Source organism: Mauremys mutica, chromosome 9 (assembly GCF_020497125.1).
Source record: "Mauremys mutica isolate MM-2020 ecotype Southern chromosome 9, ASM2049712v1, whole genome shotgun sequence".
NCBI lineage: Eukaryota > Metazoa > Chordata > Testudines > Geoemydidae > Mauremys > Mauremys mutica.
This window is the reverse complement of record NC_059080.1, coordinates 97,243,568-97,463,719: the sequence shown is the minus strand read 5'-3', so window position 1 is coordinate 97,463,719 and position 220,152 is coordinate 97,243,568. Positions and strand designations below refer to the sequence as shown.

The window sequence follows — 220,152 nt, the reverse complement described above, 5'->3', positions numbered from 1 at the left end:
CATGGCTCGTGGCAGTGGTTTCCCCAGGAATTGATACTGGGGGGGTGTTCGAATTTACAGCGGGGGTACCAATGAGGGGTGAGACCGTGAGGGTGAAGGTGGGCTGTATGGCACCATAGTAAAAACTGAAAAATGTTTCATGACCATTTTATTAGATTTAATTCATGTTTTAAAATCATCACACAAATTAAAGTTGGCTACTCAAGCCTTCTACGAAGCACTACGTCTAAATCCTTCTTGGTTTTTTGTTATAATTTTGCACAACTCTGTTAATGAACTTCTTGAATGCAACATGTTCATCTTTGGTGGCTTCTCGTGTCTGGTACTGCCATTCCTTCAACTGATATGCGCATTAGTTCATTCACATGATCAGGCAGAAGGCGACTTCTTTTAGAACACACAATTCTATTCAATGATGAAAAAGAACGCTCAACTGTAGCTGTTGTGACTGGGAGTAGCAAGAGATGAATTCCTACTTCTTTCATCCCAGGAAACAGAACACAAAGATTGGGTCAAGCCACTAGTGATGTTGAAGTCAAATCTTCATTCATTCGTCATATGATATTCCACTCTGTGTTCAAATTCTCTATTCTGTCCTGAGCACGTGGCAGCCCCATTGCTGGTAGTGCCTCACTCCACTCAACTGTCGGTGTTTTATAGGACAGGGATCTGTAAAAGCTACTTAGAGGTTGAGTAGAATCTAGAAGTCGCTGTTGTGGATTTTTAAGAATCAAGTCTGTGTACTTTTTCAGTTGTCTTAGCAAACACTTCTTGTCTTCTTCACTTAAGGATTCAATATAAATGTCTTCATTAGTCAACTTCTGGACTGAAGTCTTTGCTTCTTCCAGTACTTTTTCAATGGATAGCTCTCTGATTGATCCACATGCAGCTTCTGTTGCTGGACAAAGATCTACTACTGTTGTAGCAGATGCCTGGATGGCATTGTTTAATGACCCAAGTGGTAGACTTACAAGAGAGAGAATGGCAATAGTCTTCCCTGAACGTAGTAGCAAAAGTAATCCACCAGCCTCACTACTTAGATCCATCCCATCTTGGTAGATACTTTCCAAAGCCAGTAATAACGGCTGGAGTAATTTTAAGACAACAGCCAAGGATCGATTGCTCGTGAGAAAGCAGTGGGTTTTCTTAGGTTGGACTAATTTGAACTTCAGTCCCAGTGTATCTTCTATATTTTCCAAGATATTCAGTCTTTTTGGACTCTTGCTGAAAGAAGAATATAATGAAGACATTAATTTTATAGCTTTTTTAATGTCTTTTGAAGATTCTGCTGCTCGTACTAGCGCTAGTTGGAGTAGATGGCCTCTGCAGTGTGTATAGGAGAGATTAGGGTTACACTTTTCTCTAAGCAAAGCTTGTATTCCACCATGTCTTCCAGAGAAGTTTGCAGCTCCATCAAATGCACAAGCAGCCATCTGTTTGGGGTCCAATTGACAAGCATTTAACTCTTCTAAGATGTGGGTTGTCACAGATGCAGCCCGATGTGTCTTCTATAACTTGAACATCTAGAAATGCATCTACTGGCTTACCCCTGACATCAAGATAATGTACACAATGACTTGATGTCTATTTGCATTGGTGCATTCATCAGCCATGTATGCAAATTTTTTGAATGTGGTGAGAGAATTCTTCACTTTTTCAACTGTTGAGTCTTTCACCATTGCACCACATGCTTCTAGCCAGTCAGTTATGTTTCTTGCAGAAAGATAGTGAGCTTTTGCTGGTCTTGTTCGGAACCAGTGTTCAGCTTCAGGATGAACAAGTGACAATGCACTTAACATTGGCCTTCAGTTTGTAGTGTGCAGTATCTCTTGCCTAAATCGAAAGTAGGATGCCACGGCCATGTTTGTTCGTATGAATGGTGTTGTCTCCAGCATTCTTAACAGCCTCATTAAGTACTTCTAAAATTGGCTTTGAAAGTGGGCTTATAAGGCTTTCTGCATGTTGATGCACTCCAGAGGCCTGGTGTTTTGCAGCCTTTTCATGTAGTTTGTCAACAGTGATTTTGCTGATCAGTTTAACAAACCAACCTCTTCCACCTTTACCAGTTATAGCATTGGGAAGCTTTCCTTCTTCGTAAGCTTTTTTGCAAGAGCTGCACCAGTAGCCATATTTTGTAACTTCAGTGAATGGGAACACTTAGACTGACAAACATCAGGAACTGCCTTTAGGTTTTGGAGACACTGTTTCTTCAGTAGGTAGCTGTATTTGTGCTTCGGGCTGGTCAGATGTAGATATACCACTTGAACCTTCAGATGACATGTTGAGATATTCTTGGTTCTTGATGTGTTCTTCACCTTGGTTAGTTTTTTTGAAGCCTTTGAGTGGAAAAATTGTTGTATTGTTTTGTCTTTTCATTTTCACTTTGACCTGCAACATATAAAAGAGAGATGAATAAAGTAAATGTTTTGTTAGGATAATGCAAATTTAACATAAGGATAATGCAAGTTACACCAAAACACCTAACAGGTCTAGATTTCTAAAAATATATAATTTAAAAAAAAACATATTTAATTTAAATTGACTTTTGAAAAGTAAGCTATCATGGGATAAGAGGGAAGTCCTCTCATGGATCAGTAACTGATTAAAAGATGGGAAACAAAGGGTAGGAATAAATTATCGGTTTTCAAAATGGATAGAGATAAATAGTGGCACCCCTGAGGGGTCAATACTGGGACCATTCAACATATTCATAAATGATCTGGAAAAATGGGTAAGCAGTGAGGTGGCAAAATTTGCAGATGATACAAAACTATTCAAGATAGTTAAGTCCCAGGCAGACTGCGAAGAGCTACAAAGGGATCTCACAAAACTGGGTGACTGGGCAGCAAAATGGCAGATGAAATTCAATGTTGATAAATGCAAAGTAATGCGCATTGGAAAACAATCTCAACAAGACATACTAAATGATGGAGTCTGAATTAGCTGTTAACGCTCAAGAAAGATCTTGGAGTCATTGTGGATAGTTCTCTGAAAACATCCACTCAGTTTGCAGCGCCAGTCAAAAAAGCGAACAGAATGTTGGGACTCATTAAGGAAGGGATAGATAATAAGACAGAAAATATCATATTGCCGCTATATAAATCCATGGTACATGCACAGTTTGAATACTGTGTGCAGGTCTGGTCACCCCATCCCAAAAAAGATATATTGGAATTGGAAAAGGTACAGAGATGGGCAACTAAAATGATTAGGGGTATGAAACAGGAGGAGAGATTAAAATGACTGGGAATTTTCAGCTTAGAAAAGAGATGACTAAAGGGGGATACGATAGAGGTCTATAAAATATTGACTGGTGTGAAGAACGTGAATAAGGAAATGTTATTTAATCCTTCACATAACACAAGAACTAGCAGTCACCCAATGAAATCAATAGGCAGCAGGTTTTAAAAAATCAAAAGGAAGTACTTCTTCACACAACATACAGTCAACCCGTGGCACTCTTTGCCAGGGGATGCTGTGAAGACCAAAACTATAACAGGATTAGAAAAAGAACTAGATAAATTCCTGGAGAACAGGTCCATCAGTGGCTATTAGCCAGGATGGGGAGGGAAGCAACACCATGCTCTGAGTGTCCCTAGCCTGTTTGCCAGAAGCTGGGAATGGGCAACAGGGGATGGATCACTTGATGATTCCCTGTTCTGTTCATTCCCTCTGAAGCACCTGGCCTTGACCACTGTCGGAAGACAGGATACTGGGCTAGATGGACCATTGGTCTGACCCAGTATGACCATTCTTATGTAAAAATTAATTATAATAATAAAAATGTTTAGTACAGAAACTCCCCGACATAATGACCTCTCAAGATAGCAACGATGTGAAATAACAACCTTGGCAAATAATGCATTTTAAAAATCTTGGCCTATTAGGAATCATATTTATATAAATTTCCATTCCCAGTCACAAATCTAGCATTCTGGAGCAAAGTCACTAAAATATAGTCCAACAAACAAATGTTTATTTAATGTGCCCCTCACTTTTCCCTCCACCGCACCCCACTTACCGGTGTTGTCCTTGGTCAGTGGAGACTCAGAATTCAGAGGTGCTTTCACGTGAGTACACCTCCCAGGTGGAAGCAAGAAGGCACCTTGCTCGTTCCTCCCGCTGCTCACTGTTCGCTCTGGCCACGGCTGTTCGTTGTGCCACCGTTCACTCCATTGTTCTGTTGCCAATGGCCCTGCACCGTCACCTGCCAATGTGACCTCTGCGCGTTGGTGTCTTGAGGTTCCACCAGCTCTCAGTGATTTCAGCTGAGCTCTCAGTGAGGGAACCTCGCTGCTAGTGCAGGCTGGGCCGTCTCTTCCACAGGATCACTGTCCCCACAGCAGGACTAAGCACTTAGACCTGATTATCAGTGATTTCAGCTGCAGTGGTCACTTAACAGAACAAAAGACGCTCTATGGAGCCTAATCAGCTCTGTCTTTAAACAGTGGAGAGGGGCAGGTCCCCACCCTCTCTTGATGCCCTCAATCAGCACAGGCTAAGTCCAGTTCTACTGCCCTTTATTCATACAATAAGAACATTTCATTTCCCCCCACCCCCTGCATTCAAGTGATTTGTAACCCAACTCCAGCCAAAATTTATCACTTGGGCAACACAGCTCTGTTTGCTGGCTACCTAGGTAGATTAGGTATGAATGTAAATACATTCTGGTCCTGACCCAGCCCCAGCTCATCACTAGCTGTCAGGGAGAGCTCATTTAGACTTTGCTGACAAATCATCATTTGAAATTATCAGGTTGGCCAACATCACCGAAATGAATGCACTGATGTTGTCATAAAAAACAGCTGTATAAGGAAGCGAGTCTATGTTCATACTTTTCAAATCTATTCTACTTTTTCAGATACATGTATTTTATCATACACTGTATATGCTTTTAAAGTGTGTATTAATGTTTCAATTTCAATTCAAATTTCCAAACAGTCGCTAAATTGGCATGTAACTAGTTCACAAAACTGGACGGGGGAGGGAAATCACTGCCTTGCGGTAGCGCCATCCCTGAGCTGTGTCCAAAGAGAGCCAGACAAAGGAGATTGCACTGACCATCAACAGGCCTCCTGTGAACTGAAATGGGCCCTCAGTAGAGATCTGTCCCGGCAAGCCCACACCACCCATTGGGTTGCTGCAGACCAGTGACAATGGGAGGGAGCTCATGGTGTGTTGGAGCAAGATATTTCTCCCCTGAAAACTAAACGATGCAACTAATGATCAGGAGAGTCCGGCCATTGTGTGGGCACGTAGACCTTCCAGCAACGTTGCAGTGGGTACCATTGCTCCGGGTGTGCCCGGACCATCCACCTCCCGCCCAGCTGCATCAGGTGAAAGGGTCCAGTGCCGAGATGGAGTCTGGAGCTGTGAGATCATGAGATGGAGTCGATGCATAATAAGGGGAGTGCAAAGACAGTGGCAGATGGGGTGGGGGGACAGGGATGGGGGCGGTGCCAGGACTCTGCATCATATGGAAGAAGGAGCGTCCTTGCTTTTGCCTGGTTGCTCTGGCTGGCTCTGGGGCCAGTTCTGCCTTTGCTGATTCATTACTGGGGAGCGGCCAGCGAGCCGGCCAATAATTAACTGGGGATCTGATTCCCAGCTTAAAGGCTGAGCCGGCTGAGCCAGACTGCTGGGAGATTAACAATTGGGAACGTTCGGCTGCAAAAAGCGCCTCGTAGGATTAAAGCAAACTTTGTCCATGGAGTCGCAGGGCACAGCGGCCTGGGAAGCCCCCCGAGTACCCGTCCACGTGTGACACGGCAGTGACACGGGGGCGTTCCAGCTAGCCCAGCATGCAGTAAGTCTGGGCAGTGCCCTGCAGTGCAGACATGAGTCAAACTCTGGCTGTTCCCTTTGTCCTTCTATTGAGGGAGTCACTGTGCCCTGGCGCTCAGCCACCGGCCCTCGGCCGCCGGGGCTGTCACTGTCTCTTTGGGGCTCTGGAGGCTGCTTTTGGGCAGGCCTGGCCTGGCTGCTTTTGGAGCTGGGGGTGGCAGCCGCGGAGCCAAGAGCAGCAGCCCCAACTCCTAAGCTGCCGAGGCCACGCTGGCAGCATCGGTTACTGCCGAGGACTGACGTGCCAGGACTCCCAGCTGGGGGGCAGCCTGGGCGTGGCCGCAGGGAGAGGTTTGCCTCAGGTGCAGCATTGTGGCCTTTGCCCGCTAGATGGCGACGGAGGCTAACACCTCCTGGCAGGTGGCTGTGGGGCCGTGGGGGGCGCGGGCACTGGCCTTTGGACACTAAGGTTCTTGTCTCCGGGCTGTTTCCTCTGCCCCTGGCTGGGGCTGGGCACATGCCAAGGGCTGGTCTCGCTCCTCCTGCGTTTCCTGGGGGGGAGGCAGCTGTCTCGCCAGCCCCCTAGCGTGGCGCCACGCAGCAGAGGTCCCTCCCGCCGGATCCTGCTCCACCCTGCGGTGATGGTGGTGGTGGGGCCTCGCTCCCTCTTTCTCCAGCAGTGCAGGAGCATCTGGGCCTGCGCTTCACACGGGGGCCTAGGAGTGTCCAGCCAGTGTCTGTCTCCCGGCAGCGCCCAGTGGCCCCAGGCAGGGGCAGGGCCCCGCTGTGCACAGACAGAACAAGGGGCAGCCCCGTTCCAATCTACAGATGCTAAGGTGATGCAGGGCGTGGGGGAGAGAGAGGCCACGGGGTCCAGTCTGTAACTATGTTTGCTTGAGGCTCTGGGACCCAGCAGTCGCTGCCTGGCTGATTGCCCCGAGGCGTCTAGCAGAGGAGGTTCTGGAGTGGGGATTTGAAGGAGCGGAGGGTGGCGCCAGCGGCTTTGCAGGGTGGGGAAGGGACCAGAGATGCTTGTGGGAGGAGGCTGGCGTGGTTGGCAGAGTGGGGAGCAGGGGGCGTGAGAGGGCAAAGCAGAGCTATGCTGTGCCTTGGAGGACAGGGCACCTCCGTGTGATCGGGCGAAGCAGCGGGAGCCGGGGTGGGGTCTGAGCAGCTGCATTTTGCATGGCCGGGAGCGGGGCAGCAGGCGTGCCGGGGTCTGGCGTGCACGGGGTTCCGGGATCGAGCTAGGAGGGGAGCATGTGGGCAGGGTTCCCTCTAATTTTCCCCACGCGTGTGCAGAATGAATTTTATGTGCACCCATATGGAGGGGATGTGTGACACATATGGGTGCACATCACAAAATTCATGTGGTGGGGGTGGGGCTGAAGGGTTCGGAGTCCAGGACGGCGCTCAGGGCTGGGATATGGAGGGGATTGAGGGCTGTGGCTGGGGGTGCAGGCTAAGGTGGGGCTGGGGATGAGGGGTTTGGGGTGCAGGCTGCCCTGGGGCTACGTTGGGGAGAAAGGACTTTGAGGCCTGTCTCAAGATGTGACTATCTGATGAGAGCAAACCAGAGGGGCTTTGGGGAGCCACACACCTGCCTGGGGAGCTTGCCGGGGAATCTCTGACACCCAGGCTACTCTGGAAAGTCAGTGAAGCTTCAAAATGTCCTGTCCACCCTGTGCCTCGGGTTGGTGAGATGCCAGGCAGACAAGGTAAAGCCAGACTCATTCAGACTCTAGGACCTGCCCACAATCCACATCACCGTTGAGTCCAAAACAAAGTCCTTTGCCCTTCTCTTTGGGCTGGACTCCACCTTTGGTCTCCGGATTGCCCCAGCCACATTCCAGCCCGGGTGCTTCCCACCACACCAGCAGTAGGGCAGAGATTCTTCATGCAGTCGTTGGTCCAGCACCATTATAGAGCCTGTGCTGGACTCAGCATCTCAGGATAGCCATGCCAGGGCTCCAGCTTTTCAGGAGGTGGGTTTAGCCAGGAGCCCAGCCGAGGAGGGCATTGACCGTGCCTGGCTTCTCTGTCCCAACCGCTCCCTGGACAAACCTCACAAAAGACAAAGCTCCTGGGAACATGTTCAGACCCCCACATATGCAGATGCCCCTGGGGACTCAAGGGCATCCTGGGGGCTAAACTGGCACTGCACAGTGCTGATGTCTCCAAGCAATCGATCGTGCAGGCAGGTGCCCCTGAGCTGGGACCTGGAGGGCAGCAGGGTCAAACGTCCCATGTGCTCTTCGAATTTGAACCTATTACCTTGGCAGAAAAATAGTTCCGTGCTAGAAGGGGAGTGTCCAGCTGTGAACATAAGAACGCCCAGACTGGGTCAGACCAAAGGTCCATCTCGCCCAGTGTCCTGTCTTCCGACAGTGGCCAATGCCAGGTGCCCCAGAGGGAACGAACAGAACAGATAATAATCAAGTGATCCATCCCGTGCACCTTAGATAACACCCAGTTCAGTGTCTTTCATAGCGATGCAACCCATGTGCATTACTCCTCTGATACAACGCTGCTCCTTCGCATAGCACCCCTGCCTCAGCCTCCCGACCTGCCCTGTCCCGTGGCTGGCAGTCGCTCTCTGGCTTTGTCTGCAGTAGGAACATGGAACAAATTTCTTCCCCCTTGCGAGCCCCAGCTCTGCTCTCCCAGTGCTAGTGGAGCTGGGCCACCCAACAGAGGCCAAGTGTGATAGGAAATGCTGTAGCCAGCTGCTCCCTGACATTTTCAGAGCCTCTCTCTAGCAATGACTGTAATTCCCGACTTACAACACGGAGCCAGTTCCCCTTTGGAACACTCTGTCCAGCAAACAAAGCTGGCATGTGGCTAGCAAGAGCAGGCGCTAGCCAGCATCTACAATGTCCCTTGAGACAGAGAGATTAGCCAGCCCTTTATGCCGGGGTGATAAGATCGCCCCGTTAGAACAAGGTGACCGTCCAAATTTTAAATGACCTCAGAGATTTTTGCCTGTGCCGTAATGAGCTCAGAGACCTTTCTGTGCAATGCTAAAGCTGAGAGAGCCCTGTGGTGACTTCTCTCCAGCTGACAGAGTACAGATCGGGAGGCCTCTAGCTGCGGTCTCTGTAGCTGTCTCCTACTTTGAGTCTGTCGGCTGGAGAGCTGCTCCGTCTCTCGCACCGTGGGCATGGACGAGGGGCAGCGGCTAACAGCCTCGATATGCTGCACCGGGCCCGTGTGGTACGTTCCTTCTGGATGCCCGCTGTGACCACCTTTCACTTCCAACCATACGTGCACTGCCTGCAGCCCTAGCCTGGGCAGAGCTTACCTGCCTCTGACAGTCACCTGCGGGGCCTGACTCTGGCTCACACTTGGGCATTGCTTGTCTAGCCTGCCAAGTGCCGGTGAACTGGAATCATCCTATTCGTATAAATGTACCACTCTTGTATCTGAAACTAGAACTATGAAATATAACTCTGGGGGCCTATTGTAATGATGCAAAGCGTGGGCCATTAATGGTGGTTTGGAATCTTGATGACTCCCATTAACCAGGACAATTGTCTGCAGATGGCTCTGTTTTACCTGTAAGTCTTCCTGTATAGGTGTGCGCTGGCAAGTGGGTAATGAAGTCTTGCAGTGACATGTGATCATGTCACCTGAACTGGAAGCCATCTTTAACCTGGTGCTTTTCCATTGAGAAGGGGGGGTGGGAACCCAAAGGGACAAAAGATTCCTGCCTTATGCAAAAGATATATATGTGGGTGGAACAGAGAAAAGGGAGAGCCATCATGAGGAATCCCCTAGCTACCACCTGAGCTGGAACAAGGGCTGTACCGGGGAAAGGATTGTGCCCAGACTAGGAAGGGTCCAGTCTGTGAAAGAGACTTATTGAAACATCGTTCAGGGTGAGATTTTATCTGTACTCAGTTGTATTACTGTATTAGGCTTAGATTTGCGTGTTTTATTTTATTTTGCTTGGTAATTCACTTTGTTCTGTCTGTTACTACTTGGAACCACTTAAATCCTACTTTCTGTATTTAATAAAATCACTTTTTATTTATTAATTAACTCAGAGTATGTGTTAATACCTGGGGGGAGGGGAACAGCTGTGCATCTCTCTCCATCAGTGTTATAGAGGGCGAACAATTGATGAGTTTACCCTGTATAAGCTTTATACAGAGTAAAACGGATTTATTTGGGTTAGACCCCACTGGGAGCTGGGCATCTGAGTGTTAAATACGGGAACACTTCTATGAGCTGCTGTCAGTCAAGCCTACAGCAGTTAGGGGACGTGGTTCAGACCCTGGGTCTGGGTTTGCAGCCGGCTAGCGGGTCTGGCTCAGACCAGGCAGGGCACTGAAGTCCTGAGCTGCCAGGGCAGGAAAGCAGGGGCAGAAGTAGTCTTGGCACATCAGCTGGCAGCCCCAAGGGGGTTTCTGTGATTCAGCCGGTCACAGTGGGATCTGGCCTTCCCACCACTGCTCGCGCTTGCTCTAAGGTGCACTGGCCACACATTTACCGACTAGCCTGCTCTGTCTAGAAAGGGGCAGTATCCAGCTGCCGGATCAGCTGTATTTTCCCAAGCTGAATCTCATGGTGTTGCCTGCTTGTGTCTCCAATCTTCTCTAGCCCCCCTTGGTGTACATTTTCCATCCTGTGCAATGAAACGAACGCGGGGCCATTCCATTGTCACTGTTGGCAGGAGCGTCGGGATAAGACAACCAGGAAATAGACAGCTAAGAAAGCCATATTCCGTCATGTCTATTCCATAGCCCACTGGCCGGGGCAGGAATCTACTGTACAGGGGGTCTGGCCAGCAGGGAGGGTTCCCATTGTCCCAAACATTGAGGTTTCCACTGGAGCTAAGAGTCACCCCTAGGGAATAATCTGTTCAGTGACCAGCACTTTCTCCTGGTCATGAATCGTTCCCCAGCTGTGTGTGATTTCTTTGGGTTTTATTTTAATTACTCAGAATTATTGGCCTGTGGATCATCCTTTGGCTACAGCTCGATTGCGAATAGCTGATGGAGGAGCTGTTTCATTGGGTGCCTAGGTCACCTGACTATGGTTCTGTGACCTAACTGGGTGAGAGCCAGGTTTCCGATGCAAATGTTCACATTGGGATTGTGGGAATCTTTGTCACTGTTTGCTTGAAGGTTTCTGCCACCAAAGTCACTGCCTGGATAGTCCGCAGGAGGGGGCCAGACGCTGGGAAGAGTTTGGAGAGACTCGCCCCATAATAAGTTCAACCCTGTCCCTGAGGAAGGGACCACAGTCTAACCTGGGAGATCGACTTGTGCAACAGCTTGTCAGATGGTGGCAGCCGTTCCATTTGCACGACCAATGGGGCTTTGTGTATGCGATTACACCCCCAAAGACTCCACTGCAAGAATGTTAATGGTGCCCAGTCAAAAGTGAGGAATTTGGCCCCATCGGGGTTATGCATTATGATATGAGCAAGTATTTCAAAACAGTATGTCACAGAGTCCCCGGGCGATGCTCTGCAACTGCTCCCGACAAAGCCAGTCAGGACTTTGGGGAGCCTCCTCTCCCTCAGAGCAGACTTGTTCAGGGCAAGAAGCTCATACGGCTTCACCTTCCTGGGTCTGACCTTGGAGCATTCAGCATCCTCTGCCCCTCCTTGCACTTCCCACAGTGAGTCTGCCCAGGCCGGGTCCTGGGGAAGCCACCGAGTCCTGCACCCCCACTTCGCAGTCAGATGTGACTCTCAGCCAGCCAGTAACACAGAGGTTTATTAGACAACAGGAACAGGGTCTAAAACAGAGCTTGTAGGTACAGCGAACTGGACCCTTCGGCCGGGTCCATTCTGGGGGGCAGTGAGCCAGACCCCCACGTCTGCACTTCACTCCTTGTCCCCAGCCAGCTCCAGACTGAAACCCCCTCCAGCCCCTCCTCTCTGCTCAGTTCCTTTCCCAGGCCAGGAGGTCACCTGATCTCTTTGTCTCCAACACCTTCAGTTGGCACCTTTGCAGAGGAGGGGCCCAGGCCATCAGTTGCTAGGAGACAGTGTCAGGCATTTAGGTGCACTGGCCCTTTGCTCTGCAGCAATCATACACCCTTATTCCACCACATAGATGCTTAAGAACTGCATAGGGGACACTGAGGCACCAACACAGTATTCAGAGAAAACTTTAAGAACATTCCCAGTTCGTCACATTTCTCCCCACTTCGAGACCGAACTGAGCGAGGTCACTTCAGCCAGTGACCTGGGGAAGTTCGAACCTACCCACAGTCCCATGGATGCCCCAGCATCTCTCCCATTCCTTGGTGTGAGTTACACCAGGACATTCCAGTTTCGCACCCTCCCTTAGGGCGAGTGTGCTTGATGGCACTCGCAGGCCGCATGTGGGAAGATTTATGCGGCCCGTACCCTTTTGCCACCCCAATACCCCTGGGTTCAAACTGGGATTGGGTCTTCTCCCAGCACTCTGGTCTGCGATTTGGGCTCTTTTGGTTAAGAGCCCCCATCTTGGCCTTGGCCAGCTCTGGGCTTGGGAAGCCTCTCCTCACCTTGTGGCCCAGATACAACACCTCTGCCATCCCCACCTTACACTTTCCAGCTTTTACCGTCACTGAGCTATCCCTTCCCTTCCCCTCTCTGGGGCTCCTCTCATCTCTTCTGTCCTCTGACCCCCTCTGGCTGGAACCCGCTGGTTAGGTCACCGGGGTCCTCTCTTTACAGCCCATTGTCCTCCCACTGGCCAGAACCAGCTGCGACTCCTGAGCTGGTCTCCGGGGCACCAGATCGCCAGGTCACCAGTCGCTGGGGTATCCATTCTCCAGGCCATTGGCTGGGGTCCCAAGTTCCCTCGCTGGTCCTCTGTAACAACAAACTCCCTCTCCCATCACCTCGTTAAACCAGTAACACCCAGGGACACTGATTAGTCCCACTCCCTCTGCATGCAACCCAATGGAAAAACAAGGAAAAAACAAGATAAGCCCCCACTTCTTCACAACCACTAATGGGATCCCTCTAAATGGTTCTAAAGGGATGATCTTGGTGGAGCTTCAAAGCTCCAGTGAAAGACATTACCTCCCCCTCCTTGTCTCTCCCAGAAGAAGGTGCAAAGGTAACAGTGCTTATTATGGACTGGGATGTTTATGCAAGACCCCCAGACCGAGCTGGGGCCCAACAGGGAAGATGTGCCTCACCACGCCCCTGCCTGTACAAGTGTCCGCAAGCTATAAGCGCAAAGACATTTTAAAAAATAAAACCATCTTACGCTGCCGGGACCAGCTCCCAGGACACGTGTGCTATGATTCGGAATGGAACGCAGCTGTTGTTTTTGTGGGCTTTCTGGCTGGCTACAGATTTTACCGGTGCTTCCCTGCTGTCTAGTCCAGAAATAGATCTGGGTAGGGGAGCACGTCCCCAACTGGTTAAAACCACCCCCAAAAATCCCACCAGCATTTTCATTCAAGGATGGCTCCTTCCTGCCTTTTTCCGGGCTTCAGGGAGTGACACACCAAGCCCCCTTCTCCTTCCCATGGAGCAACGCGTGGTGCCATCACCCCTGCTTGCTAACGCTGACCTGTTCCCTCCCACCTGGCACTAATCCTCCCCAAGATGCTCCTAGGCAGTTGCAGCAGGACTAAGAGGGTTAATTTGTCAAATCGAGCTCTGAGAAGTTGCCAGGCAGGGATGATTCTCCCCTCCAGATATCACTGATCCGCCCAGAATAGAGCGTTCCTGCGATTTATTATTTAGGCACTGACCGTGTGCTTGGCTTACCCATCACGAAGCACTGGACGACCCCGAGAAGGGCACCTGGGTTCGATTTAACGTTTGTGAGAAAGGTCTGTGGGTTGTCATGGACAGGGGTTTATGGGCTGCTGGAAGGTGTGAATCTTTAGCTGTGATTTGAATGAGGAGAAGGTGGAGGAGCCTTCCCTACTGGGCTTTTGGGAGTGGGGGGCGCAGTATTGCACCAAGCATAGAGGGCAGCTTGGAAGTGGGGGGAGTGGAAGGTAAATTTGGGTGAGATTTTCAAAGTGGCTTAGGGAATCTCCGCCCCATTGCCTGCTAATAGACACCGGTGTTGGGCCCTTGGTGACTGAGTGATGTGATGGATTCCCATGTTCCCGGACACCTGGGATTTAACTCGCTCATTCACAGTGGACCCGACTGATCCAGAGAAGGCCCCGATCAGAGCTTTCTCCTGTAGGTCACCGTTGGCTCTGAAGCCCCCGAGTTTGGAGGGTTTGTCATCTGAGGTCAGCAGATTGTTGATACTGAGTGAGAGTCCTGCAGACAGTGATAGCCGTGCCCACACAAGGGCTGGATAACTGTCAACCACCAACCCAGTAGCCTCCATAAAAAGCACTGTGAAACCCTCTCTGAACTGGGCTCGCATCCCCCCCGCTATGGTAGCTGCATTAATCTCTGCCTGTGCCTCCCCCTTAATGCTATTTGCCTGAGGAGATCTGTGCGGAGATGTGACCGGATGTCACGGAGTGTGGGGGAGTCCGGCCCTGCACCCCTCTTCCTGGGACCCACAGTGACTCTCAGCCAGCCAGTAAAACAGAAGGTTTATTGGACAACAGGAACACCGGATACAGCAGAGCTCGTGTTCAGAGCCAGGACCCCTCACTCTGGCCTCTTTGGGGGTTCAGGGTGTCTGGATTCCAGCACAGGTTCCCCTGCAAACCCACCACCCCGGTCCCAAAACCGAAGACTGACCCCACCCTCTCCACTCAGCTCCTTTTCTTTTGTCCAGCTCCTGGGCCGAGGTGTCACCTCCCCTCCCCCAGGCCTAGCTCATGTTACAGTCTGCATACCTGCCTCTCACCTAAAATCCTCCCTGCTCTCCCATCCTCCCTGCTCTCCCATCCCCCACATAGACAGTCCCTACTCCACCACACCGGACATACCTGTATTAAGTGCATGTTTCACTCTTTATTCCCAAATGTGATTCACAGGCTTGACTTCTGAGATGGGACAGTTTCAACACCCTCCCCGGCTCTGTTTCTAAGGGTCATCTAATAGCTTCCACTGAAGGGTCGTTAAGAGACAATGCCAGAGCTCGTAGACTTAATGGTTCTAGCCCAGGCTTTTTGCAGAGCATGAACCCAGGTGGAACAGAGTGTGTCAGACTGAAAACACAGATTGATTTCGAGCCCCACACAGATGCCTAGGAGCATCTGAACTGGCTGGGAGAATGTCAACTGGTTCTGTTCTGTTCCTGTAATTTAAGAGGAAAATTGATCTCGCTTAGCCTATAAGACTAGCAGAGATTGTCAACGCGCGGAGGCTGCTTAGGGTTTACAGGCCTTTTTCTCTAATGCTGTCGTCCCCCAGCTAAATAAAAACAGTTTGTTTCCAAGAGGAAACATCGGCCATGTGCCCCAAAGAGGGGAACACAGGTGCCCAAGCCCAGCCAGGCCTGCAGGGGAGAAGCAGTCGGCACTTGGGGTTGTGTAGCTGGGTCCTGGGCTAAGAGTGGCAGAATCAGGGGATTCCACCATGAGACAGGGAAGGACCAGAGACCATGAACCTGAGGGGTGCTCTCCGAGAGACCGAAGACGGGACGAGGCACAGCTAGCCCCGTAGCCATGAGACTGTAAGTAGGTGGGTAAGTATTGGGCTTCCCATTTTACAGGGCATTTAACCGAGATGGAGAGTGAATGTGATTTGCCCAAGCTCCCACAGGGGGTCTGTGAGAGAGGTGGGAACAGATCTCAGGGCTCCCGAAGCCCAGCCCCTGCTCTAACCCAGCTACATTTGCTCCTGGTCGAATGCACCCTCAGGGTTCCAGCTCCGGATCTGTTCCTCTGACCACGCCCGGGTGGGGAAGATGAGGGTCTGGTGGCATCTCAGATGGCTTCGGAGAACATCACTGCTGGTTCCTTTAATAGGGAACTTCAAGGGTCATCTGCTAGGACCTGAGTGCGGGATTCTGTGTTACTGCTGCTGCGGCAGAATGACCCCCCAGGTCCTGGCAGCTAAGAATAGGAGGTGCTAATCCTGTTTGCTTGTGCAATGTCTGATCAGTGAGGTGGGCTCTGATGTTCAGAGGGGTGCAGTTAGCATCAGGCACAGCAGAAGCTTTTGCTTCACATTCCCAGGTCAAAGACCCCCAGACGCTGGCCTAATGACACTTTCTATTTGTCATCTAGGTCTATCTAAGGCACCCATCACCAGGATACCTGAGCACCCATCTCCTTCTCCCTGGGTAATGAACAGTCACAGCAGTGGCTCTCCCTAAAGAGATGAACCACTTGGCGCCGACAGTGGGGACACGGGCGCACTCCTGAGCTCTGGCATGCTCATATTCTCCTTCCCTTTTGCAGCTTGGCAGGACCCTGAGGGAGTCTGGATAAACGCGCAGGCCTCTGAGAGCCTCTCTGCATGTCTCCCTATGGGCTGTGTCTCCTGAGTGAGTCACTTACGCACTCAGCTGTATTATCTGGCTGCAGATCCAAGGGCTGCCCTCCAGCCAGGCGGGGAGAGAGGCGAATGTTTGAAGGTGATCCTCTTTCAAAGGAATCCATCACAGGGCCAGTCGCTTTGGGGGCGGGAGGGAGTTCTGGGCACTCTCTTCCCAGGGCATGTTTCCAAAGTAGGCAAAGCTAATGCCTGCAGGAAGAGTTTGCATCACTCAAATGAATCCTGTCAGGGCTGAGCCCTTGTTTGTCTGGAGGCCAGTGTGTTTGAGGGGGTAGTTGTCTGCTGTGGATGCTCGCAGTGCACAACAACCTGCCTTTTATGTGTTCCTCCCAAGCGCAGGACGGAATGAACTAATAGCAGGAAGAAGTGGCTGTTGGCTCAGAAATCGCCCTCCTTTCCCCCCCGCCCCATCCTCCCTTGCTTCTCCTGTCAGGGCTCTGCCACTGGACTTAGAAGGCAATTTGACTGACCCTAAATCAGCAAGGACTGTGTACAGGCTAAGCCAAACTCCCCGGCAGCCTGCCCCGACCTGAGCAGAGCTAATCCAGCCTCCGGCTCGTTCCCAGTGAACCACGCTGCGTACCAATGTAATACTCCCAGGTCAGATAAAGACCACTTACCTACTGCAGCTCCCACCCCCGCACATGACACGGGCGAGTAATGAATTAATTATGGGGCACTGGGCATAGGCTCCAGCTTCCAAAACAAGGCCTTTGCGAGGGGCTTTCTGGCTGGATGCAGACTTCCCGGGAGCAGAAATTTCCTGCATCCCAGTCTGCTTGCTCCTTCCTGTTTGTTTCGCAGGCTTTCACTATGCGGCTCAGCAGCAATTGTGCATGAGAAATGTCCCCTGACTGAGTCCCTAACTGGTGCCGTCCTGGGCTAAGGGGATGTTCGGGGCGTCCGGGCTGTTTAGAGTGATTGCAAATTGTTTGTATTATGGCAGCAGCAAGAGGCCCCAGGTGAGCCAGGTGCCCCATTATGTTGGATGCCGTAGAAACACCTGAAGAAGTGACAGTCGAAATAGACAAGACAGACGCGGGTGGGAGAAAGGGACAATAACCCCATGCATGTATTTGAACCCCTTTCCAAGAGAAACCCAGAGGTATCGTTTCCTAGCTGTTAATCACTCCCCAAGCGCTTAGCTCGCCAGTGATGGGCCCTGCCTCGAAGAGCCGACAGCCTGAAAGCTTGATCCGTTGAGGACCAGGTCCCGTCTCTGCCCTCGTTTGGAATGGCGGGGAGCTCAGCACCGTGCTCTGCACCGTGACCTCACTGAGACGCAGAGCCATAGCTCTGAGAGATGGAACAGGCCGATGGTCCCATCTGGTGCAAAGCAGGGCCCCGTCGGAGGGTTCTTTATAGTCTAGTTCCCAATGCGCTGGCCACGGGAGCCCACCACAGACTCACTGGCTGTGACAAGCCTGCTGCAAGGGCCTGATCCAAAAAGCTATTGAAATGCCACGAAAAGGCTCCCATTGGCTTCAGCAGGCTTTGGAAAAGGCCCGTGTAGCGTTCGTACGATGAAGCAAATAGTCTCCCTGTAGCCTTGCTAGAGTGAAGAAACTGCAGAGGAGTTCATCAAATAAGGCTAGCGTTGAAGCCACTAGAATTTAAAGGTACCTCATCCATAAAGCTCAGCCCCACGCACTTCAGCTGGTTTGCTTAGAAACAGACATTTTTATCACCCCAACAGCAATTTCCTGCACATTGTGTCTGGCAGCCTGAGTGCGGGGGAGGGAGGGGGCAGGAAGCAGGGGGGGCACACCTCTTCCCAGCCCCTTTGTTCTGCAGCATTTCATTTCTTGTGTCTGCCGACCTTATGCTGCCTGGATTTATCAGTCCATTTCATCATGTGACACTTGGTCACCGATGTGACACCTCTGTCATAAATACACAGGCAGGGGCTGGGCTTGGTGCCTCTTTGGGAATGTGATGGCTGCGGGGGAAATGCAGAGCAAAGAGGGCTGGAGCCAGCTGTTTGTCCGCAGCGCCAGCAGAGCGCGGGCATCAGAAGGGCCCAGCTGCCCCTGAACTGTCCCTCCATGTGCGTCAATCTTAAACTGGAGGGACCATTTGAGGAGTAAGAGGAGTTCCGCTTTCATGCTTGTTTACTCCTTGGCCTTTGCTGGGCCTGCGAGCTGGGATGCCCCACGAGTGCGTTACCCTGGGGTTTGTGATGGGCACACCTTGCTTGCTAAAACTGGGCCCAATGTCCCCCGTCCCTTCCCCCCCGACTACTCTCAAAGGGCAAAAGCTCCCTGTCACTGGTGAGCCTGGCTGGATGGGAACCAGCAGCTGAAAGGCTCCATAACCCATTATCGATCACACCCTCAGCCAGCCAGGATTTATGACTCACAGCTAATACCAGAGACAACATTCCCATGAGGAGCCACTGAACTGGCCCGTGAGTGATGCCGCTGAACGATTTGCAGCCAGCTCTCTGCACGGCCAGACATTGCTGACAAGGCAATGGCAGGCTGTAAAATGGGTGCAGCTTGCTCGCCAGTCCTGGGAGCCCAAGCCCAGCCTGGTGACAGATGCCGTGTGCTGTGTCCTTTGTGTAGCTGCCATCCCAGGGTGCTAGGTGACTCGGCTGCCATTTCTGTAATTGGTACGAATACTCAGGAACCACGAGGAAGGGCATAGTTACTCCCAATGCAGCTGTGGTGGCTTGGGCAGCTGTTTTGTGAGCCTGTCTCATCTGTGTAGGGATGAAGGGAGAGTGCAGAGGGGAGTGGGGCGGGGGGAATTGCTGGTGAAGAAGCAGTGGAATAAAGTGAGGCTTTATTCTTTGTCCAGGGGAAATGTCTCCATCGGGGCCCCGGGGTGCTAGGAGCTGCACGCACCCAGTCCCTGCCCCAAAGGGCTGACAGTGGGTGGGAGAAAGGAAGGCGTATCCTCTCCTGGCCGATGGGGAACTGAAGGCCAGAGAGCTGGTCACACAGGCAGCTTGCAGCAAAGCCAGGAACTGAGCCTAGAGCTCCTGAGTCCCTCCTCGTTCCACTGACCCGGCGAGGCGACCAGACCCGACAAAGAGCGGGATGGAACCTCTAGCGAGGTGACGGGGCTCATGTTTGCCGGAGCGGGGGTGGACCCTTGTGCCCTTTGCACCAGAGGGAGGTACTCGAGTAACTACAGGTCCCCTTGCGATGGCTCGGCGCCGGCCAGCCCAGCCTGGCTCAGGGATCCTTTCCTTCTGGATAATCTCCTGGGTGTGAATCCCCGTGCAGGCAAAGGCGGCAGTGCCTGTTGTGGCAGCGAGGGATGAAATGACTGATCTACTGGAGTCCCTGTCGAACCTGAGCTGAGGGCCCCTCTGCCCGGGACCACTTCAGGTTCAAACTGGGATGAATCCATTTAGCAGGAGCAAACTCCCTGGAGCAGGGGAAGAAACCTGGGCGATTTTAACCCCACCTTGGTCCATTGAAATGTCCAGCTCTCTTAGGGGTCTGAGCCCCTGGCAACCCCAAGGTCCCTGGCCCTGGTTTCTGAGCTGCTCTAGGGGCCAAGGAGTGAGGGAGGTGGCTTTGGTTCTGGGCCAGGGGCTGCTGACGGCTTTGTTTAGACTAGGGTCTGTGGAGGGGGGGGGGGTGGGTGCAGACCTCCCCCCGGGCACCAGCCTCCCCCTCCCTTGGGGGCTGGCTGGGGGGGGTCTCTGTAGATCCCTGCTGGGCTGGGGGGGGCTGGCTGTAGATCTCTGATGGGCTGGCTGGTGGGGGGGGACTGGCTGTAGATCCCCGCTGGGCTGGCTGGGGGGGCTGTAGATCCCCGCTGGGCTGGCTGGGGTGGGGGCTGGCTGTAGATCTCTGATGGGCTGGCTGGTGGGGGCTGTAGATCCCCGCTGGGCTGGGGGGGGACTGGCTGTAGCTCCCCGCTGGGCTGGGGGGGGACTGGCTGTAGATCCCCACTGGGCTGGCTGGTGGGGGCTGTAGATCCCCGCTGGGCTGGGGGGGGGGCTGGCTGTAGATCCCTGCTGGGCTGGCTGGTGGGGGCTGTAGATCCCTGCTGGGCTGGGGGGGGGCTGTAGATCCCTGCTGGTCTGGCTGGGGGGGGCTGTAGATCCCGGCGGGGGGCTGGCTGTAGATCCCTGCTGGGCTGGCTGGGGGGGGCTGTAGATCCCCGCTGGGCTAGCTGGGGGCGGGGGCTGTAGATCCCCGCTGGGCTGGCTGGGGCGGGTGGCTGTAGATCCCTGCTGGGCTGGCTGGGGCGGGTGGCTGTAGATCCCTGTTGGGCTGGCTGGGGGGGGGCTGGCTGTAGATCCCTGCTGGGCTGGCTGGGGGGGGGCTGTAGATCCCCGCTGGGCTGGCTGGGGGGGGCTGGCTGTAGATCCCTGCTGGGCTGGCTGGGGGGGGCGGTAGATCCCTGCTGGGCTGGCTGGGGGGGGCTGTAGATCCCTGCTGGGCTGGCTGGGGGGGGGCTGGCGGTAGATCACAGCTGGGCAGGGTGGGGGGGGGGCTGGCTGTAGATCCCTGCTGGGCTGGCTGGGGCGGGTGGCTGTAGATCCCTGCTGGGCTGGCTGGGGGGGGCTGTAGATCCCTGCTGGGCTGGCTGGGTGGGGCTGTAGATCCCTGCTGGGCTGGCTGGGGGGGGGGCTGGCTGTAGATCCCTGCTGGTCTGGCTGGGGGGGGGGGCTGTAGATCCCTGCTGGGCTGGCTGGGGCGGGTGGCTGTAGATCCCTGCTGGGCTGGCTGGGGGGGGCTGTAGATCCCCGCTGGGCTGGGGGGGGCCCGGCTGGGCGGGGTCGGAGGGGGGCTCGCAGGGCCCCCGGGCGGCGGCCGCTGCCCAACGTGCTGAGCCGGGCCCCGGCCGGGCCGCTGGCCCCGGTGCTGAAGCCCCGCCCCGCCCAGCAGCGCTGCGCTGACGTCGCCGGGCGTGCAGCCGAGCCCGCCGCCCGCCGCTCCGGGGCCAGGCAGCGGCAGCGGCAGCGGCAGCGTGTGTCCGGCGGCGCCCATGCGGCTCTGCGGCGATGCGAGCGGGCTGCGCTCGGCTCCGCTCCCCGCCTAGCCGCCCCGGCCGAGCATGGGCTGCATCGGCTCCAAAGGCACCGTCGGTAAGCGCGGGGCGCGGGGCTCGGCCGGGCCCGGGGGATGCACCGAGCGGGGCAGCCGGGGGACCCCGCGGCCGCGGGATGCAGCGGGGGGAGGGGGCCGCGCCGCAGGCGGGGGGTGGGGGGGTCGCTGGCCGGCGGGCGGGAGCCGGCGCGATTAGTATGCAGCCGGGAGGGCCGTTGCCAAGGCACCAGTCTCTTTAGGAGACCTTCAGCTTCCCCCGATCCGCTCCCGGAGGGAGGAAGCGGCCGCGGCTGCGGACGCCGGGGCGGGCCGCTGGGAAGCGGCTCCCCCCCCCCTCGGTGGAGCGCAGCCGGGGCCGCAGCTTCTCCTGGCCCTGGTTGGGGGAGGGGGCTGGGTTAGCCCGGCCCGGCCCGGCTCAGCTCGGCGCGGACTGGCTGGTGGCCGCGGGGCGGGACGCGCTGGGGGTCGCTGTGCGGGGCCGGGGGGCCCCGGGGCGCTGCGCTACGTCGGCCCCGGGCCCCCATCCCGAGCGTGCACCGCTCGCTAAGTTGCTCGAAGTTGCTCGGAGGGAGGTGGCCCGGCCCCAGGGCTCTGCCTTGGCCGCTGCGGGGAGCGAGCCCCCGGCCTGGCTGGGATTGACCCAGCGCGCAGCCCCGGAGCTCGCTCGTTCTCCCCTTCCCGTGCGAGCCTGGCGGGGCTCGGCTCTCGCCTCCTGCGGGCTCTGCCTCCCGCTCCCAGCAGCGGCTCTGCCAGCCCCACACCCGGGGTTCTGGGCAGGGCTGGTCCAGGTGCGCCTGGGGCCTGCCTCGTTGCTCTCCGGCCAGCACTTCCCTTCCGCGGGGGCAGCTCCAGGGCCCCCTGCAAGGGGGGTGAATCTCCTGGGCCCTCGGGGCGCCCTTCCCGGGGCAGGGCCTGTCCCCAAGGGCAGAGATTCCATCAGGTGGGCTGCCCAGGGGAAATGCCACTGAGCCCACCCAGCACAGGGGGCTGCTAGCCAAGGCCAGCCCCAGCTATGAAGGCACCGGGGGCCTGTCTATATATGGACACCCTATACTGCAGCCCCTTCCAAACGCTCCTGCCTCTGAATCCTGGGGATCCTAGTCCCTGTTTAAACCGCAGTGGTTCCCAAGATCCTGGCCAGCCCTGCTCAGCTCCCTTGCCCCCTGCCTGGGTTGGGTGAACTCCCCCGGGGGGAGGGGACCGGTCCCGGGGTCTCTTACAGTGTCGGCATCGTTGGTGCTGCACAAGCCTCTGTCCCTGTGCAGACGCGCCCAGGCACCCTGCTCCCTGCTCTCTGAGCCCCCGTCCCAAGAGCGATAGGGACTCACATTGCTGGTGGGTTAGCGGCTGCTGTGGACTGGTCGGGCACCATTGCTGCCCCAGGGAACCCCACTGGTACCCCTGAGCAGCAGCTGGTCAGGGAGACCGTGGCTCCTCGCGCCGAGCCTGTTTTTGAGAGGAAGGATGGTTTTGTGGATAAAGCCTTGGACTCAGACTCATGCCCCTAAGGGCCTGAGTGGGGCTTAAGCGATGCCTAGGCCTCGTCCAGCTCTTTGCAAGGGTTCCCCCCTCCCCAATACTGCATACCTGGTGCCTCGACTTTGTCTCCTGAAGAGCCCTAGCCTGGGCCCAGGAGTCCCTGCGCTCCAGCTTCCTCAGCTCAGCTTCCTGCTTTGAGGGCACTGTCCTGGAGGAACCTACATGGGCGGGGGGGTTCTGCCGATGTAGTTAATGCACCTCTCCAAGAGTCGGTAGCCAGCTGGCTGGAAGAATTCTTCCGTTGCGTTAGCTGCATGTGTGCCAGGGGTTAGGTCTGCACTCGGGGGGCGGAGTGCTTCATAGCCCTGGGGGTGGCCCTAAGCCAGTCTAGTTCCTAAGTGGAGACCAGGCCTGAGTTTCTCTCATTCTCTATGGAGGCCTCACTGATTTGCCACTGCATGTGCCTCTGACCCACCAGTATCCCCATCGCTCAGCGTCACGCAGCCTTAGGCAGAACGTCTGTGCTGCCCTTCTTTGCCATCCCATTTCGTCACCCCCTGGACAGCCTGGGGCCCCACAATACCCCAGGCAACCGCTGCATGCTGAATGCACCCCCACCCTTTTGGTTATATCCAGCTCTGACAACCTGGCCCTCAGCCTCTCGCTGCTTTTTCTGGGCCTTTGTTTTGGTCCCACTTAAGTTAATGTGGGTTTTTGTCCGGTGACGTCAGTGGGAGCAGGATCGGGCCTTTTCTTTCCAGCGTGCACCCAGCCTGCGCTGGCTCGGGCTGTAGGAAGGATCCCTGCTTTGGAAAGGCCCAGCACGCTCCTGTGTCTCCCAGTTTAACTCGCTGCCTCGCTGTTTGCTTTGCTCCGAGGTCTAGGCACCAGCTGTGCCTCTAATACAATGTTTGAGGTAGCCTCCGGCCTGACCCTGTGCTGTGAGCTCACAATTCAGCCTAGCAGCCGGCTCCTTCATTGGCTTTAAAAGCTGCCCCTGTAAAATCAACCCTCTTTAAACACCCACTTCTTTAAGGGTGTTATTACACCAGACCTCTGGGCCTGATCCTGAGCTCCCTCCGCTCCTGTTGACTTCGGTGGCGATTGTGGGTGCACAGCACACTGCAGGATGGAGCCCTAATTGTATCTCTGGTGCTCAGTGGGTCTCCCACCCTCCCATCAAAGGCTGGTTGCGTTCCCCTTTGTCGGCTCCCAAACAAAAGCTGCTCTCACAAGCCGCCATCCAGTCATTTTCCCTGTTGTGCCATTCAGCCGGGTAATAGCGGGGTCATTAAAATCGCCTGTTAGCATGACTGTACCCGTGGCGTTTGCTGCTTAGACACTCTGAGTCCCGAGGCTTGACCCCTACCGAACCGGGAGGGTTCCTGTTACCTAGCAACTTATAACCAAACTGTGTCCGCTTTGGTAAGCTTGGGCTGTGTAACCAGTTCCCCTCCCCATCGGTTTGTTTGTTTCACTTGTTGCACTGGGTCTGAAACCAAAGTGATAGGGTCCTCCGGGGCAGGGAATCTCTTCTACTCGGGGCGTACAGCTCCGAGCATGGTCGGGCCTGGATCATGCCGCTGTCCCCACCGTGGGATAATCTTTGGGTTCCTTGTTAGCTAGCGAGCGATTACCCCGCCGCCCTCCCCCATGCTGATGTAACCTTTCCTTCCTGCCTTCGAGTTTGGAGTCGTCACCGTATCCAATTGATTTTTTCTCATCTCGCCACGCAGCGGAGGCATGAGTGATGAGCTTTGCTCCCCCTGGCAAGCATTCCAGCTAAGCCCTTTTTTGGCCTTAAGCTTCTACACTAGCATTAGCATCAGGCCGGTTGTCACTCCTCTTGCTCCGAGCTCCGTTTGGCTGACAGCTGGCTCTTGCTTGGCACCGGGCCGGGCCTCGCCACGTGCTCTTAGCCTGGCCACTGGAATTGTCACGCTTCCCCACACAAGGCAGTGCACACTGGGAGCAACACACGGCCGGCTGGGTGGGTGGAGTCTGAGGGCAGGGTGTCATGGAGTCCCCGGGCGATGCTCTGGAACTGCTCCCCACAAAGCCAGGCAGGACTCTGGGGAGCCTCCTCTCCCTCGGAGCAGCCTGTCTGCAGGGCAAGAAGCTCACACGGCTTCACCTTCTGGGTCTGACCTTGGAGGATTTAGCATATGTCCCTCTGTGCACTTCCCACAGCGAGTGCGCCCAGGCGGGGTCCTGGGGAAGCCAGAGGGTCCTGCACCCCCACTTTGCAGTCAGACGTGACTCTCAGCCAGCCAGTAAACCAGAAGTTTATTAGATGACAGGAACATGATCTAAAACAGAGCTTGTAGGTACAGAGAACGGGACCCCTCAGCTAGGTTCATTCTGGGGCCCAGCGAGCCAGACAACCCCGTCTGCCCTCACTTCCCGTCCCCAACCAGCCCCGAACTGAAACCCCCTCCAGCCCCTCCTTTTTGGCCTTTGTCTCTTTCCCGGGCCAGGAGGTCACCTGATTTCTTTGTTCACCTTTAGCTATTTCCTTGCAGGGGGAAGGGCCCCGGCCATTTGTTGCCAGGATACAGGGTGTCGACCATTTATGCATGCTGGAGACTTTTAATACATAGGGGAAACTGAGGCACCCACACAGTATTCAGAGGAAACATTAAGAACAGTCCCACTTTGTCACATAGGGGCCTGATTCTGCTCCCACTGAACTTAGCGGTACAACTACCAGGGACTTCAGGTGGAGAGCAGGATCCAGCCTGGATACCCGCCGGGGGTCATGGATACATGGGGTCTTCCAGCAGTGTTTAGTCATAGCGAGTGCCCCGTCCTGGGTCTTTGGCAGCTGTTGGACTGGCACTGTAATGCCAGGTATGAGACAGGAAAGGATCCCACCTCATTATGTACGGGATCTGTCCCCAGCCCCGGTGCCCATGGGTCAGGTCCACACCATCAAGGTTGCAGCTTTGTTGGGCCAGAGCAGCGACCAAGGCAGGTGGTTCCTCTGATGTGGCATGGAGACTGAGCTGTGCCTCTGCCTGGCTGAGAGGCGCTCCTGGCCAGAATCAGCCGGCCCTGGGGCTGGAGGGTGGTGCATGAGCGGGGTTCCCAGGAGTGACTCCAAGCGGGCGGGTTTGAGGCTGTTGGGTGTGAATGTGGAGGCAGATGTTGCATTGCCCGAGTCTGTGTGTTCCAGATGAATTTGTCACGTTCCGTGTGCTTGGGGCTGTGCTGCGGGGGGGTGGTCCCGGGGGCAGTGCCTCCCTGTGCTCTGTCCTGCTGCCCACCCCTTCCCTAGCATCTCGGCGCTGATATACCGGCGGGGAGGGGAGGGGGGCAAAGGAGACCTTTCCCGTCCTCGGTCCGTTCTGTGCCTCTCTTCTCCTCCCCCGGTGTCAGCAGCGGGAGGTCACCTTTGCAGAGCGTTGCGGCTCAGCCCCTGGCCCTCTCTGCTCTCCACGCTGCTGTGATTCCAGCGCCAGCTGACGCACGCTGCCTCTGCCTGACCCCGCTCCAGCTGGCCACACGTGCCCAGACTCTCTGATGCCGGGACTGCCCGTGCTGTGCCAGCGGGGAGGCTGCGCGGGGAGGAGGCGTGTGGGAACTGGCACCCGGTTCATGCCCGACACTGGGCAGGGGCCGTCTCCTGTCACCGCCCCAACGTGTGCTCATCAGAAAAACTCGCTACGCCGGAGGCGCCGTCGCCCCCCTGGAATATTAATGGCTCCATGGTGGGAACATCGTGTCCCTCGAATGGAACAGGCTGTAGCAGAATGCGCCTTCCTTGGAAGGAATCCTGGCTGGAAGGCACGTTCCCCCCGCCCCCATGCAGGGAGGCTGCCCCTCACCCCTGACCTGGGGGGCCCACAGCCTCCTCCCAGCCCCCACTGTATCCTTCCCCCCCACACCTGCAAGGCCCAGAGCCTCTTCCCTGCCCCCACTGTCTTCTCCTTGCTTCACCCCACAGGGCTTAGTGTCTTGTCACCCCTCCCTCCTTCACTCACTCCCCGCCCCCATGGCCCAGTGCCTCCCCCTCTCCCCAAAAGGGTTCAGTGCATCTTTCCCCCCTTGCACATCTTCAGTGCCGCCAGCCCGCCATGGCCTGCAGGGCTCAGAGCTTCCCTCCCTCCCTCCCTCTTCTAATCCCCCCACCCCCACCCCGAGATCAGTGCCCATAGTGTTTGGTGCCTCCTCTCTCCCCTCCCTTCCCCCCCATGGTCTGCAGGGCTCGGCCCCTCTCCTGGAGGGGATTGTTCAGGGCGCAGGATTGTCTAGGATCAAGCACACGACAAATCAAGGCCTGTCCCCAGAACTTCTGCCGAAAACACCCTACCCCTCCCGGCTCTGCTCCTGACCCCCAGCTCTGGCTGTGCCCTGCTCCCCTCCCTGCCATGGCAACCCCATCTCTCTAGCCCCAAGCATCTCGGCCGGCATGCACCCCCAGTCACTAGGGCAATGCAGCCACTGCTGGGGTGGAACAGGGCAAGCGAAGAAGAATCCTGTATCCTGAGGCAGACGGGCTATCCTTACGCGAGCTGGGAGTTGGCCGGGTCTGTGGAGATACCATGCGCGTAACAATGACCATAGACCACTGGATTTACATCGCCTGTCCAGTGAGCCAGTGCCTCCTGGCGCCGGGCTGGGGCACTGCCTGAACGGAGGGTGCCCTTTGCTGAGTCACCCCTCCCTGTTTCTGCAGCGGGCTGGTCCTGGGAGGTCTCCCATCCAAACTTCAACAAGGCCTGCCCCTGCTTAGCGCAGATGGGCTCCTGGGGGTTTCGCTCTATGCCTTCCTTCCTTTTGGGCCAGGAGCCCGGTGCACTGCCAGCCGTCATGGCACCTGCCCAGGGTCCGCGGCTCTGCTCCTGATTCGCCACGGTAGCATGGAACGGTTACGCCCCGTGGGGAAAAAATACCCCAGCCACGGCCATCCGTGCCCAAGGGTCACCTGCCCAGGGGCCAGGAACTGCAGCAGAACCCAAAGAACGGGCCCTTTGCAGCTCCAGTGGGATGCAGCCGAGCTGCTGGGAAAGGGGGAAGCACCTGGCTTTGGCTAATGCCATTCCACCTCCCCAGCTTCCAGTACAGCAGCGCCCCAGCGGTGGGTCCCGGCCCGTCTGTGGGTCGTGGGAAGAGTGGAGGTGGGTCGTGTGTGCCCCAGAGGCACTCTTCCCCCTCTGCCCCGTGCTCTCACTTCCCCTGGTGCTGCAGCAGCTGTGCAGAGGAAGGGTCGGGTGCCAGGGAGTGGACTGTCAGCAGCTTGGCAGTGATCGTGGCCCAGCTTGGGGCATTGCTGGGAGAGCCAGACAGGGGGCTTGGGCTGAGAAGGGGAGTGGGGAGCAGGGGGTTGGAGGATGGCGGAGGGGAGTGGAGAAGGGGAGGCAGGGGGCTGGAGGGCCCCCACTTTAAAGGTGCTCTGCAGCCCGGTGTGACAGCTCCTAGCAAGGCCTAGTTGTTTTCTCTCTCTTTGTGTATATGTCATGGGGGATCCCCAAAACACAACGCGGCCGGTGGGTCACCTTAGTAAAAAGTTTGGGAACTGCTGCTCTAAGAGGCAGCGCTGTCTAGTGGTTTGAGCACAGGGCTGGAATCGGCTCCTGCTTTCGCCTGGGTAACTCGGGAGTGACCCCACTGGTGTCCATGCGAGGAGCCAAGCCCGGGGAAAGAGGAGGGGTTAATAACATGGGCAGAAGCGTGTCGGTGCTTGTGGGAGAAGCGGGCAAATCCGGGCGTGACGGTGGCGTTGCTGGCGAAATGGAAGGGGCTGGGCTCTCGCCTCCAGTCCTGGGATGAGAACCTTCCTCTTGCTGTGCCTGGCCTGTGGGTCTCAACGTTCCAGCCCCCGGGCTGCGCGGCCAAAGAGAAAGCAGTGCATGCTGGGAAACGCAGTCCCCGGGTGACAGCTCCCCATGCACACTGAGCTCTTGTGGGCCCCGCTGGAGTACGGTGTGGGCTGCAGCTGGTCTGATGCAGGGTTCTGGGCCTCGCAAGACAGACCCAGAGCAGGGAATAGCTAGAGATTTGCCTTATTCGCTGCTGTATAAAGCCAGGCCTTTGCCTCTTGGGTGGAAGATGTTCCACGCTAGTGGGGCAGACCTCAGCTGAGACTTCACTGCAGCACCTCCCCAGTGACTTCATTGACTGCATGGCTGGCTTTGTGGGAGCATCGAAGGCTCCGGCCAGGATCAGGGCCCCAGGGTGCTGGGCGCTGCACAGACACGCCGGCCCTGCCCTGAAGAATTTACAACCCAGTGAAAAGCTGGGGGCCGTGACTGTGTCAAGCAGGAGGAGGGAGGAAGGGTGAGACGGTCAGCAGGGGGTAGGGACCTCCCAGAGCAGATCAGGGAAGGCGTTAGCCTGGGCTGAATTAACACTAGGAAAACCAGACTGGTGGTGTCAGCCCTGCACTGACAGGCCGTGGGGCAGGTTAACCTCCCATGGCTCATGCTGCTATTTCTAGCCTTTCACCGGGCGTCAGTCTCTTTTTGTGCCTGCAGGGAGAGATGCATCCCAGGCGCGGAGAAGAGGCACAAGGCCTGGGCACCGCATATGACTTGGGCTGGCCCCTCTGCAGCGGGTGAATTACTCCCTAAAGAACCTGGCCTGGTTTGCATCAAACTCTCCCAAAGTGTCAGGCACAATGTTCCCTGCACTTCTCCAGGGAGGGAAACTCTGCTTGTGCTCTGGGGGCTCTGTGCTTTACACAGTGACCCAGGCAGCTTTGTAAACGAATGCACAGAATTGTCCTCAGGTTCCTCTTCCCCGGCAGAATCCACATGACGCTAAGACGCAGCAGGCGGAGGCAAAGGGCTGCTCTTGGCGCAGCCTGGGGAAGCCTCATGCTGGGATTTTGCTCTGCTCCCTGCCTGTGCAGGACCCCGTGGAGCGGAGCGGGAGGGTACGCGACCCATCAATCCCATCCTCCTTTACTTACCTGCCAAGTCCTTGTTTTCCTGCCACCTGTGATGACATCCGCAGCCTAAGCTGGAGGCTTCCCCTGGTTCATTTGAGGGGGTCTGGGATGACATCAGCTCTTCCAGGGGAACCCAGAGCCCTTCTAGTCAGGTCTCAGCAGGTATGTAGAGAGGACATGGGTTTTTCAGCCCCTTTGTTCTGCAGTGTAACAGATGCCTTGAGAATGGGGATATGAAAATCCCCTCCCTAGGCCATGAACAGGAACCTGTTCAAGTCACTGGCAAAATTCTTAGTGGGAGCAGAATCAGGGCCTTAAACTGCTTAAAAATTCCAAACTGCCCCTGTAAATAAGAGAATGTAGTAGCGTCCCCTGGTGAGAGCCCAGCATCCGACCTGTGTGTGTCGGGGGAGGCAGCCCCACCCCAGACTTCATGCCTTTTTAGCAAAGAGCGGTGAGTGTGAGGATCAGGCCCTTGTCATTTCACACTTGCAATGAGTTTTGGACGGTCTCAGACCCACACTGGAGAGAATCCTGGCTCTCAGGATTGCCTTGGCTGCAGCGTGCTGAGTATGGCATTCCAGTCCGTCCTGACCCGGGTGGTGCCTTGTCACCCCTTGATGTGGACACAGCTCGGAGACAGAACCCCCCCCCCCCAAAACCACAGTGCCTCTGAAAGGGTTCCAAGCAGGCCACGTGAGGATGGGGCTGGGACGGCAGTGTGCCGGAGGCTCTGCTGGGATAGCATGCTGAGGATGGGCCTGGCTCACAGACCCCGGGGTGACATTCACCCTGAGGCAGAGGGCCAGTGCACGGCCTACTCACTGCTTACGCCCCAGCTGGTGGGTGAGTGCATGGTCAGTCCCCTTTCGTGCCTGATCCACAAAGAATGGGAGCCTCTTCCAGCCCCCGCCGGGGAGCCCGGAATCCAGTTGCATGTGTAACTTTGGGGGTCCCAGTTCGACCCCTAGTGTTTTGACCAGGATGGCAGCTGTCACAAATGCCTTTTATTATAAGTATTACGGTAGGGCGCAGGGGCCCCAATCCCGCTGCACTAGGCGCCGTGCAAACGTATAACAAAGGGAGGGTCCCTGCCCCCAAAAGCGTGCCAATCTAAGCGGAAGAGACAACAGGTGGCTGCAGTAAACAGGCGGACAGGGGAACAATGAGACGTTTGGGCTCAGCGGCGCACCAGCTGCCTGATCATTTACGTACCATCCGGCTGATATAAGCGAGAACAGTACAATTAGTGCCGACAGTGTGTCTGCTAGGAAATCCAGCAGCCCCGTTCGGGTGTGTCTGTGCACGGCAGCCTGCGTGTGAGTGCATGTGCATTCACGCATGTGGGGCCTTTAGGCTGTTCTCTTTTGCTAGAAGAGAGGAATTCACTCCCTCTGAGTGGCAGGTTTGTTCAAGGTTCCACACACAACACCGCCCCCCATGTTAAGGGTTTGCCGCCCTGGGGTTTACATGGCACTGCATTGGGGTGAACTTCACCAGATGGACTCACCAAATCCGGGAGGATAACCCTGGGGAAATGCAAAAGAACGGCCTTGAATTCCGTGCTGCAAATACCAGTGCAAAATCCCACCCCTTTTAACACGTGGGCTGAAACCCACAAGGAGGTCCATGCACAGAGGTCCCTCTTTGAGGGACACTTAGAAGGTGGATTGACATAGCTATGTTGGTTGGAGGTCTGTGAAAAAAACCACACCGCCGATGCCATGTTTATACTGACCTAAGCCCCAGTGTCGGTGCAGCTTTGTTAATGGAAGAAGGAAGGCTTCCATCGACTACACGAGAAACGCTGTAGCGGAGCAGCTGTACGACAGCCGCGGAAGGTGGTTCTTGGGTCGCTGCTGTAAATCCACCACTCCAAGAGGTGGTAGCCAGGTTGATGGAAGAACTTAGGGGTGTCTCCCCCAGGGCTTAGGTCAGCTTAATTACATCCCATTTTTCACAGCCCTGAGTGAGGGAGTGAAGCGGATCTCTCTCTAGTGCAGATCAGCTCCTAGCTACGGTCATTCGGGGATGTGGTGTCCCTACATGGACGGAAAAACCCATCCCCCTTCCCCAGCAGTGTCTGCACTACAGGCTTATGCTGGCCTAGCTATGCCGGTATCGTCTCCGGGTGTAGACACAGCTGGGCCTCCATTGTGGTTTAGTGCCTGTTAATACTTGGACTAAAACACTAAACCAGCCTCTCCTCTCCTCTTCTCCTTGCTCCTATTCCCCCGGGGAACTAAAAGTAATTCCCCCTCTGTGCTTTTATAGTCCCACTGGGATGACTACCATTAACCCCTTGTTGTCACTGCCCGCCGCCTCCTGATGGCGCTCGGAGACCTTAGAAGGAGGCTCGCTGGTAACAATGGTTTACATACATAGTCTGGGATCAACTCCCGCCATTGCCCAGGATCAGAGCGATCCGGTGCCAGCAGAAAACGCAGAGCTGGAGTCTGTGGTGCGGAGCAGAGGGGACCCAGCCGGCGTCCTGCCCACGGCAGTCCCTGTCCTGGAGGGAGCAGTGCAGTTCAGAGTCCCCAGGGGCCGAGGGCCCCGCAGCAGGGCTAGGCGCTCGGAGGCTGACGTTTCTCTGTGCTCTCCCCACAGTGGCTGTGGACACGACTTTGCATGTGGAGTGGAATGAGGTGAAGGCCCTGCCTGCCCTCTCGCCCGTGGGGAGCACCAGGACGTCGCTGGTCCACAGGCTGGTTCGGCAGAGCTCAGTGGACAGCCAGGACTCTCTCGAGGTGCCACAGTTCTCATCCCTCTACCTTTGGGGACGGGGGGTGCTCCACAGGTGAAATGAGCGGTGAGGGGGCGTGTGGGGCTATGGGGCAGCTGATTGGGGCAGGGGGAGATGGGGAGGAGGGCCATATGCGTAGCTTCTCTGCCTTTCCAATTCAGCCCTACTTACGGGGCACATAGGCCTGGTGGGATGAAAACAGCACCCGGGCTTTGGCCGGGGCTGCTGTCCTCCCTACCATCAGGATAGACCCACAATAGCAACACTTCACCCTTTGCCAGTGCTTTGCAGCTGAAGATCCCAGAGTGCTTTGCAACCCAAGAACGAGCCTCACCTTGCAACCTTCCCCCGGGACACGGGTGGCAGCGGCAGGCCGATGCTGGAGGAGAGGAAACTGAGGCCCCCGTTTTCCACTGTCGCATCCAAATATCAGTGGCTTGTTTTGCAGTCGTGGCTAACAGACTTGCTCAAGTTCAGGCCCAGAGCTTTGCCAGCCCACCCTGGCGTGGCTCGGAGATCCCATGGGAACTATCCACTGTGCGATACATCCGAAATGAACCTTTGGGCAGGGAGGAGCTGGCTGCAGGGGGACTTCACTGAATCCCAGCCATCTCCTCCCCTGGCCTTTCATTTCAGGGCCTCCCACATCTCACGGCTGCCTGGTTGAACTTTCCGCCTAAGGCTGCTGTATCCCTGGGGCTTGCTGAGGGGGTGTCTGCACTGCACGTGAAGACGTGCTTATAGCACGGGTCGGCATCCCCGTGCTAGCTTTAACCTAGGCCACGATGGTAGTGGAGGTGTCCATCCAAGGCCTCATGACAGTACCCATCCCGCTGCTGGGACCAGGTCCAACCAGACAACAGGCTGTCCCCTTCGACCTTGTCTGCTAGAGTATTTTGCCACTGTGAGCCCCACTGCAGCGCCCAAGCGCACAGTGCACCATGCTCACGTCACCGGGCGATTGCGCGCGCTCTGGGGAGCAAAGCTGCCTCCGCTGCCACGTCCCTCGGCACCGTTGCAGGGCCAGCATGCCCAGGAATAGCCTGTTCCCCTTTAGTGGTTGCTTTGACAGCTTGGTGCCCCTTGAATTTCCCCCGGATTTCCTCTCTGCCCCCCATGTCTCTGTCTTGCTCCCCTTTGCCCCACTCAAGTTTTCCTCCACACCCTACTCTGGCTCCTCTCTGCCCCGCTGTCCCTCTCCCTGTGCTCCGTGACCCTGGAGAGCCCTGCCTAGGGCTTAGTCCCCACTGCCTGTGGCCCTGAGTGAGTCCTGCTCTGTCCGTCTCCCTGCCCGGGGCTGTAGCCGTATCTGCAGCTCAGGGCTCTGATCCCTGCAGCTGTGCTGGGTTGGGAGTCACCCACACCCGTAAGGGGTCCTGTCACCACCCGTCTTTGGGTGCTGTACTGCTTTGCTGTTATAGCTCAGAGCCTTGACGCGCACAGCTGGTCCACAGGTATAAAGGTCCCATCTTGGCTTCACCAGCCTCGTTACACCTTGCGGGGTGACCCCAGCAGCCCTTCCGGTCCCAAGTCTCCCCAGATCCCTCTGTCCTGAGGCCTTAATGATCAGACATTCGGCTTTTCCCCTCTGGCTCACCGGCCCCCAGTGATCAGTTCGCTCTGGGGGACACATGCTCCAAACGGTTTGCACAGAGGAGAGCTGCTAGACGTCAAAATAAAAAATTGACTTAATAGAAAAATCACAGGTTCAAAGATGAGCTAGTGAGGAAAACCAAACCCGGGCAAGTAACACAGCGAATTCACAGACACACAACTCCAGGCTTCACGTTAGTTAAAGTCTCTTTTCTAATACAAGTTACCTGTTGCCTCTGCACAGTTTCCCGCACGCCTTTATGATAGACAGGATCCGGCCTTTCCCCAGCTTCCCATTTAGAGGCTGCTTCATCCCCATCGTTGCTGGATAAAAACCCTCAGACGCAAGCCTGATTTTAAAAGGCTTCCCTCCCCCATGCCCCTCTTTCTCCTGGCATGGTGACTCTCAGTTCAGAGTAAACTCCCTCCTTCCTTAGGTTTCCATGACTGGGGGTTTCTTGTCAGTTTCAATGTCTTTCCATTAACTTTAATGGTCCCCCATTGTCTGTTCCTGGCTGGACAATGGGTCGTTGCTTGGAGCCAGTTTTGTGGCAACACCTGGCTTGGGAGAAGCCTCCCTTTCTGTGTGAAATTGTAGAACAAGTCATGAGTTTAGTACTTTATATACATAGATTGATCACCACAGTCTGTAGCCATATCTTATAATACCCATCACGCTCAGAACACCACAGGCTTTCATAAAAGACTTTACTGGCTACACTTTTCTAGTACAATAACGTTGTGTGCAATCAGGGGCGGCTGTAGGTATTTTGCCGCCCCAAGCATGGCAGACAGGCTGCCTTCGGCGGCTTGCCTGCAGGAGGTCCCCGGTCCTGCGGATTCGGCGGCACGCCTGCGGGAGGTCCGCCGAAGCGGTGGGACCAGCGGACCCTCTGCAGGCAAGCCGTCGAAGGCAACCTGCCTGCCGCCCTCGCGGTGACTGGCAGAGCGCCCCCTGTGGCTTGCTGCCCCAGCCACGCGCTTGGCGTGCTGGTGCCTGGGGTCGCCCCTGTGTGCAATACATTGGTTCAGTGACTTAGTCTTTGGAGTTCAGACCCCTTGGTTTCCCCTGGGGGTGTCTGGCCCCTGTTTGTCACAGCAGCCTCTCTATGGTTAGAGTGCTGGTGGTTACGACTCCCCCAGGCTTAGAAATGGGTGCCCAAAATCAGGGATATCTGGGCCCAGCTAGGAGGCTGAGTGGGTCTGCAGCCCGCTCCCCCCCCGGACGACGCTCACACCCTCAATGTACTTACATTGCCTGAGTCGCCCGTGGATGGCCTCAGCCATATCCCCTGTGCTACTGAGACCTGAGAAAATGAGAGTAGGGAAGGGTCCTTGCCCCTGATCCCCTTGTAAATCCACTTCCCCACCCTTGCTGCTCCAGCACACACTCTTCCTCCCTGTCACCCTGAGCAGCAATATATCCCCCCAGGCCGCAGCTGCGCTAGGTTAGGGAAGGAAGGGAATGTCTCCTCTCCAGACCCAGCCAAAACCATCAACATGTGCAGATGGATGCTATATGAAAATAGGACATGCAGTGTGGCCGCTCTGCACTGCTGCAGCTTGCATGGGGCTGTGACTGGACCAGCGCTAGCAAAATCTGGGTGTCCTTGTTCTGCTCTGGTTTCTGCACCTTCCTCCATGCAGCTCCCTCCCCCGGATCCAGTCAGACCCACATGCCCCCCACTCTGCTGAAAACTCTCCTGATTTGCCAATAAATCCGGTCCCTTGCCTTGGAGTAATTCATAGATTCCCAGGCCAGAAGGGACCGTTGTGGTCAAATCGCACAGGCCAGAGGACTCACCGCAATCATTCCTAGAGCAGATCTCTAAGAATACATCCAATAGTGGTTTAACAATGGTCAGGGATGAAGAATCCACCATGACCCTTGGTCAATTTTTCTAACGGTTAATTAGCCTCATTGTTAAAAATTTACGCCTTATTTCCAGGCTGAATTTGTCTAGCTTTAACTTCCAGCCATTGGATTGTGTTGTACCTTTCTCTGCTAGACTGAAGAGCCCATTATTAAATGTTTGCTCCCCAGGTAGATATTTATAGATGGTAATTAAGTCACCCCTTAACCATCTCTTTGTTAAGATAAATAGATTGAGCTCCTTGAGTCTCTTACTATAAATCATGTTTTCTAATCTTTGAATCATTCTCATGACTCTTCTCTGAACTCTCTCCAATTTATCAACATCTTTCTTGACTCGTGGGCACCAGAACTGGACACAGGATTCCAGCAGCGGTCGCACCAGGGCCAAATTGAGAGGTAAAATAACCTCTCCACTCCTCAAGATTATCCTGGTTGTGCATCCTAGGATCACATCCTTTTGGCCACAGAGTCACACTGGGAGCTCATGTTCAGTTGATTAGCTACCACAACCCCCAAAGCTTTTTCAGAGTCTCTGCTTCCCAGGAGTGAGACCCATCCTCACCTATGTTCTTTGTTCCCAGATCTAGATACAGTATCTACATGTAGCTGTGTTAAAAGGCATATGGTTTGCTTACATCCAGTTTACCAAGTGATCCAGATCGTTCCGAATCAGTATCCGGTCCCCTCGTCATTTACCACTTCCCTGGATTTTTGTGTCATCTGCAAAGTTTCAGTGATGGTTTTGTTTTCTTTCAGATCATCGATAAAAATGTTAAATAGCGTAGGGCCAAGAACCAATCCCTGCAGGACCTCACTGACTACACACGCACTTGAGGATGATTCCCCATTTACAATGACACTTTGAACCTATCAGTTAGCCATTTCAAAATCCATTTAATGTGTAACATGTTAATTTTATATTGTTTTAGGTTTTTTAATCAAAATGTTGTGCTTTAGAGAAGTCTTAGGTATATTGTCACAAAAACAACAAGGAGTCCGGTGCACCTTAAAGACTAACAGATTTATTTGGGCATAAGCTTTCATGGGTAAAAAACCTCCCTTCTTCAGATTGTGTCAACACTGATATTACCTTTATCAATCAGACTTGTAATCTCATAAAAAACATCAAGTTAGTTTAACAGGATCTATTTTTCATAAACCCATGTTGATTTGCATTAATTACATGAACACCCCACTTTAATTCTTTATTAATCGAGTCCCATATCAGCTGCTCCATTATCTTGCCTGGGATTGATGTCAGGCTGACAAGCCTATAATTACCTGGGCCATCCCATTCGCCCTTTTTAAAAAGTGGCACAACATTAGATTTCTTCCAGTCTTCTGGAACTTCCCGGTGCTCCAAGTCTTATTGAAAGTCAACTTTAATGCTCCAGTGCGTTGCTCAGCCAGCTCTTTTAAAACTCTTGGATCTAAGTTATCTGGACCTGCTGATTTTAAAATGTCTAACTTTAGTAGCTTCTTTTTAACATCCTCCACAGATACAGGAATGGAAAGAGTGTTATCACCATATGATGAGACTGTATTTGTTTTTTTCCCCAAATACAGAAGAGAAATATTTATTGAACACTTCTGCCTTTTCTGCATTATTATTGATAATTTTACCTTTTCCACCTGGTAATGGTCCAATACCATTGTCAGGATTCTTTTTGTTCCTAATATTTCTAAAAACAAAACCTTCTTGTTGTCTATAGCTCTACTGGCTATACCTGACTCCTTGTGTCCTTTTGCTTCCCTTATCAATTTTCTACAATTCCTAACTTCTGATTTATATTCATTACAATCAGATTCCCCTTTATTCCATTTGTGATATATAATTTTATTTTTATAGCTGCCTTCACTTCCCTCTGAAACAGGTCTTTTTTTTAAACTACCAGAGCCTTCTTCCACAGTTGGGAGATTGTGGTTTTTTGGGCATCTAGTAAGGTCTTCTTAAATGATTCCCAATTATCATTCACATTTTTCTGCTTAAATTCTTCCTCCTAGCTGATTTGGCTCATAATTATTTTCAGCTTTGTGTAATTAGCTCTGTTAAAGCACCAAGTATGTGTGTATGTGTGTGTAATATGTATATATGTATATGTATGTGTATATATGTGTATATATTTTTACTGATCTGGACTTTATTCCACTTGAAAATTGTAAATGTGATCAAGTCATGATCACTTGTACCTGGCTACCCTTAATTTTTAGTTCTGTGCCAAGTTTCTCTTTATCTGTCAGGACGAAAGTCTAATATAGAACCCCCCTGTGTTGGCTGCATCACTTTCTGAGTTAGGAAATTGTCAGCTATAATGTTTAGAACTTCTAAGGATGTTTTAGTACTGGCAGCCTGAGAGCTTCAGCATATGTCACTCACATTGAAATCCACGGTGATCACGCTGCTTTTTCTCCGACACACGTATAGATAGGTGCATAAAGAGCTGGTCGTCCTGTTTCCTAGTGTGATCTAGTGGGATTAGTTGGAGTGTAGCCGACACCAACTACTGCCTTGAGCTTTATCTGTTAGGACATTGATCCCTTCGCATTCCAGATCATTTTCTTCTGACATGGAATACAGAGGGGAGAGGAGGAGAAGGATGGGGAAGAGAGATACATAAATGTGGAGCTACTAGGGGGATACTGGACGGGTCACTTGCTGAAAGGTTCCCTGCACCTTGAAGTCTTTAAATCATGATTTGAGGACTTCAGTGGCTCCGACACAGGTTTGATACAGGGGTGGGTGGGTGAGATTCTGTGGCCTGCGTTGTGCAGGAGGTCAGACTAGATTACATCCCGTTTCCCTTCATCAGTCTGGATTGTAGGTGGCTTTGTCCTCCCAGTCGCAGACCAGGCTCAGGGCTATAGAGATGGTAGATAAAGTGAATGCCCAAGCGGTGGGTGGGCCCCAGGGGCATTCTCTGCTGCCCATGAGCATCTGCTCTGGCCACATAGGTGCTAACTCTGTGGGTGCTCTGGGGCTGGAGCACTGATGGCCGGCAGCCCCCTATCACCTCCCTAGTGTCTCCTGCTCGCCGGCGGGGCCCGCAGATCACTGCCTCCCTCACCCTTCCCGTGCCGCCCACCCGCTGTGATCAGCTGTTTTGCGGTGTGCAGGAGGCTGGGAAGGGGGAGGAGTGAGGACAAGGCATGCTTGGGGAGGGGGTGGGAAGGGCCAGGGTGGGGCCTGGGGCAGAGCTGGGGGTCGAGCACCCCCTGGCACTTTGGAAAGTCGGCACCTGTTTCCTGCCAGACTTCCTTTCTGAGCAGGGGAGAGACCCTGCTGAGCTCTGAACGTGGGTCTAGCACCGAGCTCTACACCCAGCAACCCCCTGGTTCAGACGTGGGGAAAGCAAGCCTTCTGCTCCCCTGTGAGGAGCAGTGCTACCCACGGCCCCCCAGCGGGAGCTGGGGCACGCGGAGAGATCTTGGGAGCATGGAAGTCTTGGGAGATCTTGGGAGCATGGAAGCAGCTGAAGTCTGTCTCTTCCCCCCTTGGTGCAGCCCCCATGATCTTCAGTGGGATTGTGGGTGCTCAGGAGCGCTCATCATCTTCTGCTTTGGTGCAGGGGTCTAAATGTGGCTTTAGGAGCCAGCTGTGGGTGTCTAGGTTTGCCAGTGCGGGAAGCCCCCTCAGAACATGGCAGAGCCTTTTAATGGATGCGTCTGGTATGGCTCTCCAGGTACCCAGGGCAGTGAGTCCCCCTGTTCTCCCTCACGCTGGAGGCAGGGGGGTACTTGTGCTTAGCTGGATGTCAGCTGCCTGGTGCCTCCATCCTGGTAGCCCCCCAAGCACCCTCCTTGGGGCAACGCCAGCCCTTCCTTTGTCAAGGGGCCAGTGTACACCCCAGTTTGTAGGATTCAGCTCCTTGCTTAACATCACAGCACTGAGAGGGTCAGAGTGGGCCACAGAGACGGTTAATATCAAAGATTCAAGAGCGCGTGAGGAAGGATATTGGAAACAAACGCGTAACGTGCTTTCTAGGGAGCCAGGCTGACCTCTCGTTTACCTCCCCCCAAAGTCCTCTGCAGCGTTTCAGCCAAGGCTGGTTGTGATCCCCTTTCCATGGCTGTCCGCACGCAGCCCGGTTACTTCCGAAGTGCGGGGTGTCATCGTCCCCGGTTACTTGAGTCCCCAGAGTAACCAGGGAGCTAAGCAGAAGGCAGCGTCCAGTGTGTTTGCTCCGAGTGCTGAATTTACAGCTCAGCAGAGGGCCAGGTGAGTAAACATCCCTGGCTGGCAGAAACCTGTTTGTCAACTCGGCTTTGAGACAGAGGCGAAACCTTGTTTGCTGTACACGGAATAACTCCTCGCGTCCGCACCGTCCACCCCACTAGTAATGAGCAGTGTGAGCCCGGCTTTCGTTTGAGCTCCCATGGCGGTTCTCGGTGAACCAGAATGGACACACCAGAATCAGGATGTGCCTGTAACCCCTCTTACCCGTTGGCAGCGAGGGCTTCTTGGGTTACAACCTGCCCCGTGGTTTATGTGCGGGTGACTCCCTGGGGCTCTGGGCATTGGCATTCCACAACCGACTGAGATCACAACCCCCCCGCTCACTCCAGCACCCCACATACCCTGTCCCTACACACACCCCCTCCCTCCCCTCCTTTCCCCAGTGCACAGCCCACTCTGGCCCCCAGACACACATTGCCCCCTGGGGTGATGGGCCTGGAGGCCGCAGAGCATGGGGGAATAGGGGGATCCCAGTCCCAAGGGGCTGAGCCTTCCAGCGCCCTGCTGATCAGGGCAGGACGGCCGTGGCTTAATCCCCAGCGTGGAGTCGCCCCAGTGTTCAAAGCCCAGAGGAGACTAAGGTCTCGGCACCTGTAGACTCCTCGGCATCCCTCCCCAGCAGTAGCCAAGCACCTTGCTCAGCCTCCCCCACTCAATTGCGTAACCAGAGCCCTTGCCCCTGGGCGGGTGGGGTGTCTGTGCTGAGCAGACATGGGCCTTTGCATTGGGGAAAGGGGAGGAACCATGGTGAGCCCCAGGGATTCCTGGGGGCACCCTCCCCGGACCCCGGGGCTTTGCACCATGTCCCTGGGGGCTTGGTTGCCCTGGAGCTCTCAGGCATTCCTGGCATCATCCTCACCCCCCCAAAACCCAGCGCTTCTCTTGTGGCCATTCCCCAGGGCACGGCTGGTGCTGACACACCCTCTGCTTTACTGACCGGGCGGCTTAGCACAGCCCTGGCTCCCGGAGCACCCCTGGGGGTGGGGCGGATCCAGCACTGGGTTCGATGGTGGGGGGGTGTCTGTGTCTAAACCAAGAGAGAATTCAGGGAACCCCACAAGTATCCTGGGGGGTTGGGGCTGGGCTCATGATCAACAGAGCGAGCCCTGGGCGAGCTGCAAAGAGCTCCTGGGCCCACAGAGCCCAAGGGCGGCTTCTAGACTCCGGCATGAAACTCTCCTTTGGATCCTCCTGTTTGCTCTCTTATGGCGGCCTCTGAAACAAGCCTCCATCTTCTGGCTCCCCCCATCAGTCCCCTCCCCCACCCTCGCCCCCCTCCTCACTCAGGCTCCAGCCATTGCACCCCTTCCCGCTCCTGTGCCCTTTGAAATGCAGCCGGGAATGCGGGACAAGGCTGGGAGCTCTTTAGGGCAGGGCCTGGCTCTGGCACACCTGGGCGTGGCGTGCCCAGGGCAAGGGGCTGCAGGGACACAAGCGCACAGAACACCAGCGACTAGCCTGGGGCACGTCCCGGGCACGGGCAGTGAGCGGCCGAGCTGGCAGGGTAGTTGCTCTGTTCGGTGCCCTGAGCTCGGTACTGTATTATTGGGTGCTCGTAGCTCAGTGCCCCCAGCCTGCTGGCCCCTGGGTGAGGCTCAAGTGCTGGGCGGTGAAGTGGGGTCTGGATATTGGAGAACCAAGGAGCAATTTAGCCTTTGCTCAATGAACCGCCTGGCCTGTAGCAGCCCCTGCCCATAGCTCAGCCAGCAAGGGCTGGGTGCTCAGCATGTGCCCTGCACCAAGGGACGCAGCATGGATTGCACCGGAAAAAGCCAGGGGAGTCTGTGCAGTGTTCCTCCTCTGATCGCCTCACCTCCTGGTCCCTGCTGGCCTGGCCAGGGTATCAATACTCCCCGCTCTCTGCTGGCCCGGCCGGGGTATCGATACTCCCCGGTCCCTGAGTCCCTGCTGGCCTGGCCGGGGTATCGATGCTCCCCGGTCCCTGACTCCCTGCTGGCCTAGCCAGGGTATCGATACTCCCCGGTCCCTGAGTCCCGGCTGGCCTGGCCGGGGTATCAATACTCCCCGGTCCCTGACTCCCTGCTGGCCTGGCCGGGGTATCGATGCTTCCTGGTCCCTGAGTCCCTGCTGGCCTGGCCGGGATATTGATACTCCCTGGTCCCTGAGTCCCTGCTGGCCTGGCTGGGGTATCGATGCTCCCCGGTCCCTGAGTCCCTGCTGGCCTGGCCGGGGTATCGATACTTTCTGCTGGCCTGGCCGGGGTATCGATACTCCCCGGTCTGTGACTCCCAGCTGGCCTGGCCGGGGTATTGATGCTCCCAGGTCCCTGACTCCCTGCTGGCCTGGCCGGGGTATCGATACTCCCAGGTCCCTGAGTCCCTGCTGGCCTGGCCGGGGTATCGATGCTCCCTGCTGGCCTGGCCGGGGTATCGATGCTCCCTGCTGGCCTGGCCGGAGTATCGATGCTCCCTGCTGGCCTGGCCGGGGTATCCATACTCCCTGCTGGCCTGGCCGGGGCACATCTCTTCCCTCGTTGCTGATGTTCAAATTCCCCTCGTCTGAGGCTGGCGCCGTGATGGTGACTCTGTCTCGCACAGATGCTGTGAGGGCCTCTCCTTGCTGCCCCTGCCGCCAGGAGCCCTCCGTGGCCGTGGTCAGTGTGAAGTGAGCTCTGAGTGTTCCCCTCCCGCTGATCCTGCAGCCCTGACACCCAGCCTGGCCCGAGCACGTGGAGGTTTTCCCATGAGCTCTGCTGAGCCTGTCCTGTGCAGACAGCAGCCTGGGAGCTAGGCTGGGTCCTGCCCCCTCCATATCCCCCGTCCTGTCCCCTTCCCCACGCCCTGCTGCAGCCCCAGCTCCCTGGTATCTTTTCCTGCCGCGCTGCACTGACGTCAGTGCCAAGCCAGGCCTGTATCCTGGGAGAAATCAGTCCATGGTGACTGGTTGCCATGGAAATACACCTTGTTGCAAGCTACAAGTCCAGAATCACTTCCTAGGAAGCCACTGCCTATGAGCCACTGGGGCTGGGTCTAGGGCTGCTGCCAGGGAGGCAGGGGGCAGCTGGCAGTGCCAGGTAAGACTATGCAGAGCCTGCACTTCTCCCAGGTGGTGCTGGGACTGTGCCCAGGGACCATATGCGACAGGACTCAGGTGGCAGGAGCTGCATTGGCTCCTACTGTCCCTGGCTGTGGGAAATGCATCCCCAGCTGCTGCAGTTCCTCTTTCTTGCCCCTGCTGGGATCTGACCAGCAGCCAGGACGGTGCTTGCGGAGCGTGTGCCTGAAGTCGCTCTCCCACGCCTGGCACCTGTTGCAGGAGTGTTTGCAGAGGCCCGGAACTGCATGTAGCTCATAGGGTCTGTCTACGCTGCACACTGAGCCCAGGCTCTGACTCACATTTGAGCCCAACCCCCTCTTCTGTCCATGCACAAGCCAGTCTGGCTTGGGTCAGCAAGCACTCGGCCCGGGTCTTGGGCGGTGGGTCAGAGCCTGAACCCTGCTGAGTCCCGGGGCTAAGCTGTGGCTCCAGGTCCAATGATGGCAAACCCCACCCATAGATCCCTGCATGGTGGGTGCAGGTCTCAGGGGAGGGGGGATTTAACTCTCTGGGCTGGTCTCCCCAGTGTCTCTGCTCTGCCTCCATTTCCCACCATTCTAGAACGGTCCATCATCGGCTCAGGGCTCCCGGTCCTCCCCTCTGGATGAGCAGGCCCCATGGGGGTTAGCAAGTCCAGCAGCTGCTGCCAGGTTCCAGGCCACGTGCGGCCCCCCGTGCTCCTGTATTTAGGGTGAAGAGCAGGAGGCCCAGCCCCGTCCTGCGTCAGGGCTAGCGCTGCTTCTCCTCCCCTCTCCTGCGGAATGGCAGGCGCTTTCGGCAGGGGCGTGTGGCGCGCACTTCCCCGGTCCCAGCGTGTGGCTGTGGGGCGTTAATGACTGAAACATTCGGAACCATTATCCATTATCTTGCTTTTATTTTCCCTCCTGTCACTCACGATTGCTCTCCCGCACGCAGCAGATTTACTTGTTTTCTTAATGGTGTTGATAAAATGATGACAACGTGCTGTGCATTATACCCAGCTGCTCCCTCCGGAGACCGCCCAGCTGGCACAAACGCTGCTCGCTTCTCCCTCTCTGTTACATACTTCACCCAGAACCTGCAGCTCCTGACAGCAATGCTGCCCTGCAAGGCTTTCCTAAAGCTCTGGGAGTTTTCCAGGCTGTAGCTCCGGGCCCAGGCGGGCCCCTGCAATCCTGCCACGGGGAAATCCATTCCAGGGCTTAGCAGGAACCCAGAAAATATTTATCCCGAATGATGAAATATAGTCTGCAAAGTTACAGGAGCAGCCAGCTGTACTCAGTTGAACAGCGTAATGCAATCAATGCTCTCCTTCAGCACCTCGCACGGCTTCCTGCTGGGGAGGAGGAGGCAGGTGTGCGAGAGAGAGAATGTACATGTGTAGTGGGAGAATGTGTGTAGGTGTATATACAGTATGAGCATGTGTATCTGTATATGTATAGTGGGAGAATGTGTGTATATAGAGTGTGAGTGCATACATAGATAGATATGCATGTAACGGAGGAGAATGTGTATACTGACAGTATGTGTGTGGAATATATAGATACACACTGTGTGTAGAGTGTTAGAATGTATGTGTATATTTAGTGTGTGTAGTGGGATAATATGTGTGTATAAAATATACATGTATCTACACACCTCTGGGCCTAAAAACAGACTAGCACCACTGTGGAATTATAGACGTCAGAGGTGGTCAAGGCCTAGTGAAAACAACGAGGAGTCCGGTGGCACCTTAAAGATTCACAGATTTATTTGGGCATAATCTTTCATGGGCAAAACCCCCACTTCTTCAGCTGCATGGAATGAAAATTACAGATGCAGGCATAAATATACTGATCAAATTGGCCCCGTCAGCACTGGTTCTCCACTTGTGCGATAACGCCCTTCTCTTCATGTGTCAGTATAAATATGCCTGCATCTGTAATTTTCACTCCATGCATCTGAAGAAGTGGGATTTTTACCCACAAAAGCTTACGCCCAAATAAATCTGTTAGTCTTTAAGGTGCCACCAGACTCCTCGTTGTTTTTGTGGATACAGACTAACGCAGCTACCCCTCTGATACTTAAGGCCTAGTGGTTATTCCCCAGTGGCCAATGCAGGTTCTTCCTGCTCCAGTACTTTGTCTAGTCTGGTGCTGACTCGAGCAAAAGGGTTTCCATCATCCCGGTAAAGGGATGATGTTCAGGAAGGATACCGGGAAGAACTGCCTGAGTGTGACATCACCCTACGCGCTGACTCTGTGCTGAGGGTCACCAATTTCCCCTTGAACACCAATTGTATTTCCCCCAAAGGACTCCCTGGTGCTATTGTTTCCTGCACCCTCCCCCTACTATTTCACAGTCATCTGATGTTTGCAACACCTCCGGCTGAGTGTCATTGACAAGCGCAATCTACACGCTCTTTACCCATTCTTGCAAATCGTTCGCACATGCTCTATGTACTGCAGCCAATGATGGTAAAAGAATATTAAGGTTGCAAAAAGCCCGGGCAAACTTAATTCGGCCCCCTGGTGTCTGCGTGTTGTGAAACAGTCTTGAATTACATGATCACATACATGGTTTTTCACTGCCTAGTTCAATATTTATTTTGATCCCCTCATTCACTGTTTGACCCCAGATCTTATTCACCACACGCCGTCCAGCCCCTGCACTGAATACAAAACGGTTCATTTCCTCAGCGGTGTTTCTAAGGTGCTCTCATTATAGTATCCGAACAGTAATGAATTTATCTCAACCACCCCCCTCTGTCGGGGTTACTGCGATCCCCAGCTTACAGACGGGGAGCAAAGAGACAGAGTTTCCGCTACCATTGGATGCCCAGCTTGAGGCAGCGAGGGCCTGATGGAGTATTTAGCAGTTCTGTAACACTTGATCCGTTCAAGGCACAGCTCCGATCAGTTTCAATTGCAGTTGTGAGCACGCTGCAGTTCTTCACATAAGAGCCCACAGTCTCAAGTCAGAAGAAGAGGCTCATGCAATTAGTGATTTGTGAACAGGCTGGATTACGTGATTTGCCCAGAATTACACAGGCAAAGGCAGGGATAGAATCCACTTCTCCAAGGTGACATTCAGCTGCCTTAACCAGGAGCCATCCTTTCTCATCCTTCCGTTCCCCCTCCCTGTCACTAGCCACCTTCCAATTTCTGTGACAAACGAACCAGCCGTCCTGCGGACAACGGCCACAGTCACTATACAGCCATGATTCATCCCTGAGCAGATCTAGCCCATCCACCGAGGGAGGGAGGGCTCCAGTGGAGAAAATAGTGTGTGATCATGTAATGAAAGACTGTGTCAAAATAATGGAGTGGCTAATACAGGACTCAGTTAATAAAGAACTAAAGGACGATAATATAATGAATGCCAATCAAGATGGGTTTATGGAAAATGGAGCCTATCAAACTAACTTGATGTCTGTTTTTGGACGGGATTATGAGTTTGGTTGATAAAGGTAACAGTGTTGGTGTAATACACTTAGCCTTCTGGAAGGCAGAGGACTTGATGCCACACAACATTTTGATTAAAAAACTAGAACGATACAAAATTAAAACGGCCCCCATTAAATGGATTAAAAACTGGCTAAGAGAGAGGTCTTGAAATGTGATTGCAGTTGGCACTGCTGTGACCACTGCTGGGATCCTGGTTCCAGTTCTGTTGCCCACAATTCAAGCTGTTGATAAATTTGGAGAGGGGTCAGAGAGGAGCCATGAGAAAGATTAAAGGATCAGAAAACCTGCCTTCTAGCAGGGGTTCTCAAACTGGGGCTCGGGACCCCTCAGGAGGTCGCAAGGTTATTACATGGGGGGGGGGAGTCGCGAGCTGTCAGCCTCCACCCCAAACCCTGCTTTGCCTCCAGCATTTATAAGGGTGTTAAATATATAAAAAAGTGTTTTTCATGTATAAGGATGGGTCGCAGTCAGAGGCTTGGTATGTGAAAGGGGCCACTGGTTCGAAAGTCTGAGAACCCCCGCCTTATAGCCCCCGAGAACTCAGTCTAAACAAAGAGAAGGTTAAGAGGTGACTTGATTACGGTCTGCAAGTATCTACACGGGGAACAAAGACTTAATAATTGGCTCATCAAGCTAGCAGAAAAAGGAACAACAGGAGCCAATAGCTGGAAGTTGAAGCTAGACAAAGTCAGACTGGAAATAAACCATAATTTTTTAACGGTCAGAGTAATTAACCATTGGAACAACTGACCAAGGGCCGTGGCGGATTCTCCATTCCTGGCAATTGTTGAATCACTGTTGGATGTTTTTCTAAAAGATCTTCTCTAGGAATTATTTTGGGGCAGTTCTCTGGCCTGTGCGATACAGGGGGTCGGACTGGATGATCACAAAGGTTTCTTCTGGCCTTGCAATCTACTAATCTATAACAAGATCCAGTGGCTGGAAGTCAAAGGTAGGCAAATTCTGCCTGGAATTAAGGTACAAATGTGTAACAGTGAGTGTAATTGACCATTGGTACAATCTACCCTGGGACATGGGGGACTCCATCACTGAGAATTTTAAAACTGGCTGTTTTCCTCAAAGATACACACTAATTCAAACAGGAATTAATTCAGGGAAGTCCTGTGGTCTGTGTTACACAGGATGCCAGACTGGATGATTATAATGGTCTCTTCTGGCCTTCTGCTCTGTGAATCAGGGAATAATGCATACGCACAAGAGGGGGGCGAATTAAGGTTGCACAGGTAACCTAAATACTAGCATTTCCTAGCTTCTGAATGTTTGTCTTTGCAGCCTCAGTCTTTGAACATTTGAAACATAATTTCATAACATAAAAAGCAAACAAACAAACAAAACCTCACCACCAAATCTGAAGAAGAAGAAGAAAAAATTCCATCACGTGGAAACATACTGACCCCAATTGAACTCATCAGCAGGGTTCAGACCTTTAGATCCACAGCACAGACTGTGATGCCTTATGCTCACAGAGTAACTGGTAGCAGTAGTAGGTTGTTATCCTCTGTCTACTAGAGACGGGATGAGACGCTTTGCAGGTGGGTTTCAGACAGCAAAGGAGACTCAGGACTCCTGGTTCCATTCCAGAGTCTGTAGGAGAGTGTTTGTTAGTGCTTGTAGCCCCTTCTGGTCCATGCCCCGAGCCTCTCCCTTTCCCCTCTGCTCCTATTAAACCCTCCAGCTCCTGCAACCCCCTCCCTCATCCCTGTCTGTTTTTCATCCCGCTGTATTCCATTGCAGCTGCTTCCTCCTTCTCCATCTCCTCTCTGCTAGCTGGGCGAGCCCTGAGAGCATAGGACAGACAACCTCCCTGCTCTCAGTTTAAAAAAAAATATATATATATATACATACACACCTATCTCAGAGAGCTGGAAAGGACCCTGAAAGGTCATTGAGTCCAGCCCCCTGTCTTCACTAGTAGAACCAAGTACTGATTTTGCTCCAGGTCCTTAGATGGCCCCCTCAAGGATTGAACTCGCAACCCTGGGTTAAGGAGGCCAATGTTCAAACCATTGAGCTAGCCTTCCCCTCCCAACAGGGCTCCCTGGCAGGGAGAAGCAATGGCAGGGAAAGTTCTGCTCAGGCCCTGCAGTGCAGCCCCTGGCTGGAGCATGCGCAGTTGCTCTGTGGGGATGGGGCGTGCATGGTCTGGTCATACACTAGAACCTCAGAGTTACGAACACATTGGGAATGGAGGTTGTTCGTAACTCTGAAATGTTTGTAACTGAACGAAATGTTCTGATGGTTCGTTCAAAAGTTTACAGGTGAACATTGACTTCATGTAGCTTTGAAACTTTACTATGCAGAAGAAAAATCCTGCTTTCTCTTTGGGCTTTTTTTAGTAGTTTATGTTTAATACAGGACAGTAACACTGCATTTAACGTCCTCTCGCTTAACATTATTTCAATCTTGCATCCCTGCTCAATTACAGAACATGCTCTATTTAAAGTTGTGCAATGCTTCGCTATAACATCGTTTGGCTGTCTGCTTTGTGCACAGCTGGCAGCCCCCCTATCAGCCCTCCTATGTCCCCCCCACAGCACCTCCCGCCCACCGGCAGATCCCGCAGATCAGCACCTTCCCCCTCCACCCCGCATGGCAATCAGCTGGCTTGCAGCATTCAGGAGGGAGGGGGAAAGAGCGAGGACTCAGCGCACAGGCTCCCTCTCCCTCCCCTGCCTCCCGAACGCCGCAAACCAGCTGATTGCCGTGGGCACAGAGGTGAAAGTAAGCCGGTACAGCGTACTGGCAAGAGCCAGTACGCCGTGCCAGACCGCACTGGCTTTCACTGCGGGGATTTAAAGGGCTCTGGGCTGCTTGCCGCAGCTGGCAGCCCAGAGCCCTTTAAACCCCCCGTCCACGGCGCCAGTGGCTGGGCTGGGGCCGGATTTAAAGGGCTCTGGGCTGCCGCGGCTGCGGTCAGCCCAGAGCCCTTTAAACCCCCCGTCCGTGGCTCTGGTGGCTGGGCTGGGGCCGGATTTAAAGGGCTCTGGGCTGCTGCGGCTGTGGTCAGCCCTGAGCCATTTAAACTCCCTGCCCGCGGCTCCGGTGGCTGGGCTGGGGCCGGATTTAAGGGCTCTGGAGTGCCACGGCTGTGGTCACCCCAGAGCCCTTTAAACGCCCTGCCCACGCTGCTGAGATTTAAAGGGCTCAGAGCTCCCTGCTGCTGCGGGCAGCCCAGAGCCTTTGAATCCCGGCCGCGGCTCTGGTGGCCAGGCTGGGGCCAGGATTTAAAGGGCTTGGGGCTCCCCTCAGTGGCAGGAGCTCTGGGCCCTTTAAATCCCTGCCCCAGCCCTGCAAAGCTCAGGGTTCCCGTGGCGGCCGGAGCCCCGGGCCCTTTAATTTGCCCCTGAGCTCTGGGGGCCTCCCAGCCATCTCTTCAGCTGGGAGCCCCTGGGTGATTTAAAGGCCCTGGGTCTCCCAGCCACAGCTGGTGCCCCAGGGCCTTTAAATCTTGAGAGGCCACGCCTCTTCTGGGTGAGGCCACGCCCCCTCAGGACTCCGGCAGTGCGGGTAAATCCTGTAAGTTACTTTCACCCCTGCGTGGGCAGGAGGCAGGGGAGGAGCGAGGACGTGGTGTGCGGAGTAAAGGTGGGGGAGCAGAGGCAGGTTAAGGGTGAGGGCTTGGGGGAAGGGGCGGAGTGGGTGGGCTGAGGGTTGAGCCCCCAGCCCCTGGTGCTTGCAGAATAAGGGAAGCTGCCACTGCTGCTGCACAATGTGCTTCTCTTAGCCTACAGCACCTTCAGCCTCCTTACCTGCCTCACTGTCTCCAGTGCCAGTGGGCTGTGCCCGGGTGGGGTAAGGCGGGGGCACCTCCCAACAGTAGTACTGTACTGTATGGCAAAAACAAATTTCCCTGGAACCTAACCCCCCATTTACATTCATTCTTCTGGGGAAATTGGATTCGTTTAACATTGTTTCACTTAAAGTCGCATTTTTCAGGAACAGAACTACGTTAAGTGAGGAGTTACTGTACTGTACTGAATTGCTTTTTTTATCTGTCTCTGCTGCTGCCTGATTGTGTACCTCCCGTTCCAAATGTGGTGTGTAGTTAGGGCCGGCGCTTCCATTAGGTGAGCCTAGGCGGTCGCCTAGGGCGCCAGGATTCGGGGGGCGGCATTTTGTGCGCTCCCCACGGGGCGCGCGGGAGCTTCCGGTTCCGCTCCTGTCGTGCCGCTGAAGAAGGACCTTCTGCCGACGTGCCGCGGAAAACAGTGGCAGGCAATTGAGCAGCTCAATGACTGGCGCTGTCGCCTGCGGCATTTCGGCGGAGGGTCCTTCTTCGGCGGCGTGACGGGAGCGGAACCGGAAGCTCCCGCGTGCCCCGTGGGAAGCGCACAAAATGCCGCCCCCCGAATTCTGCCTAGGGCGCCAGAAACTCTGGCGCCGCTCCTGTGTGTGGTTGACTGGTGTTTGTGTCTCTGAGGTTCTGCTGTACTTAGGAGCTGTGTGCAGATAGTCTCTTCAGAGAATTTAGTTGCCAAACTAACAAGTTTCTGCTGAGCATGTACGCACACATTTGTTCAGAAATTTGGGCGGTTTTGCCTGGAAACAGAAAAAGCACATCTCTGACGCCAGTGTGATGCCCCTGCCAAACATTGTGACCGCCCTGCTCCAAAGGATGGGAGTGCTGGAGCTTCCAAAGAAAACAACTTGTAAGAATTTTTTTTAGCAAATGCAAAACAACATATTTTTTTCCCTAACCTTGCTCTTGGAAATAGCTGAATCGTTTTAGCTGAAAATTTAAAATATATAAATATATTCAGCCTGAGGCAGGCACCTGGCGTGGAAAATTTCAACCCAAGCAGTTAAAGTTTGGCAAGTTATAATCAGCTGAAAACAGGGACTTATAATGATAACTGTCAGGTAAACTTAACTATACACATCACTTCAGCTTCACCTGTAATATATAGTATAGATTTTTAAAGGCAAAATTACATTTAGGCACATAGTTCCTACAGAACGTCAATGAGTCTCGAGCCATCAGTCTATCTGGCCTCCATTGTATTAATGTTTCAAGTGAGATTTCAGGCTGTACCAAACATTTTGGGAGAATGGGGTGTGTCTTTCAAGCCCGCTGCTGCGTTTCCCTCGAGTGCCTTTAAACTGTAACTGATAAAGTGCAGTGGGGCAGGAGACACAGAGAGGGTCCCCGTCCTGGACTCAGGGTGGAGACTCCGAGGCAGCTGGACTCAGGGATTCCTCTGTGGGGAAGGGGGTTAATTGAGTCAGGGAGTGTTGATTGATGGCTCTATCCCTCTCTCTCCATATGGGGTCTCTGTCTCAAGGGACAGCAAACGGCAGGTGTCCAGAGTGCTGGGGTGGGGACTTACCTACTTCTCTTCTGTGTTGAAGGTAAATGTTGAAGACACTGTCGAAATGTTACCCAAGTCCCGGCGAGCGCTCACAATCCAGGAGATCGCTGCCCTCGCCCGGTCCTCCCTGCACGGTAATACCAGGGGGCCTCGTGTGCGTGTCTCAGAGGGGTCTGCCATTGGGGGGTGTCCTAGTAGGAGAGGGGAGTTTCATGGGATTTGGAGTTGGGATGGGGATGTCTCATTGGGGTTTGTGTCACCTGTGGGATGAGCTTATGGGGACAGAGGGTGTCTCATGGGGGGGTTCCCCAGGGATATCTAATTGGAGGGTGAGGGTGTCCCATTGGGGGTGACATGGAGTGTCCCACTGGGCAGGTGCTGGGTTTCCATAGCCCCCCCTCCTGGAGCCCTGCCCGCTGCAGCCCCTGATGCTGCCCGGTGTGTTCAGGTATCTCGCAGGTGGTGAAGGACCATGTCACCAAGCCCACGGCCATGGCGCAGGGCAGGGTGGCGCATCTCATCGAGTGGAAAGGCTGGTGCAAGCCCACGGACTCCCCGGTGGCTCTGGAGAGCGCCTTCAACTCCTACTCGGACCTGAGCGAAGGGGAGCAGGAGGCCAGATTCGCAGCAGGTGGGAGCGGTGCGAGGGGCCCGGGCGCATGGACCCCTTGCTCACTTGAGAGGGCGATGGGGGGGGGCTCCCCGCCCTGTTAGAGGAATGGCAGGAGGGTTATTGCCAGGCCTGTCACAGAAATGGGGCCCTGCCCCACAGAGCTCCCCAGGGGGACCCAACAGAGAAATGGGGGGAAGGAGAAACGAGGACTAAGCCCCCACTCTCTGTTTGGGCAGAGAGGGGGGTTAACACCCCCCCATTGGGTGAGAGGGAGGAGTTACCCTTCATTGGGGCGTTGTGAAGCACCCCTGTGCGCTCCCCTCCCCCTGCAGACCCTGGAGGTGGTGGGGCTGAGGTCTGAAGAGCGCCCCCCGGCTGGGCATGGCTCGCTCCCCTGCTGTGGCAGAGAGGGGCACGCCCTTCCCACCGGCTCCGCCCTCACGGCCGTTCGGTGCCACTCCCCTGCTGGTAGCGATCCCCATTGGCCCATCCCTGCCGCTCAGACTTGGGTCCTGGTCGGCCGGGGAACAGGGGACAGCAGGGCGGCGCTGTCATGTAGGGCACCCCCCTCTGCCCGCTGTGGGGATTCGTCCTGACGCCTCAGGGAGGCCTCCACATGCGCTGTTGGGATGGACACAGCTGCCAGGCCACAGCAAGGCAACATGGAGAGCGCGCCCCCCGCCCCGCCAGGGGCTGCAGACGGCACAGACAGAAGCCAAGGCTCTGCGTTGACCCCAGGCGCCCATGTGGGCTTTGCTCGCGAGCTCTTTGCCCAGCACTGTTTGCAAGTGGGTCTGTTTTGCCGCAGCCCGGCGGCGATCCGGCCTGCCAGCGGGGGAGGCGAGGCAGGGCCTGTGTCCTGGTTATCGCTCTCTGCTCCCCTGGGCGGGCTCTTCTGAGCTGGCAGGGCCCGGCAGGCCCTGTCCTTGGAGATCCCTGCAGCACCAGGCTGGGAGCTGAGTCACTGAGCTGGTGGGAAGGAGGGCGCGGAGCCAGAGAGGGAATCATTAACCTGCCCCGCCCCAGGCAGGCAGGGGGTGAACTCTTAGTGCCACCCATCTCAGCTGACCGCCCAGCGTCCCAGCCCCGCAGCACCACCCTGACCGCTGCCCTGGGTCAGGCAAGTGCCTGCTTAGCGGAGCCCTGCCACGTGACTGTCACCGAGGCAGCCAGCCAGCCCCGCGGGCTGCAGAATTCACTGGCAGAAAGAGGGGGCGGGGGCACAAAGACATGCATGTTGCCAGATCTGATCAGCTCATTGTCTAGCACAGAATCTAAGCCCCTGCCCCGGCAGCGAGAGAAGCCAGTACCCTATCGCTTGGCAGGGAGGGGAACCCCCTCACCTGGCTGGCAGCACACGGGTGTGCAGTGCGGTGCATCGGGGTGTGCAGTTGTGTCCATGGAGGGGTGCATCCTTTGCATTTATTAAGGGCCCCATCCAGGAGCTCTGCTAATCCCTGGGCTCTCAATCTGGGGGTCACAAACCAGTGTAAGGGAGACAGAGTTACCCTGCCCTTCCCACATTGCTGCTACATGCCCAGACGGAAAAGGGAACCAATGCACGAGTACACAGACCTCAGATCGCCTGAGCTCCTAGCCAAATCCAGCCTCAATCCACTCAGTAACAAGCCAGGACCTCCATTCCACTGCAGCTGCTGATGGTGGCGGGGAAGGAAGCGTCCCTTCCCAACCCCCACTATCGCCTTCCCTGCCCTGGCAGCCTGGCATTTGCTCACCCGTCCAATGATCCTCTCTAGAGAAATGTTCCTGGTGGCTATCAAATGATCTGGTCTCTTTAAAAGTCCAGGCACAGAGTCCGTCTGCACGGCCAGAGCATGCTGCTGCCTTGTGCCGAGACACAGACTAGACGGGGCTGGAGCCGCGTTCCAGCCCTTGCCTTCGCTGCTGTAAATCACCCCCCTGCTTCATCCCCACCCACAGCACAAGCCTCGTCCCATCACCACCCTTCCCCCTCCCAATGTGGTCTCTCTCTCATCTCTCCCTAGCGCCTCCCGCTGTGGGGGTCTCTCTATAAGGAGGTCTCTGGTCTTCAATGCAGCCCCTGGGGCTGTGGGGAAGGCAGGCAGGCAGGTGAGACGCGCAGGGCAGGGGGAGCAGGAGCTGAGGAAGCTGCTGGCTATGGGGAGGAGGCCGCAGGAGCGGCACCCCCTCGGGATGGAGGCCAGGGAGAAAACCCCACATGGGACAGGTGAAGGGTAGATTTTAACGAGCCCCGCGCTGCCATTCAGGCGGCATTGCAATGAAGAGCAGGCAGGGAGGCAGGTGGGGCTGGACTTGGGGGGCAGGACCCTAAGTTGTGGAGAAAGACAAGATCTGAAGGAAGTGCCATAAGTAGCCAGTGTGGGCCCCGAATCTTCCCCAGAGCCCTGGTGGCAGGGCCAGGGCGGGAGGCTGAACCAGCCCCCTCGCTGGGTCAAAGGCACATTCCTACAGTGGGCCCTGCTGGCTCCGGGGGTCACACATGACCGGGGAGGGGCACAGGGCTGCTGGAGGGAGCAGGGAGTCACCTTGGGTGCTGTGCGGGGGCTGCATAGGTGTGTTCATAGCTGCTGGGCGGTATCAGGAACTGGCTGCTGTTTGCAGATTCACCCACAGCCCTGCATCTATGGGTCTGACCTGGCACCCCAGCCCCTGAGCCTGGGTCCGACTCAGCACCCAAGACCCTGCTCCCCCAGCCGTCCCCACCCCCGCCAGCCCCACTGCTGAGCCTAGGCATTTCTCCTGGCAGTGGGCAGGGCTTTGCATAAGGCCACTGAGGCAGCTCAGCCGACCAGGCCTTCAGCTGCATTACCTGGGTGGTGGCAGAGCCTCGAGCCTGGCAGAAGCAGCACAGTTAAGGCTGGTTCCCGGGAGAGCTGGAGCATCCAGCAGGGAGCTGCCCCCTCCCTGGCATCTGGGGGAAGGTGACGCACGGAGGCAGCTGCAGCCCGGAATTAACCAAACAAGCTGCTCTTAACAACAGGGTTTGTTGTTCTCTGACAAGCAAAATTTAAAAAGAGCGGGCCTGATCCTGCATGGTGCTGAGCCCCCATTGACGCCGATGGGCCCGATCCTGCACTGAGCCCCACCGCAGCCCCCATTGACTCCAGTGGGCCCAATCCTGCACAGTGGTGAGCCCGCCCCCCCCCCAGCCCCACTGACTGAGGTGGGCCTGATTGTGCACAGTGCTGAGTCTCCAATAGGCCCAGTCCTGCCTGGTGCTGAGTCCCCACCACTGATGGCCACAATCCTGCATGGTACTGAGCCCTCTCTGCCCCACTGATTCCACCAGGCCGGTCACCCTGTGAAGTGCTGTGTCCGTTCAGCTCCCATTGGTTCCCCTGGACCCAGCTGCCCCCACGTGGGGTGCGGTGTCAGGCCCCCAGTGAGAACAGAGGGGTGCTCTGTCTTGCTCCCGGACCACCTGTGGTCTTCGTTCAGCTCTCCCATCGGGGGACACACGTTGGTGGGCTCCCTAGCCTGCCATGGTAGGAGGCTTCTCCCAGCAGCGGGGAGCACCAGTGCTCTGCCGGGCCGGGCATGCCGGAAGCCATCTCTTAGCACAGGGCTGGGCCCAGGGGAAGGAGTGACCCACGAGGATCCGGAGTGGCGACCTGCGGGACCAGTGCCTGCACAGGTTTCAGTGGACAGCGCAGAGCGTGCCAGTGATGTGGGGTCCCCCCGCTCTGGGCCGTGTTGGTGACGGGGCTCCCCACACACCCGCTCTGGGATTGATGAGCCAGTGATCAGGAGTCCAGCCCGGGCTGTGGCTTGGTGGCCATAGCATGTGGTGCTCAACCTTGGTTCTCCCGGTGCAGCAGTACCCACCCCGAGGGGTCCCCACTGTTACTCTGCACCTACGAGGGGCTGGCGTCTGCCCATTGGGCCCCTCCTGAGAGCTCATTGGTCTCCCTCCCTGCCTCCCCAGGTGTGGCCGAGCAGTTTGCCATTGCTGAAGCCAAGCTGAAGGCCTGGTCCTCCGTGGACGGGGAAGACTCCAACGATGAATCCTACGACGAGGACTTTGGGACAAACACCAACAGCACCCAGCCAGCTGGTGAGCGAGCAGGAGGCATTGTCCACATCCGTGGGGAGCCAGGGGCCCCCACCCACAGATTCTGGGGAGCCGGAGGCCCCACGCATGTCAGGCAATGGGGCAGGGGCTCCCCACCTGTGTCATGTGCCAGAGCAGAGCCTACCTCCATGCCCCCAGGAGAGAAGCTGGGGGGCTGGGGGGTCCCTGGGTGCCGAGCTGGACTGAGTAGATCTGTGTGGGTTAGTGCCAGACACCGTGGGGCCGACCCCTGGCCAGTCGGTAACTGAATAGAGATATCCCCTCTACAGAGGTGGGGAAACTGAGGCAGGGAGCCCAAGGCCTAGAGTGAGTGGTAGAGTCAGGGATCGATTTCCACAACTCAGCTCCTGGGCCTTCCCTCAGCCCCTAGCACCCGTTTCATACACACAGGCTGACCCTGCTGTTTCCTAGGCCAGGGGCTCCCCGGGGTCTGCTGGGTCTGCGGTGACCAGGGCGGGCGCACTGTACCGCTGGGGGCTCCAGCCCTTCTGTTCGGCGTGCTCGGCGCTGTGCAGGCGAGCAGGGGGGATGGCATCGAGCTGCAGCGGACTGAGCGTGCTGCGGGTCATTCCCACTCGACTCTCCCTTGTGGCCTTGCGGAGGGCGGGTGTTTGGGAGCGGGAGCTGGAGGAAACAGGGAGAGCTGGGCTCACTGGGCTGGGTGGGCGTTGGCCCATGGGGAGCGAGGAGAAAAGCATGCAGGCAATGGGGCATGGAGCCAGGCTGCAAGTCGCCCATTGACTCCTCTCTGCCATCTGCCCCACCGCCCGTGTCTACCAGGCACAGCACCTCACCTCTCCCCTTCTTGTGAGCGTAGGGGACCAGCGCCTGCACAAGTCCCAGTGGGCAGCGCAGGGCGGGCCAATGCTGCCCCCTCTCTGAGGCTCTATGGGGGGCCAGCCTGAGAGGGACCCCAGGGCGCGTCCCCTACATCAGCCCCTGCCGCCCCGTGGCAAACAAAAAGGAAGGAGAGGCCGATGCACGTGTCCTCTCCAGGCCTGTAATCGAGTCCTTCTGTGCAAACAAAGGTGCTTTCTCGCAGTCATTAGATGCCCACTAATCTTGGGCAATTTGCATATCAAAGACAGTCAGCAATAATCTGCCCACACTCCATCCAGAGAAGGGTCTAATTGCTCGTCTGTAATTAGAGGGAAAGTGGAAAAGCTGGCGGATGGGAGCCGGGGCCTGATTGGGTTTGTGGGCGTGGCCCGGGGCACCGCGGGCATTGGTCCCATGGCACCATCCCCCAGTCACGCTCTGAAACATGCCCCCAGCCCCTGAGAGTCCTGACATGCTGCATTCCCTGGGAGGGACCTGGCTGGCACTCAGCCCTCCCGGGGGGTGTTGGGACTCTGAGCCTTAACAGAAGGTGGGCTTGTGGGGGAGGGGGCGACCCACTGATTCCTGCTGCAGCCCCGATGTCCAAACTCGGTGCAAAATTCATGGGTTAGAATCAAGGTTTAGAAGGATTTTTTTACTAAGTCCCTGGTTGGATTTTCAGGAGCAGGGAGGGTGAGAGGGTTGCATGGCTGGGGACTGGGCCCTGCGAACGCTGGCTGGAAAGGGGCCTCCCCACACACAGCTCTGCCAGTTCCCCTCATCCTAACCCCCAGAGCCCCTGAGCTCCCCCCCCCAGCTCTGCCGGTGCCCCTCAATCCTGAGCCCCTGAGCTCCCCCCTCACAGCTCCGCCAGTGCCCCTCAGTTCCAGCCCCCCAGAGCCCCTGAGCTCTCCCCTCACAGCTCTGCCAGTGCCCCTCAGTCCCGGCCCCCAGACCCCCTGAGCTCCCCCCTCACAGCTCTGCCAGTGCCCCTCAGTCCCAACCCCCAGAGTCCCTGAGCTCCCCACCCCAGCTCCGCCAGTGCCCCTCAGTCCAGAGCCCCTGAGCTCCCCACACACAGCTCTGCCAGTGCCCCTCATCCTGACCCCCAGAGCCCCTGAGCTCCCCACACACAGGTCTGCCAGTGCCCCTCAGTCCCGGCCCCCAGAGCCCCTGAGCTCCCCACACACAGCTCCACCAGTGCCCCTCATCCCGACCCCCGGAGACCCTGAGCTTCCCCCTCACAGCTCTGCCAGTGCCCCTCATCCCGACCCCCAGAGCCCCTGAGCTCCCCACACACAGCTCCGCCAGTGCCCCTCAGTCCCAACCCCCAGAGCCCCTGAGCTCCCCACACACAGCTCCGCCAGTGCCCCTCATCCCGACCCCCGGAGACCCTGAGCTTCCCCCTCACAGCTCCGCCAGTGCCCCTCAGTCCCGACCCCCAGAGCCCGAGCTCCCCACACACAGCTCCGCCAGTGCCCCTCATCCCGACCCCCAGAGCCCCTGAGCTCCCCCCACCCAGCTCTGCCAGTGCCCCTGAGCTCTGAGAGTGAGGTGACCTGGCACACAGCCCCCAGGACATGTGTGTCAGAGCCAGTGCTGCGACTTGCCCCCTCGCTCCTGGGCATGGCTTCCCCCGAAGGGGCCTTCCAAGCTGCCTGTCCATGGGGCCAGCCAGGCATCACTGAGCTGCCGAAACTGGGGTGCAGGGCCAATCCGGAGGGGTGGGGAGAGCGGTGGAGGGAGCCAGGCAGAGGCAACAGGGGCAAGAGTAGGGGAGTCTCTGCGCTGGGAAAGCTGCAGGGCCTCTTGCCAAGTGAGCCGGAAAACCCCTCCGCTCGGAGGCTCTGATTTGCAGCTCCCCTGGGGCACCCAGCTATGGGCCAGGGTTTCCGCTGTGCCCCACAGCTCCCATGGGGACGCTCATGGGCAGATTTTCCAAGGCGCTGTGCACCCAGCGTGCTGGGCCCTGCACAGAACCTGGACCTTAGTCCTTGCAGGAGAGCAGGGCTTTGGCTCGGGTCAGAGGATGCCCAGGAGCGCAGTATTCACTGGGGCTGAAAGGCCTGGGCCCTGTGGGGCTGGGGCCCAGCCCGGCCTCTAGCCCATGCTCAGGTCATTGGGACGCGTTTGTTTCTGTTGCATTTCCTTGAGTCGCCCTTTTCTACAAGTTGCTTCCCAGGGGCTGGGCCTGCGGCGTTATTCTGGCCATTGTGGGATCTCCAAAGGCCAGGCCTTGCTCGGGGCAGGGTGGGGAGAGCCCAGCCCAGCCGTAACGCTGTCGCTTCCTGGCTCCCCACCCTCCATGTTCCCAGTGACACAGCTACTTGGCTGGATGCACACAGCTGCCAGCCGTCCCGTCCGTCCGGGGCGACTGCTGGCCAGGTCAGCGTCCTGGGTGCATGATGAGCTGCTCCCGTCCTGGCAGCAGCTCCCTCCCTCACCCACCGCTTGGCTGCAGCTGGCACCGCCTCTCAGCTGTTTGCAATAGGGGCTGCAGGCAGCTGTTGTTGAGAGACAGAGGCAGCCAGGCTGGAGCAGGGGAGGGCGTCTCTAAAGCTAATGGGAGGGGAGGCTGCAGTGCATGGGACAGAAAGATCCCTCCCTGGGGGCCATGTGGGGCGGGGGAGCGAAAGGGCCGGGGGAAGCAACCAAGATGTGGGGAAAGACCTGCTTTAATCCACTGCTGCCCAGCAGCAAGGATTCTCCCCTCGGGCGCATGCAGGAGGCCTGGCACTGCCTAGCCGGCTGCCAGGATACTCCCCCCAGTGCCCATGGGGGAAGTCGTGCTGCTGAAGCCAGTTCCCCCGTTGTGTGTTGCAGATGCTGCAGGCCAGCTGCCGCCCGGCTCCTTCCTGAAGGATCTCCTCCACAGCCGCCTGTGCCAGCTCAGCGTCCGGCAGGGCTCCTGCGAGCCCGAGAGCGACTCCTCGCAGACCATCTCCCCGGAGACCCTGTGCTCCAGTCTGTGCAGCCTGGAGGACAGCCTGCTGCTCAAGGAGCTGGGCTCGCCGGGCGAACTGGCCGCCAAGCTGCTGGGCTCCCTGGCCGGAGGGGAGGAGATGCTCCTCTCCAAGCTGCCCCCTCAGACTGGAGAAAGTGCCTTCCGGAGCCTGGGACAGCTGGAGTGCCAGGACTCCATGTACTCCATGTCCTACACGGAGTCCTGCCTCTCGCCCACGGAGGACGACGGGCTGCCCTGCAAGGACTTCCACACGGCGTGCAAGCTGCACGGGGACAGCTGCGGGGTCAGGAGGAAAGTCTCCGACGTGGCCTCGTCGGGGGTGGTGTCACTGGATGAGGAAGAGGAGGAGGAGGCTGAAGAGCAGTGAACGGGCTTGGTCTGTGGCATGCTTCACCTGCCATCTCTGTCCCACTCCGTGACACCCACCCCCCGGGCCCTGTTCCCAGAACCATCTGTTCTCCTTGTGGGCGAGTCCTGTCTGGGGATGGCGTGAGCCTTAGCCGGGCAGGGGAGGATGGTGGAAGGAAAACCCAGCACCCCCACTGGCGGAGACTGTTGAAGCCTGAGGCCTCGCGGCCGGCCGCCGGCTGGATTTGCTTGCTGCGTCTCTCTCTCCCCTCGTCTGTTTTTTTGCATGAGAGTGTTTTGGGGAAAACAAAAAACCCTGAATCGGAGCCGACTGGACCTGACGCCATCTGGGACGGTTCTGAGCATGTCCTGCACCCCACCTCCGAACCCCTGGGGAGGCGCCTTTCGCTGTCCGGGTGGCATGGCTAGTGCTGGTCTAGCAACACGTGTCTGTTCCTAACGAAGATTAACCGCCCTGCCCTGGCCCCCCAAGCCCCGGTGCCCAGGCGCACCGTGCTGGGCTGCTCTCTACTTGACTTGGGAGGCCGTTTTTCAACCCTTTGGCACAAAACCAGCTCTTTGCTTTTCTCGTACTGGGTTTTATATCGTGAACCGACTCAAGGAGACGGCCGAGGGCAGAGCAGGTTTGTCGGGGCGGAGCTGGACAGGAATCGCCCTCTCTGCTGGGACTCCCCCCCAGTGGGGGAGGGTGGGACGAGGGGGCACGGGCTGAGCTGGGGGGAGTGCGAGAGCAGATCTTTTTCTATATTTTTGTATGTTGTCTCTGTGTGGCCCTGGCCGGGAATGTTGGGGAACGCTCCAGGGAGCCGGGGGGCAGGGACTGGTACCAGCCCGACCTCGGCAATGAAGTATTAACTTACCCATTGGACAGCTTGGCCTCCGGAGAGCTGCCGCCCGGGGCTGGGCAGTGGGGAGAATTCATGTTCCTCGTGCTGGAGTCAATCTGACTGATCCCAGGGATGCTTTCTGCATGCACAGCCACGGGCATGCACCTGCGCTCCCACACGTGTGCACACAAACGCATGGGCACACGCAGACCCCCCCTTGCCCCCACTGTTCACGGCGTGCCATTGAGGGTGCCCAGCATTTCACAACCCCCATTCCCGCCCCGGAGAGCTGACCCTCGGCTCCTGCCGCCAGCGCTGAGTTAGGGGCTGGATCCAAATGGGCTGTTCTCTGTGTCGGCCGTGGCTGAAATCTCCTGGGATTTCATGCAAAGCCTCGCCCCCCAGCTTGGGCTCAAACCTAGCCCCCAAATCCAGCCCCGGCAGCCCTTCGGTCTAGCTCTGCGCACCGCTGGGGCGCACACGCAGATCTGAGCGCACATGCGTACACGGCAGGGCCAGGCGCCTGCAACGGGCCAGTGGGAAACAAAACCCAAGTCTCAGCTGTGGTGAGTGCACCAGGTCCCTGTCCCCCTCGCTGAGGGGGGAGCCCCCTCCCCTCCGGCAGGGGGGCTCAGGCTGGCTCCCGTGGTTCAGGAATCCTGAGGCTGGAACCCAGAGGGAATGCAGGGGCCCGGTGGGGCCCGGGGGGATCTCAGCCTCGCCCTGCAGGTTCTCCCATGCTCTCGTGGCTGTGACGGCCCCCCAGCATTTGCTGCCCCACATCAGACTGTAGCTCCAACAAGCCAGCAGGCACCAGCCCCTGATGTTTCAGAGGACTGGGTTCCTTCACTCAGGCGCTAAATGGTGCCACATGTGACCCTGGGAGACCTCGGGCATCAGAGCCCCCGCACTGTGCATGTGCCCACAGCCTGGGGAGAAAGGGCAAAGCCGGGTGGGGTGAGGGGGGACAGCGTGGCAGCCACCCCCAAACTGGGCTTGTTCATGGTTAAGGGATCCTGCAGCTTTAAGGGCCCTGCTTGGCGGCTAGCTCGCTAGGAAGGGAGGGCAGCGTCCCTGGGCCTGTGTGGGTGCCCTGGGGGAGGAGGGGTCTGGACCATGCCCTGCAGGGGCAGCACCCAGGCACTGCCAGCTGGCGAAAGAGTGGCTGGGTCCTGCTGGGGCTGCTCGCCCTGCACTGCTCCCAGCCCCGATCCCCAGGGACAGGGAAGGGCCCCAAGCAAGGGGGCTCCCATGGGCAGCTGTGAGAGCCGCAGCTCCTGCCCCTCCTACTCCAGCTGCTCCAGCCAAACCCTGGGCCCTAGGGAGCCCCAGCACCCATGGCCAGCCTGGGCAGTCCTAGGCCCTGGTGTGTTTGGCCTGGCCACTCTCCCCGCCCAGGCTATGGCCTCCCCCATGCACCCAATGGCTTGTGTTCCCCTCCCGCCAGAAACTATGACTTGTCCCCTCCCCCGCCCCCCACTGGCCTGTTCTGCCCTCCCACACATACACAATGGCCTGTCATTCCCTCCCCCCATGGCCTCCCCCACGCACCCAATGGCTTGTGTCCCCCCAGCCCCAACAAGCTATGGCTTGTCCTGTTACCTCCCCCCCCACAATGGCCTGTCCTGTGTCCCCATGCCACAGTGGGTTGTTTCCCTCTCCCACACACAAAATTGCCTGGCCATTCCCCCCCCCCCACTAGCCTGTTCCCTCTCCTCCCCCCCCCACACTGACCTGCCCCATTCCCCCTCACACACACTCTATGGCCGGTTATCTCCCCCCTCCATGGCCTGGTGCACCCTGGCCAGTTCTAGTGTCTGCTGTGCTCTGTTTACCAATGCAATTCATTAGAGCAACAGGTGTGCCACCCGTCAGGCACCCGGGGGACCCTCTCCTCCCCAGTCCCTGACCCCCCCCACTTCACGCACTGCCCTGCGGCCCCCAAATCTGCCGAACACTCCTCCCCCAGGAGCGGGACCTGGGTGCAGGGAGCCCCTAAGAAATGCTGCAGGCTGGGGCCCCGTGCACACCTTGCGCTGCCCCCGGCTCCCCGGGAGCTCCCAGCAGGGCCTGCCCCCTCCTGCTTTACTGGAATTCAACCAGCAGATCAAGTGCCTAAACTAGGGTTCAGGCCCGGCCCGTGGAGCTCCGAGGAACTGACTCCAGGCAAGGGGAGGTGGCATCTGACCCCAGGGCTCGGCCCACTCCCCAACCTGGCTCTCGAGCACCCAGTCTGTGCCTGCGCCTTGGCAGAGCGTCTGCCTGCCTGGAGATGCCTGCTGGATGCTGAGTAGCTCTGGGCATGGCCCGGGACTGCCCCAGTCTCTGGCCAGTGCGTCTGCTCAGGGTCCGGGATGGGGAGTGAATGGGGGTCAAGATGCCACCTCCCTGCAGAGAAGCGGGGGGTGGGAGGGTGTTAGCAGGCTCTTGGGCCAGAGAGTCAGTTTTTGGGCTCCAGGAACAAAGCCAAAAGTGGCTCCTGCCGCACTGTGCTGGGAAGCTGCCTGTCCCAGGGAGGCGGGCGGCGCCGTTGTCCCGTCTAGGCCATGGGCCTGAGGAGGAAACGTGCCCCTCGTTGGAGAGCGGATGCTGCTCCCCTAAGGCACCAGTGACTTTCCAGCCGGGTGACATGGGGCCAAACCTGCTTCCGCCCGCGGGCACGCGGATTGCTCACAACCCAGGGGCAGGCAGCGGGGCCTGAGGGCTCGGGGACGGGCTCCCAGAATGGCTGGCACAGGCTTAGCGCTTGCAGTGACCTTGTAGCAGACAGCAACGGGACATGGCATTAGGTTTTCTCCACTGTGCATGGTGGTTTGTTATTGTAGGGTCGCATGAGTGCTGTGGGCTGTGCATGCCGCTGTATCATGACAGGGTTGCTTGAGAGCACTGGCCCATGCATGCTGCTTTGTTATTGTAGGGTTGCTGATGGGTGCTGGGCTGAGCATGCTGGCTTGTTACTGTAGGGTTGCTTGCACGAGGTCTGAGTCAAAGCCCTTTCAAGTCACTGGAATGGCTCCCCCAGGCTGTGGGTCAGGCCCAGAGGTGAGCACAAGGGAGCTCTGTGCCTTCTCGGGCTTGGTCGTCTGCGAGCCCCAGCCACGTACCTACACCCCTGACGGGCTGGGCTGGAAGCTTCTCCCCAGGCGCCGCTGGCCGTGGCAGCTGCTGCCTGAGTGGGTGGCGCGTTGGGCTGGTAGATCTCAGTTCTCAGGGTGTGTGGGGGGAGGTGGTTCTCCTCGCTGGGCATGGTGGGGCAGGGAGAGCAACTGGCTCTTTAACTCAGCCAGGGAACCCCAGGATTTGGGGGAGGAAGGGGAAACTGCCCTGCTCCTCCCCCACCCTCTGTCAAGGACCCCTTCAATCTTCCCTCCCATTGGAGCCAGTGGGACCCCCCCTGGGAGACCTGGGGCAGGCTACAGTCTATATGGGCCCTTGGCAGCAGTCTCTCCTGGGCCACTCCCCACCCCCCGTCTCCCTAGGCCCCACTGTGCCCCACACCGGCAGTGCCCACAGGCTGCTCCCCACTGCTGTTGTCGGGCAGCCCCCGAGCAATGAGTCTGAGTCTGGTCCCAGCAGGGAGCAGGTGTTTGCATCACCCCCCCCCCACACACACACACTCACGTCACAGACTCTGCCCCCCTTGTGGACAGGCCGCGGGTTCCCCGCCCTCTGAGGGACCACAACCTCCCTCGCTCTGGGAGACACTGGCAGGTGGGCTCCCCAGGGCAGTGCTGGCACACAGCTGGGCACTGCCTGCAGGGGTCTGAAACGCCCCCTCCCCCAGGAACATACGGCAGCTCCGCCAGCCCCTGCTCCCGGCTCGGAGCGGGCGACAGTGGCCCCGGGCCGGCATGCAAGAGGCTCACACACTGCAGCCGTGGGGCAGCGGCGGTGGGCGACCACGCTGGCTCGCTAGTCCCTCCCATCCGAGAGACTTTGGGCACATTCACAAACACGCCCACGTTAACCCCGCCCGTGCCGTGGGCAAAACCCCCTTATGACCGCTGGGGAAACAGCGGCACAGGGAGGGGACGGCCCAGAGCCTTAAAGGTATTTAGGCACTGAACGCCCATTGATTTCAATGGGAGCTAGTCTCCTTCATACCCTGGAGGAGCTGTGCTGAAGTGGCTTGACCAAATGAGGATTCCCCCCTCGACATCTACCCTACCCATTGTAGCACGCTGTCTCTCCTAAGGAGCCTGGCTCACAGAGGGGCTCCCCCCACCACCCCGGACAGCCCCACAGAACCTAATAATGCAGCATCTGGAAGGGAAAGGAAAATCGGAGGGGTTGGCTAGCAGCACTCGGCAATTACTAGTCCCTGGGCCTGCGGCAGGAGCGGGTGACTCCAATTGTACTTCACCGGAAGGGGCTGTGCAGGTGTGTGGCGGTGTGGTGTGCATGTGTGTGTGCGCGTGTTGCCCACATACAGGTGGGTGCGTGTGCACACACCTGTGAGGGGTGTGTGCGTAAGCACATGAATGTTGGGGGGGGAGATGTGTGTGTGCATGGAGGTGAGGCGTGGGTGTCCATGTCCATGCACAAATGTGAGGGGTGGTGTATGTGTGTCGCACAGGTCTGAGGGGAGGTGTGTGTGTACACTGTAGTGAGGGGTGTGTGTGTGTGTATGAGGGGACGGAGGTGTGCTTGCACATGGATGTGAGGGGAAGGGGGCGTGTGCACACATGGATGTGAGGGGAGGGATGTGTGTTTACACACGCGGATGTGAGGGGCGGAGTGTGTATACTCACGGATATGAGGGGAGAGGATGTGTGTGTGTACGCACACGGATGTGAGGGGAGGGGCGTGTGCACACATGGATGTGAGGGGAGGGATGTGTGTTTACACACGCGGATGTGGTGGGCGGAGTGTGTGTGTCGCAGGGCAGCAGGCTGGGCGAGGGGAGGTGTGTCCCATGGACCCTGTCTCGGAACCGTTCCCGGAGCTGTGTGGCCTTGCACTGTGCTTGGGGACCGTGAGCCGCCAGCCTGGCCCTGTGGCCACTGAGCGCCGCTCTCTGTTGTCCTGTGTCCCAGCTGCCTGTGGCCGTCCTGCCAGGCCTCTAATAAAATGAGTCTTGTTACTGCAGTGCCGTGTGGATGCCTCCTTGGTGGGGTTCAGCCGCTTCCCTCCATGGGTGTCTTGCGTTCCCAAGGGGCCCGACCCAGGCGGGGACAACAGCCAGCACGGACCAGGGTTACCAGCACCGAGCGGGCTGGATCTCGAGGGGATGGCACCCCAGGGTCCAGCCCCCTGCGCCATAGGGGCCTTCTCAAGTATCCCAACCACGGTCAATCCTGCCTGAGGGTCCCTGCTCCAAAGGGGATCCAGCCCCTTCTCTATCCCCAGGGGCTGCGGTGGCCATGGTGATGCTGCCCCCCCGGCGCTATCTGGGAACAGGGCTGCCTTATCTCGCATTCCAGGGCCCGGCGCCATCAGACACCTTCCTAATTATGGGCATCTCCAGGCTCCGGCTGCCTTCCCGCCCCTCCTCCAGCTCCCTCTCCCAGCAGTGACCCGTCTCCTCCGCGGGCCGGCACCAGCGCCATGGCGTCCGTCAGCTCGTCCTCCACCTATCGCTCGGAGCGGATCAGCACCTACAGCCAGAACGCCCCCCCGGCCGAGCCCTGCTTCGAACCCCGGGGGTGCTTTCGAGAGGAGGGGGACAGGAGCTCCCTGCGCCACGGCCCCTTCGCCACGCGGGCCCGAGACTCTTATGGACACACAGGTGGGGGCCATGGGTGTGGGGGGGACCCAACCCTGCACATGCCTCGGGGTGCTACAGCCACTGCTTGCACTGAGGTAGGACGGTGGGGAGGGGCTCATGGGCCTAAGAAGGTGAGAGTCTACTACTGCTGCCAGCTCCTGGAGTCCCTCCTGTTGGGCGAGTGGGTGAGGCCTGTCCACCCAGGCAGGTCCTTGCCTTTATACCCAGCCCAGGGAGGGTCTGGGGGTGCCCAGTCTGCCTCTGCAATGCTCGGAGCCCCAGGGCTATGCTCACCCTTCAGGGAGATTGGGGGGGGGGCTGCTTCTTCAGGGGGCAGTGGCCACAGGGCTGGGGAAGGCTCCTTGACAGCTGTTCCTGGTCCAGGGTGGGAGCACTGCCTGGTCAGGGTGTGGTTCAGCACCTGCCAGCATCGGGGTGGGGGGTCTTCATCCCATGCCCCCCCTTCCAGTCCCCCGGATTACTAGCCAACCCCCCCACCACTCAATCCTCTCATCCCCCACTAGCCAGACCCCATGGCTTGCTAGCCAGCCTGCCCCTCTCCTGAGTCAACCCCACTGCCCGTCAGAACCACTTCCAATCCCCCGGCCTGCTAGCCACACGCCCGCCCCAGCAATCTCCCACCCCCCTCAGCTAATCAGACCCCCTGCCAGCCCCCTAGCTTGCCAGCTAGATGCCCCATCAATCTGCCTATCTCCCACTACCCAGACCCCCGCATTCCAACACACCCTCCTCCCCCCCCCCCCCCGGCTTGCTAGTCAAATCCCCCCTTGAGTCAACCCCGACGGCCAGCAGACCCCTACCAAAAGCCAGAGAGTCCCATGAGCCGGCAGCCCCCTCCCACGTGCCTGCTCTAGAAATAGCCTGTTTGTCCTGAGGAAAATCAAGGGACCGCCCCCCCCCCCCTTCGAAGGCACCTCGGGGTGTCAGACCCAGCCCGAGTCACAGCCAGCACCATGGGAGAGGGGCTGCCTGGCTTTCTCCCTGTCTGGCAGGTGCCACCCCCCTACTGCACCCTGACACCCCACCCATAGCTCCTACTGCCCCCCCCAACACCCCCACCGCCATCACCCCCTCCACTGCTCCCCAGGCCGTCTCAGCACCTGCCCCACGGTGCAGCCTCCATGCCTCTGTGAGGCCTAGGGCCACATCCCTCCTCCTCACTGCCCCACTCCATGCAGGATCCCCAGGGTCCGTGCGCCCCTGCAGCCTGGGCAGCAACGTGCGAGCCGGGGGCGACACGTACCAGGTGACGGCCGACGTGAGCCAGTTCGAGCCGCAGGACGTGGTGGTGACCACGTACAACTACCACATCATCATCCAGGCCGAGAAGGTGAGGACTGGGGGGTGGGGGGTGGAACAAGGCTCCGTGGGAATGGGGTGGCTGAGACCGGAGTAGCAGGGAGTTGCCCCACCCCACTCCCTATAGCGCCCCCCCCCCCTCGTGGGAGAGGCTGGGCTGAATGGGGCTGTGCTCAGCAGGAACGTGTCTTGTGCCCGCTCTCATGGGGTGTTGGTTTCCCTGGTAGGTGGCAGAGGACGGCACCGTCTCCAACACGTTCACCCACAAGTGCCAGCTCCCCGAGGACATGGACCCCATGTCTGTCAGCTGCGCCCTCACCGACGCGGGCCTGCTGGTCATCAACGCCAAGCGCGGCGCGGCTGCCAAGGCGGGCGAGACGCCCCCACCGCTGTACCGCACCGAGGTCAAGCTGTGACGCCCCTGGGCACAGCTGTGTCCCCCCGCACCTGAGGCATGAGCTGGGCAGCTGCCCCGCCACCCCCCCCACCACCCCTCCCTCCCCAGGGCTTCTGGGAGCTCACCCTGGCACATGGGCGCTGCCAGTTGGGGCCATGTGTCGAGGGTGGGGGCAGCCTGCCGGGTGGGTCCCAGCCTGCACTGCGGTCAGGCAGGCTGGCTCAATAAGGGGCAGTGCATGCTGGGCCCGCTAGCGCCACGGATCTGCCCAGCTGCAGGGCTGGGCACGCGAGCTGCCCTGGGCCAGGCTGCAGCCCTGGGCCAGTCACTCACCCCAGCCCCTCGCTGCCCTGGGGTCCCTGGGCCTGCCCGGCCCGTGCTACTGGCTCCCAGCACCTGGCTGGTGTCTCACCCCCGCTCCTGGTTGGAATAAAGGTTTCTCCCACCCAAGGCTGCGTCTGGGCTGTTCCTCGCGGCCTGCGCCTCTCCCCAGCCCCCTACGCTGGGCGTTAACCCTCCCCGCTGGCCCCCTGTGCTAGCGATTCATGGGTCTGCCCCTTGCCCCGACTCGCCAGGACCCTGCACCCCCCCTCCCTCCCCGCATGCCGCCGTGCGTCCCAGCCGCTCCCCGAATCCGCTGTGCCAGCCGGCCAGCCTGACCCCAGTGCCAGAGCCAGCTGGGCCCCACGGGCCGGGAGCACACAGGCTCCTCGTTTGGCAGCGAAGGGCCAGGCCTGTTCCCAACCTTCCTTGGGGGGTGGGCAGGGCTGCACGTTCCCACCCGCCAAGCCCACCCAGCCCCCAGCTGCTTCCCTGCAGCAGCAGCTCCCTCCAGTGGCTGGTTGGGGTCGGAGCGGCACGCAGGCCCCCAGGCCCGTTTGCTGTCCCAAGGCTGCTGGTGCCCGGCTCTGGCTGGGTCCCTTTGCCCCAGCCGATGCCCCATCCCCAGGCCAGGCTCGTCAGAGGCGCCTGGCAGGCAGCGGCCGCTCTTTGGGTTACTTTAGTGCTCTGTTTATAAAGTCCTTTTATTAAATTAATATAAAAATCTCTGTATTTACATCCTGGCCAGCGCAGGGCCCAGAGAGCCTCGGTCGCTCCCCCCACCCCGCCCCGGCTCCAAGCCCCTGGGACCCTGCCCAGGGCCAGGCAAGAGCAGCCATGCTGGAGGGGGCAGGGCTCAGTGAGACTTTGGGGAGGGGAAGTGCTTGAGCTGTTCACCCTGGGTGCCAACCAAACACCTCTGGCCTTGGCTAAGCCCAGCTGCCCTCCCCCCATGCTCCCTTGCCCCGTCCCACAACCCCCCCTCAGAGGTAGCATGACTGAACAGCGAGGGGGGGCCCGCGGCTCAGGCCTGAGGAGCACCGGCAGGTCGAGCCCAGGGGGAGGGCTGTGGGGTGGGATTCAGGGGCACTGGCAGAGCTGAGGCTGGAGGGCCCGGGCTGAGACATTTGCAGAGTTGGGGGGCGGGGGGATTAGAACTCAGTGCTGGTTGGGGAACAAGTGGCCCTTGGCAGCTGCGGGTGGTGCTGCAGGAAGCTGGGTATTTGCCTTCTGCCCCCAGGAGCCCTGTGCGAGCTGCCCAGAGAACCTCGCAGGCGGAGGCCAGGGGCTGGACGTGGTGCACCCTTCCTCTTCACCACACAGGGGCTGCCGGGGCAGGTCCTGGGGCAGGGCTGATGGCAGTCGCTTGCTGGGGCTCTGGCTCCTCCCCCGGTGGCAGGTGGCCAATCCGGCAGTGCAGAGTGCCAGGGCTGCAGGCACAAAGGGGCAATGGCACCAGCGCCACCGCCGCTGGGGCTGGCAGTGTCTGTCACGTCCGTCAGCAGCTGGGGCGGGCTCTATCCGCCGGCCCCACCCCTCACTGGCACTTGTCGTCCGTCTCGGAGGGGCTGGACTCGCGGGGGATGGAGAGGCGCTGGCGCCGGTCCCACAGCTGGTGGATGTCGGTGGTCTCCGTCTCGCTGCTGCTGGTGGTGCTGTCCCGGAAGCTGGCCAGGGGCGGGCGGACCTTCACGCCCTTGGCAGTGACTGAGCCCTCGATGGCCTTGCGCAGCTGGGGGCAGACAGGGCTCAGCAGGGCGGCATGAGGCATCCTTCCTCCCCATGTCCCCAGCTGCATGAGGGCACCGGGGGCCCTTCTCCCCCACCCCCAGCTACAGGAAGCACAGAGAGAGGGGGGTGCAGGAGGGTCTCCAGAGACACCCTCCCCGGAGGTTGGTGGCACCATATGCTCTAGGGCTGAGGCTGGGGGGGAAGGCACCATTGCTCACCCCCCAGGAGGGCTCAGGGGTTCTGTTCCTGCCTCCATGTGACAAGTCCCATAGGGCTGATTCCCACCCCTGGGGGTGTTTGGGAGGTGCCCCCGGACCTGCTCACCTCTTTGAGGGACACCATGCCAACGAGGCGCCCAATGCTGGTCACATAGGCGTGGTCCACGCCCAGGAGCGAGAAGATGGTGTGAGTCTGCAACAGAGACAGGTGCTCAGGGTCTGCGGGGCAGGGAGCTGGCCAGGACCCCACTGGGGCTTGGGGCCCGCAGGGCTGGGAGAGCCAGAGGAGACCCCCCCACTGGGGGTCACACCCCACAGGGCAGCCCCAGGGATGGGGAGTCTGCTGAGATGCAGCCCCATGCACACTGCAGAAGATGTGGGGGGTGGATCTGCAGGGTTCAGAGCTGACCCAGCCATGCCAACATGCGGCAGGGGGAAGGGGCAATATTGATGAGCCAGGCCCCAGGGCAGAGGACGCCTGATGGGGAGCTGGGCTCGGGCTGTCAATGCACCCCCGCGCTGTGCACATGCTTCCCAAGGAGCATGGCACCCCTGCCCGCCCCACCTTGTGGAGGGAGGTGCGCTCCACCAGCTGGAAGGGCGCAGGGTCGATCTTGCTGTTGTTGAAGTTCACGGGCTGGTCCAGCTGCTGCTCCTCCCACTCCACGACCTGAAAGGCAGAGGAGCCGTGACCGCCAGAGCCGGGAGGCACAACAGCCTGCCCGGCGTGGGCCTGAACAGACGGGCGGGGCAGCCCGAATCCCAGTGCTCTCCCGACACTCCACCTGCAGCCCCATGCCCTGCCCACGGGGGGGGGGGGGGGGGGCACTGCCTGGCTCGGGGGCAGGGACCAGGACACACAGAGGTGATCCAGGCCCAGGGTGGGGGACAGGCTGGATATGGGGGACAGGGAATGGGACACGGGGCCTTTCCCCCTAGAGGACGTGGCTCCGATCTGGCCCCAGGGTGGGGGACTGGCTGGCTCAGGGGATGGGGAAGGGGACACCCCCCTCTAGGGGGTGATGGCTCGGATCCGGCCCCACGTGAGCAGGCCCTGTTGGTTACCAGGGGTTGGGTGCTCAGCTCGACAGCCCCCGGTAGGTGTCCGACTGGCACAAGGCCAAGGCTGCATGGGCTCATGGGCAGAGCCCCCTCGCCCCCAGCTGCACAGGGAAGCAGGCTTCCCTGGTGGGACGGGGCATCCCAGCCATGCTGCCCGTGGCCCAGCAGGGTGGCGCATGCGGCTTCCCCCCACCTGCGGGGGCTATTCTAGCCCAGCCCTGCCAGCAACCGCTGCCACAGCGGGAGCTGCATCCTCTGCCTGGCAGCAAACACCTCCCACCCCACCCCTGCCTGGCCCTGCCCGCCCCCACCCACCCCTGCCTGGCACATGCACAGGAGCCTCGCAGCAGAGTGGCCTGAGTGGGGACACTCCCCCACACCTGTGGGGCGGCTCTTCCTATCCCCAGTGCCCGGGGCCTCCCCCTGGGCCCTTCCTGGCCAGGTTTTGCCCATGGAGGTGCTGCTCTGACGATGTTTAATGCAAGGGAATTGGGGAGACCCTTTCCCAGCTGACTGAGCCTCTCCAGCCAGTCCCTCTCCCCTCCCCACCTCCTCTCCTTGTCCCCCCACTGCTGCCTCCCCCCATCCCCTCCCTTTCCCTGCTGGACCCATGGGCAGAATGGGGGAGGGGAGGAGCAAGGGGGGGATTGCCCTGCCTCCAGCCCCCCGGAGAGCAGTGCGGGGCAGGGGCCGTGGGGAGCAGGACCGCTCAGCGTCTGGCAGGTGGAATGGCGGGGGCGGAAGGGGCGTATTTGCTGGGCGAGTGACATGGGTGGTGCCATGAGGACTTGGCAGGGCAGAGCAGGCTCCCCATGGCCTGGCGGCCCCCAAGCTGGGGGGTCCCCTTGCTGCACCCAGGAAGTGTGGGCTTTGGCAGAGCCAGGGAAGCAGGGCAGATGGATCCCTTTGCTCTGTGCCAGCTGGCCCAGGGGCAGCTCCTGACCAAGGGATGAGGGAGACTCAGCCCTGGGCATCCCACCAGTGCGGCCCTCACCCTGGGGAGGGATGGGGCCCGGCTGGCCAGGCCCCCAGGTAAGGGCTCAGGCCCTCCCATCTGCAGGGTGCCAGAGTGGCAGGGCCTGGCACATGGTGCTCCCGCTGGCACTCACCTCGGAGGGGGTCATCTCGCCAGGCAGCTCATACTGGTCCTGCAAGAGAGGGAGGGAGGCGGAGTGTGAGTCAGGCTGTGGGGACGTGGTGTGTGCCACGGAGTCAGGGTGGGCACGAGAGTGCCCGGCTGGGCACTGACCAAGTGAGCTTGGGGCTCCCTGCAGCCGCCTGGCTCACAGCACTGCTGATTGTGAGCAAGGAGCAAGCCAGCCCAGCAACACCTGCACTGCACCCAGCTCCCCACTCTCCACCCTTCAGCCCAGCTCAGCTCCCTCACCCCGCCCTGTCTCAGACCCCTCACAATGCCCCGCTGGAGCCTGGATTCACCCCGCCCCCATGCCCTCCATCCCAGCTCCCCTGGCCCTGGCTCTGCAGCACGCTGCTGGCCCCAGAAGCCAGGTGCAGCCCCGCCCAGCTGCCCCCTCGCCCCTCCAAGCACTCGCCCCAGACACCTGCCCTCCACACTCCCTCTCCCCACGCTGCTCCAGAGCTCACTCCTCATGCCCCCTGCCTGCCCTGCCCGAGGCCCGGGGGAGTGGGGTGACAGCATGGCTGGGACATGGCTCAGGGGAAGGGGGGGTGGAGGGGTTCAGGTCCTGGCCTGGGAGCTGCAGGTTCTAGTCCCTGCCCCGCCATAGACTCCCCTTTGGAAAGTCCCCTGAGCCCAGGTGCCCAAGGTATTTAGACACTGAACTCCCATCCATGGAAATGGCGGTTCGGAGCCCAAATACCTTGCAGGGTCTGGGCCTCAGGTCCCATCCAGCGCTCAGCTGCTCCTGGGTCAAGGGCAGAAGCAGGGGGATCTGCCTCTCTGGTTTGCCTGCCCGGGCAGGAGCCAGCTGCAGTGCTACCCACCCCCTTGCTCCCGGCCTCCCGTGAGCACACTCCAAGCTAAGCCCCCTCCCCCAAAGCTGATCCTTCACGCCGAGGCACCGTGCCCCTCACAAGGGGCTGCAGGTAGTGGGGGGCGCCTGGCTCTAGGAACAGATCACAGGGCCCTTTGCCCCTCGCTGCTCCCAGCCTGGCGTGCCCTCAGCCATGCCCCTCTGCCCCTCAGGGGCTCCCAGAACCGCCTCTGCAGTCTGGCTGGTCCCAGGCCAGAAAGGCACCGGCTCCACTGGCCCGCCGCGATGGGAGCACCCACAGGCATGAATCAGGTGATCTCGCTGGGGGGAGGGGAGGTAGATCAGCAGGGGAAGGCGCAATGATCAAGGATGCACTGATTTCCGATTGGCTGGTACGAGCGGATCGTTGCTGGATTGGTCGGTTGGAAGGAGCGTTAAAAGGCTCCCATTGGATCAGCTGGGCGAGGGGAATCAGGTCAGATGGGGAGGTATTGATTTCCGATTGGCTGGTACGAGTGGATCGTTGCTGGATTGGTCAGTTGGAAGGAGCGTTAAAAGGCTCCCATTGGATCAGCTGGGTGAGGGGAATCAGGTCAGATGGGGAGGTATTGATTTCCGATTGGCTGGTACGAGTGGATCGTTGCTGGATTGGTCGATTGGAAGGAGCATTAAAAGGCCCCCATTGGATCAGCTGGGAGAGGGGAATCACGTCAGATGGGGAGGTATTGATTTCCGATTGGCTGGTACGAGTGGATCGTTGCTGGATTGGTCGGTTGGAAGGAGCATTAAAAGGCTCCCATTGGATCAGCTGGGAGAGGGGAATCAGGTCAGATGGGGAGGTATTGATTTCCGATTGGCTGGTATGAGTGGATCGTTGCTGGATTGGTCGGTTGGAAGGAGTGTTATCAGGCTCCCACCAGATCAGCTGGGAGAGGGTGAAATGGGGGGACGGGGTCAGATCAGGGACCATACTGTGCTGAAAGTCCCCAGAGCTCAGGATGGCTCCAGGACTGGAGTGGGGGATGGGCATAGGAATTCTGCTCCCTTACCCTTCCTCTGCAAGTGGCAGACAGGCTGTATGGGGGCCGGGCAGGCAGCGGCTGGGGCCAGTCTCTGCAACACGGGGATGCTTCTGCTCCTTGCCCCTGGGGCCACCCTGATCATCCGTGCGCTAGGAGATAGGACTCCTGGGTTCTATCCCTGGCTCAGCCGCTGACTGGTCCCTCTCCACATTTGCGCCAAAGTTTCCCCACCTGTAAGCAGGGGCGGTGACCCCACAGCCGGCCCTGGCACGGATTGGTGATGAATTAACGAGTGCCGGGAAGAGCTCTGCAGACGGAAATCCCAAGGGAGGCTGCAGATGGGTTGAGCTGTGGGGTGCCCTCAGCACAGTATGGGGGAGGGTGGCGCCTGGCCTGTGATTGGCCGAGGCGCGGCACACACTTACCGCAATGGAAATGCGGACGCGCTTCGACTTGCGCTTTTCGGGTGGTGCTGAATTCTCAGCCTTTTTAGCCACGAGAAAAACAGGAGAGAAGACAGAGGCATTATGGGAAACCACAGCGTCCTGGCCGGGCTCCATTGCCTTGGGGCTGGGCACAGAGCAGGGGCCAAGGTGCCATGGCGGTGGGGAACACCCTCGGGGTGGGGGGCAGAGGGGCACTCACCTCAGCGGGCTCCATGGCGGTGTTGGTGCAGAAGAGGCTCTTGAGGGAAATGCCAGAGTGATCTGGGCTCCCGGCTGGGGGGAGACAAGCAGAGAAACCATCAGAGCAAAGAGCAGCGAGCCGGGTGCCTGGCCGGCACCATGGGGCCCACAGGGGCAGGGGGCTCACCTGTGGGGCTCTCCACCAAGCTGCTGGGACCTCGCTTGAGCGCCGGCTTCAGGGGCTTGCGGGACTCTCCGTGTGGTGGGGCCGATGACGATTCCTCCGTGCCGATCTGGGGGCAGCACGTACAGGGGGCTTGAACCAGCACCTGAGCCTGGTAGGGTGGAGGTGGGGCGATCCAGGGCATCCCACCCCCAGCTCAGCACAGGGGTGGGGTGGGGGCAGAATGTCCCATCACCAGCCAGGTGGGATGGGGAACCATGGGCCTGGAGCATCCATACCCCATCCAGCCCAGCCCAGTTCCAGGGGGAAGCAGCCCACGCTGGAAGGAGGGTGGGTAGGCAGGACCCAAACTGCACCATGCAGGCCCGGAGGAGGTGAGGCCAGCCCAGACCTGAGCGGATGGGGGTGAGGAAGGGGGCACTCCCTGACAGAAGCCTCTCAAGGGCCTGGGAGCACTGGGTGCTTTGGGGTTTCCAGCCAGCGGCTCCCTGCGTGGCAGTGGGGTCGGGGTGCAGCAGGCTCAGGGCATCCCATCGCCAGCCCAGCCCCGGCAGTGGGGTGCGGGGTCCCCGTGCTGCCCCCTGCCTCTCACCTGGAACCGCACTCCCGTGTCGGAGGCCTTGTGGTCGGCCTCGTCCTGGGGCTTCTCGGCGACGCTGGTCCTCCCGGCCTGTGCCCTCTCCTGCATGTACTGCAGGCGGCGCTGGTAGCCCAACTGGCCGCTCAGCAGCGCCGCCACCTGGGCCCGCTCGATGGAGCCCAGCAGGATCATGGACTCTGCAGGAGAGCAGCCCCGAGGGGCCATCACCCCTTCAGCTTGCGGGGTCACAGCTGTGAGTGGCGTTCCTCACCCCCTCCCCAGCTCCCCGGGGGGAGACCCAAACCTGAGCCCTCAGGAAAGCAGCCCTTGCAGAAGGGCTCAGGCTACCAGCCCATTGGCAGGGCTCTGGGGGTGGAGGGGCAGGATGGGACAGGGCCCTGCAGGGGTCCTGGCTCCCAGGCCTGTCTGCCCACCTGCCCATGGAGCAGCAGCTGAAAATGAAAAACCCTGCCCCCACCCAGGCTGGAGGCACCGGGCTCCCCCGTCCCCGGGTTGGGTCTCTCTAAGAGCAGCTGCCCTAGGGGACAGAGCCTGCTTGGGAAGCAGGAGCTACAGTGTGAGGACACGGGGGGCCCAGGGCTCTGAGCTTGGGGCTGGGAGACAGCAGGACTCCTGGGTCCTATTCCTGGCTCTGCCCCAGGCTTGCTGGCTGAACTTGGGCCACTTCCTTCCCCTCTCTGGGCCTCAGTTTCCCCTACTGCAACCCAGGGATAACAGCCGCGGGGGAAGGGGCAAAGGCTCAGTGCCCAGAGAAGGGAAGGGACCATCAGGGTCTCCTACAGCTGGGCCTGCACTGCCCGCTCTGTGCCCAGGTCTGCGCCCTGCCCACCGGGACGCTGGGTCCAGGCTGACGAGTCGGTGAGACTTGGACAAGGCGTGGGGCTCTGGGGGCAAGCAAGAAGGCCCCCCCCGAGGCCCACAGGCAAGAACTGAGAGGTTCCGCTTCAGGAGCCAGCCCCCGTGTGATGAGTTGTGGGGTCTCAGCTAAGAGAAGAGCCCTGATCCCCACCATCTGCAGAAAGAAAGCCCATCCTCCCCTCCTCCCCCGCCCCACCACTCCTGTTTATTCGCCATCTGGCTCTGAAATGGGGTGAGGGAGGATCCACTGAAAGAGGCTGCACTGGCCTTCCTGTTTCCACTAAACTTTACAGATTGCCATGGTAACGCAGCATCCTCCATTGCCACGGTAGTGGTCATGGCAGGCAGGCAGAGGCGATAAATGTCCGAGTGGGCAGTCGTCTGGCACAGGGCCGGGCAGAAACTCAGGACGATCTCAGTGCCTGGCCCCTCGCCAGGGAGACGGGCCCAGTGCCAGAGCACTGCTCACCGGGGAGTCCGCTGGGGAAGCCTAGGGGTGCGGGTGGGGATGGGCTCCCGACGGCCACTCTGCGGGCAGCCTGCTCTGCCTGGGAGGCCTTGGCACACATGGGTGGCACGGTCCGGAGTGAACCGGGCACAGCCTAGGCTGGCCAGGGCACAAGCAGCTCTGGGCGCCCCCGTTCCCCCCCCGTGGCACCGCCTGCTCCCTGTGCAGCCCCCACGTCTCACCAGCTGACTCCACCAGCGCCAGGCTCTTCAGCTGGGTGCTGTACAGCACCTCCTGCAGGTCGCGGTACTTGGAGTTCAGGGTGACGTAACGCACGTCCCGCACCATGATGTCCTCCACCCGCACGTTGTACTTCCTGCGGAGGGCAAGGCACGGCCCTGAGCAGGGCGCCGGAGGGCTGCTGCCGAGCGCCCGGCCCTGCTGCGCGGGTCCCCCTCGGCCCCTTTGCTCCTGCCGAGGCTACGCTCCCCCAGCCCCCACTGCCATGGGGGCCATTTCTGGGTGGATCCCGCCTCCCATCCCTGGTGTGAACAGGCTGGGGCATGGTCCCTGCAGCCACCCAGGCCTGGGAACCACAGAGGCTGCGGGAGCTCTCAGCGGCTCTCTCTAGTGCCCATCACCAGTGCGTCTAGGCACCGTGCTGAGCTCCTGGACTGGGTCCCATGAGCTCCCGAGAGCTTTGGCCTTGAGAGGGGCTTCCTGCAGAGGCCGGGGAAGGGAGCCCAGGTGGACACTTACTCCTGGTGTCCCCAGCCCAGCTCGGGCAGGTACGGCAGCTTCTTGATGCGGATGATGCTGTCGTAGAGCGAGGGCTGCAGGCTCTGGGCCACGGCGTTGGCCAGGATGACGGCGATCATCACGGGCAGGATGTGGGAGATCTGGCCCGTCAGCTCGAAGACGATCACGGCGGTGGAGACCGTGTGGGTGACAGCGCCGGAGAGCGCGGCCGCTCCTGTGCGTGGCAGAAAGCGCCACAGTGAGACCCAGCAGGGCTGGCATGGCCCCAAGCTGGACCCCATGGAGTGACCACAGTGATGCCCCCCAATGAGCCCCAGCCTCTCCCTAACAGCCCCAGGGAGGGGGACCAGTATGGGAAGCCCATGGCACAGCCCCCCAGCACACCCCCAGGGAGCCCTCAAGCTGCTCTGCCAACCCATCTGCACCAGCCACCAGCCGCTCTGGCTCCCTGGCCCTGTCACCCTGGGGACATCCCCCTCCGGGGAGGAGCCTCGACACATCTCTGTGGCCGTACAGATTTGGGCTCCTCTGAACGGCCTGGCCCACTCCAGGGGCTGGCAGGAGGGAGATGCACCTGCACCTCGAGTAGGTTGTTTGGGCGGTCGGACTGGCTGGAGCCTGTGGTGGCCTCTCCCCAGATGCAGAAACGTGGCGCTTACCTACCACGGCGTAGCCCCCCGGCACGATGCGGTAGGTGTTGCTGTCGGCATGGATGCCATCCGGGAACCAGGCTGCCATGCTCTCCCCTACCAGCCGCCCGAAGGCCGCCCCTGCCCAAGGAGACAGGGGTCAGAGCGGGTCTGGGGGCAGCCCAGGCACGTTCAGGGAGGGGAGAAAATCAGTTGTATCCTGCTGCCTCCAGCACAGTGCCCATCCCTGTGGCGATGCGGCTGCTCAGGGGGCAGTCGCTGCCCCGCCAGCCCTGAGGTGCACAGCAGGGCCCTGCCAAGGGCTGCCAGCTGCTGTGCCCCAGGGAGCCAGCTAAGCGGACGTCCCAGCCCCTTTGTGCTGCTGGAGCAGTGGGAGCCAGAGCAGGACCATGAGAGGTGGCCCAAGGTGGTGCTAGGGTCTGTCTCCCCTATGGCTGTTCCCTGCCCCTTCCTTCCCTCCCTGGGTGGATGGGGCTCCGGTGCGAGGATGGTGCTGCCGCATGCTCCCCCAGGGGCAGGGGACGGCCTGTTCTGGGCAGGGGGAGGGATGCTGTGCCACCCAGCTCTACTGAACGCTGAGCCACCACTCATACCAGGGTTGAGAGGTACCGAAACTCCTTCCCGAAGCCCTGAGCAGGCCTGGCACTCCGGGAAAGGGCCTGCCCCGATGGGCACCCCCAGCATCAGGACCCCACCACACTCACGGGGTACCAGCCACACCAGGGAGCTGCCACTGTTGCCAGAGGACAATGGCCGGCACAAGGGGACTGTGGGCAAACCTGCTCTGTCCCCACTGCCTGGAGGGGCTGGTCAGTAGCTCGCGGAGGCGCTGCCCCTTTGGGAGCAGGGCTCAGGGCGAGCCAGGAGTGCCTCCGGGGCCGGCACTCACCAATGACAAAGACGGGCATGAAGGTTCCGCAGGGCACTGGGATGGTGGTGGCCAGGGCTGACATCCAGAACTAGGGGCAGAGACATGAGTCAGGGGTCATCCAGCCAGCCAGATCCTCCCCACGCCTAGCCAGACCACAGCCTTCCAGCCAGATCCTCCCCACGCCTAGCCAGACCACAGCCTTCCAGCCAGATCCTCCCCACGCCTAGCCAGACCACAGCCTTCCAGCCAGATCCTCCCCGTGCCTAGCCAGACCACAGCCTTCCAGCCAGATCCTCCCCACACCTAGCCAGACCACAGCCTTCCAGCCAGATCCTCCCCACGCCTAGCCAGACCACAGCCTTCCAGCCAGATCCTCCCCACCTAGCCAGACCACAGCCTTCCAGCCAGATCCTCCCCACGCCTAGCCAGACCACAGCCTTCCAGCCAGATCCTCCCCACACCTAGCCAGACCACAGCCTTCCAGCCAGATCCTCCCCGTGCCTAGCCAGACCACAGCCTTCCAGCCAGATCCTCCCCACACCTAGCCAGACCACAGCCTTCCAGCCAGATCCTCCCCACGCCTAGCCAGACCACAGCCTTCCAGCCAGATCCTCCCCACGCCTAGCCAGACCACAGCCTTCCAGCCAGATCCTCCCCACGCCTAGCCAGACCACAGCCTTCCAGCCAGATCCTCCCCGTGCCTAGCCAGACCACAGGAAGTCAGGCAGGGCCCCTCCCACACCCCAGCCCTGGTGCGGGGAAGGCGAGGGGGTGTGAGCTGGGCAGCCCCAGCCCTGGGGCGGGACCCACCTTCATGAGGATGAAAACCACCAGGGTGACGAAGACATTGGCGTGCGGGTGCTTCCAGGCCTCAGAGATGCCAACGTACTCGAACTCCTCGGCCAGGCCTTGCTTGGCCCAGGTGCGGTTGTCAAACAGGGTCACCAGGGTGTCCTTCTGGCTGAGCTGGGGAGAAGGACCACGGCAGTCAGGGTGAACCCGGGGCAGTACCTCCACCCCATATCCTCACCCTCCCTAGGGTGCTCCCTGTCAGGGACCCCGTGGGGGCTGGGTGCCCTCCCCATCCCATCCCATAACAGCATCTTGCCCTCTGGGTGCCAGAGATCTGGGAGACATGAGGGCCAACACTACTGGAGCTTCAGCTCCAGATGCCAGGGTGCCAGGTTCAAGTCACAGCTGGGGCAAGCACAGAGCAGCAGGTTCTCTAAACGAATGCCAGTGATACCCACTGGGCAGGGCTGCCAAGCTAGGGGAGGGGAGCAGGTTACCTGGCCAGCCATGAACTGTCCAAAGCCAGGCGGGAAGGTGAGCGTGGAGATGAGCAGAGTGACCAGCGCGGGGAAAAGCAGGCGCCTGCGTGGGAGCAACATACACAGCAAGTGATCCCACCGCACCCACCACAACTGCCCCCAGCCCTCGTGGAGGGACTAGCACCACCCTGTGCCCAGCAGCTCCCATGCCAGCAGCTGCTTCACAGGGAACCAAAGAGCCCAGCCAGCATGCAGCGCCCCACCCAGCTCAGTCCCCTGCTCCCCAACTCCCCCCAGTCCGGGTTCTCCCCTACCTCATCACAGGTTCTCCCTCCGCCTGCTCTCCAGCCAGGCCTGGTTCTGGGGGTGCTGTACTTAGCACCCCCTGCTTTGGGATCAACGGGCCCCAAGTCTCAGGGGAGGGAGCCAGCAGGCACCACTTACTTCTTCATCAGGAAGCGGTTGATGGTCTTCTGCTTGCGCATGAACTGGACAATCTTGCGGTTGAGGTAGACGAAGAGTGCCCCTCCAAAGCCGCTGGCAATCCTGGGGAGAGGGGCGGCCGAGTGAGCCACCAGCAGGCAGCTACTGCTGGGGTGGGCCTGTCAGGGATGGGGGTGGGGGTGGTACAGAGACACTGAGGATGTCCCCCCCCCATAGCACAGGAGGCCCGGAAAGAGGAGAGAGCCCCCTCATATATCCTTCCCTGTCCCACACAGGAAGTCTGATATCTCCCCCCCGCCCGCGTGGGGTTGGAGTGACAGGGCACTGGACTCACCCGATGACAGCGAAGGCAGGCAGCTCCTGCAGGTCGAAGGGGAAGTCCAGCCGGAAGCGGGTTTTGAATAGAGCCGTGATGGTCTCTGGGGGGGATGAGACACGGTGGGGGGAGAGCATGTCACCCAGGGGACCTCCAGGGAGGCCTTGCACCCGGACGCCCTGCTCCAATACTGGGCAATTGCTCCTGCCCATAGCAAACGCTCCCCACTCAGAGCACTGCGGCCCCTTGGGCCCATGCCATTAGGCTGGGCCCAGCTGGAGAGCCCCATAGCCTTGTGTTAGACTCTGCTCCCCCCCAGCTCCACCAGTGCCCTCCAATCCCAACCCCTGGCTCCCCCCACCCCCAGCTCCACCAGTGCCCCCCAATCCCAACCCCCGGCTCCCCCCACCCCCAGCTCCACCAGTGCCCCCCAATCCCAACCCCCGGCTCCCCCCACCCCCAGCTGTGCCAGTGCCCCTCAATCCCAACCCCTGGCTCTCCCCACCCCCAGCTGTGCCAGTGCCCCTCAATCCCACCTCCCGGCTCCCCCCACCCCCAGCTCCGCCAGTGCCCCCCAATCCCAACCCCCGGCTCCCCCCACCCCCAGCTCCACCAGTGCCCCTCAATCCCAACCCCTGGCTCTCCCCACCCCCAGCTGTGCCAGTGCCCCTCAATCCCACCTCCCGGCTCCCCCCACCCCCAGCTCCGCCAGTGCCCCCCAATCCCAACCCCCAGCTCCCCCCACCCCCAGCTCCGCCAGTGCCCCCCAATCCCAACCCCCGGCTCCCCCCACCCCCAGCTCCTCCAGTGCCCCTCAATCCCAACTCCCGGCTCCCCCCACCCCCAGCTCTGCCAGTGCCCCCCAATCCCAACCCCCGGCTCCCCCCACCCCCAGCTCCGCCAGTGCCCCCCAATCCCAACCCTCGGCTTCCCCCACCCCCAGCTCTGCCAGTGCCCCCCAATCCCAGCCCCCAGCTCACACCCCCAGCTCTGCCAGTGTCCCCCAATCCCAACCCCCAGCTCACCCCCCCAGCTCCGCCAGTGCCCCCCAATCCCAACCCCCGGCTCCCCCCACCCCCCAGCTCCGCCAGTGCCCCTCAATCCCACCTCCCGGCTCCCCCCACCCCCCAGCTCCGCCAGTGCCCCTCAATCCCAACCCCTGGCTCTCCCCACCCCCAGCTGTGCCAGTACCCCTCAATCCCAACCCCTGGCTCTCCCCACCCCCAGCTGTGCCAGTGCCCCTCAATCCCACCTCCCGGCTCCCCCCACCCCCAGCTCCGCCAGTGCCCCTCAATCCCACCCCCCGGCTTCCCCCACCCCCAGCTCCGCCAGTGCCCCTCAATCCCAACTTCTGGCTCCCCCAGCCCTGGGCTCCCCCACCCGCCAGCTCTGTCAGTGCCTCCCAATCCCAAGACCCAGCTCCACCCACCCCCTGGCTCTGCCAGTGCCCCTCAATCCAGGGCCGGCTCCAGACCCCAGCGCGCCAAGCAGGCGCGTGGGGTGGCATTGTTCTGGCAGGGTGGCAGGCGGCTCCGGCGGACCTTCTGCAGTCATGCCTGCGGGAGGTCCACCGGAGCCCCGGGACGAGCGGACCTGCCGCAGGCATGACTGCGGAGGGTCCCCTCTTCCCGCGGCTCCGCTTGAGCTCCCGCAGGCATGACTGTGGCAGGTGCGCTAGTCCCGCGGCTCGGAAGCAGCTCCCGCAGGCGTGCCTGCGGATGATCCACCAGAGCTGCGGGACCACGGGACCGTCCGCAGGCACTTTTGCCCCGGCCACGGGACCGGGGAAGGGTGGCGCGAGCGGCGCGGCGCGCTGCCCTGCTTGGGGCGGCGGAATTTCTAGAGCCGCCCCTGCCTCAATCCCAACCCCCAGCTCCCCCAGCCTTGGGCTCCCCCACCCTCCAGCTCTGCCAGTGCCCCTCAATCCCAACCCCTGGCTCCCCCCACCTCCCAGCTTCTCCAGTGCCCCTCAGTCCCAACCTCCAGCTCCTCCAGCCCTGGGCTCCCCCACCCCTAGCTCTGCCAGTGCCCCTCAATCTCACCGCCAGGCTCCCCCCACCCCCAGCTCTGCCAGTGCCCCTCAATCCCCACCCCCAGCTCCCCCAGCCCTGGGCTCCCGCCAGCAGGGCAGTAGCTGGTGCAGGCCGGAGGCGCCGGTTCCCTGGGGGCTGGGCGGGCTGTACCTTCGTCCTTGTTCCACACGGCGAGCACGCGGAAGATGAAGGCACTGAAGGTGGCGGCGAAGAAGCCACGCCAATAATTGCGGACGGCGAAGAAGGTGGACGTGACCTCGATGCTGAAGAGGACGCCTGGGAGGGGCAGAGGGGCGGGGAAGAAACGGTGCCCGTGGCCCTGAGATGTGCCTCCCTGCCTGCCCACGCACAGTCCACACGGGGGCCGGCCAAGGGGGCACCAGACCCAGACACACCACCTGGGGCACCTCCTCTTCTGCAGGCTTTACACTCGTGTGCCAAGGCCACTTGGGACCAAATTGTAACCGCATGGGCAGCTCCTGCGGTTAGCTGGGCACCGTGGGTGCGTGCAGTGAGCCCTGTATGGGCACAGTCGAATTTGGCTGGCCCTGAGATGAGGATGCCAGCTGGGAGATGGCCCCAAGCCACCCCCTGCCAGAGCCAAGGGGCCCCCTCTCCAGCCAGCTGGGCAGCCATCCCCAACAGCCTGGTGGCGCAGAGGAGTTGTGCGAGTGAGTGGGCAGTGCTGGGGCGTAAGCAGGGGCCAGCCCATCTTCGGGGGGCAGGGCACTGACAGCTTGGCTTGGGCAAGAAGGAGGGACAAGCATACACAGACGGACAGACGGACGGACGGGGACACGGCCCAGCACGGAGGGAACAAGCAAAGAGTTAGACACGTCACCAACCTAGGAGCGCAAAGCTGCGAGGGAGCCGTGGGGCCGGAGCTGGGCCTCCCTGGAGCGCAGAGCGGAGGGGAAAGGAGGAGACATTACATCTTCTGGGGGGAGTGCCCCCCATGCAGCGGCCTCTGCCACCCCCGCCATGGGCACAGGGCCTTGGGGACCCCTCTAGGTACCCGGGAGGCCTGTGAGCGTCTCCGGAGCCCGCGGTACCTGCAGCATTGAGGTGTGTGTGTGTGGGGGGGGGTTTCCAGGTGCTGCTGGGCTCCGTCCCGGGAGGCCCGTACAGACTGGGATGGTGCCCTTGGGGCTGTGTGCCCGGGGCATGGGCAGGGCGGTGGGGGAGCAGCTTCCCTGCAGTTGGAGGGGAAAACGAGAGGCAACACGAGGGCAGAGTGGTGGGGATTGGGGGCTAATCTGGCCACAGCTGTGAGGAGAGAGGAAAGCGGGGGGCTGGGCCCCAAACCCTGTGTTCATCTGTCCTGCACCCCCATAGCACCCACCTGAGTCCAGCCCCCTGTCGCATGGGAGGTGTCAAGTGGGGATACCAGCGACTTGGGGGGCAGAGGCTGTGGCCTGTCCCAGGCCTCGCTCCTGGCCAGTTTGATGGCCAGCCCCGGGTGGCTGTTCCCACCAGATCAGGGTCTTGGGGGACGCGAGGTGCGAAGGCCTGTATGGGGGATGGGACCCCCCGGCCAGGCACAGCTCCCACGCTGCCCTGCTGGAGGGCTCGGTTAGCGCAGAGCCATGGGGAGCTGTGGGATCAGGCAGGGCAGGGGCAGGGGAGAGCTGGGGGGGGTCCAGCCCCACAGCCCGCATGGCCGGCCCTACCTCCAATGGGGGCAGCAAAGCAGCAGCCAACGCCCACGGCACAGGCAGCCGCCAGCATCTCGATATTGCGGGACTCGTTCTGCAAGGCAAGAGAGCAGGAGACGATGGAGGGCGGCACCCGGGCGGGAGCTCCCTGTGGGGACACACCCCAGGCAGCCACGGCCGGAGAGACCCCTCCCAGGGCTCACCCTCTCCCCGGCCAGGGCCGGAGACACCCCCCTGGGGCTCACCCTCTCCCCTGCCAGGGCCGGAGACACCCCCCCTGGGGCTCACCCTCTCCCCTGCCAGGGCCGGAGACACCCCCCGTGGGGCTCACCCTCCCCGTGGGGCTCACCCTCTCCCCTGCCAGGGCCGGAGACACCCCCCGTGGGGCTCACCCTCACCCCTGCCAGGGCCGGAGACACCCCCCTGGGGCTCACCCTCTCCCCTGCCAGGGCCGGAGACACCCCCCGTGGGGCTCACCCTCACCCCTGCCAGGGCCGGAGACACCCCCCGTGGGGCTCACCCTCTCCCCTGCCAGGGCCGGAGACACCCCCCGTGGGGCTCACCCTCTCCCCTGCCAGGGCCGGAGACACCCCCCGTGGGGCTCACCCTCTCCCCTGCCAGGGCCGGAGACACCCCCCGTGGGGCTCACCCTCACCCCTGCCAGGGCCGGAGACACCCCCCTGGGGCTCACCCTCACCCCTGCCAGGGCCAGAGCCACCCTCCCCCCTCTGCCCAGCCACAGCCAGAGACACCCCGTGCCAGGGTCAGAGAGGACAAACCTCCTGCCCCACAGCCAGGGGATCCCTCTGCGGACCTGAGAGCCCCCCGCTCTCACATACACTTGCGTTCCCAGCCCGGACCTGCCCCCGGTACCCGCTCGGTCAGCACCCGCAGGCCGCACAGCGTCGGCCTCTCACCTCGTAGATGCCTCCAAAGAGGGAGAGGAATTTGCTGAGCAGGGCGGCGCACATGCTGGCAATGTGGACAAAGGGCCCCTGTGGGAAGAGGGCCAGGGACCGGTTACCACGGGCACCCGGCCTCAAAGCAGGGAGCCTTGTGGGAAGACTCACTCACTGGCAGGGCCACCCACCCACCTCAGCTGGCACATGCTGCCCCCCGGCAGGGCCACCCACCCACCTCAACTGGCACATGCTGCCCCCCGGCAGGGCCACCCGCCCACCTCAGCTGGCACGTGCCCCCCCCGGCAGGGCCACCCGCCCACCTCAGCTGGCACGTGCCCCCCCCCGGCAGGGCCACCCGCCCACCTCAGCTGGCACGTGCCCCCCCGGCAGGGCCACCCGCCCACCTCAGCTGGCACGTGCCCCCCCCGGCAGGGCCACCCGCCCACCTCAGCTGGCACGTGCCCCTCCCCCGGCAGGGCCACCCGCCCACCTCAGCTGGTATATGCCCCCCCCGGCAGGGCCATCTGCCCACCTCAGCTGGCATGTGTCCCCCCCCGGCAGGGCCATCTGCCTACCACACCTGGTACACCCCCCCAGTAGGCCTGCCCGCCTACTGCACCTGGCACCCAGCTTGTGCCCAGCAGCTCCCCTGCCCCTCTTACCTCCTTGCCCAGGGGCATCCCGCTGCCCAGCGCACAGGTCAGGCCGATGACCTTGGCCACAAAGGTTTTGAGGGTGAGATATTCCTTCAGCACCACGCCTCGGAGAATGGTCTTCATCTCGGGGATGCCTGAGCCTGGGGAAGGGGATGGGTGAGCACCCGGAGAGAGGGGTTGTAGCCCCCTCCTCCCTCATGGCCCTTGCGGGGGGGGGGAGGGGAGATCCAAGTCTAGCCCCCCCACCCCCAGGCCGGAGAGCCGGGAACAGGAGGGGTGATTTTAGGGTGACCAGATGTCCTGATTTTATAGGGACAGTCCTGATTTTGGGGTCTTTTTCTTGTATAGGCTCCTATTACCCACCACCCCCATCCCGATTTTTCACACTTGCTGTCTGGTCACCCTAGGAGATTTCCCCCGGCCTGGGCCTGCAGAGTGGGCCGGGGGATCCCGAGGGGCAGGGGCTGGCTCCTACCCACAGCCTGCGGGGCCAGGATCTGAGTGAAGCCGGCCGAGAAGGTGATGAGCACCACGGGGTAGGTGACCCAGGCCATGTACTGCAGGAAGATGTTGGTGTCCAAGCCCCCGTACATCCACTTCTGGGCTGCGGAGAGATGGGGAGGGGTCACTGAGGGGGCTCGCTGGGATCGGGGTCACTGGCTGCCCTGCCCCCTTCAGCCCAGGGGAGGGAGGGCACAGATGGGGCCCCATTCAGGATGACACGGCCCCACCCAAGGGAGCCAAACGCTTCCACTGCCTGGAGCCCATACCTGCCTGGCCATGCCTCGGACCAACCTCCCTGGCTGACACCTACCGAGCCCCCTCGCGCAGGCCCAGCCCCCTGGTTGACATCTACCCAGCCCCCTCGCGCAGGCCCAGCCCCCTGGTTGACATCTACCCAGCCCCCTTCCTGGGCCCATCCCCCTGGCTGACAGGGTACCCAGCCCCCACCTGGGCCCAGCCCCCAGGCTGACACCTACCCAGCCCCCTTCCTGGGCCCAGCCCCCTGGCTGACAAGGTACCCAGCCCCCCATCTGCGCCCTGGGCAATCCTGGCTGTGCCCTCAGGGTGCCAAGCAGACCAGCTGCCTGGCTCAGGCTGTGGGCACAGGGGCGAGTGGCCCCGGCCCCCTCACCTTGCAGGCAGGTGGCTATGGCGAAGTCCATGGCCCAGCTCACCAGCGCCATGACCAGCCCCAGCAGGATGAGGAAGATCCAGTCCTCGCCCACCTTGGAGATGAGGAACTTCTGGCATCGCACGGTGCAGACTGTGGGGAGAGCGCGGGAGCTGAGCGGGGGGAAGGGCCCATTCTCCATGCCCAGCCCAGGGCATCCTGGAGGCAAGATTAACCCCCCCCCCCAACCTGTCTCCCGCACTGCTGCGGGGATGGGCACGGCTCAGACGGACGGACGGAGTCTCTTTGCAGCGATCCAAGCTCTCCAGCAATGGGCCACTGGGGCCCCAGGGGCAGGGGAGAGGGGAGATTGGGGGCTGGGGGAGCACCAGGCTGCCAGGTGGGCTCGGACCGGCCCCGGCAGACTCTTGGGGGTTAGCGCAGCCTGTGTCTCTGCACTGAGCTCTGTGCCAGCTCCTCAGGACCGGGCACAGGGGAAGGGCAGAGCCAGCCTGTGCCCGCTCCGGCTACTTGCCCTGGCTCCTGCACTGGCCACAGGGACCTCGCAGGCTGGGCTCCAGCCTGTGCTGCACAGGGAGAGATGGGGCTTGGAGGAGAGGAGTCAGAGCCACCGGGCACAGGGACAGGAGGGCGCTGAGCCTAAAGGACCCAGGGGAGGGAGGAGCCAGCCCAACGCTCCCTGGGGCCTTTGCATGTGTCAGCGACTAGGAAAGGCACAGGGGAGCCCAGTGGAGGTGGGGCTGTGCCCCCCCAGGGTGCCCTGAGCTCAGGGGGCACAGGCAGGACTGGCGCCAGGGCAGCGAGCCAACAGGCAGCTTGTGTTAACTCACCTGCTCTCGCCCAGACCTCAGCAGTGCTGGGCAGAGCAACCCAGCCCCACACCCCCAGCTGGGGAGAGAGACAGGGAAGGGCCCATCCCTGGGGCGGAGAGGAGCACTCAGCAGGCTGGTCACCTGGGGCCCACCCACCCACCACTGACGCTGCCCCAGCCCAGAGTGCCCCTCAGCCAGGAACGCATGGGCACAGAGCTTGGAGGCACTGGGCAAATGGTCCTCCCACCCCACAGCTCAGCCAGTGCCCCTCAGTCCTGACCCACAGTCCCGTGTTATCCCAGCCCTGGGCTCCCCAACCACAGCTCATAGACTCATAGACTTTAAGGTCAGAAGGGACCATTATGATCATCTCGTCTGACCTCCTGCACAATGCAGGCCACAGAATCTCACCCACCCACTCCTGTAACAAACCCCTGACCTATGTCTGAGTTACTGAAGTCCTCAAATTGTGGTTTGAAGACCTCAAGCTGCAGAGAATCCTCCAGCAAGTGACCCGTGCCCCATGCTGCAGAGGAAGGCGAAAAACCTCCAGGGACTCTGCCAATCTGCCCTGGAGGAAAATTCCTTCCTGACCCCAAATATGGCGATCAGCTAAACCCTGAGCGTGTGGGCAAGACTCACCCGCCAGCACCCAGGAAAGAATTCTCTGTAGTAACTCAGATCCCATCCCATCTAACATCCCATCACAGACCACTGGGCATACTGACCTGCTGATAATTTGGCAATTGATCTTTGATTAATTGCCAGAATTAGGCTATCCCATCATACCATCCCCTCCATAAATTTATCAAGCTTAGTCTTAAAGCCAGATATGTCTTTTGCCCCCACTGCTCCCCTTGGAAGGCTGTTCCAGAACTTCACTCCTCTAATGGTTAGAAACCTTCGTCTAATTTCAAGTCTAAACTTCCTAGTGTCCAGTTTATATCCATTTGTTCTTGTGTCCACTTTGGTACTAAGCTTAAAAAATTCCTCTCCCTCCCTAATATTAATCCCTCTGATATATTTATAAAGAGCCAGCATATCCCCCCTCAACCTTCTTTTGGTTAGGCTAAACAAGCCAATGTCCCTCAGTACCGACCTATGTTCCCTCTAAGCTGCGCAGCTGTGTAGCAGCCATCAAGGGCTGCGAGAGGCGCCTCTCCCCTGGTCCCAGGCTGCTGCAACGAGAGGGCTGGGGGCCATCCTCTCTCCCTGCCGTGGCCCCAGGGCAGCCTGCACCCTAACTCCCTCATCCCTGGCCCCACCCCAGAGCCCACACCCCCAGCCAGAGCCCTCACCCCCACACACCCCAACCTTCTGCTCCAGCCCTGAGCCCCCTCCCACACTCCGAACCCCTCGGCCCCACCGCCACCACACATCACCTCCATATTGGTGCACATAACAAAATTCATTCCACACATGGATGTACAGAAATTAAGGGAACATTGGTCCCAACCCACAGCTCCCACTGCTACCCCAGCCCTGGGCTCCCCCTGCCCACAGCTCTGCCGGTGCCCCTCAGTCCCAACCCACATCCCCCTCCTATCCCAGACCTGTGCTCCCCCCCACAGCTCTGCCAGTGCCCCTCAGTCCCGACCCGCAGCCCCCTCCTATCCCAGCCCTGGGCTCCCCCTGCCCACAGCTCTGCCGGTGCCCCTCAACCCCGACCCGCAACCCCCTCCTATCCCAGACCTGTGCTCCCCCACACAGCTCTGCCAGTGCCCCTCAGTCCCGACCCGCAGCCCCCTCCTATCCCAGCCCTGGGCTCCCCCTGCCCACAGCTCTGCCGGTGCCCCTCAACCCCGACCCACAGCCCCCTCCTATCCCAGACCTGTGCTCCCCCACACAGCTCTGCCAGTGCCCCTCAGTCCCGACCCGCAGCCCCCTCCTATCCCAGACCTGTGCTCCCCCACACAGCTCTGCCAGTGCCCCTCAGTCCCGACCCACATCCCCTGCTGCTACCCCAGCCCTGGGCTCCCCCCCACAGCTCTGCCGGTGCCCCTCAGTCGCAACCCACATCCCCCTCCTATCCCAGACCTGGGCTCCCCCCCACAGCTCTGCTGGTGCCCCTCAGTCCCAACCCTGCTGCACGCCGCTCTCCCAGTGCAGAACAAAGACGCCCCTGGTGCCAATTCATTATGGGAGCAGAGCTGCAGACAGTCCAGCAGAGACGGCTGCAGACGGAGACCCACAATCCACTTGTCTCACAAGCCAGACAACCCTGGACATTGGCATTTACATCATTCAGGGACCTGCCACAGCAGAGCTCCCTCAAAGGCCACGCTGGGGGACAGCGAGAACTGCAGGGCCCCTCAACACCAAGCTGGGGTGTGGGGGAAGGAGCAGGCTGGGCAGCATCTAAAGCAGCACAGCGCCCCCTAGTGCCAGGCTGGGTGCATAGCGCTGGGCAAGGTGCCATAGGGCAGCAGCACAGCGCCCCCTAGTGCCAGGCTTGGAGCATAGCGACGGGCAGGGTGCCATAGGGCAGCACTGCAGCGCCCCCTGGTGCCAGGCTGGGTGCATAGCGATGGGCAGGGTGCCATAGGGCAGCAGTGCAGCGCCCCTGGTGCCAGGCTGGGTGCATAGCAACGGGCAGGGTGCCATAGGGCAGCAGTGCAGCGCCCCCTAGTGCCAGGCTGGGTGCATAGCAATGGGCAGGGTGCCATAGGGCAGCAGTGCAGCGCCCCTGGTGCCAGGCTGGGTGCATAGCAATGGGCAGGGTGCCATAGGGCAGCAGTGCAGCGCCCCCTAGTGCCAGGCTGGGTGCATAGCAATGGGCAGGGTGCCATAGGGCAACAGTGCAGCGCCCCCTGGTGCCAGGCTGGGTGCATAGCGACGGGCAGGGTGCCATAGGGCAGCAGCGCAGCGCCCCCTAGTGCCAGGCTGGGAGCATAGCGACGGGCAGGGTGCCATAGGGCAGCAGTGCAGTGCCCCCTAGTGCCAGGCTGGGTGCATAGCAATGGGCAGGGTGCCATAGGGCAGCAGTGCAGCGCCCCCTGGTGCCAGGCTGGGTGCATAGCGACGGGCAGGGTGCCATAGGGCAGCAGCGCAGCGCCCCCTAGTGCCAGGCTGGGAGCATAGCAACGGGCAGGGTGCCATAGGGCAGCAGTGCAGCGCCCCCTAGTGCCAGGCTGGGTGCATAGCAACGGGCAGGGTGCCATAGGGCAGCAGTGCAGTGCCCCCTAGTGCCAGGCTGCCCCATAGCCAGTGATGCCTCTGAGGCTGGGTGCGGGGAGACGGGCTGGGAGCGAGGTCCCCACTGGCCATGTTTCTTCTTCCCAGCCCTGGCCCCGCACGGCCCAGAGCGTGGCGCTGCTAACCACTGGCTAAGTGCCTGCGAGGTCTCCGGGGAGCTGGTGTGCAGGGAAGTGAGGCAGACGCGGCCTCGCTCGCAGCACAGAAAGCCCTCAGCGGCTTGCGATGGCGAGACGCCCCGTGGCGCCCCCTGCTGGGGGAGAGCAGGGCAGAGGAGGGGGCACTGCTGCGGGGGAGAGGGTGAGGCGTGAGCCAGGCCTGAGAGATGGCTCCCGAGGCTCTGAGTGGGGCAGAAGGGTGGCAAGACTCAGTCACAGCTGAGCACCAGCTCCCTGCCCAGCCAGGCGTCTGTGCCCTCTAGAGACCCAGCCAGCGAGGGGCCGGCCCCAAGGCTGAGCAGTCTGCTGACCCAAGGGTTGGGGCACCCGTTTATCCCCGATGGCTGGTGGCTCCTTGGCAATGAGCCAGCCGGACTCCTGGCAGATGTCTGAGCACAGCAGGGGCTGGTGCCAATGCTGCTGTGCCCACAGCAAGGTGCCCTCACAGCAGCTCCACAGCCCGGAGCCGCAGTGCGTAGCAGCATCTCTGCTTGGCAGCCCCAGCTGGCCCCAGCAGCCCGCCCGAGACTGAGGCTTCTCCACCCCACACCTGTACCCGGGGCAGCTGCTCGGCTCAGCCTGCCAACCCAGGGCCTGGCCTCCCCCAGAGATCCCGCCAGCCCCCTGGGGCCAGGTCCTCAGCCTCGTCCGCCCTCTGGTGGCCACTGGATCACTGCAGAGAGTCAGCACTTGGCTAACGCCAGACATTTGGCACCGGAGCTGGGAGATGTGTGTGCGTAGGCAGGCGCGGGGAATCAATCAGACCTGGCTGCGGAGCCCAGCACCCCCCCACCAGAGCCCGTAAGAATGTGGCCTGCAGTGAGTGGCCCAAGATCTGACCGCACCCCATACTGGCTCCCCCAGCCCTGGTGCCCACCTGCAGAGCAGCTGGCTCGGGATGAGCCCAGAGGGGAGGATGGGGGAAAAGGGAGATGTTTCCGGGTCACCTGTGCCCCACCCATCCCAGCAGCTCAGAGCCTGGGGACACTGTGCCAAACTAATATGTAGATCCCAGACCCCGGGCATCCTTATGAACCTCTCTGCTGCCCTCTCCTTATGGGCACCAACAGATCCGCGAGGCACAGATACTCCCGCCGCCTCCCATGGTTCCTCTCTGCCCTGGAGACTCTGGTTGCCTGAGCTCACCGCCCCCAAAGGAGACAGCCTCTCCTCACACCACTACCTGCTCATCACCTCCAGGCGCACCACAGTCCCTGAGCAAGAACAGCCTGGCTTGGAGGGGTGCACGTGGGACCCTTCCACACCACACCTTGCGGCCAGCTGCCCTGGGCTTGGTTATAGTCCTAGCGAAGACAAGGCCCTGGGCAGGCTCGGCGAGAGGCAGGAACTGCCCCCATGGCGGCCCAGCCCGCGCTGACTCAGCCTAAGGCGCCAGCGATAATTGAGGCAGGTGGTTTGGCAGTGCCGACGCAGGGCCCGAGGAGTTCCCGGCCTCACGTTTGCCCATGGAGCGATGCTCCGCGCGACGGTGACGAGAACCCCGAGCTTGGTTACTGCATCAGGGCCCTGGCAGCAGGCTGGCGGTGGTTGCCCGGAGGAGCGACGTGACTTGGGTTAGGAAATCCCTTTGCTGAGCCCGTTCTGAGCTTTCCTGCCCCGCTGTCCCTGAAGGGGGGAAGCCCGGCGCACCCCCAGCCTCCGTGGAGCTCTGAGGGAACATGGGAGATCAACTGGGGGGCTCAGACCCTGGTGCCCCTTGTCCCAGGAGAGGATGTCAGACAAAGGTCTGTGCCCGGAAGTTGTGTCCCGAGAAGCTAGTGACTGGACTCCACCCAGGCTCACTGGGCTTGGAAGCATGTGGCACCCAGCCACTGGGTCCACTCGCAGCAAACTGGTGACCAGCCGCTTGGGATTGGCCCGCCAGGGTCTCCTCCTGTTGCAGGATAGAAACCCCTGGAGTGTGCCAAGCTGGCATCATGCCAACCCCAGCCACTGCAGCCGGTCCCTACCTGCTTCACAGGTCCCTGCCCTCCCTGCTCCACAGAGCCCTGCAGTGGACACGGCCCAGCCTCCTGCGACACTCGCTGGGGAGGAGACCGGGGCAGCAGCATGCGCTGGGCCCACTGGACACAGCATCCCCCAGAGCATTGCCCCCTGTGGGCTGCCCAGCATGGCCTCACGGGGCAGCTTCAGCACCCAGCTCTCACCACTGGGGCCTGGAGACAGACAGCAGCATGCGGGGCTGGGGCCCAGGTGCTTAGGGGAGCCCACTCGGGCCCCCCTCTAGGAGCTCTGCCATGACACAGACCTGCTGGGCTGAGGATCGTACAGGTGAGGGGGGGTATCTGACATTGCCTCTGGGCTAGCCCTGATGTGCCCATCACCCTGGTCTCTCAGCAGCTGGAGTCCCCTATTACCAATTGCTCAGGTTCAAATGTGGGGGGTGGGGAGTGCAGAGTAAGCCCATACTGGGTCAGAGCAAAGGCCCATCTAGCCCAGTAGCCTGTCTTCTGACAGTGGCCAATGCCAGGTGCCCCAGCGGGAATGAACACAACAGGGAATCACCAAGTGATCCATCCCGTCGCCCATTCCCAGCTTCTGGCAAAGAGGCTAGGGACACTCAGCCCATCCTGGCTATCCTCCCTGAATGTATCTAGTTCTTTTCTGAGCCCTGTTATAGTCCTGGCCTTCACAACATCCCCTGGCAACAGATTCCACAGCTTGACCGTGCATTGTGTGCAGAGATACTTTCTTTTCTTTTGTGAGGTGTGGTGACCACATCTGCATGCAGTATTCAAGGTATGGGCGTACCATGCATTTATAGAGAGGCAAGATGATATTTTCTGTCTTGTTGTCTATCCCTTTCTAACATTCGGCTGCACCCTGAGTGGATGTTTTCAGGGAACTATCCACAATCAGTCCAAGATCTCTTTCTTGAGTGGTAACAGCTAACTTAGACCCCCTCATTTTATATGGACAGTTGGGATTCTGTTTTCCAATGTGCATTACTTTGCATTTATCAACATTGAATTTCATCTGCCGTTTTGTTGCCCAGTCACCCAGTTCTGTGAGATCCCTAATTGTAGCTCTTCGCAATCTGCTTTGATCGTAACTATCTTGAGTAATTTTGTATTGTCTTCAAATTTTGCTACCTCACTGTTCACCCCTTTTTCAAGATCATTTATGAATATTTTGAACAGCACTGAGCCCAGTACAGACCCCTGGGGGACACCTCTATTTGCCGCTCTCCGTTCTGAAAACTGACCAAAATGGAGAGAGGTAAATAGTTTCCTATCTTTCAACTAGTTACTGATCCATGAGAGAACCTTCCTTCTTAGCCCATGACTGTTTCCTTTGCTTAAGAGCCTTTGGTGAGGGACCTTGTCAAAGGCTTTCTGAAAATCTAAGTACACTATATCCACTGGATCCCCCTTGTCCACATGCTAATTGACCCCCTCAAAGAATTCTAGCAGATTGGTGAGGCATGATTTTCCTTTACATATACCATGTTGACTCTTCCCCAACAAATCATGTTAATCTATATGTCTGATAATTCTTACTATTACAGTTTCAACCAGTTTGCCCAGCACTGAAGTCAGGCTTACCGGTCTGTAACTGCCGGGATTGCCTCTTGAGCCTTTTTAAAAAATTGGCATCACATTAGTTATCCTCCAGCAATTTGATACCACTGCTGATTTAATTGATAGGTTACATACCACAGTTAGTAGTCCTGCAATTTCACATTTGGGTTCCTTCGGAACTCCTGGGTGAATCCCATCTGGTCCTGATGACTTATTACTGTTTAATGTATCAATTTGTTCCAAAACCTCCTCTAATGACACCTCAAGCTGGGACAGTTCCTCAGATTTGTCACCTAAAAAGAGTGGCTCAGGGGTGGGACTCTCCCTCATATCCTCTGCCATGAAGACCGATGCAAAGAATTCATTTAGTTTCTCCGCAATGGCCTTATCATCCTTGAGTGCTCCTTTAGCGCCTCGATCGGCCAGTGGCCCCACTGGTTGTTTAGCAGGTTTCCTGCTTCTGAGGTACTTAAAACATTGTTTGCTGTTACTTTCTGAGTCTTTGGCTAGTTGCTCTTCAAATTCTTTTTTGAACTCCCTAATTATACTTCTACACTTCATTTGCCAGAGTTTATGCTCCTATTTTCCTCACTAGGATTTAACTTCCACTTTTTCAAGGAAGCCTTTTTGCCTCTCGCTGCTTCTCTTACTTTGCTGTTTAGCCACGGTGGCTCTTTTTTGGTTCTCTTACTGTGTGTTTTAATTTGGGGGATACATTTAAGTTGAGCCTCTATTATGGTGTCTTTAAAAAGTTTCTCTGCAGCTTACAAGCGTTTCACTTTTCACATTGTACCTTTTAATTTCTGTTTAACCAACCTCCACCTTTTGGTGTAGTTCCCCTTTCTGAAATTAAATGCTACCATGGTGGGCTGCTTTGTTGTTTTCCTCCCCGCAGGGATGTTAATTTTTATTGTGTTATGGTCACAATTACCAAGCGGTTCAGTTATATTCACCTCTTGGACCAGACCCTGTGCTCCACTTCGGACTAAATCAAGACTTGCCTCTCCTCTGGTGGGTTCCAGGACTAGCTGCTCCAAGAAACCGTCATTTATGGGGTCAAGAAAGTTTATCTCTGCATCCCGTCCTGAGGTGACATGTACCCAGGTGATATGGGGATAGTTGAAATCCCCCGTTAGTATTGAGTTTGGGGTTTTAAAAAGATTTTTATTACATTTGACTGTCTCAGAGCAGAGCCTGCCTGCAAAACACCCCCACACTACCACTTTCCATGTCCTCCTCGCCCCAAGCAGGCACACAGCTCACACTCCCCCCAACCATGGGGGCATTCAGGTCCCCTCCCCATAGGCTCTGAACACACTGCGCTCAATCAGGGCTGCCCAGCTCATGCCCCTGCCCCCGCCTGGCAGCACTCATGTCACTTGAGTGCATCAGATGAGCTTGCCGGGGACATGAGGCCACAGGGAATCTGAGCGTGGCAGCACCGTAACAGACCCACCCAACTCAGCGGGGGCAAGGAGCCGGCTGACGGGCTGAGACAGAGCCCCCAGCGCCCCCCAGAGCAGCTAGAGAGGCCTGTGTGATGCAGTGGGAATGTTCTTGATGTGTTCTTTGAATAGTGAGTGGGGAGTATTGACCTGGGAAGGCTGCAGGGGAGTTTTGCTGGAACTGGCTGCATTGGGGAAGGGAGGATACCTGAGCATGTAACCTGAGAACCCAGAAGGGGGGTTGGAGGCCAGGTAACACCTCTGCCCCGGGAAACTGGACAAAGGACACAAAGGCTGAGGGAGGAGCCGGGTGGAGGCTGAGTGAGAGGCTGGAGGGAGTTTCAGTTTGAGGCTGGCTGAGGAGGAGGAGTGAGGGCAGACGTGGGTGTCTGCCTTGCTGGGGCCCAGAATGGACCCGGCTGAGGGGCCCCGTTCTCTGTACCTACAAGCTCTGTTTTAGACCATGTTCCTGTCATCTAATAAACCTCTGTGTTACTGGCTGGCTGAGAGTCACGTCTGACTGTGGAGTGGGGGTGCAGGACCCTGTGGCTTCCCCAGGACCCCGCCTGGGCGGGCTCGCTGTGGGAAGCGCATGGAGGGGCATATGCTGAATGCTCCAAGGTCAGACCCAGGAAGGTGAAGCGTGTGAGCTTCTTATCCTGAAGACAGTCTGCTCCGAGGGAGAGGAGGCTCCCCAAAGTCCTGCCTGGCTTTGTGGGGAGCAGTTCCAGAGCATCGCCCGGGGACTCCATGACAGCCTGCCCTTCCCCCAGTCTCTAGGCGGTGGGAGAAGCTCCTCTGCTCTCTGCCATGGGCAGTGCCAGGACAGCGCCCTCAGCCCTGCCCATGGAGCCAGGCCTGGAGCGAGCACATGAGGGACCCAGAGCCAGAGCCAGGAAAACACGTGTCACAACACTGACACCACAGCCCTCAGTGGCACAGCGAGCCAGGGGCACTACCCTGCCCAAGCGGCCAGGCGAGGAGCCAGCGAGCCAGGGGCCTGCCGGGCCGGGCCCGGGACACATGGGGCCATCGGAGCAGGCTTCACTCTGACAGGGAATGTGCCTCAGGAACAATGCGAGCCAGAGCGGCGCCAGTTGCCAAGGGAACTATTTTAGGGCCCCAGGGAGGGTGGGTGAGCGGTGCCCAGTGCCACAGCCATGCCTGGGGGAGCCAGGGAACAGACCGTCCCAGTGGGGATGGAGGGTGGAGTTGGGGGGGAGGACCCCCACCAGCCCTGGCACTGAGAACAGAGCCCCCCTGCAGAACACGCCCACATCCCTACTTTCCATGCCCTCCCCACCCCACACAGTTCACACTCCCCCCAGCCATGGGGCATTCAGGTCTCCACCCCACCCTGCGCTCAATACACGCCTGCCCACCTCGCCTGCTACCCCCCACCCGGCAGTGTTCATCCCCCCCGAGTGCAGCAGATGAGCCCGGCTCACCCGGCTGCATGAGGAGTCACAGGACTTCCTGTCACAAAGGGAAAGGCGGGTAATCGAAACGGCCAGAACAAATCACACATCTCCCCTGCTCCAGTGCACATGGGAGATGGAGATTGTGCACTCAGACCAGGGGATCTGGGTCCCTGGCGTGGGCACAGGCAGGGAGAGGGAATTGTCCCCCCCGGTGTGGGCACAGGCTGGGAGGGGGAATCGTCCCCCCCGGTGTGGGCACAGGCAGGAAGGGGGAATCATCCCCCCCCCCAGCGTGGGCACAGGCAGGGAGAGGGAATCGTCCCTCCCCCAGCGTGGGCACAGGCTGGGAGGGGGAATCGTCCCCCCTGGTGTGGGCACAGGCTGGGAGGGGGAATCGTCCCCCCCTGGTGTGGGCACAGGCAGGGAGGGGGAATTGTGCCCCCCCAGCGTGGGCACGGGCTGGGAGTGTCCGCTAGTTATTTTTGGGAAGGCCACATTTCTGCGGGTGGCCCGATGGGCAGGTGTCACTGTCCTCGTTTGTGAGTGTCCAATGACAATGAGTGAGTCATTTTATCTCCAGCGGCCGGGTGCATGCCAAGGACACAGCCCAAATCCCCGCGTTGCACAGGGTGAGGTCATGCATGCTTAGCCTATTGTTACGGGTCACCGGCCGCTCTCCCTCCAGGAGGCACGGCCCAGTGCTCGGTCTGCGGGACGGGCAGGGAAGGAGACTTGGAAGGAGACCCAGGGCCAGGGAGCGAGAGAAAACAGAGAAGAAAGGGGACTGGTGAGCTCAACAGTGCCCGGCTGGGGGCCGTGAGACCGGCACAACCACTGAGCCAGCAGCACAGCGCGGGCCAGATGGGACGAGAGGAGAGAGGCAGAGACAAGAGGAGAGGAAAGAGGGAGGTGCAAGGGGGAGTAAGGAGTGTGCACGAGGGCCTGGGCATACACCAGGGTGTGCATGAGGGCTTGGGTGTGCACTGGAGTGTGCAGGAGGGCCTGGGCATGCACTGGGGAGTGCGTGAGGACCCGGGCATACACCGGGGTGTGCACAAGGGCCTGGGCGTGCACCGGGGTGTGGTCGTATGTACGCTAGTCCTGAGCGCACACACCTGTGCAGCAAGGACTCCCTGTGGGAGGCTGCAGGGTGCTGGGGAGGCTGCGATCTCACTGGGCTGGAGGCACGTGGTTGTGGGTTTCACAGGAGTCCCCACCCCACCCCCATGCGATGGGGCAGCCCGGCCCGCGTCTGTCCCCTGCGGGCTCCTTACTGCGGCAGCGGGCGCAGCGGCTCTGGTCGTACTCCAGCAGCTCCGGCCCGCGGGCGCGCTCCTTCGGGAAGGCTTTCCGGCGCTCCTGCTGCAGCCGGACGCGTGCCGCCTCCTCCTTGGCAAAGGCTCCCAGGTCCTGAGTGTAGCGGCCATACATCTGGCAGAGAGAGCGCGGCGTCAGTGCGGGCAGGCGGACGCGGAGGGCGGGCAAGGGATAATCTGCCCTGTAGGCCCCCACCTCAACCAGCGCTCGGTGACCCTGGAGAGGGGCCTGGGGCAGATGATGGGGGGGTGCCCCTCGCCCCCCAGCACAGGCAGAGCTGGGGGTGCTGGCAGCTTGGGGGGAGAAGCCAGTGGCTTAGCCCTTCCCCGAACATCCCAGAGCTCAGCATGGGGCCCAGCCCAACCCCACTGCAGCCACTCACACCAGCACCCCACACACTGGGGACTGAGGGGTGGCACACCTGCCCCCTACTCTCCACCTCCCTGACTGCCCTGCTGCCCAGCCCCGGGCTGCATTCACCTCTCAACACCCAGCCCCCCCCCCCGCCGGGTTTCCTTCCCCGCCCCCCTGCGTGGTGCCTTTACCCCACACCGCCCTGAGCTCACAGCCGCGCTATGGAGGCAGAGCATGTGCTGAACGGCCCTGGGCCCATGTAGGGACAGTGACACTCTACACGTCCCAGCCTGCCCGGGTGCAGGGCCCTCTGGCTCCAGCCCTTCCCCAGCCGCACGGGGCCAAGAGATCGGACCGCAGCTGAGGGGGGAGGGGGAGCGACAGGACAGCAAGGCCGGGTGTCCGTATGGGGCCCTTCAGGCTCCCAGCGCTGCATGGACACAGCTACCCCCCCCCGCCCCCGCGTGGATGGGGAAACCGAGGCTGGGGAGCAACTGGCTCGGGATCAGAGTCTGTAGGGGAGCTGGGAGTCTCGAACCCAGGAGTCCCGACCCCCAGCCCTGTGCTCCTCCCATTGGGAAACGCTGCCAGGAAAGCAGGGCAAGAAGCGACCTCCGTTGGCTGGATCCAGCCCTGGTCTCAGCCCCCCCTTTCCCACAGCGGAGAGGGGAATCCACATGCAGACAGAGGCAGGGCTCCTGGCCTGGCCAGAACAATGCCAGGCAGATAAGGAAGCTTCACAATCAATAGCAATTGTTCCCCCAGTGCAATGCGTCTCCCAGCACCAGCGCAGGAAACGGGCCCCAGCGCCCAGCTGGGGTGGGCTGGCACCAGCACACGGCGCCGCCCGCCCAGCGACCCGCCGGCGGCAGCCTGACATCAGTGCCGGGGGGGGGGGGCGTGTTCCCCATCCTGCCAGCTCCAGATCAGGGGGGTGGCGGATTCCAAACAAGGGGGACAATCTCAGGGCTCCCCCCTGCCACACACACCCCAGTAAGCAGCAAGGGCAGGGCACATGAGGCCTCCCCACCAGCAAGGGGATGGGCAGCCACTGGGTGCCAGCGATGGGCCAAGCACCTCCCAGCTGGGCACAGCCTTTCCGAGTGGGCTTCCAGCCAATTCCCTGCCCTGCAGGCCCCACCCCACTGGGGACCAGGCCAGGGGCAGGCCTAGGGAGGGGGCTCTGCAACACCCTAGACGCCGAGTGTGCCCACTGGGAGTGGGGCCCGGCGGCTCGCTCCTTTCAGCTCCAGCGCTGGCGATCGCTTACGCTGCCAAGGGTCTTCAAGGGGGAGGCTCATTAAAGCTTTTCTCTTCCCTTAGATAGGGGGTTCCAGCTCCCCCAGTCAGGGGGTCCCTGCAGGCTGCAGGGGCAGACCAGGGGGGCAGATGTAGAGCAAGGAGGGTCCCCATGGTTTGGGGGGGGAGGGGCAGATGCAGAGTGACAGGAGGGGATGATATAGAGCGAGCAGGGGATTCCCCATGGGTTATGGGGGCAGGCACAGGGGGAGCAGGCCCAGAGCAGGACGGGGGCTCCCTGCAGAGCTACGGACTTGCATCCCCCCCGCTGAGCTGAGCCAGCTGCCTGGGCCTGAACCGGTGAGGGAGCAGGGGTGCTGGGATGTAACCTGGTGCTGGCCCTGATCAGTGGACGGTGATTGAGGACCACACCCAGAGATGGAGCCTTTCACCTCTAGGTCACCCTGGGAGCTCAGATGCAGCCCCGGTCAGTTACCAGAGAGCTGGCCCCCAGCTGCCTAGAAGCCTGGGTGAAGTGACCGCATGGATCCAGCCAGGGCAGTGAAGCAGCTATCGCAGCCATCTGGCTACAGCCAGGGCTGACAGCGCGTGAAGGACTATCCCATCCCTAGTGGCAGGTCATTTCTAAGCGGCAGTTGGTGGGTGGGGGTGAAGCTTCACCCTATCAAGTGTCCTTGCAGGTAGGTACTGTCTAAAGAATGGCCAATTCGCCACTTCAAGCCCACTAGGCTCTGGGCCTCACCGATCTGGTGGCAGGGAGTTCCACAGGCTCACCGTGTCTTAGGGACAAAACCATTTCCTTTTATCGTTCTGAACTACGAGAGCTGGGTCCTAGGCCAAGGAGCTGACAACAGGGACTGTCCCTCCCCCTCCCCGAGATTCGGAGAGGGCTGAGGCCAGGAGCAGTGTTCACAGACACCCTGAGGGCAGAGAGGGGGCAGCACTGGAAGGAATGGGCCAAGCCGCGTCTCAGGGGAAACTCCCCGACACACATAGGGGAATTACCCCCAATAAGCAGGAGAAGCCCCAGCACTTGAGACTTTAAAAGCGAGGCCGGTTGGAGCAGCAGGGACGGGAGCCCGGGGGCTGAGGCTGGCACACCCCCTGCCACGAGCTCCTGTGCCCTCTGTCTCCAGCAGGAGGGGTGCGCAGGCGGGCATTGATCCCGCACTGTAAGGGCACTGCCAAGGACTTCCTCCCTCCCTCCCCGGCAGGGCCAGAACACAGAGTGCCAGGAACAATGGGAGGCTTTAGCTAGAGACGGCCCCTCACGGGAAGAAAAGCCGAGGGGCCTGACAGTTCTGGCACCAAGCGCACTGGACGCTCAGCACAGGAGCTACGTGAGGGCCATGCCGATTCCCCCGCAGTCCCAGGCCCCGCCTGAGCCGGCGCAGCACAGGACCTCGTCCGAGCCAGCCCCAGCAGTCCCGGACACAGCTCAGCCCACACAGGGCTCGGCTCTGCTCTCCCTGCAAGCGAAGGGGTGATGGGTCCCAGGAGGCAGGGGCCTCGGGAGCTCTGCCCTGCCCATCACTTGCAGAAGGCAGGCCGGACTCGCCCCACCCTGCTCCTCGCTGGCCCATGCAGACGTCAGGCCAGAACTGGGCTCTGCTTAGTGTCTGGGCTGCACTCAGAGAGCCGGGGAGACTAGCAACGGGGAATGGGGCCAGACCCAAAGGGATTCCTGAAGCACTCCCTCGGGAGTTAACCTGGGGGGCACCCGGGACTGGCCTGATTTGCCAGAGTGCTCCCCCCCCCCCCGACTCCATGCCACCAGGGTGGCTGAGAGAAACATCTGGTTTGAATGGAACTGGGTCCGCCCCCAGTCTCAGCGCTGCCCCTCGCCCCACAGGGGAGTGCAGGCTGCCCCCAGCAGAGGCTGGCATCGGGGGAGAGCGAGGAGGGGCACGGGGAGCAGAGGCCCAGGCTGCGCAGCGGGGCACATGCACTATTGCCAGAGAGCCGCAAGGGGGTGCCAGGGAGAAATGGAAGAATCGGCCCTGTGGGCAGCAACGGAACAGCAGGTAGGAAATAGGCCTGGGAGCAAGGGGTGGAAATCCCCAGAGCACCGGGGAGAGGGGGCTGGGGAAGGAGAGCAGGATAAACGGGGCCAGTCCCTGAGGCTATAGGGCACTCCGGTGTGGAGAAATCAGCACAGGAACCAAGAGGAGCCTGTCCCTGATCACCGCAGTGACAGGCAAGGCAGGGCGCACCCACTGCCAGGACCTGACCTTTCCCGACCAGCGGCAATGCGGGACTCGTGGAGCTTTGCCGGGGGACATTACGAGGGGTCTTGTCCTTGTTTAAACGTCTCTGGGTCGTCTGAGAAACACCTATGGGGAGAACCCCACCCCCAGTCCCGGGCTGGGTATTCTGCCACTGCAAGGCGCCTTATGAGCCCCGCCAAACACACGCCCAGCAGAGCTGAGCGACAGCATCGCCAACGGCTCATCACTCGGTCAAATCAAAGCCGGCTTCCTCTGGAACAAGGGGAGAGCTGGACCCCTGCCAAATTCCTGACACTCAGCTGCAGAACTGCTCAAAGGGAAAACAAAGCTGCCTGCAGGATCTGAGCGGAAGGTGGCCCCAACCCGAGCCCCCTTCTCATCCTTCTACTCGCTGAGCCATCTCTGTTCAGACTCCCCTTCCCACCCGCGGCCAGCCCTCGGAGAGCCAGCAAGTGCCACGGCAGGGGCTTGGAATGGAAACTGTTACACACCCTTGACTCTAGCTGCCCCTCCAATACCTGCTTTCTGGGACTGGGGGGCCCGAGCTGCGCACCGCATCCCGGAGGGCGTGTGTGTGCACGTGTGTGATGGGGTGGGGGGTTTTCTTGGGTTTTTTTTCGTGTTTTCCAGTGGGTTGCATGCAGAGGGGGTGGGACTCAGTGTCCACGGGTGTTACTGGTTTAACGAGGTGATGGGAGAGGGAATTTGTTGTTACAGAGGACCGGAGAGGGAACTTGAGACCCCGGCCACTGGCCTGGAGGATGGAGACCCCAGCGACTGGTGACCTGATGACGCAGAGACCTAGCTCAGGAGTCGCAGCAGGTTCTGGCCAGTGGGAGGACAATGGGCTGTGAAGAGAGGACCCCATGACCTAACCAGCCGGTTCCAGCCAGAGGAGAGCTGAGAGATGAGGCCCAGGCGACCCTGTTTACCTGGAGAGAATTCAATGGACAGAGGGGGCTTGGGGCCGGGGATCTCGGAGGCCCAGCTGGGAAGCAGGGGGGCTCTGGGCTGGAGAGAGGGAGCAGGCGGAGCCCGCCTGGGTGCAGGGGAGACTTGGATGTGCTGGGCTGAGGGAGGCCAGGCCTGAGGCTGGAGAGTTTCCTGTGCTGGGTTCAATGCTCAATAAACCCTCCTGTTTTATGCTGGCTGACAGTCACTCCGGTCTAGAGAACAGGGGGCATCATCCCCTTTGGGGTTGGAGGCCCTGGGGGTCCAGAGCGAGGGGACTCCCCAAGGGGGCCCACGGCAGAGACAGACGTGCTGAGGCTCAGAGAGGTGCGGCTCCAGGAGGTGGAGGGGCCTGACCCCAAGAGAGAGTGGACCCCCGGGAAGGACTGTCTCACTGAAAGGGGCTCCCCCCACGGGCCGCACGGGGCCACGAGTGGGCACGACCTGTGAGTCCGTGACAGTGTGTGTTACACAGAGCAACTGCACTGCAGCGCTGCATCGGGTCTTTGTGCTGCCATGTTCCCTCCCGGATTCGCTCCCTTCCTGGGCTCTCCTGGCTGCTCCTGCTCCCAGGTTTCACCCGTCCAGTGAACCTTCCCCCTTGTGGGCTAAGTGCATTACCCAAGGCTGCTCCGAGCTACAGGCCGCGCCTGCAGGGGGCTCAGCGCAGAGCATTTGCTTGGGGGGTGCGGTTCATGCTTAATGCAGGCGCCAGCGCAGTTGGGGACGGGACAATGGGCTTGTGGTTCAGACAGTGGCCTGGGACAGCTGAGCCCGCTGTGACATAGACTCCCTGGTGCATGTGGGCTTCAGTACTGGGGCTAATCCTGCCTTTCTCCCAGGGTGTCGGTCCACGCTCCGGCCTGTCTGTCTCCCAGCATGCGCCGAGCTCAGTCATACAACCAACCTTGTCCTCCGGTGGGGCACGCAAAGCTCTGCCCCGAAACGGACTCCCCGGCTTGGCAACTCAAACCCACTCCCATTCTCCGGGAAGGCAGTCGGGTGCCCAGGGAAAACATGGGGCGGGGGCGGGGGCAGAGCCTCTGCCCAAGCTATGCCCAGCTGCCGCCCTCCCAGCCCCGCCACTCGATCGCCCTCTGGCCGATCCAGACACACTCTGGATTCCGTCCTGTTGGGACTTAATTCGTTTGGTTCTTTCCCAAGTAAAAATATTGACACAACTGGGGCTGCAGTGATCCCTGTGTCCGGCCTGCCGGCTCGCCCCGGAGAGCAGGGTGGGGGCCTGGCTCACAGCACCCCCAAGGGCACCGATCCGCTCTGAGAAGGGGTCCTGGGTGAGCCTCGTTCCCCTAAGACGGTGGATTCTCCTCTGTGGTCTTGGCAGTGCCGGGCTGCATCCCCGCACTCCCTGCTCGCTCTTCCAATGGCCGGGCACTTTGTTTGGGCTCCCAGGAGGGGTCTGGGCACAGCTCGCGCCTTCCCCCGGCTTATTTTTCAACAAAGACCTTTTGAAAACAAACAGCAGCGAGTCTCCAGCCTCCGCAGAGAAGCAGCTGAACAATCACAGCTCTGGGAGGGGCAGGGGGAGCTGGGGACATGGGGGCATGGGGTGGGGGGAGTCTCTCCTGGACCTTTCACTTAAATGTCCTGCCTCGGGTGCACGGGCAGCAGGCACTCAGCTCTGGGCCCCAAGTTACCCCCTTGGGCAGCACCTGAGCCCATCTAAAGAGCCCCACCCCATGCCCAGTGCAGCCCCGAGACAGCGCAGCAAAAATGCCCCAGATCTCCTGGCCTGGGGATCAGAAGACTGAGGGAGGTATCAGTCACCCAGTCCCCGAGTGACCCATCCCAGGGAGAAAGGAATTCATCAAGATGCCCTGGCATCAATAGGGGCATGGAGCACCCCGTGTGCCCGGGGAGAGGGCACTGAGCTGGGCATGCATCTGCATTTGCCTGCACACCTGTGACTCCCCTCCCAGAGCTGGGATTTGCAGCTGCAGCTGCAGGAAGGCGGCCTCGGAGATAAACAAGAGGGGAGTGGCTGGGCACCGCTGCTCCATGGCTCTTCGTTGGCTCTGCCGCCAGCGTGGCAGGCTGGGCAGACTAATGGAGGGAGCTCTCTGTAGCTGTCTCCCGGGGCAGTGCCAGGGTGAGTCTGGGTTGGAGGGATCCTTCTCATGCCCAGGTACCCTGGCGCAGCTGCGCCCAGGCCTGCTTTTCTGGGCATACTGGCACGTCGGGTTCCAGTACCGATGCCCCCCCCAGCCCCTATCCAGCCTGCACTGGCCCATCATCATGAGTACCCCCATGTGCCAGCCGTGTCCGGTCACTAGGGGCTTCACAGCCCCCAAGGCCCTGCCCTGAGCTCAGCCACAGCACAGAAGGCGGAGCAGCGCCCCCCCGTCCCTGATGCCACCATGTGAATGGGCAGCAGGGAGGCAAGAATCAGGCACCAAGCCTCCCCAGCGCCCCACGGGAAGGAGCGGCGCAGCCAGGCCAGGCTGCGGGAACCAGAGCCAGGCACAAGAAGCAGCCTGGATCTGAAGAGGGCTGACCGGTGGTGGTGGGGAGCTCTGGGGGTGCTCAGCACTTCTGCATCAGGCCACTGCCTTCCAGGTGCCTGCCAGAGTTGGCTCCTCCCCGCTCCCCAGCCTAGATCTCGGGGACCCGTAGGGGGCTGTAAGAAGGACCAGTCCCAAACCCACACAGACTCGGGGGCCGCGGGGCTCAGGCAGGAGTGCCGGGGTCCCAGAGAAGCTGCCGAACCACGTGAGCATGGCAGGGCTGCCCCCATCCTCCACACAGGGACGCTCGGCTTCTCACAGAAAAGGCCTTTTCTTCTGGGCCGCGCTGCGTCCCCGGGCGCCAGGAGCGTCGGGGACAAAGGGAACAGCGGCAGCAATCTGTGTCACGCTGATTTTATTACCAGCCCCCGCCCTGGTGGCCGGAATCGCCCTGAGCTGCTGCGGTGGGAACAAGAGGTGCCTGTGAAACGTAAGCCCCTCCGTCCCGGAGCCGCATCTCTGAGCCACGGGGCTGGGCGTGAGCCGGGCCCACGCCCCAGCCGCGGGCGTTCCATGCAGCACCTGCAGGAGGGCTCGGGGAGAGGTGGGGGAGCCCGTCCATGTCCGCGGGGGGGGGGGTACAGCCTTTGGCCCTCCCCAGGGCGGGCTCCTCTGCCAGGACGCCGGGTGCAGATTGTGGCAGCCCGTGGGGGCACGTGCGTCTCCCAGGGCCGAACGTCCCGTCGCCCGCTGTAACCTTGAGCCACCCCCTGCGACGGGTTGCACAACGCCCGCAAGGCAGTGACGGGGCAGAGGGGAGAACAGCTTATCCATTGAGATAAGGAAGGTGGATAAGAGTTCAAGGCTACCGGAAAAATGGAGAAGGATGGAGCCGTCAGAGGGGGCGGAGGGGGACCTGTCCCAGCCCCATGGAGGGAGACTGGGGCCTGGTCAGGCCATTTTGGGGGTGGGAGATTAGGGGAGAGGGGACAGACAGGGGGACAAAGCGCACAGATGGTTTCCTGAAGGAGCACTTGAAACCCCCGTAGCGATTTGAAGGGCACAATGGGGGTGGGGCAGAGCCAGTGGGGGATGGGGTGAGGAGGGCACAGCCAGCCAGACTCAGCGTCCCCCCGGGGCAGCCTGCCCTGGAACCCGCAGGTGGGGGGCACATGCACCGTTCTGGGGGCAGGCAGGCTCCACCGGCCTGGGGAAGCTGGCTAAGCAGAGATCTTCCATGGGAGATCTGCAAAGACAGGGAACCCCTTAGTGCGGGTGTGGGGGGACCCACATGATCCATACAGTCCCAACGATCTGGCACCAGAGACATCCCAAAGCAGGGGCAGAATCCCCTGCACGGGCTGGACCAGGACAGCTGATCTGCTGGGCAAGCACAGGGCACACAGCGCTGGGGGAAGGCCCCTCCCGGGAGCCACGGACTAGCTGGGAAGAGAGGGTGAAGATGAGAGAGGGGTGGGGGCTACCGATCAGCTAACACCATCCTGCTGCCTGCTGGGGACCGGGATGCAGCTGGGAGGGCGATTCCCACTGCTCGCTCGTTCAAACCAGCTGGGCCCGGCTGGAGCTGAACTTCCCAAAGGAGCCGGTTCAAATCACCAGCTCGGGTGTGAAATTTCTCAGAGGAGGAAACAGAGCATCAGTGTCATGCACTCGGCCGGCCCTGTGCCCACAGGTGCTTCCCCCAGCCCGGCACAAGGCAGCTGCAGCACCCCTCCGCTGACCACGGTGGCCTGCCCTGAGCCCAGCGCGGTGCAGGCTGCTCCCCAAGAGGCCCGGCTGTCGGGGGGCTCTGCAGAGGGCGTATGTGGTGGCCTGGTTACCCTGGCTTTCAGAGATGGAGCCGGGTTAGCCGGAAAAGGGACAAGCTGCCCCTGGCCAGCAGGGGAGCCTGGGGGAAATAAACCATTTCACACCTGCTCACGAGAGGCGGCACCGCGTGGCAGAGACCGGGGGCGGGGGAGGGGGAGCACTACCTGTCTCCAGAGCACCCCGCCCGCTCCATCAACTGTGCCCAACATGCAGCGTGACCTGGGGATTACAACCGGCCCGGGGCTCCCGGGCGTACAACCAGGAGGGAGGCAGCAGCGTCTGTGCAGCACAGGGGCCAAGGTGCTGGGGGCCACATGAGCACTTGGACTGGTTGGTGCCACTACGTCTCGGAGGGGGGTTCACACCCCACAAGCCCCCTGGGTCTTCCCACCATGTGGATTCTCCCACGAGGCTGAGGGCAGCTTGGCTGCTGCCGCACAGACGCCGACCCCGTCCCCGGCACGGCAGTGGTGATCTGCGGCACACCCCACCCCCGTCTCTATTCTCACAAGTGCAGCCCCACCTCACCCCAAGATGGGTGGGGAGCACTAGGGAGCTGCCCGGGGATGGAGGGGCTTGGGACAAGGTGAGCTGGGGGGGTGCTATTCCAGAGACACTGCCTCCACGGATATCCCCTCCTTCCCCCATTGCACGGCCCCCTCGGCCCTCCGAGCCAGCAGCAAAGCTACACAGGGCCCCAGCGCCCTGCCCAGCTGTCCTCCGAGGGAAGCCCGCTGGTGGCATCGCCCACTGGGAGTTTGCTGTGAGCCCCTTTCTGTGCCCATGTGCAGAGGAGCCGAGCCTGTTACCGCCCCCGCGAGGAAGCCGGGCTCTTTAGCTCACGCTGCAGCAGCTCTGGGGGTCCCCGGTGTAATCCCTGGTGTGTCAGCCAAAACGCAGCGGGATGAAGGGAGTCTGCCCTGGCGTGGGATCTCAGAGGAGTCAGCTGCACTCCCCAGGGCGTTTGGGACCAGCTGCCCAGCATGCCCCATGCTCCAGTGGCAGGGGCCTAGGAAGGGCCCCGTTCCCCAGCGCAGCCTGTCCCACTTGCAGATGTGCCAGGAGGCTATTTAGGCCCTAAAAAACAATGTCTCTCCTGCCCCTATGGCTCCCACCCCACCTGCCTTGCCCCAAGACTGGGCTGTAGCACCCTGGGAACTGCACCAGCCAGCTTGCGTGCGTGTTCCCACAGACGACCTCGTCCTAGCAGGGCATCGCCGGGAGAGACCACGGGGCAGATGAACGGGGCTGTGTCCCCCAAACGATGAGCACGGTGGGGATTTGGGGCTTGGCAACGCAGGTGCCCGGCGCAAGATGCCACCCTGCTCCCCATGAGGCAGCTGCAAGGTCTCCAGCTGCTCAGCATGAGCCAGAGTAACGACACAGCAAGCCGGGAAGGAGAGTGCCAGCCCCTTTGCCAGGTCACCTCCCCAGCATGCAGCAGCGGCTGTAACCCCGGCAGCCTGTGCCAGAGACCAGTACAAAAGATTGGGGAGAGGGTGAGCCGGTGTCCAGGGAAAATGACCAGGGGAGGCCTCTCCCCCCACCACTGAAAGGGGAGGGGGCTGCTGGGATCCACAGTAGGTGCTGCCCCTAGGCCTGCTCCAGCTGCCTCCAGCTGGCAGGTGTCTGAAATCCAAAGCACCCTCCTCAGGCCTCTCTCTGGTGCTCAGAGCTGGGCCCAAGCAGCCGCAGCATGGAACTGACTGGGCTCCTGACCAGCCACAGCAAACACTGGCAGGGGAGGCTGTCTTCACTGTGCTGCAGCTCGGCAGGACTCTGGCCAGCAGCAGAGGCACGGGGGCTGCCTGCCTGCAGGCTCAGGCAGGCAGCACGGTGTTGGTCAAGCTCAGGGTGCTTTCGGAGGACTTTCTTCGCAGCCAGGAGGGCTGGAGGCTTGCGTGCTTATAATCAGAGCTGGGATAGTGCAGGAGCTGGTGGCTCCTGCCCACCCTGGCCTGCGGACACGTCCAGCCCTGCCCTGCTGCCCAGGCCACAGAGCAACCCAATGCACAGCAGGGTTATCGAGGTAGCTCACGCTTACTGCCCAGCAGGCTGGAAAAGCCCCTACAGAAGGGTTAGCTCAACACCCTCCCTCCCCAAGGGGCAAGCCCCCAGGGACTTGGGCCTCTCTAGAGGTGGCTGCAGCTTCGTTTGCCTCTAGAGAAGGAATCGGAGCCGGCACAACCTTGCACTCCTCTCCTCAGATAACACCGGGCACCCCCAACAGTTAGTCCCGCAGAGGGGTTCACACCACACCAGCACCGAGGGATTCACAGGGCGAGAGCTATCTGGCCTGGCTCAGATGCCCCTGGTTTGTCCCACGCGGGACTGGGCCCCCAACCCCGGTGCCTGCTCCTCTCTGAGCCACGATTCCCCCGCCCCCACCACCTTCCGTGCCCCTTCCACATGGCAAAGCCCTCAGTCCTGTGCCCCCACAGGCTCCTCTTTCCTTCTCAACATCTCCCAACTGCATCTCAGAGGGGTCGCTAGCCCCTTCCTTCCTGAGGGACCCAGAGGACTTCACTGCAGAAATGCAGCCACCTCTGGGGTGCAGCGTGGAAGTCCAGTTCATGCAGGGTGCAGCACAACAGCAGGGACACTGGTGAGCTGCTGCTTCGTCCGTTGGGGCTCGAGCCTCCAAGGGCCATCCTGCCAGCAGCGCCCCCTGCAGGGAATGTGCAGTGCCGCATGCTTCTTCCAGCGGAGAAAGGGCTGCACGGGCATTAGAGCAAGGAGGGGAAAGTCCCCTCTCTACACAGCTCTGGAGAGACGCCACCAGGGAGGCTGCACCCGGCTCTGGGGGACCCCAGCCTGGGGGAAACGCCACATGGGGGAAGGGGAAATGGGAGACAGGCCAGGCCAAGCGTGCAGGAGGGGTGGGGGGAGCCCCTGAAATAGAGGGGGATGGGAGGGTGGCACACAGATGTTGTGGGGAGGGAAATGGAGGGATGCAAGGAGCTCCTGGGGTGTCCCACGAGCTCGGCCTACTCAGGCTACGGTGCGTGAGACCCTCGAGCAAAGCTACACTCACAACCGCAGCGCGTTGGGTTGTTTAAGGGAAGATGAGCTCACGGGGCACAAGACGAAGCCTGCAGGGCACAATATCACCTTTCCTGAGCCACCGAGAGCCAGCCCAATCCCACCCCTGGATGGAGCAAGTCCAGGGACCCAGAGGTGCACATCTGCCCTGGCAGCTGCAGGGAGCTGGAGGAGGAGGGGTTGTTGCAGGGACACAGGGTACCCACAGGGAGATGGCAACACCATGCTGGGGTCTGGAGGGGTGGGACAGAGGAGGGAATTGCCAGGAGGGAAGCAAGGGACAGGGCTGAGCACTGGGAGAGAGGCGGGGAAGGGCAGTGCTGCAGGGGGACGGGGAACCTCAAGGTGAGGGATGTTCCATTCCCAGGTTTCAGGGAAGGCAGAGGGAGGAGAGGAGAGAGGGGCTGGACCTGGGATGGAGGCTGGGTCCGTCGCACTTTGGTCTCCCAGACGTTCAGCTGTAAGGAGCTGAGAAAAGCCGCTTGTTTACTTGGTGCGTACAGGCAGGAGTCATTCCAGGAATCATGAGATATGAAGACATCTAGGGTGCAGTGCTAGCACCATAAACATGGGAGCTAAGGTTAAAGGCAGAGGGGATTCGATCCCTCGGGAGCAGAGGAGCAAGAAGGCAGCAGAGTGGAACTTGCTGGAGGAAGGGGTCTGGAGGCAGAGGAGAGGCACCCCCAGAGACAGGGGCTGTGGGAACAGAAAGGCAGCAGCAGGGAGCCAGGGACCCACCACTATGCAACAGCCAGACGCTTAGGGGCTCGGAGGGAGAGATTAAAGGAGCTAAATCCGCCTTGCCGGGCTGCACAGCACGCTACTGGGGGTGGGGGAGCAAGGCAATGGGCTGCAGGTATTAGTGGTGTTAATGGGGGATTGTAGAGGGGCAATGAGGGGACAAAATGGATCAAATGACAATTTAGGCTGAATATCAGTGGGAAAGTCCCCGACGGGGGCATGGATCTGGCCAGGGATTGCCCACAGGGCAGGGCTGGTAGCCCTGTCGCTCCCCGACAGAGGGAATGGACGTGGCCAGGGAATGGTCCCCCAAGGATGAAGGGAAACCCCATGACTTGTGACAGGCCTAGGGAACAGACTGCAGGGAGCAGTCCTGCCCCGGCCCTAGGGAGGGGAATGGGGGAGAGGGGACCTAGTGGGGGCAAGGAGGGTCTGGAGGGGCACAGAGAACCTCCAGCTTGGCCCCCAGGTCAAGGCCAGCAAATGACATGCCAGCCTCCCACCCCGGCTGGCGTGAAAGCACATAGTGGGCCGCAGCTCCGGCATTGCTCCCCTAGAGACACCAAGCCCCCTCTACCCTTCCCAGGGGCCCTCGCAGGACCCCACGTTCTCACACACATGGAGAAAGCTGAGCCAGGAGATTTAGTTGTTCTGTTAACAGGACTTGGTGCCAAAGGCAGAGGTAGCAAGTGGGGAGCGGTGGGGAGATGGGGTCCTGGGCACTGACAGAGCAAACGCGGCACAACCGGCACCTGAGAAAGGGGGAACTTAGTGCCAAGAGCAGGCATTGACGGGGCTGAGCCCCTGCGGGTAAGAGGAAATCAGCTGAAACCTCTCGGGAGGCATAGCCCGGGCTGGCACCGACCGGCTGCCCCCCACCCCACTATTCCAATGCAGGGCTGGCCCCAGGGCGGTGGCAGGGAGGGTGGGGGGGATGCCCAGCACACCAACTCACTGAGGCAGCCACATGCCAATGGTGCGTGCCCAGCCCCTGGCACCCCACATCTTTTCCTAGGGGTGCCCAACACACACCCAGCCCCGGAGCCTCCTCCTGGGGGTGCCTGCAGCCCTGGCACCTCCCCGCTCCCAATGTACCATGTGTCGAGGGGGGGCTCATCCCCGGGGCGCTCTCCTGGGTGCCCACCTGCCCAGCCACTGCCCACTAGCCGCCAGCTCCCTCCCACCCGCTACGATGCCCTCCGGCCACCCTGGCATCTCCGCAGCGCCTCGCCCCTGCAGAGCCCCCCGCCCCGGGCAGCGCTGGCAGGGGGAGCCGCAGGCGGCTGCACTCACCAGGGTCTGCTCATACTGCAGCGCCCGCGCCTCCATCCCGTCCGCGGCCATCGCGCCGCCCGCCCCAGCAGCGCCCCGAGCCCGCTCCGCGGCCCGGGCTGCAGCCGGCGGCTCCTGCCCGAGCCCCAGCGCCCGCCCCGGCCTGGCCTGGGGCGGGCCCGGGGCGCTCGCTCCGCCTCCGGCGGGGAAGGGGCCGGGCTGCGCCGGGGCAGAGCCCTGCCACGTGCCCGCGGGAGCGAGCTGCCCCCCGGGCCAGGGCTGAGCGGGGCGGGCCGGCCAGCACTGACCCAAGCAGCCCGGCCTGGGACTGGCCCAGCGGGGCGGGAGGCCGGGCCGGGCCTGCCTCGCAGCCGGCGGGTGCTGGGCGCAGGACAGGAGACGGGGCTGTGGGACCCTGGCCCTGGCGTCTGCCCCCTAGGGATGCCCCTGCCCTGCCCCTTTGGGGCAGGGCTGCCCGGGGGAGGGGGCAAGTGGGGCAATTTGCCCCGGGCCCCGCAGGGGCCCCCACGGGAATATAGTATTTTATAGTAGTCCAATTTTTTTTTATGGAAGGGCCCCCCCAAAATTGCTTTGCCCCAGGCCCTCTGAGTGGTCACCAGCGTCCATGCCCTGGCGTGTCCCGGACTCAGGTGCCGCAGGGCCATGGGCCTGGCTCCATCCCAGCTGCTGAATCCTGTTGCCCACCTAGCCACCCTGGGGTGCTGGGGACAGCGAACCGGATGGGAGCAGGGAGTTGGCACAGGGAGGGATAGAGGCCAGGAGACCTCCTCTCCCTTCCACGGTACGTAGAGTCCCCCCAGAGACTCCCGGGCTCAAATCCCAGCGTTGCCACCATATCCCTGGGGCAAGTCACTTCATCCTTTGCCATAGGCTGGGGCGGCCGAGACTTGCTGCCGAGCCCCTTCCCAGTGCTCCGAGTGCTGTGGCCTGCCCAGGCTGGGGCAGGCTGGAAGGAGCCCAGGGCCGTTTCAGAGGGGAGCAGCAAATCACATGCCAGGCGCAGCAAGCAGGAGGGATAATTCCTGGAACCGGGGCGGGGGGGAGGCTGGCGGTCGGGTTGGCAGTAGCCCTTTGCAGAACAAGGAGCTGTGTGTGAGCTGCTCATTAGTGAGCTGTCCCAGGTTAGGGAGCTTTGCTAGCAGGCAGCAGAGGGGGGCTGCTGGCATGAGGACAGTGTCCTTTCCTGTGTGCCCTGCCAGCCAGATGTGAGGGGGCCTTCCCCTCAAACCACCCCCCCGCCCCCCCAGGCCTTTAGATAGCTAGAAACTGGTTGTTCTGCCAAGGCCAGTGAGTGTGACAAGCCTCCATGGAGGACTCCCCCCCTGCCCCCGCCCCCCAGACCAGGGGTACCCGCAGAGCCTGCTGTGGCCTGGGGGAGGGAGGGTGACTGAGGTGTCCAGCGCTTCCCCCTGATTCTCTGCAGGCCTGATGGCCTTGGAGCTGCTCTGCAATCATTTCTGATGGCTGTGTCTTGACCTGGGTACTGGGACCGTTACTGGGGTATTTGGGTGCCTAACTCCCATTGGTTTCAAGGGGAGGTGGGTGCCTAAAGGATCCAGGCTTGTCTGACTGCTTTGGGCTAACTCCCCTGGGCCTGCTGCTCCGGCTCGCCCCCCTGCAGCGCTTCCGCGGCTGGGTTGGGGCAGCCGGTCCAGCGGGGCTGAGAGAACAACACCCTGTGGCTGGATTTACAAGGAGGCCCTCAAGGATGTGGCAGCAAAGGTGAACTCACGCTCCAGGCTGGGGTAGCTGGGAAGTTGCAGCTGTCTGGGGTCTCTCCAGGGGGGCAGCACCCGCATGGCGTTTTCCCGCCCTTGTCTGTGATGCTACGCTTTGTTCCTTGCCATGACTAAACTGCCCGGGAGTTCTGAAGGCCATCGGCACTGTGTTCGGCTCTGGTCACAGCTCTCAAAGCCAGGGGAGAATTGCAGGTACCAAGCCCAGTAGGATCAGCTGGGGAACCATGGTGGGTGCTGCAGGCCTGAGTCCAGTCTAAGAGCAAGAGAATCAGGGGATTCCAGCCCAAAGAGAGGGGGCGCACTTAGATCAAGGAGGGGTGAGGGGTGCAGCTAACCTGGAATGTGATCAGCAGGATTCTGGTGGTTGCAGCGGTTCCTGGCAGAGGCCCCACTTGGTATCCGCACTGACATGGCCCCTGCAGGAGATGGGAGCAATAGGCAGAAAAGACGCTACAGCGGGGGTGCTGGGTGCAGCCGGGACATGGCTGCACTGGTTCTGGGGGCAGCTTTCTCTCCGTGCCCTGGGTCTTGTCTCCGGGAGGCAGTTTGCTGCGGCGTTGCACGGGAGGCAGTGTCGGGCAGCAAGGCACATGCAGCAGTCAGCATCCTATAGGCAGGTGCAAGTGTGAGAGGAAGAGGCTGGTGTGGACATGGCCGCAGCATCCATCGGGTGGGATGGGGTGGGGCAGAGGGGATTTCATCGCTCTCCGCATGGCTGTTGCCTCTGTCACAGGCCCAGCTAACTGCACCTTTGACCCTCCCCCGGGGTTTTCTCAAGAACGCACACTTGAGGCTTCGGGCTCCCAGCGGAGTTAGGCTGCAGTCCCTCGGCACCTCACTGGGGTTCACCTTTCTCCAGATGCTACCCCTGTGTGCCCCAGGTACCAGCCAGCCTGCCCAAAGCCAAAGGCATTTATTCTTAGGGGGAAGAGCATTACAACCATAAGAAGTTCCTATCTTGCTGAACGTTTCCTGGAGGTCACCCTCAGTCTTACGGGACCCTAGTGAGCCAAAGTCTGTCCAACCCTTCGCTGTGTGGGGGGTCCCCTTGGGCAGAAGGTCCTGTCCACTCGCTGGATTGAAAGAAGGGCTTCAGTTAGTTTCAACTCAGCCTTTTTATGCCCAAAGCCCTTTCTGTGGGTGTTGGTCTCTGGAAAAGCTGGTTTGGCCCAGTATATGCCAGCCTCCCTGGGGGTGGCACCTCTCTGCAGTGTTTATAAGCCGCATGATTGGCGTTAATCACCCCCACACACTCCCTGGTTTTGGTTCCCGGAGCCTCGTAACCCTGGCCGTTGCCTTCGGCCCTGGTCCATGGTGATACGTCAACTTAATACAAGATGGTCCTCAAAGGGATTGCAATGTCTGTCGCCGCCTCTCCTCTCCTCAGGCTCCTTCTCCACTACCCAGCATGCCGCAGCCATGCTGTGCCATCCCTTTCACGGGCCCTTTCGCTCCCCTCCCCCAGCCTGTTCACTGGCCCCATCGCTATCCATCTCCGAAGCCAACACGCACTTGCCTTCCTGGTAGGCTTGCCAACTGTGGTTGGATCTATTCTGGGAGGTTTTGTCACATGGCCTAGTGGCACAAATGACAGACTGACTGTGCTCTAAAACTCATTTACTGCGGAGCCATTATCTCACTTTCGGTGGAATTAAGGCACGTCATATGAATCATCAGGTCACATTTGAAGCCTGTTGCGTCAATAAACAATATTGCAAAATCTCCAGTTGTAATGTGAGTGATTTTTAAATCGCATGAGCGGGTTTAGGTGACTTGGCTTGTTGATACGTTTCGATGTTTGCGTGCATGGGCGCGTTAGTTAATTCCCTCATGTAAAAATACAGAAAATAAAATAGCTCCCCATTGGAAATGGCAGATCCAGTGAAAACTCACTGATGAGACTTATTTAACGGAAGATGCTTGACGACACAAAATGCGTTCTGCTGTATATTCATCAGCCCCGCGATGCCGGTTTTCAGAGTCAGGGTCTTTGCACCCATCGGCATTGTAATAACCATAGAACGTTGTCTTTTTTCATGGCACCTTCAGAGCGGATCTGTTTTGAAGAGCCCTCCGCATCATCCTGCGCTGTTCTCTGCTTTGGAAAGTGCGCGGCAGTCGCAGTGCAGTGTGGACTAAAGAGAGACCGCGAACGTGCCTGTGTGCGTGTGTGGATCAGTTACGATGCAGACTTTACGTCGTGACATAAAGCCGCAGCTGCACAAGGTAAAGAAATGTGCACACAGTGCAGCTGTTGGGCAGGCAAACGCCCGTTACGATGGCATTTTAAACACCACCTGGACTACTGTATAAATCAGATTCAGCATTCACTGTTCTTTTGAGCAACTCTGCTTCCTGGCTGTCCGAGCTTCCCCTGGATTCGCTCCGGCCTGAGGGCTGCGCTGTCATGTGACTTCCCTGCCAATGGGGCTTCCTTTCTGTCCCCGCCCCAGGGATGGAGCCAGGGTTGAGTTGCTCTTATAGTCGTGGCCCGATCCCTAGCTGGGAGCACATGCTTGTGGGAGGAGCGTGCTGTGACTCTGCTCAGGCCTCCCCACACAATCCCAGAGCGAGGAGATACATAACAGTGCTGGCATTTGAGTACCCATTAGGCTCCAGAGTCAACACCCCATTGAGGTGAATGGGGGCTGCTCACGCTCGGCCCTAGCTCAGCCCTGAGGAGTCGGAGGCGGGCAGAGGGTTGTGCCTCGTGGAGGGCTCTGGAGTTGGAGAAGCAGGTGCCCATCCTGACGGAGGGCTGGGGTCTCAGAGGGAGGAGCAAAGCCGTCTCAGCACGTTCCTGCTATCCGCTGGGAGAGCAGGACTCAGGGGCCACTGGTGTCAGACGGTGCAGCAGGATGGAGTTCCCAGGACAAGGAACCAGTGCCAGCGAGAGCAGCACCGTCTCTGCCAGTCCCAGTCTGAGACCCCACTGGTAGAGGGGAGGGGACAGGTTGGCTAACCCACCCTGCCACGGGCTGGCAGGGGTGCCTCATGCAGCAGCTTTTGGAGTGGGTCCAGAGGGATGTGTGGCATTCCCTCCTGGCACGAGATGCTGACGGTCCCAGGTGCTCCCAGCTCCATCTGCCAGCCAGGAAGGGCTGGGGCCAGAGCCTGTGCGATGGCTGGGGTCCCCTGAAGTGCTCCTAGGACGTCTCATTGGCTGAATGAGCCCAGCTCCGGAGGCATCAGCTTGTTAACAATCCTGTGCTTGGCCCTATGGGCAAACCGTAGTGCGAACCCTGCCCCTCTCCCCGGCTGGGTCTTGAGGCATCCCCCTCCTTGCCTGCACCCTGCCATTTCCCACCCTCCTGGACTTCACTCCTTCCAGCGACAATAAACAGCATCAAGGAAGGAAACAGCCTGTTTGGTCACGGAACTCGCCAGTTCATGAGCCTCCTCCATCATAAACCCAGCCCTGCCCAGCCCAACCCACTCCCAGCCATGGCTGGGCCCAACTTGGGAACCCTTTCAGAGCACCGGGCTACAGAACACGCCACCCCCTGTGAGCCAGTCCCACCCCCACCTCTGTGCAGTGCATTGTGGGACACTGGGATTGGGATGAACTGGGACCATCTGCCCAGTCTCCCTCCAGCCAGGGAACATGCAAGGGCTGGAGGGACAAGCAAAGGGAGGCCAGATGTTCTCGCACCCAGCAGCACCCACAATTAGAGACAGATTCCCAGCTGTCTCCCCTGCCTCTGAGGCCCTTAGATAAGGTGTCTGGGACACTTCTGGCCAACAGGCCCATGCTGCCTACAGTAATAAGCAGGGCCGGCTCCAGACCCCAGCGCGCCAAGCGAGCGCTTGGGGCGGCATTTTGCCGGGAGGGCGGCAGGCGGCTCCGGCGGACCTTCCGCAGTCATGCCTGCGGGATGCTCCACCGGAGACGCGGGACCAGCGCACCCTCCGCAGGCACGTCTGCAAGAGGTCCCCCGGAGCCGCGGGACCGGCAGCGCACCTCCTGCGGCATGCCGCCGTGGTTGGGGCGGCCAAATTCCTAGAGCCGCCCCTAGTAAGAAGGGGTCGTTCTCGTTCCCTAAAGCGTCTCCATTCCCTGGATTAGCACCACTGGGGCAGCAGGCTCTCGCGTGCCCTTGTGTAGGTGCACCCAAGCTGTGGAGGGAGCGAGGAGGCAGCCAGAGGCTAGGATTGTAAGGTACAGGCAGTTCTCCCCTGCACGTTAACAGAGCTCTCCCTGTTTTGATTGAGTTGTTTTATTGTTGAGCGTAATCTGGTTTATGGCGAGGGTACAATAAACTCCTCGTGCATTGTTATGCTCTAGAACATAGTTCTTTTCCCTGGCTCAGGCCTCTGCTCCCCCAGGTGCGTCCAAGAAAGACAGCGCCTCGCTTGCTATAAATCTGGAGGAAACAGACCCCCCGCGGGTGAAATCCGATGCTAGTGGGCGCATTCCTGCCCAACCCCACGGCACGCAGCAGCAGACACGCTCATGCCAGGCACCTCGCATCCAGGAGAGCTTGTCTGAAGAAAGCCAGCCTGCCTTGGCGTTTGCATGGGGGATTCTGCCAGATCAGAGCCCTGGCCTGCCAGGAAACCGAACCCGGGGTTGCCTGCCCCAGCGATCTGGACAGCAAAAGGAGCCAAAACAGACCTCGCAGGCCCACGGAAAAGGACCCCTCCACTGGCAGGTCACTGTCCCCGGGGGAGAGTTGGCGTTTGCTAGGGCCATGCTTGGGTTAACTGAACTAGTATCACTGGCAATCTCCGGCCTTGTCACTAGGATCATTTTGTGGGTATAGGGCAGCTTGGCCGCACCCCAGGACTTTCGCTCCGCTGATGCAGGGTCCACGCGAGACGCTGCTGGCCAGCAAGCCGGTGTGCTGTAGATTCCCCCCTCGGCTGGCCACTCAATAACTCACCATGTAGATGGGCCCGTGGGTGGGCAGCTCCAGGCGCCCCTCTGGGCAATGGACAGGTGCAGTCACACAAGCAAAGCAAAGGCCAGTGTAGAACTGATGAATGAAACAGTTTTTAATTGTTCACTTTATTAATGTAACTTCATAAGTAAAGTTTTATGAATGAAACAATATTCATTCATCAAACTGGTTACCCCAAGAACTGGCTAATTGACAATAAAAATGCTTAAGAGCCATAGCTGTTCAGTCAGCTGCCTTTGTAAGTTTCACTATCAGTCCAATTCCTGCTTAAATCACTGAGACTTGCACTGTTTCAGTATTGTAATGTCTTCACCATTTATTATGCTTGCCTACATTGTAACTTCTGTTTACTGTTTGCCATCCACTACACTTGTCTATATTGTAACTTCTGTTCACTGTTTGCCATATTGTAATTCAAACCCTATTTTAAAATGCTCACTCCATTTTGTAAAAGCTTCCTCCAGCCTTCATTTTTGCAAATCCTGCTGTACTCTTATTAGTTTAGTTTAGATGTGTGACTGAGGTATGGATGGATGATGGAATCAACCTCCAGCCCCAGCCTGTGCTGATGAAATAGAGTTCAAACACCACCGGCTGAAGATGCAGACAAGAGCCCTAACAAAGTAAGCAGAGTCCACCCTAAAAAGAAAAGATACAATAGAAGGAAGATCAAAACCAGGTCTGAGGCTGAAAGTCACGCCTGCAATTGACGGGTGATCAATCACCAAACCCAGAAGCAGCGTGACACAGCAAGACCTATAGACTCTGGATTCAAACTAAAGCCTACAAAAAGGATGGGTGAGATGGGAGACTTTGGAGGGTAACATTCTGCTGCCAACATGGAAGGGCATCGGTGCCTGCCCAACAGAGACCCAGCTCGTCCTTGTGCCCGGCTTTCCTGGCCAGTTAGCCGCCACAAGCTACGAACCCAAGCTGCAAAATTAAGCTATGCTCAGGACTGGTAACTATGCAGCAGCTGCAGAACATCTGATGGATGTGTGTGTGTGTGTATAAGTATTAGGTATAATGTGTGTGTATAAGGATTAAGATATTAGTTATTGGTCATAAATCAAATTGTTATAATAATAAATGTGGCATCTTTGTCTTGCCCCCTGAAAAGACCCTGAGTGGTTTTGTCTGTATAACACCAGGGGTGGGGAAACGGTCCGAGCTCCATTATATGACTCAGCTGCGTGGGCTGGCCGGGAACACCGGGGGCTGCCCATCTCAGACAGGCGACAGCAGCAGGAGAAGGGGATTGGCGACAGGAGAAAGCACGGACAGGAGCGGACTCCAGACAGGGAGAGACTGAAAGGCCTGCGGTTGTGTCGTCTAGAGAGGAGGCGAAGCAGTGGGCACCCGTGAGCGGCGGAAGGGAGGGAAGTCAGGCCTCCCACTTGCCTTCGCTCACTATACAAGGGCACAGGGCCACTCAGCAGAAGTGACAAGTGACTTCCAAAGCGGCCAGAGGGACAAGCCCTATTTATACAGCACCCAACCTGTGGAACTCCCTGCTATGGGGATCTCTGGGGCCAAGCACTTAGCAGGAGTCACACAGGTGTCAGACTGTGAGATCCTCCATAACTCTACTACAGAGGATAAAAAGAACCAGGAAACCCGCCTCCTGCAGGGCACAAGTCGCCCACGAGCTGATGGGGTAGGAAGGAACAGCCCCGAGGGGCAGGTTTGTCCATTATGGCAGTTCTTGTGCCTTCCCCTGAAGCAGCAGGAACTGGCTGTCGCCAGAGACAGGAGAACATGGGCCCCTGGTCTAATAGCACCTGGCAATTCCTCTGTCCCGAGCCAGAGAAGGGAGCGGGAAGAGACGGGTTCTTGGGCCCCTCCTGCCTGTCCTGTGCGGGGCCCCTGCAGGACTGAGCTCGCCCCGCCTGCAGATGGCCCGGCATGCTGCCAGGCCCTGGGGCTCTGCACCGGGCAGACAATCCCACGGGGCTCAAACTCACCGGCAGCAAGTTTCTGCCTTTCTTCCTTTTGTTCCAGCCCTGCCAGTGAATGCCCCTTGGCCCGCCCTCCCCAGCCTTCGGGATAAGGCCCCCTGGAGCCTCCTTCCTTGTGCTAATCTGGTGTCCTGAATCGACCCCCGTCCCAAATAGTTTTGCTGCTCTTCTCTTCACTCCTCCCCGTTTATCAGCCGCGTGCTGGCGCGGACGTGCCCAGGACTGGACGCCGTGTTCCAGGCACCGGCTCACCCCCTCCCTGGCATGGCCTGCAATCTCCTGACCCATCTGGGCTGATAAGGGCCGGCCTTTCCTTTTGAAGAAGCCCCGTTATTGGCACGCCAGGAACCTCATTTCCAGAGCTGCCCAGGGCTGGATTGTGACCGTGTAGCTCAGGGGCAGGTAGGCAGGGCACGGCCTCTGGATTCCGGGCGCCAGCTCCCCAGTGGGTGTAAATCAGCGTGGTGCCACTGATGGCCATTTGCACCAACTGAGGGGGCACTCCGCTGCGGAGAGCGGCTGCAGGCTCTTCCCAGGTCTTCGCTGCCTCTGGGCCTGTTTCAGTCTCTCTCTCTGGCTCTCAGGGCTTGGACGGTCCCAGCCAGATTCTAGCTGCTTTGAAGCCACAGGCCATCTGGGGAGCAGAGACCCCAGGGTCGGTCAGGGCGGGCTGGGCCCCAGGGCATGGTCTGTTTCGGAGGGGGAGGGAGGACTTTAGGCCGACATGCGTGTGCTGCCCAGATCCCTTCTGTCCTGGGAAGCCGGCACGCAGGGCTGGCAGCAGCCCGAGCCCATTTCATGTAAATGGCAGCCCGCCCCCGGCAGACAGGAATGCTCCTGCTTTGCATGGCGGTGGGTTTTGCCCTGGCCCTGAGTCCCAGGCTCTGCCACCTCCACTGCTTTCCCCGGGGACAAACAGCGGCACTGTTCCCAGCGCCAGACCTGTGGGTGCCGCTCCCCTAGACGCTCAGCACCTGCCTCCCACACCCCGCGCAGAGAGGGGGCCGGAGCCAGACACCGCCAGCGCTGGGTTCCTAAAACGTGAGTGCCCAAAACAGAGCACAAGGAGAGAGAGCGAGTGAAGGGCTCCTGGCAAGACTCCCTGGGCTGGGCATAGCAGGCATACCTCTCGCTGGCCCCGGGACAGGCGGGCACCTGCTCCTTTGCCACAGTGCCATCCCAAGGCACAGCTCCCAGGGTCCTCGCCTGCCAAGTGAAAGTCTCCCCCAGGCCAGCGGGAATACACTAGTGCAAAGGGTGCTGCCCAGCCACATGGCAATCAGCCGCTTCAGGGCTGGTATCTGAACGCTCCACCAGAGCCCAGCCTGGGTCACCGGGGAAGTGCTGTGAACCCCACAGACCTCCATGGCGGGGGGCATCTTGCTGGCGCCTCCTACACTTGGCAGGGATTTACCCTCCTGCACGCAATCAGGTGCAAATTAATGAATTAGCATTAAAGGGGGCGCACTGGTGTGGAGCTCCCTGGGGTCTCTCCTACTGCAGGGTACCTGCTCCTTCCACTGTGCCAACTCACGGCACAGGCGCTGGGTTCTGCTGGTTAGGCCCCCGCCAGTCACACAGGCCGGCGGACAGGCTGCCCTGGCACCCACTGCACCAGGAACGTCCCTCCAGGGGCCCATCTGGCCCAGACAATCCCTGGCAGTGGCCAGTGCCAGATGCTGAGTGGAAAGTGCAAGAACTCACTCAGTGGGCCATTGTGGAATAACCTGCCAAGGGGGGAGGTTTCTTCCTAAATCTGCCAGGTTAACTGGTTAATTAGCTAGTTGTATTATGCCCTGAAGCCGAAGGGTTGTATCCCATCAAATGAAACAGGAGATGTTCTCATTCTCCGTAGTAAATGTCCAGGCCTACCCAATTTCCTGTCTTCATGGCTATCTAGTGGCAGAGAGTTCCACAGGCCATGTCTGCATGATGTCAGAAAAGAACTTTCCTTTCATCTGCTTACCCTGCTGCTCAGACTCCCCCATGCCCTGCCTTCGGCCCATTGGCTGCCAAACACCCTAGCATGCAAAGCAATAGCCGGCCCCAGCCAAAGTCCTCTTGCCCGTGGGCCACTCTCCACTTGACGAGTACCAGGCGTGTCTTGCTCTGTTTGTAAAGCTCAGCGTTAGGACAGTGCACTGAAATGATTCATTGACAAGAGGACGCTGCTGGCAGCAGCAGGCAGGGCCCAGCTGTTTTCCTCCCCAGGCTGCTGCAGTGCTGCTAGGGGAATGAGCAGCCTGGCTGCCATGTGCTATGTGCCACCAGAGCGCCACTTGCACCTGCAAAGGTAAATAAAATAACTGGCTCCCGCCCTGCCTGCTCGTCTAGCCCCGGGGCCAGGGCTGGGCCCTATCACTCCCTGCGCTGATCCAGCCCCGTCTCCTGCCCTGCCCTGCCCAACCCTCCATGGGACCCGAACTGCTCAGGTGAGGAGACAGAGATTTGGTGGTGGGTTACATTGGAAGGGCTACGTGTGTGTGTATGTGTGTGTGTGTGTGTGTGAGAGAAAGAGACACTCTGTGTGTGTGTGTGAGAGAGAGAGACATTGTGTGTGTGTATGTGTGTGTGTGTGTGTGAGAGACACTCTGTGTGTATGTGTGTGTGTGTGTGAGAGAGAGAGACATTGTGTGTGTGTGTGTGTGTGAGAGAGAGACACTCTGTGTGTGTGTGTATGTGTGTATGTGAGAGAGAGACACTCTGTGTGTGTGTATGTGAGAGAAAGAGAGAGAGACTGTGTATGTGTGTGTGTGAGAGAGACACTGTGTGTGTGTATGTGTGTGAGAGAGACACTCTGTGTGTGTGTATGTGTGTGTGTGTGAGAGAGAGACACTGTGTGTGTGTATGTGTGTGAGAGAGAGACACTGTGTGTGTGTGTGTGTGAGAGAGAGAGACACTCTGTGTGTGTATGGGTGTGTGTGAGAGAGAGACACTCTGTGTGTGTACATGTGCAATAGAGAGCAGTAAAGATGAGGGTGGCACTGTGTGTGTGTGGAGGGGGGTCTCCCTGGGGCGGGCAGTGAGGGGAGGCAATGTGGGTGTGTATGAACTGTGGGGGGCGGTGTGTGTGAGGGCATGGGGGGGGCTGTGTGGGTGAGGAGACAGCGTGTGTGTGGGGGGGGCTATAGGGGGCTGTGGGGTCATGGGGTACAGGGTGGGGGGCCATTGTGTGGAGAGTCATGGGGGTGGGATGGTGTGGGGGGCAGTGTGTGGGAGAGAGGCCATGGGGGAAGTGGGGGGGCAGAGTGTGTGTGAGAAGTGGTCATGGGGGGCAGGGTGGGGGTCATTGTGTGGGGGCCCATGGAGGTGGTGAGAGTGAGGGAGCAGCGTGTGTGTGTGTGACAATCCCTGGTGACGCCCCACCGTGCCCCACGCTGCTTGCTGCACACTGACGCCCTGCTGGATTGGCCCCCTCAGCCTGGAGGGGCCACACACCTAGGAGCTGCTCCTCCTGGAGCCACACGTGCACCAGTCACAAGTGCGCGTGCACACACACCCACACGCATGCACACACACACGGTTGCCCTTTGACTCCTGACCTGCGCCCAGGTGTTACAACCATTTGTATCTCAGGGTTGGGACACTTGCTACCTCAGTGCAAATGACCCTACAGCGCCACCCCCTCACCACCCCATGGGCCCCCCAAAGCCGGGTGAAGGTTATTCTACAGGAGGCGTTGCAGTGAGCCTGACATCTGGTATTTAGCCCAGGCCCTGTGCCGGGAACAGCCTGAGGCCACACTAGGGCTGATGGAAGTTCACCCAAGGAAGTAACCTCGGTTAGAGGATTTAGCCGTATCCCTCTGGCCCGTGTAGGCTTTGTTTGGTCAGACCCTGTAATGGCAGGGCCCAGAGAACCGTTTTGCTGCGCAGACACGGACAGTCGTCGGGACCCCCAGTGCAGGGGGCAGGAATTGCCAATCTGGCCCTGAGGTCGCGGCGTAATCAGGCCTGCGGGCTGGCTGCAACCCGTGCCCTCCTACCCCCAGCCCCGCTGGCACGTGAGGTTCCGTGCGGTGCATCCGGCCGCCCTCCTTAGCTGTATCAGAGGGGTAGCCGTGTTAGTCTGGATCTCCTTAGCTGAGTGTCCTTGTTCTGGGAAGTCGCTGACAGCGATCGTGGCACTGATAAAACTCCTCAGGACTCTCGGTGGGTCTCACCCATCATCATCCTAATTCTCCACCAAGCAGCCCCCCAAGGGCGACCCTGGGGCTAGTGACATGTGCAATTTGCACCCCAGATTATCCGTACAGCTACAAGGTGCACACGGTGCCGAGACAGGCTAAATCTGCCCCTTGGTCTGAGCTATTGGGCTCTAGCTGTACCTACAATGCCGTAGCGCTGACCCCGGGGGCATGAAGCTCTGAGATGCCATGTCCCCCCTCCCCGCCGCGTTCCCTTCCAGCTCCTTGGCCTCTGCCCAGCTCTGGTCTCCTGGCCTTGGCACGTGTGTGTGACTTTTGCTGCCTCACACGAGGCCTCACGTGCTGGTTCCTTCCCGCTGTGGCCGTGAATGTGCGCAGGAGTGCCCAGAGCTGTGGGGCAATCACTGCCTGGACTTTCAGCTGGGGAGCAAGGTCCCAGTGCAGGAATACGCGATGCAGCGGCAGGGCACGGCCCAGTGTGGGAAGCGCAGGCCCGGGGGGAGGCAGGAGTGCTGGTCAGGGCTTGCTCAGACACTGCACCCGGGGCAAAGCCCTTCACCTCCCTGGATCTGTGCCCTTCGGTGCCCGTACAGGGGCTGGCCACGTGCATCCCACACGGGGACTGAGGCTGCCTCAGTTAAAGCTTAGGGGGAGGAGAAGCGACCGGAGCGGTTCCAGCTGATGTGTTGCCAATCACAGCTGGTGCTTTGACTCAGTGCCAAGGTGCCCAGCCCCTCCCCCCCGCTGGCAGAGCACAGCAAAGTTCTTCCTCCAGGCCTGAGAGGTTCGCCACGCCAGGCAGGGTGACGATCGCTGGCAGGCGCCCGGGGCTGCTCCGGCTCGTCAAATAACTCCCCTCCCCCACCTCCAGGGCCAAGGCCTCCAAGCTCCTGGCGCTGGCTGCCAGGCAGCGTTCAAACACTACAGCCCTGGGCACTAATCGTCATCGGTCAAGTGGGCCCAGGTTGTGGGCCAGCACGGCCCAGCGCCCGGCGCTATCGGCGGGGAGGGCAGGCTGGGGCACTCTGGCTGTAACCCCCCCCCCCCGAGCATTTCCAGTTCTCTCAGGGGGACTCTCCCCCGTCCTCCCCGCTCTCTGGCTCCCCAGCAACTCAGAACGCTGGAAAAAGCCCTGCCGGGCACTGCAGCCTTTTCCTTCTGCACCCCACTTCCTACAGCCCTCCCCCACCCCCGCCAATACCCCCTCCCTCCACTTGGCCTGTTAAAGCTTTCGCCCCTCAGAGGAGTCTTTGTCATGCAGGGCACCTGGGCACCAGCATTTTAACCAAACGTCTCTGCCAGGCTCCCACTGGTGCAGCGAGCCCTTGCGAGCGGCGCTGGGGAGTATTTCAAAGCCCTCTCTTGGGGCAGAGAGCAGCGTGAGCCCTCGGGCAGGGCCCGGGTCTCGGCCCCCTGGGTTCGTAGCCTCCTGGCCCCGGGGCTGGGAGGTGCCTACGAGGCTCTGCATCGGCCCAGCATGTATCAAATGGGCCACAGGGCAATTCCCAGCTGAGTCCCACTTAGCTGAGAGCCCTGTGAATGGCCCCCAGGATTAACCCTTTCCTGGAGGATTTCCTCTCTCTTACGGTGGCCTCGCCGGCCTGCCCTGGAGCTGCAGGCCCAAGTGCTTCCAGAGCCTCCGTCTGGCTGAAGCATTGGGCCTGCCAGCCAGGGCCTTCTGCAGGGCTCAGGAAGAGAACAAGCCGGGGGAGCTGAGACGGCAGCGTCCCCCTGCAAGCCCTGCCCCTTTCCAAGAGATCTGCCAGCCATGGCCTCGCTGGGGCCCATAGCCCAGCCGAGGAGAGCCTGGCCTGGCCGATGCGCCCTTCTCAAAGGCTTGGCCTGCAGCTGCCGGGGAGCAGCCCAGTGGCTGCAGTTTGGCCCCACAGACTTTACGCAGGCTGGTCCGCGGCTCCCGTCCCCACACCGAGCCTCTGCCCCCAGCGTGGTGGGACGTCACGCCCAGGCTAGCTGGTCTGGGCTAGAGCTTGGGTGCTGGTAACCAGCCCTGTGCCTTGCGGCCGCTGGCTAAGCCCACACGTGCTGATGGGCCACCAGCGCCCTCCCACGCTGCCCCGGACACCCAGAAGGGCAGACAAGTTCTCCCACCGCTCGGGGGAAAGAATCCCAGGCTGGCTCGGCTCGCTGCTGCCCTGAGAGCCAGGGGGAGCTCCTGGTGACACAGGACGAGCGTGGCCCCAGGGAGGGCACAGCAAGCAGGCGTTGCAGGGTGGCTGCTCACACCCACGTGAGGCCAAGCCCAGTGGGCCGCCCTGGGTACCAGCCCAAGTTAACTCTGCAGGGAGGCCCTACCGCCCTGGGGCCAGCCACACAGAACTCCATGCCTACAAAGCTCAGCCCTGTGCTGGGCCTTGGAGGGAAAGCTGGGGGCTGAATGCATGGCCGGCCACCCGCCTCCCCACAGCAGCTGCAAGGACTGAGACCACCCCATCTCCAGCCCTGTTCAGGTGAGGATCTCAAAGCACCTTACAAGGGTGGGGAGGATCATCAGCCCCCTTTCACAGATGGGAAAACTGAGTCACGGAGCAGGCGGGACTTGTCCAGGGTCACCCAAGTCAGTGGCAGAGCCAGGGAGAGAGTCCATGGCTCCCACCTCCTGTTCCCCATGAGCCAGGAACCCCCCAGGGAGCCTCAGGAGACAGCAGGACCCACGCAGGGAAGTGTGACCCTGTCGCAGGCTGGCGTGATTGGAGAACCCGGGGGGAGAGGCAGCATTCCCCAGGAGGGACAGGGAGCAGCCCAGCCACCCCACCTGCCTGTGCTCTGAGCCTGTCTGCATCTCTGTCCCCACTCCTCCCTCCATGCCCTGTCTCCCCAGCCCTGCCCCCACCCCTTGGCCTTCTCTCCCCCGCCCCGCCTGTCTCTCCCACTCACCCAGAGTTTCGGGAGTACCCAGGGCCCAGCTCCATGTATCAGCATCTCTCCCTTATTTACCTTCCCGCCTTCCCCCCGCTGGGAGGGACAATTGATTTCTCACTGCAGCTGCTCCCTGCCTTGCCCTTTTCTGGCACCCAGACCCCAGCAGAGCATGGGAGCCCCTGATCTAGAATATCCCCTGCATGGAGCCCAGCCCCCTGGCTGTCCAGTGCCCCCAGCCAGCCGGGTGAGATTCCTTCCCCAGGGGCCCAACCGCCCCTCCCTCCTTCGGGTCTTCAAAACACAGCCCAGAGCCACCCACTCCCCCTAGGAAGATCCCGCCTCAGTGCCACCCAGGGGTGCTCTAAGCCCACCCGTGCCAAACCTGAGGGCGGGGGAACGGGTGCCCAGGCTAGGTGGGCTGTGGAGGAGAGGAGGGGGGGACAGCAGAGACCGTGGGCAGTGGAGAGCGTTGGACGGAGGGGGGCTGTCTCAGGCAGAGGGGGTGCTAATCCCCCGGGAGGGCCGATCCCACCGGTGCTCGGACTCCCCGCGCCCATGGTGCCTCCCGGCAGGGGGCAGCAATGACAGGCAGAGCCGTAGTGGGGCAGTTTCATTTGTTTTTAATAAATACACAGTCTCCCCAAATTCATTTGTCTGCGCAGGGCGGGGAGGGCCCGGGGCCCGCCCTGAGCGAGGCAGGGAGGGGCCCGCCCTGAGCAGACTAATTATTGAAGATTAATTTGTCTGCTCAAGGCGGACAGGCCCTCCTAGAACCATAAATTACACGAGAAACCCAAACAAAGAACAAGCAGAGAGGAGAGGGCGGCGGGACAGGGAGATTTTACACTATGTACAAGCCAGGCCGTGCCCGGGGAGCCCAGCTGGGAGGGGCCGCAGGGCTGCACAGCCACAGGCATTGATGGAGAGAGATGCTCACCTGGGTCCCCATCCCCGCAGCGGCCGTGTGCCTCCCCAGAGGGAGAGTGGGTGTGGGGGCAGGGGGAGGACAGCACCCCAGCCCCAGGATCCTCAGCCTCCCACACACTGCCCCCCCGCCATGTCCCTTACTATCATGGAGCCGGACTATTGCCATGTGCAGCGCAGTCTCTACCCAGCGTCGTTGCCTGAGCCCGGACCAGCTGGTGGGGGGCCCAGGTTGCAGCAGAGCCAGCCAGCCCCCTCGGGGCAGAGGCAGGGGGCCCGGGGCTCTCCCCACAGCAGCGGCTCAGGCCTGGGTGGAAGCGGAAGGCAGAATCTGTCATGGCAAACAAACCAAAGAAACAAAACTAGTCTAGGGCTGGCCTGGGGATTGGCCTGGGCCACACGCCCCAGCTTCCCCGCAGCCAGCAGGGAGCAGTGCCCTGGGCCGGGGCAGCACAGATCTTGGGCACGCTGCGGGCTGCTGCTCCAGACCGGCTCCTCCTCCTCCCACTGGTGTCCGGCTAGCGGCTCCAGGCCTCTGGGGCGTCAGCTCTGAGCTTCTCCTGGGCTTCTTCTGGGGCTGCGGGACAGAGGCAGAACCACAGAGCAGTGTGAGCAGGGGGCTCGGCCAGCCCTAGGCAAGCATCCGGGCTGGGCCCCAGCATGACTCTGCAGGGAGGCTAATCTCAGCCCATGGCTGGCTGAAGGTGCCAAGCCTGGACTCGTGAGGCCAGTGGCCCGGGGAGGAGTCTGGGCAGACCTGGAGATCCCTCAGCAGGGATGGAACCTGTTCCTGGGCAGGGAGGCGCCTTTGATACCCTGGGACGTGGCGACTCGGGGCCCACCCTCCCGGATTGGGTCCCACCGACCTGGGGCCGAGATCAGGCACCACTGGAGAGCACCGGTCCCCCAGCTGTGCACAAGCGGGCCAGGGGACCAGCCCAGGGATGGACAGAGACAGGCCTGCCCGACACTCACCCCGGCACCGGGCACAGCAGCGGCTCTCCTTCTTGGCATGACTGGAGCAGGAAGCGGGGGAACATTCCTGGCGCTGGCAGTGGGTCTCCCCGGACTGCAGGGGAGGAGAAGGGAGTTAGACAGGGGCCCGGCTCGGGGGAGGCCTGGCCAAGCCGCAGGGGATGGAAGGAGCTTTCCCGGGTGGGGGTGGCCAGGAGGCCTGGCCAGGTTGGAGAGCAGGGGAGGGCACAGGGGGCCTGGCTGCAGATAGTTCAGTGCCCAGAAAGCCTTTTATCCGGACTCCGATGACAGAGCTCCCTGCCCCCTTCAGAGCATGGGGCCTCTGGTCCCCCAGGGGCTCAGAGAGGCTGTTCCTGGGCTTGTGTCCATGCAGCGAACCCAACGGGGGGGAGACCGGCCCCACGCACTCACCACACACCAGCAGGTGATGCACTTCATCTCCCCGAAGGGGGGCACCGTTGGGTGCCAGCTCTCGTTGTTCATGTACCACTGGCGCCCGAACCGGCAGGCCCGGGGCCCGTCTGCCTGCATCATGTCCGACAGCTCGGGGGGGCTCTTCTCCGGAGCTGCGGGGAGCAGAGACCCAGGCACCCCGTTGCCTTAGTGCGGCAGAGCGGGTGTCCCCACCCCCCAAGGCAGCGTGTCCGGCACAGTGTGGAGCAGGAGCCAGAGCTTCCCCAACTTGGCAGAACGTGGCCGCAGCGTCTGGCAGCCGGCAAGGCGGGCAGGGAGCAGGGACCCGATCAGACCAGGGGCCCATCTAACCCGGCCTCCTGCCTTGAGGAAGGAGTAAGACTTCCCCCTAGTGGTCAATCGTGGAACAACCACCCCGAAGGGGAAGTTTCTTCCCAGCTTCCTGCAGTTAGCGGCTGACTCCCCACGTGTGTGTGGCTGGGAGGAGAAGGAAGCAGCCACCCCACACTAGGGTGACCAGATGTCCCGATTTTATAGGGACAGTCCCGATTTTTGGGGCTTTTTCTATATAGGTTCCTATTACCCCCCACCCCCTGTCCCGATTTTTCACATTTGCTGTCTGGTCACCCTGGCCCACACGGATGGGGAGGGTGCAGGAGACAGGAGGGCTGGGACCACAGATCCTCCAGGTGGACTCAGGGGGAGGGATGGCTCAGTGGTTTGAGCATTGGCCTGCTAAGCCCAGGGTTGTGAGTTCAATCCTTGAGGGGACCATTTAGGGATCTGGGGCAGAAATAATCTGTGAGGGACAGTACTTGGTCCTGCTGTGAAGGCAGGGGACTGGACTCGACTCGACTCAACGCCCTTTCATGGTCCCTTCCAGTTCTACATTTCTAGGATTCTATGGCCGGTCCGAGGGGCAGAGGATGGAGCCGCCAGCTGAGCAGCATGGGAGTGAGAAGGGAGACGTGCCCTGCCCTGCCCTAGGAGCCTTCCGCAGAACCTGGAGCAGTGGGGTCAAATCCGGCCCAAGCTGACGGCGCTGGCTGAAATGAGCTGGTTGCTGTGAGCCCAGACCCTAGATGCCCGCACTGACCACTGCCCCACAGCCATGGGGAGCAAGCACCCTCCCCCTCAACCCTCTCTGGAGTGGGGCTGAGGCCCATTGCTCCTGTGGGGGTGCCAGGGATCCCGCTCAGGGTCTGGGCAGCGACCTAAGCCAGCTGGAGGAGGGGTGCCTGTGCAGCACCCAGCATGATGCCCCCCCACATCTCATCAGGGGCATGGGATGTGTGTGCATCCATGCTGGGCCCTGACTGCAGCTGGGCGCTCCAGGCAGGCAATGGCCATGCGTGGCCCGGCCGGAGGACGCACCTGGGCACTGCTTGCAGCAGTCGGACGGGCTGACTCGGACGGGGTTGCTGCAGGTCAGGCGCGGGCACTGCACCTTCTCACAGTGCACTTCCCCCGTTGCTCCCTGAATGGAGAGAGGATGGGGTGAGCCGAGACCGCGTGGCACCAGGGGGCCAGAATCCCAGGGTGAGGAGCCACAAACCAGCCCTCAAGGGGCCGGGAGGGAGCCCAAGGGGAAAGGGGGTTGCTGGGCCTCCCCACTGACTGGGGCCAAGGGCTCTGTGGTACCTTGCAGGTGCAGATGGCGCATTTGATCAGGCCAAAGGGGGGGACCACAGGGTGCCAGCGGGTGCCGGCTCCTCGCCATGTCTTGTCTCCGTCGAAGTAGCAGCCTGGGGTAGCAGATGGGGAAAGCGTTAGAGATCCCGGGGCAGGGGGCCCAGAGAGAGGCCTGCCCCCCCCCCCCCGGCCAGCCAGGACTCACCCTCACTGCTGTCCCGGGCCTTCTCTGCTCTCAGCTCTTCCTGGCTTGCCTTCCTCTCTGTGCAAACAAGAAGAGCCCGTGAGGGTCGGACGGACGGACGCTGGCTGGGCCGGGCGCTCTGCCAGCCCCTCGCTGGGGCTACACAGATGCCTCCACAAGAGCTGCTCCCTCCTCCCAGCTCCCCCTCGAGCCCAGTACACTGCTCCAAGGCAGGCTGCCCCTTCTGGGACCCCCTGGACATCTCGGGATGGGGGGGGTGTCATCTTCCAGGGCCCTGTGTGTCAGAGCGTAGCCCCCTCCCCAACCCCAAGGCCCTCCCCTCCGTCAGCAGCCCCCTGCCCCAGTACCTTCACAGACCGGGCAGCACCGGTCCTCTAGGTGAACCTGCTGGGTGCAGTTCAGGGGCTGGCAGAGGATCGGGTCGCAGATCACTGTGCGCTTCTGTGGGAGGAGAGGGGTGGGGGAGAAGAGGCAATGGGGTGGGAGGGAAAATCACACACGTCATTAGACACCACCCGGCAGAGGGCATCTGGTGCCTTTGTATCCCCAGGGAGCTTGGGATCAGCAGCAGGGGGAAGCCAGGGGGTCACCCCTAAGCCCAAGGGAGGGGCCACAGCCCTGGGGTTGAATCCGTGCGACAAACACTAGACAGAGCCCACCGGGAGCCAGGCTAGAACCCTGGCCTTACCGCGCCAAAGCCACAGGCTTCTGCCGCTGGAGCCGAGGGAGCGCTCCCTCAAGGCAGCGGCAGCAGGTGATCGCTTATCCTCTCTCGAAGCAGGCCCTCAGTGGCCACAACGGCATGTGCAGGTGCAAAGCCAGTTACACACTCAACCCAGAAGGGTCCCCCGAGGCCTGAAGCAGCGGCCCTGCCCCGGGAGCCTCCTCTGCCCACGAGCAGCCCATCTGGGGCTGCTGGGAAAGAAACGCCAGGATCCACATGGGACGTGTCTCCCTGGCCCACAGCCCCTGAGCAGGGGCAGCCCCGGGCCAGAGAGCTTGAGATCCCTGCCCCCGCCCTCCCCCAGGGGGGGCCTATTTCCGGAGGAGGAGGAGGAGCAAGAAGTGACATGGCTGCAGGAGTTCAAGAGGCAGCTGGGCGGGTGCAGCTTTACGGTGGGCTGGACGGAGAAAGGTGCCAGCTGGAGGGGAGGGGAGGAGTGCCTGGGTGCTGGAGGGTGACAAGAGGAGCTGGCAGACAGAAGGACCCGGCTTAGCTGGTGGAAGCCTGGCACGCCAGGGCAGCTGCCAGCATTAGGGTGGGGATGGTGGGGTGTGTGTGTGGGGGGGTCACAGGCCGGTTTCCTCCTGTCAGTTCACCTGACTGGGAGGCCGGCCCCTGGCTCCCACCCTGGGGGTGGCTGCAGTGACCCGGGGAAGGCAGGTGCTAAATGCAGACCAAAGCCATGCCCAGCCCCACAGACTCGGTCAGAGGCCATGGCAGGGGCCAGGGTGCGGCAGGAGCCTCGGGGACCCCTTGCACCCACCTGGCAGCTGCAGAGGGAGCACTTCCTGTCATAGGCAGGGGCCCAGCGAGAGCCGTGTGCTCGGTGCTGCCCCTCAAAGAAGCAGGAGTTGGGGTCCTTCTTCAGCTGCTCGGGGTCCTTGGGCTTGGGCTCTTCCAGGAGCTCGTCCTCTTCAGGGGCCAGCCGGACGCCCCCCGACTCGCACTGGTTGGGAATGTGCACCTGGCAGGGAAAGGGCACCAGCGGGTCAGGGCAGGGCTGCAGGGGGTGGGGGGCGAACAGCAAGGGCCAGGTTGGGTCAGACTAATGGTCCATCCAGCCCAGTGTCCTGTCTTCTGCCAGGCGCCGGTGCCAGGTGCTGCACAGGGAATGAACGGAACAGGCAATCGAGTGATCCAGCCCCTGTCGTCCACTCCCAGCTTCTGGCAGTGGGAGGCTGGGGACCCCCAGAGCAAGGGGTCGCATCCCTGCCCATCCTGGCTAATGGCCATTGATGGACCTGTCCTCCATGAGCTTATCTAGTTGCTTTTTTTTAAACCCTGTTAGTTTTGGCCTTCACCACATCCCCTGGCAAGGAGTTCCACAGGCTGACTGTGCGTGGTGGGAAGAAATACTTCCTTCTGCTTGATTTAAACCTGTGCCTGGTAATTTCATTGGGTGACCCCTAGTTCTTGTGTTATGTGAAGGAGTAAATAACACTTCCTCCTAACACAGTAAATATTCACTGTCTCCACACCAGTCGTGATTTTATAGACCTGTGTCATATCCCCCCCCCACGTCGTCTTTTTCAAGCCAATCAGTCCCCGTCTTTTTAATCTCTCTTCACATGGAAGCTGTTCCAAACCCCTAATCATTCTGGTTGCCCGTCTGTGCATCTTTTCCAATGCTAACATCTCTTTGCTGAGATGGGGCGCCCAGAGCTGCACGCAGGATTCGAGGGGTGGGCGCCCCGGGGGTTTATATAGAAAATCTCACAATGCCACTGTCTCTCCCTTTTCGAATGGTTCCGAATGGTCTTTAACCTATGTCACGGTGGCACTGCTGAGCCAGGCTGGCAAGGGCACTGGCTCGCTCCGACACTGCCAGTGCTAGGATTAGCTCACCCTGCCATCTTCCACCCCGAGCTGCTGCCAGCCACGGTCACCCTCACCCCACGCGCTGCCCCCGCCGGATAGCGCAGGGGCTGCCAGCCAATCCCGCCTGCATCCCAGAGTGCTGCCCCCTGCAGGATACTCCGGCCTGCTGCCTAGGGCTGCAGCTGGGCAGTGCACTTTGCACCCATCCCATCTCGGCATGGCCAGGGAAGCCCCCTGCTTCCCCTCCCTGCTGTCGAGAGACGAGGACTGAGGAAAATGGAGGAATTAATGCAAGTTTTCCTTAAAGGCTAAACTTCCTGTCCGGCTCTAGCCATGGCACCTACATGGTGCCAGCCAGAGCAGTTGGGAGCAGTGCCAGGTGATGCCAGGAAGCAGCTGCTCCGGTTCCTGCACGGCCAAGCCCACTCCTCGGGGAAGCAAGTCTCCCGGGGTCTCCGGGGCAGCCAAGACACAAACACATGCTGCAGCTGATGAATAGCGAGGAGGCAGCTGGAGGTGGCCCAGCCAAACACAGCTTCTGGGAAAGCCGCCGGGGCTCCGGGCCCAGCCAGAGAGCGGATGCTGCTCTGTCTGCAAATATCCCCTCCCGCCGGTTTTTCCATCCGGGGCGCCAGCAGAGTTAGCACCCGGGAATACCTGGGGCAGGGGCAGGGCTGGGGGCAGGGACAGGCGCTGCCAGCCTGGGGCCCCAAATCTGGATGAGGGGGGTCAGCTGGAGGAGCAGGGGAGCAGAGGGGCCAAGGGTGGAGAGAGACTGAGCCAGAAAGCTCCTTCCACTCCACCTGGCCTTTGCCCAACCCCTGCAGGAGAAGGCAGAGGGCAGGTGGGGAGGGCAGGAAGGAAATGAACTCTCTGCTTTCTGGCTACCCCCCCTCCCCCCAGAGCATTTACAAGGAGGGGGCACCCTGAACCCCTGTCGGGAGTGAGACCTGTGCTCTGGTTGGCCTGATCCTTGCACGTCCCGAGTTTCCAAACGTCAGCCGGGCCGGCTCAGAGAGGGATGGGCTAACGTGTCTCTCCATCTCCTCCGGTCTGGCTCAGGCTGCGAGCGACAGAGTTTGGGCTCGTCCCAGTCCCTAAGGCGCAGCAGTGCCCAGCACGGTCCCTGCACAGGTGGGTACCATCGGCGGTGGCTGCTCAGCAGAGGCCCAGGCCTGGGCTGGCAGGCGGCTGCGGGTCCCCAGAGGGCTCTGCATGCAGTGCTGGGTGGCCCATTGCCCCAGAGCGGCAGGAGGTGGCACCGCGTGACTGAGGAGCCTGCAGCTACATGCACCCTTGGGAGGGTGGTAGCATGGTCCCAGGCCTGGGTTAGCTGGGACGCTGGGCCCCAGCCGCTCCTTGCTTCTGTCCAAGGGATGCCGAGTTGTCTCACAGCCCGGAGCAGGGTAGCTACTGCCGGGGTCCCCCTCTCCTGGGCGGGTGGAGTGGGCCCAGTGTCCCCAGCCCGCTGCCGAGGGGTCGCTGGCCCTGGCAGGCTGGGACCAAGCCGGGCTGAGTCAGCCTTTGGCAGGGCCTGGGACTCCCGCAGCTGCTGCCCAGGGAGCGGAAAGCCGGAGGGGGTGAGTCAGTGGCACCTACCCTCCCCCGCATCTCCCCGCGGGGGTTGACTTTGGTGCTGACTTGCAGGAAGGCCGTGCCCTGGGCCAGGTGGCGCAGCAGCTCCGCGTCCAGGTCCTTCACCACGCCCTGGGCCTAGGCAGAGGAGAGGGGCATTAGCGGGGCCCGAGCCAGGGCCAGCACTGAACTGCCGAGCTTAGAGGTGGCCCCGTGCTCTGGGGTGGCCCTGCTCCGAGAGCCCGGTACCCCCAGGATTGGGCCGGGGCACCCGGGGAGGGGCTGACCCCTGTGTGGTTCTCACCCAGCTCAGGCTGAATGGCTCCCCCAGCATCCCCGTGCTGAGCCGGGGCTGGCCAGCACTTCCAGGCGGAGCCGGGGCTGCCCAGGACAGGAGCCAATGCGCCAGCTGAGGGGCCCAGAGCACCAGTGACCCCAGCTTCCTCCCCCTCCCCCAATTTCTAGAGGCGGCTGGGCTGAGGAGCTCGACACGCACATCCCTGCAGAGCTGCCTGGGTTTCGCAGGCACCCAAACTCCTGAGGCGCCTCATCTCTGCCTGGAACACCCCTCCCACAGGCACCCTTCCCCCCCAGCCCCTCCCCCAAGGGCCCATCACTCCCCCCCATCGCCCATCTCCAGCCATTGACCCCCAGCCCCTCCCTACTCCCCAGCCCCTCCCCCAAGGGCCCATCACCCCCCCCCAATCACCCCTTCCAGCCACAGCCCCCCCAGCCCCTCGCCCCCCCGCAGGCCCATCACCTCGGTGCCATAGAAACCCTTGAGGAGCCGGGCGTGCTCATGGCCGCGCTCGCCCAGCTCGGCGACGCCGTGCAGGTGGGCGCTGATGGCGACGTCGTCCGACTTGCCGAGCCCGCCCACCACGATCTCGTAGTGCAGGTGGCAGTGCTCGTCCAGGGAGACCCAGGCGTGTCCCGCCGAGCCGGTCCGCACAGGGGGAGACACCAGCTGGCCAGCCAGGGGGATGGGCAGCTCTGGGCACAGGGGGCACAGATCAGACACGTGCTTCCCGCTATGCCAGCGGAAGGCATCTGCAGTCCCTGGGGTCACTGACCTACAGAGAACATCCATGCACTGCCCGCTCCAGAGACCCACCCACCTCGTGCCCTCCAGCCCTGTGAGAGGAAACAGGGCACCACCCGGCAGCAGGTACCTGTATATCGTGCCAGGAGGCCGCTGTACAGCAGGGAGCTGATCTGTCCCCGCACTTCCCCCTCCTCAAAGTCCTTGGTGGCCACGTTGAGGAAGAGCTCGCTCTGCAGTAACATGTGGGTGTCCCGGGCGTTCATGTGCTGCCAGGTCCCGCTGGCCTGGCCGGGGTGGGGAGAAGAGAGAGGTTAACATGCCTGCTGGGGGGAGGGGGCATTATCACTTACTTTCAGAAGCACCCACATAATGCCGCCGCCCCTGGGTGGGACATCGGCAGTGGGGATCGAACCTGGCACCTCTGGATCTTAATGCAGGAGCCACTCCTGCTGGAGCCAAAAGAGCCACTGCTTAGCTAAGGTGCATCAACTGCTATGTAGTCCAGCTACCACTAGAGGGGGACAGAGCACCACACTAAGTGGGCGTGGCCTACCCTGCCGTACAACCCTGACAAAATGCACCTCCCATCCTCCTCCAGGGGCTGTGCCACTATGGGAAACAGTCCACTACTGCTACCAGGTAAGGGAGTTACTCTTTTAGCTCAAGTGATTGAGGTCTGTACTGTGGTGCTGAAGGTCTCAGGTTCAAACCGCCTGCTGATGCAGGGGTGTTACCCCTCTTCCCATACATACTGAAACAGCATGGACCTTGCCCCAGAGATCTTGGGGGGGGCTGGAGAAAGGGGTCAGACATGTAACGTGCTACCCTGCCAGATGACACTATCTTCTCATAACAGGACAGAGGGAGTGAGATGGGGCTGGTTAAACAGAGAGATTTTCCCCGAAATCTCTTCCAATCCAACCACTTTGCCTTCCCAGCACGGCATCTGCCCCTCCCACATCCCAGCAGCATGATCAGCGGAGGCAGATTTAATGCCCGTGTGCAGAGTCTGCCCGCTCTGGATTTGGCATGCAGAATGGCTCCACAGTCCCTATTGATCTCACGGGGAAGGTGCCCAGACACTGCAGTGAGGTGAGCTCATGACACAAACTGAATGGGCTGCCCCACCTGGCAGCTCTGCGCCCCCCATCTCCCAGCGGAGAGCAGGGTTCAGAGACAGGTGACACAGCAGCCTGGCTGGGAATTCCCATCTGGAGAGGGGCTGAGAAGTCTGGGGCTGTTTAGAGAAGAGACGTGATAAAGGGCTACAGATGGCAGAGGAGGATGGTAAACCCTCTCCTCATACAAGGGGGTATTCGTTAAATCTAAGAGACAATAAGTTCTAACGCTGACCCAAGGGAACATGTTTGTCCTAGGCCTGTGATAAACCTTGTGGCAATGAGTCCCCCAGGCATCACTGAAGCCAAGAACTCACTAGGATTCAGACCAGGATGTGGGTAATGAGAACATCTCCAGCTATGCTAGAGCGGGTGAAACACTTGCTAGGTGGGATATAAATCCTCAGGCTTCAGGGCACGAGGGCTGGCTGCCTGGGGTCAGGAAGGAAAGTGCCCTGGGGGTAAGTTATTCCCCGATTGCCCGCTAGGCGGCACTAGATTGGCGTGGCTAGGAGAGCTGTCACCGGGATGGACCGGGGAGCCACGTGGCTAGCCAGGAACCAGAGCCCCACCTGAGAACAAGCCCCCAGGATCTGCCTCCCACCAGCAGCCTAGCTTAGCACCAGCTATCCCCTTGGATCAGAGAGAGCTTCCAGTGAGCAAGCTGGAGGAGAAAGGATCCGGCCCCCAACCCTGGGAGCTTGAGCAGCTGAGGGAGGGGGCAGCACATCAGACAGTAGCTTGCCACGAGGCACAGGCTGCCCCCCCCAATGGCCGGTGTGGTTTGGGGGTGACAGATGCAGAGGTCTGGGGGTAGAGAGCAGATGTGGGAGAGGATCTCTCAGCTGGACACAGCTGTTCCAGGCCCTGTTACCAGGCAAACGGAAGGGAACAGAGAGAGGAGCAGCCCAGGCGGGCTGGGGGAGATCCAGAGGCCTTCAGCCAGTGCACCGGATGGCCCCACACTGCCCCCCCAATCATCCTCCAGGGGAGGGGTCTAGCCATGGCCCCCTGGATTCTTATCCACCCCCAGCATCTACCCCCGGTGGGGCACTCACCAGCCCCTCCCTGTAGCTGGGCGTCATGTCGAACAGGATGTTGCGTTTGTTCTTCCTCCGCGGCTTGGTCTCCAGGGTGACGCTGATGACCTCACTCGCCGTCCCTGCTACCTGGACCTGCGGGGAGGCGCAGGGGGCAGCGCCCCAGAGAGGGTCTGTCCGGTTCATAGCGTCCACCCACCCCAACCAGCCCCCCGACAGCGACCGGCTCATTGTTACCACCACTCAGCACTGTCCATTCACAGCACTGCGGACGTTACCCGCATTCACCCACTAGCCCCATTTCACAGGCGGGAAACCAAAATTCAGGACAGGGAAGGGAAGAGTCCTGATGGCCAGGCTCCCAGCCCCCACTCCCTTCCCAGGGCTGGAAACAGAAGCCAGGAAGCCTGACTCCCGGTCCCAGCGGCAGGTCTGCCTGGGGTTCCCAGCCTGCAGGGGGCGGTATCACAGCTCCTAGTGCCAGGGGCGGGAGGTGCCGGGGGTGGGAGGTCGCTGACTTTTCCTTTTCCCTGGGAGTGCTCAACCCCCACCCCCAAAGGACCTGCCTTTGCATCCTCTTCCCACTCTCACTTCACCCCTCCCTGAGGTTCCTGTCCACCTGCCGCTCTCTGCCCTCCCCCAAGCCCCTCACTTAGCCTCCAAACAGCTGTTGGGCAGAGGCCATGGCGCCCCTGATGAGCAGGGGGTGGGGAACAGCGGTAGCTGGTGGGTGCTGAGCACCCACAATTCCCCCCCCCCGTGGGTGCTCCAGCCCTGAGGCACCCATGCCCTCCCTGTTAACTGGGAGTGGGTCCCGGTGTAGAAACGGTTGAGGACCACGGTGCTCATGTAGATTTCTCCAAACACACACGAGTGGGCCCCCAACCCCACATTGCCCCTGCACGGACCCTCCTTACCTGGTACTCCAGCGTCCCATTCTCATGGAGCGCCAGCTTGGCAGACCCCACAGCCCCCGTCTTGGTTGGCATCAGGGCATCTCCTCCGCACAGCACGCTCTGAAGGGCTGTAATTAATAGGGGCCACAGGGCTCTCAGGCATGGCATCCAGACCCACCCTGTGCCCCGGGTGCCTGCCCGGCTAGACACCACAGCACCATGTGCTAACCTGCCCCCAGGCTGCCCCCAAGGGAGCCAGGGCCGCTGGGCCACCCCTCCCTTCCAGGGGCCTCCTGGGGGGTAGAAGGCTCCGCCCTTTCCTAGGAGGCTCCGCCCTCTGACACTCCCATTCCAGCCCCCCAAACAGGGGCCGACCCAGCCGTCTGTTTCTTCAGCTCCTAGCCTGCTATTCCCAGGCCCTGGGGCACAGCGCGGCCTGGACGTCCTCCCCCCGCCACTCACTGTCACAGCTCTTCCTGGCAGTGATGTAGCCGGCGATCTGGCGCCGGCGCCTGCCCTCCGTCTCCGCCGTGATCTTCAGCTGCCCCTGCGCGAGCCAGAGCATCTCGCGGCTCGACAGGTCGCTCAGCACCTCCGCGAAGTCCGGGTCCTGTGGAGGAGGGGAAAGCGCCATGGCTTGGCCTCCGGGGGACAGCAGGGAAGGGGGAATTGGTGGCAAGGGGGCTGCTTACCTGCATGGTGATGTTGGCCCTGACCTCACGCAGCACCCGGTTCTGGTGCAGGATCCGGACCCTAAGTGAGACCCAAGGGAATTCTGCAAAGGCAAAGGGCATTAGACAGTCTGCTCCCAATGATCCCCTCCACCCTATACCCACCAAACATCTCCACAAGTCTCCCACTCCCTCCTCCAGTGACACTACACAGCCCCGACCACCCCCGCCCCACCCAGACCCTTCCATCCCAATCCCCCCTGCCCAAGTACGCTCCGCCTGGTGCCCTCCGAAGGGGCGAGAGCCCCACGGCTGCTCCAGGCCTCGCCCCGCTGTCCCCACTGACCTTTGTCTGCCGGCTCCAGCAGCCCCTTGGCCATGAGGATGAAGTGCAGGTTGTTCTCGGTGTCACTCAGGGTGAGCATGGCGATGCCCCCCGTACCCATGTGGGTCGGGTCCACGGAGGTCAGGATGGCGCTGAAGGTCTCTGGGATTGAAAGGGCAGAAGGTTGAGAGGGTCAGCCCTGGGGGGGGACAGGCAGGGGCCCTGGGGACACAGGTAACCAGGGGTGTGGGGGGGGCAGTGAGACTGAGCATCCTGGATGGGCCGGCTGGAACTCGGGGCACTGGCTGCTGCTGAGAGCCCAGCCAAGGGTACTGCGCCCAGTGGGTCCCCCAGGAAGTGAGGCCCCAGACACCCAGGGCTCTCAGAGCAGCCCCAGGGCCGGGAGGGGGGGCGGGGGAGGGACGTTACCTGCAAAGAGGGCCCGGTGCTTGATGACTGGGCCTTGGATCTCGCCGGCTGGCTGAGACTTGGTGACCAGGGAGATGCGGAGCTGCTCCGCCTTCAGCAGCCGGATGGAGGGTTTGTGCAGGTTCCGCCACATGCCGCAGATCTGTGGGGAGGGGCAGCTGGTGAGTGGGGGGGGGCGGCTGGGAAGAGGGGGGCGGGGAGGTAGAGAGGGCAGGGCAGCCCCTGCCAGAGCCAACGGGAGAAAGGTTCAGGGGCGCGGGGTCCCACGGCCCGAGGGAGGGCCCAGAGAAGGGAAGCAGCCCCAGCAGGCACAGAGGCCCGTGGGCAAGGGTAGCGCGGGCGGGGCTGCCTCCTGCCTGGCCCAGCCCCAGGCCGGCGTCTCAGCTGCCCACGGGGGTGCCACTCACCATGCCGTCCTGCAGGGAGACACTCTTCTGCACGGGGTGCTCAAACAGGACGTTGCCGTCGGGGTCGGTGAAGCGGACGCGGCTCGGCCGGCCCAGCCTGCGTGGGGGGGGGGAACCGGAGCGGCTGAGCGAGCCAGGGTGGCCAGGCAGAGGGGGTGCGGGGGGCAGGGGAGGACACACTGGCTCTGCCTGGCCCCAGAAAGCCCTGGCTGTGACTCCCAGAGCTGAGGCTTCACCCCAACATGCCCCGGGGAGGGTCTCCTTTCCGGGGCCTTGTCTGGTTGATCCCCGCCCCATGGAAGGTCACCCAGCTTCCTGGGACTCCCTGGTCTCCATGGGGGCCAAAGGGGGGGGGTTCAGCGTCTCCCCAGTCTGGGGTACTGTAGTGATGGTCACCATGGAAACACATTCATTGATTAAACCAGAGAGTGGACAGATGGGACAGAAAACCATCCCTACCCAACCCGAGCCCTTTGGCTCACCACTGGCTAGCCATGCGCTGTGGCCCGGGGGCTACCTGGGCCCAGGCCTCTGCAGCGAGGGGATGGCCCCTCTCTTGGGCTCTGGGCCCTCGGCACAGACACCGAGGTGCTGGGCGGAGAGGAGAACCGGAGTCGGGAGGAGACACTCCGGGCTGGCCGGCTCCCACGGGGACAGAGGGCGAAGATGAAGGGCTTATGCCCCAGGGAGCAGTGGGATCGGTCAGGGCAAGACCAGGGGTGCCCGTAGGAGGGCTGGGGAGAAAGCGAACAGTGAGGCTGGGGCTCAGGGCAGCTCGCTGGCAGGGAGGGGCTCCGGGCATGGGAGTCTCCCCGGGGATCTGAGAATCGGGGTTAAGCCAAACGTGCACTCAGTGCAAAGCCGGCAGAGAAGAATCAGACCCCAGGCCTAGGCTAGGGGCCATGCAGGGGCATCTCTGTCCTGCAGCCGCGTGCAACGAGAGCGTATGGCCTCATGGACGGAGGAGCGGGCAGACTGCAGCTGGGGGCTGGAATCGGCTGAACCAGGTTTGTAACCGGGTAGGCTTCTTGTCGCGTATTACTGCGCTGCTCCCGAGGGCCCACTTCCTCCCTCCCCTCTGCCCCTCAGTCTGCTATGGGGCTTGCTTGAGCACCCCCTATTGGCTCCAGGGCGAGGAGCAGGATGGAGACTGGAGCTTATTACAATCCACTGGGTTATCTGTCCTACAGGGGCCCCGATCCTGAAAGTGCACCTGCACAGGCAGACCCTCTGCATTGGCACGGAGCCTACTGACGGCAGAGGGGCACCACGCAGGCAGATCCCAGAGCTCAGGGCAGAGCTCAACCCCACTGATTCCAATGGGGTCCGTGCCAGCCAGGGGCTCCTCCAGCACAGAAGCAGTTGCAGGATGGGGGCCTTGGATTGTAAACAACTTGGGGCAGGCGCCGGATCCTCTCCCAGGTCTGCCGAGTGCCAAGCATTCCAACGTGGCTAGAAATAATTCACGTTTCGCCTGCTTCGGCTACACTGACTTCGTTTCAAATTAGTCACCACTTCACTATGCAAAGCCCTGGAAAAAGAGGGAGGGGGGGCTCCAGCATCAGAGAAGCTGAGCTCAGCTCCCTCCTCGCGCGGATCCAATTGAACCATCAGCGATCCTGAAGGTGGGGAGGGATTGATTGCAGGTCCCCGAGCCAGGCCTGGAGCAGAGGGGTCCTGCTGGAGGCGGCGTGGAGAAGCGGCTGGGCCTGCCACCATGTGTGGTTGGACCCTGCTTGTTGGATCCTTTCCCATTTCCCTGAATTTGTTTTTAATAAAAACCTTGAGGAAAGGAATGTTCCTGCCTGTGACGGATTCTCTGGAGTCCCAGGGAGGAATTACCACGGCTGTTCAGCTGTTTCGTTTAGAGAAATCCCAGCTGCCTATCAGACCGAGCTCTGAAGGCCTAACAGACAGGAAGCCAGCGAACGGGTTAAACCCCAGAGACCGGCGTGGCAATAACCCCTTCTCGTCTGATAAACAAGAGCCACTTGCTACCTGCTTGGGCAGTGGGCAGCCAGGCCCGGGGATTGGGCAGCTGGGGCACTGACCCCATCTTGGTCACGACTGCGGGGTGGGAGTGGGATGCGAGTGCAGTGGCCTCCCCGCAAGGGTGCCCACCGCCCGCCCGGGACAGGCATGCAGAAGCAGCGTGGGTGTGCTAAAAAACTACAACCCCCGGCATGGACGCTGGAGGGCTGGAAACAAACTAGCTCTCCTCCCCCTTCCCTGCCCATAGTCCCATCTACGATCCATTCGGACTGCAGACAAGGCGGATCTGGACTCTTCTGTTCAGCCTCCGGCTGGGAGTTTCCTTGGGGCTGTTCCAGCGCCTGGGGTGGGACTGACCTTTCGTAGTTGATGGAGAAGAGCAGGTAGGAACGCACGAGGGTGAACCTGGCTTTAGCCACGGCGCTGGACAGGGGCAGCCAGGGCTCCACGCCACTGGTCAGCAAGGCCACAAAGTCTGGGGGAGGAAAGCGAAAGGAGATCTCAGTTATTCCTTCAGCTCAGAGCCCTGGGACACTGCGTTTTCCATGCGGGAGGGGAGGAGAATGAAAACCACCCCCAGGAGCCCTTTTCTTCACTGACATCGGGGGGGGGGCGGGGGACGGACTGTGGCTGATAGTCTCTGGGGTTTACTCTTCCAAACTTAGCAAATACTGAATCAAGCCTGCAACACATCTCCAGCCCTCCTGCCCCATCCCAGGCCCATCTCCCCCCAGCCACCAAGGGCAGTCAGAAAACTACCTGTGCGGCTGTCGTCCCGGGCAAGGTCCTCCGAACTCAGGTAGGAACGGTCATTGTAGCTCTTATGCAAGTCGTCCTCCTTATCCTGGAAATACTCGAAGCTGTCCAAGATGGGCTCCGGCCTCTTCTCTGGGATGCTGGGAGAGGCTGAAAGGAGAAACGTCACAACCATTCTTTGCATCTTCAGTGCAAGCAGGGCGTGTGGTATAATCCCCATCTCTCAGAGGGGGAAACCGAGGCACGGAAAAAGGAAGGGACTTGGTCCAAAGTCACTCAGCGAGCCTGTAGCAGAACCAGGAACGGAGCTCCGCTCCCAACTGCCCATCCCTTCTTCTCCAAGCACTAGCTTACACGGAACATGGCTGTATACGGGTGCCCAGGACCCTGCCCCGGTGAGTGCTTTATGGCAGTTGTGGTGCAGGGGTTTCATAAGAGCTGAAATGGAACCTCAGCGCAAGAGACCTGCTCCCGCAGCAACACAGTAAATCCCCTCCATGGACAGAGCAGCCTGGGCCCCACAGGAAGCACCAGGGATGCACCGTAACACTTTGAGGCTCTAGGGTCACCTGCCTCTCCCACCGGAGCTACTGGGGAGTCCTCCTCCTCTGACAGCTAACAGCTCCTGCGGAGGCCCCCGACGCCCAGCGGGGCACCGACGTCTCAGAGGCCAGCTCGGATTCCATCCGGCACACGGCACAGAACACCGGGAGTGGGGGAGAGAGCACGGTCCCACACATGGCCAGAACCGGGGTCTGTGCCTGCTGCCCAGTTCCCCAAGAGTGCCTGGGGACTCGGAGAAAGGGGCAGCAAGCCCCCTAGTGGACAGTTATGGAATAATCTTCCCACCGGGGAATTGTCCTCCTAACCTGCTAAGGGGTGGAAGTGTCTTGTACAGTGTAGACCCCTCCCCGCAAAGATCAGACCCTCAGATACTACGGTGATGGCCAGTCACATAAAACGCTAGGGTAGACAAGCTAACAGAATCATAGCAGTAATAATAAAAAATGCTGCTGACACGAGCACCCCTCCCGCCTCCCCTTCTTGGCCTGCGCATTTTCTGGTTTGATTGTAAGCTCCTTGGAGCAGGGAGGTTGCCATTGATTGGACTGTAAAGCCCCTTAGGAGGATCCATTCATTCATGGACATCGCCAGCGTCACGTGCCAGCAGTTTCAAAAGAGGCGTCAGAAGTAGTTTCGAGCACGGTCCTCCCCCCCGAGTCACCCGCGTCCTCCCTCCAGCTGTTCCCTCCCCCAAGCCTTTCCCACCGTGTGTTTCTCTCTTCCTCACTGCTGCCGAACAACCGGGACACTGACTGCGCAGGGAGCCCCGGGGCACCCACTCTGCACAACGTCTGAGCAAACCCCGCTTTCCTCCCATCGCTTCCGGGCCCAGCCACGCGTGGTGAGCGAGACCCGTCACACAGGAGCGCCCCCCCAGTGCCAGGCAATGCGCTGTGCCGCGCAGACAGTCCCAGGAGAACAGGGCTTCGCCTCTTACCCTTCGGGCAGGTCTTGCAGCAGTGTCCTGGCAGCAGGACAGACTCACTGCAGGGCAGGGTGGGACAGTCGTGCTTAATATTCTTACAGCTGACTTTGCCTGTTGGCTTCCCTCGGCGATTCCTCTGCTGGGATGGAAGACAGAAATATTCTCTCGTGTGGCCTGCTTGGCGAGAGACCCAGCGCCCAGCCCCACCGCGTGAGCCTCTGCAGAGCCCCAGAGAGGGCTCCCTGGAGCCGACTCCAAGAACCACCTGCACTGTAGCCAGGGGAAATCAGATGCTGAGACCCAATAATCTTTGCCACATCGAACTGCCACATCTGATCTGTGTGATGTGCCTGAGGTCACCCCTGTGGAGAGACCCACAGCCCCCAAGCCCCAGCTTAGCACACCTGCCTGCAAAACCCTTCTCCCCAGCTCAGCCCCCCCCATTCACAGGCACCCCTCTTTTCGTAAAAACCTCGCTTGGCTGCATCCTGCTGTTCCCCTCCGGGCTCGCCCTGCATGCAGCCCCCCGGCACTTAGCCTCTTGCTGCTGAGCAGCAAACCCCACACACGCCAGCCTCGGGTTCCAGCTCTCTCCCTCCAGGGCTGTGCACAGCTGCTTCCTGGCTGCAGGTCTGAGCCAGGAGGGCTGGGCTCTGGGACCGAGGGCCAAGGTTCCCTTCACAGCCCCCTCTCCCCACTACAGCCAGAGAACCAGGGACCCGCCAGGTGTGTGCTGGAAGCTGCCATGCAGGTGGTTTGCTCAGGGATTCCCAGGAAGGGAGGGGCCGGGGGGTTGCCAGGGAAAGCATTTAAAGGCCAGATCCCCGAGCAGCCCCCTCCCCTCCCAAATACCCAGTGCCAGGAGAAACAGGGGGAGCTGCTGAAGGGCTGCAGCAGATGTGCCCCGGGAGGAAGGGAGGAAGGGGGTAGGAGAAAGGAGGGGGGAGGGCCACAGCCCCCCTCCAAACAATTTCTTTTCCTACAGCTCTGTCCTGCCCCCCCACCCAGGAGCTTGACAAGGTACTTCCCCCTCCCCCAAGGCTCTGTACTGCCTGCACCCTCCCTCACCTCCCCCCTCCCCCAGGACTCTGTACTGCCCCCCTCCCCCAGGGCTCTGTACTGCCCCCCTCCCTCACTGCCCCCCTCCCCCAGGGCTCTGTACTGCCTGCACCCTCCCTCACTTCCCCCCTCCCCCAGGGCTGTGTACTGGCCCGAGTACTGCACTCCCCTGGGGTGGGAGGGGAGGCAGGGTCCGGTGCCCCGCTGCCCAGGGCTGTGGAGCACAGCAGCCGAGCTGGCAGAGGCTGGGCTCAGAGGTGAGTGCGGGGCCCCAGGTTTGGAGGGGAGGGCGCTGGATGCTCTGGAGCAGGGGTAGGCAACCTGTGGCTGATTTTCAGTGGCACTCACACTGCCCGGGTCCTGCCTTTTAATTTAATTTTAAATGAAGCTTCTTAAACATTTTAAAAACCTTATTTACTTTACATACAACCGTAGTTTAGTTCTATATTGTAGACTTATAGAAAGAGACCTTCTAAAAACGTTACAATCTATGACTGGCACACGGCACCGTAAGCCAGAGTGAAGCACCGAAGACTCGGCACAGCACTTCTGAGAGGTTGTGACCCTGCTCTGGAGGCAGAGGGGTTCCCCGCTTACCGGTTCGCAGTAGCAGACCACACAGTGCATCACCCCAAAGGGCTCACCCAGGTCTGGGTGCCAAGTGTCCTCCAGGGCATAGAACCTTCCTCCGAACGAGCAGCCTGCAGAGGGGAGCAACATCCTGAGAGAGTGGCCAGCAACCCAGGGCCCAGCCATGCCACTCTGCCATCCTGCTGCACCCAGCCTGTGCCCCCTGCCATCCCCCCTCAGCCTGTGCCAACCCTGCAGCCAGGGCACACCCTCTACACCCAACCCATGCCATCCTGCTGCTCCCAGGGCACACCCCCTACACCCAGCCTGTGCCACCCCTGCCATCCTCCTGCAGCCAGCCCCCCCCAGCCTGTGCCAACCCTGTAGCCAGGGCACACCCCCTACACCCAGCCTGTACCACCCCTGCCATCCTGCTGCTCCCAGCCTGTGCCCCCTGCCAGCCCCCCTGCAGCCAGCCCCCCTCAGCCTGTGCCAACCCTGGAGCCAGGGCACACCCTCTACACCCAACCCATGCCACCCATGCCATCCTGCTGCTCCCAGGGCACACCCCCTACACCCAGCCTGTGCCACCCCATGCCAACCCCCTACAGCCAGCCCCCCCACCTAGCCTGTGCCACCCCTGCCATCCTCCTGCAGCCAGCCCCCCCAGCCTGTGCCAACCCTGTAGCCAGGGCACACCCACTACACCCAGCCTGTACCACCCCTGCCATCCTGCTGCTCCCAGGGCACCTCACCCCCCCCGCCCATGCCATGCTTGTCTGGCACAGGGCAGGTCTCGATCGCCCCCTTCACCCAGCCCCTGGTGCCCCCCGCCCTGCTGCGGCTGGCACGGGGCAGGGCTGGCTGGGCCAGCGGGCAGGGCTGAGGCTGTGAGATCCTCCGCTGGTGAGACGCTGCCCGGCCCGGCCCCTCCCCGCCGCTGTCACCCGTCCAAGCCGAGCGCACGGGGGGTGTAAATCCATCAATGCGAACCAGATGGAGGCTGGAGCGGGTAGCTGTGCCAGGGAGGGCAGGAGTCGCTCCGCAGGCCCCGCTCGCCCCAGCCTGGCCCCCCAGCCCGGGGCTGGGGAACGTCCCCGCGCAGAGCCCCGGCAGCCCCTAGCAGCGAACCCGCTGCGCCCCCAAGCCCCGCAGCGCCACCCTGGCAGCCGGGCTTCCCCACCCCACCCGGGGCTCCTCACCTGCTGCCCCCCGGGGCTCCCCGCGCCGCCCCGGGGCTCCCACCTGCTGCCCCCCGGGGCTCCCCGCCCCGCCCGGGGCTCCCACCTGCTGCCCCCCGGGGTCCCGCCTGCGGGCCCCCCAGCCCCGGGCTCCTACCTGCCGCCCCCTTGGAGGGGAGCGGGTCCTTCTCGGGCTGGATGGGCAGAAGGGGCTTGGGGCGGGAGGCGCCGCCCGGCGCGGGGCACAGGGCGAGGGGCAGCAGCGCGGCCAGCAGCAGCGGCGCGGCGGCCATGGCCAGAGGGGCGCGCAAGGCTGGGGGACCCCGGCGTCCGGCTGCGCGAGGAGTCAGGGCTCCCAGTGCCCAGGGCCCGGCCCCCGGCAGGTTTTATAGGCTCCGGCCCGGGCCGCGCGGAGCCCAGGCATCCTGAGCAAACAAAGGCTCCGCTAATGAGGCGCAGGCGGCGGCCGGGCCGGGGGAGTGGAGCCCCCAGCGGGGGTCCGGCTCGCGGCGAGCGCCCGGGGGCCGCAGCGGAATGGGAAGCAGACGCGGGGCCGCGGGGGGCTTGTGGATTGGGCCCGCGGTGCGCGCCGCCCGCCCGGCCGAGCCGCCCAATGGCAGGCGGCCCCCGACGGGGGGAGCGGGACGGGGCAGCCCGGCCCCCCCGGCCCCGGTCCCCGCCCCGCACACCCCGCGCCGCGCCGCGGACCTGTCGCTGCCCCAACCTGGCAGCCCCTGGAGAAGAGATGGGGGGGGCGCCCCCCGTGCTACGCAGAGCCCGTATCCCCCGCAGCCCCCGCCCAACCTCCCGCCCCGCCCGTATCCCCCGCAGCCCCCGCCCGTATCCCCCTGAACCTCCCGCCCCGCCCGTATCCCCCGCAGCCCCCGCCCGTATCCCCCTGAACCTCCCGCCCCGCCCGTATCCCCCGCAGCCCCCGCCCGTATCCCCCTGAACCTCCCGCCCCGCCCGGACACCCCGCAACCCCCGCCCCGCCCGTATCCCCCTGAACCCCCAGCCCCGCCCGTATCCCCCCGCAACCCCCGCCCGGACACCCCACAACCCCCGCCCCGCCCGTATCCCCCCGCAACTCCCGCCCCGCCCGGACACCCCGAAGCCCCTCGCCCCGCACGTATCCCCCTGACCCCCCCGCCCGTATCCCCCTGACCCCCCCGCCCGTATCCCCCCGCAACTCCCGCCCCGCCCGGACACCCCGCAGCCCCTCGCCTCGCCCGTATCCCCCTGAACCTCCCGCCCCGCCCGTCTCCCCCCGCCACCCCCGCCCCGCCCGGACCGTCCGCAGCGCCCCGCCCCGCCCGTATCCCCCTGACCCCCCCGCCCGTATCCCCCCGCAACTCCCGCCCCGCCCGTATCCCCCTGACCCCCCCCGCCCGTATCCCCCCGCAACCCCGCCCCGCCCGTATCCCCCTGAACCTCCCGCCCGGACACCCCACAGCCCCCGCTCCACCGTATCCCCCTGAACCCCCCTGCAGCCCCGCCCGTATCCCCCTGACCCCCCTCCCGGACACTCCGCAGCCCCTCGCCCCGCCCTTATCCCCCTAAACCCCCCGCCCGTATCCTCCTGAACTCCCCGCCCCGCCCGTATTCTCTGCAGCCCCAGCTCCGCCCGTATCCCCCTGAACCTCCCGCCCCGCCCGTATCCCCCTGAATCCCCCGCCCGTATCCCCCTGAGGCCCCCGTCCTGCCCGGACCCTCTGCGCCCCCCGCCCTGCCCGTATCCCCCTGAACCCCTCGCCCGGAGCCCCTGCACCCCCTACCCCGCCCGTATTCCCCGCCCAACCTCATAACCTGTATCCCCTGCACCAACTGCCCCACTTCATAGCCCGGACCCCCTGCACCCCCAGCCCTGCCAGTCTGCAACTCCCAGCCCCTCTGACTCCCTGCACCCCCCACCCGGACCCCCACCCCACCTCATAGCCTGTTTTGCCCTGCACCCCCCCACCCCGCCCCATAGCCTGGACCCCCTGCACCTCCCAGCCCCTCCCGGTATGCCCCTGCACCCCCTAACCCACCCAGACCCTCCACCTCATGTCATAGCCCCTGCACTCCCCGCCTGGACCCCGCCCCGCTTCATAACCCAGACCCCCTGCCCCCCCTGCCCCGCCCGTATCCCCCTGCACCCCCTGCCCCGCCTGTATCCTCCTGCACCCCCTTCCTGCCAAGACCCCCACCACCCCACCTCATAGCCTGTATCCCAATACACCCTGCCCGTATCCCCCTGCAACCCCTACCCCACCCGGACCCCCTGCCCCACCTCATAACCTCTGCACCCTCCACCCCACCTCATGGCCCATACTCCCTGTACCCCCTGCCCTGCCCGGACCCCCATCACCCCACCTCATAGCCTGTATCCCAATACACCCCACCCATACCCCCTGCCCCACCTGTACCCCCTGCACCCCCTACCCCACCTGTACCCCCTGCACCCCCAGCCCACTGCACAGCCTGTACCCCCTGAACCCCCTACCCCACCTGTACCCCCTGCACCCTCCACCCCCAGCACTACCTTTACCTCGCACGCTGCCTCAGCCCACTGCACAGCCCGTAACCCCTGCACCTCCCACCCCACCACCTGCACCCCCAACCCACTGCCTGTGCCTCTTGCACCCCCTAACCTACTGCCTGTACTCCCTGCATCCCCCTTCCCTCCGCACCGCCCGTACCCCTGCCCCTGCACACACTCCAGCTCCCTCCTTCCTGAAACCCTCCACCTTTGGCTCCCATAACCTGCACCCCTGTAGCCCCAAACTTGCTCCCACTGTGCCCCCCAACCCTGCCCCCTCCCCCTTGTATCCCCCACCTGGAACTCCTCCCTCCCTCCTCCATAGCTCCTCCCTGCCCTAGCATCTCCCCACCTGCTGTCCCCCCCAGGCTTTAAGGTTTAAGGCCCACGGGGAATGCGCAGCAGTCCCTGGGCAGCACTAGGGGCCGGGGCCCTGGTGTGAGACCCCCTGGCCCAGAGACAGGTGCTGCTACTCACCCCTTGGCTCTGCACAGGGGCGGCCCTAGATTTTTTGCCACCCCAAGCACGGCAGTCAGGCTGCCTTTGGCAGCGCGCCTGCGGGAGGTCCCCAGTCCCGCGGATTCGGCTGCTTGCCTGAGGGAGGTCCCTGGTCCCGCGGATTCGGCGGCGCGCCTGCGGGAGGTCCCCGGTCCCGCGGATTCGGCGGCGCGCCTGCGGGAGGTCCCCGGTCCCGCGGATTCGGCGGCGCGCCTGCGGGAGGTCCCTGGTCCCGCGGATTCGGCTGCTTGCCTGAGGGAGGTCCCCGGTCCCGCGGATTCGGCTGCTTGCCTGAGGGAGGTCCCCGGTCCCGCGGATTCGGCGGCGCGCCTGCGGGAGGTCCCTGGTCCCGCGGATTCGGCTGCTTGCCTGAGGGAGGTCCCCGGTACCGCGGATTCGGCGGCGCGCCTGCGGGAGGTCCCCGGTACCGCGGATTCGGTGGCGCTCCTGTGGGAGGTCCCCAGTCCCGTGGATTCGTCTGCTTGCCTGCGGGAGGTCCCCGGTACCGCGGATTCGGCTGCTTGCCTGCGGGAGGTCCCCGGTACCGCGGATTCGGCTGCTTGCCTGAGGGAGGTCCCCGGTACCGCGGATTCGGCTGCTTGCCTGCGGGAGGTCCCCGGTCCCGCGGATTCGGCTGCTTGTCTGCGGGAGGTCCCCGGTCCCGTGGATTTGGCTGCTTGCCTGCGGGAGGTCCCCGGTCCCGCGGTTTTGGCGTCCCCGCCGCTGAATTGACGCCGAAGCCGCGGGACCGGCGGATCTCCTGCAGGCATGCTGCCAAAGGCTGCCTGACTGCCCCCTCATGGCGACCGGCAGGGTGCCCCCGCGGCTTGCTGCCCCAGGCATGTGCTTGCTGCGCTGGTGCCTGGAGCTGCCGCTGGCTCTGCAGCAGGGTCAGCTGCCACAGGGAGCCTCCCCGAGCCAGGGGTGGGTGGCTGGGTTGTGGCCTGGGGGCTGGCGGGACCCCTGCACAGCACTGCCCCACAGGGCTGGTGGCAGAAGCAAAGAGCCCAGCAAGGAGAGCTAAGTGCCTGGAGCGCTCCAGGGGTGGGGGTGCAGAGAAGGGGTGGGCTGGGGCAGAGGCCCAGGCCCTCAAGGGTATTTAGGTGCCTCACTGTCCTGGAAATCCATGGGAGTTAGGTGCCTAAATCCCTGGGAGGATCTGGGCCAGAGGAGGAGGGCAGATCCGGGGGGAGGGAGAGACGGTCTTTGGGTTCTAGTCCTGGCCTGGCCTGGGTTCTTCTCAGCTGCCCTGGGTTCTAGTCCTGGCCTGGCCTGGGTTCTTCTCAGCCGCCCTGGGTTCTAGTCCTGGCCTGGCCTGGGTTCTTCTCAGCTGCCCTGGGTTCTAGTCCTGGCCTGGCCTGGGTTCTTCTCAGCCGCCCTGGGTTCTAGTTCTGGCTCTGCCGCTGGCTTTGGGGGACGTTGCTAGCCAGGGAAGCCACAGGAGGGGAAGGGCTGCACCGGCCAGGTGTGGGGACCAGGAACTACCCCAGCCTGAATTAACCCTGCCCCGAGGGCTCAGATCCTAACCCCACGCAGGAGCCCCTCCCAAGAGAGCTCCTTCCTCAGCTAGGATGGGGCCTTGTCTACATTAGGGACATTTGCACCCATGAGGCAGCCTTGCTGTTGAAAGACTGGTGCACCCCCCCAATGCAGAGCCAGCACTCGGTCTGGAATACGCAGCCCAGCCCTGCAGCAAGGCACAAGCGGCAGGACCGTGCAAGGCTCCCATGACACAACCAGCTGAGCATTTCCCCAGCTGTGGAACGCACCGGTGCTGGGACGCGGGGTGCTGGGGGGGCTGCCACACCCCCGGGCTTGAAGTGGTTTCCATTATAGGCAGGGTTGACTGTTTGGTTCAATGGCTCCCAGCACCCCCACTACACAAATTGTTCCAGCACCCCTAGAGAACGCATCACGGGCCGACCCGCTGCGTCCCCTGAGGCTGGGAATTACGCCGAGCAGGGGCTGTATGCGGGCACCTGAGGCTAACGCCCCTCACTGCTGGCTCTCTTGCTGCGGCGGCAGGGATGAATTTCGTTTCAGAGCCGTGGTTTTATAAATGCGGAGTTAAAGTGAGGAAGTTTCTGGGAGTGAACAGAGAGCGCTGATGCAGTGCTAAACGTTAGCTATCCTAATGCCTAGCTCCTATCTAGCACAGTTCATCAGTCAATCTCAAAGTGCTCTACAGAGGGGGTCAGCACCATTATCTTGGTTTTATAGATGGGGAAACTGAGGCACAAGGAAGGGATGTTACTTGCTCAAGTAGTAGCAGGCCACTGGCAGAGCAGGGAACAGAAACCAGCCCAGTGCTCTATCCACTAGGCAGCACTGCCCCTCTGAGCAGCCGTTGGTCCTAAATACCAGTGCTGTCTCTGTTGGCAGTGGCTTTATCCTCAGGAAGCAGGCGTGCCCAGCTTCTCAGCAAGACGTCAGCCGGAGTTAAGGTGAGGGGCTTTGGGAGGGGTGATTTATTGCTGGTAGAATACAGTACACTTTGCACAGAGATAACATGCCAAAAGAAACGCTCAGACACACAAACATGCCGGCCAGCTGCATCGAGTAGCTAGGGAAACGGAGCGCAGCTGAAGGAAAATGGGCTTTCGATAGCACAGGGCTTTGAAATGCATGTTCTGTGGGTGCCAGATTTCTCTCCCCAGGCTCACCGAGGGGTGGAATGTGGTGGGAATGCACAGAAGGTTACTGGAGAGCACGGAGCGGTCCCGGAGCAGTGCCGGCCCCGTGCCCTGGTGTTACCGGCAAGCACGGAGCGTCCCGTAGCACTGCCGGCCCTGTGCCTTGGTGTTACCAGTGAGCACGGAGCGGTCCCGTAGCAGTGCCAGTCCCATGCCCTGGTGTTACCGGTGAGCATGGAGCGGTCCTGGAGCAGTGCCGGCCCCGTGCCCTGGTGTTACCGGTGAGCACGGAGCGGTCCTGGAGCAGTGCCGGCCCCGTGCCCTGGTGTTACCGGTGAGCATGGAGCGGTCCTGGAGCAGTGCCGGCCCCGTGCCCTGGTGTTACCGGCGAGCACGGAGCAGTCCCGTAGCACTGCCGGCCCTGTGCCTTGGTGTTACCAGTGAGCACGGAGCGGTCCCGTAGCAGTGCCAGTCCCATGCCCTGGTGTTACCGGCGAGCATGGAGCGGTCCTGGAGCAGTGCCGGCCCCGTGCCCTGGTGTTACCGGCGAGCACGGAGCGTCCCATAGCACTGCCGGCCCTGTGCCTTGGTGTTACCAGTGAGCACGGAGCGGTCCCGTAGCAGTGCCAGTCCCATGCCTTGGTGTTACCGGTGAGCATGGAGCGGTCCTGGAGCAGTGCCGGCCCCGTGCCCTGGTGTTACTGGCGAGCACAGAGCGGTCCTGGAGCAGTGCCAGTCCCATGCCCTGGTGTTACCAGCGAGCACGGAGTGATCTCGTAGCAGTGCTGGCCCCCTGCCCTGGTGTTACCGGCGAGCACGAAGTGGTCCTGGAGCAGTGCCAGTCCCATGCCCTGGTGTTACCGGCAAGCACGGAGCGGTCCCATGGCAGTGCCGGCCCCGTGCCCTGGTGTTACCGGTGAGCATGGAGCAGTCCTGGGGCAGTGCCGGCCCCGTGCCCTGGTGTTACCGGCGAGCACGGAGCGGTCCCGTAGCAGGGCCGGCCCCATGCCCTGGTGTTACCGGCGAGCACGGAGCGGTCCCGGAGCAGTGCCGGCCCCATGCCCTGGTGTTACCGGAGAGCACGGAGCGGTCCCGTAGCAGTGCTGCTCCTGTGTGATCGGGATTTGCAGTAGCCCCTCGTTCCTCCATTGTGTGTGACATAGTCCCACCGAAGGGCTTTATCTTCCTTTTGCTCATAATGCCTCTTGCTTTGCGCGTCCTCCTCCAGACCGGGTCCCTCCTCTTCATGGCCCAACCCGGGTCTTTCCTGGCGGTCCTGATCCAGGCCCTCAGGCCCATCAAGCCTGTGAGCCCTCCCGATGCCGTGCCCCTGCTCTGGGTGCCCCTGTTGTGCTGGTCACTGCACTGAGCCAAGGGAGGAGTACAAGCCATGCTGCTGGCCTCCTGCTCCCCTGGCCCAGCGGGACCCCAATGCAGTGGCCAGGCCGGGCCAGCTCCAAACGCCAGTGTCATCTCAGGAGCCCTGGTCAGGGCACGAAGCCGCCCTCGCCTCGCCAAGAGCCTGCTCCAAACGCCGTGGAAGGAGGGTGGAGTCTTTCCCCTGGCTTGGCTGGGCTTTGGACCCGGCTGTCCCAGGATTAGGCTACGGGGGTGGCGGGGAGGCAGGTGGGGTTTGCTGCTGCTATTGTTAGATTGATACAAACAACGAAAAGGGCCCGAGCCCAGGCTCCCGAGGCCCTGCGGAAAATGACAGAAACAAAATGAGATCGGCGGTAGAAGGCCCCTCCCTCGCCCCAAACGGCTCGTCCGGGCCAGGCTACATCGGCCGGTTGACCGCTTTCATCCCCGCAGCATCTGAGCACCCTCTGGTCCTCCGTGAAGCGACCCAGCTAACGCCTGTCACGTGTCGTCCTCTCCCTGCGGGGAGAACGGTGTGTGCCGTGGAGTGTCAGGGTGGGGATTTGGTTTTTAATAGCCACAGCTAGGCATGTTGCTCTGGGTGTATGTTAGAGGAGGCAGGTCATAGAAATGCACCTTGCTCTTGGAGGTGTGGGATGGTCCTTAGCTCTGGGGGTGTTCATAGCGCCATCCCAGCAGCCCCCAAGAAGGCTCTGGCTCCTGCACGGATGAGCTTCACCCCAGTGGCAGAGAGTTCCACTGGGCCGGAGGCGGGGAGCAGTCGGCCTCGGTCTTTTGGCTCTTGTAGGGATCCCATGGAGTGCTGTGAAGATAAGGACCACGGCCTGGAACTTGCCTCTGTGCTGTGGGAAGCTGGCGCGGAGGACAGGCGGGATGGGCTCGCGGGTGATGTGCTGCAGGGCTCTGTATAATTGGTGTCCCTTCATGCAGATGGCTTCCCGCCCGGGTATACAGCAGTGCTGGGAGCTAGCCAAGAAATGACAACAGTGTGGACAACTGAGGTCAGGTCATCAGCTGGCCGGATGGGACGGAGTCTCCTAGCCAGCCGGTACGCAGACAGCGTGACTTACAAACCAGCTTGTCTCTCACACCCAGAGACACCTGTAAATCCATGTGTCTTGCAGGATGTTCTGACGGTCAATAGACCTGGGTTATTTACTCCTCACCGGGAATGCTCTGCTGCTCCCCCCTCTCTTTGGGGTGAGGGGGAAGCCAGCTCACATGCCCCCGAAGATCACAACTGCAGACGTGTGGTGTGGGGAAAGCGACGGGCGCTCAGGCGGCAAGAACCCAATTCACAGAGCACTTCAGAGCTCAAACCCACACCTCCCATTCAATCTGAGAACCAGGGCGTCCCTAGCTATTCTGGGGCCCCCCGTGGGGTGTGGGGGGGGCCCCCAGGCCTCTGCGGGGGGGGGGAGCGGGAGGGCTGTCCCCAGGCCTCCACGGGGGAGAGTGGGGGGCTGCCCCCAGGCCTCTGCCAGGAGGGGAGCGGGGCTGGGTTGGGGGGCAGGGGAGAACCACCCCCCAGCACTCACAGGCAGTGCGGCTGGGGCTGGGGCTGCACTTCCCGCCACCGGTGAGTGCAGATCTGGCCATGCAGAGCTCAGGGGGCGGAGCAGGGCAGGTGCCCTGGGGAAGAGGGGGAGCAGAGGCTGGATCAGCATGGAGCTGTGCAGGGCACAAATGTCCTTGTGCCCTGCAGCTGTGTACTTTGCGTATGGGTAAGGACGGCCCTGCTGGGAACAGCCAGGCAGCCGGCGCAGGTCCCGGAGCCCTGTGCCAGTGAGAAGCATCGCTCAGTAGGCAGGTGGCTGCTTTCTCCCCGGCTGATATGTCCAGGGTGACCTAAGGCACGAGAGCCCCGGAGGGCACATTGCAATGGTCCAGGCTATAGGACCACAGCCGGGCGTGCAGCACGGCCGGGACACTCCTGGGCCCTCAGAAAAGCCAGCCCTGGCCAGGAGAACGCAGACCGGCGCCCAGACAAGCTAACCAAGCAGCGAGCGGTGCACGGGGAGCTGGGAGGGGGGTGGTTTGCACCCCCAGCGGATTGGGCCTGTGAGTAGAGATGGCGTTAAGGGGTGTCTCTCTGCTGTCTACCCGCGGCCCTTGTGTCCTCAGCCTGCAGCTGAGCCCACGCTGTTAAGCTGCTCATGGCTGCGTTTGGGTCCATCCTTCTTGCCCATTGCTGGGGGGAGCATGCCAGGCTAGATGGGATCCAGCGGCCCCGCCCATTTCCCAGATGGCCACGCCCCCTGCTGCCCAGCACAGGAGAGGCGGGTATTCTACTGTGCCCATTATTGCCAGCCATTTGGGATGGCTGGCGTCTGGGTTACAGGCAGCCAACCAGCACCGCGCCCGGGCAGCGTGTCTGGGCCCAGGACTGCACATTGCTGCCCGAGGACACAGCAGTCCCTGCCTCAGAGAGCTCCCCTTAGCCAATACAAGCCTGCGATTAACGCTGCAACCACAAAGCCATGGGGGCCGCTGGACTCGGTGACGAAAGCTCCCCAGCTCAAAGCTGCATTGCTGGAGACTTCCATGGCCCTGAGGTCAGGGCATCCCGGAGCCAACCCCAGGGGCTCCAGGCCCTAGACTGTTTTTCCTGGGACCAAGGCTCCGTGTTTCCAGACGCGTGCGTTTCTCTGCTCTCCCTCCATGGAGCTCTCCACTCGGCTCTGCGCCGATCCCCAGCATCCGGGCTCCCTAGCTTCTGCCTGCGCCACGCTCTGAACCGGCAAAGGGCTCTGGGTGGCAGGAAGGAGCCACGCCGCAAGGATCTGTGCAAAGGGAACAGCGCCCGGCCCGGCCGGGGCTCCCATTTCCTTGCTGTGCCCTAGACTCCTTCCCCTCTGCCTCGCGGCCAGTGGGGGGCGATTCCCTGGCCGACGAAGAGGTGCCCAACGTTGGGAGGACTTCGGAGCTTCCAGCGTGGACTCCGGTGACTCACGGGGTGGGGGGAAGAAAGAGCCGAGCCTTCCCCAAAGTCTTGTGACGATCCGAGCATTTTCCCATGACTAATCCCCCCGCTCGGCACCTCCTCCAGCGGAGCCGCGCTGGGCTGGCTGCCGGCACTTTGCTCTGGCTAAGGCCTGTAGGCCTGGGGAGTTACTTTTCGTAATCTGTGGAAACATCTCATCATTCACGTTAGACACAGGGATTACAAATATTCCGGCAATATTTGCACAACTGGCTCTCGGCGCTCGCCCAGCCAAGACTGAGGGGGGGGACGGGGACTCTCAGGTACGGGCTGGGGGAGGCGAGGGGGGAGCAGCTGGCTTTCATCGGCAACACATGGACTTTATTATTTTCGCATGTTCGCTCTGGAGCTGCGCTCGCTTCTTGGCTGCTCCGCGTGGCACCGTTCTCCGGGAGAGCGAAGGCCGGGGGAAGTCAGGCCGGGATGCCTGCATGGCTCCCTGGGCTGGGAAGCGTGAGGCGGAGCCGGGCCAGAGGCGGGCCCGGCCACCGAGAGCCGTGCTGCAGGCTTGCCTCAGGCCTGAGCAACAGGATGCAAGAGAGGCCAAGCATTACTGCTCCAGAAATCCACTGGCTGTCAGTCTGTCCGTCCTGTGCCAGTGCCAACCATGGCACACAGGGCACACGCTGGCTGTCAGTCTGTCTGTCCTGTGCCAGTGCTAACCATGGCATACAGGGCACACGCTGGCTGTCAGTCTGTCTGTCCTGTGCCAGTGCTAACCATGGCATACAGGGCACACGCTGGCTGTCAGTCTGTCTGTCCTGTGTCAGTGCTAACCATGGCATACAGGGCACACGCTGGCTGTCAGTCTGTCTGTCCTGTGCCAGTGCTAACCATGGCATACAGGGCACACGCTGGCTGTCAGTCTGTCTGTCCTGTGCCAGTGCTAACCATGGCACTCAGGGCACACGCTGGCTGTCAGTCTGTCTGTCCTGCGGCAGCACTGGCCCTGGGCACACGCCGGCTGTCAGTCTGCCTGTCCTGCGGCAGCACTAGCCGTGGGCACACGCCGGCTGTCAGTCTGTCTGTCCTGTGGCAGCACTAGCCCTGGGCACACGCTGGCTGTCAGTCTGTCTGTCCTGCGGCAGCACTAGCCCGCGGCACACGCTGGCTGTCAGTCTGTCTGTCCTGCGGCAGCACTGGCCCTGGGCACACGCCGGCTGTCAGTCTGCCTGTCCTGCGGCAGCACTAGCCCTGGGCGCATGCCGGCTGTCAGTCTGCCTGTCCTATGGCAGCACTGGCCCTGGACGCATGCTGGCTGTCAGTCTGCCTGTCCTGCGGCAGCACTGGCCCTGGGCGCATGCTGTCTGTCAGTCTGTCTGTCCTGTGGCAGCACTGGCCCTGGGCACATGCCGGCTGTCAGTCTGTCTGTCCTGTGGCAGCACTGGCCCTGGGCACATGCCGGCTGTCAGTCTGTCTGTCCTGTGGCAGCACTATCCCTGGGCGCACGCCGGCTGTCAGTCTGTCTGTCCTGCGGCAGCACTAGCCCTGGGCACATGCTGGCTGTCAGTCTGTCTGTCCTGCGGCAGCACTGGCCCTGGGCACACGCTGGCTGTCAGTCTGTCTGTCCTGTGGCAGCACTGGCCCTGGGCACACGCTGGCTGTCAGTCTGTCTGTCCTGTGGCAGCACTGGCCCTGGGCACACGCTGGCTGTCAGTCTGTCTGTCCTGTGGCAGCACTAGCCGTGGGCACACGCTGGCTGTCAGTCTGTCTGTCCTGTGGCAGCACTAGCCCTGGGCACACGCTGGCTGTCAGTCTGTCTGTCCTGTGGCAGCACTAGCCCTGGGCACACGCTGGCTGTCAGTCTGCCTGTCCTGCGGCAGCACTGGCCCTGGGCACACGCTGGCTGTCAGTCTGTCTGTCCTGTGGCAGGACTAGCCCTGGGCACACGCTGGCTGTCAGTCTGCCTGTCCTGCGGCAGCACTAGCCCTGGGCACACGCTGGCTGTCAGTCTGCCTGTCCTGCGGCAGCACTGGCCCTGGGCACACGCTGGCTGTCAGTCTGTCTGTCCTGTGGCAGGACTAGCCCTGGGCACACGCCGGCTGTCAGTCTGTCTGTCCTGCGGCAGCACTGGCCCTGGGCACACGCTGGCTGTCAGTCTGTCTGTCCTGTGGCAGGACTAGCCCTGGGCACACGCCGGCTGTCAGTCAGATGCGCATTATGGAGGCAGACTCTGGCCAAAGGGCGAGTGGGGTCTGCACCCCAGAGGTGGGACTCGGGAGGCCCCATGAGCTGAGCAGAGCCCGTGGGCCAGAGGAGAGTCTGGGCCGCAGAAGCACGTCTCCTCCTACATCCCGGACAGGAGGAAGGGATTTCCCCAGGCTGCCAGGAACCAGAGCCGATGGCTCATCCGCACGCAGAAAGGAAAAACTGGGCCAGGCCTGGGGGATGGGGAGAGACAGCAGCGAGGAGCCCACCCCATGCAGCGACCTGCCACTGGGTCAGGAAAGGAACCACAAACGGACCCCGGGGCTTGTCCCCAAACACCCCCTATGACCCTGGCCTGGGTGGGTCGTGCCTACCCACCCCGATAGACACCGGCGGGGCCTGTCTTTTCCCTTGGCAATGCTTTGTCTGCCTTGTTATGCCTGCAGTCCCTGAGTCATCCGGCCTGCTCCTACCAGACTCTTGGGCAGCTGGGGTGGGGGATGGTTCCTTGGTGCTCTCGATAGTGGGGATCAAGCTACATAATCTGGGGGACTAAACCCCAAGCGATGAGGCTCCCTGCCTGGGTGTGGGGGGCAGTGGGGCTGGAGCAGAGCCGGTGTGTGCTCCCGTGGGAGCCTGGCAGGGAGAGGGCATTGCACTGGTGGTGGGGCGGTGAGAGGACCATGTGGGAAGGGTGAGTTCTGGGGACTCCAGTTCCCGCTGACCTCGCTCGGAGGTTTCCCGGCGGGAAGCACCAGCCACGCGCCGCATGGGAGCACAACCCCTTTGTCCCCGTTTGGGATGAAAAGAGCTTGAAGAGCCCACGAAGGTGAGAGCTGCCAGGCCGGGCCAGCCCAGCGGCTCTGCTAGCCCAGTCCCCGGGCTCTGACAGTGGCTGGGGCCAGCATACATCCACCTAGAACCACGTTAATTAGTGAAGAGGCCACAGAGCGCTCCAGGCCTCTGAAGGTGGCCAGGCCCGTGACGTCCAGGCCGACGGGCCCCAAACACCTTTTGTCAGAAATTTAATTTCACGGGGCGTTTTGAAACGTCAGCTCTTCGTTCTGAGTTGGCGCGAAGGGACGTCTCAGTGACCGGCAGCTCAGCATCTCTCCCCACTCTCCTCCAAACACCTGGCGCTGGGATTTGCTCTGTCATGTAACCCTCCAGCTGCCCCGAGCACAGGCCCCCGGGAAGCCCTGGAACAACAGGGATCTACAGCATCAGCAGAGAGCTTCCCCTTCCCCTGCACAGAACAGAGCCCCTGAGGGTGGATTCAATAACACCTGAGCGTTAGAGAACAGCTTTCATCCAAAGAGTCCCGAGGCGGTTAGCTACATCCAGGAACTGCTGCATCTGGCACTGAGGCTCAGCCACCTCTGGGGTAGGACGCAGCAGCTGTTTAACAGCTCACGGCAATGCTGGGACGTATTCCCCCAACCGCGCTGTCTTCACTCAAATCCCTGCTTGGAAAGTCTGACCCCGGGCTCGGTGCGGGGTGGAGCAGGCTCACGGCACTCAGAGAAAGAGAAGTGTTTGGAGAGGCAGCAGGCAACGGCAGAGCTGTGTCTGGCTGGGACACCAGGGTTATGGCCTGTGTTTTTGTGAAGAGTGTTGTGAGATCTTCACATCACACCATCTCCTAACACCACCCTGAGGTCAGTCCTGGCTGGGTGCAGAGCACCCTCTGCGGCTCTTTCCCACCGCTCCCTGCAGCCCAGCACCCCTGTAGCACCCGCCCGGGGTCAGTCCTGGCTGGGTGCAGAGCACCCCAAAGGAGCGGCTCACACCGCTCCCTGAATTTTCGGCCGTGGTCTCCCACCCGCCTGCTGCCCTGGTGGCTCTGCGCTGAGCTAGCCAGGCCGGAGGGGATCAAAGGCTGCGGAGTCCGTTTCCTTTCCTGTGCCCAGCAAGGGGCATTCTCGCTGGAGGGGAGGGGCTCTTGTTTGGAGTCAGGATTAGCAGCATTAGAAAGGGAAGACTTAATGACACCAGTTGTGCCGGGGAATTGTGTTTGCCAGGGGATGGGCGGCGGTGGGTTCCCAGCCTCCCCCCCAGGAGCCCTGCCACACAAGCAGAGCCAGGACACACAGGCAAATATTTGTGCCCAGACTTCACAGGACAGTGAGAAGGAATTTCATTCCTGCACCCACCTGCTCCTCCCACAGGACCGCATTAACCCTTCACGGCCAGCTCACCCAGGGGCAGGCTCAGCTTAAGGCCCATGAGCTCAAGAAGGAGCTCCGGCCTTGCTCAGACTCACCGGAAGCCAGACCATGGCGGGGCAGAGAGCTGGGGTGGCGGGGGAAGGCTTGGGGTCCGACCGACTGTGGCAGGACAGAGAGTCCTGGGGTGGCTCGTGGTCTGACAGAACCATGGTAGGACAGAGAGCCCCGGGGCAGCTCGGGGTCTGACAGACCGTGGCAGGACGGAGAGCCCCGGGGTGGCTCGGGGTCTGACAGACCATGGCAGGACAGAGAGCCCTGTGGCGGCTCGGGGTCTGACAGACCGTGGCAGGACAGAGAGCCCTGTGGCGGCTCGGGGTCTGACAGACCGTGGCAGGACAGAGAGCCCCAGGGTGGCTCAGGGTCTGACAGACTGTGGCAGGACAGAGAGCCCCGGGGCGGCTCAGGGTCTGACAGACCGTGGCAGGACGGAGAGCCCCGGGGCGGCTCGGGGTCTGACAGACCATGGCAGGACGGAGAGCCCCGGGGTGGCTTGGGGTCCAACAGACTGTGGCAGGACAGAGAGCCTTGGGGCAGCTCGCGGTCCAACAGACCGTGGCAGGACAGAGTCCTGATGTGGCTCATGGTCTGACAGACTGTGGCGGGACGGAGAGCCCCGGGGCGGCTTGGGGTCCAACAGACTGTGGCAGGACAGAGAGTCCTGACACGGCTTATGGTCTGACAGAACCGTGGTGGGGCAGAGATCCGGGAGCGGCTCATGGTCTGACAAACTGTGGTAGGACAGAGAGTCCCGGGGCGGCTCGGGGTCTGACAGAACCGTAGTGAGATGGAGAGCCCCAGGGCGGCTCGCATTCCGACAGACGGTGGAGGGATGGAGAGCCGGGGCGCGGCTCGGGGTCCAACTGACCATGGTGGGACAGAGAGCCAGGGGCGGCTCGGCGTCTGACAGAACCATGGCAGGTCAGAGAGCCCCGGGGTGGCTCAGGGTCTGACAGACCGTGGGAGGACGGAGAGCCCCGGGGCGGCTCGGGGTCTGACAGACCATGGCAGGACGGAGAGCCCCGGGGTGGCTTGGGGTCCAACAGACTGTGGCAGGACAGAGAGCCCTGGGGCAGCTCGCGGTCCAACAGACCGTGGCAGGACAGAGTCCTGATGCGGCTCATGGTCTGACAGACTGTGGCGGGACGGAGAGCCCCGGGGCGGCTTGGGGTCCAACAGACTGTGGCAGGACAGAGAGTCCTGACACGGCTTATGGTCTGACAGAACCGTGGTGGGGCAGAGATCCGGGAGCGGCTCATGGTCTGACAAACTGTGGTAGGACAGAGAGTCCCGGGGCGGCTCGGGGTCTGACAGAACCGTAGTGAGATGGAGAGCCCCAGGGCGGCTCGCATTCCGACAGACGGTGGAGGGATGGAGAGCCGGGGCGCGGCTCGGGGTCCAACTGACCATGGTGGGACAGAGAGCCAGGGGCGGCTCGGCGTCTGACAGAACCATGGCAGGTCAGAGAGTCCTGGGGCGGCTCATGGTCTGACAGAACCGTGGCGGGACAGAGAGTTCTGGGGTGGCTCAGGGTCTGACAGAACCGTGGCAGGACAGAGAGTCCTGGGGCAGCTCGCGGTCCAAAAAACCGTGGCAGGACAGAGTCCTGATGCGGCTCATGGTCTGACAGACTGTGGCGGGACTGAGAGTCCTGACACGGCTCATGGTCTGACAGAACCATGGTAGGACAGAGAGTCCTGGAGCGACTCGGGGTCTGACAGACCGTGGCAGGACAGAGAGCCCTGGGGCAGCTCGCGGTCCAAAAAACCGTGGCAGGACAGAGTCCTGATGCGGCTCATGGTCTGACAGACTGTGGCGGGACTGAGAGTCCTGACACGGCTCATGGTCTGACAGAACCGTGGCAAGACAGAGAGCCCTGGGGCGGCTCGGGGTCTGACAGACGGTGGCAGGACAGACAGTGTCCCGATCCCCCACAAACATTCCCTAGCCCAGGCCTCGGGCTGGGAACCTACTGAGATGGGTGGACAGACCTGGGCGCCGCTGGGGGCAGTCCAATGCACTATGGCCCTGTGGAGCCCGCCCAGCGCTTCCCCCACTCGCTAGCAGCCTGGGGCTGCACCCGCAGCAGCATTCGCATGGCCAAGGGGGCCCCTAGCATCTCAGCCCCCATGTTGCCTGGGCCTGGCCTGCCCTGCACAGAGCAGGCAGCCCAGTGGTCAAACCCCTGAGCACCAGGCCTGGCTCCGGGGAAGCTGCATCACCCTCGGGCAGCAGGTTCTCTCTCTGGGGACGTTGCTTTCGAACTGCCCCCCCCATGCCCGGTCCTGAGAGAAGGGGGGCAGAGTGTGTGGGGGGTGCTGGGGGAGGTTGGGAAGGGATTGGAGCTGGGTCCTCAGGGAGCCTGAGAGGCGTAGGGCCGTGAATGAGGTGCCGGCGGCTGTGTTTGTCCTCCAGAGGAATGTTTATTATCAATTTGCAAATGTAAAATCGGCGTGAGGAAGGGGTGAGGAGGGGGTGGCAGCTCGTCAGGGCGAGAGCTCGCAGGGCCAATGAGGTGCTGATGAGCTCCATGGCTGTGAGCCGAGAGAGGGGCCCTGAGCTCCCTGCCCGGCCGGGTCCCCCGGGGATGATGGACCCTCCAGCGGCCCCGGCTGTACGGTGCAAAGATCCCAGGGCAGAACAGTGTGATGCGGAAGTCGGCCAGCCTGCGAGTGGGGGGCGTGCATAGATTGGCTCTGTCTGCACCCCCCCTACATGCTGAACACCCCCCCAACACACACACACACACAGGCCCTGTTCGCCCCAGGGGCAGAATCCTGAGAGCTGCACCCCCATTTGAACGGCCCCATTGGCAGGTCCCAGGGGGCCAGAGAGGTGAAAGCCAGAGGGGTGCGCCCTGTCTCCGGCCTGTTGCCTGCGCTGGGCTCCAGATCCGTGCACTCCCTGCCCCTCTCCTGGTGCTGATCTCCCCCGCAGCAGGGAGCCCCGACCCCTGTGTGAGCCCCCTTTGCCCAGCTCCCCGCCCTGCCCTGAGCGCAGCTGGCCCATGAGCAAACAGAGCTGTTTGCTTTGCTGCCAGATTAGCAGCCCCCAGTCAATCCCCTTTGTCCCCTCGACTTTCTCTTTTATGATGGGATCTTTATGGCAGCAGGGGCTTCAAAGGGCCTGGGGGCTTCCCCTCAGCTCCCCCCACCCCAGGCACCTGGAAGTGGCCTGCAGCTTCCCAGCTCTCCCTGCAGCTAGTGCTAACATCCTGGCCTGAATGCCAGTGTGGGAAGGCACCAGGGCTGCAGCTGTGGGTGGCCTCCCAGCTGCCTCGGGGCGGGGGAAGGCAGGCGCCGCTGGGGGGCGTAGGACAGGGAAGGGCTCAGTGGAGATGGCCCCTGACTGCACCAGAAAGGGCTTGAGTGAAGTTGCAGAAGGAATCCCCCAGAGCCAGCTCCCCCTTCCTGGCCCCTGGCCCGGCCATTCACACCCGTGCAAACTGCGTGCAAATGGCTCCCACCATGGGGGAAGAGGAGAATCCTGGCCTGGGAGCAATTGTCACCCACTCTGCCCAGGTGTAAATGACGATGCCAGGTGCCAGAGGGTGGCGCCCATCCCTCTGTCACCAATGCAGCAGCCGGGCAATGGGCCCCTGCCGCCTACCTGCACCAAGACCCCCTCTGCCCCTCGCCCAGGCTCCTCTAACCTGGAACAATTGGTCCCCATATTCCAGCCGCTGTGACCGGGCAAGCGCCGGCAGGGCAGGGCCTCGGCGCAAGGCGACACCCCGAGCCCCGTCTCCGTAGCCGCTGGAAGATGGGAGCACAGAGGCACTCGCCCAGCCCGGGGGCACTGGGTCTCTGGGGCCCATTCGCTCCTTGGGCTCTGCGAAAGCTTCCGGTACTGAGCAGGGACATATGCCACTTGTCAGCCCAGCAACGGGGCAGAGCCCCACCTAGCTTATTCACACAGGGACAGGCCCTATAGCCAGGGCCGCCCAGAGGATTCAGGGGGCCTGGGGCAAAGCTATTTCGGGGGCCCCTTCCGTAAGAAAAAGTTGCAATACTATAGAATACTGTGTTCTCGGGGGGGCCCATGCAGGGCCCGGAGCCTGGGGCAGATTGCCCCACTTGGTCCCCCCCCGGGCGGCCCTGCCTATATCCCATTCCCTGACCCTCACCCAGCCCCCCAGCCATTCCCCCAAACCAGAGCAGATTGCAGCATTGGCACCACATGGGTTACACCTAGCAAGGAACAAAAGCCAACAAGAAGAGTTCTTAAAATACATTAGGAGCAAGAGAAAGGAAAGTGCAGGTCCTCTACTTAGCGCGGGAGGAAAACTAATCACTGGTGACATTAAGAAGGCTGAGGGATTTAATGGCTATTTTGCTTCAGTCTTCACTAAAAAGGTTAATGGTGACCAGACCCTCAACAATGAATAATACCGACAAGGGGGAAGAAACGCCAGGGATGGGACAGGTTTGCGAATATTTAGCTAAGTTAGATGCATTCAAGTCGGCAGGGCGGCCTGATGAAATTCATCCTAGGGCCAGGAAGGAACTAGCGGGAGCAATCTCAGCTCCGTTAGCGATTATCTTGGAGAACTCCTGGAGGACAGGTGGGGAGCCGGAGGCCTGGAGATGGGCAAACATAGGACCTGCCATTAAAAAGGAGGACAAAGAGGACCGAGGGAATTCCAGATAGCCCAGCCTACCTTCAAGACCTGGAGAGATCCTGGGCCCAGTGATGACACACTCAATTTGTAAGCCCCTAGAGGGTGTCAGGGTTGTAAGCAATAGCAAACAGGGACGTGTCGAGAACAAGCCACGGCAAACCAACCTCATTTCCTTCTGCTGGCCCAGCGCTGGTGAGAGATCTTGATCTGAGTAAGGCTTTTCACACCGTCCCACACGGGAGGTTCTCATAAGCAAACGAGGCAGCCTGGGAGGCGAGCAGGGCAGAGAGGGAGGTCTGGGAGCCCCAGGTGTAGAGAAGGCAGCAGATGAGGTCACCCACTTAAAAGTCTAGAGCAGCAGGGGACCAAGCCCAGCACCCTGAGGCGCAGCAGCTGAGCAGGGGAGAGCTGATGCTGAAGGGGGGCTAGCAAGAGCATGGGCCTTGAGAGCTCCAGGAGGGAGGGGCGGGGGAGTACGGAGCACAGGCCTGAGACGTAGCCAGGAGGAGGAAGTCACTCAAAGCAGGGTGACAAACACTGGTCCCCAGTACATACCCCTCTGTGGGGCCCATGTGATCTGCCCACCCGTGGGGGCTCAGATCTCGATAGCTGATGCCTCCAAAAGTACCCAGAGCAGCCAAGACACTTTGCAAACCATCCTTCTAGACAGCACTTCACCCACCACTGACCTGCACCCCCCTCTGAGGGACACCCCAGCAGCTGTTTAATAGCAACCCCGGGCATTGCTTTGGGATCGGAAGGGAGGAACAGTCTCTCTGAAAGGCAGGGGCGATTCCTGGGATCAGCGGGATCTCCCAGAGCTGGAGTTTATCCAGGACAGGGGGGGTTAAGCCCCCTGATTCTCAGAAAAGGGTCCCAGAATCATATGAGGGGCTGCATGAAGCACCATCTGGGAGTATGGGACAGCTTTAACTCAGCCTGGCCTGCAAACAGCCCTTGCCCCTAGTGCCAAGATTAATGCAGCTCTGGGTGTGGTCTTTTATGTAAATTACACATGCTAATTTGCATATCTCAATTGACTTCCGCTTATGGTCAATACACCTTGCCCCAAGCAGTGGCACGGGCAGGACATGGAGCTGCAAACATGGAGCTGGCAGCTGTAGCTGGGGAGGAGTGCATCTAGGATGGGGGGGGGGCTGGGGACCAGGATCCATGGGGGGTCTGAAGGGCGAGGGGTGCTCTCGGGGAGAGGTGGGCGCTTGCTGGGATCTATCCCACCACTACAGGATGGGGGGGAGCAGCAAGTGGGGAGAGCCAGAACAGCTGATCCCAGCAGCCAGGTGGAGCAATTCTAGCTCTGCTGGAGGTGTGCCCATCCAGCTGATACACAGGTGGAGCTGGTCAGCCTGCTCCCACCAGGCCTGCAGCCTACACCACAGCTGGGGCTGGGGTAGAAATAGCAGGCTTTATAGGGGCAGCTTATTTCCCATCAGGCCTAGCTTCCTTAAAGAAACAGGCACACTCCAAGTGAGAACCCCTGCTCTGAGTCCTCAGCTCATGGTCTCTGAAAGCCCCTGCTTTTAGGAGTCCGTCCACGTGAGCGCAAACCCTTCTGGTCGCCCCTGCATATGAGAGAGTAATGGCACCCGGCACCCCCGTCCACCTGGGAGACTAGGAAGAAAGAGAAGGCAGGAGACAAGGCCTGCAAGGAAGGGGAAAGACAGCATGAGCCTTCATTCATACCAGGTAGCCCTCCTTTGCCTATTACCAAGGCCACCCAAAGCCCTATGGTGTCATCGCTTCCCAGCCCCCTCCCCTGCGGCAGCTCTGTTCACCCCGTGCAGGAAGAATCAGCTTCCAGCTAACTGTGGCCTAGATTAAATTACTGTAAGGTGGGTGCATAACTGGTTGAAACACCGTCCTCAGCAAGTAGTTATCAGTGGTTTGCTGTCAAACTGGGAGGATGTATCTAGTGGGTGCCCAAAAGGGTCTGTCCATTCAACGTTGTCATTAATAACTTGGGTCATGGAGTGGAGAGTTTGCTTATAAAATTTGCCGATGACACCAAGCTGGGAGGGGTTGTGAGCACTTTGGAGGACAAGATTAGAATTCAGAATGACCTCGACAAAATCGATCTGAAGTCAAGAAGATGAAATTCAATGAAGACAAGTGCAAAGTACTTTGCTTAGGAAGGAACAATCAAAGGCACAGCTACAAAGTGGTTGGGCGGTCGTACGGCTGGCAAGGCTCAGGGGTTAGAGCAGATCACAAACTGAATATGCGTCATCAGCGTGACACATTTGCAAACAAGGCTAAGATCCTTCTGGGGCATATGTAAGAGAGGAGTGTCGTATGTAAGACACTGAGGCGTGCTCTGCTCGGCACTGGGGAGACCTCGGCTGGAGTACTCCATTCCGGCCACCGCTTTAGGAAAGAGGTGGATAAATTGGAGAGAGTCCAGAAGACAGCAACAAAAATGATAAAAAGTTTAGATAAACTGGGCCTGTTTGGGGACCTGACAACAATCTTCAAATATGTCAGGGGCTGTTATAATGAGGACTGTGTGATCAACTGTTCTCCTGTCTACTGGAGGTGGGACAAGCAGGAATGGGCTTAATCTGCAGCAAGGGAGATTTAAGTTAGATATTAGGAAAAACTTTCTACCTCCAGGTAGTTAAGCTCTGGAACTTCCAGGAGAAGTTGTGGAGTCCTTGACATTGGAGGGTATAAAAACGGGTTGGTCAAATACTTGTCCGGGGTGGTCTCCAGGGTTTACTTGGTCCTGCCTCAGCGCAGGGGGCTGGACTTGATGACCTCTCGAGGGCCGGTCCAGCCCTGCATTGCTCTGATTCTGTGACGGTTCAGGACACGGGTTTCACGTCTCATTCGAAAGGCAGCACCTGCAGCCTCACAGCGCCCCCACGTGCTGCGCTGGGGCATTGGGGTCAGCGCCAACTGCTTAGGAGAGAACCCCTGCCTGCTGGCTCCCCCACCTGGCTCCCTGCAGCACAGCGTGCTCTCACGTGCCACACCAGGGCATTGGACTCGAGAGGGGAACGCCCCCTACCCCACTCCCTGCAGCTGGGTCCTTTCTCCAGCTCCAAGGAGGCAGTGCCTGGAATGTGCGTTCCCCATTCTCACAGGGCCGAGCCGGTGGGAGCCCAGCACCCAGTCGCTCTCCCCCGGCTCAGAGACGGGGCAGGCCGGGGCTGGTAGATCCCGTGAGGAGTTTTTGCCCTATAAGAGCCCAGCGTGAGCTGTCCCCATCCAGCTGAGGCTGCAGCAGGACACCGTGACCTCTGGCCGCCAGCCCTGTGTCGGGGATACGGGGAGCCAGAGGGACACACGTCGCTGGACTCTGATGGGGCTGGCAGACAGGCCAAGGGGATGCCTAGCACCAGGACTGCAAGGCAAAGGTGACCCCCCAACTCCCAAGCTACCTGCTGCCGCCTAGTGGCAAGCTAGTGACACTGTTGGCATCGTTTGCTCCTTCTCGGCATGGGACGGATTGGGATTTCATCCACCTTCCCCCGACGCTGTCCCCAAGGATGATCCCCTTGGGGATCTGGGCTGCTTTTATTCTGAATGACCCTGTGTCACCCAACACCTCCCCCCCTGCCAGCCACTGCCTCATGCACAGCCCTGCGGAGGGGTCTCTGTTGGGCACATGCTGATCCAACCCCACAATGCTGCATGCAAGGGTTTGGCCCAGACACCCTCCACTGCACACTACGTGGATCTGATATCCCGAGAGCCGGCAATGCTCAGTCTAGGCCCTGGGGAAAGGTCTGCGATCGGAGCCGGAGCGTGGTGTCAGCCTTAGAGTTGAGACACTCCGCGGAGTGCAGTTCGCCCCCAATTAAGCTGCTTACGGTGGGTGGGTGACACCAGGTGCTCCTGACAATGCAGCTCTTTGCACTATACAGACGTCACATTCTGCAGGGATGGCCCTGGAAGCCAGAGAGCTTAGGGACCGTTACTCCTGAAGAGCTGCGAAACACCGGGCTTCCCAAAGCAGATCAACGTGCCAATTGCCCAGGCAGGATCCAGCAACAAACCCCTCTCAACCCACGCACTCCCCGGCACTAACCCCACCTGCAGCAGCCTGGAGTTCTTGCTTCTGGGGCCGGATGCGAGAAGGGTCGCAGGCTGGAGACTCTGCATGGTGCGTCCCCATTCGTCTCGCTGCTGAGCCCAAGGCTTGGGCTGTTAAATCAGTCTGGGTCTGGTTAGGAACCCTGGTGCTCGGATCTGTATAGGGGGCTGCTCAGCACACTTTGGGGTGCTGTGTTAGTTATTACTGTTGTTGCTGCTGTTCTGGGGCTGGTTCTAACCATATCCAAATTAATGTAGTTTCCTTAATTACAAAGGAAAATGTCGCCCCATTTAAAGTATCCGCACTCTGCCCCCTGGGCCGCTCAGTGGATTTGGTCCCAGCAGCAGATTGGCAGCTGCCTCTTTGGTCCCTGCTCTTTGCTGTGGGGTTATTCCCTGCTGGCAGCCCACGGGCTGGGCAGAGGAATTCCCCACGCGCATGGGCACCGGCGGCAGTGCCGTACAGGTCCAAGATGGGGTGTGGGAGGGCAGAGGGCAGATTTATGATCCGCTGCTAAATTCCAGGTTTAAAGAGACTCCTTTTTCGGGTTCAAGCAAGAGGACGAGGAAGCCAGTTCAGTGTGGAGGCCCTGGCCTCCCCGTGGCAGCTGGGTGCCCTTGGAGGCGGGGTCCGAGGCTCTGTGCCCACTTGCTGTTGGCACTATGGAGATACAGAACACAGCCCGTTGAGGACTGGGGTGGTATTGCTGTGCCCTGCACAGACCTGGCGCTTCTGCTCCTGGCTCAGACTCCCTGATGCCAGGGCACTTGCAGCCCGTCACGTCCGCAGCAGGCAAGGAGGCCGGGCAAAGACGCCCACTGCAGCTCGGCTAATGTTTGCATTGGGCAAGGCCAGGTGTGTGGGAAGCTGGGGGTGTTTGACCCCGGTGCGCTTCACTCGCCTGCCGGCCCACTGCTGCGTCTGCTCAGAACCAGGCCGGAGCTCCTGCTGGCGCATTCTCTGCCCTCCAGATCCCAGGGTAGCTCCTCTGCAACGCTCCAGGTGGGCACGGCACGCCCTGGGGAGGGAGGGAGGGAGGTCGGTCGTGGGGAGGGAGGTCACGGGAGAGGAGCGGTGTTTGTTTTTGCCTGGTCTGTCTCACATCCAACTGCCCAGGGAGGCTGCACCTCTGCTGGGAACAATGGCCCACGTGGCTGGTGTGTGAGCATGTGCAGGTGTGTGTTTTGTGTGAGTGCATGTGTGTGCCTGAGCGTGGGCTGGACTAGTCTGAGAGGAAAGGAAGGAGACACCAGAACCCAGCCCTGGGCTTCCCAGACGCAGGGCAGCTGGGGGGCAAGAGACGTGAGTCAGTGGTTGGTTGCCAGGATCTTTGCCTGGTAGCGCCGGGTTCCTGCCCCTAGGCGCTTGCCCTGCAAACAGCTTCCTCCTGCAGCCCTGGGCGGAGGAGCCGACATGCGGCTGGGGTGGATTCTGACGCTGGTCAGAGGGCCAGACCCCGAGAAGATGGATACTAGGAACCCGGAGTCCCCAACCCACAAACGGCCTCCCTCCGCCCAGCTCCCAGGAGCAGCTGGTGCTCTGAGCTGCAGGGAGACTTGTGCACGCGGGCAGAGATTTGCAGATCTGTTCCGACTGAGCCCCTCAGGGCCCGGAGCGTGTTGTGCTCTCTGTGGGACGGGCACCCAGCACCATGGGCCCTGACCCCACTTGGGCACCCTCGGTGGCCCTGGGGATCTCCGGCAGCGTGCCCCATGTGCAGGGAGCTCCGGAGCAGAGGAAGGCTGGGTGCCCGCTCCGAGGGGCGGGGGCAGCGTACAGCCGAGGGGTGTCAGGGCTATTGGCACAGCTGCGGGCGTTCGTTTTCCTCCCTGGATGGGTCATTACCTGGCAGACAGCTCCCCTGGGGAAGGGGCTGGGGTGCATGGGCATCAGGGCAGCACCCAACTAGACATCCCAGTGTTGAAGCAGGCCCTACCATGCTGTGAAGAAAGAGCCTCACCCCATCCCAAGAGGCACCTGCAACCCTGAGGACACTGGGGGGCACAGATGGGGCCCTCCTGGGGGACACTGAGGCGTATCCAGCATCTGCCCATGCAGGAGCAGCTCTTCACTGGGGGTGAATGTGCTGGGGGGGGAGTCTGCCCCTCCCCATTCTGCGCTGGCATCCTGGCACTCACCAGACAGAACTTCGTGGGGTGGAGGGGGGGTTTACAGGCCCCCCACCTGGGCAGGGGAGCTGAGGGTTCGGAGCTCCAGGCTGGCTGTGTTTCACCCCTTCTCTTACCGAGCAGGGGGCAGCCTGGGCTTTCCACAGTTAAACCAACCCTGGGGGACTTTCATTAACAATTAACATTGAACAAATAGCTCAAAAGTCACTTCCCTGCGGAACCCCTGCCTGGCTCCTGCAGGCCATCCGGGCTGGGCTCTGCCTGCTGGGCCCCTGCCTGGCTCCTGCAGGTCGTGTCTTCCCTGGGCTGGGCTCTGCCTGCTGGGCCCCTGCCTGGCTCCTGCAGGCCATCCGGGCTGGGCCCTGCCTGCTGGGCCCCTGCCTGGCTCCTGCAGGTCGTGTCTTCCCCGGGCTGGGCTCTGCCTGCTGGGCTCCTACCTGGCTCCTGCAGGTCGTGTCTTCCCCGGGCTGGGCTCTGCCTGCTGGGCTCCTACCTGGCTCCTGCAGGTCGTGTCTTCCCTGGGCTGGGCTCTGCCTGCTGGGCTCCTGCCTGGCTCCTGCAGGTCGTGTCTTCCCTGGGCTGGGCCCTGCCTGCTGGGCTCCTGCCTGGCTCCTGCAGGCCATTGGGGCTGGGCCCTGCCTGCTGGGCTCCTGCAGGCCACCACTTCCCTGGGCTGGGCCCCTGCCTGGCTCCCACGGCCAACCTTCCCCAGCCTGGGCCCTGTCCGGCTCCTGTGGCCGCCCTGTCCCCGGGACTGGGCTCATCCCCGTCTTCCGCGGCTGCCCCTTCCCTAGGCCTGGGCCCCTGCCTCACAGTTGCCCCTTCCCCAGGCCCTAAGGATTCCACCAGCTGCCCCCTGGGCCTGGGGGCTCTGTGCCTGCTCCAGAGTCCTCCCCTGCCCCTTCCTGAGCTGCAATTTGCTCTGGGCTCCCAGCCGCAGCAGGTCCTGCAGCCAAGGCTCACATCTCCCAGCCCTGCCCTAGAGCTGTGTGCCCCCTCCCCACTGGGCTGCTTGCGCCTGGGCTGGACACAACACGGGATTTTCCAGCAGCCGCTCGTGGCAGGGAGTCCAGACGGACTGGCTAGTTTGGCTGGGACATGGCGGGCACATGGTATCAGCTAGGTGCCCTGGCTGGCTGAGCACAGAGAATCCGATTCCTTCCCGCGAATCTTCTCAGCTCTGCCCTGCGCCTCCACTGGGACAGACGACTGAGTCCAAGGGTGACCCCAGAGATGCCCAGGGGCCCAGTGCAGAGGACAACGCCTGGATGCACTTTGAGGGCGCTCGGGTGCAGGGCTATGGGGCAGCAGGAGCTGAGTAGGTGATAAAGCCAGGGCCGCCCAGAGGATTCCGGGGGCCCGGGGTCTTCGGCGGCGGGGGGCCCTTCCGTTCCGGGACCCGCCGCCGAAGTGCCCCGAAGACCCGCGGCGGGAGCCCCCCGCCGCCGAATTACCGTCGAAGTGCGGCGGGGGGGGGGGTCCCCGCCGCGGGTCTTCGGGGCACTTCGGCGGCGGGTCCCGGAACGGAAGGGCCCCCCGCCGCCGAAGACCGGGCTGCGCTTCGGCGGCGGGTCCCGCTTCCCCCCGGCCCCGGCCCCAGCCTCTTACCCCCGGCTCCCTCCTCGCCCGGAGTCTCAGCGCCTCGCCCGACAGCCGCAGCGTGTGGCCGGCGGGGCCTGAGCTCCGTCCCGCTCAGAGCCGCGTGGGGAGGGGCGGGGCTGGGAGCTCCACGCCGAGCGGAGGCAGCTGAGCTCCCAGCCCCGCCCCCTGACCACGCGGCTCTGAGCAGGGCGGGGCTCAGGGGCTCCGCCGGAGACATCAAGCGCTGAGGCTCCAGGAGAGGGGCGGAGGCGGGAGCCTCCGCTGTTCTCTTGGGGGCCCCTGCGGAGCCCGGGGCAAATTGCCCCCTTTGCCCCCCCCCTCTGGGCGGCCCTGGATAAAGCCCAGGGACAGGGCTGGGGGGAGCTCTGGGGAGGCTGGAAATGGGGCTGCCCATTCTTTGCATTAGTGTGAACCCGGCAGGGCTGGATTGGCTCACACGGACATGAGGGTAACGGGCCCCTTAGATCTCCCAGGGCAGGATGGTGGATGTCGGGGGTCTGGGGCAGGATCATCAGCATCTCTGTGTGTCACTTAGGGGACCTTGCAGGGGTGGGGATGGTCTGCAGCCCTGAGCCCACAGGCAGGACTCCGGTGCTGGGGGAGTGAAGGGGGTGCTGGGAACCCTGCTCACTGACTGCACCGTCTCCATTCCAGGTGTCCCGAGAGCAGCCCTTGAACCCTGACCTCCTGGCTGGATCGCTGGGGCTTTCTGGGGGAACCAGCCAGCTGTGCAGCCCAAAGCAGACACCCTTCCGGGCCGCCAGCCGTGGGGAGCCAGCGCCGGGCCCCCAGCTTGCATGCCGTTCACGCTTTGGGGCGCTAAACTTCCCGCAGTCTGTGCTGCGAGAGCCGGTGGGCAGGAGACGCAGACCCAGCGGGCAGTGAGGCTCGCCCAGCTCCTCGCCCGGCTCGTGCAGAGGGGGAGCTGGTGGGGCCGGTTCATGGCACGAGCCGTATCGCGCGCCAGCGGGTGAGCGCAGCAAGGTGGCTGCCTCCGAGCTCCCAGCCCGTGTTCAGGACTCCAGCCCTGCGAGCCAAGGAGGAAGCTGGGGGAAGCAGGAAGCCTTCCCAAGGGCTCACGCTCTGTGACCCAGTGCCTTTCCTCGGAGGTCAAGCAGCACAACAGGAAGCCTTGCTGTGGTCACTCGGCAGCGGGAGCCGTGTGGCGTCACTCGGGGGCTCTCCCAGCCCCTGCCCCGCGGTCCGGTCCTCGTGCCCCGCCAAGAGCCTGGGCGAAAGCTGCCCTAAATGGAAGCCGGACGGGAGCTGGACAGCAGCCGCTGGCCCCGGGGAGGAAGATGCAGTACAGAGACGGCCAGCTTAGCATGGAGTTGAACCGTGAGTGCTGGGCTGGGCTGGGCCACTCCTCAAGTCTGGCCATGGGGAGCGGGGTGGAGTCTCACACCTGGGCAGGGAGAGACAAAGCTCCAGAGGGGGCAGAACTGGTCCCTGCAGCCCAGTGTCCAGGGCTGAGCCCGTGACTGCGGGGATGAGGCCGCAGCCCTTGCTGTCCTCTCCCCCGTGGGGATGTAGGGCTCAGAGCTAGTGGCCGGGCCCCTCCCAGACCTGGAACATCAGTGACTGTGCTGGCCCGGGACAACCCCCGGGGGCAGGGCTTTAGGTAGCATCCCCCGGGGTGCCACAGCCTGCCCTGCAGCCCCCGGCTCACACACAGCACCCCGTCCCACGGGCTGATCTCTCACTGCTTCCCCCCTCCAGTCCTTCAGGAAAGGGAATCCTGCCTCCAACAGCCTCAGCACTGAGGGCCAACAGGGGGCAGGCCAGGCCCTGCTGGGCTCACAACCTTGTTCCCGTCACGCGGACCAGATGTGAGGCGAGTGGGATCAACCCGTCCCTGTGTGTCGGAGACGTTCACGCTCCAGGGCACTGGGGATGGGCAGGTGGCATTGGGGGGGGGCTGACAGGGACAGGAGGGCAGGGCTGGGCTGATGGGGAGGGAGGGGCAGGGGCCAAGTGGGTCTGGTGGCAATGAAGGGGCAGTGGCCAGGGAATGACGGGGACGGAGGGGCAGGGCAAGGCTGGACCGGGGGTGATGGGGACGGAGGGGCAGGGCAGGGCAGGGCTGGTGGGGTGATGGGGATGGAGGGGCAGAGCAGGGCAGGGCTGGTGGGGTGATGGGGATGGAGGGGCAGGGCAGGGCAGGACTGGTGGGGGTGATGGGGTCGGAGGGGCAGGGCAGGGCTGGTGGGGTGATGGGGATGGAGGGGCAGGGCAGGGCTGGTGGAGTGATGGGGACGGAGGGGCAGGGCAGGACAGGGCTGGTGGGGGTGATGGGGACAGGGGCAGGGACGGCGTGGTGGGGTGATGGGGACGGAGGGGCAGGGCAGGGCTGGTGGGGTGATGGGGATGGAGGGGCAGGGCAGGGCAGGGCTGGTGGGAGTGATGGGGACGGAGGGGCAGGGCAGGGCTGGTGGGGTGATGGGGACGGAGGGGCAGGGCTGGTGAGAGTGATGGGGACGGAGGGGCAGGGCAGGACAGGGCTGGTGGGGTGATGGGGACGGAGGGGCAGGACAGGGCTGGTGGGGGTGATGGGGACGGAGGGGCAGGGCAGGGCTGGTGGGGGGATGGGGACGGAGGGGCAGGGCAGGGCTGGTGGGGGTGATGGGGACGGAGGGGCAGGGCAGGGCTGGTGGGGGTGATGGGGACGGAGGGGCAGGGCAGGGCTGGTGGGGGTGATGGGGACGGAGGGACAGGACAGGGCTGGTGGGGTGATGGGGATGGAGGGGCAGGGCGGGGCTGGATGGGGTGATGGAGATGGAGGGGCAGGGCTGGTGGGAGTGATGGGGACGGAGGGGGAGGGCAGGACAGGGCTGGTGGGGGTGTCACGGAGTTTGGGGGAGACAAGGCCCTGCACCCCCGGCTTCCTGTGATTCACCATGACTCTCAGCCAGCCAGTAGAACAGGAAGTTTATCAGACGACAAGAACACAGTCCCAAACAGACCTTGTAGGCATAAACAGGACCCCTTAGTCAGGTCCTTCTGGGGGTCCAGGTCTCTCTGGCCTCCCTTCCATTTTCCCAGCGGCTCCAAACTGAAACTCTCCAGCCCCTCCTCTCTGGCCTTTGTCTCTTTCCAGGGGCTGGAGGTCACCTGATCTCCAAGCCCCCTCCTGGTTCTCATGTTACCTGCTCAGGTACCTTCCCTCAAGCCAAGTCTCCCATCCCCAGTGCAGACAGGCCCAGCCAAACTCCCCTGCAACCTTCCCACTCCCTGCTGCATCACAGGCACCCACCCAGGGGGTGACGGGTGCTGACGGGCAGGGCAGGGTCACTAGAGCAAAGGCCTTGGATGCTCAAAGCAGCTGAGTAGCGGGAACCTCTCCCAAGGGGAGGCACCAGCCTCCTGAGCTCCCAGACTCTGGCCAAGCGGAGCGAACTCACCCACAGGCCAGAGAATCCCTGTCCCGAGCCCAGGACCCCCACTGGAACTAGTGTGTCTCTGTTAGAGACCCAGGGCTCCGAGTGCGGGGAATCGGCCCCCACCAGAGCGGTGTCGGAGCCGTCACTGCAGGAAGGGTGGCTGCCTCTGGTGGCTGCTGGGGCGGGGTGGGGCGGGGGTTCCCAGGACGCAGTGTACAGAGGACACTGGCATTCCCCGAAATGCTCTGAGCCGTGTGTGACGCTGCCCTCGACGTAGAGCCCGTCCGCGCCTGCGCCGAGGTCACCGAAGAGGAACCTGTGTCCAGAGTCGCTCGCGGTGCAAACACTCCTTATCAGTGGGATGGGAGTGCGACGCACACGGCCAGCAAAGGAAGCCATTTATCCTCCCCTATCACTGCCCCGCTTCCTGGGGATGGAGCCCAGCAGGAAACATGGCCCCATTTCACTTTTGCGGTGGATACGTGCAGTTCTCCTGCCAAGGGGCACTGTCGAGTAGGTTGGGGCCAACGTTTCAGGGTGTAGAACCCCTAATTCTAGGGGGAGCTGGTGGCCTATCGCTCATGGCCTCCCTTTGGAAGACCTTCTTTGCCACACTTTAACCACTCGTGATGAAATTTTCCATGCCCAGGATCTGCCTCCAGCTGAATCTTTGGGGAAAGTTTCAGCTAAAACGATTCTGCTGTTAGATTAGAGGAAAGGATGTCATTCTGCCCATGTTAAAAAAATGCCTGCAAGCGTTTGGCTGGGAAGCCTTTGCGCCCCCACGCTTCGGAGTAGGGCTTTGAGATTTGGCAGAGGGTTTGCCCTGGTGGGAGTGATTTGCGTTTTGCTGAAAACCAACCCCAATTCGGCCACGTTATAAGCCTCTGAAAAATCTCAGTTTGCAAAAGAGATTTTGTTCGAGTTTGGCAGCTAAATTCCCCAAAGATTCCATCTGCACTGAGCATGCTCCAACCCTGGCAGCTCCTACACAGTGCCCAGGCTGCAGCCAGATGCCATCCCCAGAGGGTAAATGAGCATGGCCGCCCTCGGCTGGCCCTTCCCTGCAATTGCTTCTCTGCAATCAGCGGCCGCTAGGGTGACCAGATGTCCCGATTTTATAGGGACAGTCCCAATACTTGGGGCTTTGTTTTAAATAGGTGCCTATTATCCCCCACCCCGTCCTGATTTTTCACATTTGCTGTCTGGTCACCCTAGCGGCCGCTATGGCATCCAAGCCTGTGGCCTGAGAACAAGGATGGTTTGAGCATTGGCCTGCTAAACCCAGGGTTATGAGCTCAATCCTTGAGGGGGCCATTTAGGGATCTGGGGCAAAAATCTGTCTGGGGATTGGTCCTGCTTTGAGCAGGGGGTTGGACTAGAACCTCCTGAGGTCCCTTCCAACCCTGACATTCTAAGGAGATGCTCTCGGCACTGGGGCCCAGGCAACGGGGGAACTGGCCAGGAAACTGGACGGATGCAGAGGAGAGAGGATTGGGGGTGCAGGAAGACTGGCTGTAGAAGGGGACAGAGAAGCTGTTAGAGAGGGGACGGGCAAGGAGTGGGGGACAGAGAGTGGCTGTGGGTGTGGGGGGGGATATAGCTAGATGGTGGCAGAGAGGCTGCAGCGGGTATATGGTGGGTGGACTGTTAAATAAGGGGTTGTAACCACTAGATCACACTCCCCTCTGGAATTGATCCCAGAAGTCTTGCGTCTTTCCATTCCTCTGTTGACAGCAAGCAGCTGTGATGCCCGCAGTGCATACGCACAAGGAGGCCAAGGGAAGGCCGCAGGGCTTGACTTTGCAACCGTAATGTCCTTTTAGGCTTTTACCATCGTTTTTTGGCTGTCATATTCTCATTTGTTCCGCTATCGTCTCAGCTGGCCTCTGCCTTCCCCTGCCGCGTTCCCACACCTGCTGGCTGAGAAACCGAAAGTGAAACAGCGCAGGGATAGCAGGGGGACGCTACCTTGCCCAAGCTGAAGCGGGTGCGAGTGGGCGGGAAAGAAGCTGTGTACTCTCCAGTGCAGGGAAGGGCTTTTGTTTGGAAACAGGCTGACTTTCAGCCTGCACCGTCCTTCCAAAGCCCCTTAGCCAGTATCGGCCATGTGGCCTGATGGGTAGGGTCCTGGGCTAGGAGACCTGGGTTCCGGTCCTGCCATGGACCTGCTGCAGGGCCTCGGGCCAGTCACCTCTCCTTTCTGCTCTGCTCCCAGTCCTTTGTCTGCTTGGACTGTGAGCTAATCAGTGTGGTTGTACAGCGCCGAGCACAGCAGGGCCTGATTTGGTAGAGGGCTGGAGGCGCCACTCTAGACCAGTTCAACACACCAGTCACAACCACTAAGGCACTTTCTGCCTGGAGGTGCCCCAGCCTGTGGTGCAACGCACATGTTAATCCATCCCAGTGGCCTGCCAGCCCCCTTGCCAGGGTCAGACCTTAAAACCGTTTCCCTCTTGCTCGGTTTCTCCTCCTCGCCTTTCTGCCGCCCCTTTGCCTGGCAGATCCCCAGACCCGACTTGCTTTGGAAAGGAACAGCCTTCCCCCAGGACCCAATTCTCCCTGCCTGGCACCGGGGGTCCCTGACACCTGTGTAGGTGGGTGTAGCGGAGAATTTGTGTTTGATGGCATTTTACAGCCACTGTGCGCAGCTGTGAGTGGAGATGGGGGGGCTCACACAGGGGCGGTCAGGCCCAGCCCCTCCTTTGCCCTGGTCTTGGCTAGACAGGGGTCAAAGCGGTGTAGACCAGCTGGTGTGGGCTTTAACGTGAGCTAGGCTGGTGGAGTTAAGGTTTAGGCCCGAGTTTGAACGTGAGCCGTTTCACACGTGTTAAAGGCCGAGTGCATGGGCTGCATTAGCCTTTTCACACACGGTAGAGACCATGCTCCAGTGCAGGGTAGGAGGGGCTGGGGATGGAGGAGGGGGTGGTCCCACACCCCGTGGGGCAGGGAGCTAGGCAGGGGCCCAGCAGTGGGCCAGGGGTGACTAGCTTAGTTTTGGAGCTCAGCTTGGTTCGACTTAAAGCGCCGGCCTCAGGGCTGACAAGTGAATCAATGTCCCGCCGGCAGGTCGTGGGTGGGGTGTGTGACTACTCCCAAGGAAGGAGATGGCAGGAGAAACAGCTGGAGAAGCACATGTGGCCCAGCATGAGCCTTGTCAATGGGGAGCCCACAGGCTGCAGGGAGGGGGCATGAAAAACAGGAGAGGGCCACTGAGGCAGGGCCAGCACGTAGTCAGGTAAGAGCCCCAGGGGACTAGAGCCGTGACAATAGGCCTGTGCTAGCCCCGGAGACCGGCCCGCTGGGTGTGAGATGGGGGGGGGGGGCAGCTCTCCTTGGGCGGGATAGGGGGGGGGGAAGGGCAAGCACCAGGATATTCTTGAGCTTTTCTCCCTGGAGCGCTGGGCTCTGCCCTCGGGGAAGTCTGGCCCATGCTGTCTTTCCCTTTGGCTGCTCTCAGGGCTGCTGCTCCTCACAGCCTTCCTCCTCCACATCAAGCTGTCCAGGCTGAGCCCGGCCCGGCTGGTCTGCGACAACCGGCTCATCCAGAAATACATCAGCGAAGCCAAGGACATGGAGAAGAGAGTGGTAAGGAGACACGCTCCAGCCCGGCGAACCAGAGCTCCCCCACAGCCAGCTCCTGCCCTGCCCCCTGCAGCGCCCCCTGCTGGGAGAGGCTGGGACTGGAGTAGCTGGGGGGACTGGAGTAACTGGGAGCTCCCCCCCCACTAGTGATCCTGCCCTGCCCCCTACAGGGAGAGGCTGGGACTGGAGTAGCTGGGAGCTCCCCCACAGCCAGAGCTCATACCCTGTGCCCTACAGCGCCCCCTGCTGGGAGAGGCTGGGACTGGAGTAGCTGGGAGCTCCCCCACCTGTGCCCTACAGCACCCCCTGCTGGGAGAGGCTGGGACTGGAGTAGCTGGGAGCTCCCCCACCTGTGCCCTACAGCACCCCCTGCTGGGAGAGGCTGGGATCACACAAGCTCCAGAGAAAGGAAGGCAGGGAAATATCTTGCCTGGCCATCTGTGCGGCACAGCCCCAGTGCTGCCTCCGCTCCTCCTAACGGAGCCTGTGCTAATTCCTTCTCTTGCCCCTAGAGCCGGCCTCACGGGCTGGGCGCTCCTGGGCCTGTCGGCGGCTCACTCAGTGCTTTCCACCTCCTCTCCCCGTAGAGCCAGTGCCAGGAGCTCCCGTCGCTAACCCAGCCCCTTCCTCTGCCCATGGTGGACTTCAGCCTCCGGGAATGGAAAACGAAGACAGTGAGTGAGGCCGGGGGCCCCTGAGGACAGGCATGGGGCGGGGAGAGGGCAATCTCTAGCAGCTGCAGCCCAGGAGTTCCAGCTTTTCTCTGGCCACAAGGGGAAGATGATCACTCAGCCCATCTTAGAGGGGGCAGCAGGCACAGAGGAGTCCCTGAGGGGAGGGGGATATTTGTCCCTTTGCTGGCTGCTGCCCATGGGCTCAGCAGGGGGCAGTCCTGCTCCCTCGCCCCCTGCTGGTGGGGTGACGCCAGCATCCACATTCCCATCATGCTGCTGGGTTAGGAGACGTGGGAAGGGCTGATGGCTCTCACCCCTTAGTCCCTGCAGCACTGGGATCAGGCACGCACCGCCCCCCTTCTCTGTCCCCATCAGAATGAGACGAAAAGGCAGGAGATCCTCTGCGACCTGGCGCTGCTGGTGGACGCGGTGACCGCTGCGCAGGGCCACGTGAGGCAGGAGTGTGCGGCTGCCCTCCTGGGGCAGCTCTACAAGAAAGCCAACTCCTTCCTCCTGCTCCTGAAGACCTTCAGCTGGCAGGTGAGACCCCTTCTGCCCAGCCCAGCCTTGCCCCCGCCCCTCTGTCCCCATCAGCCCTGCCCCAGCCCAGCTCACCATGCTCCTCTCTAAGCCTGGAGGCCCAGCTGCGGATTTGGCCCCGGTGACGCCGGAGGGGATTGCTCAGGGCGGGGGGAGCACTGTGTTTGAGGGCCCCTTCTCTGTCTTGGGACAGGACAGTGCCTGGCAGCCGGACCGCGCCTCCCGGACAACCCTGCAGAGCCACCCCAGTGTGATATTTCTGGTCTACCGGCAGCTCGTGCAAGGCAAACTGCGCTTCCTGTTCCATGACCTGGCAAAGGATTTCTGCCAGGAAGGAAGCCGGGGGGTGCCAGAGCCCCCAAGCACCCCACGTCCCCGGCTGCCTCAAGGGGACAGTGAAAGCCCTGCCTGCTGATAGGGGTGTCCACCAGACCACAGGTGGAGACAGGGTGGGAAGGAAGCAGATCCTGGCCCCCGACTCTCCAGAGATGCGGGGGAAGAGCAGGGCAGAGAGGGCCCTGCTGGAGCAGAGAGGTCACGCCCAAGGACATTAACAGCTGGCAGAGGACGAGAAAGGGGGCTCCTTCAGCCCTAGAGAGGCCCCCCACTGATGGGCTGGTGAATGTCGACCCACAGCGAAGACTTGAGAGCTGAGCAAAGAGGGGCCTGGCCCCGAGACTGGGAGGGGCCAGAGGATGCTCTCCGCTCTGCACATGCCAGGAAAGGGAGAGGACTCTGAGGAGGAGCTCCTGTGGGCGCACGGCGAGGCAGGGCCTCTGAATCCAGTCAGCACACATGCAACACGCGCAGACTCGTTCCTTTCCCAGGCCACGGGTGAGAGAACTCCCTGCCCGTCCACCAGCCCCGTCTCCAGCCAACCACTGCGTAATCCAGGGGTGGGGGACTCGCTGTGCCAGGGGATCAGCTGGCAGAACGCAGCTGTGGACTTACGCACTTGCGGGTATACGACCCTGCGGCCCCAAGGCTCATGCCCCCAGGTCTCCATGCATCATCCCAGCCCAGCCTCCCCGCACAGAGGGTAATGCTGCACTTGCTGTTTATCGTGACTGTGGAAGTGGAAAGGAGATGGATTCGGGCTGCTTGCTAGAGTTAAGGAGCAGGGAGGGGGCGGGTGTCTTTTACCGGGAAAATGTCTTATGATTAAAGAGCTTATTTTTCTAAAGAGCCCTGTGATCTCGCTTAGCAGGGGGCAAAGCTCAGATGAACAGAATGGGGCTAGCGGGGGGACACAGGCCTGCTCGCTAGAGGCCCATGCACAGGGGGGGCACCAGCCTTTTTATTCTAGGAACTTCAGTGAGAAACAGACTCTCTTCCACCCACTTCCCCGTCCCGCTCAGGGGAGTGTGTGTGGGGGGGCGTTGGGGGCAGTGCTCCACCCTCCCAAGAATTAGGCATCCAGCACCCTCCTGTGGCCGCTGCAGGAACGGCTGGCAGACAGGTGCCTTTCCCAGAAACAGGCAGCTCCGGCTCTCACCCCTTCTCCTAACCTGGCCCCTTCCAAGGCTAGCGCATCTCGCAGGCATCTCCCCTCTTACCCCTCCCCTGCAGCAATTTCTAGGCTGAATTAAATGGAAGGAGACTAAGGCCACATCTCCGCTACAGGCGACAGGTCTCCTTGGGCACTGGCGTTTCAGGGCCCTTCACACCTCCGATCGTGGTGGAATGTTCACTAAGGAAGCTCCAGGCAGCAGAGAGGAATCTAAGGGCCAGGATTCAGCCCCTGAATGAAACCAGCGAGCCCGAGTATGCTCAACAGAGCTGTGTCTGGTTACACCGACTCTGCAGCTGGCTTTCAGGCCTTCCCTCCAGCAGGAAGGGCACGAGCTTCTGGGCTGGCAGAGCTTGTCCCAGTCCCCCAGACAAAAAATTCTATTGGCAAAAGGCCTTTTTTGCCGGCGCCAAGGACCTTTATTGCCATAGCTGCATTGGCCAAACTCTACCTGTGGCTGGCCGCTAAGGGCCGCCCCATGTGTTGGAAGACTTGGAGCACAAGTTCTCCAGCAGGGGGAGCTCTCTCCCCTTTTTATCGCGGCTGGACAAGCAGCGGGCCCCAAAACTTTGTACAGTCGTAACCCAGGGTGACGGTCTGGATATAGCCAGCAATGACCGGCGTGGGGAATGGAGGACAAGAGCAGCGTCAACTCGGAGACAAAACGAAGTGTCTCTAGCCCTTAGAGTCACAAAGGAAACCTTCCAGTGCAACTAGTGCAGCGACGCCGTCCTGTCTGCGCACCACCAAGCCATTGTGCGGAAAGGGGTGAACTCCCCATCTTAAACACCAGTGGTTTTCGCTGTGTCACTATGTTACGGTCTCACACTTGCTGGCGTGATCTAAGCAGAGACAAATCCGAAGCACCCACTTTAGTAAAGAACCAGGCTCAGTAACGGCTCCCTGTCCTGCTCCCAGCCAACAGAGAGGCCACAAAACACAAGGCCTGCTGGAAACGGTGCAGGCTTTTGCCATGCATCACTCCAGAGGGTCCAGATGGGCCAATGGAGCTGAAATCCAGCGGCTGTTGAATACGAGGGTCCCGGTCCCGGCCAGCAAGGCCGTGTCTATTTGCAAAGCCTGCGTGTGTGGCAGGGTCCCAGGTGCAGCCGCAGTCCCCAGCTGCTCGGCCCCCTGCGGTTAGAAGGCCAGTTTCTTCATCAGGAGGTAAACCCTGGAATCCACCTCGAAGCCGTGCAGGTTGTTGGCATCTCCCTGGAGTCTCATGAGCAGCCCCCCATAGGACACGTAGGCAGAACTAGGGCAGGAGAGGGGCAGAGGTGAGACCAGGATCCCACCAATCAGGGAGGGGGCATCACCCCCAGGCTCCAGAAGCCTTAGTAGCCAAGAGGCAGCCATAGTTGCTCACCTCCCCGGTGTCAGAGGTGAGCAACTCACCCACTCGTGGCTAAAGGGAGCCCCTGGCTACCGCCTCCATCCATCACCTCTGGGCATTAGGAGCCTGCTAGGTGAGAGGAGTGCGGTGGGCAGAGCTCAGTGTCCCAGTGTTTCTCTTAGGGATCCACTAGCGACTCTAGAACCATGCTGCCCCCTCCCTTGACTACTCCAAGCTCCGGGCACCGTGCTCTGGAGCGGCACAGAACTGCACCACCTCTCGTGGACAACAGGGGAGTGGCATGGGGGGTAGGGGCAAGCAGGACACTTACAGGCGTGTGGCTGCCTCCGTGGAGGTTTCGTCTCCCTCAATCCTGTAAACCTTCCCGTACATCACATACTCAAACTGGTCGGCCCTGCGTGCAACAAGACAGCGGGGGTGGAGAGAGGCGCACACCCACGGACCTGACCCTCCTGCCCAAAGCAAACATCCATCAGGGTAAAGCACCAGATGGTTCCTGGAAAGCCACCTGGTGCCCTCTGCAACGACCCTGAATGTAGCACAGTCTGGCCTCTGCCCCCACAGCACACACGTGCGATCCAGCCCTATGGAGCCACCAATGGCCACCGCCAGCCCAAGCAGCAAGTAACCCCCTGGCGAACAGGGAGAGGGAGCTACAGAAGCAGGGCCGCCAAGAACAGGTAGGGGCTGCTCGGATACGACAGCAATGATGTAGAAATGGTCACGGACACGAGAATTTAGAAACCAAAATATAAACAGAGGCCGGATAAAAGTGAAAGATGAGAAGGAAAACAGGGGGGGGGAAAGTGAACGGGGGCAGGACAAGAGAGCGGGCACCAAGCAAACGCGCCAGGAGAGACAGCAGTGCCCAGCTGCCAACTGACCACAAGGGGACTCCACCAGACAAAGGCTGGGAACCCGTTAGCCCCTTCTCCCAGGTGTTAACAGGCCACAGTGTTCAGGCAGCGACGCTGACCCAGGGCAGCTCCCCAACTCCACGCTTTCCCCACTGCCGGCACCTCTTTGTTCACTGTCCTCGGCCAGTTCAGATCCCCACGAGAGTTAACCAGACCCAACCCAGGGGGAATTCATCCTGGGGACTGCACGAGACACTACTGAATTCTTGGCTACTTCCAGCCGTGTTACAGCTCCCTGCAGCATCCTGCCCCATTACCTGGATGGCCTGTCGTCAGTGGGGTTATACTCCCCATCATCCAGGGTCCCATCTTCATACAAGGTGCTGGCAATAACCAGGCGGAATTTGTCACCTGGAACACGCAATAGAGAGCAGGAGGTAAAAGGCAAGCCTCCAACACAGGCCACATGATCCCATGCACACAAGGGCAGGGGAAAGGGAGCAACACAGAAACGGGAGCACACCAGGAGTCCTAGCTGTATGGTAATTCAAAGGTGCTCAGTGGCAAAGATGAGCGAGCCACATGTGAACTGGCTCCTAGCCAGATCTGGCCAGTCACCAGGTCCCACAATATTCAGGGCTCCCAGTTCCAGAAATGGGTGATCAGGGACACTCAGCAGCACATCCAGGTGCCAGGTGATGCACTCTGAGTAGCACGGACTCCAGAGGTCATGGAGCTGTCAGGCAGGCGAAGAGCATCTCTCCTCACATCACAGCTGTTTGTGGCCACTGGACCTAATTCATTAAATGCACTGAAGGCCTCTTTCCTTCAGAATGGCAGCATGCACATGAGGGCTTACTGCACTTTAACTCCTACACTTCAGATGCACACCTTTCCTTAATCTGAATTCGTATCCTGGGCAGACAAGCCCTCAGTGTTATGGGCCCCTCTGCCAGCAGCTGGCTCTCGCTCAGCAGGTGCTGCCTGGTACAGGGATTATCAGTTGCCAGCCTGCGAGCACCCTACATACGTACCCAGGTCCACGGGGTAGATCTGTATATTCACATCCAGGATTAGGTCCATCTTGAAAGACTCACTTTCACAATGCAGGCGGGAAACTGGAAGAGAAGGAGCCGAACCAGCGACACATGAGATATGGGGCCTGTCCTCTCAAGGGCCTCAATCCCAATTTAGCCTCCGATCTGGGGTCATGGAACCTGCCCCCGACTCGGTCCCAATCCAGCTCTCAAACTGTGTGTGTGTGGGGGGGGAGGGATTAAGGGGCCTGCCCCCCTCAGGGTCTGGGTCCCGATCCAGCCACAGATCTGAGGGAGGGAGGTTATGGGCCTGTCTCCCCTAGGGCTGGGTCCTGATCCAGCACCAGATCAGGGGTGTGTGTGAAGGGGGGGTTATGTGGCTGTTCCTCCCTATGGCCTGGGTCCCAATCCAGCGCCAGATCCGGAGGGGAGGGGGGATTATGTGGCTGTTCCCCCCTAGGGCCTCAGTCCCGATGCAGCCCCAGATTCGGGAAGGGGGTTATAGGCCTATCCCCCCTAAGGCTGGGTCCCGCTCCAGCCCCAGATCCGGGGGGGGGTTATGGGGCTGCCCCCCTAGGACTGGGTCCCGCTCCAGCCCCAGATCCGGGGGGGGGGGTATGGGGCTGTCCCCCCTAAGGCTGGGTCCCGCTCCAGCCCCGGGGGGGGTATGGGGCTGTTCCCTCCGCGCCCTGGCGGGAGGTGCCCCTGGGGAGGGAGGCCCCGGCCCGGCTCACCCCGGTCGAATTTCTTGCCCTCGGGGTCGATGTCCTTCACGTCGAAGATATCCTCGAAGAGGATCCCGGCCATGGCGAGCGGGGGGCGGCGAGCGCGCGGCCGGCGCAGGGGCTCGGAGCCTCACTTCCGGCCAACCCGCGCCCGCTCGAGCCCATGCGGAGCCGCCATGTCAGTGCGGGGCGGAAGCACTTCCCCCAGGAGTGCGCTGCGCATGCGCACAGGGTTCCTCGTGGCTTGCCTCAGGGGCGGAGACAGGGCTCGTCCATCTCCCCTTCCGCCCCTGTGCCTGTGGGGCCCCGGACGCCTGGGTTCTGTGTGTCTGCTCCACCCGCGGGCAGCGCCAGTAGGGGCGTTAGGTGCCCCGCCCCAGAGACCAGCCTCCCCCCAAACCACTCCCACCCCCCTCCTTTTCCCCTGAGGCGCGAGACCAGACAAACCCTGGGGCACCGCGACCCTACACAAACACCCAGGGCAGCAGCAGCGACCCCCGCTCCGCACAACCCCCGGGCGGGGGAACCACCTGGCTGCAGGGGTGGGAGCCTCACCCGATCTCACCGGGGGGGCCCGCGGGACTGTTGTGATAACGCAGGCCGGGGGGGGGGAGGGGGGTCTCCTGATCTCTCAGGCCCAGGGGTGTGTCTGGGGGCGGGGCCGCCCTTTAAACTCCCGGCTGCACGCGGACATTGTGTCAAACGCCCTGCGGGTCCCACCCAGGCGTGGTGTTTGCTGAGCTCTCGCTCCCTGCCCGGGAGGGCAAGCCAGGGCCCCTGGCCGGCTCCTGCCTGACCCCCGCCCCCTGTGTGTGAGCCCCTGCTAGGTGGGGCAGGGGCTTGGGGGCCCGACTTGCAGCGGAGCAGATGCTGTCCAAGGGCCTGGGCTTGTCATTAACAAATTGCAATTAAATCTGCACACACATTTCTCTGCTCCCCTCTCCCTGAGACTCCCCCGCCCCCTGGATCCCCCTCCCTCCCTACTGTGCACTAGGGCCAATAACAGCCCCCTGCGCGGGGAGCCGCTAGCCCCCAGCCTGCGGGCGAGGAGCCCAGCCACGGGGATCGCAGGAGGCGGGGCTGAGCCGCCCGCATTCCCAGGCGCGGGGGGGGCACTGCTGCTGCTGCTTCTCCTGCCCGCAAGCGCTGCACACCTGATAGCCGGGGAGAGGAGGAGTAGGAGGAGGAGCCGGCGCTTTGCCCTCTCAGCAGCGGGCTCGCTCGGTGGATCCTGGTGGAGGCCGCGTGGGGGGCTGGGGCGAACCGGGGCCTCCAGCGATGTGCACCTAGGAGGGGCTGGCGAGGGGCCAGGGCTGCCCGGCTAGGCACCGAGGCTGTGCGCAGCAGTAGCAGCAGCGATGGCCCCTGGCAGCAGAGACGTCGCAGCCGGGCTCTGAGTCCTGCAGGGAACCGGCACCTCCACAGCCACGGGCAGGAAAGCAGCAGGGTCTATGGAGTATCAGAGGAAGAAGAAACTGACCAACTTCACCATTGGGCTCCTCTTCCTCTCGGGAGGGATTGAATACGGTGAGCACAGGGGGCAATGGGCAGGGGGCGATGCCCTGCCAGCCAGGGCCGGGCACTCAGTGGTAGACCGTAACCCGGAGGGTGACTCCAGACACCTCCACTCTCTTTGGGGGCCCCCCCATGGGCCCTGCAGAGCTGCTGTGCCAATAGAGGGCACCCACGTGCCTAGTCCCGCTTCGTCCATGAATGACAAACCTGCTGGTTTAGGTCCTATAGGTGGAAGCCCTGTCCCTGAGGGTGGGTTTGCGAGTCTGGTCCCATCACTGTAGTGACTGAGCCTTGTGGATGGTGGACAGGGTGAGTCTCTGTCTTGACATGTCACAAATGGAGAAACTGAGGCACTTGTCTGAAGTCAGGCAGCAAGTTGGCGGCAGAGCTGGGCTCTGATTCGGGCCTGCATTCTGGACCCCTTGTGCTGCAGTGGGGTGCCCCCCAGTCAGGTATCCCCCTGGCCCAGCTCTTGTTGCAGGGGTATGGCTGTCCCACTCTGCACTCCAGCTATTCTAGATGGTCACAGGTTGGGTTGATAGATGTGAAGGCCGGAAGGGGCCATAGTGCATAATGCAGGCCATTGGATTTCACCCAGTTAGAGCAGGCCCCGAGCTGAGCCTGGATGGAGGGGTGGGGGGAGAGGTGAAGGCTACGGGGATTGTCATCATTTAACTAGAGGACAGAGTGGATTGCCTTTGGGGTCATGCTGGTCCCCCCCCCCTCAATAGCACCCCTTGTGCATCTGCTGTGTGACCCTGCAGTGGGTCTGGTCCTGTCTCTTGCCAGCACATCGGATCAGCCTATGCCCTGCCTCTGGCATGCAACCCTGTTCCGCCTTGTTTTTCTGGCTGGGTCGAGCAATCCCATGTGAGAGCAGCAGCCATAGGCAGCGAGCCCTTGTCTGAAACCCCAGGACTAGAGACTGTTTTAATGGCAATGCCTTAGGCCGAGTGCTTGGGCCCCTCCTCCCCTCACAAGCTGGTGGGGTAGCAAAGGGATCGGTACATTGCAGTAGCTGTTTAGAAGGAGATGTCGGCATCTTAGATCAGTTGTGGGGAGTCTCCTGCAACTCTCCTGGCTGTTATTGGGACTGGAACGATGGTGGACGAGAGCCATGGAGGGGTTTGGGGAGCCTGGCGGGCCCTGCAGTGGGGCTGGCTGGGTATGTGCGTTTGTTTCTATATGGATTTTTAGATACATTGTTTTTTTCTCACTGGGATATTTACCCCTCGGTGGGATGTTCCCCAGTGCTCCCCAAAGTGCTGGGAATTGCTAGGCCTGGAGTGGGTCTCGCAGGCCTCCCGGCTCCTCCACACAGCCTGGTGATGAGGGGGGTCCGGAGGGCCCCTGCTGAAGCAGAGCTGGCCTCCCAGTTTCCTCTGTTAATATTTTACAAGCTGCAATCTGAGTCTGTAACTCATCCTCCAGGGTCAGCTGGAGGGGGCACTGCTGCTGGGTGCCAGCCTGCCAGGCTTCGGCACCCCTAGCTAGCTGACATCTGCCAACCGTCGGTCACGTGTGATGAGAATTCCTAGCCCACCAGGGGGCACTAAGGCAGCAGGGCAGGGGCACTGGTTATAGGGGCGCCCGCAGCTACTCCCTTCTCCCCCTTCTTTCACTAGAGGGGCTGCGTGGGCTGCAGACGGTCTCCAGGGCTGATTGGCGTTTTCTGAATCCTTGGGCCCGTCAGCTCCAGTTTCCCTCCCCCCTCTGGTACCGTTGTTTGGTTTTCCCTTACCCGAGAGCCCCTAAGGGCTCAGTGATTTTAATGAAGGGACCAAGGATGGCTCCTGTGGAGCTGGGTCTCGTTACTCTACCCGTTCCCAGCTGCTATTTCACTACCTAGGATAAGATTGCAAGCGCTATCGCTCCTCCTGCTTCAGGGGATAAACCGATCCCCATGACGTCTCCCACTCCTTCCATGAGCTGATACTACATAATCAGAGCCCTGGGGTGGCCACCGTTGCAAGGGAGGACGCCAGACTGGATGAGCCATTGGTCTGTTGTGATGAAGAAGGCTGCTGGACTACAGGCGCCGGGGCTCTGCTCTGGTGGCCGGTGGATTATATTCATGACCTGTCGAGCAGGTTTCCTGGATATCCTCATGCTTGAAGCTGGGCTGCACAATGCAAGGGCCTGAGTCGCTGGCATCCCGAGAAGTGGCTGTAATTAAGTGTTTGTGTTGGAACAGTGAAGGTTTGATTGAGGCACATTCGCCACTGTGCACATCCCAGGCTCTTGGGCACACAGCATGTGGCCTGTCCCATGAGGGGTCTCGACTGAGGCTGGCAGGCAGCTCTCTGCGTTCCCTGACGCAGCCCGGGGAGCTTCCCCCTTTCCTTGTGCCCTCAGCTTAGCAGGGGGAGTAATCACCAGGCCTTCCCGTGGCTGGGGGTTGAGATCTGCAGCCGGGATCAAGGAGACGGCCCCTGCTCTGAAGAGCTCACAGTCTGTGTAGCCAAGACAGACAGAGGGGGCAAGGCGACGGGGCGGGGAAAAGGAGCATTTGCCCAAAGTCAGTGGCAGAGCCAAGGCTAGAGCCTAGGTCTCTGGGCTCCTTATGTGCCCTGGGCCACGGTGCTTCTCTTCAGGGTATGGCCGCAGGTGCCCCAGGTCATTCTGGCCCCAGCTGAGCTCTGGATCCACGAACGTCGCTCGGACACACAGCGTTCTGCAGTCCGTGTGGGACATCATGAAAGGGACGAGCTGAAACTGTCCTGCCTGAAGGGTCCTTCCTGTCCGTCCCACCTCCTGTTTGAATCCACAGGTCTCTTCCCCCCTCCACACACTTGTTTTTAGTAAGTATTTAGTCTCCTCTTTTGTCAGCTTCCAGCAAAAACTGGGGCTCTTGTTCCCCCCTCGCCGATCCTGATTTGTGGCTTGCTAGAGGCAAGTCATGCCCTCAGTCTCTCCTTGCCATCCCATCTCTCCTGGCGGCTCAGACAGCAATCCAGAGCCACCTCGACACCCTTATCGGCCTGGCTCTCTCAGTCGCCAGTCCAGAGGGCACGAGACCTGGCCCTGGTGGTACAAGCCTCATCCCTGTGCACAGAGCTGACATTCCAGGCGAACACTGCAGAGCAGGGGAGGGAAGAGGAGCCTGTCCCCATGGCAGCCACTTTGCTTTCAGCCCCCTGGTCGGTGACTTTCCATCCATGCCCCGGCACGGGGAGTGTGACACGTATTGCTGAGTCCATCTCCTCTGCCTTTGAGAGACCCAGTCTCCTAGCACCTGCAGATTCACCCAGATCCCTGGCCTCTCCCCTTATCCCCCAAACAACCACGCGTGGGTTGCCCAGCTGGAGGCCACCTCCCGGGCAAGGCGCTGCCCTGCTGTTGGGATGGCCGTGGTGCCGTTAGCTCACCGTAGAGCACCGCGTATGGGAAGAGGAAGGGAGAACTGAGCCCGCCAGGAGCTGATTTGCTGCTCCCCTTGGCCGAGCCAATGTTCCTCCAGTTCTGGTGATAACCGGGTGATGGCGCTGGCTGGGGTTCAATGTCCTTGTGGGAACGTGACCTGAGATGATGGCACTGACCACACCGTGTGCTCCAGAGCTGGTTAGTGCCTGGAACTTAAGCAAGAATGGGGGGAGGGATAGCTCAGTGGTTTGAGCATTGGCCTGCTAAACCCAGGGTTGTGAGTTCAATCCTTGAGGAGGCCACTTAGGGATCTGGGGCAAAATTGGTCCTGCTAGTGAAGGCAGGGGGCTGGACTCGATGGCCTTTTGAGGTCCCTTCCAGTTCTAGGAGATTGGTATATCTCCAATTATTACCTTTTTTTTTTTTAACCTAAGAAGGAAAAGGCCCCAGGTACATAGAAATGATCCGCAACCCAGTTACAGATGGGGAGTATAAACGGGGGTTGGCAGTGTTCATCTCCGACTCCTCCCTCTCGGCCAGCATGTCTCAGTCCTGCCTCTCTTCCTTCATTACCCAAGGTCTCGTCTTTCCTTTTCCCAGAGAAAACTCTCCGCTCTGGGGCCTTCCTGTTCTCCTCTCCCTTCCTCTCCAGACCTGGGGACGATGGCTGAGCAAGGCTCCCTGGCTGGCGGAGGTGGGGGATTGAATCCCACCAAAGGGCAGCAGGGTGGGTGCTCTCAGTAAGTGGGATGCTACGAGCAGTGGCTCCCGAAGGGGAGATGTCAGTGAGGTCTCAAAGCAGCGCTTTGAGGCTGGCTCTCTTTCCCTGGGGCAGCCGGTGGGCATCATTAACTAGGGGGCTGTGACGCAGGAGGGAGCGGGGTGGATTGGCCTGGGAGTGTCTGCATGGGGGATGGGAGAGCAGGGGTGACTTTAGGTGAGGGACGGTACCTGAGCCAGGAAGGGGGGTGGGGCAAGACAAAGGGAGGGGGGAGATAAGGAGGTGGGAGAGCCTGCTGGAGGGGCTTTTGGTTTCAGTTTTGGGCTGGCTGGGAAGAGGCCGGGAACCCCAAGTCTGGGCTCTAAGATCCTTGTCCCCCAGAGGGACCTGGCTGAGGGGTCCTGGTTGTACCTACAAGCCCTGCGTGGGACCGTGTTCTTGTCGTCTACTAAACCTTCTGTTTTACTGCCTGGCTGAGAGTCCCGGTGAATCGCAGGGCGTGGGGGGCGCAGGGCCCTGACTCCCCCACACTCCGTGACAGGAGGGGCGGGGAGATGCTGGCGAGTTGCGGGGGCAGCGGCGCTATGGCTCTCTGGTGCAGGGTAGCGGGGAGTGCCTGTAAGCAAAGCGGGGGATGTCTTCTCATTGGCCATCCTACTGTGGCTGCCCAGCGAGGGCTAACAGTGAGACCTGCCTCCTGGCCGCGTCCTGGGGCACGGAGGGCACTGGGCAGCCTGGCATTGGTGGCCTGGTATTTCTCATTCTGGCAGCACTCAGACACTGGTGGTGGGTGCGTGTTAGATGCCTACGCAGACCAACGGGCAGAGACGACCGACGTGGTAGAAGCTGTGGCAGGCAGGTAGCTATGGGAAAGGGTCCCGGGCTTCTTGCCACAGATAGAGCCACTAAGCTCTGCTTAAAGAGGGTGATGGCAGGGGGCTGGTGGTGCGGGGAAGGTGTGTGAGGACTTCGGTTCTGGCCCCTGTTGAGCTTCATGGAGTTTCTCTGTCTCCCTCCTGCAATACCTGTTAAGTGCAAGGTAAGACGGCAGTGACTGGGTGAGGTGCACGGCCCACTCGCCCGGCTGAGGGGCTCGGCTGCTGCATAAATAACTTGCAATAAGGCCTCGCAGGAGCTCTAGGGTAGTGGGTGAGGGCCCCTGACTGAGGGAAGGAGGCTCTGGCAGGCTGAGACAGGAACAGGCTTGGGTGTGCCCTCTTAGCAGGGAGGGCAGGGGGCCGAGGCCATGGGGTGCTGCTGGGGTCCACCTGCATCTGGGTCTGAGGAGCTGCTGCAGCCTCCAGCATCTACCCAAGGGAGGGTGACATGCCCGGCAGTCACTGGGGAGCTCCCAGGGCCCAGAGGGAGGCGGTTCGAGCCATTGGGTGGTTGGCATCTCCCCTTTCCTGAGCAATGTGTCAGTACTGGTGATCTGGCTGCATAGCCGGCAGTTGCCATGGGTGGGGGTCAGAGGCCTAGGGGACCCCGAGACCTCTGCCCTTTTAGTCCAAGGCCAGCCAGGGAGGGTCTCATGCTGCGCCGGGGCTGTCCATTTGCTCCTGGGAGGCAGGAACCTGGATTCAGGGCAGGGCCGAGCACCCATTTGAGGTGGTCTGGCAGGACCTATTCTAGCGCTGTGGTGTGGGGGCCCCTGACTGTCTGTCTGTCTCTGCTCCCCATTAGCGGTGATTCTGCCCACGATCTGGGCCTACCTGCAGACGCTCCATGCTGAGCCGTACTTCCTGGGCCTGGGCATCTCTGCCTTCAGCCTCACTGGCCTGCTCACGGGGCCCCTCTTCGGGCACTGGTCTGATCGGAGCCAGCGCACCAAAGCCATCATCCTCTTTGCCAACGTGTTTGAGATAGTGGGTGAGTGAGCAAGCGAAGGCCGGCTGGGGGCCGCCGGCTGGGCTGCTTCACTGGCGGGAGCAGCCCAGAGTGAGCCTGTGTCCCGGGCACTGGCCCCCAGGGAGGGTGGGAGGGCAGGATTAGCCCCACTTATCACAAGAGTGTAAATGTGCAACACCAAACTCTAAATGCAGGCACCTGAGGCTTTGATTTACAGAGATCCCGAGCACCTGCTTCTACCAGGAGCCCTGTAGAGCCAGCCCAGCCACAGCAGGGAGCTGGGTTCTAGTCTGGCTTGGGCATCAGATGAATTCATTGTTAACCAAGGTCCAGCTGCAGGGCCCAATCGTGCCCTCAGTTACGAGGCGCTGGGGGATCCCTGTGGGGCAGAATCCAGCCTGCAGAACCTCTGTTGCTGGTGCTGACCCATCAGCCGGGCAGAGCCCAGCTCTGAGCATGCCGCGCTGGCAGCTAACGAAGTGCCCGTTTACGTCAGTCCCCGTGCTCTACTGCACAGGGGGGTGGTGGTGCAGGATGGCGAGCGTGGCGCCTGCGATGCCATTTTAACACAGGGGCTCTTTTCAGAGCAGGATCGCAGATAACCTTCCTGCCTGCGACACTAGGGTGCAGAAGCCAGGAGTTCTGAAGGACCCTATCCCTGCTCCAGCCCCATGGGCTGAGACCCCCACAGGTGTGCGTGGGGTTGATTATAACCAGCAGGGGACAGCAGTGCCTACCCCCCTGCCCCCACATGAGGCTTGCTCTTGGCTAGCCCCGCTGGCTCCAGGGACGCGCCTGCACCCCGTTCCTGGCTTGCGTGTTCCTCCCTGCGTTACCTGCTGCTTTTTGTTCCCCCAATTGCAGGGAATTTCATGTACTTTATGGGCGTCTCCAAGTGGCTCCTCCTGGGCAGCCGGCTGGTGGCAGGTAAGAGCTGCTGGGGAGGAAGCCGGGGGCCATGTGGACCTAGGCTGAGGGTCTCTAGATCCAGGTGCTTGTGCCGGGGGCTTTCGGCCCCTGCCCCGTCTCTTGCCCCTGACTCTCCTTGTTTCTGGCAGGTATTGGGACGGGAGCGGGTGCCTCCATCTTTGGCTATCTCACCCGCTCCACCACCTCGCAGGAGCGTGCCACGGTGTTTGCTGCAGTGATGGCGTGCCGGCAGGTCGGGCTGCTGATCGGTAAGGTACCCCTGGACCCCCGCCACGCCCTGTCCGCAACAGGCCCTCAGCGTGGGGGGAGTGGTGGGCCTGAGCCATGAGCTGGGGCTCTGCTGTCCAGACACAGTCCGTGTTCAGGAGGCGCCTGCCCCACGCACCAGGCTCTTGCCCCAGTGTTGCCCCCTTGGCTGTGGAGAGGGGCCACTGCAGGGAGCTGGCTCAGCTCTGGCTGCCCTGTGCCCGTGAAAGCCTGCTGTGGTAACTAAGGGGGGATGCTGTGGTAACTAAGGGGGGATGCCACGGAGGCTGGTGTTTCTCAGGTTGGGAAGGGTACGGGGCCAGGCCATGGCAGTGCGGTGCCAGGCCATGGTGGCGTTGCCTCTCGGGGACCGGGGGGGCATGTGACAAAGGATCTCCAGTCCCCGAGGCTGTTGCCAGAGGCAGTGAGCGGGGGTGGCTTTCAGAGCCTGGCGAGGGTGTGAGAGGCCCATCATCCCCTTGCCCCTCTTGCCGCAGAGGGAGGTGGCTGGTGGCAGTGAGGGGCATGCCAGTCCCAGCCTCCTCCCAGTGCCCGCGTCTGACCCGCCCTCTCTTTGTGCTCAGGACCCGCCTGTAACCTCTTCCTGCGGCTCTGCAACTTCCGGCTGGGGCCCTTTGAGGTCAACAAGTTCACCTCCCCGGGGGTGAGTGTTCCCCGGGCTTTGCTGGCAGCCGGCGAGAGCGGGCCGCGTGCGTGGGCCCGGAGTTCCCTGGGCGGGGTGGGCTGCGGTTCCGGGCTCTCAGGTGTCCGTCTGTCTGTGCAGCTCTTCATGTGCCTGCTCTGGATCCTGCTCCAGTTTGTGGTCGCGGCGATGTACTACGACCTGCAGCCCGTGCCCCACCCGCAGCGAGCGGCGCTGGCAGCGCAGCAGGAGGAGGAGGAGCGGGAGCCCTTGGTGCAGCACGACGCTGGCCAGGAGGAGCCCGCTGAGCACCGGAGCTATGGCGGCACCATCCAGCGGGTGCCCGCTGAGCCCCCCGTGGGGGACGAGTCCCGCTACGTGCCCAACGGGCACCTGGCCGAGGAGGAGGGCGGCGTAAAGGAGAAGAGCCCGTTTCAGAACTTCAGCGCCATGCGCGGTGAGCGCCCCTGCAGCCCAGCGGTTTTGGGGGGATCCAGCTTCGGGCCCTAGAGGCAGGCAGCCTGGCATGCCCCAATGTTGATCAGTACTGTGCTGGGCAGTACGTGGGGGGGGATTTGTCACGCGCTTCAGTCCAACCAGGCTCCTACCCTCGCGGGAGTCTGGCAGAGCTGGAGTCGAACCCACGCCGGTGACAGCCTAGTCCCAAGGCCAGCCGTGTGCTCCGTAATCAGGGGCTCCGAGCGTCTAGGGCAGTGGTCCCCAACCTTTTCCGTCTGGCGGGCGCCGGACGACGAGCCACCGAGGACCGTGCCTGGCGGACGAGCCTCCGCCGAAATGCCGCCGAAAATCAGCAGCATTTGGGCCGCGAAGCCTCTGGATCACGCTGCTTCTTGGCGGCATTTTGGCGGCTGCTCGTCCGCCGGACAGTACGCGGGCGCCATGGCGCCTGCGGGCACTGTGCTGGGGACCACTGTTGTGGGGGAAAGGACAAACCCTCCGTGTCCCATCGCACCAGCCTGGCAGCTGCATAAGCCCCCAAGCTGTGGACAAAGGATCGTGACGCTGTGGGGCTGTCGCTGGTGGGTCTCCGGCTGCTCTGGACAGCTCCGTGGGAATGGACGGTGAGCTGCTTGGGTGCTGAGTGGCGAGAGGGCCTCTGGGCACCGTGGGGCCTTCATGCTTGTCCCCAGGGTCCCATGCCCTGCGCCAGAGCAAGCAGCTGGGTCAGCACCCAAGTGTCACCAACTCGTCAGCCTGGACCCAGCGTCCCGGTGGGCAGGGCGCAGACCTGGGCACAGAGCGGGCAGTGCAGGCCCAGCTGTAGGAGACCCTGATGGTCCCTTCCCTTCTCTGGGCACTGAGCCTTTGCCCCTTCCCCCGCGGCTGTTATCCCTGGGTTGCAGTAGGGGAAACTGAGGCCCAGAGAGGGGAAGGAAGTGGCCCAAGGTCAGCCAGCAAGCCGTGGTGTGAGCCGGCAGGACGGGGCTGTGGAAGGGTTGGCATGAGAGGGAGCTGGGTGCCGTGCCAGCCTGGTGGGGAAAAGAGGCCTGGACTCTCCAGCTGGTGCTCCAGAAAGTCTGGGCTCTGGGGGCCGGTGGACAGTGGAGGAGGGCAGCGCCCCTGTCACGGAGTCCCCGGGCGATGCTCTGGAACTGCTCCCCACAAAGCCAGGCAGGACTTTGGGGAGCCTCCTCTCCCTCGGAGCAGACTGTCTTCAGGACAAGAAGCTCACACGGCTTCACCTTCCTGGGTCTGACCTTGGAGCATTCAGCATCTGCCCCTCCGTGCGCTTCCCACAGCGAGCCTGCCCCAGCGGGGTCCTGGGGAAGCCAGAGGGTCCTGCACCCCCACTCCGCAGTCAGATGTGACTCTCAGCCAGCCAGTAAAATGGAAGGTTTATTAGATGACAGGAACATGGTCTAAAACAGAGCTTGTAGGTACAGAGAACCGGACCCCTCAGCTGGGTTCATTCTGAGGCCCAGCGAGCCAGATAACCCCCATCTGCCCTCACTTCCCGTCCCCAACCAGCCCCGAACTGCAACCCCCTCCAGCCCCTCCTTTCTGGCCTTTGTCTCTTTCCCAGGCCAGGAGGTCACCTGATCTCTTTGTTCACCTTTAGCCATCCCCTTGCAAGGGGGGAAGGGCCCCGGCCATTTATGCATGCTGGAGACTTAAGAAATGCATAGGGGAAACTGAGGCACCCACACAGTATTCAGAGGAAATATTAAGAACAGTCCCACTTCCTCACAGCCCCCTCTTGCTCACACCCATGTCCACTGGGAGCCAATGAGTGAAGAAACTGGCATGCAGGAGAGTGCGGCTCTGCTGCGGATGGAGTTCAGGGCCAGAAAACGATCAGACTCTCCCGGCTGGCTCCCTTGCCCAGCGTGTCTGGTTACAGCAGCATCGCGTTCCCCACCCTGAGGAGTGTCCGGCACTTTGCTTGTGTCACCCTCCACCCTTCCCTGTTGCCTGGTTGGCTCACTGACCTGTTCCACTGGGCAGTGTCTCTCCTGCCTCCACCCCCCGTGGGAGACAGGGCGGGCTGGCCGCTCTCCTTCCCTGCGGGCCTGGCCGCTCTCCTTCCAGCGCCGCAGCCCCGTGACGTCCCCGTGGTGTCGTTGCAGAGTACCTGCGGGAGGAAGTGGTGGTTCTGCTCACTGCCCAGTTCATCACCCTCTTCAACCAAACAGCCCTGGAGGTGAGTGCCTGGGGGCCTGATGGGCAGGTCACTCTGTTCCATTCCCACCGCGACTGCGGGCGTTGGGGTTCTTCTCCATGTCGGTGGTGGGGGCTACAGCTCCTCTCACAACCAGACTGGGTCCAGGGAACGTCTCCTGTCCAGCCCTTCCCAGGTTCTGGATATGTGTATGGGGGTGAGGGGGACAGGGGGTCTCCTCTCCCCTCCATGTGATGCTCCGGCCTCTCCCAGACCCCTGGTGGGGTTCACCTTTCACCTGCGCCTGGCGCCCAGAGAGTTGGGCATCTCTCCCTTGCGAAGCCCAGAATTTGGGGGAACATTGGGCATGACCCAGGCCTACCTCCATCTCAGGGAAGACAAGCGGGAGCAGAGACCCAGCGCGCTGGTCAGGAGAACCCTCCCACTGGGGCAGAGCGGGGGAGGGCACCTTGTGGGCGAGGGGCTGTATCTGCCCATCCCACGCAGAGGGGGCTCCTCACAGCCGTGAATGGAGGGTGGGCAGATGTGTTGCTTTCTCTGCCTGCCTGTATCTGTCTCCAGACCATGGTGACTCCCATCACCCAGCGCTACCTGAGCTTCGGGGAGCTCGAGAACAGCATCATGTACTTCCTGTGCGGCATCGAGGTAGGTGAGACCCCAGCCCTGGGGGTCTGTAAAGATGGGGGTCCTGGCAGACATGGCCTGGGGCAGGTGACCGGCCCCCATCCCACGGTGCGTGTGCACACGTACGATCCGGACCCCGCCGAGAGCGCTCGCGCCCTATGAATGTCTGACCCTCTTCCCTCTTCCTCTGTACTCGCCCCGGCCTTCCTGGTGACCTCCCCCCCACCCCCACCCCTTTGGGGTCCTTCAGATATTTGCAGGTGCTTCTTGTTCTCTACCCCATGCTTTAGGGGTGTGTACTGCCAGATTGGGGGTGGGGTAGAAGGAGGTCTAGGGCAGGCCTAGAGCCACATTCGGTGCCCCCCAGTCCTCTGAGTCATCCCTCCAGCCCCAATCTCCTCTGTCCTGCCCAGGCAGTGAGGGAGGCTAGTGATGCTGGGGTCCCGTCCAGCCAGGCCTCTCCTGCGTAGCCCGTAGCTGCAGCCCTGTTCCAGCCCTTCTGGGAGCGTTGGTGCAGATAGGTCTCATGCTCCTCCACCGGCATGGACGGGGCTGAAATGCCTTTGCCCTGGCCACACCGGCACACTCGCTGTTCCCACGGGTGGGGCTGGCTGCGTGAGTGCAGGGAGGGGAGAGTGCCCGTGTAGATGCGCCCAGACAGAACTGGTGTGGGACCTCTCCTGCCCTTGCTCCAGCAGCGTGCGGAGCGGGGCATCCTTGCCAGCGGTCTCCGTTTGCAGCTAGGGCAGGGTGGGCTGCAGGCTGGGGAAACCTTGTGCCCTGCTGGCAGAGAGCCTGTGGCCTGGCCCTGCTGACCTGCACCGGTCTGCATGGCGCAGGCCGTTTCCTGGAGCCTGGCTGTGCTGGCTGGCACCTGTGCCCGGGCATGGCTGCCTGTTAGCCAGGGGAAGGGCGAGCGGTGGTGCTGAGGCCGTGAGGGGGAGGGCAGACCGCAGAGCCCTGGCGAGCAGTGACTCCTGAGGAGGGAATACAGGGCATGTGCTCGTGTGCCCGGTGCTGGCTGGCTCTTGGGCGCTGCTAGCCCGCAAGAGGCCCTATGCGGGGCTTGCTCTGCCCTCCTTCCCTTCAGGCCCCCACCCTGGGTCACCCTCCCCCCCCCCCGACTCTGATTGGCTCCCCCAGCAGCAGACTGGTCTTTGCACCCGGCCCGGGGGCTGTGGAATAACTCCCCTCCCTCCCCACCCACAGGTGATCTGCGGCTTCTTCCTGGTGCGCTGCCTCAGCAGCCGCCTCCCCGACCGCGTGATCCTGGTGCTTGGGCTGGTCATCTGCAACGTGGCTTGTATCTGGTGCCTGCTCTTCCTGGCCCGGCCCCAAGGTAACTGCCTGCCCCCTCCCCTCCCGGCTAACCATCCTGCTGGGATCTCCGGTTCCTCTCTTCCTGGGCACTCCCACCTGAGGGGAATCGCTTGGCAGGGGTTGGGTTCGCTGGCTAGGGATGATTGGGGACGGGGGCCTGGCATGGCTCTGGAGTGCTCCCCTGGGCTGCGTGGCACCTTGCATGGCTCAGGCTGGCCCAGCAGGGGCTGTGTGGTGGAGAGGAGACCCATTGCCCAGATGAGTGGTGGCGATGCGCAGCAGCTGTGGGCAGCGTGGGCACCATGACGGGCCCAGTGCCTTGCTGGTGCTGCAATTCCCTGGGCCCTCTCCCTGCTCAGTGCCCGGGGAAGGGAGCAGTGGGTGCTCTCCTGGGCGCCCAGATTCATGCAAGTCTGGTCCTTGGCTGATTAGGAAAGCTAGCGACTGAGCATGGAGCATACTGGGGCCGGGCAGAGCATGCCAGGGGCGTGCCCCTCTACCGGGCAGGAACCAGCATAGGCCCTGATTCGAGTCTGCCAGTGTCTGGGGCTCTTTGCACGCCGGGCCCATCCACCCCCTGCCACGTCTGCTTTGCTGCCCGCAGGAAGCTTTCCCGTCCTGCTGTCCGAGCTGGTGGTCGGCGTGTTCCTGCAGGTGCTGGGGCTGCCTTTTGTGGCTGTCTCCCAGGTCTCGCTCTTCTCCAAGGTCACAGCGGAGAGAACACAAGGTGAGCCTCAGGGAGGGGTCGGTGCCCGGGCTGGGGCATGGCGCCCACTTCCTACCTGCCCTGAGAGAGATCAGCGGCACTCAGACTCCCCTTCAGAGCACAGTCCGCTCTGGGACCCTGCCCCTTCTCGCTCCAAGCCCAGATACCACAATGAAGGGCACCCTGGAGATGGGTGTCACAAAACACACACGCGACCTCTGTGCGGTCAGCCTCTCCCACTCCTCCCGCCTTGTAGGGACACCAGGGCAGCAGCTTGGGGCAGCTGGGATCTTGGATGGTGCTGTTAAGAGCACGGAGCCGTTCGCTTCACCTGCACAAGCTGGGCCTGACTCCTCCCTGGCCCTGGCGGAGCTGAGTTCCCCCGGGGCTGAGTCTGGCCCGTCTGTCAGGATCTTGGTGTCAGAGCAGGTAGCTCTGTCCCAGGAGGATGCTGTTAAACCGCGGCACCAGGCCCCCTTTCCAACACAGGGGTTTCCATTTCACATGGCTGTGTTGGGTTTCTGATCAAACGCTGATTCCCAGGGTCCAATTTCTATCCCACTTTAGCCTTGCCCACTCCAGCCGCCGAGTCCTGCATCTGCTTCATGTTGGCGGAGCTGGCTGGGTCCGTCTCAGCTCAGTGACTGGTTTGCTGGGGTGATCTGAGCCACTCCTGCACCCGATGAATGGGTTTCAGTGGGGTCGCCGTGTTAGTCTGGATCAGCAAAAACAACGAGGAGTCCTTGTGGCACCTTAGAGACTAACACATTTATTTGGGATTAAGCTTTCGTGGGCTAAAACCCACTTCTTCAGATGCATGGAGTGGAAAATACAGGAGCAGGTATAAATATACAGCACGTGAAACGATGGGAGTTGCCTTACCAAGTGGGGGGTCAGTGCTAACGAGACAAATGAATTAACAGTAAGATACTAAGGGAGGAAAAATCACTTTTGTAGTGGTAATGAGGGTGGCCCATTTCAAACAGTTGAATGGGGACACCCTTCTCCTTGGCAGGCCTCCCTGAATGACTCCTTGAGATCAAAGCTTGTTGGGATCCTTCGTGAGGCCTCGCTGCTGCCTGCCACCTAAAGGCTGAATGAATTTATAGGGGTGGGTGGAAGAGCTGGGGTGGCACAGGTGGGCAGGCGAAGCTCAGCATGGAGGAAGAGCAGCCAGGGAACCCAGCATGGCTCCGCCTATTGCTGTGACCGGGGGCCACCGACCTGCCCGGCCTGGCAGAAATGTAGAGCAGGACGGGCCCTTGAGAGCTCAGCGAGTTCAAGCCTCCGGTGCTGAGGCAGGGCCAGATATACCTAGACCATCGGTTAAAACGTGATGGGGACCCCACAGCCTCTCTTGTTCGCCTGGCTCAGAGCTTAACTACCCTTCGAGTCAGAAACAGCCGCCTGATCCCTTTCCTGATATCGAACCTTGCTGCCAGTCGCCCGCATTACTACTTGTCCGACCTCCAGTGGACATGGGCAACGGTTGGTCTTCGTCCTCTTTGCACCAGCCCTCAACACATTTGACGTCTGTTATGAGGTCTCCCCTTTTTCTCTATGTCACGGAGTCCCCGGGCGATGCTCTGGGACTGCTCCCCACCAAGCCAGGCAGGACTCTGGGGAGCCTCCTCTGCCTCGGAGCAGCCTGTCTGCAGGGCAAGAAGCTCTCACGGCTTCACCTCCTTGGTCTCTCCTTGGAGCATTCGGCATCCTCTGCCCCTCCGTGCGCTTCCCACAGCGAGTCCACCCAGGCGGGGTCCTGGGGAAGCCAGAGGGTCCTGCACCCCCACTTCGCAGTCAGACGTGACTCTCAGCCAGCCAGTAAAACAGAGGTTTATTCAATGACAGGAACATGGTCTAAAACAGAGCTTGTAGGTACAGAGAACGGGACCCCTCAGCCGGGTCCATTCTGGGGCCCAGTGAGCCAGATAACCCCCATCTGCCCTCACTTCCCGTCCCCAACCAGCCCCAAACTGCAACCTCCTCCAGCCCCTCCTTTCTGGCCTTTGTCTCTTTCCCGGGCCAAGAGGTCACCTGATCTCTTTGTTCACCCTTAGCCATCCCCTTGCAGGGAGGAAAGGCCCCGGCCATTTGTTGCCAGGAGACAGTGTGTCAGCCATTTATGCAGGCTGGAGACTTAGGAAATGCATAGGGGAAACTGAGGCACCCACACAGTATTCAGAGGAAACATTAAGAACAGTCCCACTTCGTCACACTCTAGACTAAACATGCCCAGTTTTATAACCTTCCCTCATCAGTCGTGATCTCTAAGCTGTTTCTCTCTGGCCCCACCCCAACCTGGATTTGACCCAGAACCGAGGCCTCCGACTCCCAGGGCTGTCTGTGAGTCTTTGATGGAGTATATTCTGCCACCCGGTGGTGTGAGCAGTGGGGAGGAGGGGGACTGGGCAGAGCTTGGGGACGGACGCTCTTTGCAGCAGCTGGTACCGTTGGCAGACCGGCGCTCTGATCCAGCGGGACGGGGAGGCAAGGACGCACTACAGAGACCACCGCTCTGCTTCTCGGGCCAGTGCAGAAAAGTGTGTGGCCCCACGTCCCGTGGGACTTTCTTTTGGGGGACGGGGGGGCTGCTTCTCTCTCTCTCTGTCGCCGGCCTCCCCTCTCCCATTCTGTCTTTCTCTGCAGTCGTGCTGGGCTGGCCCACCAGTCCCGCGACCTCGCTCCTTTGGTTGGGAGGGGGGGAGATATGGCCCAACACCCAGGCAGTCTCATTGGCTCCCAGATGGCCATTATCTGCTTGTGTAGTGCCATGTGATCGCTCAGGCTTCCCCCCCAAGAGAGAGGCAAGGTCCCTGCCCGCGGGAATGGAGCGTGCCTACCTCCGGTCACACCCCAGGCAGGCGAGTGCCCTCGGTGGCTTGGGGTGTGCCCCGGTGTTAGGAGCTGGGGACGGCAGGCAGCGTTAACCCTTTGTGTTCTTCCCGTGCTGTAGGTTTCAGCCAGGGCCTGCGACGGTCAGTGGGGGGAATCGCCACCATTCTGGGGCCCCTGTGGGCTGGAGGCCTGACCGAAAACCTCTACATCATGCTGGGGGTGATGATGGGCCTGCTGAGCCTGCTGATGGTGAGCACCCCGGGACGGCCGCCTGCCCCTCGCCATCCTGCCCCTGGGGCAGCCAGGGCTCCAGCCCCGCGGGCCGCACGCTGATGGCTCTTCTGCTCCCGTAGGTCATGGTCGGGCTCTCGTACTCTTACCTGGTGGAGCCGCCCAGGAGCTACGTGCCGGGACCGTCCCCGGAGGAGCAGCGCTGGTGACCTCCCACCCCTCCACTGCGCACCCAGAGGGACTGCACGGGTTAAAGCCACCAAGGTGAGAGCGTCAGAGCCCCTGGGCTCGGGGTGCCTCCTCTGCCCCGTGGCCAAACCGTCCTGGGTCAAGTGCACCGACACGCCTGGGTGAGGCCAGCAGCTCCTGCCGGAGGGACTCTGCAGTCCTGCTGCTTGGTGCTGGGCGGCGCGCTGAGCTCTTCAACTGCTGGGGAATCTGCACAGGCTGTTTTGTGGGGGAAGATGTTTTACAGAGAACGGTTTGACCCTCAGAGGTCTGCTGAGCCACAGCGAGGTACCGGGGAACCCGCAGAAGAGCATTCGACCCTCCCGGCCTGGGCTCTCGTCAGTCTGTACAGTAGCAAACGAACACCTTCCCAGGGTTTCACATGTCATGTAAAAAAATCTCTTGGTGGCAAAAATATGGGGGGAAGCGAAGGAAATTCCCCAATAAAAAAGTCAATGTGATGGTTTGAGGAGCTGGTTCCTTTTAGTAAACACCTTCATGCAATGTAGATGCACTTGCCCCAAACACCCTTAACTCTGCCCACCACCGTCCATCCTGTGCCTCTGTCCCTGAGATACCCATCCTCTACACCTTGTCCCCACTTCCACTGGGACCTCTGTAGTTACCCTGCAAACCACCCAGCCACTACTCCAGCTCCCCTTCCCTTTCCAAGCCCCTTCGCATCCTGTAACCACACTGGTGCATATATCCACTGTCGCTGAAGGAGCTCTGAGAAGAAGCTGCTAGCTGAAACCTGCCCGCTCATTAAAACCAGCTGCCGTTACAGAGGGCTGGAGGGCAGCGTATATTGTTCCTATATTTAGAAAAGGCTCTAGAGGTGGTCTGAGGAATTATGGGGCCTCTGGGAACGTGGTTGCAACAATAATTTAAAGGTAGACTAATAAATCAGCTGGCAGATCATGATCTGAGAGGCTCTAGCCAGCACCGATCCTGCGGAGGAAAAGGTTGGCTCAGTCATCCCCTAGAATTCTGTGTGTGTGTCAGTAAAACAGTGAGTGACGGCGAAGCGGCTAACATGATATATTTAGACTTCCAAAAGACCGTTCATGAGGCCCCTCACACAAGGCTGTGATAAAAGCTAAGCCTCAGAAGGTGCGTGACCAGGCACTGTCGCGGATCAAAAACAGGCTAAGCGAGAGAGCTCAAAGAACAGGAATAAACAGGGAATTTTCATCATGGCAGAAGGGCCCAGGTCCTCAAAGGCGCTTAGGCTTCCCTTGAAACCAGTGGGAGGTAGGAGCCTAAATACGTGTGAGAATCTAGGTCGAGGTGCAGGGCGGGGTGCCTCAGCGCTCTGTACTAGTGCTGCAAAGGGGCGGGGTGGGAGGTGGCAAAACTGGCAGTGGCCACACATGTATTTAGGTTAGTCATGGCCAGAGGAGAGTGTGCAGAACTTCAGAGGGTCCTGACCCAGCCCGATGAAAGGGCCCCCTGAGGGCCTGAATGATCAATACAAAGGACTGGGCGCTGGAGGGGGAAAACTCAGCTACCCACCGGCTTCTCACTTCACGCATCGACTCAGCTACGGGTCCTGGGCATCGCTGGGGCCAGCTCAGGGGCGAGCGCTGCTCAAGGTGCAGCTGTGGTGAAAAAAGCAAACCAGATGCTAGGCTGCGGAAGGAACAGGCTAGTGAATAATCTGGAGAATAGTGTGGTGTATAGATTAGGGGTCTGGCTTCAGCTGGCTCCTGGCTGCAGTGCTGGGCACCCCATCCCAGAAAGGCGAGTGAGAGGTGCGGGGGAGGAGGATGGAAAAAATGGGGATTGTTACCTTTGAAAAGGGGCCGTGCCGAAAGGCTATAAAGTGGCTGGAGGAGCCTGTGGAATGCCCTGCCACAGGAAGTTGGTGAGACCCAGCGTTTAGCAAGATTCAAAGAGGGGTTGGATGCTTGTAAGGACCCCAAGAATCTTGTTATACTGATCGATGCTAACAGAGTATTAGAGGGCGGGATGGTGGTGATTGCTGGGCATTGGGGATGAATTCAGTCACTGTGTGGGGCAGGTTATCCCGTACCTGCTACTGCAGCGCTCTTCCTGTGAAGCAGCTGGCTTAGACAGGGTGCTGCACCTTGGGTCTGTTCCAGCCTGGCAGTTCCTATGTTTGCCTTTACCCTCCATATACAGACCACAGGCCCCCTCCCCGTGAGCTGGGAGAGACCATCTTCCCTTCTGCACACCGCTCCCCTGCAAGCCTGCATGACGTCACTAGTAAATGCCCCCCCCCCCCCTGGCCTGGTCCAGCCCGGTGTGTCTGCCTCGTGCTGGGAGGCATTCCAGAGGCCCCCCTCAGGATCTCCGAGTGTGGGGGAGGGCGCAGCCCCCCTGACACTCTCCCCACTTCTCTCCCACGCAGGTATTGCCCTGGCTGGCACCGAGGGCTCATGCGTCACAGCCTGTCACCATCTGGCTGCCCCTTCTGGGGAGTGAGACCTGAGCTCACGGCCTTGCACAGGACAGTGTTCAGCACAGCGAGACTGTCAGGGGATGAGCCCACACCCCTGCCCTGCTGGATTGGCACTTCTTCCACATCCATCCTTCCTTGCCCTGCTGGACTGGCACTCCCCACCACCCTGGGCTGGCCCTTGCCTGCCCCTCCCTTCCTGTGCTGCTGGCCTGCTGCCCCAGATTGACCAGCCCCCGTGCCCTGCTATGCTCCAGCCGGCTGCCCTCTCTCTGCACAGAGGGGAGAGGTGAAGTCCCGGGGGGTGGAGATGCTCCTGGCCTGCTGAGGGTGCGGGAGGCTGGATCTCCCCTAGACACAGAGTGGTGTTGGTACCACCTTGCCATGGGCAGGAGGCAGGGGGCTGAGCTGTGGGCCTGGCATTGGGAGTGGGGGTGCGAATGGGGGCTCCTGGCTGGAGCCGTGGCTGAGGTGCACCCTGGAGAATGCAGCTCAGGGGGTAGAGCCTGGCCCATGGCATCAAAGGGAAAACAAGGGCCATAAAACTGCTGGCCTCTGCCCCCACCCCTGCTCTTCCCTCAGGCTCAGGGCAAGGGCGGCCCGGCCCCCTCACTCCGTGGGGGTGGGGGCGGGGGCTGGGCAGGGCTCTCCCTGTCTCTGTAACGCGTGTGTGGAAGAAAGACTAGACCCAGGCGAGGGGCAGAGGCTGATGTGCAGGTTCATCCTGCCAGGCAGGGGCCTCAGGGCTCTGCTGCAGAGTCTGGGAGACCTGTGCCATCCCAGGGGCACCACATGGGCACAGGCACTGCCAGGCTGGACCAGAGGGGGCCATCAGCAGCACTAGTAATACCTCCCCCCCACACCCCATCCTCTGCCAGCGGCCTGGCCGGGAGGGGCCAAGCCCCACCAGCTGGCAGATTGCTCAGAGCTAGGTAGCGGGACTGATGCAGTGCCAGCTGCAGTACCGCCTGTCACCACAGGGGGCTCCCCTCTCGGGAAGCTGCAGTGCCTGGCTGCCACTAAGGTTGCCAAGCCTCCAGGATGGGCCTGGAGTCTCCAGGAATTAAAGATTGTTGTGCGGTTAAATCTCCAGGAATACATCCAACCAAAAGTGGCAACCCTAGCTGCCCCTAGGGGACTTCTAGCCCAGGAGGCAGTGGGGGGAAGGGGGTTGCAGTGGGGCCAGCCCCATGGAGGCAGAAAGTAGGGCTGTGTGCGCACTCCCTGCTGCGCAGCACCTGCCTTCCCAGACCCAGGAGCAGGGAGGTGCCGAGCTGGCGTTTCTGAGCGTGGGGCTGGGTTGGCTGAGGCTAGCAGGCGTGGGGTGCATACCAGGGGCAGGGTGGGGTGTTCAGAGCTGGGGGATGGGGGTATTTTGGGGGGGAGGTGTGAGCGGGGAGGGGGCTGGGTCGGGTTGAGGGCAGGGGGATGGAGTCCGTTGGTGAAGGAGCGGGGATGCTGGGAGGGCCGGGAGCCGGGTAAGTGCTGCTCTGTGTGGCTGGGCCTGGCCTGTTGGACAGACTCAGGCAGCAGCGACCCGACTGGTGTGAGAGGAGCACCTGCCCTGGTGCTGGGAGGGGCCCGGGCAGCGTGGCACTGGAGGGAGGACCAGCTCCAGGACACAGCTGACTCTGCCAGGGGGAGGCGTCCCTGTGCTCCGCACTGGCAGGTGGGCATGGGGCACTAAGAGTTGCCAGCAGTCCCATGTTATAAGGGACATCCCCGATTTAAATAAAAAATGGCCTGGCCTGTATGAAATCAGCGCAAGACGCCTTCACTCCTGTATTTCAACCAGGCCAGGGAGTGGCGCTCTGGCACTTTGCTTTGCACAGAGCCACTGCCTGATTCCCAAGCTGAGCTGGCCACGGGAGCTGAATGCTGTTCAGACTGGGCCAGCTGCCCCTGCGTCCTGCCAGGCAGAGGGCGGCCGGGCCGCATTTGAGTGGCTTTGGAACCAGGCAGCTGGAGCTGTGCGTGCGCGACTCCGATGTGACAGTCTTCATGACCGGCGGCACCCAAATGCCCTCCGTGAGCGCCAGCAGTGGTTCCCGGGGCAGTGCTGGGGGCAGAAGGGACAAGGGTGTGCACTGGTCCATTTTCATTCACTGGGGCGCTGTGGTGAGTCCCCTCCCCCCCGCTGGGTCTGTCTGTCCCTGGAGCGCTGTGGTCAGTCCCCCCAGCTGGGTCTGTCTGCCCCTGGGTTGGGGTCTCTCCTCCCCAGTGCGTGTCATGGCTGTGGTCCCCACACTTGGTGCCTGGGGCTGGTGGGGGCCCAGTCCCCCCACCTGTTTGTTGATGCAGCTCAGAGGGAGGTGTTTCCTGCTCAACCCAGAGGCATGGGAAGGGTTAAGCAGCCCAGGCCGGTCCTGTCCCTCTGGGCCAACCCTGCTGTGAGTCCCTCTGCTGTGAGCTCACAGGCCCCCCCCCACCCCCGCCCATGCTCGGCTCTTGTGCACTATGGGCATTTACTGCCACCACCAGACTGAAACTTGGGTTTGAGACACAAGTGATGTGAGTTTACGGGTCTCAGCTGGGGTCTGGGCCCCATAAGTGTCTCGCATTTCTGTAGCCCCGGATCCTGGCGCCTGCCACGCCCAGCCATTGAGTTACGTCGCCCCCGTGGGCATGGGGCAGGGGCAGCTGCTAACAGGTGGATGGAATAGCAGGGGGGCTGCAGGAGACCTGGGAGCCCAGGGCTGGGATAGCAGGGGGCTCTGGGGCAGGATTGAGGGGTATCAGCAGAGCTGGGGGTGGGGAGCCTGGGATAGCAGGGCAGGATTGGGGATAATGAGGAAGCTTGACAGGGCTCTTTGAAGATTCCCCCCCAGCCCCACATTTGTGGGTGCAGAGCACATGAACAAGTGACTCTCTCTCCTTCCCCAGAGCACAGTGTGTTGTGGGGTGGGCTGCTCCCTCCTCTCCCCACAGCGCTGCCCCCCGAGGGAGGAGGGGCTGCCTGGCAGCAGGGGGGAAGGGAATTTGACTGCAACTCCAGCCGCAAACCCAGCCCCTGCTCCCCTCCCGCCTCACCCCCAACCTCTTGCTCCATGCATCTCCCACAACAGTCTGGCCCCAGGGCTGGCCAGCTCCCCCAGCGGCTGCTGCCTCCCGCGCCAGGCCTGGGGCAGCCCCGGCTGGAGCTTCCAGGGCTCCTGGCGCAGACGGTGTCCCTTGGAGGCCCCTGCTCCCTGGAGGGAGCTGGCCGGGAGCTGACCTTCCCCCTTGCCCCTGGATGCTGGGGTCCAGAGCAGGCCAGCTAGGCGCTCATGGGCCCTTCCTGTGACTCACCAAAGGAGTGTGGCTGTCTCTGGGGCCAGATACCATGGGGATGGGCCCAAGGCTAGGGAGCAGGGCGCCTGTCAGGCTGCCCTGCCCAGCCCACGGCAGCACGGAGTGGGTGCTTTGCTGCTGTACGTGCCACTGCCCGAGAGGCGCATGTGGGGGTGGGGGGAGCTGGGCAGGTGGGCCCAGGTGCACTGTGGTGGTGGGGGGCACGGGAGGAGGTGGGGAGGCTGAGGGGGAGGGGCAGGCGAAGCAGCCGGCTGCACAGGGGCACAAAGGTTAACCTCTCCCGTCGGGCGTGCCCCTCCCCGTGCCCTGCCGCTCACACTCGCCTGAGACTCTGACCTGGCATCCAACCCGAGCAGTTGCTAAAAATAGCCCTGATTGGGGGCGGGGGGGCGGGAAGCAAGTGCCATGTCGACTCACCCGGTGGCCAGGCAGTGAACCAGAAGGGTGGCTGAGCGGGCGGGCGCGGGGGCGGAGGCTGACGGGGGGTTACATGCACAGATCGGGGCCTGCTGGCAGCGCTGCAGGCACCCGAGCACTTGGCATCTGGTCGGGAGGTGGAGGGGGGGGGCGGGCGTGTGTGTCAAAAGTTCAGCTGTGGCACTTGCTCCCTCCCCCCTTTAATTCCCCAAAGGAGCGTGAGCCGGTTTAACCCCTTCTTCCCCGGCTGGCACAGCGGAGCCCCCGCACCCAGTAGCCCTGGACCCTGCCAGCCCGGCCTGCAGGGCTGAGCGCGAGATCCCCACAGCTGCACCTGGAGGGATCAGAGAAGGGGCCGGGGGAGCTCCCGACCCAGCCAGGGAACCGGCTCCCTTGTGAGGGCGGGGAAGTGCAGCGCTGCCCGCTGCGATAGGGGGCGCTGCGTGGCTAGCCTCTCGGCTCGTGGCCCCGGGGCAGGAAGGGGCTGGTGCCTCCATGGCAGGCAACCTTGGTGACTGCTGGGGGCCAGTGGGTCGGGATCTGGGGTCTGCCTGGGCACAGTGGCCCCAGTGCGGTGATGGGGGCACAGAGGGCAGAGCCAGAGGTGCAGGGGCGGGAGCAGCCTGGATTCCAGGGCAAAAGGGGCCTCGCTCCCCCGTGCTGGTGCATCTGAGCTGGAGACGCCAATGAGGGAGTTCAAAGACTCGCCCATGGCTGTGGCTAATGTGCCTCCCGAGGGGCAGAGACGAGCGGGAACGTCTGCTGAGAGCGCAGTGATGTAGGTGGGTCAGGGCCACGCCTGGTGCAGGACTCCTCTTGGCAAATGGATGGTGCGTCCAAGGCACCTCTGCAGCCTGTCTTCCTCTGAGAGCCAGAGCTTCCCACGTGGGCGGATCGGTGTCGGGTGCCGAGAGCCGGGATGTCCCACGTGGGCAGATCAGTGTCTGATGCCGAGAGCCGGGGATTCCCACGCAGGCGGATGTGTGTCGGGCGCTGAGAGCCGGGGCGTCTCACGCAGGGGGTGGATCGGTATCTGGTGCAGAGAGCCAGGGCGTCCCACGCGGGGGGATTGGTGTCTGGTGCCAAGAGCCGGGACATCCCACGCAGGCGGATCGGTGTTCAGTGCCGAGAGCCAGAGTGTCCCATGCGGAGGGCAGATCGGTGTCTGGCGCTGGGAGCCGGGGCGTCCCACGCAGGCGGATCGGAGTCTGGCGCTGGAAGCTGGGGCCTCGCACGTGGGCGGATCGGTGTTCAGTGCTGGGAGCCGGGGCGTCCCACGCGGGCGGATTGGTGTCTGGCGCCGGGAGCCGGAACGTCCCACGCAGGTGGATTAGTGTCTGGCGCTGGAAGCTGGGGCCTCCCACGCGGGCGGATTGGTGTTCGGTGCCGAGAGCCGGAGCGTCCCACGTGGGCGGATCGGTGTCAGACGCTGGAAGCCGGGGCGTCCCACGCGGGCGGCAGATCGGTGCCGTCGCTGGAAGCCGGGGCGTCCCACGTGGGCGGCGGATCGGTGTCGGGCGCTGAAAGCCAGGGCGTCCCACGCGGGCGGCGGATCGGTGTCGGGCGCTGGAAGCCGGGGCGTCCCACGCGGGCGGCGGATCCGTGTCGGGCGCTGGAAGCCGGGGCGTCCCACGCGGGCGGCGGATCGGTGTCGGGCGCTGGGAGCCGGGGCGTCCCACGCGGGCGGCGGATCGGTGTCGGGCGCTGGGAGCCGGGGCGTCCCACGCGGGCGGCGGATCGGTGTCGGGCGCTGGAAGCCGGGGCGTCCCACGCAGGCGGATCGGTGTCGGGTGCTGGAAGCCGGGGCGTCCCACACGGGCGGCGGATCGGTGTCGGGCGCTGAAAGCCGGGGCGTCCCACGCGGGCGGCGGATTGGTGTCGGGCGCTGGAAGCCGGGGCGTCCCACGCGGGCGGTGGATCGGTGCCGTCGCTGGAAGCCGGGGCGTCCCACGCGGGCGGCGGATCGGTGTCGGGCGCTGGAAGCCGGGGCGTCCCACGCGGGCGGCGGATCGGTGCCGTCGCTGGAAGCCGGGGCGTCCCACGCGGGCGGCGGATCCGTGTCGGGCGCTGGAAGCCGGGGCGTCCCACGCGGGCGGCGGATCGGTGTCGGGCGCTGGAAGCCGGGGCGTCCCACGCGGGCGGCGGATCGGGGTCGGGCGCTGGGAGCCGGGGCGTCCCACGGGGGTGGCGGATCGGTGTCGGGCGCTGGAAGCCGGGGCGTCCCACGCGGGCGGAGGATCGGTGCTGTCGCTGGAAGCCGGGGCCTCCCACGCGGACGGCGGATCGGTGTCGGGCGCTGGGAGCCGGGGCGTCAGACGCGGGCGGCGGCGAGGTGTCGGGCGCTGGGAGCCGGGGCATCCCACGCGGGCGGCGGATCGGTGTCGGGCGCTGGGAGCCGGGGCGTCCCACGCGGGCAGCGGATCGGTGTCGGGCGCTGGAAGCCGGGGCGTCCCACGCGGGCGGCGGATCGGTGTCGGGCGCTGGGAGCCAGGGCGTCCCACGCGGGCGGCGGATCGGTGTCGGGCGCTGGGAGCCAGGGCGTCCCACGCGGGCGGCGGATCGGTGTCGGGCGCTGGGAGCAGGCCGGGTGGCATGGGAGGATTCCGAGTGTGCGGGAGTTAGGGAGTTAGGTTCACAGCAGGGTCACCCTGCGGCACGGCTGCCGAACGCAGGGACGGCTCAGCCCAGCTCCCATCCACTTGCGCCTAATTCATTTGGACGTAAACTGCACTTGCCGTTCGCTTCAATCACCATCTCAGTGGTTAGACCAGCCCCTTCCTGTCCTCCCCCTGGCCCCAGCCAAGCCCTTTCCCTCCTCCTCTGCCCCCACAGGCCCCCTCTGGTGGGGCCAGGGACCTGGCTACTGCCAGCACCTGCCCTGAGCACACTGAGGGGCAGCGAGCCCCTAGGGGAAGGGTGAGTGGTCAGGAGGGGACGACCCCCCATGGCAGGCACATGCCCTGCCTGGCTGTGTCAGGGCTCAGCTCCGACCTGCTCCCTGTGGGTGTTATGGGCCATGCTTAGCCCAGGGGCTGTGGGTTGTGGGCAGAGTCTGTGTGACCCCCAATGTCCCGTCGTGCAGGTGGCTGACAGGACCCCGAAACCAAAACCGTGTCCCCTGCAAATGCGCTCTGCTCTCCCTGCCGGCTTACAGAGCCTGCTTCTGTCCCCACAGTGCAGCGCGACATCCCAACCCGGGCCAGTGCCTGGGTCTTCTGGCCCCCTGCCCGGCTCCCTCCCGGCCCCCTACCCGGCTCCCTCCCGGCCTGGGCATGCAGCTTTCCAGCCTGGAGGCTCTATCTGGCCGTGGCCCGCTCCATGGTTGGAAGCAACTCCAGCCTGGCTCACTTGGCCGGCAGGGCTGGGCGCTTCGACAGGGCCGGGCCTTTGGCCCACATGGCTGCAACTTTGCTTCCCTCTGCCTGCTTCGCAGACCCCAGATGAGTTTCCTTCGCCCCAAACTGGCAGTAAACCTGGCTCTGGTCACTGGAGTGCCTGGCCATGGGGGCGGGGAGCCCCTGGTGGGCTAGGGACACCCCGGTCCTTACAGTGCCCTGCTGTGGGCCTGGCTCCCGGCCTCCTCCCCAGAGGTGGGCGCTCTGCGGCGAGTCCCGTGCTTTGCAATGCCAGGAGCTGCGCGGCTGGAGCGGGTGTGAATTGGGGAGGGGGGTGGAGATGCCAGGTACTGCATTACCCTGTGGTTTCCTCTCTGTCTCTCCTGGCACAAATCCCCCCCCAGCCCCATCGGGCTCGGAGGGCGCCCTGTGGGAGTCAGACAAGGGGGAGCTGTTGGAGGCTGTTTGCCAGGTGGAGAGGGGCCATTTCCCCACTTGCCCGTAGAGAGGGGGAGCAGCAGGCGCTTCGTTCCCCAAGCGAGCTCAGAGCCCATGACCCTGCAATGGGTAAAGAGGGGGGCATTGGTGGGGAGGAGCCAAGCCCCGGGGGAGCGATGGGGCACGACCAAGGGCCAGGGCTGATGGCTTCTAGGCTAGTAACCATGGCAAGGGGAAATGAGGGCAGGGGGGAGGCAGTGGGGGCAACAGGAGTGCCTGGGGGCAGTGCAGGGGATGGGGGGCAGTGCAGGGTGAAGGGGTTCATGGGAGCAATGCAGGGTATGGGGTGCATGGGGACAGTGAAGGGGTGCATGGGGGGCAGTGCAG

At 61.1% G+C, this 220,152-nt stretch overlaps 8 protein-coding genes across 14 annotated transcripts; 4 read left to right on the top strand and 4 right to left on the bottom strand.

Annotated features, from left to right (window-relative positions):
• Positions 1–21,082: 21,082 nt before the first annotated feature.
• Positions 21,083–66,031, top strand: FAM131A (family with sequence similarity 131 member A). Its single transcript, XM_045029212.1, has 6 exons — positions 21,083–21,218; positions 32,162–32,301; positions 51,853–51,946; positions 52,261–52,443; positions 56,354–56,482; positions 60,143–66,031. Exons 1-6 carry the CDS (start codon positions 21,188–21,190, stop codon positions 60,649–60,651), a joined length of 1,086 nt encoding a protein of 361 aa, XP_044885147.1. The 5' UTR covers positions 21,083–21,187; the 3' UTR covers positions 60,652–66,031.
• A 996-nt stretch (positions 66,032–67,027) lies between these two features.
• LOC123377262 (heat shock protein beta-7-like) lies at positions 67,028–68,938 on the top strand. The gene is made up of 3 exons (XM_045029929.1): positions 67,028–67,208; positions 68,387–68,538; positions 68,735–68,938. The coding sequence occupies exons 1-3, from the start codon at positions 67,028–67,030 to the stop codon at positions 68,921–68,923; spliced, it is 522 nt and encodes a 173-aa protein (XP_044885864.1). The 3' UTR covers positions 68,924–68,938.
• A 981-nt stretch (positions 68,939–69,919) lies between these two features.
• On the bottom strand, positions 69,920–114,795 carry CLCN2 (chloride voltage-gated channel 2). 4 transcript variants are annotated; one of them, XM_045031137.1, is made up of 24 exons: positions 114,677–114,795; positions 100,470–100,626; positions 88,623–88,754; positions 87,963–88,091; positions 87,494–87,627; positions 86,847–86,924; positions 85,945–86,023; positions 85,120–85,168; positions 84,425–84,550; positions 82,260–82,344; positions 81,926–82,027; positions 81,021–81,176; positions 80,229–80,298; positions 79,349–79,459; positions 78,690–78,903; positions 78,173–78,306; positions 76,616–76,800; positions 76,027–76,132; positions 75,859–75,932; positions 75,639–75,698; positions 73,346–73,384; positions 71,740–71,844; positions 71,281–71,367; positions 69,920–70,957 (listed from the first exon to the last, which is right to left on the bottom strand). In XM_045031137.1, exons 1-24 carry the CDS (start codon positions 114,725–114,727, stop codon positions 70,763–70,765), a joined length of 2,658 nt encoding a protein of 885 aa, XP_044887072.1. In that variant the 5' UTR covers positions 114,728–114,795; the 3' UTR covers positions 69,920–70,762. The 4 variants fall into 4 exon arrangements, with proteins under 4 accessions (XP_044887072.1, XP_044887071.1, XP_044887073.1 ...); XM_045031136.1 differs by lacking the exon at positions 85,120–85,168 and adding an exon at positions 81,500–81,584; XM_045031138.1 differs by lacking the exons at positions 75,639–75,698; positions 85,120–85,168 and adding an exon at positions 81,500–81,584.
• A 16,126-nt stretch (positions 114,796–130,921) lies between these two features.
• CHRD (chordin) lies at positions 130,922–151,941 on the bottom strand. Of its 2 annotated transcripts, none has more exons than XM_045029258.1 (23): positions 151,704–151,941; positions 150,393–150,496; positions 148,749–148,872; positions 147,251–147,397; positions 146,849–146,966; positions 144,500–144,596; positions 144,093–144,234; positions 143,685–143,825; positions 143,360–143,442; positions 143,130–143,277; positions 142,689–142,795; positions 141,790–141,906; positions 139,741–139,897; positions 139,329–139,561; positions 138,593–138,706; positions 135,939–136,139; positions 134,799–134,892; positions 134,452–134,508; positions 134,256–134,359; positions 133,989–134,091; positions 132,612–132,766; positions 132,201–132,294; positions 130,922–131,802 (listed from the first exon to the last, which is right to left on the bottom strand). In XM_045029258.1, exons 1-23 carry the CDS (start codon positions 151,837–151,839, stop codon positions 131,744–131,746), a joined length of 2,835 nt encoding a protein of 944 aa, XP_044885193.1. In that variant the 5' UTR covers positions 151,840–151,941; the 3' UTR covers positions 130,922–131,743. The 2 variants fall into 2 exon arrangements, with proteins under 2 accessions (XP_044885193.1, XP_044885192.1); XM_045029257.1 differs by having other exon boundaries at positions 148,749–148,875; positions 151,704–151,940.
• Positions 151,942–175,517: 23,576 nt separating this feature from the next.
• Positions 175,518–187,548, top strand: THPO (thrombopoietin). Of its 3 annotated transcripts, none has more exons than XM_045030205.1 (6): positions 175,518–175,614; positions 178,998–179,681; positions 185,184–185,311; positions 185,896–185,982; positions 186,358–186,522; positions 186,716–187,548. In XM_045030205.1, exons 2-6 carry the CDS (start codon positions 179,642–179,644, stop codon positions 186,935–186,937), a joined length of 642 nt encoding a protein of 213 aa, XP_044886140.1. In that variant the 5' UTR covers positions 175,518–175,614; positions 178,998–179,641; the 3' UTR covers positions 186,938–187,548. The 3 variants fall into 3 exon arrangements, with proteins under 3 accessions (XP_044886140.1, XP_044886138.1, XP_044886137.1); XM_045030203.1 differs by lacking the exon at positions 175,518–175,614 and adding an exon at positions 175,824–175,914; XM_045030202.1 differs by lacking the exon at positions 175,518–175,614 and having other exon boundaries at positions 178,761–179,681.
• Positions 187,538–192,316, bottom strand: POLR2H (RNA polymerase II, I and III subunit H). Its single transcript, XM_045030206.1, has 5 exons — positions 192,018–192,316; positions 191,281–191,364; positions 190,564–190,657; positions 189,700–189,783; positions 187,538–189,290 (listed from the first exon to the last, which is right to left on the bottom strand). The coding sequence occupies exons 1-5, from the start codon at positions 192,088–192,090 to the stop codon at positions 189,173–189,175; spliced, it is 453 nt and encodes a 150-aa protein (XP_044886141.1). The 5' UTR covers positions 192,091–192,316; the 3' UTR covers positions 187,538–189,172.
• A 302-nt stretch (positions 192,317–192,618) lies between these two features.
• Positions 192,619–210,323, top strand: LOC123377369 (major facilitator superfamily domain-containing protein 8-like). The gene is made up of 12 exons (XM_045030201.1): positions 192,619–193,535; positions 199,291–199,476; positions 200,320–200,382; positions 200,514–200,633; positions 201,216–201,295; positions 201,416–201,731; positions 203,863–203,936; positions 204,477–204,560; positions 205,749–205,878; positions 206,464–206,586; positions 209,522–209,652; positions 209,757–210,323. Exons 1-12 carry the CDS (start codon positions 193,460–193,462, stop codon positions 209,841–209,843), a joined length of 1,470 nt encoding a protein of 489 aa, XP_044886136.1. The 5' UTR covers positions 192,619–193,459; the 3' UTR covers positions 209,844–210,323.
• A 6,679-nt stretch (positions 210,324–217,002) lies between these two features.
• Positions 217,003–218,586, bottom strand: LOC123376849 (translation initiation factor IF-2-like). The gene has a single exon (XM_045029090.1). The coding sequence runs from the start codon at positions 218,584–218,586 to the stop codon at positions 217,003–217,005; it is 1,584 nt and encodes a 527-aa protein (XP_044885025.1).
• Between the last annotated feature and the right edge of the window lie 1,566 nt (positions 218,587–220,152).

Excerpts from the sequence above, each read along its gene's own strand:
- FAM131A (XM_045029212.1), top strand. The coding sequence starts at position 21,188 with ATGGGCTGCATCGGCTCCAAAGGCACCGTCG. Across the intron at positions 51,947-52,260 it reads CGCCCGGTCCTCCCTGCACG|GTATCTCGCAGGTGGTGAAG; the intron begins GTAATACCAGGG and ends CGGTGTGTTCAG. Across the intron at positions 52,444-56,353 it reads GGAGGCCAGATTCGCAGCAG|GTGTGGCCGAGCAGTTTGCC; the intron begins GTGGGAGCGGTG and ends CTGCCTCCCCAG.
- LOC123377262 (XM_045029929.1), top strand. The coding sequence starts at position 67,028 with ATGGCGTCCGTCAGCTCGTCCTCCACCTATCGCTCGGAGCGGATCAGC. Across the intron at positions 67,209-68,386 it reads AGACTCTTATGGACACACAG|GATCCCCAGGGTCCGTGCGC; the intron begins GTGGGGGCCATG and ends CACTCCATGCAG. Across the intron at positions 68,539-68,734 it reads TCATCATCCAGGCCGAGAAG|GTGGCAGAGGACGGCACCGT; the intron begins GTGAGGACTGGG and ends TTTCCCTGGTAG.
- CLCN2 (XM_045031136.1), bottom strand. The coding sequence starts at position 114,727 with ATGGCCGCGGACGGGATGGAGGCGCGGGCGCTGCAGTATGAGCAGACC. Across the intron at positions 87,628-87,962 it reads CCTGGCCCCGCAGGCTGTGG|GCTCAGGCATCCCCGAGATG; the intron begins GTAGGAGCCAGC and ends CCCCTTCCCCAG. Across the intron at positions 76,133-76,615 it reads ACACGGGAGTGCGGTTCCAG|ATCGGCACGGAGGAATCGTC; the intron begins GTGAGAGGCAGG and ends TGCTGCCCCCAG.
- CHRD (XM_045029257.1), bottom strand. The coding sequence starts at position 151,839 with ATGGCCGCCGCGCCGCTGCTGCTGGCCGCGCTGCTGCCCCTCGCCCTG. Across the intron at positions 143,826-144,092 it reads GCACCGGGCCCTCTTTGCAG|AGACCTTCAGCGCCATCCTG; the intron begins GTAACGTCCCTC and ends TTTCAATCCCAG. Across the intron at positions 134,092-134,255 it reads GCGCCATCTGCACCTGCAAG|GGAGCAACGGGGGAAGTGCA; the intron begins GTACCACAGAGC and ends CTCTCCATTCAG.
- THPO (XM_045030205.1), top strand. The coding sequence starts at position 179,642 with ATGCAGTACAGAGACGGCCAGCTTAGCATGGAGTTGAACC. Across the intron at positions 179,682-185,183 it reads GCTTAGCATGGAGTTGAACC|GGCTGCTGCTCCTCACAGCC; the intron begins GTGAGTGCTGGG and ends GGCTGCTCTCAG. Across the intron at positions 185,983-186,357 it reads GGGAATGGAAAACGAAGACA|AATGAGACGAAAAGGCAGGA; the intron begins GTGAGTGAGGCC and ends TGTCCCCATCAG.
- POLR2H (XM_045030206.1), bottom strand. The coding sequence starts at position 192,090 with ATGGCCGGGATCCTCTTCGAGGATATCTTCGACGTGAAGGACATCGAC. Across the intron at positions 189,784-190,563 it reads ACTGACGACAGGCCATCCAG|GGCCGACCAGTTTGAGTATG; the intron begins GTAATGGGGCAG and ends TGTTGCACGCAG. Across the intron at positions 189,291-189,699 it reads ACGGAGGCAGCCACACGCCT|TTCTGCCTACGTGTCCTATG; the intron begins GTAAGTGTCCTG and ends CTCCTGCCCTAG.
- LOC123377369 (XM_045030201.1), top strand. The coding sequence starts at position 193,460 with ATGGAGTATCAGAGGAAGAAGAAACTGACCAACTTCACCATTGGGCTC. Across the intron at positions 200,383-200,513 it reads GGGCAGCCGGCTGGTGGCAG|GTATTGGGACGGGAGCGGGT; the intron begins GTAAGAGCTGCT and ends TGTTTCTGGCAG. Across the intron at positions 203,937-204,476 it reads TCAACCAAACAGCCCTGGAG|ACCATGGTGACTCCCATCAC; the intron begins GTGAGTGCCTGG and ends ATCTGTCTCCAG.
- LOC123376849 (XM_045029090.1), bottom strand. The coding sequence starts at position 218,586 with ATGCCACCCGGCCTGCTCCCAGCGCCCGACACCGATCCGCCGCCCGCG.